This window comes from Nicotiana tomentosiformis, chromosome 12, assembly GCF_000390325.3.
Source record: "Nicotiana tomentosiformis chromosome 12, ASM39032v3, whole genome shotgun sequence".
NCBI lineage: Eukaryota > Viridiplantae > Streptophyta > Magnoliopsida > Solanales > Solanaceae > Nicotiana > Nicotiana tomentosiformis.
The window spans coordinates 53,255,000-53,543,357 of NC_090823.1; the positions used below are offsets into that span (position 1 = coordinate 53,255,000).

At 38.9% G+C, this 288,358-nt stretch overlaps 4 protein-coding genes and 1 long non-coding RNA gene across 6 annotated transcripts; 1 reads left to right on the top strand and 4 right to left on the bottom strand.

Annotated features, from left to right (window-relative positions):
- Positions 1 to 18,119: 18,119 nt before the first annotated feature.
- LOC104089264 (exocyst complex component EXO70C1-like) lies at positions 18,120 to 20,292 on the bottom strand. Its single transcript, XM_009594118.4, has one exon. It carries the CDS (start codon positions 20,081 to 20,083, stop codon positions 18,305 to 18,307), a length of 1,779 nt encoding a protein of 592 aa, XP_009592413.2. The 5' UTR covers positions 20,084 to 20,292; the 3' UTR covers positions 18,120 to 18,304.
- Positions 20,293 to 20,802: 510 nt separating this feature from the next.
- On the bottom strand, positions 20,803 to 21,498 carry LOC138902649 (uncharacterized). The gene is made up of 2 exons (XM_070190534.1): positions 21,191 to 21,498; positions 20,803 to 21,103 (listed from the first exon to the last, which is right to left on the bottom strand). Exons 1-2 carry the CDS (start codon positions 21,496 to 21,498, stop codon positions 20,803 to 20,805), a joined length of 609 nt encoding a protein of 202 aa, XP_070046635.1.
- Positions 21,499 to 62,784: 41,286 nt separating this feature from the next.
- On the bottom strand, positions 62,785 to 229,447 carry LOC138903709 (uncharacterized). The gene is made up of 2 exons (XR_011413065.1): positions 229,275 to 229,447; positions 62,785 to 63,268 (listed from the first exon to the last, which is right to left on the bottom strand). It is a non-coding gene; the product is annotated as an uncharacterized lncRNA (long non-coding RNA).
- LOC104101417 (OVARIAN TUMOR DOMAIN-containing deubiquitinating enzyme 1) lies at positions 170,707 to 176,232 on the bottom strand. 2 transcript variants are annotated; one of them, XM_009608853.4, is made up of 10 exons: positions 176,069 to 176,189; positions 175,683 to 175,763; positions 174,809 to 175,026; positions 173,751 to 173,816; positions 173,596 to 173,679; positions 173,360 to 173,482; positions 171,650 to 171,702; positions 171,483 to 171,532; positions 171,297 to 171,397; positions 170,707 to 171,116 (listed from the first exon to the last, which is right to left on the bottom strand). In XM_009608853.4, exons 3-10 carry the CDS (start codon positions 174,974 to 174,976, stop codon positions 170,871 to 170,873), a joined length of 891 nt encoding a protein of 296 aa, XP_009607148.1. In that variant the 5' UTR covers positions 174,977 to 175,026; positions 175,683 to 175,763; positions 176,069 to 176,189; the 3' UTR covers positions 170,707 to 170,870. The 2 variants fall into 2 exon arrangements, with proteins under 2 accessions (XP_009607148.1, XP_009607147.1); XM_009608852.4 differs by lacking the exon at positions 175,683 to 175,763 and having other exon boundaries at positions 176,069 to 176,232.
- Positions 229,448 to 286,505: 57,058 nt separating the features above from the next.
- LOC138902650 (uncharacterized) lies at positions 286,506 to 287,021 on the top strand. Its single transcript, XM_070190535.1, has one exon. The coding sequence runs from the start codon at positions 286,506 to 286,508 to the stop codon at positions 287,019 to 287,021; it is 516 nt and encodes a 171-aa protein (XP_070046636.1).
- The last annotated feature ends 1,337 nt before the right edge of the window (positions 287,022 to 288,358 follow it).

Consider the following 288,358-nt stretch of genomic DNA (forward strand, 5'->3'; position numbering starts at 1 on the left):
GAATGCTTTCAAATATTATCATGATTGTTAGCATGACTATGAGTAGCGAAATTTCTTTCTAGGATTTTGATGGAACCTTTTGTAAAATGAATTCTTGTTACGTTTTAATTTAATTTAGCATTTGAATTTCTCTGCTTGTTTAACTTCATGCTTATTTTAGTTGATTGAATGACCATCAATTGACTGTGCCTATTTATTATGTATTGCTTGGAAAAAAGTACATATTTAGGTGGTTGTTGAATAACGTCACTCTTAATGTATGTGAGGAATCAATACGGTGAGTTTAAAGGTGGGTATATGAATACCAAAGTCTTGACGTGGCCATAGTGAACGATAAGATAGTGCCAGCTAGCGTATTTCGGGAGTGTCTAGTAAATTATTGTAGTTGCTCGGGAGAGAATTATGACACCTTAAATGCTCACGATCAGTATAGAATACTTAGGTAAAATTATAGGAGACGTAGCGGGAAAAATTCCAAAAATTAGGAAATTATAACTCTAGTCCTCCTTAATCTTTTTTTCCAGCCCTTCGTATCTTAGTTGATAGTTTTACTACATTAATATTTGTTAGTTGATTAGTTAAAATAAAAATCACAATCTTTATAACTAAAAAATTATTTGAACTTGTGTTTCTTAGCGATATTTAACAGTTGTTGTCAAGCCTTAGTTCTACGTGGGATTCGTCTCCGGACTCTAAGACTTGATTATATTTTTGCAGCGATCGCTTAATCTTTTTAGGACTAGAGTTGGGCGCGATCAATTTGGTGGGGTAGGGGTTGGTGGCTGAGGGGTGGGTGGAGGGCAAATGGGGAGGCGATGGTGTCATCATGCACACCCTAACACAAAAAATGAAAGATAGTGTCATCATGCACTTCACCGAATATCTGAACCCCTTCGAGCAAAAAGATTACGTATTTCATTATTTTCAAATAGGGAAGTTCAATATTTGCAAATAATGATTTGATCATGAACTTCATAATTCGAATTCTGGTAATCAGTATTAACGGCTATTGTGTTTGATAAGTATTTTAAGTCTTCAACTTCTTCTTTCTTCAAGTAAATTTGTATACGATCGAAATAGATTTCGGCCTTCGTACGATTGATCGAGGTCGAAACATAATGAATCGAAGAAAGACTTCGTAATATCAAGATGGGTTTCGAAGATGGTATGAACGAGTTTCAGATTTCAGGTATAGGTCAAACACCGAGTTCGAAGTCATTATCGAGCTCAGGTCCGAATCGAACTATGATGAGATGATTTCGCCGTTAAGGGGCAGAGGCCAACCGATACCGAGCTCGAATCATCACCTGATTCCGAGTCCACATCAAGCTCTAGAAGCAATATCGACCAGCACCGAGGCCGATCGAGCTCGAGCTCACAGACAAAAGCCGTTGCAAATACACTAAGGGAGAGAATCTCGGCGGAAATTAGGGAAACACTGATTTATCATGGGTTCTCCACTATGTATTTTTAATTATATCTAAAGTAGGATCCTCCACTATAAAGAGGATGGCTATATTTCTGTAGAGAGTAGTTCTTTGGCTTACATTGTAATTCAAGCACCATATTCTCCTATATTCAAGAGTTACTCTTTTAAGCTTCATAAATTGATTCATCTTGCTTAGTCCTAAAAATCATCTTCTTTACAACCTTGTTTATTTTGCATTCTTTGCAATCCATATTTGATATTTTTATTTATCCTTATGATTTGTATTAAGCTATATCATATATCCTTAGAACTACGTACAAATTCAACTCTATCCGTTTTTCCGGTAAACAGTTTGGCGCCCACCATGGGGCTAAGGATAACAGTGGTTATTTGATACGAATCTGCAAAAACACACCGTTTTGCGCTTGTTTCCGAAAGTATCTTGGATTTCGGATTAGCAGCGACTAACTACCAATCAAATGGCCTTACCTATCGACAATGAAGCTGGTCTTCAAGATGAGAACAACAACTTGACACCCAGTACCGAAAGACCACTTGTCAACGCCGTTAGAGCTCGGATCGGAGTGCCGATAGATATCAATTCGCATGTGGCCATTGAGGCGAACCTACATTCGGAACCTGAAAATAGCATTCATGGTGGCACTCGTTCTGCAGCTCAAGACACCCATAACATTGAGGAAAACAGCGTCAGCTTGCGTATGATTTTTGAAATGTTGCAAGCCCAACAGGTAGCAATAGCTCAGTTGCAGAGCCAAACCCAGCTACCAAACAGGCCGAAGCCCAGTCCACCTCGAGAAATTTCCCACAGAATAGAGCCAGCCATAGTGAGGTCAAATGAGCAAGAATCGGGGACTACTCCCGAAATTGCTAAAATACTTGAGGACCTCACAAAGCGAGTCAAAGCCAACGATAAAAAAGTAGAAACATATAATTCCAGGGTCGATCAGATACCGGGGGCTCCACCAATGATAAAAGGGTTGAATTCCAAAAAATTCATGCAAAAACCTTTTCCCTCGAGCGCAGCCCCAAAACCAATCCCCAAAAAATTCTGTATGCCCGAAATTCCCAAATATAACGGAACGACCGATCCCAACGAACACGTCACCTCTTACACATGTGCCATCAAGGGCAATGATTTGGAGGACGATGAAATCGAATCTGTGTTGTTAAAAAAATTTGGAGAGACCCTCTCGAAGGGAGCAATGATTTGGTATCACAACTTATCACCGAATTCGATCGGCTCATTTTCCATGTTAGCAGATTCTTTTGTAAAGGCACATGCCTGGGCCATAAAGGTTGCAACGAGGAAATTAGACCTTTTCAAGATAAGACAAAAAGATAACGAGATGCTAAGGGAGTTCGTATCTCATTTTCAAATGGAACGAATGGATCTGCCACCAGTCGCAGATGATTGGGCTGTTCAGGCTTTCACTCAAGGTTTGAACGAACGAAGTTTGACGGCATCACGGTGGCTGAAGCACAACCTGATCGAGTACCCAGCTATCACTTAGGCCGACGTGTACAATCGGTACCAAACAAAAATTAGAGTTGAAGATGATCAGTTGGGGGCTGAACCCGCTGCTCGAAGGGATATCAATCGAGAATAAGTTTCGACCAGGGACCGATACCGACCGTATAATGGAAACCATAGAATCAATGAATCGAGACGTAAACCCGGACAAAGCAACAGAAGAAGTGATCGAGGTCAAGGGTCTCGGGGGCTGACGGACAGAAGTGGGTTTGACAGGCCTAGCGAATCTAAGGAAGCACCTCGGCTATCGGAGTATAACTTCAGAATTGATGCATCTACCATCGTGTCAGCTATCGGACACATCAAAGACACTAAATGGCTTCGACCCATGTAGATCGATCCTGCCCAAAGGAATCCCAATCAAATGTGTGAATATCATGGCACCCATGGCCACAGAACGGAAGATTGCAGGCAACTAAGAGAGGAGGTAGCCTAGTTATTCAATAAAGGGCACCTTCGAGAATTTTTAAGCGACAGGGCGAAGAACCATTTCAAAAACAGTGATTTCGGCAAACAAAATAAACAAGAGAAACCACAGCACGTCATCTACATGATCATCGGTGACGTTGATACCCCTCAAGGGCCGGCGCTTAAATGCACTAAGACATCGATTGTGAGGGAAAAGCGATCTCGAACTCAGGATTACGCACTCATAGGAACTTTGTCCTTCAATGATGAAGATGCAGAAGGAGTCATACAACCTCATAACGATGAACTGGTAATATCCGTACTTATGAATAAAATTAAAGTTAAGCGTGTGTTAATTGATCCATGTAGCTCGGCCAACATCATTAGAATGAAGGTTGTAGAACAGCTCGGTCTATAGGACCAGATCGTACCCGCAACCTTAGTTCTAAACGGATTTAACATAGCATGTGAAACCACGAAAGGTGAGATAATTATGCCGATAAATATGGCCGGGACCATCCAGGAAACGAAGTTCCACGTAATTGAAGGAGACATGAGGTACAACGCTCTTTTTGGAAGGCCATGGATCCACAACATGAGAGCTGTACCTTTAGCCCTATACCAGGTTCTTAAATTCCCAACATCGAGGGGAGTCAAAGCAGTGTACGGAGAACAACCAGCCGCAAGAGAAATATTTGCCGTCGAGGAAGCGAATCTAATATCCTCACCATCGCGAAAAAAGGGATCGGACTCAAAAGGGGAACGAGATGCCAAATAGCAATCACAGACATCAGCTTTAACCCAACCAGAAGATCGATGAAGATGATGATCAAAGGATCCCTCGATCCTTTATAGTTCCCGATGATTCCGACGCTACCCAATAAACGATTGAGGAATTGGAGCAAGCCATACTAATCGAGCACTGCCCCGAACGAAAGGTATATCTGGGAATGTGGTTAACCCCCGAACTCAGGAAAAAATTTGTTCAATTTCTTATCGATAATGTAGATTATTTTGCTTGGTCCCATTTAGATATAACAAGGATCCCACCGGATATAACAACGCATCGGCTAAGCTTGGACCCTAGGTTCAGACCGGTGAAGCAAAAGAGAAGACCCCAGTCAGAGGTAAAGCACGCATTCATAAAGGATGAGATAACTAAACTTCTCAAAATAGGGTCCATTTGGGAGGTGAAATATCCTGAATGGTTAGCCAATGTAGTTGTAGTGCCTAAAAAGGGGGAACAAACTTAGAATATGTGTAGATTATAAGGATTTGAACAAAGCATGCCCAAAGATTCCTTTCCGCTGCCCAATATCGATAACATGATCGATGCCACGGCTGGCCATGGGGTCCTTACTTTTCTCGATGCCTATTCCGGGTATAATCAAATCCAAATGAACCCGGAAGACCAGGAAAAGACTTCATTTGTCACCAAGTATGGAACATATTGTTATAATATGATGCCCTTCGGGCTAAAAAATGCAGGAGCTACTTATCAACGCCTAGTAAACAAAATGTTCGAGGAATAAATAGGTAAATCAATGGAAGTTTATATTGATAACATGCTAGTTAAGTCCCTGCGCAGATGACCATTTGACCCATTTACAGGAAACATTCGAGATTTTAAGGAAATACAACATGAAGCTCAACCCCGAGAAATATGCTTTCGGGGTCGGTTCGGGCAAGTTCCTCGGCTTCATGGTGTCAAATCGGGGGATCGAGATTAACCCCGATAAAATCAAGGCCATCGAAGACATCGCCATCGTAGACAGCGTAAAAGCTATGCAGAGGCTAACGGGACAGATTACAGCCTTGGGCCGATTCATTTTAAGGTCGTCAGATTGAAGTCACAAATTTTTCTCTCTACTCAAAAAGAAGAACGATTTCTCTTGGACCCCAGAATGCCAACAGGCATTAGAAGAATTAAAACAATATCTATCGAGCCCACCACTGCTTCATACTTCGAAAACAAACAAAAAACTTTGCTTGTACTTGGCAGTATCGGAAATCACGGTAAGCGGTGTCTTAGTTCGAGAAGAGCAAGGTACGGAATTTCCTGTCTATTATGTAAGTCGAACCTTAGGAGAAGCAGAAACTAGATATCCACACTTAGAAAAATTGGCACTTGCACTGATAAACGCCTTTAGAAAGTTAAGACTGTACTTTCAATATCACCCCATATGCGTATTGACCACTTACCCACTTCGTAATATTTTGCACAAGCCCGAACTATCTGGCCGAGTGGCCAAATGGGCCATTGAACTCAGTGGGTACGATATCGAATATCAACCCCGTACAGCCATCAAGTCTCAAATTTTAGCGGACTTCGTGGACGATTTCATGCCGACCCTCGTACCCTAAGTTAAAAAAGAACTCTTATTAAAATCGGGTACGTTATCAGGGGTATGGACCCTTTTTACGGACGGAGCTTCGAATGTGAAGGGGTCCGGGCTAGGCATCATTTTAAAGCCACCCACGGGTAACACTATTAGGCAATCTATCAAAACTACCAGGTTGACTAACAATGAGGCCGAGTATGAGGCCATGATTGCAAGTCTCGAGATAGCTAAAAGCTTGGGAGCAGAAGTCATTGAAGCCAAGTGTGACTCTTTGCTGGTGGTAAATCAAGTAAACAAAACCTTCGAAGTTCGAGAAGATAGAATACAAAGGTATTTGGACAAACTGCAGGTCACTTTGCACCATTTTAATGAATGGACTTTACAGCATGTTCCACGAGAGCAAACCAGCGAGGCCGATGCACTTGCAAATTTGGGATCATCAGCTCGGGGACTGTCATTCAGCTCTCGAGATCCGTGATCGAAGAAGGTCATGCCGAGATAAATTCTACAAGCTTAACTTGGGATTGGAGGAATAAGTATATTAAATACCTAAAAAATGAAAAGCTCCCATCGGACCCTTAATTCGAGGGTCCCTACGAACCAAAGCCGCTCGATTCACATTAAATGCAGATGGAACGTTATACCGAAGGACATTCGATGGACTATTGGCAGTATGCTTAGGTCCAGGAGACACCGACTACGTCCTACATGAGGTGCACGAGGGCACTTGTGGAAATCACTCCGGTGCCGATTCATTAGTCCGAAAAGTAATCAGGGCAGGTTATTATTGGATCGATATAGACATAGATGCAAAGGAGTTTGTTCGAAAATGTGACAAATGTTAAAGGTTTGCACCAATGATCCATCAGTCCGGACAAAAAACTTCACTCGGTCTTATCCTCATGGCAATTCATGAAATGGAGAATGGATATTGATAACAACACGATAGGGGTCCAAGAATTACTAAAGAAAATCAAGAAACGTGCGGAAGCTAAAAGAAAATAAAGAAACAAAAAAAATAACGAAAAATTAAAGATAGATTGAATTCAAGAAAGAGTTTCTTGAATTCAAGAAGTTTATTCTTGAAGTTGAATCCTAACAACAACAATTAGCTAACAAAGAACTAATCGCCTTTGGTAGAGAATTAAAAACAAGAGATAGATTGTGAAACCCGACCCTTTAGAATAACAAGAACAACAATAAGCCTAAACTTATCACCTTTCTTGAATACCTAGAAGTGATCTAAGATTTCGAAAGAGTTTAATCTTACCACCTTAAGTTGAGTCTTGAAGGTTGAAGAATAAATCCAAGTGTAGCCACACACAAGAGTGCAAGAAAAATCTCACAATTTTTATTAATAATTGTCTATAATAATCTTCTAAAATCTAAAAACAAAGAAGACACCCCTTTATATAGAGAGGGGGTCACGAAATTCCTACCTAAAAACAAGGAAATAAAGTCCTAAACTACTTTGGACAACAAGTCCAAATACCTTAGGAAAAGAAAAAACACTAGGAAACAAAAACCAAGTCAATCTTGGAAAGTAACTCCAACAATCTTAGGAAAAGAAAAACATAACCTTAATTACCTAGGAAAGCAATAAATATAGTACCAAAATATATGAAAATAAGTTAAAACCAATCTTGGATATCTTGAAAGTCCCAAACCAATCATGGATAAGATCTTGGAAATCTTGAAGGCAACTTGCAAACAACTTGGCACCAACTTGTACCCAACTTCTATCACGCCTATTGAACCTTTCTTGGGTAGCAAGTAAGTCCTTTTTATGTTACAAAAACGTGGCTTCATGTAGGACTTATTGGGCTGCAAGTTTGGACATAATTTTAGGTACCAAATAGGTCCAATAGTGGCCTGATTTGGACCTTCTTCAGAGGATGCCTCTTGGGATCTAATCCACCTTTTCTTGGACATGAATTTGGACCATAAAATAATTATAATACCTAGACAACTCATATCCTTTTATCCTTGAGCTCTCCATCCCAATTAATAACTTCTTTATTTGCACTTGAAATCTAATGACCTTGTTTTGCAACTCTTTAGCTTGACATCTTGTTAAAGGCCCTCTTTGAGATTTCAAAGCTTCATTCTTGTCCTTGAATAGATTTGAGCTTCCTAGGATGCTATCATTCCCCTCTTCTTGAAGAAAATATTTCCTCGAATTTTGACCTTGCAAGAAAAAGAATTCACGCACTAGTAAATGGCATCCACTAATCTGAAAAAATGGTAGGAATAAAACAAGATAGTGACCATATGTCCACTTAACCCAATTAAGCCTAATAGGTGTAAATACTCCTTTATAAAGCATATGGACATCATCATCCCAATAAAATTTATGCCTACTTAGAGTTGTCCAATAAAAACCTCTCTTAGATGCACTATGTAATGAAATTTGCAATGCGATCTTGTCAATAAGGTAGTCCAAAGATGTGCATGCCAAAGAAATTACAAAATATTGGTCATGCATCCATTTAACACAAGTATCTCTGCCACATGTATCAAATAAGACACTCTTATGATATAGCCAAGTATCAATTATAAATCCCATGGATTCTTCTACATGTAAGTTATTCAAAGAAGCACATAAATTCTCATAAAGGTTAGAAGAACCCATAAATTCCAAAGTACAAATTTCAATACATTCAAGCTCATGATTATAACTTTCCCCAATAATATTCGCAACATCAATGGATTCTATATAATTGCTCAAACTGTCACAGAAAGAGTCATAGATAGGTTTATGAAAGAGTATTTGATCACTAACGTCACAATAATCATGCATATCCTCTTTAATAGTAGCAAACACTTTTACAGGCTCACAATCAACATGCCTAGAGAAATGACTTCCCATCAAACAATAAAACTCACATTCTAGCAATTTATCACATGAAAACTCATTAGACACTTGAATAAGAGAAGAAAGAACATTTAACTCATTAGCAAGCCTCTTCTCATAAATTTATACCTCTTTCCACCAAGTTGAAATGCATAATCATCTATGTCATACTCAATTTTAAAAGGAAGCAAATTACTCTTGCACTTTAACTTAGATATTACAGTTAATGACTTGATATGCATCAAAATATCATCATCTACAAAAATTATAAAGTCACCAACATAAGAAATAAGAGTATAGTTCATTACCTTCAAAAATACCTCAGGTGTTCTAGGAAGGCCAAGAATGTGAATGAACCAATTATACATATCATACTTGGACTTATTTACTAATGGAACAACATCACCTTGTATTCTTTTATGCAATGATTCCAGCTTAACAATGGCTTTAGGAAACTCCATGTCATAAACCTGTAAATAAGAATTAAAATAGTCAAAAGGTTCAATAACAAAGAATTTAACAAAGCTTTTATCTTCCACCATCCAACAAGAATTAATTTTGCCTAATTCATGTTGGAATCCAATTGGATCCTTTGCCACCATTTCTCGCGCCTCATCCCTCCTTTCAAAAGGTCTTTCAACACGTGGCTGCACAAAATCACAAGAACTAAAACAAGAATGAGTTAATGGTTTAGGAAGTAAAGAAATTTTATTCTTGCTTACACTCTCTTTGGCTTTTATCACAAAACTAACTTTTCCCTCACCCTTAGCCTCTTTTCTCTAACTAAAGTTTTTTTCTTCTTCTTTACTCAAACTCTCTTGTTTTTCTCTCTCTACCTCAAAGACTTTTCTTATCTCATTGCCTTCTCTCTTTTCTTTTCCCTCAAGCTCACTCTTTTTCTCAATTGACATCCCATTCTCTTCACTCAATACAACCTCTCCTTTTTCCTCTCTTGGGATGTCAACATGCCCTCCCTTACTCCTCTCATTCTTTTCTCTCTCATATTTTTCCATATTCTCTTTAACAGTCTTTTCATCTTCATAAATTTGTGAGGGAGTCAAAGGTCCAAGAATAAGTTTCTTCCCGTTAACCTCAAAAGAGTATCTATTTTTTTTCATGTTATATGAAGCTCTTCTATAGGTATACCATGGCTTTCCCAACAAGATATGATAATTATTCATGGGAATCACATCACACCAGATCGCATCCTCATACCTTCCAATAGAGAATAGTAATAACACTCTTTTATCTACCTTTACTCCTATCAACATGTAGGGTTCAATATGCTCAACACAAGGCAAGTTTAATTTTTCAACCATATAAGTGCTAATTGAGTTATAGCCAAACTCTTTGTCAATTCTAAGGGCACAAATCGCAGACATCACTTTAGCTCTTGTTTGAAAAATAATTTTACCATTGTCTTCCTTCCATTCGGTATACTGTAAGTTCGACTTTTCAAGTTGTTGAGTCATAGATCGCCTCCTTTCACTATAACTACCTGTTTGAAACATCTTGAACAAAGATTAAAAGAATTATGTATCTCTCAAACTTTGGCTTTTTCCTCTAATATTCTCGCCTCTCTTACCTTTTTCCACTCAAAGCAACTCTTGGTCATTAAACTTTAGATTTATTAATAAATCTTACTAGTCACAACCCTTAGTGATAAGCATGTGGAGTTAGAAAAAGAATAGAAAAGTGAAGGACCAAACCTTGGAAGAATAGAAATTGGTTATGTAGAAAAAAAAAGGAAAGAATTTAGGAAACCCAAAACCCACAAGAATAAGGAAAGAACTTACTTTAATCTTCAAGAACTAGGATCCCCTCTTCTTGTTTCCTTTTTTGACTTAAAAACCAAATAACACTTGAATTCTACAAATAATAATGAGCCATAATGCTTTTTTTTTGGCTGATTTTTGTTTTTTTTTTGGTTTTTTTTTTTTTTTGCCTAAGAACCTCCCAAGATTTATCAAGATTGAAATCTTGATTAGCCTATGCTTTGATACCACTTGATAACAACACGATAGGGGTCCAAGAATTACTAAAGAAAATTAAGAAACGTGCGGAAGCTAAAAGAAAATAAAGAAACAAAAAAACAACGGAAAATTAAAGATAGATTGAATTCAAGAAAGAGTTTCTTGAATTCAAGAAGTCTATTCTTGAAGTTGAATCCTAATAACAACAATTAGCTAACAAAGAACTAATCGCCTTTGGTAGAGAATTAAAAACAAGAGATAGATTGTGAAACCCGACCCTTTAGAATAACAAGAACAACATTAAGCCTAAACTTATCACCTTTCTTGAATACCTAGAAGTGATCTAAGATTTCGAAAGAGTTTAATCTTACCACCTTACGTTGAGTCTTGAAGGTTGAAGAATAAATTCAATTGTAGCCACACACAAGAGTGCAAGAAAAATCTCACAATTTTTATTGATAATAGTCAATAATAATCTTCTAAAATCTAAAAACAAAGAAGACACCCCTTTATATAGAGAGGGGGTCACGAAATTCCTATCTAAAAACAAGGAAATAAAGTCCTAAACTACTTTGGACAACAAGTCCAAATACCTTAGGAAAAGAAAAAATACTAAGAAACAAAAACCAAGTCAATCTTGGAAAGTAACTCCAACAATCTTAGGAAAAGGAAAACATAACCTTAATTACCTAGGAAAGCAATAAATCTAGTACCAAAATATATGAAAATAAGTTAAAACCAATCTTGGATATCTTAAAAGTCCCAAACCAATCATGGATAAGATCTTGAAAATCTTGAAGGCAACTTGCAAGCAACTTGGCACCAACTTGTACCCAACTTCTATCACGCCTGTTGAACCTTTCTTGGGCAGCAAGTAAGTCCTTTTTATGTTATAAAAATGTGGCTTCATGTAGGACTTATTGGGCTGCAAGTTTGGACATATTTTTAGGTACCAAATAGGTCCAATAGTGGCCTGATTTGGACCTTCTTCAGAGGATGTCTCTTGGGATCTAATTCACATTTTCTTGGACATGAATTTGGACCATAAAATAATTGTAATACCTAGACAACTCATATCCTTTTATCCTTGAGCTCTCCATCCCAATTAACAACTTCTTTATTTGCACTTGAAATCTAATGACCTTGTTTTGTAACTCTTTAGCTTGACATCTTGTTAAAGGCCCTCTTTGCGATTCCAAAGCTTCATTCTTGTCCTTGAATAGATTTGAGCTTCCTAGGATGCTATCAGATATCGTCGGCCCTCTGCCATCGGCCCCAGGTAAAGCTAAGTTCATTTTATTTATGACTGACTATTTCTCTAAATGGGTTGAAGCACAAACATTCGTGAAAGTAAGAGAAAAAGAGGTTATAGACTTTATCTGGGATCATATCATATGTCGAATCGGGATACCCGCTGAAATAGTGTGTGACAATGGAAAATAGTTTGTCAGCAGCAAAGTGACGAAATTCCTCGAAGACCACAAAATAAAAAGGATATTATCAACACCATATCACCCCAGTGGGAACGGACAGGCCGAATCAATGAACAAAACTATCATTCAAAACCTAAAGAAGAGGCTGAACGACGATAAGGGGAAATGGACATAAATCCTGCCCGAAGTTCTTTGGGCATATCGAACAACATCAAAATCTAGTATGGGGGCGACCCCATTCTCCTTAGTATATGGCTCCGAAGCCTTGATTCCAGTCAAAGTCGGGGAACCCAGTGCCAGGTTTCGATATACAACAAAAAGTCAAATAACGAGGCTATGAACACCTCGAATTTTCGGATGAAAAATGAGAAGCTTCTCTCGTCCAATTGGCCGCCCAAAAGCAGCGAATAGAAAGATACTATAATCGAAGAACCAAGCTTTGCCACTTTAAACTTGGGGACTTAGTGCTAAGGAAAGTCACCCTCAGTACCCGAAATCCAAACGAAGGAAAACTAGGATCGAATTGGGAAGGACCATATTAGGTTCTCGAAAACGTCGGAAAAGGATCATACAAGCTCGGCATTATAAACGACAAACAACTGTCAAGCAATTGGAATGTGTCGCACCTAAAACGATACTACTGCTAATGTACGATCCTCCCATGTTCGTTTATATTTCAAAAACTAACCCTTGCAGGAGTTCGATCATGAACAAGAATGGATCATTCAACACAAAGCCCTAGGTCTGAAAGCACGCATTGCACTCCTTTTTCCTTCGACCAGTTTTATCCCAAATGGGTTTTTCGGCAAGTTTTTTAATGAGGCAACCATTGATCGTGCTAACTTAGAAACAAATCGACAGTATCCGAGGCCTCTTTACAATCGACCTCGAATACTGGGGGGGGGGGGCATTAGCCATATATCAAGTTCGATGCAAGAAAATTACTTCATAACAACATGGTTCCGATAGGAAAAATTGTAAGAGCTAAATGGTAAAAACGAACCATGCTCATATAGTTGGCCCGAGCCCTGACACAAAACATGAACACATGTACAATGACTTGCAAAGAAAATTTTCTTCTTTACCGATATCTTATATCCAAGATTTATTACGCAAACAAGCTTAAGGTAAATCAACGAGTTCGAGCAACACTCACTCAACTATCAAGCCTACGGGCTACATTACTTCAAGTTCGAAATCACTCGCTCGACTAATAAGCCCACGAGCTACATTACTTCGAGTTTGAACCATTCATTCAATTACTAAGCCTACGGGCTACTTTTATTTCGAGTTCGAGCAAACACTCACTCGACCATTACGCTTACGGGTTACATTACTTCGAGTTCGAATCATTCACTCGACTACTAAGCCTACGGGCTACTTTTATTTCGAGTTCGAGCAAGCACTCACTCGACTACTACGCTTACGGGCTATATTACTTCGAGTTCGAATCATTCACTCGACTACTAAGCCTACGGGCTACTTTTATTTCGAGTCCGAGCAAGCACTCACTCGATAATTATGCCTACGGGTTATATTACATCAAGTTCGAATCATTCACTCGACTACTAAGACTACGTGCTACTTTTATTTCGAGTCCGAACAAGCACTCACTCGACCACTTTGCCTACGGGCTGCATTACTTCGAGTTCAAATCATTCACTCGACTACTAAGCCTACGGGATACTTTTATTTTGAGTTCAAGCAAGCACTCACTCGACCATTATACCTACGGGCTATATTATATCGAGTTCGAATCACTCACTCAACTAATAAGCCTAAGGGCTACATCACTTCGAGTTCGAATCATTCACTCGACTATTAAGCCTACGGGCTACTTTTATTTCGATACCGAGCAAGCACTCACTCGACCATTACGCCTACGGGCTATATTACATCGAGTTCGAATCATTCACTCGACTACTAAGCCTACGGGCTACTTTTATTTCGAGTACGAGCAAGCACTCACTCGACTACTAGGCCTATGGGTTGCATTACTTCGAGTTCGAATCATCCACTCGACTACTAAGCCTACGGGCTACTTTTATTTCGAGTTCGAGCAAGCACTCACTCGACCATTATGCCTACGGGCTATATTACATCGAGTTCGAATCACTCACTCAACTAATAAGCCTAAGGGTTACATCACTTCAAGTTCAAACAATCAATCAACTCGACTACTAAGTCTATGGGCTACCTTATTTCAAGTTTGAGTAAGCACTCACTCGGTTATAAAGGCTGCGAAGTCCAAATTCGATCAAATTGCCTAAATTCTTATGAAAATATTCATAAGGCATGAATAAAATCTTCACAAGGCAGGAAAAAAAACAGAAGCAAGTCGGTAAAAGAAAAAGATATTTATATATATATATATATATATATACATACAAGGTTAATTACAACATAGAAACTAAGGGCTAAGTTTCTTGGTTATCTCCGTGAGCAGTCTCTTCTCCACCGGGCTCCCCCCCATTCTCGGACCCACTCTTACTCCCATCATCGTCATCATTATCATCATCGTCATCATCGGAAGCCAAGGCTTCAGCATCGGCTTCGAGTTCTTTAGCCCTTATTATCTCTTCATCGAGATCGAAACCTCGAGCATAGATCTCCTCGAGGGTCTCCCTCCGAGATTGGCACATAGCAAGTTCAGCGTCCCAATGTGCTCGAGTATCGGCAGTCTCGGCTGCCTCTCTTGCTTGGACCTGGGCAGCTTCAGCATCAACCCGATAGATGGCCACGAGTGCATCCGCATCGGCCTTTGCCTTTTCGGTGTTAGATTTGACCTTGGCAAGTTTAGAGGCCAACCGAGACTCGAGCTCCTCTATTCTTCTTGCTTGAATTGAGCTTTTCTCCTTCATACTATGAAGTTGGTTTTCGGCCGATGATAATTGGGATCGAGCAGTTTCTTTCTCTACAGCCAAGCGATCCATACCTTCTTTCCACTTCAAAGACTCCGCTTTTATCACATCGACCTCTTCACGGAGTTTCCCAATTATCTCAATTTTCTACTGCAGCTGTGAGGCCAAAAAATTAGCCATCGTTCCGGTATCAAGCCCATAGGCTTTTAAAAGTATCATTACCTGCTCGGACAGATCGGTCTGATCTTGGTAAGCCTTGGCCAACTCAGTTCGGAGGTCTTTTATTTCCTCTCCCCTTTGCCCTAAGAGGAGTTTAAGGGAGTTCCTCTCCTCCGTAACCCATTGAAGGTCGGCCTCATATCGACGCAGCTCGGTTCGGGACCCTGAACATGCTTCTCGATGAACTGCCACGGCCTGCAAAGAAAGAAGAAACAAAGTTAGAAAAGAAAAGCAAACATAAAGGTAATGTCAACAAAATAATTTAAGGCTTACCTGATTCAAAGCTTGCTACACTTCGTGAAAAAGATCCGATGTGTCACTTGTACCGGCAGCGTCCTCGACACCGGTAAACAGGTCACGAAAAGGATCCTCTCAATCATGAGGCCTGTCTAGTTCGAGGGCCCCCAAAGCTTGGGCTTCCCGAATCGCCCCTGCGGAAAAAGCAGGGAAAGTGGGCGAGTCTTCGATTGCCACTGCCCCAAGTGAATCACTTGGAGCATTCTCTTCGGTTCGAAGAGATTCGGGGAGAGCCCCTTCAGACATATCCCCCATCCGTTGGCTTCGATGGGAAGCATCTTCGATCTCCAACAACTCAGGGACTCTGCCTGAATCTTTCTCCGATATATCCTCAGTTCGAGGCGGAGCCTTATGACCACCATCGATCCAACTGCTTGTGGAACGTCAGTGGTCTTCTTCGTTCAGGCTGCCAGCGCGGACCCATCATTTTTTTCTTCTTCTTCGTCTTCATCTCTTAGACGCAGAACTGATTCTACGGTCAAAGGAATGGTATTGTTGTTCGGCTTACAAGCCGTCCTCTTCTTTGGTTTTGGATCTTCGGGAACATAGGCTCTTTTCCTCTTATTATCTTTCACCGGCTTTGGGACAGAGGCCGAAGCCTCTTCCTCGACAGGCGAGGGCCTCAAAACCACATCTTTTGCCCACACCTACATACGGGAAATTTTATTAAAGTGTATGAAAAACATCTTGTTCGAACTACCAAAAAATACGAGAAAGGGGCTTACCATGATTTTTCTTTGACAAGTCACGCCATGAGCGCTCGGCGTATGAGAAGGTCAAAACCAGATTCTATACCCAGTCCTTGAGATCGGGCACTGCACCGGGCATCTAGGGAACCGCTGCATCACAAAAGGGGGATATCGGTGAGAAAAGAAATGAAAGGACAAAATAGTAGGAGATAATAGTAGAATTACACTTACGCTTTATGTTCCACTCCTCGGGAAAAGGCATCTTTTCATTCAGAATCAGGTCCGAAGTCCTTACTCGAATGAACCTGCCCATCCAGCCTCGATCCCTGTCCTCATCTATACTCGAGAATAGAGCCTTGGTAGCTCGACGTTGAAGTTTTATTAACCCTCCTCGAAAAAGGTGAGGACGGTACAATTGGATGAGATGATCGAGGGTGAAAGGCATCCCCTCAATTTTATTCATAAAGTATCAGATCAAAATAACGATCCGCCAAAAAAAAGGATGGATCTGGCCTAGTGTTATTAGATATTTGAGACAAAAATCTATGATAACAGGGTCGAAGGGACCTAACGTGAAAGGGTAAGTGTACACACTTAGAAACCCTCTCACGTGAGTAGTAATATCCTCTTCGGGAGACGGCACTACCACTTCTTTGTTCCCCTAGTTACAATCTTTTTTTATCTGCTCGACATACCCCCCTATTATCGAACAAATATATCTCGATACGGGCTCACATCGGTCAAGAATCGGCGAACCTTTATCGGGTTTGAAATCGAAGGTAAGAACACATGCCGCCGGAACGCACTTCTCAGGCTGTGGATCCACCGGTGTTTTATCGGTGGCAGATTGGGAAGAAGAAGCCTTTTCTTTTAGGGGGACGATTTTTGATGTCTTCACCATTTTTGGATTTAAAGAAGGTGACAAAGATTTGGTGGTTTAGAAGAAGAATTTTGCAGAAAAGAGTCACAGATCAGTGAATGAACTCAGAAAAGACAAAAAAAAAACTTAAATATTTTTTAAAGATTGAAGAAGTAAAAGTGATAAATGGTGGACGGAAGGGCTATTTATAGATTGAAGCAATGACGGTTCAATATCAGCAGTGGCCGACCACCGTCTGACACGCATTAAAGGCCTTGGTAAGCTAAACCGACAGACAGCTATCACGGACGTCATGGTCGGGCTCGATGCAAATGTCAACACTTATCCAATCGAGCCATTGAGAAATCATATCGTTTCTCACCACATCCTTTCCGAGAAACGAGGGGACTATCTGTATACAGTCGAAATAGATTTCGGTCTTCGTACAATTGATCGAGGTCAAAACATAATGGATCGAAGAAAGATTTCGTAATATCGAGATGGGTTCCGAAGATGGTATGAACGAGCTTCAGATTTCAGGTATAGGTCAAACACCGAGTTCGAAGTCATTATCGAGTTCGGGTCCGAATCGAACTATAATGAGATGATTTCGAGCTTAAGGGGCAGAGGCCAACCGATACCGAGCTCGAATTATCACCTGATTCCGAGTCCACATCGAGCTCTAGAAGCAATACCGACCAGCACCGAGGCCGATCGAGCTCGAGCTCACAGACAAGAGTCGTTGCAAACACACTAAGGGAGAGAATCTCGGCACAAATTAGGGAAAAGCTGGTTTATCATGGGTTCTCCACTATGTATTTTTAATAATATCTAAAGTAGGATCCTCCACTATAAAGAGGATGGCTACATTTCTGTAGAGGGCAGTTCTTTGGCTTACATTGTAATTCAAGCACCATATTCTCCTATATTCAAGAGTTACTTTTTAAGCTTCATAAATTGATTCATCTTGCTTAGTCCTAAAAATCATCTTCTTTACAACCTTGTTTATTTTTTATTCTTTGCAATGCATATTTGATATTTCTATTTATTCTTACGATTTGTATTAAGCTATGAACTACGTACAAATTCAACTCTATCCGTTTTTCGGGTAAACAAAATTAAAATTCATTTTCAAGTACTCAATTTTTTTCGTCTTCAGTCGAAACCCCTACAGATTTTAAGACAAGCGCAAGTACTCATAAGTGCAACAAAAATTTCTGCATGATGTTGATTCATTTAAATGTAGCATCGAAAGATTAGAAATAGAAAACTGAAACGAAATTTAAAGAAACTAGTAGTAGTAATAAATAGCATACAAAAATCTGATAAATGAGATTATAATTATTTGAGGAGTGTTTGTGCAGCATGAAGACCACAACTATATGGGCTTACGTCTTTCTCCGTGCCATAGATGTAGGATTGCCGTCAAAAAGGCCCTCAATTAACGTTTCAATGTCTTCAGGCTGGTACTTTATATACTTCTCTGCATGCTTTGTATTGTCTAAATACTGCCTAAATCTCCCAAAGAAGGACCTGTACGCCGGAATCAACACCGCCGATATAGAAACTCTTAGCTCCGACCGAAGCTGCTCGTCGCTCACCACCCAAGTGCTCTGCGTACGATGGATTTCGTCGAGCATTGTGCTGAAATTCTTGAACCTCTCTTTCACTACTGGCTTTGTCACTTTCCCATTCATTTGCATCCCGTCGTGACTTAGTATTTGTAACACTCTTCCCCATGTTTCTCTTTGGTAATTCTTGTGGTATTGCCTCACGGTCGTTGATCTTCTTCGACACCACGTGTCGCCCATCACTTGGCGGACCTCCGTGGATCCTTTGGCTTTTTGTAAGATGTATCTGCCGTTGTTCATTAAGAATATGTCACGCAAAGAAGGGTCTCTATATAAGTTTGACTTAGCTTCTAGATTTGAATCCAACAGTTCCATTATTTTCATGAGCTGTGTTGAAAAGGGCATCGTGGCAGCTACGTCATCGAGTGGGCTTTCGCTCTCAACGTGATCAATATCCAGTGATGATTTCCATTTGGACGGTGACGTGGCGGAGGAATATGCCTCCAACTTTGCGTGTTCTTGGAAAATATGTTCAAGGGCGTCTCTGTATTCACAGGCGTATTTTAGATAGTTCATGACATAACGTGTGAGCGGGTGCACTGCACCACCAGGGACCGGTGTTCTAGCTGCATCGTTCTTGATGGAACTTTCGAGATCACAGAATACGTTGACGGCTGCCTCCCCGAACCTATCTCTCGTGGCTAAGATCTCTGATTTCAGTTCGTGCTCACCATCATTGGAGAAAGATTCACTTATGGCAGAAACTAGATCGCGAATGGCTTCGTATATGTCTAGAAATTTGAAAAGTTTCTCGGCGGAGCGTTTTGTCCTGGAGACCGCCTCAGCGAAGTCAAGAATCTGAATTACAATTGAACGTGCCAGGTTGCTAAATAGGCTTTGAGAGATCATTGGAGAATCGAAGAAAACTGATTCCCCGAGTCTCCTTTCGCCAGGGAACAGAGTGCTTGAGCAGCTCTTCGCAACATTTATCCATTGGGTGATTTCTCCTTCTAGAGAATCCCATGGCATTCTCTGTACATCATCTCCGTTTATCTTCTCGAATTCGAGCATTTTCAGTTGCTCATAGAATGCGTTTCTTCGTGAAATTGAATATACTTGACAACATTCTGTTTCAAACCCGGCTGAGATCATGGCAGTGGCTATTCGATTCATTCTTGTCACGACCTCGGGCGGATACGATGGATAATCCGAATTTTTATCCACTTTTGAATTGGAACAACCTCCGAAATCTTCTAATAAGGTTCGGAATTCTTCTTCCATGAAAGTCATGGCTCGTTGCAAGACCAAATTGGTCCAATTCAACAACGTTGACCCTGACGGAGATGATTTCGCGATGACATTTGTCAATTTGGATAAATGCATCACGGCTTCAAGGAAAAATGACTCTTCCTCTGTCATCTTACCGAATCTGGTCGGTATTTCACCAGAATTATATTTTGCAATCCTGGACTCTATTATTTTGGAGAACGTTTCAATATTTTCAGGGGCTTCCGAGTTTTCATCAGATGTGGAAACACTATTTTTGAATGGATCAATATCTGATGTTGGACAGCCACTGTCATTATTCTTCTCCATTTGCTCTTTCTAAACGGATATGGAGGAGCAAAAGAGAAGGGATCCGAAGAATGTATTCATGCAACTGCGGAAAAATGAATCAAGTAGTAAAATGGGACATTTTCATGGAATTTTGTTAGAGGAAATTTGTTTGAGATTGAAGATTTTTTTTTTTTTTTCCTATTACTACGTGTCTAAGGGAAGGTGGTTTATTTCCGGAAGATGGTCGGTACAAGAAGACTATTGACTCGGTTAATAAAGGTTATTGGTGCTCCCCATGACTTGATTTCGGCATGGCTTCCCACTATTCCCCACTCTCCTGTAATTACAGTTAAGCCCCCATCATAATTTAGTGGCCAAGAGTTTGAATTATCATGCACGAGTTTGACTACCAATGCCTTTGTATCACTATTCTCCAATTGGATTTTCTTTATTACCAAGCAATTACAACAACAACAACAACAACAAACCGACTGTATTCCAATAAATGGGATCTGGGGAGGGTAGTATGTACGCAAACCTTACCACTACCTTATGCAGATAAAGAGGCTGCTTTCGATAGACCCTCGTCTCAAGGAACAGTAGAGATCAAGCAACAAGTAGCAAACAATAGTAACAACAATGTATTATAGTAACTGGCGCGAATGACACATCATGTAATAATAAAGAACCATGAATAAGATAATACAAAAATAGTCCTAGTACTACTAGTAAGCCTAGGAGGAACCCACTACTATCTGTCAATCTACAACCCTAATCCTCGACCTCCACACCTTTCTATCGTGGGTCATATCCTCCGTAAGCTGGAGCAATGACATGTCCTGCCTAACTACCTCTCCCCAATACTTCTTAGGCCTACCTCTTCCCTTCCTCGGACCCTCCATGGACAACCTTTCACACCTTCTGACTGGAGCATCTATGTCTCTCCTCTTCACATGCCCGAACCATCTCAGCCTCGATTCCCGCAATTCGTCCTCCACAGATGCCACTCCTACCTTGTTCCTAACAACTTCACTCCTAATCCTGTTCTTCCTAATATGTCTACACATCCATCTTAACATCCTTATTTCAGGTACTTTCATCTTATGGATATGGAACTTCTTGACGGGCTAGCACACAACCCCATACAACATAGTCGGTCTAACCACTACTCTGTAAAATTTGCCCTTAAGTCCAGGTGGTACATTTTTATCACACAAAATTCCCGAGGCGAGCCTCCATCTCATCCACCCTGCTTCAATACGATGAGTAACATCCTCGCCAATCTCCCCATTGCCTTGAATAATATACCCAAGATACTTGAAACTATCTCTTTTGGGGACGACTTGAGTACCAATCTTCACTTCCACTCCTTCTTCATGCATCCCATCACTGAACTTCCACTCCAAGTACTCAGTTTTTGATCTACTCAACTTGAAACCCTTAGACTCCAGCATCTGTCTCTAAACATCCAACCTAGTATTAACTCTGTCTGGCGTCTCGTCAATCAGGACTATGTCATCAACAAATAGCATACACCATGGCATCTCCCCTTGTACGAGAAACAAAAATTTAAGAAACTATTTTCTTTTGGATTTTCTTGTCCAATTCCCAAGTTCTAGGTCAATTCTTTCACTATTATTATCCGACCAAAAATGTAGACCTTAGATTTGTCGATTGGTTACTTTATTGTCTCTTTGGTGGCACATACTTGTATTGATAAAAGGTGTACACGACATGTGACAACATAGAGTCAACACGTGGCAAGTATTTCTTAGTCAAATTTCCTAGTCAGCACCAAGTCTTTCGGAGTCATATAGCTTGAACACTGAAAACAAGAACCCGGTCATGGGACATCTTGTTTTTTCTAGTCAAAGTCACTATAGAACTAGATGGTCACAGGTGTCCGAATACATACCTTCTCTGAACCAGCAGATCCCGAGATATTCCAGATTTTCCATTAACCCTGCCCAGCAGTTCTTTCAATTGTCTCTAGATCATTTAAGAATGAAGAAAAATTAATTTAATTCGATTGTTTGTGGCTTAATTTTATAAATTTAGTTGGTTAATCTAATTATTAGTGTTTATTTAAATAGTTTGGCGTCCATTGTAGGGACCAAATAATTTTATTATTATTCCAAAATATAATTCTTCATTGAGCTTTGCTTGTCATCAGTAAAGGGATATCATGATAGGAAATCAAATGATAATACTAGTTAGAAACCAAATTGGAGATGCTATTGATGAAAGAACTGGACATCGAAGCAGGCCACAATCATAACAATCAACTCCACGCTAGACTCCAGGGAATTCACAAAACAACTCTAGGGAACCTTCACATTGGCAAACTGCAAATGGAGATGCTGTAAGGGCCAGTCAAATTTGGCTGAATTCATAGCTCAATGTTCTGGAATCGTAGCATATACGTTGGAGCTGAATAAGTGTAATCTCATTCCTTTCTCATTTTTATCGCAATCTTCCTTTACCATTTCATAATTACTAGAACCACTTAATTCTGACTTAATGCCACATTACTCCATATTTTCCCCTTTAGGGGAGTACTAAGAGTTAGAGCTACGACGATCTACCTATAAATATTTTACCTCTTCATCTTTGGCGTCTTTTCACATCATCGATGACCCTTACTCGCCTCGCGATAACCCTTTTGTACCAAGGATAACAAATTTCCTTACTCGCGAGGGTGACACTTAGTATAACTGGCACACATAGTCCCTTAAGCTTAACTTTTCTTTCATTGCTTGCTTTAGGGAAGCGTCTTCCTAAATGACATTTAAGGGTTATTCTTCTGTCGTCCATTCTCTTATCGCCAGGACGCAATCTCTGAAATTCTCATGATGCCGACTATTACTCAGTCCCTAGTTCATGTTTAGTTTATCTTGTTCACCAGTCCATGCTGATTTCTTATTACTATGGGGTCTAACTTTTCCTTTTGGTAGTCGCGTTGGAGTCACAGACTTATTTTTCGAAATGAGGATATGACTTTATGGCCTATACTCTTTTGTTGTCTCAAGGCCTGTCACCTCTCGTCTTTTTCTTCACTTGACTATAGATTCTGTAATACTGTCATCTTTTTGATCTACCGTTATTATCCATGTATCACATCTTACTCATAATGCTTCATTAACTCTCTTCCTATTTCAATTAACATTTATGTCTATTATTTTATTCTAAAAACTCGAACAAGACATTCTTTTGCTTTCTTAGCTCACCTTGCTCCATCTACTGGCTCTTCGGGTTGCCTAACATTCTTTTTCTACTAGGGGCGGGAGTCACACTAAGATAATATTTATCCCTTTCAGGCTTCCAGTGCCTATCTTTGTAGTACTCATATCTAGTGGTACTATTTTAGAGTGTACCATTTGGGTATCTCACAAGGAGATCTATTAACACATTTGTAATATTCTTCGGAAATATCAGCTAACGCTAACAATCCATCTACCATTTTGTGTTACCCTAACTCCAGCTAGATCCTGATATCATGCCTTCTCTTATACTACTCAAAAGGCTTATATTCCTCTGCGATAATCTTCATTAGCTGGGTAGCTCGTACCCTTTTTCATCTTGCTTCTCTTACTTGCTGAAACTTGTATCTACCTTCCGATTCTCTTATTCCTTTTACCGTAAGAGTGGATAGACATTCTTGCCTTAGGGATCCTTATCAAGAAGTTTACACATCTTAGTACACACATGATCTGCTGAACACCTCATATTTATCCATCATAAGCATGATGCAAAAATTACTCTCCTCTGACTCAACTCTTCCATAACCACATTCAATCTCTTACCAACCATCTTTCTAGATGTAGGCATCGTCGTATTCTGAATAAGATAATGTTTAGGAAATTAAGTTCTTACAACTGAGCTCTACCACACGATCTAGAGTGACAGTCCTAAATGCCCTGTAGCCTCATGCTTATAAATGTGGTGCACAACGCACCCATAAACAAGACTCTACTAGACACGGTTTGTAGACTCCCTAGGACAGAACTACTCTTATACCACTTTTTATCACGACCCAAACCGATGGGCCGCGACGGGCACCCGGTACCTTACTCAACCGAGTACCAACGTAACATAGCTTTCTTATTACATCATTATATGCACGTGACATACGAGCCTAATAGGCCAACATGATCATTTATAAACTCAAAACATAGGCCGACAAGGCCGTACAATCTTTTACGTACACGACATATGTCTACAAGCCTCTAAGAGTACATAAATGTCATAAAGGTTGGGACAGGGCCCTGCCATACTAATCAGTACATGTCCTAATCATACTGACCACATAAGCAACTCCGGAGCAAATGGAGCGCCCCAATACCTTCCGCTGAGCTGATAGCCTACTTGGAGGACTCTCAACCTGTCTATCAGGACCTGCAGGCATGAAATGCAGCGTCCCCCGATAAAATGGGCGTCGGTACAAATAATGTACCGAGTATGTAAGGAATAAAAATTAGTAAACAATAGACATGAGAGAAACATGGAGTAAAAGACTCAACATGTATATCTGAATAGCTCTGTGAATCATTTAATATTATAATGTCATGCATATGCATATAACTGTCATACCATGCATAGGTGGTATATGCATTCATAACATCATCAAGCCTCTGAGGGTCCCATCATATCATTTCGGCCATTGTGGGTAAATCATCAATGTATACCAGCTGATAAGGTGGTGGTGCGTATATAATGCCGTAACCTTTTCCCATATCCCATATACATATAATATATGTGTATATAACGTCATCTGGTCATGGATCAATGTACATGTATAAATGCATGAAATACATAAGAAGTACGTTAATAAAATCTCTCGGAACATCATAAGACCATTATACCTTTGATTAATGTCATAAAATAAACTTATCAACTTACGTTTTTTCTAAGACCCATGAACAGATGATAGAATAATATGACACGTGGAGAATCAAGAACATAAGCATCTCTAGTATTTCTATGAATAGAGTCATTTATGGAAATTATGCATTTGCTCGTTTCGTTTGTGTCGTATAGATCATGCCAAAAGAAAGAAGGGATAGCTTTAACATACCTGAAATGATTCTCTTGACAATCCCTTTAACACCGTTGATTTCGACAACGCGTAACGGTGAATCGAAGTAGAAAAAAATCCGTATGATGTTCTTGAGAAAGATTGCACCGTACTCCATTAAAATTGCAAATCTCATTGCTATTACGCAGTATAACTTCGTATGAAACTTTGTTGAAGAAAAATCACATTGTAGATTACCTCACTTTGTAAAGGATTCATGTGAAATCTAGTTTAAGAATTCCATCCGTACTTAGCAAGCCAATCTATATCATCCCACTTTAAATCCACTTTAAATCCACTTTAAATCTTAGCATCCGTTACTACAAGAAAGGAAATAAATAGATGCCATACTATTTTTGCCTTCTTGATATTCTCTAACCAAATGAGATAAAGTTACACATCTCTTTAAATGATGCCACCACCTTCAGGTCATGAAGAGATGGCAATTTGCTGTCAAATTTCCACACTCCCACGTGGATATTTATCCCCTAGTAATTATCCAAAATTCACACTTAATTATTTTATCCATAAATTTCTAATTAATCTCCCACTAAAATTTGTTAATTACCCCATTATCCACATAATTAGGAATTATCTCAAATTACTTAAAATACTACTCACTTTTAACACACTTTGTACACCTTACTATTATGGCCATGTGGTACCTTGTATGGTAATAGTCCATAAATACAGGGTATTTTAGCTCGGGTCGTATTTTATTCCAAAATGTCAAACTTCGACGAAATTCATCTTCTTCGATTTGCTTACCCTCTCACCTTCACGAATTTACTCGTCACTTGTTTGAAATAGCATAATGATTATAATCTCAAAATAATCCCATTCCAGAACTTACGTCGATTAACTTATGACGAAACTTGAACGTACGCAAATGCGGGATGTAATATCTCATTTTCGAGCTTTCATGAATTTACTTATGGCGTACTTTTACGTACAAAAATATGGGGTGTAACAACGTCATCCTTTATCTATCACAATTACACCCTCATTGTACTATTAGAGCAGCATTCCATCTCTTCGAAATACCATTAGTCTTAGACTCGTTTGAGTTCATTCATGCTATACTGAGCTTTGTATAATTTAGAGAAACCATCAGCTCTCTTGTTTTCATGGGCTTAATCCTAAGGACTTTATCCATTCTCATTATCTTCTCACTCGCCCTTTCTTATCCTTACTCCTGTCTTCCTAAAACCTTGTCGCTTTACCATACTTTAGCTTGCGATCTACACATATTCAATTATACTACTCGCACCCTTCCTTCAACTTGCTTGCACCACAGATTTCCTTATGTGATTTTGGAATGTCAAGCGAGACAGCACATCATCTCTAACTCTTCTTTACTCTTTTAACTAGACCTCTCAGTACCTAGAAGCCATAGGCTGGAAGATATTCCACTTACGACGCCAGTATCATTCCTGGATATTGAATCCCCGCACTTCTAGCCTTCTATCCGAAGTAAGGGCTATTCACAACCTTCTGTATTTTAGTATCTCGTACGTTGTCCACCTTTACTTTACTTATCTTAATTTATTGCCTCACATTCTTCTGTCTCTTTCATAACCTTCCTTCCACATAGGTATAATTCACATCCACAATTTGAAGCTCTATTATAATATTTGCAACTCTGGTGTATACACAATCCGGTGGGAGCTTCATACTGACTTCTTCTAACTGGCTTTATCTTAGAGCCATTATAGAATATGGCTACTGTACTATCTCTCTTGTACCTTTGATATCTAAGAGTAATCCTGCAATGTTCTCAATCACGAGGTCTATAATTTTCTAGGTCCAATAATCATATTTCTGATTTACTTCGTTGATGTAACTCTTGAGTTTCCTCCTCCTTCTGATCAGCCTTTATCTACGCTTAAGCCATCTCCTGATCTGCGGCTTAATTCTTTCTTTTCACTTATACCGTAATCTTTTACGGCCGTATAATTGCCAACATATGCTCCATAGATAATACTCCAAAATCTTAAGTGCATTCATAACGTAACTAACTTTGTATCATTAATCGAATAATTCTTTTTCGTCCATTCTCAGCTTTCTTTAAACGTAAGCCATTATTTTTCCTGGTCTTTCTGCCCCCTTGTTGCGTGCATACTTAGCTTATCTTAGTTCCCACGCATGCCGGAGTTTTCGTGCAACTCATATGTTCTCGAATATTACTTTTGATTTTACTTTCTGTTCATTAGCCACGATAGGTGCCACTTCCCTATGAAGTACATACAATGTTATAGTGAGACTATTTTTTTTTACAAGACCATTTCCTCTTTAGGTCACTGTGCTTAGGTTGAAGCCTTCTTCCTTATTCCCTCAGCTAGTCTTTCATTGTAGTACTTAGGGAGGACCTTCTGACTCTTATAAAGCTGCGGGCCTATTACATTGTATACTCGACAAAATTTTTGATGTCCTTTCTCGCCTATAATTATCCGTAGTTACTTACCTCTACGCCCTTGTACTTGTAGGGTTGCTTCTGAGCTGATATTTTGATTGTCTTCCTAGTATAACTATCTCTGTAACACTCATTCGGTACCTTTAACTACCCTAACTCCTATTTGAATATTTCTCAAGTATTACAATGACATTACTGCGAGGCTGAATTCACCATATTGAGTTTTATTATGTTTATCTAACACGATCTGCTGACTTGTCAGTAACCTCCTGTCTAGCCATAACTAGGCTCTTCCTGAATCAATTACCAATTACTCGTTGGCCCATTCTCATATCAATGTTTCGCGTAATCTTTCTTGGGCTATTTCTTTTGTCTTAACTTACGTCTTGCTCTGGCTTCTTATCTATCAATAACATCCTGGGCCAGAACCCTTACTTCCTCTCCTTGACGTCGTGCTTACGTAATGTTCTGGAATCGTAGCATACCTGTAGGCTTTGAATAAGTGCAATCTCATCCTTTTCTCATTCTTATCGCATTCTTTCTTTATCATTCCATAGTTACTAGAACCATTTATTTATGACTTAATGCCACATCACTCCATATTCCCCCTTTAGGGGAGTACTAAGATTTAGTGCTACGATGATCTACGTATAGATGTTTTACTTCTTTATCTTTGGCATCTTTTCACAATATCGATGATCCTTACTCGCCTCGCGGTAATCCTTTTGTACCAAGGATGACAAATTTCCTTACTTGCGAGGGTGACACTTAGTATAACTGGCACATACAGTCCCTTAAGCTTAACTTTGCTCACATTGCTTGCTTTTAGGGAAGCATCTTCCTGAATGACCATTCTCTGAATTTCACATGAATCTCCTTCTATTGTCCATTCTATTATTGCCGGAACAAAATCTGAAATTCTCATGATGTCGACCATTATCAAATCACTCAGTCCCTAATTCATGTTTAGTTAATCTTGTTCACCAGCCCATACTGATTTCCATTACTCTGGGGTTAAACTTTTCCTTCTGGTAGTCGCGTTGGAGTCACAAACTTACTTCTCGAAATGAGAATATGACTTTATGGCCTATACTCCTTTGTTGTCTCAAGGCCTGTGACATCTCGTCTTTTCCTTTACTTGACTATAGACTCTGTAATACTGTTATCTTTTTAATCTACCATTTTCATCCATGTATCATATCTTACTCATAATGCTTCATTAACTCTCTTCTTATTTTCCGCTAACATTTATGTCTATCACTTTATTCTGAAAACTCCAACGAGATATTCTTTTGCTTTTAGCTCCCCTTGCTCCATCCATTTGCTCTTCAGGTTGCTTAACATTCTCGCTCTACTATGGGCGCTAGCCACACTAAGGTAATATTTATCCCTTCCAAGCTTTCAGTGCCTATCTTCTAAATTTTTTTAATCATGCTAGTATTCACATCTAATTGTAATATTCTAGAGCGCACCATCTAGATGCCTCACAAAGAGATATATTAGCACCTTTGTAATATCCTTTGAAAATGTCAACTAACACAAACAATCCATTCACCATTTTATGAATGGTGAGGGTGTTCCCTCACAAATAATCCATTCACCATCATTTGAACAGTTGGCGTTAAGGGTGTTCCTTTTTGGAAATATATTGCTGATGAGGCCACAGTTGGTGTTGTTTTGTATTATGTTATGTCGTTGGAATATGTATATGTTGTTAGGATGTGTTTCTGGGGCTCTCTAACAGGTGGATAGGCCTAATTACAAAGGAAACTCTGGCGAAATTTTTGGAAATTTAGGGAGTTGTCAAATTTGGGGCTGCTGGTGTGTGGTATGAAAAACTGAGTTGCATAAGATGCTAATAACAGATTTTGACCCTCATTCGAGGACGAATGTTCCTAAGTGGGGGATAATGTAAGGCCCCGTAAAATTTTGCAAAAGAAAATAATATTTCGTGGTGCCGAATTGGTTTTACGTGTTGAGTATTATAGGAAAATAAAGGAAAATTTTTAGCGGAAAAGTACATTTATGCGGTCCATTATGCGACCACAGAATCGCTCTACGGACCGCATAATGGCCGCAGAGTGAGGCAGTTAATTGGGTCAGTTGAAAGCAATTATGCGATCGACTATGCGACCGCATAACTGTTATGCGGTGTACTATGCGACCGCAGAACAGTTATGCGGACCGCAGACTCAGGCAGATTTTTGGTCATTTTGGACACCAATTATGCGACCGATATGCGGTCCGCATAACCATTATGCGATCGCATATGTGACCGCAGAAACTGTTCCGGAGCTTTATTTTTGGGTTTTTAAAACCCAACCCTACTTCATTAAATACACATTTTGGGTAATTTTTGAGATATAATCTGACATTTTAGAGTGTGAGAGAGTGCCCTAGAGTGAGAAGGTGGTCTTCAATAATTGTTCTTCAATTCTTGCTCAAGTTTTGGAAGATTAAGAAGGAAAGCTCACTAGGTCGTCATCCTAGAGGTAAGATTCTACACCCTAAACCCTAATTTCGAAATCATCTGAAAATGGGTAATTAGCAAGATAATTTTTGGGCATGAGAGTTGATTATTTTACATGCATGTGATATCAAGGGGTGTAGAAAGATTGTTGAACTAAGCATGGTAAAGATTGGGTTGTGGGATGATGGAATCCTCCATAAAAGGACCTTGAAACCTCGTAAGTGCTTATATTAAAAATAGGCAACTTTGTAACATTCTGCTTCAACAAGAATTCAAGCAAGAATTCAAGAATTCAAGCAAAATTTCCTTAAGCAACTTGGCAACGTAATTCACTTAAACAAAGGTCATGAAAGATTTTGATCAATTTCATTTGAGAAAGATATCATACGGATCTGCTATGGCAAATTGCTTCAACAAAATTCATACGAGACTACGTAATGTAATAGCAATGGGACTTGCAATTCTAAGAGAGTACGATACAATTTTTCTCAAGAACATCATACGAAATTTTTCCCTACTTCGATCCGTCGTTACGTGTTTTCGCAAAAGACATGTGTTAGAGGGATTGTCAAGAAAATCGGCTCAGGTATGTTAAGGCTATACCTTCTTTTCCTTTGGCATGATCTATACGACACAAACGAAACGAGCAAAATACGCAACTTTCATAAATGACTCTATTCATAGAAATACTAGGGGTGTCTATATTCTTGATTCCCCATGTGAATTATTATTATATCTTCTGTTCATTGGTCTCAGAAAAATACGTATTTCATAAAGTTTATGTCATGCCCCAAACTCGGGGAGCGTGACCGGCGCTCAACCGAGAGAACCCGGCCGAGCAAGCCTATTAGATTTCCTTCTACCCAAACTCATCCATGAATAAAGAGGAGATGTACTCCATTAATCATTCAAATTCACTGAATTTTTTTTTTAACAACTTCCTTTTTCATTCTCATTAGCAGCTTCATTCATAATTTCCAAAATATTACGAGTTTATAGAATTAATGAAAAACATGATTTTCAAATACCAACATTTCTAGTTCAATTCTCAACTTTAGCCACAACCCACAACCTATCTACGGAGCCTCTAAATACAATAGAAGAGTAACATGGAAATGCCGGCAATAAGGCCCCGGCTATACCTCAAAACACAGTACATGAGAAACAAAAGATACATGACCTCGAAATGAAGTGGGGCTCACCAAATCAGCTGAAAAGAGTGCACTGCTATCACTGATCAATGCCGCTTGCTGTAGAACCACCTGCATCCACTAAAGATGTAGCACCCCCGGCAAAAGGGACGTTAGTACTGTCGAATAGCACTATGCATAGCTAAAAGTCCTCTTTCAAAATAGAATGCCCATATAAGAAAAGGCAACACATAGAAACAACAAGTCATAATCAACAATATCTAAATGTTCAGTTAAAACATAATAATTTTCAAAATACGAACTTCATATACAATTTTGGTTGGGAGATCATTAGCACCGATATACCACCATCTTTGTTAGCACAGAGTCTGATCACGCCCGATCGGCTAGGCCATCTCCCCACGAACAATGTGGTTTGACATGTGATGCGAAAGAAAGTTGTTACCAAGAGTGGTACCACCATATGCGCAATATGGCGTCTGATCTCCACCCGATCAGCTAGGCCGCCTTCCCACATATGCCGTGCGGGTTGACTTTTCCAATCCACAAAGGTTCCAATTTCATCTCAATTAAGGGGAATAATATCACAAATTCCCAAAGGTTCCAATTTCATCCCAAATAAGGGGAATAATCACAATGCACCCCTACACCGGCACGTATAGTTTCAGGTATGGGTCTTATGACCCACCCTTCCTCGATTTTGCTAATGATGCTCCCAAAAACATTTTTGATTTGATTTGCAAATAGAAATATCATAAATACAATTGTACTCACCTCAACATCTTTCACAATGTATAAATTCTCATTAGTATTCCTAGTCATTTACAACGACAATATTTCCTTGGCTCATTATGGCGTACTTCCATGTACTAAAACATGGGGTGTAACATCATTCCCCCCTTTGGAACATTCGTCCTCGAATGTTGACTGATGCACTTATCATTTTCATGACTTATGTCTTACGAATACTTTAGTACTCTGCTTGCCATCTAGGCATCTGTTATGTGAATAATTCCAAAGGCCAGGGTATTCACCCCTTTAGGCCTCTTTCTCACACCACGACTTATGGTCGGAATCCTTCCAATCTCCTAACTGTTGTTACCTTCTATCATGCAGCCTGTACGACTCTGACTTTGTAAGTGCGCTTATGCGACTCTTCTCTCCTTTTTCCTCCAGCTTTTAGCCAATCCCTAGGCCTCATTTTGTGAACATTTACAGAGCTTGATAAGATGTCCCTCTAGGCATCTATAAGTACATTGAAGTTCTCTGCTCGATACTTTGTTGAACTTATGAATATTGCTATATCTTATTTTATAGACCCGGTTATCCATTAGTATGACTTTACTGCATCTAGGTAGGTCATATTATACCATAACTCTTACTTTGATTTATCATTACTGAGGTCTGCTACCAAATTCCAGGTTACATTCGTTGCTTATCCCATATGTATAAATCTATGTCCTTTAATGCTTCCTCATTACTATTCATCTTAAGAATGACGGCCTAATCTCACCTCATATTTTATGACTTTTGTCCATCCATTATTGATTCACCTTAATGTTGATCTATCGTCTACCACTGATAACTTGATCTCTTATGTAAAACTGCCGCTAGGGCTCACGTCTCATCGGGGACATCTGGAGTAATTAGACTGATCCACCTAGGGCGATACTATACTTCCATAACCGTATTTCATAGCTTCCCAATGTGATTCACTTACGTGGGTATTTTAATCCTGTATAATTCTTGAAATCCCTTTTCAAGTCATTACTCAATCGAAGGCCCAAACGTCATTCTTCATCTAACAGAATTACACCTTCATTCTACTACCAGGCCAGCATTCCATTTCTTCTAAATGCTATTAGTCTTAGACTCCTTTGAGTTCATTCAGGCTATACTAAGCTTTCCATAACTTAGAGAAACTATTAGCTCTCTTGTTTTCATGGGCTTAATCCCGAGGACTTATCCATTCTCGTCACCTTCCCACTTGCCTTTCCTTATCCTTACTCATGTCTTCCTAAAACCTTGTCGTACTCGCAACCTTCCTTCAACTTGCTTGCACCATAGATTTCCTTATGTTATTCTGGATCATCAAGCGAGACATCACATTGTCCCTAACTCTTCTTTACTCTCTTGACTAGATCTCTCGATACTTAGAAACCATAGGTTGGAAGATATGCCACTGACGATGCCGCTATCATTTCTGGATACTGAATCCCAGCGCTTCTAGCCTTTTATCCGAAGTATGGACTATTCACAACCTTTTGCATTTGAGTATCTCATACGTTATTCACCTTTACCTTATTTACCTTAAAATCTTGCATCACATCTTCTATGTCTTTCATGACCTTGCTTTCACACAGGTATAATTTACATCCACAACTTGAAGCTCTATTATACTACTTACACCTCTGGTGCATACACAACCCGGTGGTAGCTCCATATTGACTTCTTATGAGGCTGGTACTCTTCTAACTGACTTTATCATAGAGCCGTTATAGAATATGGCTACTGCACTATCTCTCTTGTACCTCTGATATTTAAGAGTGATCCTGCAATGTTCTCAATCACGAGGTCTATAATTTTCTGGGTCCAATAATCAGACTCCTGATTTACTTGGTTGATGTAACTCTTTAGTTTCCTCCTCCTTCTGATCAGCCTTTATGTAGGCTTAAGCTATCTTCCGATCTGCGGCTCATGGTATTAGTTATTACTTTAGCCTTTCATGGACGCTATGGAATATCCAGGATACAATCTTTTAACAATTCAGTCCCCTGTCTATGATCTGGACTTAGTTCTTTCTTTTAACTTATACTGGAGTCTTCTATGGCTGTATGATTGGCAACATATATGCTGCATGGATAATACTCCAAAATCTTAAGTGCGTTCATAATGTAACTAACTCTGGATTTTTGATCGAATAATTCATTCCGTTCCTTCTCAGCTTTCTTTAAATGTAAGCAATTACTTTTCCTGGTCGTTCTGCCGTTTATTGCATGAATACTTGGCTTATCTTAGTGTCCACACATATTGGAATTCCATACAACCCATATGATCTTGAATATCACCTTTTGATTTTTTTTCTTCTTCCCGTTTATTAGCCACGATAGGTGCCATTTTCTTATGAAGTGCATACAATATTGTTGTGAGACTGTTGTTACAAGATCGTTTCCTCTTTAGGTCACTGTGCGTAGGTTGAAGCCTTCTTCCTTATTTCCTCAGCTGGTCTTTCGCTGTAGTACTTAGGGAAGACCCTCCGACTTTTGTAAAGCTGCGAGCTTATTACGTCGTATACCCGATAGAATTTTTGATGTCCTTCCTCGCCTATAATTATCCATAGTTACTTACTTCCATGCCCTTGTGCTTGTAGGGTTGCTTCTGAGCTGATATTTTGACTGTCTTCCCAGTGGTACTCTCTTTTATTTCCGTAATACTCATACAATACCTTTAACTACCTCAACTCTTATCTGAATATTTCTCAAGGGTCACGATATCATTATCTGCGAGACTGAATTCCCCATGTTGGGGTTCACTATGTTCATCTTGCACAATTTGTTGATTTGTCTGTATCCTCTTGTCTAGCCATAACTAGGCTCTTCCTGAATCAACTACTAACTACTCATTGGTCCATTTTCATACCTGTATTCCACGTAATCCCTCTTGGGTTATTCCCTTTGTCTTAACTTACGTCTCGCACTAGCTCCTTATCTATCAATAAAATTTCGGGCAGGAACCCTTACTTCCTTTCTCATTTTTATTGCATTCTCCCTTTACCATTCCATAGTTACTAAAACTACTTAATTATGACTTAATGCCATATCACTCCATATTCCCCCCTTTAGGGGAGTACTAAGATTTAGTGCTATGATGATCTACGTATAAATATTTTATTTCTTCATCTTTGGCGTCTTTTCATATAATCGATGACCCTTACTCGCCTTGCGGTAATCCTTCTGGACCAAGGACAATAAATTTCCTTACTTGCGAGGGTGTAACTGGCACATATAGTCCCTTAAGCTTAACTTTGCTCAACTTTCTTGCTTTAGAAAAACGTCTTCCTGAATGACCTTTAAAGGTTATTCTTCTGTCATCCATTCTATTATTGCCGGAATGCAATCTTTGAATCTCCCATGATGCTGAGTATTATCAAATCACTCAGTCCCTAATTCATGTTTAGTTTATCTTGTTCACCACTCCATACTGATTTGTATTACTCTGGGGTCCAACTTTTCCTACTGGTAGTCACGTTAGAGTCACGAACTTATTTCTCGAAATGAGGATATGACTTTATGGCCTATACTCTTTTGTTGTCTCAAGGCCTGTCACCTCTCATCTTTTTCTTCCCTTGACTATAGACTCTGTAATACTGTCATTGTTTTTTATTTACCTTTGTCATCCATGTATCACACCTTACTCATAATGATTCATTAACTCTCTTCTTATTTCCCGAGAACATTTATGTCTTTCACTTTTTTTTTCGAAAAATTCGAACAAGACATTCTTTTGCTTCTAGCTCACCTTGCTCTACCTACTAGCTCTTCGAGTTGCCTAACATTCTTTCTTTAATAGGGACGGGAGCCACATTAAGATAATATCTATCCCTTCCAGGCTTCTAGTGCCTATCTTTGTAGTACTCGTATCTAGTTGTACTATTTTAGAGTGCACCATCTGGGCGTCTCACAAGGAGATCTATTAGCATGTTTGCAATATCCTTCGGAAATGTCAGCTAATGCTAACAATCCATCCTCCATTTTGGGTTACCCTAACCCCAGCTAGATCCTGATATCCTGCCTTCTCTTATACTACTTCTGTTAGCCCCCATATGGCATAAATGAGATAGGTGTGGCCAATTATACATACCTCTGTTATTGTTGAAGGTAACTCAAAAGGCTTATATTCCTCTACGAAAATCTTCATTAGCTAGGTAGCTCGTACCCTTTTTCATCTTGCTTCTTTTACTTGCTAAAACTTGTATATATCTTCCGATTCTCTTATTCCTTTTTACCATAAGAGTGGATAGACATTTTTTCCTTAGGGATCCTTATCAAGAAGTTTTACACATCTTAGTACACATATGATTTGCTGAACACCTCATATTTACTCATCATAAGCATCATCAAAAATCGAGTTCCTCTGACTCAACTCTTCCACAACTATATCTCTTACTAACCGTCTTTCTGGATGTAGGCATCGTCTTATTATGAATAAGATAGAGTTTCGGAAATTGGGTTCTTACAACTGAGCTCTACCACACGATCTAGAGTAAGAAGAAAGAGTGACAGTCCTAAATGCCCTGTAGCCTCCTGCTTATAAGTGCGGTGCACAACACACCCATAAACAAGACTCTACTAGACACGGCTTGTAGACTCCCTAGGACAGAACTGCTCTGATACCACTTTTGTCACGACCCAAACTGATAGGCCGCGATGGGCACCCGATACCTTACTCAACCGAGTACCAACATAACGTATCTTTTCGTATCATACTATCATAGATAACTGAGCCGGAGAGGCTGCTGTGAGATAGGTAGAATACAACATGTAATACCAACCTATACATAAAAGATATGGGCCTATAAGACCAAAATAACCACAGGTACACTGAACATAGGCCGACAAGGCCATACAATCTTTTATGTACATGACATCTGTCTACAAGCCTCTAAGAATACATAATTGTCACAAAGGTCGGGACAGAGCCCCGCCATACCAAACAATACACATCTAAATCATACTGACCAAACAAGCAACTCCGGATCAAATGGAGTGCACCAACATATTCCACTAAGCTGATCGCTTACTTGGAGGACTCTCGACCTATCTATCGAGACCTGCGGGCATGAAACGTAGCATCCCCAAGCAAAAGGGACATCAGTACAAATAATGTACCGAGTATGTATGGAATGAAAATCAGTAAATAATAGATATGAGAGAAACATGGAGTAAAAGACTCGACATGTACGTCTGCATAGCTCTGTGAATTATTTCATTTTTTATAATATCATGCATATGTGTATAAATGTAATACCATGCATAGGTATATGCGTTCATAACATCATCAAGCCTCTGAGGGTATCCCATCATATCATTTCGGCCACTGTGGGCAAATCATCAATATATACCAGCTGATCAGGTGGTGGTGCGTATATAACGTCGTAATTTTTTCTCATATCCCATATACATATACATATATATATATATATATATATATATATATATATATATATATATACGCGTATATAACGCCATCTGGTCATGGGTCAATGTACATGTATAAATGCATGAAATGCATAAGAAATACGTTAATAAGATTTCTCGAAATGTCATAAAAATAATATGCCTGTCGGATAAACTTTATCAAATATGTATTTTTCTAAGACTCATGAACAGAAGATATACTAATAATTCACATGGGGCATCAAGAATATAGACACCTCTAATATTTCTATGAATGGAGTCATTTATTGAAGTTGCGTATTTTGCTCGTTTCATTTGTATTATTTGGATCATGCCAAAAAGAGAGAAGGGATAGCCTTAACATACCTGGACCGATTCTCTTGACAATTCCTCTAACACACGTCTTTTGCGACGAAACACATAATGGCGGATCGAGGTAGGGAAAAATACGTATGATATTCTTGAGAAAGATTGCACCGTACTCCCTTAGAATTTGCCAAATCTCACGTTCTTAAGATGCCATGAAATCTGGTTTGAAACTGATATATGTATCTCTCTTAACATGCCAAATCTCTCTTTAAATTGATATATGTTCTTAAGGTGCCAATCTCACGTTTTGAAGGAAATATTGAAGCAACTCACGTTGCTAAGATGATATGAAATTTGGTTGAATCTTTGCTGAACGTTGTCTAACACTTTGCTATAAGACCTCTCTTTGACTTAGAGAGGTTTTATGCCTTAAATGGAGTGGGTCCCACATCCTTATAATCTTACTCAATTGTGCCACCTTTCCATTATAACATAAGAGTCACTAAATAAAAAAGGGGCTGCCACGTGAAAGACCAATTATCCTTATCCCACTAAACTAATTAATTAGTTAATCTTCCATTAAAATCATTAATTATCCAATTATTTACATAATTAAGAATTATCTCAGATTACTTAAAATATTACTTACTTTTAATACACTTTAGACACCTTACTATCATCGCCATGTGGTACCTTGTATGGTCCTAGTCCATAAATACCGGGTATTTTAGCTCGGGCCGTATTTTATCCCAAAATGTCAAACTTCGATGAAATTCATTTTCTTCGATTTGCTTACCCTCTCACCTTCATGAATTTACTCATCACTTGTTTGAAATAGCATAATGCTTATAATCTGAATTTAATCCCATTCTCGAACTTACGTCGATTAATTTACGACGAAACTTTAATGTACGAAAATGCGGAATGTAACATCTCGTTTCCGAGCTTATATCAATTTACTTATGGCGTACTTCCACGTACTAAAACACGGGGTGTAACAAACTTCTTTTCTCTAAAAGTCTAAAGCACTGTCCTCAGGTGCTGCTCATGATCCTCCTGAGTCCGGGAATACACTAGAATGTCATCAATGAATATGATGACGAAACAATCAATATAGGGGCAGAACACACTGTGCATCAAGTGCATAGAGGCTGCTGGGGCATTGGTCAGCCCAAATGACATCACAAGGAACTCATAATGGCCATACCGAGTCCTGAAAGCAGTCTTCGGGATATCTGGCTCCCGAATCTTCAACTGATGATAACCTGAACGCAAGTCAATCTTGGAAAATTCTTTGGCACCCTGTAGCTGATCAAATAGGTCATCAATACGAGGCAAGGGATACCTGTTCTTCACTGTGACTTTGTTCAACTGGCGATAATCAATACACATACGCATAAAACCATCCTTTTTCTTCATAAACAAGACAGGAGCACCCCAAGGTGACACACTGGGCCGAATGAAGCCCTTATCAAGAAACTCTTGCAACTGCTCCTTCAACTCCTTCAACTCAAGAGGAGCCATACGGTATGGAGGAATAGAGATGGGCTGAGTGCCCGGCAACAAATCAATGCCGAAATCAATATCTCTGTCGGGCGGCATTCCCGGAAGATCAGCTGGAAACACATCTGGGAAATTCCTCACTATTGGAACTGACTCAACTGTAGGGGTATCAATACTGACATCTCTCACATAAGCTAAATACGCATCGCACCCCTTCTCAACCATTCATTGAGCCTTAAGAAATGAAATAACTCTGCGGGGATTAAGAGGACACATATGAATATGTAGAGCCTGGGTCAAATAATATCGACACATCTCTATGACAGACTGGAACAATACCTGTAATGACAGAGTCGGAAGCAACTGCCTCTATACGAACCGGAAGAGCATAATACCTGGCCTGGCCCCCCCTCTAGGGAGACCTCGACCTCCCCGACCTCCACCTCGAGCTAGCTGAGCAGGTGGGGCGATAGCTGGTGCTGGAATCATGGCCTGAGGACCCGGTGGAGCACGTGGTGGCTGAGAAGTCTGTGGAGGTGCAACCCTCCTAAGTATGGGGCAATCCCTAACCATATGGCGGGTGTCTCCACACTCAAAGCAACCCTTCGGAGGGCATGGCTGCTGCAACTCACTCCGACCAGGTCTGCTGGACTGGCCGCTAAAATCACCTCGAGCAGGAGGCACACTAGATACTGGCGGTGCATAATAAGGCTCTTGGGGCCTAGAAGGGGCTGGAACACCACTGGTGGCTGGAAAAGCTGAATGAACGGGGTGACTCACATAACCCCTACCATGGCGAGCTGCTGGGGCATGAACTCCAGAATAAGAACCAGTCTCTCGAGACCTCTTGGCCTCTCTCTCCTCTCGATCTCGGACAAGTATGCCCTCCAATCTCCTAGCAATACTCACAACTTGCTGGTAAGGGATATCCATCTACAACTCCCTGACCATACTAATCCTGATACTGGGGTGGAGTCCCTTAATAAATCGTCAAACCCTCTCTCAAACTATGGAAACCAAGGCCGGTGCATGTCGGGCCAAATCACTGAAGCGCACACTCTGACACAGTCATAGCACCCTAGCGCAGCTGCTCAAACTCCACGCGCCATAAGTCCCTGAGGCTCTGAGGGACATACTCTCTCAAAAATATGTCCGAGAACTGAGTCCATGTAAGTGAAGCTGCCTCATCCGGACTACTCAACTCATAAGCACACCACAACTGATAGACTGCTCCTCTAAGCTGGAAAGTGGTAAAAGAACCCTCACTCGTCTCTGCTACGCCCATAGTATGGAGAATACGATGACATTCCTCCAGAAAACCCTGAGCATCATCTGTAGCCAATCCGTTGAAGGTAGGTGGATGGTACTTCTTGTACCTCTCAAGTCTAAGCTGCTCCGCCTCAGAAGCGGCTGTCCTAGTCTCGTGCTGAACCGGAGCTACCGGCGGCATAGGAATGAACTCTGGGGCCTGATAAACCTGGACCCTCTGCTCAGGAGTACGGGTTGTAGGAGTCTGTGCCCCTCCCCCAGCCTGAGATGTGGCGGGAGCTAACAGAATCAATCCAGCCCGAGCTAAGGTGCTGAACATGCTCATGAACTGGGCTAGAGCCTCCTGGAGGGCTGGTGCAGCAATAGGAACCTTCGGTGCCTGCCCTCCAGCTGGAACTGCTGGGGGCTCTTCTATCGCAGCTCGTGCGGTGCTCTGGCTGCACCGCGTGGTCGTACTATACCTCGGACCCGGCCTTTGGCGGCTCTAGCAGGGGGCACAGGTGCCTGGTCATCAGAAAGAATAGAATAGAGAATTTTTAGAATTTGATGTCAATAACTCGCACGACAAGGAATCAAAAGAAGTATGTTTGTTCCAAACAGTTCCATAGCCTCCCAAAGATAAGTACATTATCTCCGTACTGATCCGCGAGACTCTAATAAATCGGCTTGTGACTCATGACTCCTATGAACCTAGAGCTCTGATACCAACTTGTCACAACCCAATTTATCCCTCCGTGAGTTGTCGTGACGGCACCTAGTCTCTACGACTAGGTAAGCCTAACACTTTGCAGAAATAAGATAAAAACATGAACATAAACCACTAACAATAGAAATATCTAATAAGCAACTGAATGCCACTCGGCATATACAATTATCACCTTTCAAATGTACCAAATAATTCCCAAAACCTGGAAACTCGCAAGTCACAAGCTACTAAGAAGTCTTAACTGTTCTATACATCATTTCTACAGAAAGAGGAAAAAATGAACATAGGGGGATAGAGGGGGACTCCGAGGATCTGCGGGCGCGGGCAGATGTACCTTGAAGTCTCCAATAAGAAGCAGCGACTGCAACTAGTGATGAGGCTGGTACGATGAACCTAGATCTGCACAAGAAAACAAATTGTGCAGGAAAGGGCATGAGTACACCACAACGGTACCCAGTAAGTGCCAAGCCTAACCTCGGTCGAGTAGTGAAGAGATCAGGTCAGGGCCCTACTAGTATAGATATAATGAAATAAGGCAGAATGAAGTATCACAGTAAAAGTAAATACGAAAATCTGACAGGAATAGAATCAATGAAAGACAACAACTCAAAACACAGTGATAATAGCAGGGGATCTCCCGAGATACCGTCTCGTAGTCCCAAATGTAAATGTGCAGGGGAGATCTCTCAGAAATACAGTTCCGTAGTCCCAACGTAAATATGCAGTACAGGGGGATCTCCCGGAATACCGTTCCATAGTCCCAAAGTAAATATGCAACTCAACCAGTAGAATTAACAGTTACAACAAGAAACCTACAGTTTAGACTAAGTTCAAGTCAAGGAAAACAGGTAATTTCACTAAACATGTTGCACAGAGTTCAAATAGGCAGTTAAAATACGTAGACATGCTATTCTAACTAAACAGGATAGTTACATATGCTAGTGTAGTTCAAATAAAGGGAAACAGGTTACGACTTAGTAAAAAATGGGGTTTTACAACAAATAGCCCGTGTATGTACTCGTCACCTCACGTACACTGCGCTCACATATCAAACAATACAAAATCCTAAGGGAAGTTCCCTCACGCAAGGTTAGGCAAGCCACTTACCTCGAACCAAGCTCAATTCAATCTGTCACAATGCTCTTTCCACGAACATCTAACTCTGAATGGCCTAAATCTAGCCAAAACCAATTACATAGCATAAATATAACCACAAGAAACTAATCTAGCTATTGAAATCAAAGCTAAGGCAAGAAATTGGAAAAATCGCCCAAAACGCCTCCCCGGGCCCATATCTCGGAATCGGGTAAAAGTCACAAAATACAAACACTCATTCACTCCTGAGTCTAACCATACAAAATTCACTCAAATCCGATACCAAAATCTCGATCAAAACCCCAAAATTTGGTCTAAGAACTCTTCCCAATTTTTCCCAATTTTTCACCCTAAATACGAAATTAAATGATAAAATTAATGATAGATTAGTGGGTTATAACCAAAATCAAGTTAAGAATCATTACCCAATTGATATCTCCGAATATCCCTTAAAATCTCGTCCAAATCCGACCTCCCAAACTCAAGTTTTGATAAAAATGGCTAACCCTCGATTTTGAAATGTTTAAGTACTGCCCAGGTAATCCTTCTTCGCGAACGCGTCCATCTCCTCGCGTTCGCATAGAACAAAAATCCACTGATCGAAATTCCTCTTTCGCGAACGCATAGCTTCACCTGCCAGACCCTTCGCGAACGCATTCTCCTCTACGCTAACGCGTAGAACAAATCCTTGGGGTCCCAACTGTTCCATTTTCCCTCTATGCGAATGCGTTCTACTCCTCGCGTTCACGATGCTTCCACTAGACACACCTTTGCGAACGCGAGCTCTTCTTCGCGAACGCGAAGAACAAACTTCTGCAACAAAAACCAGAAAAATCTGCTATCTTTCCAAAGTTCAAAATGATCCGTTGAGCATCCGAAACACACCCGAGGCCCCCGGTACCTCAAACAAATATACCAACAAGTCCTAACACACCATTCAAATCACATCAAACAATGCTAAAATCACGAATCACCCTCCAATTCAAACTTAAAGAAACTTGAAACTTCCAAATTTGATAACCGATGCCGAAACCAACCAAACCACGTTCGATTGACCTCAAGCTTTGCACACAAGTCATATTCAACACTACGGATCTGCTTCAACTTCCGGAATCGGAATCTGACCCCGATATCAAAAATTCCGCTACCGGCCCAAAACTCCAAAAATTCGACTTTCGCCATTTTAAGCCTAAATGAGCTACAGACCTCCAAAACACAATCCGGACATGCCCCTAAGCCCAAAATCACTCAACAAAGCTAACAGAATCGACGGAATTCTATTCCGGAGTCGTCTTTACATAGTTTTGACCACGATTCCAATCCTAAGGCTTAAACCTCCATTTAGGGACTAAGTGTCCTAAACACTTTCAGAAACCAAAATGAAGCCTCCCGGCAAGTCATAATAGCAGAAAAAGATACGGGAGAAGCAATTAATAGGGGATCGGGGCTCTAACTCTCAAAATGACCGACCGGGTCGTTACATTGATGGTCTAGTGTGTGACTTCCCTTAAATCTTCAAAATTGGACAAGAATTGATGAGCAAAGTTGTTGGAGCTTCTTCCTCTCTCTCTAAGGTACTCTCACCTCTCTAAAACAACATGTTTTTGCCTTCAAAATGAGCCCCAATGGCTTTAATCAAAATGGGGTCGGGTTATATAATTCAAAAAATAGACCCTCCGAATTCAACTCTGCAGTCACATAATGCACCGCAGAATAGGTATGTGGTCCGCATAAGGGACCGCGAAATCATCCTCCAAAACTAGGCTGGTCGGGTTAGGTCTGCGGCAAGTCTACGATCCGCAGACCAGTTATGCGGCAGCCAAATGGACCGCAGAATCACCCTCAAGAATTTCTCATGCTGAATCAACGACAAAAGTGCGGTCCGGATCGCAGAATTGCCTCCTTCTGAGATAATGAATTTAGTTTAGAAATCAAATAAGGTGTCACGCCCCGACCTTGGGGAGCGGGACCAGCTCTCAACCAAGTTACCCCACTCAAGCAAACCTACTTAGTGCCTACCATTCAACCTTGCCTATAAATAACGCACGAATAAATATGAACAGATAGTCAAATCATAGGGTAAAATGTACACTTCCAATTTCACAAACTAGATTCATTTCTAGAAGGCAAAATAATACAAGTTCATAGTTTGTAAGTGAGATCAACTGACAGGAACAATGTTTATAGTTTTCCCCCATTCAAAACACGACCCACAATATGTCTACGGAGCCTCCAAATGACATGAGAATAGTATGGAGATGCCAGTGATAAGGCTCCGGCTATATATCAAAATAATATAAAAGTATCAGTACAAACATACGGCCCCGATATAGAGTAGGGCTCACCGAGTGAGCTGAGAAGAGGGCCACCTATTAAGAACCTGAGATACCTGCTGCGGAGCCACCTGCATCCATTAAAGATACAGCATCTCCGACGAAAGAAATGTTAGTACGTATAGAATAGTACTAGTATGTAATGCCAAATACCCTCTCATGGAATAGAATGCCAGCATAAGAAGGAGAGAATCATGAAAGCGGCAAGGAAAACCAATAATATCTAAATGCCAATTTAAAACATAACCAATTTTCAAATAAGCGTTAACATTTTTGGTTGGGAGATCATTACCCACGGATCGTCACATCATGCACGAGGAATGGAGTCTGATCACTGCTCGACCGGCTAATCCATCTCACCCCAATGTAGGCGGGTGGACATAGATACCCAGTACCACCATGCACATGTAACGGAATCCGATCTCCGCTCGATCGGCTAAGCCGTCTCACCATGAATGAATATGGATCGACATGGTGATATGAATCAAATATAATGATAAGAAGGAGGAACCACCATGTACGCAGTATGGTGTCCGATCAACACCCGATCACCTAAATTGTCTCCCCACAATGTCGTGTGGGTCGACATGGTGATATGAATAGGTGTTAGCAACAAAATCATCTCAATTAAGGGGAATAATCTCATCATAGTACAAGAAAATTTATGTCTCTCAATCGTCTCCTACACCGGCATGTGTAGTTTCGGGTGTGGGCCTTTACAATCCACCCTTCCTCGGTGCGCTAATGATACTCCAAAAAATATTTTGTATATAAAGGAAATAGAAATATAAATGTATTCATCTCATGGCCTTTCATACCATCTATCGCTTCATTAGAACTTTTAACCATTCACAACATCTTCATTTCATTGGCTCTCTTGGCCATACCTAATGTTCCTCATTCATGGCACGATGGCCGCATTTTATATTTCACACTTTCATTTCTTTACTTCCAAGGATCATTATCGTAAACATAAATATATAGAACATTCTAGAAATCATAGCTTTAAGTTCATTAGTAATGAATAGCTTATACACATTGAATTCCTTTCAAAGAGTGGAGCATAATGATTGGCAATCGAAACACAAGTTAAAATCATAAGCGATTAATACACCATTTATTCTTGGAATGCTTTTCCCAAAAGGGTGTATTATAGCTTCAACTCATCAGTGTGTAAGAACTCAAACACATTGGAAATACTTACAAGGGAGAGCATGGTGATTTACAATTGACACATGGATTCAAATCTTATGCATTAGTTATAACAACCATATTTGAACAATTTCCCACGAAGGGGAAGCATTATAAGATAGGGGTAATTCAAATGTGACTTGAGTACATAAGCATTTAGGTAAATCAATCTTCGGAAGCAATTTGAAATAGTTGGGATAGGAGTTTGAACAAACCACATTTAGAACTTACGAGGAACTCATGGATTCCGATTCTAGAAAAGGAGTTTAGCCAACATACCTCAATTTAGCTCTTTAGTGATACTAAAACCTCCCACAACTCTTACAACTTCAATCTACATCAAACAACTCTTAGTAAAATTTTCTAGGTTTTAGGTTATTTTGGCATTTTAGCAAACACCTAGAGTGCATAGCATTCTAGTACCTCTAGTAATGGTGTTTCTTTATCCAACAACCCCTCCTTCTCACAAACAAGTGATACTACAATATCCTTTAACTATTAACTGCCTTCTTTAGAACCATTATAATCATCAATGAACTCACATCTACCAAATTTTACTAATTAACTTATTATAAAATCTCTACAACACCCAATAATCTAGGTTAAGCACTTATTGCTTCCAATCATCATCTCATAAGTGCTAATACTTATTTCTTGCTCAAATATTCACTAACAATCCATGCATGTAGGTTTAAGAGTGAAGAATTACCTCTTGTAGACTAAATTGTGAAAGCCAACTTTTGGGGTGTTTTTGAGATTTTGATGAAGTCCTATGGAATCCAAGACAAAACCCTATTGTAACTAGTGATTAAGAAGTGAAATTATCATAAAAATACACTTAAAGCCTTACCTATGTGTGTACTTGAAGCCTTGGTCGGATGGGTAGTGGAGAGAAAAACCCTAGCCTTAAAATCCCTTTTGTTTTTCTCTCCCCGCTCATGTATTAATATGTCCATGTACAGTATTTTTTCATTGGTGCTATAGCTGTGCTATAGAGCTTTAGCCCATTGGTTTGCTAAAATTCCTGCTTCCCTCCTGTGCTATAACTATGCTATGGGGAGATAGTTCACTGTCTTTTCTTTAGTTTTATGGCTTTGAAATTAACATCCAAGTGTTTCCCATTGATCCAACACTTAAAGATTATAAAGATTAATAAAATAATTATCCCCAAGTATCCAAATGACATTATCCACTCCAGTAAATTCTCATGAAATTTGGGTCTAAATTAAATTATATTCCCGAGCTCAAAATTGCTCGAATTAGCTATAGAAATTCATGGGGCCTTACATAAGGTAAAGTAAAATATTATATTTAATTAAAGTAAAGCATCAAATAAGTTAACGAATTAAATATAAGAATCAGTTAAAGTAATGTGGGATAACAATTTAAGTAAAGTAAAGCATCAAATATGGTAATGAGTTTAATTTGAGAATCAATTAAAATAAAGTATGATAATAGTAAAGCATCGAGTGAGACAACGATAACACCTTAAGAGTTGCATAAAATAAAGCATGTTAACAATGTCTTTATTTAAAACCATTATGTTACCAACAACTCAACAGAATATGAGATAATGACTCTATGCAAGTAAATTCATCTAGACAATCAATTCACCAAGTAACAACGGTGGCATAGATAATCACATTAAAGCAACACAGGAAATCACGTAAAATACATGACTCACACAAGAAGTCACAATCATTCCCACACAAAATAATAACAAGAGTCACCCTGAGGTACCACACCTCATAATCACAATCCACAAGTCACAAATCACAAATCTTCCTTATATCGCCGCGTGAGCCTTGCTTTTATTTTTAAAATATTTTTTCCGAAATAGCTTCATACGCTTTAGCCCTTTTATCTCGCTGCGTGGCTTCGAGTAACTCCCTTACTAGAAACACGCGCATAAATCCCACCTTATCTCACCGTATGTGTATCAATATACCATCCTTATATCGCCACATGCGCATCAATAGCACAACACAACCCTAAACTCGCACCACACGTGCCCATATTCCACAACATTACCAAAATCAATAATACCAATATCACCACAACACATAGCCCATGGCTCAACTACAATGTACACAAGAATCTCAATAGCAACAAATGGAAACGCGAAATAACTCAATAAGAAAAGATATTCCAATAACCAACAACTTCAACCACAAATATGTTAATAGCTCTAAACACTACAACTTCAATTAAATGCATAAGGATAAACTTATCATTGAAAGATATTTCCATGAAATGGCAACTTAAATTCAAATGCATAGCATAAACTCAACAATAAAAGAGATAGCATGTAATATAGCAACTACGACTAAATGCATGAGAACGGCTCAACAATGGAAGAGATATCATGTAATAACAACTACGCCTAAATGCATACAAGAGTGACCTCGACAATGAAATATAGAACATGTATTAAAAACCTCAATTATAACATACAAGACTAAACTTGAGAATGAAAGATAGAGTAAATAATAACAACTTCAGTTAAGTGCTTATAAGTAACCTAAGAGTCTAAACCGGTCAATTTTCACATATAAGCCCTGCACACACTCGTCACCTCATGTACACACCTTCAACATAATTTAAATAGTACAATTAAACCTAATCCTAAGGGTAGCTCCCTCACACAAAGTTAGGCAAGATACTCTCAACAAGGCCAAATCAACACTCAAAACGGCTTTTCCCTTAAAATTCGTCTTTGCACGACTCAAATCTAACCAGAAATGACTTAATATCATCAAACAATACAAGAGAAATCAATTTCGATTAGTAAAGCTAAGATCTTTACACAATTCCCCAAAAGTCAATCCTGGGCCCGCCCGGTCAAAATGTCACGTCCCGATCTCGTGGAGCGCGACCGGTGCTCAAAACAAGGCATTTCTATTTAAGACTTTAAGTACACATGTGAGGAAATCAGAGACTTAGGCACAATGAGATTTCTTACACAATTCGACATAATAACTTTCATTAGAATCACGCCTTGAAGTTATAACATGTTAACACACAACACATACTTAGATCACGTTCCCGAAGGATAACATAATAAGATAAAAAGCATTCGGAAAAGTCACATTTATAATGATCAACCCGGGGCTTACAAGAACAACGTGGGATTCAATTCTAAGAGAGAAATTTAGCCAACATACCTCGCCTTGAGCGTCCTTAAATCACTACAATATTCCAGAAATCTTAGCAACTTCGATCTATTAAGAAATATAACAAAATTTAACATAAATTAGGAAGGAGCTCATGGTTCCAGCTCATTTGTGCATTTTATCAATCACTAGGTGTGCATTAAGGTTTCAAAGTTCTCCTGTGGTGGATTCCTTCATCCCACTACCCAAAGTCTACCCAATTGAGCTCAACAATCTTCCCACAAACCTTGATAGTATATGCATACATAATGAACAACTCCCACACCCAAGAATTGCTTTTTTCATTAGCTATTTTTAGTTAAATCCCGAAATTGAGGGCTAGGGAGTAGAATCTTACCTCTAGGATGAAGACCTAGTGAGTTTTCCTTGTTAATTCTCCAAGCCTTGAGCAAGAATTGATGAACAATAGTTTAGGAACACCCTCTCACTCTAGAGCAATTCGACACTCAAAATATCAGATTTTTACTTAACAAATGGTCCTTAACGTCTATATATCGAAGTAGGGTTGGGTTATAAAAACCAAAAAATGGACCCTCCGAACATAGCTCTGCGGTCGTAGAGTGGACCGCAAAACGGATATGCGGTCCGCAAAATGGGCCGCAGAAGTGATGTCAAGAACTAGGCTATTCGGGTGAGGTTTGCGGCAGGTCTGCGGTCCGTAGTCCAGTTCTACGGTAGCATAATATGCTGCAGAACTCCCCTTTGGAAATCTTCATGCTGGATATGCAATGGATTGTGCGGTCCGTGAAAGCATTATGTGTCACGACCCAAACCGATCGGCCGCGACGGGCACCCGGTACCTTACTCAACTGAGTACCAACATAATGTATCTTTTCGTATCATACCATTATAGATAAATGAGATAGAAAGGTTTCCGTGAGATAATTAGAATAAAACATGAGGGAATACTCAACGTTTGACGACCCAACATGTAATACAAACTTATACATATGACATACGGGCCTATAAGACCAAAATGATCACTCGTATACTGAACATAGGCCGACAAGGTCATACAATCTTTCACGTACATGACATATGTCTACAAGCCTCTAAGAGTAGATAAATTCCATAAAGGTCGGGACAGGGTCCCGCCATACTAATCAATACATGTCCAAATCATACTGACCAAATAAGCAACTCCGAAGCAAATGGAGCACACCAACACCTTCTGTTGAGTTGATAGCCTACTTGGAGGACTCTCAACCTGTCTATCGGGACCTGCGGGCATGAAACACAGCATCCCTAGGAAAATGGGACGTCAGTACAAGTAATGCACCGAGTATGTAAGGAATGAAAAATCAGTAAATAAAAGACATGAGAGAAACATGGAGTAAAAGACTCAACATGTAAGTCTGAATAGCTCTGTGAATCATTTCATATTTATACTGCCATGCATATGTGTATAAATATCATACCATGCATAGGTGTATGCGTACATAATATTATCAAGCCTCTAAGGGCATCCCATCATATCATCTCAGCCACTGTGTGTAAATCATCAATGTATACCAGCTGATCAGGTGGTAGTGCGTATATAACGCCATAATCTTTTCCCATATCCCATATACATATAATATACGCGTATATAACGTCATCTAGTCATGGGTCAATGTACATGTATAAATGCATAAGAAGTGCGTTAATAAGATTTCTCGGAATATTATAAGATCAATATGCCTTTCGGATAAACTTTATCAACTATGTCTTTTTCTAAGACCCATGAACAGAAGATATAATAATAAGACACATGGGGAATCAAGAATATAGACACCCCTAGTACTTCTATGAATAGAGTCATTTATGAAATCTGTGTGTTTGCTCGTTTCATTTCTATCGTATGAATCATGCTAAAAAGAAAGAAGGGATAACTTAACATACCTGAGCTGGTTCTCTTGACAATTCCTCTAACACACGACAATCGCGACAAAACACGTGACAGCAAGATCGAAGTAGGGAAAAATCCGTATGATATTCTTGAGAAAGATTGCACCGTACTTCCTTTGAATCGCAAATCTCACGTTGCTATAGTATTATGCAGTTTCGTATAAACTCTTGTTTGAGATTTCACTCATTGCTTAGCAACATAAGCATCTCACTTAACAATGTAAGGAAAATCTCTTATACTTGTAAGGCCCTGTAAAATTTTGCAAAAGAATATGTTTCGTGGTGCCGAATTGGTTGCGGCTCGGACTTTTTGGGTTGAACAATGCGCTGGAAAGTAAAGGAAATTGGGTCAATTGAAAGCAATTATGCGGTCGACTATGCGACCACATAACTGTTATGTGGTGCACTCTGCGGACTGCATAATGGCCGCAGAGTGAGGCAGATTATTGGGTCAATTGAAAGCAATTATGCGGTCGACTATGCGACCACATAACTGTTATGTGGTGCACTATGCGACCGCAGAACAGTTATGCGGAACGCATAGTGACCGCAGACTCAGATAGATATTTGGTCATTTTGGACACCAATTATGCGACCGATATGCGGTCCGCATAACCATTATGCGGTCGTATATGCGACTGCAGAACCTGTTCCGGAGCTTCATTTTTGGGTTTTTAAACCCGACCCTACTTCGTTAAATACACGTTTTGGGCCATTTTTGAGATATAATCTGAAATTTTAGAGTGCGAGAGAGTGCCCTAGAGTGAAAAGGTGTTCTTCAATAATTATTCTTTAATTCTTGCTCAAGTTTTGGACGATTAAGAAGGCAAGCTCACTAGGTCTTCATCCTAGAGGTAAGATTCTACACCCTAAACCCTAATTTCGAAATCATCAGAATATGGGTAATTAGCAAGATAAGTTTTGGGAATGAGAGTTAATTATTTTACATGCATGTGATATCAAGGGGTGTAAAACGATTGTTGAACTAAGCATGGTAAAGATTGGGTTGTGGGACGATGGAATCCTCCATAAAAGGAACTTGAAACCTTGTGCACACCTAGTGTTTGATAAAATGCTCAAACGAGCTAGAACCATGATCATCTTCCTAATTTTGATTCAATTTGTTATATTTCTAAAATATATTGAAGTTGCTAAGAATTCCGGAATGTTTTAGAGTTTAAGGAAGCTCAATTGAGGTATGTTGGCTAAACTCTTCTTTAAGAATTGGAATTTCCAATATCCTTGTAAGTTCCGAGATGTTGCTAATAAATGGAGTATTCTGATACGTTTTGTGATGAAGATATATGTTCAATTCGTGCTTCAAATGCTCTTATCATATTGCATTATAAATTAAGGATGTGTCCCAAACTATGGATTATGTATCCTCATGTTATAATTTCTAGTCGTGATTTATGTGAAAGTTATTATGCCAAGTTGTGTAGAGATTGTGATTGTTATACACCTCCACCCGTATACATTGGGGTGAGGCGGCATGGCCGCTTTATGTGGGGATTATGGTATAGAGATTGTGATTGTGATACACCTCCACCCACATATATATTGTGGGGTGAGGCGGCATGATTGCTTTATGTAGGGATTATGGTATTGTGGGACTGCACCTTCACCCGCTTACATTGGGGTGAGGCGGTACGACCGCTTTGTGTATAGTTTTGGTATTGTTGTGGCACCACCACCCGCATACATTGGGGTGAGGCGGCATAGCCGCTTTGTGTTGGTATTGGTATCGTTGATGCATTTCCACCCGTATACATTGGGGTGAGGCGGCATAGCCGCTTTGTGTAGGTTCTTGGTACTGTGGTTATACATCCACCCGCATACATTGGGGTGACGCGGTAGGACCGCTTGATTATAGTTGTGGTATTGTACGTACACCTCCACCTACATACATCGGGTGAGGCAACGAGGCCGCTTTGTGTGAAGATGGTTACAGAGGATCTGATCTTAAATCCAATAAATGTTATTGATAGCTCTTAATAAGCTTGCTCTAGTTTAAACGGTTATCTATATTATTCTATTGCTGCACTGGTTCATCATATTCATCTTGTATTTTAGAATTCTTAAATTGGTGTTTAGTTTTCATACTAGTACTATTCGACAGTACTAACGTCCCTTTTGCTAGGGGCGCTGCATCTTTAAATGGATACAGGTGGTTCAACAGTAGGAGATATTGATCAGTGATAGCAGTACACTTCTTCCCAGTTGACTTGGTGAGCCCCACTTCATCCCCGGGTCATGCATCTTTTGTTCTTTGTGTATTCTGTTTGAGGTATAGCCGGGGCCTTGTTACCGGCATTATCATTGTACTCATCTTTATCTATAGAGGCTCCGTAGACATAGTGTGGGTTGTGTATTGGTGCTGGGGAGGTCAAACTCGTGTGTTGGGCTTGAATTACTATTTCCACTTCAGATTATGAAAAATGTGTTTGGAATTGAGACTTTAAAATAAAGTAACTGATGGTAAGAAATTGGTATTGTAACATGATCACTTTATTGGTTGATTAACAAAAACATATATACTCTTTTTATTCATGAATGAGTTTGGGTAGAAGGAAATCTAATAGGCTTGCTCGGTCGGGTTCACTCGGTTGAGCACTGGTCGCGCTCCTCGACTTTGGGGCGTGACAAACTTGGTATCATAGCCTAAGTTTTTAAAGTATCCTAGGATGTCTCGGAGCCGTGTCTAGTAGAGTCCTTATTATCGGTTTGTTGTCGACCATATCTATAATTAGGATGCTACATGGGCATTTAGGAATAATACCCTTCTTTCATGTTCTTTATCGTGCGATAAAGCTGGTTGTAAGATTGTTCCTCTTTTAACTCCGGCGTTGCTCTAATTTTCAGTACATGGCACCTAAGAATAAGGCAAGAACTGGCCAAAGAGCCAATATCACCCTAGGAGTGACAGTTGACCCTATAATTGATGATGCAGGTGAGCACCCGAGGAGTGAGAATATTCCTCCAGTTACTACACTGCCTGACTCTACTACAACTGATCAGACCGCACCTGTCCCTACACCTACAGAAGGTGCAACGGTTCCTCTAACTGATATTTCAGTTCCACCTCCAGCTCCAGCTTCCGATTCTGGTATGTCTGATATTGATATTAGGGGAGCCATACAAATGTTGACACAGATAGTGGCTTCTCAGGGCCAGAGATCGAGTGTTGGGCCTACTTCTTCCAGTCATCCAGGGGAATCTGCTAGTTCCAAGGTGAACAAGTTTCTTCAGTTAGATCCTCCAGTGTTTACGGGTACTGATCCCGAGGAGGACCCCCAGGACTTCATCGATGAGATGCACAAAACTCTCCGGGTTACACATGCTATAGAGATGGAGGGAGTAAAGTTGGCCTCCTACCGCCTGAAAGGGATGGCCTATTCTTGGTTTGAGATGTGGGAGGAATCCCATGAGGAGGGAAGCCCTCCGGCAAGGTGGGGTGAGTTCACAGATGCCTTTATGGATCATTTCTTGCCTACCGAAACTAAGGCAGCTCGTGCCGCTGAGTTTGAAAGCCTGAAGCAGGGTAGTATGAATGTGTGGGAGTACCATATGGAGTTTGCGCGCCTGTCCAAGTATGCTATTCATATGTTGCCCACTATGGAGGCTAGGGTACATCGGTTTGTACAGGGCCTTAGCCCCTTAGTTATCAATGAGGCCTCTAGAGCTACCTTGAATTCCTATATGAACTATGGTAATATGGTGGCATTTTTTCAAGCCACAGAGACCCGCAAATTGAAGAATAGAATGGAGCGTCAGAGTAGCAGCAAGGCTCGGTCCGCGAGCAACTTTGGTAGTTCTTCCGATGGTAGTGGTGGTAGGTCGGCATTCAGGGGAGCGTCATTAGGACCATCCCAATCATTCGCCCAGTCTTCGATGGGTGCACAATCATCTGAACCCAGTCAGGGCAATAGGGGACCCCACTAGCAGGGTTGGCCCGACAAGAGGTTTCAGCAGCGGAGGCTTCCATGCCCTAAGTGTGGGAGGATGCACTTTGGGTCCTATTTCATGGACCTACCAGTATGCTATGGGTGTGGTTTGAGGGGTCACATTCAGAGAGATTACCGCTCGTCCTGCCGAAATATGGGCAGAGGTGCGGTGCAGCCAGCTAATTCTGCAGCTACTACATCCACAGCACCTCCCGCTCAAGGCACCCCAGCAACCGCAGGGCATGGTGCAGCTAGGGGTGGTGCACAGAATTCGGGAGGACCCAGCAGATTTTATGCTATGCGGAGACTTCGGGAATCGGAGGCTTCTCCAGATGTTGTCACAGGTATATTGACTGTCCAATCTCATGATGTATATGCTCTTATTGATCCCGGTTCCACTTTGTCATATGTCACACCTTATGTTGCTATGGAATTTAGGATAGAACCAGAACAGCTTTATGAGCCATTCTCTGTATCTACTCCAGTTGGTGAGTCTATTTTGGCCGCGTGGGTTTATAGGGATTGTGTTGTCAAATTGCATGGTCGAGACACTATGGTCGATCTTATTGAATTGAGAATGGTCGATTTTGATGTGATTATGGGGATGGATTGGCTTTATTCATATTTTTCCAAGCTTGATTGCCGAACCAGAACTGTTAGGTTCGAATTTCCAAATGAGCCAGTTATTGAGTGGAAGGGTGATGATGTGGTGCCAAAGGGTAGGTTTATTTCCTACCTTAAGGCCACAAAGATGATCAACAAGGGATGTATTTACCATTTGGTCCGTGTTACGGACACCGATGCTGAGGCACCTGCACTTGAGTCTGTGCCTGTTGTGAATGAATTTCTGGGAGTATTTCCGGATAAACTCCCTAGGATCGCACCAGACAGGGAGATTGATTTTGGGATTGATGTGGTGCCAGATAAATATCCTATATCTATTCCACCCTACAGAATAGCACCGGCAGAATTGAAGGAGCTAAAGGAACAATTAAGAGATTTGTTAGAAAAGGGTTTCATCCGGCCGAGTGTGTCACCTAGGGGCACACCGGTCCTTTTTCTAAGAAAGAAAGATGGGTCACTAAGAATGTGTATTGACTATCGGCAGCTTAATAAGGTAACAGTCAAAAATACCCCATTGCCAAGGATAGATGACTTGTTTGACCAATTGCAAGGTTCTAGGTACTTCTCCAAAATTGATTTAAGATCCGGGTATCACCAATTGAAGATCAGGGAGCGGGATATTCCGAAAACAGCTTTTAGGACCCGGTATGGGCATTTTTAATTTCTGGTGATGTCTTTTGGGCTAACAAATGCCCCAGCAGCCTTCATGGATCTTATGAATCGCATTTTTAAGCCATTCCTCAACTCCTTTGTGATAGTGTTCATTGACGATATTCTTGTATATTCACGAAGTCAGGAGGACCATGCTGACCATCTCAGGGTAGTTCTGCAAACCCTGCATCAGCACAAATTATATGCAAAGTTTTCACAATGTGAATTTTGGCTCGAGTCGGTCATATTCTTGGGTCATGTTATCTCTAATGAAGGAATTAAAGTTAATCCTCAAAAAATTGCAGCTGTGAAAAATTGGCCGAGGCCTATAACTCCAACAGAGATTCGCAGTTTCTTAGGCTTAGCTTGATATTACAGAAAGTTTGTGGAGAGGTTTTCTACTCTTGCCTCTCCATTGACTAAATTAACGCAGAAGGCAATTAAGTTCCAATGGTCAGATGCTTGTGAAAAGAGTTTCTAGGAATTGAAAGCAAGATTGACTACGGCACCGGTGTTGACTCTACCAGAGGGTATAGATGGATTTGTGGTATATTGTGATGCTTCAAGAATCATGCTTGGGTGTGTATTAATGCTACATGGGAAGGTGATAGCTTATGCTTCTAGGCAACTAAAGAATCATGAGAAGAACTATCCAACACATGATTTAGAACTTGCGGCAATGGTATTTGCATTGAAAATTTGGCGTCATTATTTATATGGGGTCCATGTTGATATATTCACGGACCATAAGAGCCTTCAATATATTTTCAAGCAGAAGGAATTGAATCTGAGGCAGAGGAGATGGCTTGAGTTACTCAAGGACTACGACATTGATATTCTATATCATCCGGGAAAGGCCAATGTTGTGGCTGATGCTCTTAGCCAAAAATCTATGGGTAGTTTGGCTCACTTGGAGGTATATCAAAGGCCATTAGCCAAGGCGGTTCATCGATTGGCTAGTTTGGGAGTTCCTCTTGCGTACTCTAGTGAAGGAGGGGTAGTTGTGCAAAATAGGGTTGAATCATCGCTTGTTGTGAAAGTCAAAGAGAAGCAATACAACGATCCATTGTTGGTGCAATTGAAAGAAGGAATTCATAAACATAAGACCATGGCCTTTTCTCTTGGCATGGATGATAGTACACTGAGATACCAAGGGAGGTGTTCCAAATCTGGATGGTCTCCGAGAAAGAATTTTGACTGAAGCTCACACTTCTAGGTATTCAGTGCACCCAGGTTCTACGAAAATGTATCATTACCTTAAGGAAGTCTATTGGTGGAATGATATGAAGAGGAATGTGGCGGATTTTGTGGCAAGATGTCCAAATTGTTAGCAAGTGAAGGCCAGACACCAAAGGCCCGGTGGGTTGGCACAAAACATAGAAATTCCAATGTGGAAGTGGGAAATGATTAATATGGACGTTGTGGCAGGATTACCGCGCACTCCGCGCAAGTTTGACTCAATTTGGGTGATTGTGGATCGCCTCACGAAATCAGCACACTTTTTGCCGGTTAAGTCTATCGACACAGTGGAGTAGTATGCTCAGTTGTATATCAAAGAAATAGTCAGGTTGCATGGCACCCCAGTTTCCATCATTTCTGATTGGGGGCACAATTCACTGCTAATTTTTGGAAGAAATTTCAGCAAGGTTTGGGTACTCAGGTGAATCTTAGTATAGCCTTTCACCCGCAGACTGACGGGCAGGCAGAGCAGACTATTCAGATATTGAGGATATGTTGCGCGCTTGTGTTATAGACTTCAAAGGTAGTTGGGATGATCGTTTACCACTCATAGAATTCGTGTATAATAATAGCTATCATGCTAGCATTCAAACGGCACCGTTCGAGGCTTTATATGGTAGGAGATGTAGATCTCCCATTGGGTGGTTCGAAATTGGGGAAGCAAATTTGATAGGGCCAGACCTTGTGCATCAGGCTATGGATAATGTTAAAATCATTAAGGAGCGGTTGAAGAGTGCTCAGAGTCATCAGAAATCCTATTCGAATGTTCGTCGTAGAGATTTGGAGTTCCAAGAAGATGATTAGGTATTCTTGAAAGTTTCCCCCCATGAAGGGTGTAATGCGATTTGGTAAGAAAGGGAAATTTAGTCCGAGGTATGTCGGACCATACAAAATCATTCAGAGGATCAGTGAGGTGGCATACAAGCTTGAACTACCACCTGAGATGTCATTAGTACACCCAGTGTTTCATGTGTCTATGTTGAAGAAAGTAGTCGGAGATCCGACACTCATTGTTCCAGTTGAGACTATTGAGGTAAATGAGAAATTGACTTACGAAGAGATTCCGGTTTCTATTATTGATCGGCATGTCCGGAAATTGAGAAATAAAGAAATTGCCTCCGTGAAAGTGTTGTGGCGAAACCAACAGTTTGAAGAGGCTACTTGGGAGGCTGAGGAAGAAATGAAGAAAAAGTTTCCTTATTTGTTTGAATGACCATGTATTTATAAAGTTGTGATCTAGGGAAAAAAATTATTATAAGACTTACTTTTTATGAATTTTGTATCATTTGAACAATTGGCATTAAGGGTGTTCCTTTCTAGAAATATATTGCTGATGAGGCCACAATTAGTGTTGTTTTGTATTGTGTTATATCGTTGGAATATGTATATGTTGTTAGGATGTGTTTCTGAGGCCCTCTGACAGGTAGATAGGCCTAATTACAAAGGAAACTCTGGCGAATTTTTTGAAAATTTAGGGAGTTAGTCAAATTTGGGGCTGTTGGTATGTGGTATGAAAAACTGAGTTGCATAAGATGCTAATAACCGATTTTGACCCTCATTCGAGGACGAATGATCCTAAGTGGGGGACAATATAAGGCCCCATAAAATTTTGTAAAAGAAAATAATGTTTCGTGGTGCCGAATTGGTTTTACATGTTGAATATTGTTCTTCAATTCTTGCTCAAGTTTTGGAAGATTAAGAAGGTAAGCTCACTAGGTCTTCATCCTAGATGTAAGATTCTACACCCTAAACCCTAATTTTAAAATCATCTGAAAATGGGTAATTAGCAAGATAATTTTTGGGCATGAGAGTTGATTATTTTACATGCATGTGATATCAAGGGGTGTAGGAAGATTGTTGAACTAAGCATGATAAAGATTGGGTGGTGGGATGATGGAATCCTCCATAAAAGGACCTTGAAACCTTGTGCACACCTAGTGTTTGATAAAATGCTCAAATGAGCTAGAACCATGATCATCTTCCTAATTTTGATTCAATTTGTTATATTTCTAAAATAGATTGAAGTTGCTAAGAATTCCAGAACGTTTTAGAGTTTAAGGAAGCTCAATTGAGGTATGTTGGCTAAACTCTTCTTTAAGAATTGGAATTCCCAATATCCTTATAAGTTCCGAGATGTTGCTAATAAATGGAGTATTCCGATAAGTTTTGTGATGAAGATATATGTTCAATTCGTGCTTCAAATGCTCTTATCATATTGCATTATAAATTAAGGATGTGTCCCAAACTATGGATTATGTATCCTCATGTTATAATTTATAGTCATGATTTATGTGAAAGTTATTATGCCAAGTTGTGTAGAGATTCTGATTGTTATACACCTCCACCCGCATACATTGGGGTGAGGCGGCATGGCCGCTTTATGTGGGGATTATGGTATAGAGATTGTGATTGTAATACACCTCCACCTGCATATATATTGGAGTGAGGCGGCATGACCGCTTTGTGTAGGGATTATGGTATTGTGGGACTGCACCTCCACCCGCTTACATTGGGGTGAGGCGGTACGACCGCTTTGTGTATAGTTTTGTTATTGTTGTGGCACCACCACCCGCATACATTGGGGTGAGGCGGCATAGCCGCTTTGTGTTGGTATTGGTATCGTTGATGCATTTCCACCCGCATACATTGGGGTGAGGCGGCATAGCCGCTTTGTGTAGGTTCTTGGTACTGTGGTTATACATCCACCCGCATATATTGGGGTGAGGCGGAAGGACCGCTTGATTATAGTTGTGGTATTGTACGTACACCTCCACCTACATACATCGGGTGAGGCGGCGAGGCCGCTTTTTGTGAAGATAGTTACAGAGGATCTCATCTTAAATCCAATAAATGTTATTGATAGCTCTTAATAAGCTTGCTCTGGTTTAAACAGTTATCTATATTATTCTATTGTTGCACTGGTTCATCATATTCATCTTGTATTTCTGAATTTTTAAATTGGTCTTTAGCTTTCATACTAGTACTATTCGACGGTACTAACGTCCCTTTTGTCGGGGGCACTGCATCTTTAAATGGATATAGGTGGTTCAACAGCAGGAGATATTGATCAGTGATAGCAGTACACCTTCTTCCCAACTGACTTAGTGAGCCCCACTTCATCCCGGGGTCATGCATCTTTTGTTCTTTGTGTATTCTATTTGAGGTATAGCCGGGGCCTTGTTGCCGGCATTATTATTGTACTCATCTTTATCTATAGAGGCTCTGTAGACATAGTGTGGGTTGTATAATGGTGCTGGGGAGGTCAAACTCATGTGTTGTGCTTGAATTACTATTTCCACTTCAGATTATGAAAAATGTGTTTGGAATTGAGACTTTAAAATAAAGCAACTGATGGTAAGGAATTGGTATTGCAACATGATCACTTTATTGGTTGATTAACGAAAACATATATATTCTCTTTATTCATGAATGAGTTTGGGTAGAAGAAAATCTAATAGGCTTGCTCGGCCGGGTTCACTCGATTGAGCGTCGGTCACGCTCCTCGGCTTTGGGCCTTGACAATACTTGTGGGTCATAAGAACGTTTGATAAGCTATAAACATTTTCCTACTGATATATGAATATGTAGGTGTCTTTATCATAGGTGTGGGTCCCACTTTATGGATTATTTTTGTCCAAAAATCCCCTAAATAAGCCACCTAATTACCTAAACCAAGAGTCACTATTTTGCTTGATTATGAATGTCACTTGCAGCCACGCTGGGAGCTTTGTCCCCAACTACTAATTATCCACAATTTCCTAATTACATGGTTAATCTCCCATTAAACCAATAGTTAACCAATTACCCACATAATTAAGAATTATCTCAAATTACTTAAAATACTACCCACTTTTAACATACTTTATACACCTTACTATCATGGTCATGTGGTACCTTGTATGGCATTAGTCCATAAATACGGGGTATTATAGCTTGGACCGTATTTTATCTCAAAATGTCAAACTTCGATAAAACTCATTTTCTTCGATTCGTTTACCCTCTCACCTTCACGAATTTACTTATCACTTGCTTGAAATATCATAATACTTATAATCTCAAAATAAGCTCATTCCCGAATTTACGTCGATTAACTTACAACGAAACTTTAACGTACGAAAATACGGGATGTAACATCTCATTTCCGAGCTCTCATCAATTTACTTATGGCGTACTTTCACGTACGAAAACATGGGGTGTAACATCATTCCCTGATAACAACACGATAGGGGTCCAAGAATTACTAAAGAAAATCAAGAAACGTGCGGAAGCTAAAAAAAAATAAAGAAACAAAAGAAACAATGGAAAATTAAAGATAGATTGAATTCAAGAAAGATTTTCTTGAATTCAAGAAGTCTATTCTTGAAGTTGAATCCTAACAACAACAATTAGCTAATAAAGAACTAATCGCCTTTGGTAGAGAATTAAAAACAAGAGATAGATTGTGAAACCCGACCCTTTAGAATAACAAGAACAACAATAAGCCTAAACTTATTACCTTTCTTGAATACCTAGAAGTGATCTAAGATTTCAAAAGAGTTTAATCTTACCACCTTAAGTTGAGTCTTGAAGGTTGAAGAATAAATCCAAGAGTAGCCACACACAAGAGTGCAAGAAAAATCTCACAATTTTTATTGACAATAGTCTAAGTCTAAAAGCAAAGAAGACACCCCTTTATATATGGAGGGGGTCACGAAATTCTACCTAAAAATTAAGGAAATAAAGTCCTAAACTACTTTGGACAACAAGTCCAACTATCATAAGAAAAGGTAAAACTCTAGGAAATAAAAACTAAGACAATCTTGGAAAGTAATTCCAATAATCTTAGGAAAATAAAAACAAAGCCTTAACTACCTAGGAAAGCATCAAATATGTCCCTAACAAACTAGAAAACAAAATAAGGAACTTTGACTCCTTCTCCTATGTCTTGGCCGCCCCTCCTTGAGCTGACTTGGGCGCCAAGTTAGCTCCTTTGTAGGTTGATTTAGGTGCCTAATTTAGACCCTCCTTGGCTGGTGCTTTGATAACGACAAGGTCGGGAATCCAAACTAGAGTAAGAATTTGAAAAGTAAATGCAGAAGCAATAACAATAAAGAATAGAACAACTAGCACTAAAGGGCAGAAAATAAAGGATATGGGAAAATTCAAGGAAAGAATTCCAAGAACGCAAGTTCTATAGCCTTGACAAGATCAAAGCAACAACGTCTTGATTTATTGAAGAAATCAAACGCCTTTACTTAAAAGCAAATCAAAATAATAGATTCCAATCTTGACCGCTTTATGAGTAACTTGAGACAACAATTAATAACTAGTATTAATCACCTTCTAAGAATACCACAAAGGAATCAAAGATATCACAATAGAGAGGTAATCTTACTACCTTGAACTATGAACTAGTAAAGGTTGAAAGATAAATCTCAAAGCACAAGTAACAAATGTTCAAAAGAACTCTCAAAGTATGATATACTTAATCAATAATGAGGTATCTCAATGAATAAGAAGAACTCCTTAGTTATAGTAGTACTAAGGCACAAAAAGTCCTTAAAATTAGGTAGGGTGGTTGCTAAGGCATAAAAAGTCATTACAATTAGGTAGGGTGGTTGCTAAAGAGTAAGAAAAGTCATTACAATTAGGTGGGGGCGGCCAAATCCCTTTGGGGCAGATTTAGACCTTAAAACTACTAGTTTGGGCCATTGATTTGGACTCCAATTGGGCTCCCTTTGAAACACGCCCTTTTGGACCTCTTTTTAAGATCATTTTGAGCCCCTTTGGTGGACTTCAAGGGCTGATTTGGTGGCCCAATCTTCCTCCTCTTGGACTTCAATTTTGATCACCAAATAATTGTAAAACTTGGATAATTCATCTACTTTGGGCTTGAGCTCTTCCTCTACAATTAAAAGCTTTTTTATTTGCCATTGAAGTCCAGCAACCTTAGAGTGCAACTCTTTAGCTTGAGATCTTGTAAATGGCCTTGGAGCTTCCAAAACTCTATCCTTGTCCTTGATGCTATCATTCCCCTCTTCTTGAAAAGAATTCGTCCCCGAATTCGATCCTACATCAAACAAAGACAAATCAGCAACATTAAATGTAGCACTTACTTGGAACTTACCAGGTAGGTCCAGCTTGTAAGCATTGTCTCCAATCCTTTCAAGGACTTGAAATGGGCCATCTCCTCTACGGTGCAACTTTAACTTCCTTTTGGAGGGAAATCTCTCCTTTCTAAAGTGAACCCAAACTAAATCTCCAGGTTTAAAAATAACTTGTTTTCGACCCTTATTCTTTCTCAAGGCAGTTTGCTCATTTTTCTTCTCAATTGCTAGCCTTGTTTATTCATGAATTTTTTCATCATCTCAGCCTTTGTCCTACCATCAAGATTAACAATATCATTAGTAGGTAATGGTAATAAATCAAGGGGAGTGAAGGGATTAAAACCATAAACAACTTCAAAATGAGACATACCTATAGAAGAATGGATTGTTCTATTGTAAGCAAATTCAATCATAGGTAAGTGAGCCTCCCAAGAAGTTAATTTACCTTTCAAAACAGCCCTCAACATGTTTTCTAAGGTTCTATTAACTACTTCAGTTTGTCCATTAGTTTGTGGGTGACAAGAAGTAGAAAACAACAATTTAGTGCCTAACTTACCCCAAAATACACGCCAAAAGTGGCTCAAAAACTTAGCATCCCTCTAATAATAGTTCTAGGTATACCATGCAATTTGACAATTTCTTTTACAAAAAGATCAGCAACATGTGAAGCATCATTAGTCTTTAAACAAGGAATAAAACAAGCCATTTTGGAGAACCTATCTACCACAACATATATACTATCCTTACCATACCTTGTTCTAGGCAAACCTAACACAAAATCCATAGAAATATCAATCCAAGGTGAGGTAGGAATAGGTAATGGCGTGTAAAGACCATGTGGTAACACTTTAGATTTAGCTTGTTTACATTCCAAACACTGTGCACACATTCTTTCAAATCTTTTCTCATTCCAGGCCAAAAGAAATTTTCAGCAAGTATGTCTAGCGTCTTTGGAACTCCAAAGTGACCCATAAGCCCTCCACAATGTGCTTCCCTTACAAATACTTCACGTAAAGAGCAATTAGGGATACACAACTTATTTTTCTTAAAGAGAAACCCATCTTGGAGGTTAAACCTCTCAAAAGGACCCAACTTACAATCTGCAAAAATCTTGCCAAAATCAACATCATTAGCATAAAGTCCCTTGATTTGATCAAAACCCATCAATTTAGAAGTCAGGGTAGAAACTAAGACATACCTTCTTGAAAGTGCATCCGCAACAACATTCTCTTTCCCTTGTTTGTAAGAAATTACATAAGGAAAAGTTTCAATGAATTCAACCCACTTAGCATGCCTTCTACTAAGCTTACCTTGACTCTTCAAGTATTTCAAGGATTCATGGTCAGTTTTAATGACAAACTCTCTTGGCCACAAGTAATGTTGCCATGTGGCTAAAGCCCTTACCAAAGCATATAGCTCTTTGTCATAAGTGGAATAGTTCAATGTGGCTCCACTCAACTTCTCACTAAAGTAGGCAATATGTTTAGAATCTTGCATCAAAACAGCACCTATTCCTTTGCCAGAAGCATCACATTCAATTTCAAAAGATTTAGAAAATTAGGCAATTGTAACAATGGAGCAGAACATAACTTTTCTTTCAACAAGTTAAAAGCATCATCTTGTTCTTTTCCCCATGTAAAAATCTTATCCTTTTTAATAACTTCAGTTAAAGGAGAAGCAATGGTGCTAAAGTCTCTCACAAACCTCCTATAAAAACCAGCAAGTCCATGAAAACTCCTAACTTCAGTTACACTCGTAGGTTTTGGTCATTCTTTTATTGCTTTAATTTTCTCTTCATCTACCTCAACTCATTTAGAACTAACCACAAAACCCAAAAAAATCACACGATCCACACAAAAAGTACACTTTTTAAGATTAGCAAATAAGAGTTGCTTTCTAAGAACTTCAAAAACTTGTTTTAGGTGTTCTACATGCTCTTCTAAAGTGTTAGAAAAGATCAAGATATCATCGAAGTACACCACAACAAATTTTTCATGAAAATCCTTAAAGATATAATTCATTAATCTCATGAAAGTGCTAGGTGCATTAGTCAAGCCAAAAGGCATAACTAACCACTCATAAAGCCCATATTTGTTCTTAAAAGCAGTTTTCCATTCATCTCTAGGATTCATTCGAATCTGATGGTAACCACTTTTTAGATCAATTTTAGAAAAGATTTTGGATCTATGTAATTGATCCAACATGTCATCAAGACGAGGAATAGGATGTCGATACTTTACCGTTATCTTGTTGATTGCTCTACAGTCCACGCACATCCTCCAAGTTTCATCCTTTTGGGGTACCAATAGGACGGGAACAGAGCAAGGGCTCATGCTCTCTCTCACAAAGCCTTTCTCAAGCAGCTCCTCAACTTGCCTTTGAAGCTCTTTTGTCTCTTCTGGATTACTCCGATAAGTAGGCCTATTTGGGATTTGTGATCCAGGCACAAAATCAATTTGATGCTCAATGCCATGTAAAGGTGGCAATCCATTAGGAATATCTTTAGGAAAGACATCTTCAAAATCCTGCAAAAGAGAAGAAATACTACTTGGCAAAGAAGAAGTTAGTAACTCAGAATTAATCAAAGCTTCTTTGTAAGTAAGTAGTATTATGGGCAACCCCTCTTTTCTTGCATTTAAACACTCTTTGGCTTTTATATAAAAACTCTTTTTTTTATTTCCTTAGCCTGCACCAAGACTTTTATTTTTTTCATTCAAGCCCCTTTTTATCTCTTCTCTCATATTGTTGACCTCTCTCTCTTTCTCTCGGCCATCTCTCTTTTTTCTAACTCTTGGCCTTCTTTCTTTTCTTTTTCCACAAGCTCACTTTTTATCCCTCCCCTTGGTTTTTCCATTGTTTCCCTTAATCTCTTTTGATCTTCAAACACTTGAGAAGGAGATAAAGGTGCAAGAGTAAATTTTCTGTCATTTAGCTCAAGAGAATATCTATTCTTCCTTCCATCATAAAAAACATTCCTATCATACTGCCAAGGACGAACCAGTAAGATATGACAAGCTTGCATAGGGACTGTGTCACAAAGAAGATCATCCTCATATCTACCAACATTGAATGAAATCATGCATTGTTTGTTTACCTTTAGTTCACCATTATCATTTAACCATTAAAGTCTATAAGGAGTAGGGTGTTTCATGCATGCAAGTCCCAATTTTTCCACAAAGTATGAACTCACCACATTAGCACAACTACCACTATCAATGATCATAGAACAAGTTTTCCCCTTTATCCCACACCTAGTATGGAATATATTCTCCCTTTGTTCTTTACTATTGCGTCCCAAAATTGATAGTCATAATCCTCCTAACTACCCCAATCATGCCATCATTAGGTAGTTCTATATCATCATCATTACTCACATCTCCCTCTTCTTCTCCCTCACTTTTTTCACTCTCATATCCTCCATCTTCTCTAAGAATGATGTTTCTTCTACTTGGACATTCATGCATCATATGTCCCCTTCCTTTACATTTATAACACTGAATAGAACTAGAAGGTGTAAAAGGTTTAGGGTTAAAGGTTTTACCTCCCTCTTTGTTCTCAAATTTACCTTTATCCTTGTCTTCTTGAGGTCTAGAAGAACTCTTCATCTCTTGATTTGACCATGGCTTCTTGGAGATGGTGTTTGACTGACCTTTCCATGAGCTAGTTTGCTTTCTTTTATTTTGATTTTCTACATTTACAGACAAATCAACTAACTCATCTATTGTTACATATTGTTGTAATTCTACTACATCAGCTATTTCCTTAATTAAACCATTTAAAAACCTAGCCATTGTAGCCTCTTCTTCCTCCATACAATTAGCTTGGATCATATCCATATCCATAGCCTTAAAGTACTCATCCACAGACATGGACCCTTGCTTCAATGTTTGAAGGCGTTGTTGTAGCTCTCTTTGAAAGTGTGATGGTATGAATCTCTTTCTCATCACCCTCTTCATCTCAGCCCAAGTAGCAATTTGTGCTTGTCCTTCTTGTAATCTGTCCCTAGTAAGCTTTTTCCACCAAATAGCAGCATAGTCAGAAAACTCAATAATTGCAAGTTTAACCTTCTTACCCTTAGAGTAGTTGTGACAGTCAAAGATGGCTTCAACTTTTCTCTAGGTCCCTTGTTCCCTTGAAAGATGGCATCTTCATCTTTATACTGCTTATATTATCATCTTCTACTCTACCTCTTTGTCCCCTCATATCTCTTCCCACCCGATCAAAATCAATATCATTAAAATCGTCTATAGGGTTTTCTTGATTTACAATGGGAGCAAAGGGTACATTTCTCCTAGTTTGGGGCCTAACATTATTTTCCCTTCTAAGTTAAGTTATTGTATCATTTTGCTCAGCAATTGTGTCCCTCATCTCTTGGAGTTGCAAATTCCACCTTTCGAATTGTTGATGCATAGCTTGCAAGGTAAAATCATTTCTTGCTTTGATTTCGGCTTCTTAAAGAATCCTTCGTTCATCATCACTACCTGTATGTGAGATCTTAAATAATTAAACTGTATCAGACAAATTGAATTTTTTTCTCAATTGTTCTCACACACACTTTGCCTTTTTTTTCTCTCTCTCGAAATAACCTTTGAACAAAATACTTTGTAGATTTATAATTAAACCCAACTCGTATAAAGTTCTTAGTAGTAAAATATAGATTTTTGGGGAACAAATGAAAAAAGAACCAAATCCTAGAACTATTAGGCTCGGTTGAAACAAGACACGAACAAAAAGGAAATGATTATATATTTAGATTAGAAAGTGTAAGAAAAATTAAATTTTTGTCTTATCTTTGAAATCTCGGATCCCCTCTTCTTGTTTCCTTTGATAGTTTTTGGAAACAAATTAGATACAAAAGAAAGTTCCTGGAGAGCAAGCAATTATTTTTTTTTTAAATTGATTTTCATTTTTTTTGTTTTTTTTTGTTTTTCTTTTTAACTTGTTTTTTTTTTGCTCTTAGTATTCAAGAAATTCCCAGAATTATCAAGAACAAAACCTTGATAGAACCGCTTTGATACCACTTGATAACGACAAGGTCGGGAATCCAAACTAGAGTAAGAATTTGAAAAGTAAATGCGGAAGCAATAACAATAAGGAATTGAACAACTAGCACTAAAGGGTAGAAAATAAAGGATATGGAAAAATTCAAGGAAAGAATTCCAAGAACTTCCAAGAACGCAAGTTCTATAGCCTTGACAAGATCAAAGCAACAACGTCTTGATTTATTGAAGAAATCAAACGCCTTTACTTAAAAGCAAATCAAAATAATAGATTCGGATCTTGACCGCTTTACGAGTAACTTGAGACAATAATTAATAACTAGTATTAATCGCCTTCTAAGAATACCATAAAGGAATCAAAGATATCACAATAGAGAAGTAATCTTACTACCTTGAACTATGAACTAGTAAAGGTTGAAAGGTAAATCTCAAAGCACAAGTAACAAAGGTTCAAAAGAACTCTCAAAGTATGATATACTTAATCAATAATGAAGTGTCTCAATGAATGAGAAGAACTCCTTATTTATAGGAGTACTAAGGCACAAAAAGTCCTTAAAATTATGTAGGGTGGTTGCTAAGGCATAAAAAGTCATTACAATTAGGTAGAGTGGTTGCTAAGGAGTAAGAAAAGTCATTAAAATTAGGTGGGGGGCGGCCAAATCTCTTTAGGGCAGATTTGGACCTTAAAACTACTAGTTTGGGCCATTGATTTGGACTCCAATTGGGCTCCTTTTGAAACACCCCCTTTTGTACCTCTTTTTAAGCTCATTTTGAGCCCCTTTGGTGGACTTCAAGGGCTGATTTGGTGGCCCAATCTTCTTCCTCTTGGACTTCAATTTGGATCACCAAATAATTGTAAAACTTGGATAATTCATCTACTTTGGGCTTGATCTCTTGCTCTACAATTAAAAGCTTCTTTATTTGCCATTGAAGTCCAGCAACCTTAGAGTGAAACTCTTTAGCTTGAGATCTTGTAAATGGCCTTGGAGCTTCCAAAACTCTATCCTTGTGTTTGATGCTATCATGCTTGGACCCCAATCTACCTCCTCTTGGACTTGGACTTGGACCATGAAATGAGTATAGTACTTAGCTAAGTCCTCTCCATAATTCTTGAGCTCTTCTTCCACCATTAGCGCCTTCTTGATCTCCCATTGAAGCCCAATAACCTTGTCTTGCTTCTCCTTAGCTTGAGACCTTGTGAATGGCTTTTTTGGTGCTTCTAAAGCTTTATCCTTGTCCGTGGAGCTATCATTCCCCTCCTCTTGAAAAGAATTCGTTCTTGAATTTGAACCTACATCAAATAAGGATAAGTCAACAACATTGAAAGTAGCACTTACTTGAAACTCACCTGGAAGGTCCAATTTGTAAGCATTATCTCCAATCCTTTCAAGTACTTTAAATGGCCCATCTCCTCTAGGGTGCAATTTTGTCTTCCTTTTTGAAGGAAATCTCTCCTTCCTCATATGAACCCAAACCAAATCACCAGGCTCAAAGATAACTGGTTTTCGACCTTTATTTCATCGTAAAGCTGTTTGCTCATTCTTCCTCTCAATTGCAAGTCTCGTATGCTCATGAATAGTCTTCATCAAATCAGCTTTCTTTTTTCCATCAAGACTAACCATCTTATTAGTAGGCAAAGGCAATAAATCAAGGGGTGTAAGGGGGTTAAAGCCATAAACAACTTCAAAAGGAGAATAACCAGTAGATGAATGAACAGTTCGATTGTAAGCAAATTCTGCCATAGGCAAGTGATCCTCCCAAGAAGATAATTTTCCTTTTAGAACAGCCCTTAACATATTTCCTAAGGTTCTATTTACTACCTCAGTTTGCCCATCAGTTTGTGGATGACAAGAAGTAGAAAACAACAATTTTGTTCCCAATTTTCCCCAAAGCACATGCAATTTAACAACTTCTCTAACAAATAAATCAGCAACATGAGAAGCATCATTAGTCTTTAAACAAGGAATAAAACGAGCCATTTTTGAGAACCTATCTACCACAACAAAGATGCTATCCTTACCATACCTTGTTCTAGGCAATCCTAACACAAAGTCCATAGAAATATCAATCCAAGGTGAAATAGGCACAGGTAAATGGCATGTATAAACCATGTGGCAACACTTTAGATTTAGCTTGTTTGCATTCAAGACATTGAGCACAAAATCTTTCTACATCTTTTCTCATATTAGGCCAAAAGAAATTTTCAGCAAGGATGTCAAGTGTTTTAGGCACACCAAAGTGTCCCATAATCCCCCCACAATGTGCTTCCCTCACAAAAACTTCTCGCAAAGAACAATTAGGGACACAAAACTTATTCTCTTTAAAAAGAAACCCATCTTTCAGATTATACTTCTCAAAAGGCCCATTTAAACATGCCGAAAATGCTACATCAAAATCAAAATCATCAACATATAAATCCTTAATATGATCAAATCCCATCAATTTAGAAATAAGAGTAGAAACAAGAGCGTACCTTCTTGAAAGCGCACCAGCAAGTATATTGTCTTTACCTTGCTTGTAGCTAATCACATAAGGAAATGTATCAATGAATTCAACCCATTTGTCATGTCTTCTACTCAATTTACCTTGGCTTTTCAAGTATCTTAAAGACTCATGGTCAGTTTTTATCACAAACTCCTTTGGCCATAAATAATGCTGCCATGTAGCAAGAGCCCTTACCAAGGCATATAATTCTTTATCATAAGTAGAATAATTCAATACAGCCCCATTCAACTTCTCACTAAAATAAGCGATTGGTTTAGAATCTTGCATTAAAATAGCCCCAATACCTCTCTACCAGATGCATCACATTCAATTTCAAAGGACTTATTAAAATCAGGCAATTGTAACAAAGGAGCAGAACATAATTTATCCTTCAAAATATTAAATGCATGCTCTTGTTCTTTTCCCCAATTAAAGACCTTATCCTTCTTAATGACTTCAGTTAAAGGTGCAACAATTGAACTAAAATCTCTAACAAATCTCCTATAAAAGCTAGCAAGTCCATGAAAACTTCTAACTTCAGTAATGCTCTTAGGTGTAAGCCAATATTTAATCGCCTTGATTTTATCTTTATCTACCTCTACACCTCTAGAACTCACGACAAAACCCAAGAAAACTACGTTATCTACACAAAAAGTGCACTTGGATAAATTTTCATATAATTGTTGCTCCCTAAGCACATTACAAACTTGTTTCAAATGTTCGACATGCTCTTCTAAAGATTTAGAAAAGATCAGAATATCATCAAAATAAACGACTACAAATTTTCCATGAAAATCCTTAAAGATATGGTTCACTAACCTCATGAATGTACTAGGTGCATTAGTTAACCATTCATATAATCCATATTTAGTTTTAAAGGCAGTTTTCCACTCATCTCCAGGATTCATTCTAATTTGGTGATATCCACTCTTCAAATCAATTTTAGAGAATATTTGAGAACCATGCAATTGGTCAAGCATATCATCTAAACGGGGAATAGGATGGCGATACTTTACCGTTATTTTATTAATGGCGCGGCAGTCCACGCACATCCTCCAAGTGCCATCTTTTTTTGGCACCAAAAGCACGGGCACAGAACAAGGACTCATGCTTTCTCTTACAAATCCCTTATCAAGCAGCTCCTCTACTTGTCTTTGCAATTCTTTTGTTTCTTCGGGATTGCTCCTATAAGCAGGCCTATTTGGAATTACTGATCCCGGCATAAAATCAATTTGATGCTCTATTCCTCTAAAAGGTGGTAAACCTTTAGGAAGGTCCTCAGGAAAAATATCTTCAAAATCCTGCAAAAGATTAGAAATAACACTAGGCAAAGAGGATGTTAGTGAACCATTATTAAGAAGAACTTCCTTATAAGCGAGCAAGATAATAGGCAACCCTTCTTGTTTTTTGCAATTAAACACTCTTTCGCTTTTGCAAGGCTCATTTTTTTTTCAATCTTAGCCTCTTTCTTCTCACCAATGCTTTCTTTTTTACACTCTTCCCCACCTTTTCCTTTCTCTCTTTGCTGCCCTCTCTCTCCTCACACCTCACTTCATATTTTCCCTCTTTGTCTTTCCTTTCAGTCTCTCGTTTTGATCCCTCCTCATGTTTCCCCATTGATTCTTTCATCTTTTTTTTTATCTTCGTGCACTTGGGAAGGAGTTAAAGGTGCAAGAATGTACTTCTGGCCATTATGCTCAAGAGAGTATCTATTTTTCATCCCATCGTGAAAAGCACTCATATCATACTGCCACGGGTGCCCCAACAAGATATGACAAGCTTGCATGGGTACTATATCACATAGAACTTCGTCAGCGTACCTTTCAATCTTGAAAGAGACCATGCATTGCTTATTCACCTTGACCTCTCCACTATCATTGAACCATTGTAACCTATAAGGTCTAGGGTGCTTCATCCATTCCAACCCTAACTTTTTCACCAAATATGCACTCACAACATTAGCACAACTCCCATTATCAATTATCATAGAATAAATTTTATCTTTAATCTCACACCGAGTATGGAATATGTTTTTCCTTTGTTCTTCATTAGAGTGACCCAAATTAATGTGCATAAGCCTCCTAACCACAAAATTCACCCCACTATCAATGTACTCCATCTCTTCTCCTTCTTCACTCTCTACAAAGTTTTCTTCTTGTTCTTCACTTGGTTCACCTTTTTCACTCTCATATCCCCCATCCTCTTTGATTAGAATGTTTCTTCTACTTGGGCATTCATAAGCCTTATGCCCTCTCCCTTGGCACTTGAGACATTGAATAGAAGAAATAGGAGTAGAAGTTTTAGGCGTAAAAGGCTTACCCCCATCCTTGGATTCCAATTTGCTCCTGCCCTTGTCTTCATGGAATTTAAGAGTAGGTGTCTCCTCAGATTTCGGCCATTGCTTCTTTGGAATAGTAGTTGGCCGGCTTTTCCATGAGCTAGAATGTTGTCTCCTTTTGTTTTGTCCTTCTACCTTTACAGCTAATTCAACTAACTCATCTAAAGTTACATATTATTGTAATTCAACTACATCAGCTATTTCCCTATTTAAACCATTCAAAAACCTAGCCATTGTAGCCTCCTCTTCCTCTATACAATTAGCTTGGATTATAGCCATATCCATAGCCTTAAAGTACTCATCTACAGACATGGACCCTTGCCTCAAAGTTTTAAGACGTTGTTGTAGATCTCTTTGAAAGTGTAATGGCACAAATCTCTTCCTCGTTACCCTCTTCATCTCAGCCCACGTAGCAACGAGTGCTTGTCCTTCTTGCAATCTGTCCCTAGAAAGCTTTTTCCACCAGATTGTTGCATAGTCAGAAAACTCAACAGCAGCAAGTTTAACTTTCTTACCCTCAGAATAGTTGTGGCAGTCAAAGATGGCTTCAACTTTTCTCTCCCAATCAAGGTACAAGTCCGGATCCCTTGTTCCCTTGAAAGTTGGCATCTTCATCTTTATACTACTTATATTATCATCTTCTAGTCTTCCTCTTTGTCCCCTCCTATATCTTCCTAACCTATCAAAATCAATATCATCATTAATATCATCGATAGGGTTTTCTTGATTTACAATGGGAGTAGGGGGTACATTTCTCCTAGCTTGGGGTTTAGCGTTATTTCCCCTCCTAAGTTCAGCTATTGTAATATTTTGCTCAGCAATGGTGTCCCTCATCTGTTGGAATTGTAAATTCTACCTTTCAAATTGTTGGTGCATAGCTTGCAAGGTGAAATCATTCCTTCCTTTGATTTCGGCTTCTTGAAGAACCCTTTGTACATCACTACCTGTATGAAACATCCTGAACAAAGCAATATATATCTCTCAATTTGGCTTTTTCCCTCTGATGTTCTCACCTCTCTTGCCTTTTTCCACTCAATGCAACTCTTGGTCGTTAATCCTTACTAGTCACAACCCTTAGTGATAAAAATATGGAGTTAGAAAAAGAAAGAAAAGTGAATGACCAAACCTAGGAAGAATAGGAATTGGTTAGTAGAAATGAAAAAGGAAAGAATTTTAGGAAACCCAAAACCCAAGAGAATAAGGGAAAGAGTTTCCTTAATCTTCAAGAACAAGGATCCCCTCTTCTTGTTTCCTTTCTTGACTTGGAAACCAACTAATAATTGAATTCTAAAATAATAATCAGTAATAACACTTTTTTTGGGGCTGATTTTGGTTTTTTTTTTCCTTTTTGTTTTGCTCAAGAACCTCCTAAGATTATCAAGATTGAAATCTTGATTAGACTATGCTCTGATACCACTTGATAACAACACGATAGGGGTCCAAGAATTACTAAAGAAAATCAAGAAACATGCGGAAACTAAAAGAAAATAAAGAAACAAAAAAAATAACGGAAAATTAAAGATAGATTGAATTCAAGAAAGAGTTTCTTGAATTCAAGAAGTCTATTCTTGAAGTTGAATCCTAACAACAATAATTAGCTAACAAAGAACTAATCGCCTTTGATAGAGAATTAAAAACAAGAGATAGATTGTGAAACCCGACCCTTTAGAATAACAAGAACAACAATAAGCCTAAACTTATCACCTTTCTTGAATACCTAGAAGTGATCTAAGATTTCAAAAGAGTTTAATATTGCCACCTTAAGTTGAGTCTTGAAGGTTGAAGAATAAATCCAAGAGTAGCCACATATAAGAGTGCAAGAAAAATCTCACAATTTTTATTGATAATAGTCTAAGTCTAAAAGCAAAGAAGACACCCCTCTTTATATAGGGAGGGGGTCACGAAATTCTACCTAAGAATTAAGGAAATAAAGTCCTAAACTACTTTGGACAACAAGTCCAACTATCATAGGAAAAGGTAACACTCTAGGAAATAAAAACTAAGTCAATCTTGGAAAGTAATTCCAATAATCTTAGGAAAATAAAAACAAAGCCTTAACTACCTAGGAAAGCATCAAATATGTCCTAACAAACTAGAAAACAAAATAAGGAACTTTGACTCCTTCTCCTATGTCTTGGCCGCCCCTCCTTGAGCTGACTTGGGCGCCAAGTTAGCTCCTTTGTAGGTTGATTTAGGTGCCTAATTTAGACCCTCCTTGGCTGGTGCTTGGACCCCAATCTACCTCCTCTTGGACTTGGACTTGGACCATGAAATGAGTGTAGCACTTAGCTAAGTCCTCTCCATAATTCTTGAGCTCTTCTTCCACCATTAGCGCCTTCTTGATCTCCCATTGAAGCCCAACAACCTTTGTCTTGCTTCTCCTTAGCTTGAGACCTTGTGAATGGCTTTTTTGGTGGTTCTAAAGCCTTATCCTTGTCCGTGGAGCTATCATTCCCCCCTTTGGAACATTCTGTAAGGCCCCGTAAAATTTTTCCTAAAAATTGGGTTTTCCGTAATGCCGAAATAGGCGTAGAGGTTAATAGTAGTAGAAACATGCCGTGATGACCAAAATGCCGAAATTGGATTAAATAATGCATTGGGAAGTTGAAGAAAATGTTGGGCAGAAGTAGGCATTTCCGCGGCCTATTCTGCGACCGTAGAACCACTATGTGGACCGCAGAATGGTCGCAGAGTGGGTCAGATTTCTGGGTCATTTTGATTTCAAATTTTGCGGCCATTATGCGACCGCATAACCACTTCGCGGGCCGCACTCTTGTCGCATATCCTGCTTTGCGATTTTTCGGAGGGAGGTTCTGCGATGCACTATGCAATCGCAGAATCGTTCTGCGGTGCATTATGCAACCGCAGAATAGGTTTGCAGGCTGCATAATGACGCAGACCGGGTCAGACATGCCCAGTTTTGGAGGCCAAATTATGCGGCCGATATGCGGACCGCATATCAATTATGCGATCGTAGAACCTGTTTCGGAGCTTCATTTTTGTGGTTTTTAAACCCGATCATATTCCGTTAAAATACCTACCTTAGGTTATTTTGAACCTATTTTCTGGTATTTTTAGAATGAGAGAGAGGGTCCTAGAGGGAGGAAGTGATCTTCATCAAATTGCTCTTCAATTCTCACTTAAAACCTTGAAGATTATCAAGAGAGGCACCTAGGTCTTCTTCCTAAGAGGTAAGATTCTATCACCCAAACTCTTAATTTCAAAATGTAACTAGAATGGGCCATTAGTAAGGAAATTCATGGGATGGGAGTGCTTACCTTGCATGCATGTGTTCCTAAGGTATGTGGGGAGGTTATGAGTTAAAGAGAGAAGAGAATGGGGTGTGGGTTGGTGGAGTCTTTCATAAAAAGGGCATGAAACCTTAATACACACATAGTGCTTGATAGAATGCTCAAGTGAGCTAGTATTATTATCATTTTCCTAATTTTGGGTTCAATTTTGCTATATTGCTAAAATAGATTGAAGTTGCTAATATTCCGGAACATCTTAGAGTTTTAAGAGGCTCAATTGAGGTATGTTGGCTAAACCCCATGTTCTTAGAATTGAATCCCACGGTATTCATGCAATCGACGTATGTCCCAAATTGAACGTCCTAGAAATTGCTATCCCGAATGTGCTTGCTTGGCAAATATATGTGTAAAATGTATTCCCATGCTTTCATCATGTTATCTCGTCATCTGAGGAAATGTTCAAGACTTAGAATATGTGCTAATATGCCTAGACTTCAAGTCAAATTCGATTAAAGACTGTTATGCCAAATTGTGTAAAAAGCCTCTATGTGCCTTGAATTCTAAAATTGCTCACATGTGGAATCAAGAAGTCATGAATGAAAATCGTGTTGTTATTGATGAAGTAATAATGTTGGATTGTGGAAAAGAACTTGAATTATGAAATAAGGCCAAGTGCAAAGAATGACTTTATAATTAAAGCCACTTGTGCCAATGTGCGGAAAAGATGGAAAAGAAACATGAAGTAAGATGATCGATTGAAATGGTTGACGTCTCGAATGAGATGGCTTAGCCGATCAGGCCGAGATCGGACTCCGTGCAATGACACTGTGGTATTTTGAGTGAAATAGTGAATATGGTTGATGTCTCAAATAAGATGGCTTAGCCGATCGGGCCGAGATCGGACTCCGTATAAGAACACTGTGGTATTGTGGATTCTGGTATATTGGCACTAAAAACCATCCAACCTAATAATGCGAGAGTTTAATTGAAAATTTATGTGATCCTTAACTTGATGTTTTAATGTTATTTGAAGCTCGTATTGTATCCTTGACTGTTCCCCTTGTATTATTATTCATTTTATTGAAATGGTGTTTAGTTTTCATACTAGTACTATTCGACAGTACTAATGTCCCTTTTGCTGGGGGTGCTGCATCTTTAAGTGGATACAGGTGGTTCCATAGCAAATAGTGTTGAGCACAGATAGGTGTTGCATCCTCTTCTCAGCGGACTCGGTGAGCCCCATTTCATTCCGGGGTCATGTAATATATCTTTTGCTAATATTGTTGTACTTTTTGAGGTATAGACGGGGCCTTGTTGCCGGCACCTACTTTACACTCTTTTGTATCTTTAGAGGCTCCGTAGACACTATATGGGTTGTATATGGGTGCTAGAAAGGTTAAACAGATTATGTTGTATTTTGGATTTTTGTTCCACTAAATCACAAAATGTATGTATTTTGGAACTTAACAGGGAAGTAGTAAAAAATGAAATGGTTTAGTAATGTCTAGATATATGGTCCTTCTACTATTTAGCTAATAAAAACATGCCTTCTCTTATCATAAGTGAGTTGGGTAGAAAGTATTTAATAGGCTTGCTCGACTGGGTTCCTTCGGTTGAGCGCCAGTCGCGCTCCCCAAGGTTGGGGCATGAAAAACTTGGTATCAGAGCCTAAGGTTTTAAAGTGTCCTAGGATGTCTCATAGCCGTGTCTAGTAGAGTCCTTTTTATCGGTGTGTTGTCGACCACATTTATAAGTTGGAGGCTACTTGGACATTTAGGAATAATACCCATCTTTGATATTCTGGATCGTGTGATGAAACTGATTGTGAAACTGTTCCTCCTCTAACGTGTGCATTCCTTTAACTTTCAGTACATGGCACCTAAAAAGAGAACAAGAACTGGCCAAGGAGCCAATGCCGCCTTAGGAGTGGCAGTTGACCCTTTACTTGGTGAGGCGGGTGAATACCCGAGGGATGAGGATAATCCCCGGACTGCTAGACTACTTGATTCCACTACACCTGTCCAAGCCACACCAGTCCCTACACCTACTGAGGGTGGGACGGTTTCTCCATCTAATATTCCAGTTCCACCTCCAGCCCCAGCTTCTGGTTCTGGTATTTCTGATGGGGATCTTAGGGGAGCTATTCAAATGCTGACTCAGATAGTGGCTTCTCAGGCCCAAAGGTCGAATGTTGCATCCACATCTTCTAGCCAACTAGGGGATTCCACTAGTTCTAGGGTGAGCAGGTTTCTGTAGTTGGATCCTCCGGTGTTCACGGGTGCTAATCCTGAGGAGGACCCACAGGACTTCATTGATGAGATGCATAAGACTCTCCGAGTTATGCGCTCTACTGAGATGGAGGGAGTGGAGTTGGCCGCCTACCGCCTGAAAGGGGTGGCATATTCTTGGTTTGAGCTGTGGGAGGACTATCGGGAGGAGGGGAGCCCTCCAGCGAGGTGGAGTGAGTTTGCTGATGCCTTTATAGACCATTTCTTGCCTACCGAGACTAGGGCAGCCCGTGCTGCGGAGTTTGAGAATCTTAAGCAAAGGAGTAAGAGTGTGTGGGAGTATCAAATGGAGTTCGCGCGCCTGTCGAAATATGTTATTCACATGGTACCCACGATGGAAGCCAGAATGCATCGATTTGTGCAGGGCCTTAACCTTTTGGTTATTAATGAGGCTGCCACAACTGCCTTAAATTCTAATATGAACTATGGTAAGATGGTGGCATTTGCTCAAGCTACAGACGCCCGAAAGTTAAAGAATATGATGGAGCGAGTGCACTGCCAGCGGGGCATAGTCAGTAGCAGGGGAGTCGTTTTATAACACCCCGAAAAGTTTTGAAGTGTTTTAAGACCATTAAGAAGATTGGCGAGTGCTAATTATATTAATTCAAGTATGAACAAGACTAATAATTTGAATGATATCAATTGATCATGATAATATATGTATGTGGTATATTAAGAATGGTTTAGTCAAGTTGAAAATTATATGATGGGATAAAGTTTCAAGTGAGTTCGCACAAGACTTAACTTCAAACGAGCATAACTCTCAACATATGAAGCTTTATATGGTGTATAACCTATCAAATGAAAGCTCTTTGAGTCTAATTTCCAACGCATCAAACCGTTTGTCATTTGGATATGTATACAGAAAGTTATGATAATTTTACTGGACCTGTGTCATATGCGTGCCCGGATGCGCGACCGTGCATATTTGAGAGTTTCTGCCTCAGGTGCACGGTACTTGCCCAGGTGCGCGGCCGCGCACGTAGGAACTTATTAAATAACCCCAAGGCCGGGTAGAGAGAGGGGTTAAGTCATTTTGGCCTAAAATCTGACATTTTAGAGTGAGATAGAGTGCCCTAGAGTGAGAAGGTGTTCTTCAATAATTGTTCTTCAATTCTTGCTCAACTTTTGGAAGATTAAGAAGGGAAACTCACTAGGTTTTCATCCTAGAGGTAAGATTATACACCCTAACCCCTAATTTTGAGATTTTCTGAAAATGGGTAATTAGCAAGATAATATTTGGGCATGAGAGTTGTTTATTTTACATGCATGTGATATAAAGGGGTGTAGGAAGATTGTTGAACTAGGCATGGTAAAGATTGGATTGTGGGATGATGGAATTCTCCATAAAAGGACCTTGAAACCTTATGCACGCCTAGTGTTTGATAAAATGCTCAAATGAGCTAGAACCATGATCATCTTCCTCATTTTGGTTTAACTTGTTATATTTCTAAAATAGATTGAAGTAGCTAAGAATTCCAGAACATTTAGAGTATAAGGAAGCTCAAGTGAGGTATATTGGCTAAACTCTTCTTTAAGAATTGGAATTCCCATTATCCTTGTAAGTTCCAAGATGTTGATTACAAATCGAGTATTCCGATAAGTCTTGTGATAAAGATATATGTTCAATTTGTGTTTCAAATGCTCTTATCATATTGCATTATAAATTGGGGATGTGTTCTAAACTATGGATTGTGTATCCACATGTTATAATTTTAAGTCATGATTTATGCGAAGGTTATTTATGCCAAGATGTGTAGAGATTGTGATTGTGATACACCTCCACCCGCTTACATTGGGGTGAGGTGGTACGACCGCTTTGTGTATAGTATTGGTATTATTGTGGCACCACCACCCACATACATACATTGGGGTGAGCCGGTATGACCGCTTTGTGTAGGGATTATGGTATTGTGGGACTGCACCTCCACCCACTTATATTGGGGTGAAGTGGTACGACCGCTTCGTGTATAGTATTGGTATTGTTGTGACACCACCACCCATATATATATATATATTGGGGTGAGGCGGCATAGCTGCTTTGTGTTGGTATTGGTATCGTTGATGCATTTTCACCCGCATATATTGGGGTGAGGCGGCATAGCCATTTTGTGTTGGTATTGGTATCGTTGATGCATTTCCACCTGTATACATTGTGTGTATATATATATATATATATATATTGGGGTGAGGCGGCATAGCCGCTTTGTGTTGGTATTGGTATCGTTGATGCATTTCCACCCGCATATATTGGGGTGAGGTGGCATAGCCACTTTGTATTGGTATTGGTATCGTTGATGCATTTCCACCCGCATACATTGGGGTGAGGCGGGATAGCCGCTTTGTGTTGGTATTGGTATCGTTGATGTATTTCCACCCGCATACATTGGGGTGAGGCGGCATAGACGCTTTGTGTAGGTTCTTGGTACTGTGGTTATACATCCACCCGCATACATTGGGGTGAGGCAGCATGGCCGATTGAGTAGAGTTGTGGTATTGTACGTACACCTCCACCTGCATACATCGGGTGAGGCAGCAGGGCCGCTTTGTGTGAAGATGGTTACAGAGGATCTCATCTTAAATCCTATAATGTTATTGATAGCTTTTAATAAGCTTTCTCTGGTTTAAACAGTTATCTATATTATTCTATTGCCGCCCTGGTTCATCATATTCATATTGTATTTCTAAATTCTTAAATTGGAGTTTGGTTTTCATACTAGTACTATTCGACGGTACTAACGCCCCTTTTGTTAGGGGTGCTGCATCTTTAAATAGATGTAGGTGGTTCCACAGCAGGAGGTATTAATCAGTGATAGCAGTACACCTTCTTCCCAGCTGACTTGGTGAGCCCCACTTCATCCCGGGGTCATGTACCTTTTGTTCATTGTGTATTTTGTTTGAGATATAGCCGGGGCCTTGTTGCCGGCATTATCATTGTACTCTTCTTTATCTATAGAGGCTCCGTAGACATAGTGTGGGTTGTCTATTGGTGCTGGGAAAGACAAACTATGTCATGTTGTGGTTGTATTACTTGTTCCATTTGAGACTTTAAAAATGATGAAAACTATTGGTAATGAATTGGTATTGTAGACACGATCACGTTTTTGTCTAACTTATGAATATATGTATTATTTTCATTTGTGGATGAGTTTGGATAGAAGGAAATGTAACCAGCTTTCTCGGTCGGGTTCACTCGGTTGAGCGCCGGTCGCGCTCCTCGATTTTGGGACGTGACACGCTTCATGCCCAATCAGGGCAGCAGGGGACCCCACCATCAGGGCCGATCAGGAGGGAGATTCCCATAGCAGCGGAGGCTCCCATGCCCCAGGTGTGGGAAGATGCACTCGGGGATTTGCTACATTGACTTACCTATATGTTACGGGTGTGGATTGAGGGGTCATATTCAAAGGGAGTGTCGTTCATCTCGCCAGGGTGCAGGCAGGGGCACAGCACAGCCATCCAGTTCTGCAGCTGCTACATCTTTCGCACCCCCTCCAGCTTGAGTCCCTCCGGCACCAGCAGGGCGTGGTGCATCTAGGGGTGGTGTACAGAGTTCAGGAGGACCCGGCCATTTCTATGCTATAAGCGGTCGCCAGAATGCAGGGGCTTCTCCAGATGTTGTTACAGGTATATTAACTGTCCAGACTCTTGATGTATATGCTCTTATTGATCTTGGTTCTACCTTATCCTATGTTACCCCTTATGTTGCTATGGAATTTGGGATAGAACCGGAACAACTTCCTGAGCCGTTCTCTGTATCTACTCCGGTTGGCGAGTCTATTGTAGCCGCACGAGTTTATAGGGGTTGTGTTGTCACAGTGCATGGTCGGGACATCATGGCCGATCTCATTGAATTGGGGATGGTTGATTTTGATGTAATTATGGGGATGGATTGGCTTTATTCATGTTTTGCTAAACTCGACTGCCGAACTAGAACTGTGAGGCTTGAATTTCCAAGTGAGCCAGTTGTTGAGTGGAAGGGGGATAATGTGGTGCCAAAGGGTAGGTTTATTTCTTACCTTAAGGCCACGAAGATGATTAACAAAGGATGTATCTATCACTTGGTCTGGGTTACAGACACCGATGCTGAGGCACCTACACTCGAGTCAGTGCCAATTGTGAAAGAATTTTCGGAGGTCTTTCCTGATGAGCTCCCTGGGATTCCGCCAGACATGGAGATTGATTTTGAGATTGATGTGATGCCAGACACGTATCCTATATCTATTCCGCCCTATAGAATGGCACCAGCAGAATTCAAGGAACTAAAGGAACAGTTAAAGGATTTGTTAGAGAAGGTTTTCATCTGACCGGGTGTGTCGACATGGGGCGTACCGGTTCTCTTCGTGAGGAAGAAATATGGATCATTGAGGATGTGCATTGACTGCCGGCAGCTCAACAAAGTCACAATCAAAAACAAATACCCACTACCAAGAAAATATGATTTGTTTGATCAATTACAGGGTACTAAATACTTCTCCAAAATTGATTTACGATCCATGTATCACCAATTGAAGATCAGGGAGCAAGATATTCCGAAAATAGTTTTTAGGACCTGGTATGGGCATTTTGAATTTCTGATGATGTCTTTTGGGCTAACAAATGCCCCAGCGGCTTTCATGGATCTTATGAATTGGGTTTTCAAGCCTTTCCTTGACTCCTTTGTGATAGTGTTCATTGACGACATTCTTGTGTATTCACGAGGTCGGGAGGACCATGTCGATCATCTCAGGGCAGTGTTGCAGACTCTTTATCAGCACTAATTGTATACGAAATTTTTAAAGTGTGAATTTTGGCTCAAATCTGTCACATTCTTGGGTCATGTTGTCTCTAGAGAAGGAATCAAGGTTGATCCTCAAAAGATTTCAGCAGTAAAGAATTGGCCTAGACCTACAACGCCCACCGAGATTCGCAGTTTCTTGGGCTTAGCAGGGTATTACAGGAAGTTTGTGGAGGGGTTCTCTATTCTTGCCTCTCCGTTGACTAAATTGACTCATAAAGCAGTTAAGTTCATGTTACACCCCATATTTTCGTACGTGAAAGTACGCCATAAGTAAATTGATAGAAGCTCGGAAATGAGATGGTACATCCCGCATTTTCATATGTTAAAATTTCGTCATAAGCTAATCGACGTAAGTTCAAGAATGAGATTATTTTGAGATTATAAGCATTATACTATTTCAAACCAGTGATGAGTAAATTCGTTAAGGTGAGAGGGTAAGCAAATCAAAGAAAATAAATTTTCGTCAAAGTTTAACTTGTTGGGATAAAATACGGCCCGAGCTAAAATACCCGGTATTTATGGACTAGTGCCATACAAGGTACCATATGACTATGATAGTGAGGTGTATAAGCTATGTTAAAAGTGAGTAGTATTTTAAGTAATTTGAGATAGTTCTTAATTATGTGGATAATCGGGTAATTATTAATTTTAGTGGGAGATTAACAATAAATTAAAGAATTGGGTAAGATAAGACCCTCCCCCACGTGGCAACAAGCCATCCCAAGGAAGTGTGACTCTTAAGTTATTATGTTATGTGGCAAGATTAGAGAGGTGATATTTGGCAAGTCTTAAGCATATGAGTTACGTATACATCTAATGAAAGAGAGCAATTTTAAGTCATAAGAACGCGAGTTTCTTAAAATGAATTCATTTGTATATTATAAATCAAATGAGTTCTTCATGTGTGCAATTCACGCTTTAGAGAGTGGCTGGCCGTGAGTTCTTCAAAGAGCAAAACAATTCCATACCAAAATTAGATAACGTTGGTTGTTGATTCAGTAAAGCTTGAATTGCAAATTCTAAGAGAATCGGTTCAGGTATGTTAAGGCTATCCCTTCTTTCTTTTGGCATGGTCCAAATGATACAAATGAAATGAGCAAAATACACAACTTTCATAAATGACTCTATTCATAGAAATACTAGGGGTGTCTATATTCTTGATTCCCCATGTGAATTATTATTATATCTTCTGTTCATGGGTCTCAGAAAAATACATATTTGATAAAGTTTATCCGAAAGACATATTGATTTTATGACATTCCGAGAAATCTTATTAACGTATTTCTTATGCATTACATGCATTTATACATGTACATTGACCCATGATCAGATGACGTTATATACGCATATATTATATGTATATGGGATATGGGAAAAGGTTATGGCATTATATATGCACCACCACCTGGTCAGCTGGTATACGTTGATGATTTGCCCACAGTGGCCGAAATGATATGATGGAATGCCCTCAGAGGCTTGATGATGTTATGAACACATATACCTATGTATGGTATGACATTTATATGCATATGCATGACGTTATAAAAATGAAATGATTCACAGAGCTATGCAGACATACATGTCGAGTCTTTTACTCCATGTTTCTCTCATGTCTATTATTTACTAATTTTCATTCCTTACATACTCAGTACATTATTTGTACTGACGTCTCTTTTGTCTGGGGACGTTGTGTTTCATGCCCGCAGGTCTCGATAGGCAGGTCGAGAGTCCTCCCAGTAGGCGATCAGCTCAGCGGAAGATATTGGTGCACTCCATTTGCTCCGGAGTTGCTTGTTTGGTTAGTATGATTTAGATGTGTATTGTTTGGTATGGTGGAGCTCTGTCCCGACCTTTATGACAATTATGTATTCTTAGAGGCTTGTAGACTGATGTCATGAGTACGGGTATTTGTATGGCCTTGTCTGCCTATGTTCTGTGTTTATAAATGATCATGTTGGCCTTATAGGCCCGTATGTCATGTGTATGGATTTTTATATCAGATTGGGTCGTTCTATATCGGGTAATTCCCTCATGTTTACTCTGTTTATCTCATGATGCCCCTTCTGGCCCACTTACCTATGATGATGTAATAAGAAAGATACGTTATGTTGGTACTCGGATGAGTAAGGTACCGGGTGCCCATCGCGGCCCATCGGTTTGGGTCGTGACAGTTCCAATGGTCCGATACTTGTAAAAGAAGCTTCCAGGAGTTGAAATCAAAATTGGCTACAGCGCGGTGTTGATCCTGCCAGAGTGTACAGAAGGGTTTATGGTATATTGCGATGCTTCAAGAATTGGGCTTGGGTGTGTATTAATGCAACACGGCAAAGTTATAGCATATGCTTCAAGGCAACTCAAGAATCATGAAAAGAATTATCCAACACATGACTTAGAACTTGTGGCGGTGGTTTTTGCATTGAAAATTTGGTGTCATTTGTATGGGGTCCATATGGATGTATTCACGGACCACAAGATTCTTCAATATATTTTCAAATAAAAGGAGCTGAATCTGAGGTAGAGAAGATGGCTTGAGTTACTCAAGGATTACGACATCGATATTCTATATCACCCGGGCAAAGCCAATGTTGTGGCTGATGCTCTTAGCCGGGAATCTATGGGTAGTTTAGCACACTTGAAAGTATATCAAAGGCCATTGGCCAAGGAAGTCTATCGATTGGCTAGTTTGGGAGTTCATCTTACGGACTCTAAATGAAGGAGGGGTAATTGTGCAAAATAGGGCCGAATCATCGCTTGTTGTGGAAGTCAAAGAGAAGTAATACAACGATCCATTTTTGGTGCAATTGAAAGAGGGGATTCAAAAACATAAGACTACGGCTTTTGCTCTTAGGATGGATGATGGTACACTAAGGTACCAAGGGCGACTATGTGTTTCGAATGTAGATGGTCTTCGGGAAAGAATCATGACCGAAGCTCACGCTTCTAGGTATTTCGTGCATCCAGGTTCTACGAAGATGTATCACGACCTCAAGGAAGTCTATTGGTGGAATGACATGAAAAGGAATGTGGCGGACTTTGTGGCAAGGTGTCCGAACTGTTAGCAAGTGAAGGCCGAACATCAACGGCCTGGTGGGTTGGCACAGAACATAGAAATTCCAATGTGGAAGTGGGAGATGATTAATATGGATTTTGTGGTAGGATTACCACGCACTCCGTGCAAGTTTGACTCAATTTGGGTGATCGTGGACTGACTCACGAAATCAGCACACTTTTTGCTAGTTAAATCTACCGACACAGCGGAACAATATGCTCAGTTGTATATCAAGGAAATAGTCAGGCTACATGACACTCCAGTTTCTATCATTTTCGATCGACGGGCTCAGTTCACGGCCAATTTTTGGAGGAAATTTCAGCAAGGTTTGGGTACTCAGGTGAATCTTAGTACAACTTTCCATCCACAGACCGACGGGCAAGCAGAGCGGACTATTCAGACACTCGAGGATATGTTGCGTGCTTGTGTTCTTGATTTCAAGGGTAGCTGGGATGATCATTTTCCACTCATAGAGTTTGCTTATAACAACAACTTTCATGCAAGTATCCAGATGGCACCGTTTGAGGCATTATATGGTAGGAGATATAGATCTCCCATTGAGTGGTTTGAGATTAGGAAAGCAGAGTTGATAGGGCCAGACCTTGTACATCAGGCTATGGAAAAAGTTAAAATCATAAAGGAGCAGTTGAAAACTGCTTAGAGTCATCAGAAAACCTATTCAGATGTTCGTCGCAGAGACTTAGAGTTCAAAGAAGATGATTGGGTGTTCTTGAAGGTTTCCCCATGAAGGGTATTATGCGGTTTGGGAAAAAGGGGAAATTGAGTCCGAGTTATGTTGGGCCGTACAAAATCATTTAGAGGATCGGTGAGGAGGCGTACAAGCTTGAGCTACCACCTGAGATGTCATTAGTACACCCGGTATTCCATGTGTCTATGTTGAAGAAGGTAGTTGGAGATCCGTCAGCTATTGTGCCAGTTGAGACCATTGAGGTTAATGAAACATTGTCATATGAAGAGATTCCAGTTGCCATTCTTGGTAGGCAAATCCGAAAGTTGAGGAATAAAGAAATTGCTTCCGTGAAAGTGTTATGGCGAAACCGGCAGTTTGAAGAGGCCACGTGGGAGACCGAGGAAGAGATGAAGAAGAAGTATCCTCACTTGTTTGAATAGTTGTGTAATCCTTTCTTTTATGAACCTGTCGCCTAAGAATTTTGTATCACTTGTTCAGTTAATGTAAAGGTGTTCCTTTTGTTTATATGTTGTTTACATTAGGCCACGGTTGGTGTTGTTATGAGTTATGTTACATCATTGGGTTCTATACATGTTTGTAAGATGTGTTTCTAGGACTCTCTGACAGGTGGATAGGCCTAGTTACAAAACGAAACTCTGGCAATGTTTTTGAGAATTTAGAGAGTTAGTTAAATTTGGGGTTGCTAGTGTAGGATATGTTAACTGAGTTGCACAAGGTGCTAATAATGGACTCTGATCCTCATTCGAGAATGAATGATCTTAAGTGGGGGAGGATATAAGGCCCCATAAAAAAAAATTCCTAAAAAAACCCGGGTTCCATGATGCCAAATAGGCGTAGAGGTTAAAAAACCCTGTGGTATTGTGAGTGAAATAGTGAATATGGTTGATGTCTCAAATGAGATGGCTTAGCCGATTGGGCCGAGATCAGACTCCGTGTAAGAACACTGTGGTATTGTGGACTGTGGTATATTGACACAAAAAACCATCCAACCTAATAATGCGGGAGTTGACTTAAAAATCTATATGATCCTTAACTTGATGTTTTAATGTTATTTGAAGCGCGTATTGTATCCTTGACTATTCCCCTTGTATAATTATTCATTTTATTGAAATGGTGTTTAGTTTTCACACTAGTACTATTCGACAATACTAACGTCCCTTTTGCCGGGGGTGCTGCATCTTTAAATGGATACAAGTGATTCCATAGCAGACAGTGTTGATCACAGATAGGTGCTGCATCCTCTTCTCAGCGGACTCGGTGAGCCCCATTTCATTTCGGGGTCATGTAATATATCTTTTGTTTATATTGTTGTACTTTTTGAGGTATAGTCGGGGCCTTGTTGCCGGCACCTTCTTTACACTCTTTTGTATCTTTAGAGGCTCCGTAGACGCTATGTGGGTTGTATATGGGTGCTAGAAAGGTTAAACAGATTATGTTATATTTTGGATTTTTGTTCCACTAAATCACAAAATGTATGTATTTTGGAACTTCACAGGGAAGTAGCAAAAAAATTAAATGGTTTAGTAATCTCTTATATGGTCCTTCTACTATTTAGCTAATAAAAACATGCCTTCTCTTATCATAAGCGAGTTGGGTAGAAAGTATTTAATAGGCTTGCTCGACCGGGTTCACTCGGTTGAGCGCCGGTCGTGCTCCCCAAGGTTGGGGCATGACAAACTTGGTATCATAGCCTAAGGTTTTAAAGTGTCCTAGGATGTCTTAGAGCCGTGTCTAGTAGAGTCCTTCTTATTGGTGTGTTGTCGACCACATCTATAAGTTCGAGGCTACTTGGACATTTAGGAATAATACCCTTCTTTGATATTCTAGATCGTGCGATGAAACTGATTGTGAAACTGTTCCTCCTCTAACTCGTGCATTCCTTTTACTTTCAGTACATGGCACCTAAAAGAGAGCAAGAACTGGCCAAGGAGCCTATGCTGCCTTAGGAGTGGCAGTTGACCCTTTACTTGGTGAGGCGGGTGAATACCTGAGGGGTGAGGATAATCCTCGGACTACTACACTACCTGATTCCACTGCACCTGTCCAGGCCACACCAGTCCCTACACCTACTGAGGGTGGGACGGTTCCTCCATCTAATATTCGGTTCTACCTCCAACCCCAGCTTCCGGTTCTGGTATTTCTAAAGGGGACCTTAGGGGAGCTATTCAAATGCTGACTCAGATAGTGGATTCTCAGGCCCAAAGATCGAATGTTGCACCCACATCTTCTAGCCAACTAGGGGATTCCATTAGTTCTTGGGTGAGCAGGTTTCTGCAGTTGGATCCTCCGATATTCACGGGTGCTAATTGTCATGCCCCAAAATTGAGGAGCGCGACCGGCGCTCAACCGAGAAAATCCGACCGAGCAAGTCTGTTAGATTCCTTCTACCCAAACTCATTCATGAATAAAGAGAATAAATGTTTTCCTTAATTAAATAATAAAGTGGTCATGTCTGCAATTACTAATTTCTTACTATAAGTTTCACCATTTTTAAAGTCTCAAATGGACAAGTAATACAACCACAACATAGCATAGTTTGTCTTTCCCGGCACCAATACACAACCTACAACAAGAAGAGTACACAATGATAATGCCTCTACGGAGCCTCTATAGATAAAGAAGAGTACAATGATAATGCTGGCAATAAGGCCCCGGCTATACCTCAAACAAAATACACAAAGTACAAAAGATTCATGACCCCGGAATGAAGTCGGGCTCACCAAGTCAGCTGCGAAGAAGGTGCACTGCTATCACTGACCAATATCTCCTGCTGTGGAACCACCTGCATCCATTGAAAGATGCAGCGCCCCCGGCAAAAGGGACGTTAGTACTGTCGAATAGCACTAGTATGTATAACTAAACACCCTCTCAATAGAATGACAAATAATACAAACAAGATTATAATAATATCAATGAAAGCCTTAATTAACATCAAACCTCAATTTAGGATCAAGACAGTGTTTAAATTAATTTTCATATCTCACATTAGGAGATTTTTAGTATCGATATACCATTGTCCACAATACCAGTACCACCATATTCTCAGTACGGAGTCCGATCACGACCCGATCGGCTAGGTTATCTCATTAGAGACATCAACCACAATTACTCTCAATATCAATACCACCGTTTTTAACACGGAGTCCGATTACGACCCGATCGGCTAGGCTATCCATTAGGGACATCGACCACAATCACAATTTCAATTACAATTTCCAGCACAATCACCACCATGTGTACGGCATGGTGTCCGATCACGACCCGATCAGCTAGGTTGTCTTATTTGAGACATCAACCTTTTTATATCAACCATCGCATTTCATAATACTTTCACATCTTTTCATTTCATTGGCACTAGTAGCCATAATTATAAGATCATTCTTGGCACGTTAACCATATTCAGTATTTCATGCTCATCTTATCACTTTCAAATATCATCCTCATCATTAACAACAAACACAATTCAAATCAAAGTGTGTAGTACACATGTGAGCAATTTAGAGTCTAATGCACATAGATATATTTCACAAAATTTGGCATAATAGCCTTCATTTGAACTTGACTTAAAATCGAAATATTATTAATGCACAACCCATATTTTAACACATCCTCAATTGGTAACATAACACGAGTAGAGCATTTGGAATGCTTGTTGAACATATATCTTTCAACCCAATCTTACTCGGAATAGCCAATTTCATAATGAATCACTCGGGACTTACATAATTTACATAATATCATGGGATTCAATTCTAAGAGAAGAGTTTAGCCAACATACCTCAATTGAGCTTCCTTAAACTCTAAAATATTCCGGAATTCTTAGCAACTTCAATCTATTTTAGAAATAAAACAATTGAATCAAAATTAGGAAGATGATCATGGTTCAAGCTCATTTGAGCATTTTATCAAACACTAGGTGTGCACAAGGTTTCTAGGTCCTTTTATGGAGGATTCTATCATCCCACAACCCAATCTTTACCATTCTTAGTTCAACAATCTTCCTACACCCCTTGATATCACATGCATGTAAAATAATCAACTCTCATATCCAAAAATTATCTTGCTAATTACCCATTTTTAGATGATTTCGAAATTAGGGTTTAGGGTGTAGAATCTTACCTCTAGGATGAAAACCTAGTGAGCTTGCCTTCTTAATCTTCCAAAACTTGAGCAAGAATTGAAGAGCAATTATTGAAGAACACCTTCTCACTCTAGGGTACTCTCTCTCACTCAAAAGTGTCAGATTATATCTCAAATATGGCCCAAAACGTGTATTTAATGAAGTAGGGTCGGGTTTTAAAAATCCAAAAATGAAGCTCCGGAACAGGTTCTGCGATCGCATAATGGTTATGCGGACCGCATATCGGTCGCATAATTGGTGTCCAAAATGACCAAAAATCTGCCTGAGTCTGCGGTCCACATAACTATTCTGCGGTCGCATAGTGCACCGCATAACAGTTATGTGGTCGCATAGTCGACCGCATAATTGCTTCCAACTGACCCAATTAACTACCTCACTCTGCGGCCATTATGCGGTTCGCAGAGTGATTCTGCGGTCGCATAATTGGCCGCAGAAATGCACTTTTCCGCCAAAAGTTTTCCTTTATTTTCCTATAATACTCAACACGTAAAACCAATTCGGCACCACGAAACATTATTTTCTTTTGCAAAATTTTACGGGGCCTTACATTATCCCCCACTTAGGATCATTCGTCCTCGATGAGGGTCAAAATCTGTTATTAGCATCTTATGCAACTCAGTTTTTCATACCACACACCAGCAACCCCAAATTTGACTAACTCCCTAAATTTCCAAAACTTTCGCCAGAGTTTCCTTTGTAACTAGGCCTATCTACCTATTAGAGAGCCTCGGAAACACATCCTAACAACATATAGGTAATCTAAAAATGTAACATAATACAAAACAACACCAATTGTGGCCTCACAAGCAATGTATTTCCAGAAAGGAACACTCTTAACGCCAATTGTATAGTTGATACAAAATTCATAGAAAGTAAGTCTTATAATTTTCCTAGATCATAACTTTATAAATACATAGTTATTCAAACAAATAAGGATACTTTTTCTTCATTTCTTTCTCGGCCTCCCAAGTAGCCTCTTCAACCTATTGGTTTCGCCACAACACTTTCATGGTGGCAATTTCTTTATTTCTTAATTTTTGGACTTGCCGATCTATAATAGAAACCGGAATCTCTTCGTAAGTCAATTTTTCATTTACCTCAATAGTCTCAACCGGAACAATGAGTGTTGGATCTCCAACTACTTTCTTCAACATAGACACATGAAACACCGGGCGTACTAATGATATCTCAGGTGGTAGCTCAATCTTGTACGCCACCTCACCGATCCTCTGAATGATTTTGTACGGTCCGACATACCTCAGACTCAATTTCCCTTTCTTACCAAATCGCATTACCCCTTTTATGGGGGAAACTTTCAAGAATACCCAATCATCTTCTTTGAACTCCAAATCCCTACGATGAATATCCGAATAGGATTTCTGACGACTCTGAGCAGTCTTCAACCGCTCCTTAATGATTTTAACTTCTTCTATGGCCTGATGAACGAGGTCTGGCCCTATCAACTCTGCTTCCCCAATTTTAAACCACCCAATGGGAGATCTACATCTTCTACCATATAAAGCCTCGAACGGTGCCATTTGAATGCTAGCGTGATAGCTATTGTTGTACGCAAATTCTATGAGTGGTAAATGATCATCCCAACTACCTTTGAAGTCTAGAACGCAAGCACGCAACATATCCTCAAGCGTCTAAATAGTCTGCTCTGCCTGCCCGTCAGTCTGCGGGTGAAAGGATGTACTAAGATTCACCTGAGTACCCAAACCTTGCTGAAATTTCTTCCAAAAATTAGTAGTGAATTATGCCCCCCGATCAGAAATGATGGAAACTGGGGTGCCATGCAGCCTGTCTATTTCTTTTATATACAACTGAGCATACTGCTCCGCTGTGTCGGTAGACTTAACCGGCAAAAAGTGCGATGACTTCGTGAGTCGATCCACAATCACCCAAATTGAGTCAAACTTGCGCGAAGTGCGCGGTAATCCTACCACAAAGTCCATATTAGTCATTTCCCACTTCCACATTGGAATTTCTATGTTTTGTGCCAACCCACCAAGCCTTTGTGTTCAGCCTTCACTTGCTGACAATTCGGACATCTTGCCACAAAGTCCGCCACATTCCTGTTCATATTATTCCACCAATAGACTTCCTTAAGATCATGATACATTTATGCAGAACCTGGGTGCACGGAATACCTAGAAGTGTGAGCTTCAGTCAAAATTCTTTCACGGAGACCATCCACATTTGGTACACATAGTCGCCCTTGGTACCTTAGTGTACCATCATCCATGCAAAGAGAAAAGTCCATGGTCTTATGTTTATGAATCCCCTCTTTCAGTTTTGCCAACAATGGACTGTTGTATTATTTCTCTTTGACTTCCACAACAAGCGATGATTCAGCCCTATTTTGCAAAATTATCCCTCCTTCACTAGAGTCCGCAAGACGAACTCCCAAACTAGCCAATCAGTGAACTTCTTTGGCCAATGGCTTTTGATATGCCTCCAAGTGTGCTAAGCTACCCATAGAATTTTGGCTAAGAGCATCTGCCACAACATTAGCCTTCCCCGGATGGTATAAAATATCAATGTCATAATCCTTGAGTAATTCAAGCCATCTTCTCTGCCTCAGATTCAATTCCTTTTGTTTGAAAATATATTGAAGGCTCTTATGGTCCGTGAATATCCACATGGACCCCATATAAATAATGACACCAAATTTTCAATTCAAATACCACCGTCGCAAGTTCTAAATCATGTGTTGGATAGTTCTTTTCATGATTCCTTAGTTGCCTAGAAGCATAAGTTGTCACCTTTCCATGTTGCATTAATACACATCCAAGCCCGATTCTTGAAGCATAACAATATACCACAAATCCATCTATATCCTCTAGTAGAGTCAACACTGGTGCCGTAGTAAATCTTGCTTTCAATTCTCGGAAACTCTTTTCACAAACATCTGACCATTGGAACTTAATTGCCTTCTGCGTCTATTTAGTCAATGGAGAGGCAAGAGTAGAAAACCCCTCCACAAACTTCCTGTAATATCTAGCTAGGCCTAAGAAACTGCGAATCTCTGTTGGAGTTGTAGGCCTCGGCCAATTCTTCACAGCTGAAATTTTTTGAGGATCAACCTTAATTCCTTCACTAGAAACTACATGACCCAAGAATATGACTGATTCAAGCCAAAATTCACACTTTGAAAACTTTGCATATAACTGGTGCTGATGTAGGGTTTGCAGAACTACCCTGAGATGATCGACATGGTCTTCTCGACTTCGTGAATATACAAGAATATCGTCAATAAACACTATCACAAAAGAGTCGAGGAATATCTTAAAAACTCGATTCATAAGATCCATGATGGTTGCTGGGGCATGTGTTAGCCCAAAAGACATCACCAAAAATTCAAAGTGCCCATATCGGGTTCTGAAAGTTGTTTTCGGAATATCCCGCTCCATGATCTTCAATTGGTGATACCTGGATTGTAAATCAATTTTGGAGAAGTACCTGGCACCTTGCAATTGATCAAACAAGTCATCTATCCTTGGCAGTGGGTACTTATTCTTGATTGTGACCTTATTAAGCTGCTGATAGTCAATACACATTCTCAGCGACCCATCTTTCTTTCTTACAAAAGGACCGGTGCGCCCCAAGGCGACACACTTGGCCGGATAATACCCTTTTCTAACAAATCTCTCAATTGCTCCTTTAGCTTTTTCAATTCTACCGGTGCCATTCTGTAGGGTGGAATAGATATAGGATGCGTGTCTGGCATTACATCAATACCAAAATCAATCTCCCTATCTGGTGGGATCCCAGGGAGTTCATCTGGAAAGACTCCCGGAAATTCATTCACAACAGGCACATACTCAAGTGTAGGTGCCTCAGCATCGATGTCCGTAACCCTGACCAAATTGTAAATACATCCCTTGTTGATCATTTTCATGGCCTTAAGGTAAGAAATAAACCTACCCTTCAGCACTACATCATTACCCTTCCACTCAATAACTGGCTCATTTGGAAATTCGAACCTAACAGTTCTGGTTCGGCAATCAAGCTTGGCGAAACAAGAATAAAGCCAATCCATCCCCATTATCACATCAAAATCGAACATTCTTAATTCAATAAGATCGGCCACGGTGTCCCGACCACGCAACGTGACAACACAATCCCTATAAACCCGTGTGGCCAAAAAAAACTCACCAACCGGAGTAGATACAGAGAACGGCTCATAAAGCTGTTCTAGTTCTATCCCAAATTCCATAGCAACATAAGGTGTGACATATGACGAAGTGGAACCGGGATCAATAAGAGCATATACATCATGAGATTCGACAGGCAATATACCTGTAACAATATCTGGAGAAGCCTCTGAATTTTGGCGACCCCTCATAGTATAGAAATAGCCGGATCCTCCTGAACTCTATGCTCCACCCCTAGCTGAACCACGTCCTGCGGGTGTTGGAGTGCCTCGAGCTGGAGGAGGTGTTGCGGATGTAGTAGCTGTAGAACATGTTGGCTGTGCCGTGCCCGTGCCCACACCCTGGCGGGACGAACGACAATCCCTCTGAATTTGACCCCTCAATCCGCATCCGTAGCATATGGGTAAGTTCATGTAGCATATTCCTAGGTGCATCTTTCCACACCTAGGGCATGGGGGCCCTCTACTGCTGGAATCTACCACCATGACGACCCTGCTGATGTGAGCCCTTGTTGCCCTGACTGGGCCTGAAACGGCTCCACTACTACTGCTGACTAGGCCCTGATGGTGGTGCACTAGCCGAAGACTGAGCAAAGGACTGTGATGGCTCTGACGACCTTCCTCTGAAGGCTGACCTGCCGCCGCCAGAAGAACCACCAAAGTTACCCGTAGACCGGGCCTTATTACTACCCTCTCGCTCTATTCTGTTCCTTAATTTGTGGGTCTCTGTGGCTTGAGCGAATGCCACCATCTTTCCACAGTTCATATCAGCATTCAAGGCAACTGTAGCAGCCTTATTAATTACCAAGGGACTAAGGACCTGTACAAATCGGCGCACTCTAGCCTCCATAGTGAGCAGCATATAAATAGCATACTTAGACAGGTACGCGAATCTCATATGGTAATCCCACACACTTAGGCTACCTTGCCTCACGTTCTCAAACTCAGCAGCACGGGCTGCCTTAGTCTCTGCAAGCAAGAAATGATCAATGAAGGCATTAGCAAACTCGCCCCATAGTTCAAACCAAGAATATGCCACCTCTTTCAGGCGGAATGAGGCCAATTCCACTGCCTCTGTCTCAGTAGCACGCATAACTCGAAGAGTCTTATGCATCTCATCAATGAAATCCTGGGGATCTTCCTCTGGGTTAGTGATAACAACACGATAGGGGTCTAAGAATTACTAAAGAAAATCAAGAAACATGCGGAAGCTAAAAGAAAATAAAGAAACAAAAAAATGACGGAAAATTAAAGATAGATTGAATTCAAGAAAGAGTTTCTTGAATTCAAGAAGTCTATTCTTCAAGTTGAATCCTAACAACAATAATTAGCTAACAAAGAACTAATCACCTTTGGTAGAGAATTAAAAATAAGAGATAGATTGTGAAACCCGGCCCTTTAGAATAATAAGAACAACAATAAGCCTAAACTTATCACCTTTTTTGAATACCTAGAAGTGATCTAAGATTTCGAAAGAGTTTAATCTTACCACCTTAAGTTGAGTCTTGAAGGTTGAAGAATAAATCCAAGAGTAGCCACACACAAGAGTGCAAGAAAAATCTCACAATTTTTATTGATAATAGTCTATAATCTAAAATCTAAAAACAAAGACGACACCCCTTTATATAGAAAGGGGGGTCACAAAATTCCTACCTAAAAACAAGGAAATAAAGTCCTAAACTACTTTGGACAACAAGTCCAAATACATTAGGAAAAGGAAAAATACTAGGAAACAAAAACCAAGTCAATCTTGGAAAGTAACTCCAACAATCTTAGGAAAAGGAAAACATAACCTTAACTACCTAGGAAAGCAATAAATCTAGTACCAAAATATATGGAAATAAGTTAAAACCAATCTTGGATAGAATCTTGAAAGTCACAAACCAATCATGGATAGGATCTTGGAAATCTTGGAGGCAACTTGCAAGCAACTTGGCACCAACTTGTATCCAACTTCTATCACGCCTATTGAACCTTTCTTGGGCACCAAGTAAGTCCTTTTATGTTATAAAAACTTGGCTTCATGTAGGACTTATTGTCTGCAAGTTTGGACACATTTTTAGGTGCCAAATAGGTCCAATAATGGCCTGATTTGGACCTTCTTCAGAGGATGTCTCTTGGGATCTAATCCACCTTTTATTGGACATGAATTTGGACCATAAAATAATTATAATACCTAGACAACTCATATCCTTTATCCTTGTACTCTCCATCCCAATTAACAACTTCTTTATTTGCACTTGAAGTCTAATGACCTTGTTTTGCAACTCTTTAGATTGACATCTTGTTAAAGGCCCTCTTTGAGATTCCAAAGCTTCATTCTTGTCGTTGAATAGATTTGAGCTTCCTAGGATGCTATCAGACTGGGATGGCTCTGATGACCCTCCCCTAAAGGCTGATCTCCCACAACCAAATGAATCCCCATGTAATAAAATTTGCAATGCGATCTTGTCAATAAGGTAGTCCAAACATGTGCATGCCAAAGAAATTACAAAATATTGGCCATGCATCCATTTAACACAAGTATCTCTGCCACATGTATCAAATAAGACACTCTTATGATATAACCAAGTATCAATTATAAATCCCATGGATTCTTCTACATGTAAGTTATACAAAGAAGCATATAAATTCTCAGAAAGGTCAGAAGAACCCATAAATTCCAAAACACAAATTTCAATACATTCAAGCTCATGATTATAACTTTCCCCAATAATATTCGCAACATCAATGGATTCTACATAATTGCTCAAACTGTCACAGAAAGAGTCATAGATAGGTTCATGAAAGAGTATTTGATCACTAACGTCACAATAATCATGCATATCCTCTTTAATAGTAGAAAACACTTTTACAGGCTCACAATCAACATGCCTAGAGGAATGACTTCCCATCAAACAACAAAACTCACATTCTAGCAATTTATCACATAAAAACTCATTAGACACTTGAATAAGAGAAGAAAGAACATTTAACTCATTAGCAAGCCTCTTCTCATAAATTTCATGCCTCTTTCCACCAAGTTGGAATGCATAATCATCTATGTCATACTCAATTTCAAAAGGAAGCAAATTACTCTTGCACTTTAACTTAGATATTACAGTTAATGACTTGATATGCATCAAAATATCATCATCCACAAAAATTATAAAGTCACCAACATAAGAAATAAGAGTATAGTTCATTACCTCCAAAAATACCTTAGGTGTTCTAGGAATGCCAAGAATGTGAATGAACCAATTATACATATCATACTTGGACTTATTTACTAATGGAACAACATCACCTTGTATTCTTTTGTGCAATGATTCCAGCTTAGCAATGGCTTTAGGAAACTCCATGTCATAAACCTGTAAATAAGAATTAAAATAGTCAAAAGGTTCAATAACAAAGAATTTAACCAAGCAAATCTTCCACCATCCAACAAGAATTAATTTCGCCTAATTCATGTTGGAATCCAATTGGAACCTTTACCACCATTTCTCGGGCCTCACCTCTCCTTTTAAAAGGTCTTTCAACACGTGGTTGCAAAAAATCTCAAGAACTAAAACAAGAATGAGTTAATGGGTTAGGAAGTAAAGAAATTTTATTCTTGGTTACACTCTCTTTGGCTTTTATCACAAAACGAACTTTTCCCTCACCCTTAGCCTCTTTTCTCTCACTAAAGTTTTTTTCTTCTTCTTTACTCAAACCCTCTTGTTTTTCTCTCTCTCTCTCTACCTCAAAGACTTTTCTTATCTCATTACCTTCTCTCTTTTCTTTTCCCTCAAGCTCACTTTTTTTTCTCAATTGACATCCTATTCTCTTCACTCAATACAACCTCTCCTTTTTTCTCTCTTGGGATATCAACATGCACTCCCTTACTCCTCTCATTCTTTTCTCTCTCATATTTTTTCACATTCTCTTTAACAGTCTTTTCATCTTCATAATTTTGTGAGGGAGTCAAAGGTCTAAGAATAAGTTCCTTCCCGTTAACCTCAAAAGAATATCTATTTTTTCCATTTTATATGAATCTCTTCTATAGGTATACCATGGCTTTCCCAACAAGATATGATAATTATTCATGAGAATCACATCACACCAGATCGCATCCTCATACCTTCCAATAGAGAATAGTAATAACACTCTTTTATCTACCTTTACTCCTCTCAACATGTAGGGTTCAATATGCTCAACACAAGGCAAGTTCAATTTTTCAACCATATAAGTGCTAATTGAGTTATAGCCAAACTCTTTGTCAATTCCAAGGGCACAAATCGCAGACATCACTTTGGCTCTTGTTTGAAATATAATTTTACCATTATCTTCCTTCCATTCAGTATACTATAAGTTTGACTTTTCAAGTTGTTGAGTCATAGCTCGCCTCCTTTCACTACAACTACCTGTTTGAAACATCTTGAATAAAGATTAGAAGAATTATGTATCTCTCAAATTTTGGCTTTTTCCTCTAATGTTCTCGCCTCTCTTGCCTTTTTCCACTCAAAGCAACTCTTGGTCGTTAAACTTTAGATTTATTAATAAACCTTACTAGTCACAACCCTTAGTGATAAGAATGTGGAGTTAGAAAAAGAAAAAGAAAGTGAAGGACCAAACCTTGGAAGAATAGGAACTGGTTATGTAGAAAAAATAAGGAAAGAATTTAGGAAACCCAAAACCCACAAGAATAAGGAAAGAAGTTACCTTAATCTTCAAGAACTAGGATCCCCTCTTCTTGTTTCCTTTCTTGACTTGAAAACCAAATAACACTTGAATTTTACAAATAATAATGAGCCATAATGCTTTTCTTTTGGCTGATTTTTGTTTTTTTTGGGCTTTTTTTTCTTTTTTTTTTTTGTTTTTTGCCCAAGAACCTCCCAAGATTTATCAAGATTGAAATCTTGATTAGCCTATACTCTGATACCACTTGATAACAACACGATAGGGGTCCAAGAATTACTAAAGAAAATCAAAAAACGTGCGGAAGCTAAAAGAAAATAAAGAAACAAAAAAATGACGGAAAATTAAAGATAGATTGAATTCAAGAAACTCTTTCTTGAATTCAAGAAGTCTATTCTTGAAGTTGAATCCTAACAACAATAATTAGCTAACAAAGAACTAATCACCTTTGGTAGAGAATTAAAAACAAGAGATAGATTGTGAAACCCGGCCCTTTAGAATAACAAGAACAACAATAAGCCTAAACTTATCACCTTTCTTGAATACCTAGAAGTGATCTAAGATTTCGAAATAGTTTAATCTTACCACCTTAAGTTGAGTCTTGAAGGTTGAAGAATAAATCCAAGTGTAGCCACACACAAGAGCGCAAGAAAAATCTCACAATTTTTATTGATAATAGTCTATAATGTAAAATCTAAAAACAAAGACGACACCCCTTTATTTAGAGAGGGGGTCACAAAATTCCTACCTAAAAACAAGGAAATAAAGTCCTAAACTACTTTGGACAACAAGTCCAAATACATTAGGAAAAGGAAAAACACTAGGAAACAAAAACCAAGTCAATCTTGGAAAGTAATTCCAACAATCTTAGGAAAAGGAAAACATAACCTTAACTACCTAGGAACGCAATAAATCTAGTATCAAAATATATGAAAATAAGTTAAAAACCAATCTTGGATAAAATCTTGAAAGTCGCAAACCAATCATGGATAGGATCTTGGAAATCTTGAAGGCAACTTGCAAGCAACTTGGCACCAACTTGTACCCAACTTCTATCACGCCTATTGAACCTTTCTTGGGCAGCAAGTAAGTCCTTTTTATGTTATAAAAATGTGGCTTCATGTAGAACTTATTGGGCTGCAAGTTTGGACACATTTTTTAGGTACCAAATAGGCCCAATAGTGGACTGATTTGGACCTTCTTTAGAGGATGTCTCTTGGGATCTAATCCACCTTTTCTTGGACATGAATTTGGAACATAAAATAATTATAATACCTAGACAACTCATATCCTTTATCCTTGAGCTCTCCATCCCAGTTAACAACTTTTTTATTTGCACTTGAAGTCTAATGACCTTGTATTGCAACTCTTTAGCGTGACATCTTGTTAAAGGCCCTCTTTGAGATTCCAAAGCTTCATTCTTGTCCTTGAATAGATTTGAGCTTCCTAGGATGCTATCAGTTAGTACCTGTGAACGCCGGAGGATCCAACTGGAGAAACCTGTTCACCCTGGAACTAGTAAAATCCCCTGGCTGACTGGAAGAAGTGGGTGCAACATTTGATCTCTGGGCCTGGGATGCCACTATTTGAGCCAACATCTATATGGCTCCCCTAATATCAACATCAGAAACACCAAAATCAGAAGTTGGAACTGGAGGTGGAACTGGCATATTAGTTAGAGGAACTGTTGCACCTTTAGTAGGTGTAGGGACAGGTGCAGTCTGATCAGCTGTAGTAGAGTCAGGTAGTGTAGTAACTAGGGGAATATCCTCACCCCTCGGGTGCTCAACCGCATCATCAAATATAGGATCAACTGTCACTCCTAGGGTGACATTGTCTCTTTGGCCAGTTCTTGCCTTCTTCTTAGGTGCCATGTACTGAAAATGAGAGCAACTCAGGAGTTAAAGGAGACAATGTTCATGAAAGAAGGGTATTATTCCTAAATGTCCATGTAGCATCCTAATTATAGATGTGGTCGACAACACACCGATAATAAGGACTCTACTAGACACGGCTCCGAGACATCCTAGGACACTTTAAAACCTTAGGCTCTGATACCAAGTTTGTCACGCCCCAAAACCGAGGAGAGCGACCGGCGCTCAACCAAGTGAACCCGACCGAGCAAGCCTGTTAGATTCCTTCTACCCAAACTCATTCATGAATAAAGAGAATATATGTTTTTCTTAATTAAACAATAAAGTGGTCATGTCTGCAATTACCAATTTCTTACCATAAATTTCACCATTTTTAAAGTTTCAAATGGACCAGTAATACAACCACAACATAGCATAATTTGTCTTTTTCAGCACCAATACACAACCCACACTATGTCTACGGAGCCTCTATAGATAAAGAAGAGTACAATGATAATGCCGGCAACAAGGCCCCGGCTATACCTCAAACAGAATACACAAAGTACAAAAGATTCATGACCCCGGAATGAAATGGGGCTCACCAAGTCAGCTGGGAAGAAGGTGCACTGCTATCACTGACCAATATCTCCTGCTGTGGAACCACCTGCATCCATTGAAAGATGCAGCGCCCCCGGCAAAAGGGACGTTAGTACTGTCGAATAGCACTAGTATGTATAACTAAACACCCTCTTAATAGAATGACAAATAATACAAACAAGATTATCATAATATCAATGAAAGCCTTAATTAACATCAAACCTCAATTTAGGATCAAGATAGTGTTCAAATTAATTTCCATATCTCACATTGGGAGATTTTTAGTATCGATATACCATTGTCCACAATACCAGTACCACCATATTCTCAGTACGGAGTCCGATCACGACCCGATCGGCTAGGTTATCTCATTAGAGACATCAACCACAATTAATCTCAATATCAATACCACCGTCTTTAACACGGAGTCCGATTACGACCCGATCGGCTAGGCTATCCATTAGGGACATCGACCACAATCACAATTTCAATTACAATTTCTAGCACAATCACCACCATATGTGCGGCATGGTGTCCGATCACGTCTCGCTCGGCTAGGCTGTCTTATTTGAGACATCAACCTTTTTATATCAATCATCACATTTCATAATACTTTCACATCTTTTCATTTCATTAGCACTAGTGGCCATAATTATAAGATCATTCTTGGCACGTTAACCATATTCAGTATTTCATGCTTATCTTATCAATTTCAAATATCATCCTCATCATCAACAACAAACACAATTCAAATCAAAGTGTGTAGTACACATGTGAGCAATTTAGAGTCTAATGCACATAGATATATTTCACAAAATTTGGCATAATATCCTTCATTTGAACTTGACTTGTTGAACATAACACGAATAGAGCATTTGGGATGCTTGTGGAACATATATCTTTCAAGCCAATCTTACTCGGAATAGCCAATTTCATAATGAATCACTCGGGACTTACATAATTTACATGAATATCGTGGGATTCAATTCTCAGAGAAGAGTTTAGCCAACATACTTCAATTGAGCTTCGTTAAACTCTAAAATATTCCGGAATTCTTAGCAACTTCAATCTATTTTAGAAATATAACAATTGAATCAAAATTAGGATGATGATCATGGTTCTATCTCATTTGAGCATTTTATCAAACACTAGGTGTGCACAATGTTTCAAGGTCCTTTTATGGAGAATTCTATCATCCCACAACCCAATCTTTACCATGCTTAGTTCAACAATCTTCCTACACCCCTTGATATCACATGCATGTAAAATAATCAACTCTCATGCCCAAAAATTATCTTGCTAATTACCCATTTTCAGATGATTTCAAAAATAAGGTTTAGAGTGTAGAATCTTACCTCTAGGATGAAGACCTAGTGAGCTTGCCTTCTTAATCTTCCAAAACTTGAGCAAGAATTGAAGAACAATTATTGAAGAACACCTTCTCACTCTAGGGCACTCTCTCTCACTCTAAAATGTCATATTATATCTCAAAAATGGCCCAAAACGTGTATTTAACGAAGTAGGGTCGGGTTTTAAAAATCCAAAAATGAAACTCTGGAACAGGTTCTGCGGTCGCATATGCGACTGCATAATGGTTATGCATGCCGCATATCGGTCGCATAATTGGTGTCCAAAATGACCAAATATCTGCCTGAGTCTGCGGTCACTATGCGGTCCGCATAACTGTTCTACGGTCGCATATTGCACCGCATAACAGTTATACGGTCGCATAGTCGACCGCATAATTGCTTCCAACTAATCCAATTAACTGCCTCACTCTGCGGCCATTATGCGGTCTGCAGAGTGATTCTGCGGTCGCATAATGGACCGCAGAAATGCATTTTTCCGCCAAACATTTTCCTTTATTTTTCCTGTAATACTCAACACGTAAAACCAATTCGGCACTACGAAATATTATTTTCTTTTGTAAAATTTTCCGGGGCCTTACACTAATCTTGAGGAGGACCCACAGGACTTCATTGATGAGATGCATAAGACTCTCCGGGTTATGCGCTCTACTAAGACAGAGGGAGTGGAGTTGGCCACCTACTGCCTAAAAGGGGTGGCATATTCTTGGTTTGAGCTGTGGGAGGACTATCGGGAGGAGGGGAGCCCTCCAGCGAGGTGCAGTTAGTTTGCTGAAGCCTTTATAGACCATTTCTTGCCTACAGAGACTAGGGCAGCCCGTGCCGCAAAGTTTGAGAATCTTAAGCAAGGGAGTAAGAATGTGTGGGAGTATCACATGGAGTTCGCGCGCCTGCCGAAATATGTTATTCACATGATGCCCACCATGGAGGCCAGAGTGTGTCGATTTGTGCAGGGCCTTAGCCTTTTGATTATTAATGAGGCTGCCACAGCTGCCTTAAATTCTGATATGAACTATGGTAAGATGGTGGCGTTTGCTCAAGCTACAGAGGCCCGGAAGTTAAAGAACAGGATGAAGCGAGAGGGTAGCTGTAGTGTAAGGCCCCGTAAAAATGTTTTCCTAAAAAAACTCGGGTTCCATGATGCCAAAGTAGGCGTAGAAAAATGCATTTCTGCGATCCATTATGCGACCGTAGAATCACTCTGCGGGCTGCATAATGGCAGCAGAAATGAGGCAGGATAGGGCCAGTTTGGATGAAATTTTACTGTCGACTATGCGACCGCATAACTGTTCTACGGTTCATTATGCGACCGCAGAACAGGTCTGCGGGCCGCATAGTGAGCACAGACACGGACAGGTTCTTGGCTATTTTGGTCACCGATTATGCGACCGATATGCGGTCCGCATTTCGATTATGCTATCGCAGACCTTGTTCCGGAGCTTCATTTTTGGGGTTTTTAAACCCGACCCTATTTCGTTAAAACACATCCCATGGACTATTTTGATCATATTTATGATATTTTTAGAGTGAGAGAGAGGGCCCTAAAGGGAGAAGTGATCTTCATCACATTGCTCTTTCATTCTCACTTAAAATCTTGAAGATTATCAAGAGAGGCACCTAGGTCTTCTTCCTAAGAGGTAAGATTCTATCACCCAAACTCTTAATTTCAAAATGTAACTGGAATGGGCCATCAGTAAGGTAATTCATGGGGATGGAAGTACTTACTTTGCATGCATGTGTTCCTAAGGTATATGGGAATATTGTGAGCTAAAAATGATAGAGAATGGGTTGGGGAAAGATGGAATCTTCCACAAAAAGGGGGGCTTAAAACATTGATGCACACATAGTGTTTGTTAATATGCTCAAATGAGCTAAAACCATGTTCATCTTCCTAATCTTGGTCTAACTTGTTATATTTCTAAATTAGATTGAAGTTGCTAAGTATTTCGGATCATTTTAGAGTTTGAGAAGCTCAATTGAGGTATGTTGGCTAAACCCCCTTCTCCTTAGAATCAAACCCCACGGTGTTCATGTAATTGGAGTAAGCTCTTGATCATTATAAAATTGGTGATTTCTAATGTGTTTGTGTTGAAAGATGTAAGTTCAATCCTTATTCTAAATGCTTCATCATGTTATTTTGTTATTTGAGAATGTGTTCAAAATGTGAAATATGCGCTAGCGATGTTAAGACTTCATGTCAAGATCAAAATAAAGGTTGTTATGCCAAAATGTATGAAAAGCCTCTATGTGCCTAAGACTCCCAAATTGTTCATATGTGAATTTAACGTCTTGAATGGGAAGCCTTATTGTTGTTGATACTAATAATGTTGGAATGTGGAAAAAGAACTTGAATTATGAAATACGGCCTAGAGCCAAGAATAACTTTATAATTGGGGCCAGTCGTGCCATTGTGATGACTGATGGAATACGGATGATGTCTCAAATGAGATGGCCTAGTCGATCGGGCCGAGATCGGACTCCGTGTAAGAACACGGTGGTATGGTGGATGAAATTGAGAAAATGGTTGGTGTCTCAAATGAGATGGCCTAGCCGATCGGGCCGTGATCGGATGCCATGCCATACACATGGTGGTAATGTGTTGGAAATTATAATAAAATTGTGGTAATGTCTCAAATGATATGGCCTAGCCGATCAGGCCGAGATCGAACTCTGTGTAAGAATACAGAGGTATTGTGAATTGTGGAATATCGGTACTAAAGGTCACCCAACCTAATAATATGGAAATCGTCTTGAAAACGTATATGATTCTTAACTTGTTGTTTTACTATAATTTGAAGCCCTTATTGAATTCTTGACTTTTCCTCTTGTATTATTATTCATTCTATTGAGTTGGTATTTAGCTTTACATACTAGTGCTATTCGACGGTACTAACGTCTCTTTTGCTGGGGGCGCTGCATTTTTGAATGGATGCATGTGGTTACATAGCAGACAGTGCTGATCATAGATAGTGTCGCATCCTCTTCTCAGCGGACTCGGTGAGCCCCATTTCATTCCAGGGTCATGTATTGTACCTTTTATTTATATTATGGTCACTTTTGAGGTATAGCCGCGGTCTTATTACCGGCACCATCTTTACTCTCTTTTATATCTTTAGAGGCTCCATAGACACTATGTGGGTTGTGTATGGGTGTTGGGAATGTTAAACAAGTATATGTTGTGTTGATCACTTGGTCCTCTCAGACTTTAAGAAATGTGTATTTTGAGACTTAAAGGCGCAATGACTAATGAAACAATTTAGGATTGTATGAATGAGAGCCCTACTGTATAATTAATGAAATCGCATCTTTTCTGGATCATGGGTTAATTGGGTAGAAAGTATCTAACAAGTTTGCTTGGTCGGGTTCACTCGATTGAGCGCCGGTCGTTCTTCCCGAGGTTAGGGCATGACAAGTAGGGCTCGATCCGCGGGCAACCATGGGGATTCATTTGGTTGTGGGAGATCAGCCTTTAGGGGAGGGTCATCAGAGCCATCCCAGTCTGATAGCATCCTAGGAAGCTCAAATCTATTCAACGACAAGAATGAAGCTTTGGAATCTCAAAGAGGGCCTTTAACAAGATGTCAATCTAAAGAGTTGCAAAACAAGGTCATTAGACTTCAAGTGCAAATAAAGAAGTTGTTAATTGGGATGGAGAGCTAAAGGATAAGGGACATGAGTTGTCTAGGTATTATAATTATTTTATGGTCCAAATTCATGTCCAAGAAAAGGTGGATTAGATCCCAAGAGACATCCTCGGAAGAAGGTCCAAATCAGGCCACTATTGGACCTATTTGGCACCTAAAAATATGTCCAAACTTGCAGCCCAATAAGTCCTACATGAAGCCACGTTTTTATAACATAAAAAGGACTTACTTGCTGCCCAAGAAAGGTTCAATAGGCGTGATAGAAGTTGGGCACAAGTTGGTGCCAAGTTGCTTGCAAGTTGCCTTCAAGATTTCCAAGAGCCTATCCATGATTGGTTTGCGACTTTCAAGATTCTATCCAAGATTGGTTTTAACTTATTTCCATATATTTTGGTACTAGATTTATTGCTTTCCTAGGTAGTTAAGGTTATGTTTTCCTTTTTCTATGATTGTTGGAGTTACTTTCCAAGATTGACTTGGTTTTTGTTTCCTAGTGTTTTTCCTTTTTCTAATGTATTTGGACTTGTTGTCCAAAGTAGTTTAGGACTTTATTTCCTTGTTTTTAGGTAGAAATTTCGTGGCCCACTCTCTATATAAAGGGGTGTCCTCTTTGTTTTTACATTTTAGATTATTATAGACTATTTATCAATAAAAATTGTGAGATTTTTCTTGCACTCTTGTGTGTGGCTGCTCTTGGATTTATTCTTCAACCTTCAAGACTCAACTTAAGGTGGTAAGATTAAACTCTTTCAAAATCTTAGATCGCTTCTAGGTATTCAAGAAAGGTGATAAGTTTAGGCTTATTGTTGTTCTTGTTATTCTAAAGGGTCGGGTTTCACAATCTATCTCTTATTTTTAATTCTCTACCAAAGGCGATTAGTTCTTTGTTAGCTAATTGTTGTTGTTAGGATTTAACTTCAAGAATAGACTTCTTGAATTCAAGAAACTCATTCTTGAATTTAATCTATCTTTAATTTTTCGTTGTTTTTTTGTTTCTTTATTTTCTTTTAGCTTTCGCATGTTTCTTGATTTTCTTTAGTAATTCTTGGACCCCTATCGTGTTGTTATCAAGTGGTATCAAAGTATAGGCTAATCAAGATTTCAATCTTGATAATCTTGGGAGGTTCTTGAGCAAAACAAAACCAAAAAAAAAGTCACCAAAAAAAAATGAAAATCAGCCAAAAGTAAAGCATTATGGCTCATTATTATTTGTAGAATTCCAGTGTTATTTGGTTTCCAAGTCAAGAAAGGAAACAAGAAGAGGGGATCCTAGTTCTTGAAGATTAAGGTAACTTATTTCCTTATTTTTTCTACATAACCAGTTCCTATTCTTCCAAGGTTTGGTCCTTCACTTTCCTTTTCTTTTTCTAACTCCACATTCTTATCACTAAGAGTTGTGACTAGTAAGGTTTATTAATAAATCTAAAGCTTAACGAGCAAGAGTTGCTTTGAGTGGAAAAAGGCAAGAGAGGCGAGAACATTAGAGGAAAAAGCCAAAATTTAAGAGATACATAATTCTTCTAATATTTGTTCAAGATGTTTCAAACAGGTAGTTATAGTGAAAGGAGGCGAGCTATGACTCAACAACTTGAAAAGTCGAACTTAAAGTATACTGAATGGAAGGAAGACAATGGTAAAATTATTTTTCAAACAAGAGCTAAAGTGATGTCTGCGATTTGTGCCCTTAGAATTGACAAAGAGTTTGGCTACAACTCAATTAGCACTTATATGGTTGAAAAATTAAACTTGCCTTGTGTTGAGCATATTGAACCCTACATGTTGAGAGGAGTAAAGGTAGATAAAAGAGTATTATTACTATTCTCTATTGGAAGGTATGAGGATGCGATCTGGTGTGATGTGATTCCCATGAATAATTATCATATCTTGTTGGGAAAGCCATGGTATACCTATAGAAGAGCTTCTTATAACGTGGAAAAGAATAGATACTCTTTTGAGGTTAACGGGAAGAAACTTATTCTTGGACCTTTAACTCCCTCACAAATTTATGAAGATGAAAAGACTGTTAAAGAGAATATGGAAAAATATGAGAGAGAAAAGAATGAGAGGAGTAAGGGAATGCATGTTGACATCCCAAAAGAGGAAAAATGAGAGGTTGTATTGAGTGAAGAGAATGGGATGTCAATTGATAAAAAGAGTGAGCTTGAGGGAAAAGAAAAGAGAGAAGGCAATGAGATAAGAAAAGTCTTTGAGGTAGAGAGAGAAAAATAAGAGGGTTTGAGTAAAGAAGAAGAAAAAAACTTTAGTGAGAGAAAAGAGGCTAAGGGTGAGGGAAAAGTTAGTTTTGTGATAAAAGCCAAAGAGAGTGTAAGCAAGAATAAAATTTCTTTACTTCCTAACCCATTAACTCATTCTTGTTTTATTTCTTGTGATTTTGTACAGCCACGTGTTGAAAGACCTTTTGAAAGAAGAGGTGAGGCGCGAAAAATGGTGGTAAAGGATCCAATTGGATTGTGAGCTTTGTTGTTTGATGAGAAGTCATTCCTAGGCATGTTGATTGTGAGCCTGTAAAAGTGTTTGCTACTATTAAAGAGGATATGCATGATTATTGTGACGTTAGTGATCAAATACTCTTTCATGAACCTATCTATGACTCTTTCTGTGACAGTTTGAGCAATTATGTAGAACCCATTGATGTTGCGAATATTATTGGGGAAAGTTAACGCCATCTGATCATGGGTCAATGTGCATGTATAAATGCATGAAATGCATATGAAACACGTTAATAAGATTTCTTGAATTGTCATAAAATCAATGTGCCTTTCGGATAAATTTTATCAAATATATATTTTTCTAAGACCCATGAACAAGAGATATAATAATAATTCACATGGGGAATCAATAACATAGACACCCCTAATACTTTTATGAATAGAGTCATTTCTGAAAATTGCATATTTTGCTCGTTTCGTTTGTATCATTTGGATCATGCCAAAAATAAAGAAGGGATAGCCTTAACATACCTGAACCGATTCTCTTGACGCCCTTTAACACTGTTGATTGCGACGACGCGTAACGGCTGATCGAAGTAGGGAAATATCCGTATGATATTCTTGAGAAAGATTGCACCGTACTCCCTTAGAATTGCAAAATCCTGTTGATGTGATGCTAAGAAGTCTCACATGAACTGAAGTAACTTACGTTATTATCATGTATGATCTTGGATGAAACTTTGTTGCTGAAGCTTTTCATTCCTTTGTAGAGACACAAAATGAATTAGAAATGTCTCTTTTAATATTTGAGTGTGGGCCCCACTTAGTAAGACTTGGCCACCAATTCATCTAACTTTGCCACCTTGCTTTGTGAATAAAGAGTCATTTGATTGACTATATCTTGCTGCCACGTAGGGTTTCAAGGCTAATCCAAAAGATTTTAATTAATCCTCCATCAACTTTTAATTAACTTGGTAATCCTCCACTAGTCCAATAATTAACCAATTACCCACATAATTAAGAATTATCTCAAATGACTTAAAATACTACTTACTTTTAACACACCTTATACACCTTACTATCATGGTCATGTGGTACCTTGTATGGCACTAGTCCATAAATACCGGATATTATAGCTTGGACCGTATTTTATCCCAAATTGTCAAATTTCGACGAAACTTATTTTCTTTAATTCGCTTACCCTCTCGCCTTCATGAATTTACTCGTCACTTGTTTGAAATAGCAAAATGCTTATAATCTCAAAATAATCCCATTCCCGAACTTAAATCGATTAACTTATGACGAAACTTTAACGTACAAAAATGCAGTATGTAACATCTCATTTCCGAGCTTTCATCAATTTACTTATGGCGTACTTTTACGTACGAATATATGGGGTGTAACATCATTCCCCTCTTTGGAACATTCATCCTCGAATGTTGACTGGTGCACTTATCATTCTCATAACCCATAGCTCTTGCGAATATTTTAATACTCTTCTTGCCATTTAGGCAACTGTTCTGTGAATAAATCCAAAGGCCAGGGCATTCCCCCCTTTAGGCCTCTTTCTCACACCATGACTTGTGGTTGGAATCCTTTCAATCTTGTAATTGATGCTACCTTTTATCATGCAGCCTGTACGACTCTAACCTTGTAAGTGCGCCTATGCGATTCTTCTCTCTTTTTTCCTCCAGTTTTTAGCCAATCTCTAGGCCTTACTTTGTAAGCATATACAGAGCTTGATAAGATATCCCTCTGGGTATCTATAAGTACACTGAAGTTCTCTGCTCGGTACTTTGTTGAACTTACGAATATTGCTATATCTTATTTCATAGACCTGGTTATCCATTCGTATAACTTTACTGCATCTAGGTAGGTCATACTATACCATTATTCTTACTTTGATTTATCGTTACTGAGGTCTGCTACCGAACTCCTGGTTACTTTTGTTGCTTATGCCATATGTATAAATCTAAGTCCTTTAATGCTTCCTCATTACTGTTCATCTTAAGAATGACGGCCTAATCTCATCTCATACTTTGTGACTTTTGTCCATCCATTGTTGATTCACCTCAATATTGATCTACAATATACCACCGATAACTTGAAACTTCTTATGTAATACCTTGCCACTAGGGCTAGCGTTGTATCGAGGAATATTTGAAGTGATTTTCCTGATCCACTTAGCGGTGATATTGTACTTCAATAACTATATTTAATAGCATCCCAATGTGATTCACTTACGTGGGTATTTTAATCCTGTAGAATTCATCAAATCATTACTCAATCGAAGGACCAAATGTCATCCTTTACTTATCGCAATGACACCCTCATTCTACTACCAAAGCAGTATTCCATCTCTCCTAAATGCTATTAGTCTTAGACTCCTTTGAGTTCGTTCAGGCTATGCTGAGTTTTCTTTGACTTAGAGAAACCATTAGCTCTCTTGTTCTTATGGGCTGAATCCCGAGGACTTATCCATTTCTCGTCACCTTCTCACTCGCCCTTTCTTGTCCTTACTCATGTCTTATTAAAACCTTGTCTCTTTACCATACTTTAGCTTGCGACCTATACATGTCTATTTATACTACTCGCAAACTTTCTTCAGCTTTCTTGCATCATAGATTTCCTTATGTCATCCTAGAACATCAAGCGAGACATCACATCGTCTCTAACTCTTCTTTACTCTCTTGACTAGATCTTTTGATACCTAGAAACCATAGGTTGGAAGATATGCCACTGACGATGCCGCTACCATTCCTGGATACTGAATCCCAGTGCTTCTAACCTTCTATCTGTAGTATGGATTATTCACAACATTCTGCATTTGAGTATCTCGTACGTCGTTCACCTTTACCTTATTTATCTTAAAAGCTCGCATCACATCTTCTATCTCTTTCATGACCTCGCTTTAACATAGGTATAATTCACATTCACAACTTGAAGCTCTATTATAAAACTTGCACCTCTGGTGCATACATAATCCGGTGGGAGCTTCATACTGACTTCTTATAAGGCTAGGACTCTTCTGACTGGCTTTATCATAGAGCCGTTATAGAATATGGCTATTGTACTATCTCTCGTGTACCTCTAATATTTAAGAGTGATCCTGCAATGTTCTCAATCGCGAGGTCTATTATTTTCTGGGTCCAATAATCAGACTCCTGATTTACTTAGTTGGTGTAACTCTTTAGTTTCCTCTTCCCTCTGATCAACCTTTATGTAGGCTTAAGCTATCTTCCGATCTGCGGCTCATAGTGTTAGTTATTACTTTAGGCCTTCAAGTATGCTATGGAATAACCATGATTCAATCTTCTAACAATTCAATCATTTGTCTATGACCTGGGCTCAATTCTTTCTTTTAACTTATACCGAAATCTTCTATGGATGTATGATTATCAACATATATGCTGCATGGATAATACTCTAAAATCTTAAGTACGTTCATAACTTAACCAACTCTGGATCATTGATCAAATAATTTCTTTCGTTCCTTCTCAGCTTTCTCTAAATGTAAGAAATTGCTTTTCCTGGTCGTTCTGCCACTTGTTGCATAAATACTTGGCTTACCTAAGTGCCCACACACATTGGAATTCCATACAACCCATATGATCTTGAATATCACCTTTTGATTGATTTGATTTTTCTTCTTCTTCACATTCATTACCTACGATAGTTGCCACTTTCTTATGGAGTGCATACGATGTTGTTGTGAGACTGTTGTTATAAGATCACTTCCTCTTTAGGTCACAGAGCTTAGGTCGAAGCCTTCTTCCTTACTTCCTCAGATAGTCTTTCATTGTAGTAGTTAGGGAGGACCCTCTTATTCTTGCAAAGCTGCGAGCTTATTACATCATTTACCCGGAGGAATTTTTAATGTTCTTTCTTACTTGTAATTATCCTTACTTACTTACTTTCAGGCCCTTGTGCTCTTACGGTTACTCCTAAAGTGTAGTTTTGACTGTCTTCCCAGTGAGACTCTCTTTTATTTACCTTTAAATACCCCAACTCCTATCTGAACTTATCTCAAGGATCACGATGTCATATCTGCGAGATTGAATTCCTATGTCGGGGTTCACTATGTTTATCTTGCACGATCTGTTGATTTGTCTGTAACCTCTTATCTAGCCATAACTAGACTCTTCCCGAATCAACTACTAACTGCTTGTTGGTCCATTTTCATATCTGTATTCCGCGTAATCCCTCTTGGGTTATTCCCTTTGTCTTAACTTATGACTTGCACCGGCTCCTTATTTATCAGTAATATCTCGGGTAGGAACGCTTACTTACTTTCCTTGACATCGCGTTTGCATAATGTTCTGGAATCGTAGCATATTTGTAGGATTTGAATCAGTGCAATCTCGTTCCTTTTCTCATTTTTATCGCATTCTTCCTTTACCATTCCATAGTCACAGTGGCCGAGATGATATGATGGGATGCCCTCAGAGGCTTGATGATGTTATGAACGCATATACCCATGCATGGTATGACATTTATATGCATATGCATGACATTATAATATTAAATGATTCACAGAGCTATTCAGACTTACATGTCGAGTCTATGGAATGATTTGATTAAGTGGTTCTAGTAACTATGGAATGGTAAAGGAAGAATGCGATAAAAATGAGAAAGGGATGAGATTGCACTTATTCAAATCCTACAGATATGCTACGATTCCAGAACATTATGCAAACACGACATCAAGAAGATGAAGTAAGGGTTCCTGCCCGAGATATTATTGATAGATAAGGAACTAGTGCGAGACGTAAGTTAAGACAAAGGAAATAACCCAAGAAAGATTACATAGAATAATGAATCCAGTCTTGCCTAGTTATGGCTAGCCAAGAGGATACAGACAATCAACAGATCGTGCAAGATAAACATAGTGAATCCAGTCTCGTAGATAATGATATCGTGATCCTTGAGAAATATTCAGATAAGAGTTGGGGTAGTAGAATGAGGGTGTAATTATGATACATAAAGGATGACGTTTGGGCCATCGATTGAGTAATGATTTGCTTTCATGAATTGTACAGGATTAAAATACCAACATAAGGTGAATCACATTGGGATGCCATAAAATACGGTTATTGAAGTACAGTATCACCCCTAAGTGGATCAGGAAAATCACTTCAAACATTCCTCGATGCAACGTAAGCCCTAGTAGCAAAGTATTACATAAGAAGTTTCAAGTTATCAGTGGTAAATTATAGATCAACATTGAGGTGAATCAACAATGGATGGATAAAAGTTACAACAGTATGAGATGAGATCAGGCTGCCATTCTTATGATGAACAGTAATGAAGAAGCATTAAAGGACTTAGATTTATGCATATAGGATAAGCAACGAGAGTAACCTGAAGTTTAGTAGCAGACCTCAGTAACAATAAATCAAAGTAAGAGTTATGGCAGTAAAGTCATATGGATGGATAAACGGATCTATGAAATAAGATATAACAATATTCGTAAGTTCGACAAAGTACCGAGCGAAGAACTTCAGTGTACTTACAGATGCCCAGAGGGACATCTTATCAAGCTCTGTATATGTTTATAAAGTGAGGCCTAGAGATTGGCCAAAAGCTAGAGGAAAAAGGAGAGAAAAGTCGCATAGGCATATTTACAAGGTCAAAATCGTACAGGCTGCATGATAAAAGGTAACAACAGTTACGAGATTGAAAGGATTCCGACTACAAGTCGTGGTGTGAGAAAAAGGCCTAAAGGGGGGAATGCCCTGGCCCTTGGATTTATTCACAGAACAGTTGCCTAGATGGCAAGAAGAGTACTAAAGCATTCGCAAGAAATATTGGTTATGATAATGATAAGTGCAACAATCAACATTCGAGGATGAATGTTCCAAAGGGGGGAATGATGTTACATCCCGTATTTTCGTATGTTAAAGTTTCGTCTTAAGTTAATCAACGTAAGTTCGGGAATAAAATTATTTTGAGATTTATAAGCATTATTCTATTTCAAACAAGTGATGAGTAAATTCGTGAAGGTGAGAGGGTAAGCAAATCGAAGAAAATAAATTTTGTCGAAGTTTGACATTTTAAGATAAAATACGGTCCGAGCTATAATACCCGATATTTATGGACTAGTGCTATACAATGTACTACATGACCATGATAGTAAGGTATATAAGGTATGTTAAAAGTGAGTAGTATTTTAAGTTGAGCTAATTCTTAATTATGTGGATAATTGGGTAATTAATGATTTTTAGTAGGAGATTAATTAAAATCTTTGGATAAATTAAAGAATCCCATGTGGCAGCAAGCCACCCCAAGCTTTATGACTCTTAAGTCATTATGAATTATGTTGCAAGATTGAGGATTTAAGGATTTTGTGGTTAAGCCATCACATAAAGTGGGGCCCACATCCATATATAAGACATCTCAAACTTAAGAGTCATGAATAAGCAAACGTGTGCCATTCTAATATGCATCTGCATATAGCACATAAGCAACGTAAGATCTTCAACAATTCAGAGCAACGTAAGATCTTCAACAATTCCAAGCGACGTGAGATTTTGCAACTATAAGGGAGTACAGTGCAATCTTTCTCAACAATATCATACGAATTTTTCCCTACTTCGATCTTGCCGTCACGTGTTTTGTAGAAATGAACGTGTGTTAGAGGGATTGTCAAGAGAATCGACTCAGGTATGTTAAGGCTATCCCTTCTTTCTTTTTGGCATGATCCATACGATACAAACGAAACGAGTAAACACACAATTTTCATAAATGACTCTATTCATAGAAGTATTAGGGGTGTCTATATTATTGATCCCACATGTGAATTATTATTATTATTTCTTCTGTTCATGGGTCTCAGAAAAATACGTATTTGATAATGTTTATCCAAAAGGCATATTGATTTTATGACAATCCAAGAAATCTTATTAACGTATTTCTTATGCATTTCATGCATTTATATATGTACATTGACCTATGACCAGATGGCGTTATATACGCGTATATTACATCTATATGGGATATGGAAAAAGGTTACGGCGTTATATACGCACCACCACCACGCGTATATCAGGTGGTATACGTTGATGATTTGCCCATAGTGGCCGAGATGATATGATGGGATGCCTTCAGAGGCTTGATGATGTTATGAACGCATATACCTAAGCATGGTATGACATTATATGCATATGCATGGCATTGTAAATATTAATGATTTACAGATTTGTTCAGGCTTACATGTTGAGTCTTTTACTCCATATTTCTCTCATATCTATTATTTACTGATTTTCATTCCTTACATACTCGGTACATTATTTGTATTGACATCCCTTTTGCCTGGGGACGCTGCTTTTCATGCCCGCAGGTCCCGATAGACAGGTCGAGAGTCCTCCAAGTAGGCTATCAACTCAGTGGAAGATGTTGGTGTGCTCCATTTGCTCCGGAGTTGCTTGTTTGGTCAGTATAATTTAGACGTGTATTGTTTGGTATAACGGGCCCTGTCCCGACCTTTATGATAAGTATGTACTCTTAGAGGCATGTAGACAGATGTCATGTATACATATACTTGTATGGCCTTGTCGGCCTATATTTTAAGTATATAATGGATCACATTGGCCTTATAGGTCTGTATGTCACAGGTATGAGTTTCTATATCAGGTTGGGTCGTTCTATGTCAGATATTCCCTCATGTTTACTCTGGTTATCTCATGACGCCCCTTCTAGCCCACTTACCTATGATGATGTAATAAGAAAGATACGTTACGTTGGTACTCGGTTGAGTAAGGTACCGGGTGCCCGTCGCGGCTTATCGATTTGGGTCGTGACAAAAGTGGTATCAGAGCAGTTCTGTCCTAGGGAATCTACAAGCTGTGTCTAGTAGAGTATTGTTTATGGGTTTGTTGTACACCACACTTATAAGCAGGAGGCTACAAGGCATTTAGGACTGTCACTCTTTCTTCCTACTCTAGATCGTGTGGTAGAGCTCACTTGTAAGAATTCAGATTCCTAAATTCTATTTTATTTGTAATAAGATGATACCTACATCCAGAAAGACGATTGGTAAGAGATATAGCTGTGGAAGAGTTGAGTCAGAAGAACTCGATTTTGCATCATGCTTATGATGGATAAATATGAGTTATTCAGTAGATCATATGTATATTAAGATGTATAAGCTTCTTGATAAGGATCCCTAAGGCAAGAATATCTATCCACTCTTACGGTAAAAAGGAATAAGAGAATTGGAAGGTAGACACAAGTTCCAGCAAGTAAAAGAAGCAAGGTGAAGAAGGGTACGAGGTACCCAGTTAATGAAGGTTAACAGTATTTACAATTCAAGCAGGGAAATATAAGCATTATGAGTTACTTTCAACAGTAACGGAGGTATATACAATTGATCATACCCATTTTAGTTATGCCCTATGGGGGCTGACAAGTGTAGTTTAAGAGAAGGACGGGATATCAGAATCCGGCTGGGGTTAGAGTAACCCAAAATAGTGAATGGATTGTTTGTGTTAGTTGATATTTCCGAAGGATATTGCAAATGTGGTAATAAATCTCCTTGTGAAACACCCAGATGGTGCACTCTAGAATAGTACAGCTAGATATGAATATTAGAATGTTCAAAAAAATTGAGAAAATAAGCAACGGGAATACTAGAATGATAAATATTACCTTTAGTGTGGCTCCCGTCCCTAGTAGAGATAGAGAGAGAATGTTAGGCAACCCGAAGAGCCGATGGATGGAGCAAGGGGAGCTAAAAGCAAAAGGATGTCTTGTGAAATTTTTTAAAATAAAGTGATAGACAGAAATATTAGCAGGGAAATAAGAAGAGAGATAATGAAGCATTATGAGTAAGAGGTGATACATGGATGACAATGGTAGAAAAAAAAATGAATGACAATATTACAGAGTCTATAGTCAAGGGAAGGAAAAGTTGAGAGGTGACAGGCCTTGAGACAACAAAAGAATATAGGCCATAAAGTCATATCCTCATTTCAAGAATTAAGTTCGTGACTCTAACATGATTATCAGAAGGAAAAGTTAGACCCCAGAGTAATAGAAATCGGTATGGGCTGGTGAACAAGATAAACTAAACATAAATTAGGGACTGAGTGATTTGATAATGGTCGATGTCATGAAAATTTCAGATTTCGTTCTGGCAATAATAGAATGGACAACAGAAGAAGATTCATGAGAAATTCAGAGAATGGTCATTCAGGAAGACGCTTCCCTAAAGCAAGCAATGTGAGCAAAGTTAAGCTTAAGGGGATGTATGTGCCAGTTACACTAGGTGTCTCCCTCGTGAGTAAGGAATTTTGTTATCCTTGGTACAAAAGGATTACCGCGAGGCGAGTAAGGGTCATCGATGATGTGAAAAGACACCAAAGATGAAAAGGTAAAACATCTATACGTAGATCATCGTAGCACTAAATCTTAGTGCTCTCCTAAAGGGGGGAATATGGTGTGATGTGGCATTAAGTCAGAATTAAGTGGTTCTAGTAACTATGGAATGGTAAAGGAAGAATGCGATAAAAATGAGAAAGGGATGAGATTGCACTTATTCAAATCCTACAGATATGCTACGATTCCAGAACATTATGCAAACACGACGTCAAGAAGAGGAAGTAAGGGTTCCTGCCCGAGATGTTATTGATAGATAAGGAACTAGTGCGAGACGTAAGTTAAGACAAAGGAAATAACCCAAGAAAGATTATGCAGAATAATGATATGAGAATGGGCCAACGAGTAGTTAGTAGTTGATTCAGAAAGAGCCTAGTTATGGCTAGATAAGATGATACAGACAATCAACAGATCATGCAAAATAAACATAGTGAATCCAGTCTCGCAGATAATGATATCGTGATCCTTGAGAAATATTCAGATAGGAGTTGGGGTAGTAGAATGAGGGTGTTATAATGATAGATAAAGGATGACGTTTGGTCCATCGATTGAGTAATGATTTGATTTCATGAATTGTACAGGATTAAAATACCCACGTAAGGTGAATCACGTTGGGATGCCACAAAATACGGTTATTGAAGTATAGTATCGCCCCTAAGTGGATCAGGAAAATCACTTCAAACATTCCTCGATGCAACATAAGCCCTAGTGGCAAAGTATTACGTAAGAAGTTTCAAGTTATCAGTGGTAGATTATAGATCAACATTGAGGTGAATCAACAATGGATGGATAAAAGTGACAACAGTATGAGATGAGATCAGGCTGCCATTCTTAAGATGAACAGTAACGAAGAAGCATTAAAGGACTTAGATTTATGCATATATGATAAGTAACGAGAGTAACCTGAAGTTTGGTAGCAGACCTCAGTAACGATAAATCAAAGTAAGAGTTATGGCAGTAAAGTCATATGGATGGATAAACGGATCTATGAAATAAGGAATAACAATATTCGTAAGTTCGACAAAGTACCGAGAGAAGAACTTCAGTGTACTTATAGATGCCCAGAGGGACATCTTATCAAGCTCTATATATGTTTACAAAGTGAGGCCTAGAGATTGGCCAAAAGCTGGAGGAAAAAGGAGAGAAAAGTCGCATAGGCATATTTACAAGGTCAGAATCATACAGGCTGCATGATAAAAGGTAACAACAGTTACGTGATTGAAAGGATTCCGACCACAAGTCGTGGTGTGAGAAAGAAGCTTAAGGGGGGAATGCCCTGGCCCTTGGATTTATTCACAGAACAGTTGCCTAGATGGCAAAAAGAGTACTAAAGCATTCGCAAGAAATATTGGTTATGATAATGATAAGTGCAACAGTCAACATTCGAGGACGAATGTTCCAAAGGGGGGAATGATGTTACATCCCGTATTTTCGTATGTTAAAGTTTCGTCATAAGTTAATCGACGTAAGTTCGGGAATGAAATTATTTTGAGATTTATAAGCATTATTCTATTTCAAACAAGTGATGAGTAAATTCGTGAAGGTGAGAGGGTAAGCAAATCGAAGAAAATAAATTTTGTCGAAGTTTGACATTTTAAGATAAAATACGGTCCGAGCTATAATACCCGATATTTATGGACTAGTACCATACAAGGTACTACATGACCATGATAGTAAGGTATATAAGATATGTTAAAAGTGAGTAGTATTTTAAGTAAGTTGAGCTAATTCTTAATTATGTGGATAATTGGGTAATTAATGATTTTTAGTGGGAGATTAATTAAAATCTTTGCATAAATTAAAGAATCCCACGTGGCAGCAAGCCACCCCAAGCTTTATAACTCTTAAGTCATTATGAATTATGTGGCAAGATTGAGGATTTAAGGATTTTGTGGTTAAGCCATCACATAAAGTGGGGCCCACATCCATATATAAGACATCTCAAACTTAAGAGTCATGAATAAGCAAACGTGAGCCATTCTAATATGTATCTGCATATAGCACATAAGCAACGTAAGATCTTCAACAATTCAGAGCAACGTAAGATCTTCAACAATTCCAAGCGACGTGAGATTTTGCAATTATAAGGGAGTACGGTGCAATCTTTCTCAAGAATATCATACGGATTTTTTCCTACTTTGATCTTGCCGTCACGTGTTTTGTCGAAATTAACGTGTGTTAGAGGGATTGTCAAGAGAATCGACTCAGGTATGTTAAGGCTATCTCTTCTTTCTTTTTGGCATGATCCATACGATACAAACGAAACGAGTAAACGCACAATTTTCATAAATGACTCTATTCATAGAAGTATTAGCGGTGTCTATACTATTGATTCCCCATGTGAATTATTATTATTTCTTCTGTTCATGGGTCTCAGAAAAATACGTATTTGATAAAGTTTATCCGAAAGGAATATTGATTTTTTGACAATCCAAGAAATCTTATTAACGTATTTCTTATACATTTCATGCATTTATACATGTACATTGACCTATGACCAGATGGCGTTATATACGCGTATATTACATGTATATGGGATATGAAAAAAAGTTACGGCGTTATATACGCACCACCACCACGCGTATATCAGCCAGTATACGTTGATGATTTGCCCATAGTGGCCGAGATGATATGATGGGATGCCTTCAGAGGCTTGATGATGTTATGAACGCATATACCTAAGCATGGTATGACATTATACGTATATGCATGGCATTGTAAATATTAATGATTTACAGATTTGTTCAGGCTTACATGTTGAGTCTTTTACTCCATATTTCTCTCATATCTATTATTTACTGATTTTCATTCTTTACATACTCGGTACATTATTTGTACTGACGTCCCTTTTGCCTGGGGACGCTGCGTTTCATGCCCGCAGGTCCCGATAGACAGGTCGAGAGTCCTCCAAGTAGGCTATCAACTCAGTGGAAGATGTTGGTGTGCTCCATTTGCTCCGGAGTTGCTTGTTTAGTCAGTATAATTTAGACATGTATTGTTTGGTATAACGGGCCCTGTCCCGACCTTTATGATAAGTATGTACTCTTAGATACTTGTAGACAGATGTCATGTATACATATACTTGTATGGCCTTGTCGGCCTATATTTTAAGTATATAATGGATCACATTGGCCTTATAGGCCTGTATGTCACAGGTATGAGTTTCTATATCAGGTTGGGTCGTTCTATGTCGGATATTCCCTCATGTTTACTCTGGTTATCTCATGACGCCCCTTCTAGCCCACTTACCTATGATGATGTAATAAGAAAGATACGTTACGTTGGTACTCGGTTGAGTAAGGTACCGGGTGCCCGTCTCGGCTTATCGGTTTGGGTCGTGACAAAAGTGGTATCAGAGCAGTTCTGTCCTAGGGAATCTACAAGCTGTGTCTAGTAGAGTATTGTTTATGGGTTTGTTGTACACCACACTTATAAGCAGGAGGCTACAAGGCATTTAGGACTGTCACTCTTTCTTCCTACTCTAGATCGTGTGGTAGAGCTCACTTGTAAGAATTCAGATTCCTAAATTCTATTTTATTTGTAATAAGATGATACCTACATCCAGAAAGACGATTGGTAAGAGATATAGCTGTGGAAGAGTTGAGTCAGAAGAACTCGATTTTGCATCATGCTTATGATGGATAAATATGAGTTATTCAGTAGATCATATGTATACTAAGATGTATAAGCTTCTTGATAAGGATCCCTAAGGCAAGAATATCTATCCACTCTTACGGTAAAAAGGAATAAGAGAATTGGAAGGTAGACACAAGTTCCAGCAAGTAAAAGAAGCAAGGTGAAGAAGGGTACGAGGTACCCAGTTAATGAAGGTTAACAGTTTTTACAATTCAAGCAGGGAAATATAAGCATTCTGAGTTACTTTCAAAAGTAACGGAGGTATATACAATTGGTCACACCCATTTCAGTTATGCCCTATGGGGGCTGACAAGTGTAGTTTAAGAGAAGGATGGGATATCAGAATTCGGCTGGGGATAGAGTAACCCAAAATAGTGAATGGATTGTTTTTTTTAGTTGACATTTCCGAAGGATATTGCAAATGTGGTAATAAATCTCCTTGTGAGACACCCAGATGGTGCACTCTAGAATAGTACAGCTAGATATGAATATTAGAATGTTCAAAAAAATACAGAAAATAGGCAGCGGGAATCCTAGAATGATAAATATTACCTTAGTGTGGCTCTCGTCCCTAGTAGAGATAGAGAGAGAATGTTAGGCAACCCGAAGAGCCGGTGGATGGAGCAAGGGGAGCTAAAATCAAAAGGATGTCTTGTGAAATTTTTTAAAATAAAGTGATAGACAGAAATATTAGCAGGGAAATAAGAAGAGAGATAATGAAGCATTATTAAGAGGTGATACATGGATGACAATGGTAGAAAAAAAATGAATGACAATATTACAGAGTCTATAGTCAAGGGAAGGAAAAGTTGAGAGGTGACAGGCCTTGAGACAACAAAAGAATATAGGCCATAAAGTCATATCCTCATTTCAAGAAGTAAGTTCGTGACTCTAACATGATTATCAGAAGGAAAAGTTAGACCTCAGAGTAATAGAAATCGGTATGGGCTGGTGAACAAGATAAACTAAACATGAATTAGGGACTGAGTGATTTGATAATGGTCGATGTCATGAAAATTTCAGATTTTGTTCCGGCGATAATAGAATGGACAACAGAAGAAGATTCATGAGAAATTCAGAGAATGGTCATTCAGGAAGACGCTTCCCTAAAGCAAGCAATGTGAGCAAAGTTAAGCTTAAGGGGATGTATGTGCCAGTTACACTAGGTGTCTCCCTCGTGAGTAAGGAATTTTGTTATCTTTGGTACAAAAGGATTACCGCGAGGCGAGTAAGGATCATCGATGATGTGAAAAGACATCAAAGATGAAAAGGTAAAACATCTATACGTAGATCATCGTAGCACTAAATCTTAGTGCTCCCCTAAAGGGGGAATATGGTGTGATGTGGCATTAAGTCAGAATTAAGTGGTTCTAGTAACTATGGAATGGTAAAGGAAGAATGCGATAAAAATGAGAAAGGGATGAGATTGCACTTATTCAAATCCTACAGATATGCTACGATTCCAGAACATTATGCAAACACGGCGTCAAGAAGAGGAAGTAAGGGTTCCTGCCCGAGATGTTATTGATAGATAAGGAACTAGTGCGAGACGTAAGTTAAGACAAAGGAAATAATCCAAGAAAGATTACGCAGAATAATGATATGAGAATGGGCCAACGAGTAGTTAGTAGTTGATTCAGAAAGAGCCTAGTTATGGCTAGATAAGAGGATACAGACAATCAACAGATCGTGCAAGATAAACATAGTGAATCCAGTCTCGCAGATAATGATTTCGTGATCCTTGAGAAATATTCAAATAAGAGTTGGGGTAGTAGAATGAGGGTGTAATTATGATAGATAAAGGATGACATTTGGGCCATCGATTGAGTAATGATTTGATTTCATGAATTGTACAGGATTAAAATACCCACGTAAGGTGAATCACATTGGGATGCCATAAAATACGGTTATTGAAGTACAGTATCGCCCCTAAGTGGATCAGGAAAATCACTTCAAACATTCCTCGATGCAACGTAAGCCCTAGTGGCAAAGTATTACGTAAGAAGTTTTAAGTTATCAGTGGTAGATTATAGATCAACATTGAGGTGAATCAACAATGGATGGATAAAAGTTACAACAGTATGAGATGAGATCAGGTTGCCATTCGTAAGATGAACAGTAACGAAAAAGCATTAAAGGACTTAGATTTATGCATATAGGATAAGCAACAAGAGTAACCTGAAGTTTGGTAGCAGACCTCAGTAACGATAAATCAAAGTAAGAGTTATGGCAGTAAAGTCATATGGATGGATAAACGGATCTATGAAATAAGGTATAACAATATTCGTAAGGTCGACAAAGTACCGAGCGAAGAACTTCAGTGTACTTATAGATGCCCAGAGGGACATCTTATCAAGCTCTGTATATGTTTACAAAGTTAGGCCTAGAGATTGGCCAAAAGCTGGAGGAAAAAGGAGAGAAAATTTGCATAGGCATATTTACAAGGTCAGAATCGTACAGGCTGTATGATAAAAGGTAACAACAGTTACGAGATTGAAAGGATTCCGACCACAAGTCGTGGTGTGAGAAAGAGGCCTAAAGGGGGGAATGCCCTGGCCCTTGGATTTATTCACAGAACAGTTGCCTAGATGGCAAGAAGAGTACTAACGCATTCGCAACAAATATTGGTTATGATAATGATAAGTGCAACAGTCAACATTCGAGGACGAATGTTCCAAAGGGGGGAATGATGTTACATCCCATATTTTCGTATGTTATAGTTTCGTCGTAAGTTAATCGACGTAAGTTCGGGAATAAAATTATTTTGAGATTTATATGCATTATTCTATTTCAAACAAGTGATGAGTAATTTCGTGAAGGTGAAAGGGTAAGCAAATCGAAGAAAATAAATTTTGTCGAAGTTTGACATTTTAAGATAAAATACGGTCCGAGCTATAATACCCGATATTTATGGACTAGTACCATACAAGGTACTACATGACCATGATAGTAAGGTATATAAGGTATGTTAAAAGTGAGTAGTATTTTAAGTAAGTTGAGCTAATTCTTAATTATGTGAATAATTGGATAATTAATAATTTTTAGTGGGAGATTAATTAAAATCTTTGGATAAATTAAAGAATCCCACGTGGCAGCAAGCCACCCTAATCTTTATGACTCTTAAGTCTTTATGAATTATGTGGCAAGATTGAGGATTTAAGGATTTTGTGGTTAAGCCATCACATAAAGTGGGGCCCACATCCATATATAAGACATCTCAAACTTAAGAGTCATGAATAAGCAAATGTGAGCCATTCTAATATGCATCTGCATATAGCACATAAGCAACGTAAGATCTTCAACAATTCAGAGCAACATAAGATCTTCAACAATTCCAAGCAACGTGAGATTTTGCAATTATAAGGGAGTACGGTGCAATCTTTCTCAAGAATATCATACGAATTTTTTCCTACTTCAATCTTGCCGTCACGTGTTTTATTGAAATTAACGTGTGTTAGAGGGATTGTCAAGAGAATCGACTCAGGTATGTTAAGGCTATCCCTTCTTTCTTTTTGGCATGATCCATACGATACAAACAAAACGAGTAAACGCACAATTTTCATAAATGACTCTATTCATAGAAGTATTAGGGGTGTCTATATTATTGATTCCCCGTGTGAATTATTATTATTTCTTCTGTTCATGGGTCTCAGAAAAATACGTATTTGATAAAGTTTATCCGCAAGGCATATTGATTTTATGACAATCCAAGAAATCTTATTAACGTATTTCTTATGCATTTCATGCATTTATACATGTACATTGACCTATGACTAGATGGCATTATATACGCATATATTATATGTATATGGGATATGGGAAAAGGTTACGGCGTTATATATGCACCACCACCACGCGTATATCAGCTGGTATATATTGATGATTTGCCCATAGTGGCCGAGATGATATGAATGAATGCCTTCAGAGGCTTGATGATGTTATGAACGCATATACCTAAGCATGGTATGACATTATACGCATATGCATGACATAGTAAATATTAATGATTTATAGATTTGTTCAGGCTTACATGTTGAGTCTTTTACTCCATATTTTTCTCATGTCTATTATTTAGTGATTTTCATTCCTTACATACTAGGTACATTATTTGTACTGACATTGTCCCGATAGACAGGTCGAGAGTCCTCCAAGTAGGCTATCATCTCAGCGGAAGATGTTGGTGCGCTCCATTTGCTCCGAAGTTGCTTGTTTGGTTAGTATAATTTAGACATGTATTGTTTGGTATGGCGGGGCTCTGTCCCGACCTTTATGATAAGTATGTACTCTTAGAGGCTTGTAGAGCTTTATTGTTGTTGATAACGATTATGATAATGATATTTGAATATGAAAAAGGGGACTGAAATTATGAAATACGGCCAAGTGCCAAGAATAATTTTGTAATCGTGATTACTAGTGCCAATGAATCAAAAGAATATGAAAGAACTATGATGTAAGATAATTAAAATTGTGGTTATAGTTGATGTCTCAAGTAAGATGGCCTAGCCGATCGGGCCGTGATCGGACGCCATGTCGTACACATGGTGGTAACTGTACTGGAAATGATAATTGAAATTGTGGATATGGGTGATATCTCAAATGAGATGACCTAGCCGATCGGGTCGAGATCGGACTTCGTATAAGAACACTGTGGTATTATGGATTGTGGCATATGATACTAAAGATTACCCAACCTAATAAAATTAACTTGAGAACTTATGTGATCCTTACTTGATGTTTTAGTATTGTTTTGAAGCTCTTATTGAACTCATGACTGTTTTTTCCTTGTATTATTGGCCATTCTATTGAGATGGTATTTTAGCTTTACATACTAGTACTATTCGACGGTACTAACGTCCCTTTTGTCGGGGGCGCTGCATCTTTAAATGGATGTAGGTGGTTACATAGCAGACAGTGTTGATCACAGTTAGTGGTACATCATCATCTTCTCAGCAGACTCGGTGAGCCCCATTTTATTCCGGGGTCATGTATTGTACCTTTTATTTATATTGTGGTCACTTTTTAGGTATAGCCGGGGCCTTGTTGTCGGCACCATCCTTACTCTCTTTTGTATCTTTAGAGGCTCCGTAGACACTATGTGGGTTGTATATGGGAGTTGAAAATGTTAAACCAGTTATGTTGTGTTTGATCACTTGTTCCATTCGAACTATAAGAAATTGTATTTTGAGACTTAAAGGCGGAATGGCTAATTAAATGATTTAGCATCGTATGTATGAACTTCTTGTTGTATAATTTATAAAATCATATTTTTTCTTGATTATGGGTGAATTGGGTAGAAAGAATCTAACAGGCTTACTGGGCCGGATTTACTCGGCTAAGCGCCGGTCGCGCTCCTCGGTTTTGGGGCGTGACAACTTCAACCTACATTAAGACATAAAAACTAAGGTTAAGCTACGGAACAACTTAAAACGTATTTCTAATCTAGTAGCTCATTTCTAGAAAATTAGGGAACACCTCCCCTATAACTTTCACTTCCTCCCAATTCGAAATGCCATCAATAACAGCCAGAACAACAAAAACAACAACAACAATAACAACAACAATAATAAAATATATACACTATACCATCAAAAACCAACAACTCAAGCAATAGTACAATGAGCGACAAGCTCGGTTTACGATTAAACAAACTATAGCTTTAAATCCCTTTTCCTTCCAGAATTTGTTAACAATATTAACCACAATGTATTCATTTATTTATACTGATTTTCAGCCATAACACAACCTTAAAAAGATCCCATAATAGTCCAATAATACAATATAACAACACCGTAACAGAAACTCGTACATAACTTGCCGAGCGGCAAGCTCGGCTTATAACAAATAACACAACTCTTCCCTACACTCTTCCTTTCTTCAAACTTCATATCAGCAATATCAACATATCATATATAAGATATTCTCATATCTCCAGCAATATTAACATCTCAAGAACACCTTAAAACACTCCAACATCACATAACACCTCAATAGATGATTCCCGGTCGTCGATTCACATGTTCTAGCTTTAATAACTTAGCCAAGCCATAGATACACTCAACACAAGATGAAAAGGGAGATTCTTACCTCAAAATAGCAGGGACAACCTGAATCCAAGCTTACTTCACCTTGAAGAATCCTCCAAATCACAAGCAAAGAGGAGGAAAGGAGTAACACAATCTACGAACTTTTCGGGGGTGAAATCATGTCATAAACTCGTAGATCTTGGTTGGGGTGGTAGGGGAACCTTTAGAGAGTGTTTAGGAGTATTTTGGGTTTGATTTGGGAAATAAATATAAGTTAAAACAAAGTGTAATCGCTCTCTATACGACCAGAAGGTTTCCACCGCCTCAAGTGGGTCCCAAAGGGGCTGCCTGCGCGGTCTCGCGAAAACACGAATATCTCTCTACTAGGACGTTGTACTGACGAATGGTTTAATGCGTTGGAAACTATACTCGTAGTTATTTAATTTGGTGGGTAGATCACCCCGTAACTCCAAGTATATCGAGAGAAATGCTCAGTGATATTAGGCCCAAATTTCAGTAAAATAATGAATGTAATTTACGATAACTTTTGCCGACTTTTTATTTTACAACTTGTTTGACTTCAAAACTTAACATACGAATATTATATGGTTCAATTACCCAACATGACTTCCTTAGAATAATAAACACTCCTAGTTTACCCTAAATGTATGGGTTATAACATCTTTGATTCGTTTAACCTCCAACCATCACGATACTTCCTTAACACTTGTTTTAACCCATTATTATCTTTGTAAAGGTCCTTAATCTCTCCGGCTTATATTAATTCACTTAAGACACATTTTATTATGAAAGTATGGGGTGTAACAATTTTATTTATACATTTTCAGTATCATACGCGATAATAAAGGCATAAAATTAGTGTAGGATATACAACTTGGAATTGGCAGAAATTCTTATTCTATTGTCTTGCCAGGGCCGGCTTGAGCCTAAGGCCACCTTAGGCCCTCAAAATACTTAGGGGCCTAAAATCTATAAATAATATAGTATACAATATTTAATACACTATTGATAGAATTTTTAAATCATTTAGTTAAAATAGTTATAGGTAAAAGTTTTACACATCTTAAATTATACTCTTACTAGTTATTTTCTGACTTTAATTCATCCAAACTTAAATCGATTTTCTTACAATGTTAGTTTAGAATAATTTTTCTTAATTCTTTGAGTGGATTTGTAGATATTTTTCAAGCTACTTTGATAAGTATTTATTAAAATTCATCCTTAGCATTGAATGACTCTTGAAACATACTAGTAGTTACTACAATGTTATTTGTTTCAACTTATATTTAGAATTAAAAGTGCTAAGAAAAACTATATAAGTAGAAGAATACTCTAATTGGCAAACTAAATCAGGTAAAAAGTGTTAATTCAATTACCGTTAACAATTTCTATATCAGTTGCCTCGGTTGAAAAAGTTTTTCAAAACTAAATCATTAAAGTTCAACATGATAACACAAGAGAGATTAAACAAATTGGTTAGACATTGGCAATAATTAAAACTGATTATAACTTCTTTAGATTTTGATAAACTATAAAAGTAAAAAAAAAAAAAAAAAATTAACACCTCACTTTTTATTTTCGCCTTAGACCCCATATTATGTCGAGCCGCCCCTGTGTCTTGCATTGAAAAAATGAACCTAAAAGTCTATATTTGAAAATAGGCTTCCCATTTTCATTTAATATTCCTTCGACTTAGACTATGTAACTATTCTTTAGTGATTATAGGAGTGGAGTCGTAAATATCGAATATAGTAGTTTCATACGAACGTACAATTTTATCTAAGTTAATTGTTATTAGGGATTGTTTTCTTCCTATATAATATTTGAAACTTATTTACTAAAATTATCCAAGTTTTGTATATTACCCGCTCTAAATAAGTTTTTCTTATAATTTATATACAATCCATTATTAGTGCCTTAAATTAGGGGATTCTTTGCTTGAAAAATGGCGTAACTGAAGGGAACGAAGTTCAAATTGTCCTTCCATCTAAATAAGACTCCTTCCAATTGTGTATTACCTATTTTAAGCCAATAATTAGCACAACTCTTCTCTCTCTTTGCCATAATTGCCTATTTTAAGAAAAAAATAATGTATGGTACAACAACATACAAAATAAAAATAAATTTTATACAAATTTAATATAAAATTTGATATATCTACAACTACATACATACTAAAAATAAATTTCAAACAACTAATTATACAGTATACAACTTATTTATAACTTATCTATAACTTTCATACATCATTCTTACCCAGTTAAATACAACTACAATATCATACAACTTAAATATAATTTTTATACAATATGTCTTTTGTATGTATTTTGTATATATTTTGTATGTGGTGTGTTCTTCTGCTTCTTCTTCGCATTTCAATATGAAAATTCAGCCAAATCAAATCTAATCTTTACCAAATACCCTCAAAATCGAGATATAAACTCCATAGAATATTCTCACTCGTTTGCAATAACACCTAATCCAAACAAAAAATATTTTTTTAAAATCCGAATTCAAATTCAAAGTTTCGAAACTTTTTAATGGTTGTCAATGGTGGAGAGTCAGACACCTTTAAAATTTATTGATTGATAATTTTAATTTGAACAATACAACCTAATTAATACATCTACTGCTAGCCCACCATCGGAACACCAACAAGAAAATGGGAAGCCCGGAAAAGCTCCAAACTCCAGCCATGGCGAAATTCAAATCGATAAAAAATTAATCCCTTTCTTCACCATTGTTAGAGAAAATTATGAGCTTTAGAAGAAAAACCTTATAGAACTCGGTGTAGAAAGATAGTTGATTTCAAAGAGAGAAAGAAGAAAATCTTTTAGAAAGATTGGGGTTTGTCTGAGTAATTAAGGAATTGTGATGATATTTAGGGATTTACTAAATTAAAAGGATATAATTAAGGGATACTCATTTAAAATTAATTTATATATAATTGATAAATTATATATGACCATGTAATTAAGTTAAAACTTGATTAAAGAGGGTAATTAAGTTTCATATGTAGTATAGGTAGATAAAAATCTCTTGTAATTTGTCACGCCCCGAACCTGGACCTGGACGTAACACGACACCCGGTGCCTGACTACATGTGATCGAGCGAACCAACTGGCTGGCTGAATCAACATGTGATATCATAACATATGGAATGCAGAAGATAAACTACCACATGCTGATATACTAAAAGTCTGAATGATATAAATCAAAAGGCGGAAATACTAATATAATTCTAGAACATATATGGAGCATACATTGCTTAACATGAAAAGCTCGCGACTCTGTCTAACTGTTACTCTAGTCTATGAAGCCTCTAATGAAGTACTGAAAATACTGACTATCTATAAATACTGAAAGACTGCAAAGTAATGATAATGCCCCGAAAGAACTGGGGCTCACCAAATAGCTGGTACGAGAATCCTAGCGCTATGAATCGTCAACCTGTTAATCATTACCTGCATCGTGAGATGCAGGCCCCGGGAAAAAGGGACGTCAGTACATTTGAATTGCACTGGTATGTAAAGCAACTGAAAGGAAGAACTGTAAATGCTGAAACTAAAACTAAGCTGATAACTGAGAATTGATAACTGATTACTGAAATGATAACTAATAACTGAACTGAACAAAGGAAGTAAGGATATGAATACTCCCTCTTCTGAATGATGAACAAACCTGCTTATCTGTATATTAAACTGCGGTCTCAAGCCCAATATATTTTTGCACAAACTGCAGCCTCGGGCCCAAGTATACGTATACATAACTGCGGCCCCAAGCCCAAATATGCATAAAGCATTAACTGCGGCCTCAGGCCCAAACATGCATAAAGCATGAAATGCGGCCTCGGGCCCAAATACAGGTGTTCAACATTCAGGGATTAAAAATCAGGAACTGAGAATCATACTGAAATACATGATACTAAAATACTGAACCATACTGAGTTACATGATACTTGAAGGCTGAATAGAACTAGACTGAGACATGTATTCATGAACTGATTATGAAAACTGAAACTTCAACTGTTTATGACATGCTGAGTAATCTAGACTGAGACTCATGGACATCAAATCCAAGTCTATATTGATTACGCACTAATTTCACAACATTCAGAATGAAAGTCATGAACGAGTTACGAAGCTAGAGAATAGAAGTTCTACAACTATTCAAGAAACTAGGCTTAACTGTATTTCTAAGGCAATTAGTAACGTCGTAAAAGAAACGTAATGTAGGGAGAATTATTAACATTCCCAAACACAGAGAGTTAGCCTTACATACCTTAACTTCCTGCTCTCGAGCATAATACAACATTTGCCAACCCTTTCAACTTTAATCTATATCAATACAAGTCAAAGGGATTCCATATTAGCAATAATACTCATGTTTTGGTCACTTAGGCATTTTATCAAATACTTGGTGGATATAAAGCTTCATAGCCCTCATTAATGGTGTTTCTACGCCCAATAACCCATTCTATTTCTCCTAGATAAATTCTAAAACCTCAAATTATTATAATCAATATCATTGTTCATCACCCATAAGATAAACAACACCCTTAATCAATAATCAACAACCAACAACCCAAATCCATAACCGTTCATGCTTTTCTATCAAACTCATCAACTCATATCTCATGAACTAGAGTCTATAGTCATTAATCCAATACTATAATCAAGTAGAGGGTGAAGATATTACCTTTTTGACGTTCAAATCCTCTTGAATTCGAGTTCTAGAGTTTCTTTTCTCAACCATGATGTTCCAATCGAATATCTAATGATTTGAAGGGTTTACCTGTTAATAAGGTATTGGAGAATCAAAATCAACTTAGAATCATCATTAGAACTTACCATGGATGGTGGAGGGACCTTGGGGGAGGGTAGGTCCTTGAGAGCTTCCCTTTCTAGAGCAAGTTTTTGTATTTTGGGGTGTGGGGGACGAAGTAGGGCTTTAAAAATGACCCCCCGGGTGCGCTCCCACGCACCTAACACGCAGAAAGGCAGTAACACTGCCACAAGTGCGCGGCCACACACGGGGCCATCCGGGCGCGCACCCGGCGTGCATATTGTGCATTGCTCTATAAAATGTACATAACATTTTGCACAGATATCCATTAGGGCTCCATAATATATCATTGGAAATCTATTTCAAAGGGCTACAACTTTCATGTTTTGAGGTTTCCCAAACTCCTTACATAATTTTACTACATCCTACTACAAAACAGACCTTTTGTAAACTTAGTCGATTTTATTGAATCTTATACACCTCACTCTCTGTCTTGATTCTAAAATAACTATTTCCACCCATACTCATACCGATAGAACTTCACATGTTCAAAATATAATATTACTACTCATTTAACACATTCATACCTAAGCTGAATTTATGAGGTATTACATTATCTACCCCTTGTGATCATTCGTCCTCGAATGATTATCATGGCTGTAACTATGACTAGCTCTGGACTTTAAACAGGTCTGATTGAGACATTTGCATACTAAACTGAACGAATACATGATTACTGAACTGTTGAGATACTGAACTGAATGACTACTGCATTAACTGAATACTGGTCTGCCATGGATACGTGAATACTGAACTAACATGGATATATGTGTAACACCCAGGAAAAATTTTGAAGTACTTAAGTGTAAAGCCCGGTAAATTTTGCAAAGAAAATAATGTTTCATGGTGCCGGACTAGGCTTACGTGTTTGAGGTAAATTTTGGGTTGAATAATGCACCGGAAAGGAAAGGAAAATTTTTGGCGGAAAAGCGTGTTTATGCTTATGCGACCGCATAATCACTCCGCAGGCTGCATAATGGCCACATAAGTGAGGAGGAAAGGGCCATTCTGGAAGCAGCTATGCGGTCGACTATGCGACAGCATAACAGTTATGCAGACCGCATAGTGACCGTATACACAGATAGATTTTTCATCGTTTTTGTCAGTAATTATGCGACCGATATGAGGTCCGCATATCCATTATGCGGTCGTATATGCGACCGCAGAACCATTCCGGAGCTCCATTTTTGGGTTTTTAAAACCCGGCCCTATTTCGTTAAATACACTCTTTGGGCCATTTTTGAACTATAATCTGATATTTTAGAGTGAGAGAGAGTGTCCTAGAGTGAGAAGGTGTTCTTCAATAATTGTTCTTCAATTCTTGCCCAAGTTTTGGAAGATTAAGAAGGGAAACTCACTAGGTCTTCATCCTAGAGATTGAAGTTGCTAAGAATTCCAGAACATTTAGAGTGTAAGGAAGCTCAAGTGAGGTATGTTGGCTAAACTCTTCTTTAAGAATTGGAATTCCCAATATCCTTGTAAGTTCCGAGATGTTGATTATAAATGGAGTATTCCGATAAGTTTTGTGATGAAGATATATGTTCAACTCGTGTTTTAAATGCTCTTATCATATTGCATTATAAATTGAGGATGTGTCCCAAACTATGGATTATGTATCCACATGTTATAATTTCTAGTCGTGATTTATGTGAAAGTTATTATGCCCAGTTGTGTAGAGATTGTGATTGTGATACACCTCCACCTGCATACATTGGGGTGAGGCGGCATGACCGCTTTGTGTGGGGATTATGGTATAGAGATTATGATTGTGATACACCTCCACCCACATATATATTGGGGTAAGGTGGCATGAGCGCTTTGTGTAGGGATTATGGTATTGTGGGACTGCACCTCCACCCGCTTACATTAGGGTGAGGCGGCATGACCGCTTTGTGTAGGGATTATGGTATTGTGGGACTGCACCTCCACCCGCTTACATTGGGGTGAGGCGGAATGACCACTTTGTGTATAGTTTTGGTATTGTTGTGGCACCACCACACGCATACATTGGGGTGAGGCGGCATAGCCGCTTTGTTTTTGGTATTGGTATCATTGATGCATTTCCACCCGCATACATTAGGGTGAGACGGCATAGCCGCTTTGTGTAGGTTCTTGGTACTGTGGTTATACATCCACCCGCATACATTGGGGTGAGGCAGCAGGGCCGCTTGATTAGAGTTATGGTATTGTACGTACACTTCCACCTGCATACATCGGGTGAGGCGGCGAGGCCGCTTTGTGTGAAGATGGTTACAGAGGATCTCATCTTAAATCCTATAAAGGTTATTGATAGCTTTTAATAAGCTTGCTATGGTTTAAACGGTTATCTATATTATTCTATTGTTGCACTAGTTCATCATATTCATCTTGTATTTCTGAATTCTTAAATTAGTGTTTAGTTTTCATACTAGTACTATTCGACGGTACTAACGTCCCTTTTGCCGGGGGCGCTACATCTTTTAAATGGATGCAGGTGGTTCCACAGCAGGAGATATTGATCAGTGATAGTAGCACACCTTCTTCCCAGCTGACTTGGTGAGCCCCGCTTCATCCCGGGGTCATGTATCTTTTGTTCTTTGTGTATTCTGTTTGAGGTATAGCCGGGGCCTTGTTACCGGCATTATCATTGTACTCATCTTTATCTATAGAGGCTCCGTAGTGGGTTGTATAATGGTGCTGGGGAAGTCAAACTCGTGTGTTGTGCTTGAATTACTATTTCCACTTCAGATTATGAATAATGTGTTTGGAATTGAGACTTTAAAATAAAGTAACTGGTGGTAACAAATTGGTATTGCAGACATGATCACTTTATTTGTTGATTAACGAAAACATATATATTCTCTCTATTCATGAATGAGTTTGGGTAGAAGGAAATCTAATAGGCTTGCTCGGCCGGGTTCACACGGTTGAGCGTCGGTCGCGCTCCTCGATTTTGGGGCATGACAATATGAATATTGAACTGGCACGAATATTTGAGTATTGAACTGACATCAATATTTGAGTTCTAAGCTAGCATGAATATCTGAGTACTGGACTGACATGAGTATCTAAGTATTGAACTAACATGAGTATGTGAGTACTGAATTGACATGAGTATCTGAGTACTGAAAACTTGAATGTCATAACATGACACGTGAAGTACTGGGTGTACAATTGCTAATTCTGGTGGCAACTCCAACTCATAAGCTATTTGTCCGATCTTTTCACAGGATTCTATATGGCCCGATATAGCAGGGACTAAGCTTCCCTTCTTCCTAAATCTCATAACGCATTTCATAAGCGAAACTTTCAGAAACACCCAATCATCAACTTGGAACTCTAAGTCTTTATGCCGCATGTCCGAATAGGACTTTTGGCGACTCTGAGCCGTCTTCAAACGCTCTTGAATCAACTTGACTTTCTCAAAATGAGTGAGCTAATCCTGTTATAAATTCCATATTTACCATCTCCACTCAAGAATATGTGCATTCTATGGTAAAATACTAGGCTTCCTACTGCTCGACTTTCACTTGCTGATAATTCGGACACTTGTCCACAAAGTCTGTGACATTCTTTTTCATGCCGTTCCACTAATAAATCTCCTTAAGACCATGATACATCTTTGTGGAACCTGAGTAAATAGAATATCTAAAATTCTGGGCTTCAGACATAATCCGCTCTCTGAGCCTATCTATGTCTGGAATTACACAGTCCATCTTGGTACCTCAAAGTACCATCGCCCCCTTGTACAAAAGCCATTATCTTATGCTTGTGAATCATATCTTTCACCTGCAATAAGTAGGGATCATCAAATTGTTTCTCCTTCACTTCGGCTACTAAGGAGGAACAAGTCTTGTTCTAGACAACAACTCCACCATCTTCGGAGTCCGAAAGTTGAACTCCTAGCTTGGTTAATTGGTGAACTTCTCTCACTATAATTCTCTTGACTGCCTCAATCATGAGCTACTTCCCATAATTGATTTTTAAGGTACTTCCTGAAAACATCTACAGCATTACTGTGACCTAAGTCTTTGACGAATACTCCAAAGATTAGAGTCTCGAGCAATGGCACTACCCTCATGATACCTAACTGGCATGATTTCATAATTTTCATATCTCATGCTAACTATGCGTGTTTCAAATCTTTAACCAGACTTACTGACGATTTTCACATCTCTCCCTTAAAACAAAGGTTAAGGTCTTGTACTTGCGGATCCTTCTCTTTTGTTAGGATCCGAATAACTTTTCTTATCTTCTGCAATTCTTTGCACTATGTCAATAAAGACTCATCTTCTGACTTACTTATGAGCAAGCTTCCTTACTAGGAAAAACAAGATTACTTACATAAATATAAAGTTAATGTATTCACAACTATCATATACAATTTTAATGATTTAACTTTGCTCACTCTGACAATCTTGGGGAAACCTCCTTTCGATAACTCTTAAAGGGTATTCTTCTGTAGCTTGCTCTCTTACTGCTGAGCTGATTTTTTTTTGTCTTCCATTGTCACTGAACTTCGGGTGTAACTTAAACTCTTTGGGTTCTAACATGCGTTCAGTATTTCAAATTGTCATCCACTCACTAGAGTTAACCTAGCTAAGTGAATCAAATCTTACCTCTACTAGCTCTGCTGAAATTGCTAATTCACTGTATCTACTCAAAACTTACTTACTATTCTTTTACTAACCACCTGCTAGCATCATATTTTCTTGTTCTGCTTTGAATAACTAAAGTTAAGCATAAGGTTATTCCTAACCTCCCTCACCATCTGACTCTATTCTACAGTCGCATACTATCTTCTTCTTTTTAACTATGTACATGGATCACACTTAGGGAAAGTTCATCTGTCTTAAACAAAATTGGAATATCTAACCCGAAACTTTCTATACACTTCAAAATCATATCAGACTACAAACTTCTAGGGTAAACACTTAGTCACATAACCTAAGGGGGAATTGTCATATCTTTTATCTCACAATAATAGTTGCTTCTAATAGTAACTTACTAATATGGTACTTTCTAGTTCTAATATGAATAAATCTGAACAACTTAAAATCATTCCCTAAAATTCAATATCAGCTGCTCTTGGTTCTCATTTCGTACATCATGTCTTCTTAGTCATATACATGAGTCGTACGAAAATTACATCTCTGATAAATCACTTCTTGCACCATCCAGCGAGTCTTGAGTCTTAATCCGGACCTAAAACATGCAAAACTTTTGTTATAACCACTGTTACTTACATTCTCTTTTAGCACCCATATATTGATCTGTATACTTACAAGTCACCAGAAATTGGATACACTAAAAATTGGAGATCTCGCAACTAAGTAACTGAATACTGGCATACTGAATTACCATAAACCTGCTAACTGAAAGACTGTATAACTAGTAACTGAGGTAAACAGATAACCATAAAATATGATAACTGCTTTTGTACTTTCTAATAAGGTTATGCTCCAATATGTACTATTATCCATTGTATCCCACTTTCAACATCCTCTCAAGTCTCATTTGTTACCAACATGTACTCCATAATTATACCCCAATAGGAGATCATATCCTCTAGGACCTTGGACTTTTCTTGCCCGTCGCTTGGGCATTTGATACATTCGAAATTCGATAGGAAGAGAAGGTTACCTATTGCTCTAAGCTTCATGGCACGATCTAGAGTATAAAGAAATGAGACAATCCTGGATGTCTTGGTAGTTAACCGTGTATATGAGTGGCTGGCACACACATATAAAGGAAACTCCACTGGACACGGATTCATAGACTCCCTAGGACTCTGGAACTTAGTGCTTTGATACCAAGCTTTGTCACGCCCCGAACCTGGGCCTGGACGTAACACGGCACCCGATGCCTGACTACATGTGACCGAGCGAACCAACTGGTTGGCTGAATCAACATGTGATACATAACATACTGAATGCAGAAGATAAACTAGCACATGTTGATATACTGAAAGTCTGAATGATATAAATCAAAAGGCGGAAACACTAATATAATTCTGGAACATATATGGAGCAAACATTGCTTAACATAAAAGGCTGTGACTCTATCTAACTTTTACTCTAGTCTATGAAGCCTTTAATGAAGTACTGAAAATACTGACTATCTATAAATACTGAAAGACTGCAAAGTAATGATAATGCCCCGAAAGAACTGGGGCTCACCAAATAGCTGGTACGAGAATCCTAGCGCTCTGAATCGTCAACCTGTAAATCATTACATGCATCGTGAGATGCAGGGCCCGGGAAAAAGGGACGTCAGTACATTTGAATTGCACTGGTATGTAAAGCAACTGAAAGGAAAAACTGTAAATGCTGAAACTAAAACTGAGCTGATAAATGAGAACTGAGAATTGATAACTGATAACTGAAATGATAACTGCTGAAACTGAAACTGAAATGATAACTGATAACTGATAACTTAAATGATAACTGATTACGAAAATGATAACTAATAACTAAACTGAACAAAGGAAGTAAGGATATGAATACTCCCTCTTCTGAATGATGAACAACTTGTTTATCTGTATATTAAACTATGGCCTCATGCCCAATATATCTGTGCACAAACTGCAGCCTCGGGCCCAAGTATACGTATACATAACTACGGCCTCAGGCCCAAAGATGCATAAAGCATTAACTGCGGCCTCAGGCCCAAACATGCATAAAGCATAAACTGCGGCCTCAGGCCCAAACATGCATAAAGCATAAATTGCAGCCTCGGGCCCAAATACAGGTGTCCAACATTCAGGAATTAAAAATTAGGAACTGATAATCATACTGAAATACATGATACTGAAATACTGAACCATACTGAGTTACATGATACTTGAAGGCTGAATATAACTAGATTGAGACATGTATTCATGAACTAATTATGAAAACTGTGATGACCCAAAATGTCATCTTTAAATTTAATAAGTAATTTTGTGTTCTAGGACCTCGAAAAGCACTATTTATCACTCCTCGACTTGCGTGCATAGTCTGTACAATTTTTCGGAAAAGCTTTTATGTGAAAAATAGATTAAAATGTGAAATAGAGCTTTAAAACTCAACTGAGTTGACTTTGGTCAATATTTTGAGCAAACGGACTCGGATCAGTATTTTGACAATTCCGGTAGGTCCGTATCGTGATTTGGGACTTGGGTGTATGCCCGGAATCAAATTCTGAGGTCTCTAGCCCGAGATATGGAATTTTGATGAAAAATTATAAGTTTGAAAGCTTAATGATTTTTAAGAAGTTACTGATGTTGGATTTATTGACGCCGGGTCTGTATTTTGATTTTGGAGCCCGGTATAGGTCCACTATAATATTTATGACTTGTTTGCCGAATTTGGTGAGAATCGGAGTTGATTTGACATGATTTGGACGTCCAGTCGTGAAAAATATAAGTTTTAAAGTTTTATTGAAAATTTCATTCGATTTGGGGTTCAATTCGTAGTTCTAGGTATTATTTTGGTGATTTGATCGCGCGAGCAAGTTCGTATGATATTTTAGGTTTTATGTGCATGTTTGGTTTGGAGCCCCGAGGGCTCGGGTGAGTTTCGGATAAGCTACGAGATGATTTTGAACTTAGAAAAAAATCTGGTTTTTAGCTTCTGCTGTCATCTGGTGAATTGTGCTTCGCGATCGCGAAGCCATTCGTGCGATCGCGGAAGGTAAACTCCAGTACACTGCGAACGCGAGGGATAAGTTGCGATTGCGTAGAAGGAAGGAAGGCAGAAGCTAGGCACGTCAATTGTGCTACGCGATCGCACAAGTAAGTACGTGATCGCGTAAGGCTGAGAAAAGGTACTCCGCGATCACATGACCATTTACGCGATCACGTAGAGTTAAAAATCTGGGCAGCCAAAATGTGCTTCGCGATCGCGAAGCCATTCCCGTGATTGCGAAGAGTAAAATGAATCTGGGCAAAGTTGTTCTACGCGATCGCGAACGAATTTCTGTGATCGCGATGAATAAAAATCTGAAAAACAGAACTTAAGTTCTGGAAATGGGGTTTCGACCCATTTTCAACCATTTCTAATTTTTGAGCTCGGGTAAGGCGATTCTTGGGCAATTTTTACGGTAAAACATTGGGGTAAGTGTTCATTATCCTATATTGTTTATATTTCATGATTCCATACTCATTTATATCATGAATCCTTAAAAATTTGGAAGAAAAATCAAATTTTATAAAATCTTCCAAAAACGAAAATTTAAGATTTGAAGGTCCATATGACATCGGAATTTGATAAATTTTGTATGGTTGAACTCGTATCGGAACGGGTGTTCAGATTTCGTAAGTTTTTCTGAGATTTGAGATGTGGGTCCCACTGTCGAATATTTAAATGAATTTTGGATTTTTATCTGGAAAATTAATAAATTCATATGGAACTAATTCCTATGATTCGTATTGAGTATGTTGAATTGTTTGTGAATAGATTTGATGCTTTTGGAGACAAATTCAAAAGGAAAGGCTGTGGTCGAATAAATTATTGGAATTTGCAAAGCGAGGTAAGTGTCGTGATTAACCTTGACTTGAGGGAATAGAACCCTTAAATTATTTGTTATGTGAAATGCATGTGAACGACGTATAGGCGAGGGACGAGTGTCTATACGTCGTCAAATTAATTGTTTGCATAATTATTTGAAAATCATAAATTGTTTAAAATCATGAATGAATTATTATATTAATTGTTTCACTCATATTCCTTGTCAAATATTGTTTCTTGAATTCCTGTAATAATTGTACATGCTTATTTGACTTATGTGTCTCAATTGATATTTGACATTTAGCATATTAAATATTAAATTACCGATTTTCTCCATGATTTTCATAAGTAATTGCTAATTGCCATTGTTTGTTCATAAATAAATTATAATTATTGTGTGTCTTGATGCTTAATAGTTTCTCATTGAACATGGTATTTATTGGAGTAATTTTTATTATAATTATGAGTTGTTTAAAATTATATTGGTGGAACGGGTTGTACGCCACAACGGAAATGAAAGCAAATATATATATATATTGGGGGATCGGATTGCACGTCGTAATAGATTTATTTAAAAGTCAATATTTGGGGATCGGATCGCACGCCGCAATAGACTTATTTAAAAGTCAATATTGGGGGATCGGATTGCACGTCGCAATAGACTTATTTAAAAATTAATATTGGGGGATCGGATTGCACGCCGCAATAGACTTATTTAAAAGTCAATATTGGGGGATCGGATTGCACGCCGCAACAGACTTGCTTAAAAGTCGATATATATATTGGGGGATCGGGTTGCACGCCGCAATAGAATTGAATATGAATATAACGTGAGAGAGGGTTGTACGCTGCAACGGAAATCGGTTGAAATAATAATGGGTTATGACTGCTGAGTTGGCTTCAATTATTATAAATGACTTACCTAATTTATTTCTATTGTTTTGTTGTTGTTACTAATATTGCGTACAGGTTAATGTAAGTGACCCGCCTTAGCCTCGTTACTATTTCGTCGAGGTTAGGCTTAACACTTACCAGTACATGGGTTGGTTGTATTGATACTATACTCTGCACTTCTTGTGCAGATTTCGGAGTTGGTCCCGGCGGCGTACCATAGACTTGCTCGGATTTCAGCTACTCAGAGGAGACTTGAGATATAGCTACACGGCGTCAGCAGTTCTGAAGTCCCTGTCTACTTTAATTTAGCTGTGTGCTTATTTTCAGACAACTTTATTTTATTCAGACCCTTATTTGTATTATTCTAGAAGCTCGTGTACTGGTGACACCAATTATGGGATGGTATTTAGACACCGCTATTTTTATGGATTATTCACTACATTTCAGACTTTACTTCCGCATTTATTCTTTGTTATTAATAAATTTAAAAATTATTTTAAAAATAGATAATATTATTTTAATGTTGGCTTGCCTAGCAAGTGAAATTTTAGGCGCCATCACGGTCCGAAGGTGGGAATTTCGGGTCGTGATAATTGGTATCAGAGCACTAGGTTACAAAGGTCTCACGAGTCACGAGCAAGCTGAGTAGAGTTTGAAGGATCGGTACGGAGACGTCTGTACTTATCTCTCAGAGGCTATGAAGTTTAGGAACAATATCACTACTTTCTTATTCTGTCGTGAGGTTTTATTCTATCAACGATAATTGAACCATTCTACTTTTATTCTCTCGCAGATGGTGAGAACACGCAATACCTCTACCGATGGACAGGGACCATAGCCCCCGGTGGCAACTATGGCCAGGGGTAGAGGTCGAGGCCGAGGTCGTGCTAGAGGCAGAGGCAGAGGCCGAGGTAGAGCTCAGTCCAGAGCTCGAGCAGCTGCACCTGTTGTAGAACCTCAGGTGGACCTTCAGGAAGAGGTTCCAGTTCAGAATGTACCAGTTGGACCAGTTCAGGTCCCAGAAGGATTCATAGCTACTCCAGTGCTACAAGACGCTCTAGTCCGTTTGGTAAGTCTTATGGAGGGCGTGGCCTAGAATGGTACATTTCCAATAGAACCAGCCATTTCACAGGCTGGGGGAGGAGCACAAACTCCCACTACTCCCGCTCCGGAGCAGATGGCTCCCCAGAATCAGGCTCCAGCAGCACCGCCAGTTGGGATAGTTTATCCAGTTGTTGCGGCACAGACCGGTGATAGGCCCGCCATGTCTTTTAAGGCCTTATTAAGACCGGATAAGCTTACCAAGCTCTTCCCAGTTCACTTCAGTGGTACACCTTCTGAGGACACACATGATTATCTTGAACGGTGCCATGAGGTGCTGCAGAACATGGGTATAGTTGAGACCAATAGGGTTGACTTTGCTGTGTTTCTGATGACGGGTTCCGCCAGGAGGTGGTGGAGGGATTATACATTGACTAGACCAGTTGGATCGCCTGCACTTACCTGGGAGAAGTTCTCTCAGCTATTCCTGGAGAAGTTCCTTCCTATCACACTGAGATAGGAATTCCACAAGCAATTTGAGCGTCTACAGCAGGGTAGTATGACTGTTACTCAGTATGAGTCCCGTTTTGTAGATTTGGCCCGTCATGCTCTCCTTTTACTACCTACTGAGGGAGAGAGAGTGAGGAGGTTTATTGAGGGACTCACTCACCCTATCAGGCTTCAGATGGCCAAGGAGACTAGAAGTGAGATTTCTTTTCAGGCGGCTGCTAATGTCGCGAGGAGGATCAAGATGGTTCTTGCACAGGAGAGGGGGCAGAGGTATGATAAGAGGCCTCATCATTTCGGTGGTTTCAGTGATGCCTCGTCTAGAGGCAGGGGTAATTTTGGTAGGGGTCATCGTCCCAGACCGTTTCATTCAGCACTTCATGCATCTCACAAAGCTTCAGGGAGTCACGGTCCTATTATGCCTTACTATGGGCAGCCAGCATTTAGTGCACATTCAGCTCCTATCAGTGCACCACCACTCCAGAGTTACTACAGCGGTTATCCGGCCCATTTGGGTCAGCTTCATCTTCAGCAGCCACGGCATCAAGATGGGTGTTATGAGTGTGGGAACATTTGTCACATCACGAGGTATTGCCCTAGGTTGGCAAGTAACAGATCTCGGCAGGATTCTCGTGCCATCATACTGGCACCGGTTGCTTCATTGCCTGCTCAGCCAGCTAGAGGTAGAGGTCAGGCCATTAGAGGTGGAGGTCAGACCGTTAGAGGTAGAGGCCAGCCAGTTAAAGGCCATCCTAGAGACACAGTTTAGAGTGGTGGGGCCCAGCCCCGATTTTATGCTTTTCCAGCTAGGCCTGACTCCGAGTCATCTGATGTTATGATCAGAGGTATTATTCCAGTTTGCCATAGAGATGCTTCAGTTCTATTTGATCCTATTTGTGCTCCTATTTTGCTTCATATTTGGTTGTGCCTTGTGATTCTCTGAGTGCTTCTGTGTGTGTATCTACACCGGTGGGAGACTCTGTTGTAGTAGATCATGTCTATCATTCGTGTGTGATTACTATTGGTAATTTTGAGACTAGTGTGTATCTTCTACTTCTTGATATGGTAGATTTTGATGTCATCTTGGGTATGGATTGGCTGTCCCCTTATCATGCTATATTGGATTGTCATGCCAAGACAGTGAGCCTAGCCATGCCGGGATTACCTCGGTTAGAGTGGAAAGGAACTCCTGGTCATTCTTCCAGCAGGGATATTTCTTATATGAAAGCTCAATGTATGGTAGAGAAAGGGTGTCTAGCCTATTTGGCTTATATTCGTGATCCTAGTACGGATGTTCTTTCTATGGACTCAGTACTAGTTGTTCGTGAATTTCCAGAAGTATTTCCTGCAGATTTGCCGGGGATGCCACCCGATAGGGATATTAACTTCTGTATTGATTTGGCTCCGGGCACTAGTCCCATTTCTATTCCACCATACCGTATGGTCCCACCGGAGTTGAAAGAATTGAAGGAGTAGTTACAAGACTTGATTGATCAGGGATTCATTAGACCCGGTGTCTCGCCCTGGGGTGCATCAGTATTATTTGTAAAGAAGAAAGATGGCTCTATGCGGATGTGTATAGATTATCGGCAGTTGAACAAGGCCACTATCAAAAACAAATATACATTATCAAGAATTGATGACTTATTTGATCAGCTTTAGGGTGCCAAGGTATTTTCGAAGATTGATTTGAGGTCTGGTTACCATCAGTTGAAGATCAAGGCATCTGATGTCCCTAAAACAGCTTTTCGGACTCAGTATAGGCATTACGAATTCCTAGTGATGTCATTTGGGTTGACAAATGCCCCAGCAGCATTTATGGATTTGATGAATCGGGTGTTCAAGCCCTATTTGGATTCTTTTGTGGTTGTATTCATTGATGATATCTTGATTTACTCCAGCAGTTGAGAGGAACATGAGCAGCATCTTCGGAGTGTGCTTTATACTTTAAAGAATAATCAATTATATGCCAAATTTTCAAAATGTGAGTTTTGGTTAGACTCAGTTGCCTTTTTGGGGCATGTGGTATCGGCAGAAGGCATAAAGGTGGATCCTAAGAAGATTGAGGTTTTTCAGAATTGGCCTAGACCTACTTCAGTTACAAAGATCCGTAGTTTTCTGGGTTTGGCAGGTTATTATCGTCAGTTCGTGGAAGGGTTTTCATCTATAGCAAACCCATTGACCAGACTAACCCAGAAGGGTGTCCCATTCATATGGTCAGATGAGTGTGAGTTGAGCTTTCAGAGGCTCAAGGCTGCTTTGACTGCGATGCCAGTGTTGGTATTACCCACAGGTTCAGAATCGTATACGGTATATTGTGACACATCTCACATTGGGCTTGGTGCAGTATTAATGCAAGATGGCAAGGTGATATCATATGTGCCGCGGCAGTTGAAAGTTCACGAGAAGAATTATCATGTTCATGACTTAGAACTGGCAGCCATTGTTCATGTGCTGAAGATTTGGAGGCATTACCTCTACGGTGTCTCATGTGAGGTATTTACTGATCATCGTAGCCTTCAGTATTTGTTCAAACAAAAAGATCTTAATTTGAGGCAGAGAAGATGGTTGGAGTTGTTGAAAGACTATGATATCATCATTTTGTATCACCCCGGAAAGGCCAATGTGGTGGCGGATGCTTTGAGTAGAAAGGCTGTGAGTATGGGTAGTCTTGCGTATATTCCAGTTGGTGAGAGGCCATTAGCTGCAGATGTTCATACTTTGGCTAATCAGTTCGTGAGGTTAGATGTTTCAGAACCCAGTCGGGTTCTAGCTTGCACAGTCGCTCGGTCTTCTTTATATGAGCGCATCAGAGAGAGGCAGTATGATGATCCTCATTTACTTGTCCTTAAGGACACGGTGCGGCACGGTGATGCCAAACAGGTTGCTGTGGGGGAAGATGGAGTTCTGCGAATGCAGGGTCATTTTTGTGTGCCTAATGTTGACGGCTTCGTGAATTAATCCTTGAAGAGGCACACAGTTCCAGATATTCAATTCATTTAGGTACCGCCAAAATGTATCAAGATTTGCGGCAACATTATTGGTGGAGGAGAATGAAAAAAGGATATAGTTGCATATGTAGCTTGGTGTCTGAATTGTCAGCAAGTTAAGTACGAGCATCAGAGACATGGCGGTTTACTTCAGAAGTTAGAAATTCCTGAGTGGAAGTGGGAGCGTATCACTATGGATTTTGTTGTTGGGCTCCCGCGGACTCAGAGAAAATTTGACGCAGTTTGGGTCATTGTGGACATGTTGACCAAGTCAGCACATTTCATTCCAATGGCAGTTACCTATTCTTCAGAGCGGTTAGCTGAAATTTACATTCGTGAGATTGTCCGCCTTCACGGTGTGCCCGTGTCTATTATTTCAGATCAAGGTACGCAGTTTACTTCACACATCTGGAGGGCTGTACAGCGTGAGTTAGGCACGCGGGTTGAGTTGAGTACAGCATTTCATCCACAGACAGATGGACAGTCAGAGCGCACCATTCAGATATTGGAAGATATGCTTCGCACTTGTGTTATAGACTTTGGAGGTTCTTGGGATCATTTGCCACTTGCGGAGTTTGCTTATAATAATAGCTACCAGTCAAGCATTCAGATGGCTCCATATGAGGCATTATACGGAAGGCGATGCGATTCGCGTTGGCTGGTTTGAACCGGGAGAGGCTCGGTTATTGGGTACCGATTTGGTACAGGATGCCTTGGATAAGGTCAAGGTTATTCAGGATCGACTTCGCACAGCTCAATCTAGGCAAAAGAGTTATGCCGATCGTAAAGTTTGTGATATTGCATTCATGGTTAGAGAAAGAATATTGCTCTAGGTTTCACCTATGAAAGGTGTAATCAGGTTCGGAAAAAAGGGCAAGTTGAGCCCTAGGTATATCGGACTTGCATTACCACCTAGTTTATCAGCGGTTCATCTGGTGTTCCATGTGTCTATGCTCCGGAAATATCATGGTGATCCGTCCTGTGTGTTAGATTTCAGCTCAGTCCAATTGGACAAAAATTTGACTTACGAGGAGGAGCAGGTGGCTATTCTAGCCCGGCAGGTCCGACAGTTGAGGTCTAAGAGTTACCCTTCAGTTTGAGTGCAATGGAGAGGTCTGATGGTAGAGGCATCTACCTGGGAGTCCGAGTCGGACATGCGGAGTAAATATCCACACTTATTCATCAGCTCGGGTAACTTTTTCTAACTCCGTTCGAGGACGAATGTTTGTTTGAGAGGTGGAGAATGTGATGACCCAAAATGTCATCGTTAAATTTAATAAGTAATTTTGTGTTCTAAGACCTCGAAAAGCACTATTTATCACTCCTCGACTTGCGCCGTAGTCCGTACAATTTTCCAAAAAAAATTTATGTGAAAAATGGATTAAAATGTGAAATGGAGCTTTAAAACTCAACTGAGTTGACTTTGGTCAACATTGTGAGTAAACGGACTCGGATCAGTATTTTGACAATTCTGGTAGGTCCATATCGTGATTTGGAACTTAGGCGTATGCCCGGAATCGAATTCCAGGGTCCCTAGCCCGAGATATGGAATTTTGATGAAAAATTAAAAGTTTGAAAGCTTAATGATTTTTAAGAAGTTACTGATATTGGATTTATTAACACCGGGTCCTTATTTTGGTTCCGGGACCCGGCATAGGTCCACTATAATATTTATGACTTGTCTGCCGAATTTGGTGAGAATCGGAGTTGATTTGACGTGATTCGGACGTCCGGTTGTTAATTCCCGCGATCGCGAAGAGTAAAATGAATCTGGGCAAAGTTGTCCTACGTGATGGCGAATGAATTTCCACGATCGCGATGAATAAAAATCTGAAAAACAGAACTTAAGTTTTGGAAATAGGGTTTCGATCCATTTTCAACCATTTCCAATATTTAAGCTCGGGTAAGGCGATAATTGGGCGATTTTTACGGAAAAACATTGGGGTAAGTGTTCCTTATCCTCTATTGATTATGTTTCATGATTCCTGTCACGACCCGAACTTTTCCACCGACGGGACCGTGATGGCGCCTAACATTTCACTTGCTAGGCAAGCCAACGTTAGAGAATCATTAAACCAATTCCTTATTCCCATTTAGTAATTAACAATAATTAACTAAGATAAAATATAATAAGTGCGGAATATCATAAAACTGTATTAATTACTACCACCCGGATCTAGAGTTACAATTCACGAGCATTCTAGAATTTACTACAAGTAATAGTCTGAAAAAAATACAACTGTCTGAATGAAAGAAACAGTAGAACAAAAAAGATAGACGGGGACTTCAAGGTCTGTGAACGCCGACAAATCTACCTTGAGTCTCCGGACAGCGGACCAATAGCAAAATCTCGATCAACCCAAGCCGGTATCAAAATCTGCACAGAAATTGCAGAGTGCAGTATCAGTACAACCGACCCCATGTACTGGTAAGTGTCGAGCCTAACCTCGATGAAGTAGTGACGAGGCTAAGGCAAGGCACCTACAAATCAACCTGTACAATTTAGCAATGTATATACAAATAACAGAAATGAAGAACTAAACAGAAAATGTCGGGAGGGGAACATACTGAGGGGAATACAAGATAAAGAACTACAACAGAATGATCATCGGAGCAGTCAATATACCATGAATCAACAGAAATAGGGAATACAGTAAGGAAAAATGCACGGCATCACCCTTCGTGCTTTTACTCTCAATCTCACCATAAAATTAATAGAAACAGCACGATATCACCCTTCGTGCATTAACTCTCATATCATGGCACGGCATCAGCCTTTGTGTTTTTACACTCACAATATGGCACGACATCACCCTTCGTGCATTAACACTCACAAAATGGCATGGCATCACCCTTCGTGCATTAACACTCACAAAATGGCACTGCATCATCCTTCGTGCATTAACACTCACAATATGGCACGGCATCACCCTTCGTGCATTAACACTCTCCCTTGCCATAATGCAATGCATAAATAACAATAGGGAGATAGAATAACAAGTACAAACCTTACTTTAACATTCGGTTCCACAATATAAATCTCAACTTTTAAATGAATACTCGATTACCAACAGAAAATCCGTAACCATGATAATGACGATCAATTTAACAACACTAGTATAAACATGTAGCAATTAGGCATAGGAAAGAGACAATATAAGAAAAATAGAGAAACATGGAAAAATAGGTAAATTGGCAGCGCATAAGTACTCGTCACCTCCCATATACGCCGCTCACATGAATTTCACTTAGCAAGTAATCTAAGGTTCCTAATTCCCTCGAGTCAGGGTTAGACACAACACTTACCTCGCTCCGAAGGCTACTTAATTCTCAATCACAGCTTTTCCTTTGGAATTCACCTCCAAACCAATCGTATCTATTCAAAAATGACTCAATAATATCAAATATTGCTAAAGAAATCAATTATATTGCATAAATTAAATTTCCCAAATTTTCCTCCAAAAAGTCAAAAAACGACCCCGGGCCCGCTTGGTCAAAACCCAAGGTTCGTACCAAAATCCATTTACCCATTCACCCCCGAGCCCGAATTTGTAATTAGTTTTGGAATCCGACCTTAAATTGAGGTCTAAATTCCCAAATTTCCGAAATCCCTAGCTTTCTACCCTAACCCCTAATTCTACCATGAAAACTCTAGATTTTAGGTTGATAATTCAAGAAATGTAATGGGTAATTGAAAGGAAATAGTTTAGAATCATTTACCAACACTTTGGGGAAGAAAATGACTCTTGAAAATCGCCTCTACCCGTTTGGTTCTTGGAAAATGTTAAAGAAATGGCTTAAACCCGTGTATGATTCTGTTTTATGTACTGTGCGACAGTGTGCATCGCGTTCGCGAGGCCACTGTCGCATTCGCGAAGGGTACTGGCTGCCAAGCCTTCACGTTCGCGAGACCCTGCTCGTGTTCGTGATGGTTACCCCCCTGGCCTTCGCGTTCGCGATGAAGGAACGACCAGCCCTCTCCCGGATCCCCAAGTGCTTCGCGTTCGCGATGAGCCGGTCGCGTTCGCGAAGGGTAAATCCCCTATCACTTCGCGTTCGTGACCAGGCCTTCACGTTCGCAAAGAAGAAGTCTCAGCCTCACCAGTTTACTCTTCGCGTTCGCGAGAGGACCTTCGCGAACGCGAAGAAGGGTATGCCAGACACCAGAATCTGCAAAAACCCAGATGTTTCCCAAGTCCAAAAACATCTTGTGGCCTATCCGAAACTCACCCGAACCCTCAGGGCTCCAAACCAAACATGCACACAAGTCTAAAAACATCATATGGACCTACTCGCGCGATCAAATTGCCAAAATAAAACCTAAAACTCCGAATTTAGCACCAAATCAAATGAAATTCTCAAGAACACTTTAAAATTCCTATCTTCTCAACTGGACGTCCGAATCACGTCATATCAACTCTGTTGCTCACCAAGTTTCACAGACAAGTCTTAAATATCATAATGAACCTGTACCGGGCTCCAGAACCAAAATACGAACCCGGTACTAACAATGTCAAACATCAATCAATTCTTAAAAATAAATAATTTTTAGACTTTTAATTTTCATCAAAAATTCATAACTCAAGCTAGGGACCTCCGAATTCAATTCCGGGCATACGCCCAAGTCCCATAATTCAATACGGACCCACCGGGACCGCCAAAACATGGATTCGGGTCTGTTTACCAAAAATATTGACCGAAGTCAAATAAAATCAACTTTTTAAGGCATAAATTCTTATTTTCATCAATTTTCAACATAAAAGCTTTCCGAAAAACTGCCCGAACTGCGCACACAAATCAAGGAGGGTAAAAATGAGATTTTTAATGCTTAAGAGCGCAAATTCGAGTTCTAAAACATAAGATAACCTTTTGGGTCACCACATTCTCCACCTCTAAAACAACCGTCCGTCCTCGAACGGACATAGAAAAGTACCTGGGCTGGTGAAAAGGTGGGGATATCTACTCCGCATATCGGACTCGGACTCCCAAGTAGCTGCCTCAATAGGCTGACCTCTCCACTGCACTCAAACTGAAGGGTAACTCTTTGATCTCAACTGACGAACATGCCGGGCTAGAATTGCCACCGGCTCCTCCTCGTAAGTCAAATCCTAGTCCAACTGGACAGAGCTGAAATCTAACACATGGAACGGATTGCCGTGATACTTTTGAAGCATGGACACATGGAATACCGAATGAACAGCTATTAAACTAGGTGGCAACGCAAGCCTGTAAGCCACCTCTCCCACTCTCTCCAGAATCTCAAAAGGTCCGATATACCTAGGGCTCAACTTGCCCTTCTTTCCGAACCTCATTACACCCTTCATGGGTGATACCCGAAGTAACACTCTCTCTCCGACCATGAATGCAACATCACGAACTCTACGGTCGGCATAACTCTTCTACCTGGACTGAGCTGTGCGAAGTCGATCCTGAATAATCTTGACCTTGTCCAAGGCATCCTGTACTAAGTCTGTGCCCAACAACCGAGCCTCTCCCGGCTCGAACCACCCAACTGGCGACCAACACCGCCTACCATATAATGCCTCATAGGGAGTCATCTGAATGCTCGACTGGTAGCTATTGGTTTAGGCGAACTCTGCAAGGGGCAAGAACTGATCTCACGATCCTTCAAAGTCTATAACACATGCGCAGAGCATATCCTCCAAGATCTGAATAGTGCGCTCGGACTGCCCGTCCGTCTGAGGATGGAATGTTGTGCTCAACTCAACCCGCATACCCAACTCACGCTATACTTCCCTCCAAAAGTGCGAGGTGAACTGTGTACCTCAATCAGAAATGATAGACACGGGCACCCCGTAAAGACGGACGATCTCACGAATGTAAATCTCTGCCAACCGCTCCGAGGAATAGGTAATTGCCACAGGAATAAAATGCGCTGACTTAGTCAGCCTGTCCACAATGACCCAAACTGCATTGAACTTTCTCTAGGTCCGTGGGAGTCCAACAACAAAATCCATAGTGATACGCTCCCACTTCCACTCAGGAATATCTAACCTCTGAAGTAAACCACCAGGTCTCTGATGCTCACACTTTACTTTCTAGCAATTTAGGCACCGAGCTACATATGCAACTATGTCTTTCTTCATCCTCCTCCACCAATAATGCTGCCGCAAGTCCTGATACATCATGGCGGCTCCCGGATAAATAGAATACCGGGAACTGTGGGCCTCCTCAAGAATCAACTCACGAAATCCATCCATATTAGGCACACAAATACGACCTTGCATCCTCAAAACTCCGTCATCTCCAACAGTAACCTGCTTGGCACCACCGTGCCGCACTGTGTCTCTAAGGACAAGTAAATGAGGATCGTCATCCTGCCGATCTCTGATACGCTCAAACAAAGAAGACCGAGCAACTGTACAAGCTAGAACTCGGCTGGGCTCCGAAACATCTAACCTCACGAACTGGTTGGCCAAGGCCTGAACATCCAAGGCAAGCAGTCTCTTACTAACTAGAATATATGCAAGGCTACCCATACTGACTGACTTTCTACTCAAAGCATCGGCCACCACATTGGCCTTCCCGGGATGATACAATATGGTGATATCATAGCCTTTCAATAGCTCCAACCACCTTTTTCTGCCTCAAATTGAGTTCCTTCTACTTGAACAAATACTGCAAGCTCCGATGATCGGTGAATACCTCACATGGAACGTCGAAAAGATAGTGCCTCTAAATCTTCAGCGCGTGAACAATGGCTGCCAGCTCTAGATCATGAACAGGGTAATTCTTCTCGTGAACATTCAGCTGCCGTGAAGCATATACAATAACCTTGCCACCCTGCATCAATATCGCACCCAGACCAATACGAGATGCGTCACAATATACTGTATAAGATCCTGAACCTGTGAGTAACACCAATACCGGTGCCATAGTCAAAGCTGTCTTGAGCTTCTGAAAGCTCGCTTCACACTCGTCTGACCACCTGAACGGGGCACCCTTCTCGGTCAATCTAGTCAACGGGGCTTCTATGGATGAAAACCCCTCCACAAATCGACGGTAACAGCCCACCAAACCCAGGAAACTACGGATCTCTACAGCTGATGTGAGTCTAGGCCAGTTTCGAACTGCCTCAATCTTCTTAGGATCCACTTGAATACCCTCTGCTGATACAATGTGACCCAAGAAAGCAACTGAACTCAACCAAAACTCGTATTTTGAGAACTTAGCATATAACTGGTTGTCTTTCTGAGTCTGAAGAACGATCCGAAGGTGCTGCTCATGCTCCTCTCGACTGTGGGAGTAGATCAAGATATCATCAATAAACACAACTACAAAGGAATCCAAGTAGGGTTTGAACACCCGGTTCATCAAATCCATGAATGTTGCTGGGGAATTTGTCAGCCCAAATGACATCACTAGAAACTCATAATGCCCATACCGAGTTCGAAAAGCTGTCTTAGGAACATCGGATGCCCTAATCCTCAACTGATGGTAGCCAGATCTCAAATCAATCTTTGAAAACACCTTGGCACCCTGAAGCTGATAAAATAAATCATCAATCCTCGGTAATGGATACTTGTTCTTGATGGTGACTTTGTTCAACAGCCGATAATCTATACACATCCTCATCGATCCATCTTTCTTCTTCACAAATAACACGGGTGCACCCCAGGGCGAGACACTAGGTCTAATGAAGCCCTTATCAAGAAAATCTTGCAACTGGTCCTTCAATTCTTTCAACTCTGACGGGGCCATGCGATATGGCAGAATGGAAATAGGCTGAATGCCCAGAGCCAAATCAATGCAGAAATCAATATTCCTGTTGGGTGGCATCCCTAGCAGGTCTACAGGAAACACCTCTGGAAACTCACGAACAACCGGTACCGAATCCATGGAAAGAACCTCCGCACTAGAATCGCGGACATAAGACAAATAAGCTAGACACCCCTTCTCGACCATATGCCGAGCCTTCACATAAGAGATAACCCCTGCTGGCAGAATGGCCAAGATTCCCTTTCCACTCTAATCGAGGCAACCCCTGCAAGGCTAAGGTCACCGTCTTGGCTTGACAATCTAATATAGCATGATAAGGTGACAGCCAATCCATATCTAGTATGACATCAAAATCAACCATGTCGAGAAGTAGAAGATCTACACGAGTCTCAAGACTCCCAATGGTGACCACACATGAACGATAAACACGATCTACAACAATAGCATCTCCCACTGGTGTAGACACATACACAGGAGCACTCAAAGAATCACGGGACATAACCAAATAGGAAGCAAAATAGGATGACACATAGGAGTAAGTAGATCCCGGATCAAATAGAACTGAAGCATCTCTACTGCAAATTGAAACAGTACCTGTGATAACAGCGTCAGATGACTCAGCCTCAGGCCTGTCTAGGAAAGCATAACACCGGGGCTGGGCCCTACCACCCTGAACTACGTCCCTGGGACAGCCTCTAACTGGCTGATCTCCACCTCTAATGGCCTGACCTCTACCTCTAACAGTCTGGCCTCTACCTCTGGCTGCCTGACCCCTGCCTCTGGCTGGCTGAGCAGGTGGTGCAGCAACTGGTGCCGGAACCATGGCACGAGAACTATGATGCTGTGAGCTGCCCGTTGCCCGAGGGAAAAATCTAGCAATGTGCCTTAGATCACCACAAGTATAACATAACCTCGGCTGTTGTGACTGTTGATCCTGAAACTAACCCTGTCGACCTGAATAACCACCCTGATAACTCTGGAGTAGAGGTGCACTAATAGGAGCTGGTGGTGCACTATAGGCAAGCTAGTCGGAATAATGCATCTGAGGGCCACGACCACCTGAGGCACCGTGGGATGCCTGGAGCGCTGAATGAAATGGCCTGGGAGGATGGCCTCTACCAAAAGTACTCCTGCCTCTAGATGAGGCACCGCTGAACTCACCGGAATGACGAGGTCTCTTGTCAGACCCCTGACCTCCCTGAGTAAGAACCATTTCGACTCATCTGGCGACATTAGCAGCCGCCTGAAAAGAAATCTCACTCCCAATCTTCTTAGCCATATGCAATCTGATAGGCTGATCAAGTCCATCAATAAACCTCCTCACCCTCTCTCTCGGTGTGAAGCAGAAGAATAGCATGACGGGCCAAATCCACAAAATGCGTCTCATACTGAGTAATAGTCATACTGCCCTACTGGAGACACTCAAACTGACGGCGACGCTCCTCTCTCAATGTGATAGGTAGAAACTTCTCTATGAAGAGCTGAGAGAACTGGTCCCAAGTAAGAGCATGCGACCCAGCTGGTCTGGTCAACAAGTAATCTCTCCACCACTTCTTGGCGGAACCAGTCATCTGAAATATAGCAAAATCGACCCCATTGGTCTCCACTATACCCATGTTTCGTAAAACCTCGTGACAGCTGTCAAGATACTCCTGGGGGTCCTCTGAAGGAGCACCACTGAAGTGAACGGGAAAGAGCTTGGTAAACCTATCCAATCTCCATAAAGCCTCAGAAGACATAGCTGGCCCATCTCCGACCTGTGCCGTAATAACCGGCTGAACTAATTCGACTTGCTGAGCTACTGGAGCCTGATACTGGGGAGCTATTTGCTCCGGAGCGGGAGTGGTGGGATTCTGGGCTCCTCCTCCAGCCTGAGAGAGTGTTGGTGCCATGGGAAATGTGCCAGTCTGGGCCACACTCTCTATAAGGCCCACCAAACGGACCAAAGCGTCCTGAAGTACTGGGATAGCAATGAACCCCTCCGGAACCTGAGCTGATCCGGCAGGAACAGTCTGGGCTGGAACCTCGTCGTCAAGCTCTATCTGAGGCTCCACTGCTGGGGCTCTAGGCTGAGCCCTGCCCATGCCTCAGCCTCTGGCACGGCCTCAGCCTCGACCTCTGCCCCGCGTATAAGCTTCCACTGGAGGCTCTGGCTGCTGCTCAGTTGAGGAAGCAGTACGTGTTCTCGCCATCTGCTAGAGAATAAGAGTAGAAGAGTTCAATCAGTATTGTGAAAGCAAAATCGCACGACAGAGTAGAATAGAAGTGAAACTTGTTCCTAAACTTCATAGCCTTTGGAAGATAAGCACAGACGTCTCCGTACCGATCCTCCAGACTCTACTAAGCTTGCTCGTGAATCGGGAGACCTAGGCAACCTAGTGCTCTGATACCAACTTGTCACGACCCGAAATTTCCCACCGACGGGATCGTGATGGCCACTAATATTTCACTTGCTAGGCAAGCCAACGTTAGAGAATCATTAAGCCAATTCCTTATTCCCATTTAGTAATTAACAATAATTAACTAGGATGAAATATAATAAGTGCGGAATATCATAAAACTGTATTAATTACTACCACCCGGATCTGGAGTCATAATTCAGGAGCATTCTAGAATTTACTACAACTAATAGTCTGAAAGAAATACAACTGTCTGAATGAAAGAAACAGTAGAACAGAAAAGATAGACGGGGACTTCAAGGTCTGTGAATGCTGACAGATCTACCTTGAGTCTCCGGACAACGGACCAATAGAAAAATCTCGATCAACCCGAGCTAGTATCAAAATCTGCACAGAAAGTGCAGAGTGCAGTATCAGTACAACCGACCCCATATACTGGTAAGTGTCGAGCCTGACCTCGACAAAGTAGTGATGAGACTAAGGCAAGGCACCTACAAATCAACCTGTACAATTTAACAGTGTATATATAAATAACAGAAATGAAGAACTAAAAAGGAAATGTCGGGAGGGGAACATACTGAGGGGAATACAAGATAAAGAACTACAACAGAATGATCACCAGAGCAGTCAATATACCATGAATCAACAGGAATCGTGAATACAGTAAGGAAAAATGCACGGCATCACCCTCCGTGCATTAACACTCACAATATGGTACGACATCACCCTTCGTGCACTAACACTCACAATATGGCACGGCATCACCCTTCATGCATTAACTTCACAATATGCCACGGCATCACCCTTCGTACATTAACACTCTCCCTTACCATAATGCAATGCATAAATAACAATAGGGAGATAGAATAACAAGTACAAACCTTACTTCAACATTCGGTTCCACAATATAAGGCTCAACTTTAAAATGAATACTCGATTACCAACAGAAAAGCCGTAACCATGATAATGACGATCAATTTAACAACACTAGTATAAACATGTAGCAATTAGGCATAGGAAAGAGACAATATAAGAAAAACAGAGAAACATGAAAAAACAGGTAAATTGGCAGCGCATAAGTACTCGTCACCTCACATATACGCTGCTCACATGAATTTCACTTAGCAAGTAATCTAAGGTTCCTAATTCCCTCAAGTCAGGGTTAGACACAACACTTACCTCGCTCCGAAGGCCACTTAATTCTCAATCGCAGCTTTTTCTTTGGAATTCACCTCTAAATCACTCGTATCTATTCAAAAATGACTCAATAATATTAAATATTGCTAAAGAAATCAATTATATTGCATAAATTAAATTTCCCAAATTTTCCTCCAAAAAGTCAAAAAATTGACCCCGGGCCCGCTTGGTCAAAACTCGAGGTTCGGACCAAAATCTATTTACCCATTCACCCCCGAGCCCGAATATGTAATTAGTTTTGGAATCCGACCTCAAATTGAGGTCTAAATTCCCAAATTTATGAAATCCCTAGCTTTCTACCCTAACCCCTAATTCTACCATGAAAACTCTAGATTTTAAGTTGATAATTCAAGAAATGTAATGGGTAATTGAAAGAAAATGATTTAGAATCACTTACCAACACTTTGGTGAAGTAAATGACTCTTGAAAATCGCCTCTACCCATTTGGTTCATGAAATATGTTGAAGAAATGGCTTAAACCCGTGTTTGATTCTGTTTTATGCAGTGGGCGACAGTGTGCATCGCGTTCGCAAGGCCACTGTCGCGTTCGCGAAGGGTACTGGCTGCCAAGCCTTTGTGTTCGCGAGACCCTGCTCACGTTTAGGATGGTTACCCCCCCCCCCCCCCGGCCTTCGCGTTCGCGATGAAGGAACGACCAACCCTCCCCAGGTCCCCAAGTGCTTCGCGTTCGCGATGAGCCGGTCGCGTTCACGAAGGGTAAATCCCCCATCACTTCGCGTTCGCGAAGAAGAAGTCTTAGCCTCACCAGTTTACTCTTCGCGTTCGCGAGAGGACCTTTGCGAATGCGAAGAAGGATATGCCACACACCAGAATCAGCAGAAAACCAGATTTTTCCCAAATCCAAAACATCCTGCAGCCTATCCGAAACTTACCCAAGCCCTCGGGGCTCCAAACCAAACATGCACACAAGTCTAAAAGCATCATAATGATTTGCTCGCGCGATCAAATCGCCAAAATAACACCTAAAACTTCGAATTTAGCACCAAATCAAATGAAATTCTCAAGAACACTTTAAAATTCCTATCTTCTCAACTGGACGTCCGAATCACGTCAAATCAATTCCATTTCTCACCAAATTTCACAGACAAGTCTTAAATATCATAATGAACCTGTACCGAGCTCCGGAACTAAAATACGGACCCGGTACTAACAATGCCAAACATCAATCAATTCTTAAAAATAAATAATTTTCAGACTTTTAATTTTCATCAAAAATTCATAACTCAAGCTAGGGACCTCCGAATTCGATTACGGGCATACGCCCAGGTCCCATAATTCGATACGGACCCACCGGGACCGTCAAAATACAGATCCGGGCCCGTTTACCAAATATATTGACCGAAATTAAATAAAATCAACTTTGTAAGGCATAAATTCTTATTTTCATCAATTTTCAACATAAAAGCTTTCTGAAAACTTGCTCGAACTGGGCACGCAAATCGAGGGGATTTTTAAGGCTTAAGAGCACAGATTTGAGTTCTAAAACATAAGATGACCTTTTGGGTCATCACAATTCCATACTCATTTATATCATGAATCCGTGAAATTTGGGAGAAAATAAGATTTTTATAAATTCTTCCAAAAATAAAAATTTAAGATTTGAAGGTCCATTTGACATCGGAATTTGATAAATTTTGTATGGTTGAACTCATATCGGAACGGGTATTCGGATTTCGTAAGTTTTTCCGAGATTTGAGATGTGGGTCCCACTGTCGACTATTTAAATAAATTTTTAATTTTTATCCGGAAAATTAGTAAATTCATATGGAATTAATTCCTATGATTCGTATTGAGTATATCGATTTTTTTGTGAATAGATTTGACGCTTTTGGAGACAAATTCAAAAGGAAAGGCTGTGGTCCAATAAATTATTAGAATTTGCAAAGCGAGGTAAGTGTCGTGGTTAACCTTGACTTGAGAGAATAGAACCCTTAAATTATTTATTATGTGAAATGCATGTGAACGACGTATAGGCGAGGTGAAGAGTGTCTATACGTCATCAAATTAGTTGTTTGCATAATTATTTGAAAATCATAAATCGTTTTAAATCATGAATGAATTATTATATTAATTGTTTCACTCATATTCCTTGTCAAATATTATTTTATGAATTCCTGTAATAATTATATATGCTTATTTGACTTATGTGTCTTAATTGCTATTTGACATTTAGCATATTAAGTATTAAACTACCTATTTTCTCCATGATTTTCACAAGTAATTGCTAATTGCCATTGTTTGTTCATAAATAAATTATAATTATTGTGTGTCTTGATACTTAATAGTTTCTTATTGAACGTGGTATTTATTGGAGTAATTTTTATTACAATTATAAGTTGTTTAAAATTATATTGGTGGAACGGGTTGTACGGCGCAACGGAAGTGAAAGCAAATATATACATTGGGGGATCGGATTGCACGCCGCAATAGACTTATTTAAAAGTCAATATTGGGGCAATAGACTTATTTAAAAGTCAATATTGGGGAATCGGATTGCACGCCGCAATAGACTTATTTAAAAATCAATATTGGGGGATCGGATTACAAACCGCAATAGACTTATTTAAAAGTCAATATTGGGGGATCGGATTGCACGCCGCAACAGACTTGCTTAAAAGTCGATATATATATATTGGGGGATCGGGTTGCACGCCGCAATAGAATTGAATATGAATATAATGTGAGAGCGGGTTGTACGTTGTAACGGAAATTGGTTGAAATAATAATGAGTTATGACTGCTGAATTGGCTTCAATTATTATAAATGACTTACCTGATTTATTTATGTTATTTTGTTGTTATTACTAATATTGCGTACAGGTTAATGTAAGTGACCCGCCTTAGCCTCGTCACTACTTCGTCGAGGTTAGGCTCAGCACTTACCAGTACATGGGGTCGATTGTACTGATACTACACTCTGCACTTCTTGTGCAGATTTCGGAGTTGGTCCCAGCGGTGTACCATAGACTTGCTCGGATTTCAGCTACTTAGAGGAGACTTGAGGTATAACTGCACGGCATCCGCAGTTCTGAAATTTCCGTCTACTTTACTTTAGCTATTTATTTATTTTCAGATAACTTTATTTTATTCAGACCTTTATTTGTATTATTCTAGAAGCTCGTGCACTATTGACACCAATTCTGGGATGGTATTTAGACACCGCTGTTTTTATGGATTATTCACTACATTTCAGACTTTACTTCCGTATTTTTTTTTTGTTATTAATAAATTTAAAAATTATTTTAAAAATAGATAATATTATTCTAACGTTGGCTTGCCTAGAAAGTGAAATGTTAGGCGTCATCACGGTCCGAAGGTGGAAATTTCGGGTCATTACAAAAACTAAAACTTCAACTGTTTATGGCATGCTGAGTAATTTAGGCTGAGACTCATGGGCATCAAATCCAAGTCTATATTGATTACGCACTGATTTCACAACATTCAGAATGAAAGTCATGAACGAGTTACAAAGCTAGAGAATAGAAGTTCTGCAACTATTCAAGGAACTAGGCTTAACTATATTTCTGAGGCAATTAGTAACGTCATAAAAGAAACGTAGTGTAGGGAGAATTATTAACATTTCCAAACATAGAGAGTTAGACTCACATACCTTAACTTCCTGCTCTTGAGCATAATACAACATTCGCCAACCCTTTCAACTTTAATCTATATCAATACAAGTTAAAGGAATTCCATATTAGCATTAATACTCATGTATTGGTCACTTAGGCATTTTATCAAATACTTGGTGGGTATAAAGCTTCATAGCCCTCATTAATAGTATTTCTATACCCAACAACCCATTCTCTTGCTCCTAGATAAATTCTAAAACCTCAAATTGTTATAATCCCTATCATTGTTCTTCACCCATAAGATAAACAACACCCTTAATCAATAATCAACAATCAACAACCCAAATTCATAACCGTTCATGCTTTTTTATCAAACCCATCAACTCATATCTCATGAGCTAGAGTCTATAGTCATTAATCCAATACTATAATCAAGTAGAGGGTGAAGATATTACCTTTTTGACATTCAAATCCTCTTGAATTCTAGTTCTAGGATTTCTTTTCTCAATCATGATGCTCCAATTGAATATCTAATGATTTGAAGGGTTTACCCATATTAATAAGGTATTGGAGAATTGAAATCAACTTAGAATCACCATTAGAACTTACCTTGGATGGTGGAGGGACCTTGGGGGAGGGGGGTAGGTTCTTGAGAGCTTCCCTTTCTAGAGTAAGTTTTTGTATTTTGGGGTGTGGGGACGAAGTAGGGCTTTAAAAATGACCCTCTAGGTGCGCTCCCATGCACCTAACGCACAAAAAGGCAGTAACATTGCCACAAGTGCACAGCCGCGCACGGGACCATCTGGACGTGCACCTGGCGCGCATATTGCGCATTGTTGTGTAAAATGTACATGACTTTTTGCATAGAGATCCGTTAGGGATCCACAATATATCGTTGGAAAGTTATTTCAAAGGGCTACAACTTTCGTGTTTTGAGTTTTTCCAAACTCCTTACACATTTTCACTACATCCTGCTGCAATACAGGCATTTTGTAAACTTAGTTGATTTTATCGAATCTTATACACCTCACTCTCCGTCTTGATTCTAAAATAACTATTTCCACCCATACTCATACTGACAAAACTTCACATGTCCAAAATATAATATTACTACTCATTTAACACATTCATTCCTAAGCCAAATTTATGGGGTGTTACATTATTAAAGGCGAAAAGAAAAGAAGGTATGTAATTTCTTTTTACTTTAAATAGATTGTGTATTTTACAAAGATTGTATTCATAATAGTGCTATCTCTTTTTCTTCAATTGGTTGAGTACGAGGAGTTTCATTTTTAATATTGATTTCAAGTTGTGATCATTATAAGATGAACTAATTTATTCATTGCAATGCATTTATTTATTCTTTTTTTTTATATATTTTTGTGTATATAACGATCTTTAGTTTTGTTCATTTTTTGATTAGTTAATTATAGTTATTTGCTAGGTGCCTTGATAGTATTAAATTTGTTTTGATTGTGGATGTATAAAAGTTAAATTCCTTTATTTTTATTCCTTTTCCGGCTCTAAGGTATACACTAATACATACTTATATATTATTCTACTTTATTTGCAGTATTCATGAATACATGTTTTTACGAATATCCAAAACTTGCCACAGAGATTATTATCTTATTTGATGATTTCTTATTTGCAAAAGTTCTTTACCAGGAATGGGGTCAGTTGTAAATTAATAAATGTAAATAGACTTTAATACTTTTGGCATTTATATTGTTCGTATAGATTTTTCACCATTTGGCCTTATACCAACACACTTACTCAAATTAATTCTTTTTGTTGCTAGATGATGACTCCAAATCATAATTAGGTAGTGACTTCAAATCAATCTCTTTGTTCTTTTCTATTCCCAACTCAAGCAGTCAACAGCCAATTTGGTTCATTTAATAGATCTTGACTTGTAAATATAAAACAAAGAGACTGAAATAATTTTAATAACACTATATAAGAAAGGCACGTTAAAATCAAGTATTAAATGAAGTAAATGAAAATAGTTGAACTATAAAAGCTGTCAATATGTGGCGTTAAAACTCCCATGTTGTTATAAGAAAAATCAAATTATGGTGGATGTCTATTCTTTCTCTATGATCTTCTCAAATGCTTAATGACATATTCAATGACATATTTCTATGCTTAATGACATATTCAATGATATATTTCTATGCTTAATGACATATTCAATGACATATTTTTCTTCACTTTTCATGCCTATATAAAGGCCTTGTAATAGATAGAAAAATACACACAATTGAAGAAGAAAATCTCTTCTTTCTCTCTATCTCCATTTCTTGTTCATGTTTTACTAAATTGCTTTTATTTTATAACATGTTTTATTCATGTTTTGCTAAATTGCTTTTATTTTATAACACGTTATCAGCACGAATTACTCATTTCATGATCTTCTACGTCAAGACTATGTAATTTATAAGCAGACAATGAGATAAGTACAATAAAAAATATCTTGGATGATAATACAAAGATAAGTTTTACATCCATCTAAACACATTCATACTTTCATATCTTTGCATTAACTTTATGTGCAGTGTTTAGTTAAAATATTTTTTTCAATTGTATCCAATGAAATAAAGAACTGGAAAGGTATGTCTTTATTTGCTACATCTCTTATAGGACAAAGATAATATCCCAACGTATATATATATGTTCTGACCTTTTACATACTATGATAGATAATTATTAAGGTAATTTAGTAATAATATTTTTACCATCACATGATATATTTCATTGAAAGCAAAATTATCAAATTTGTAGGTGATTTTACAGTACTTTGCAAATTTGGCATTCGAATATACAATCAATATAAATTCATTATAGTTATAATTTATAATAGTCACGGTTATGCATTAATCCTTAAATATTTTTGCTGGAAATATAAGGCTCATTCCTCCGTATTGAATTTTTTTATGAAGTTCTTATAGTCTTTAAAATATAAGTGGTTATAGGTTATCTGCACCTTTTCCCTTATTAATTTATTAAAATGTAAAAGTGATTGTATCATTTTTATAAAAAAAAAAAAATTGGCATATATCCTAACTAGCATTTTTGTTGCAGAGGAACTGTTTCAAGATTGAAATAGTTATATATGTCTTCTTGAAAGTTAATTTACTTATGCCTATAATTATGAAGTAATAATATTTTAAAGGCTCGAGTGCGAGTCCTAGTGAATTTTGGCCTATTATGCCAAAGATTGAGGGTAAGACGATGGGTTCAAGTCCCAACGCACTATGTTGATGAAAAGACGTTGGATTCAAGTTCCAACGCATTATGGCCTGGCATACCTTTATATGGGTAAGGCGTTGGGTTTGAGTCCTAATGCACCATAATGATAATAATAATAATAATAACTAAAGAAAAAATAATATATTTTTCATGAAAAAGCAGGAAGCTTGTCCCACTTGATTTTCTCCATTCTTGAAGTGAATGTGATAGCAGTGCATGATAAGTCTAAATAAAGACAAATGGTTGACCAATGAATGTGGTCGTGCGAAAGGCCAAAATAATAATAGTTATCACTATGGCAATTATAAAAGGGAAAAATTCTTTGAAGAGAATGTGACTTGTGATAAACATTAATATTGCATACTCATTCCTGAAAGTGAATGTGACTATATATATGTGATAAAGATTATGCATAATAATGTACTTGTGCATGGTTGGATAAATGCTACAACTCACTTCTAAGGGAGGTTTGAGACAAAGAAAGATAATAAATATTACTGTGTAGTTACATGAATATATCACTGGTCGCATACATGTGATACGCCAAAAATATTTTGTCATGCCTTATGAAAGTTATTAAAAATAAAATTAAAGCAAGAAATTATTTTGCTTATGATGATTTTGAACATGACAATTATTATGATATGATGCTCTTTGTGAAGGAGACATTCATTATATGGATGGTGTGACAAAAGATCTTGTAGTACAAAAGCAGTTAAGAGCGCTAAAAGAACTAATTTGTTACTACCTGGATGAATGAAATTGTTCGTGACATTAATATTGTAGTAAGTCTCAAAAGAAATATTTTGATTTACAAATATATTAGGCAAAGTGGTTGGCATATTGAGACTATAAATGAAAAGAAGGTTGAATATTTTTATATTACTATAATCATACCGGGTAAATATGAAAGGTTACCTAACTTTTCTTCTATTTGTACTACACAAGTATAAGCATGATGATGCAATCACAAGCCACAAGTAAACTAGAGGTTTACTGAAATAAATATTAGTTGGCATGACCGGTTGACCATCTCGGTTCAATTATGATGCGAAAAAATTAATTGAGAATTACATTGGCATATATTGAAGAAATATAACATTCTTCAAGAATTCTCTTGTGCTGCTTATTCTTATGATATACCAGTTAAGGTTAGGATTGAATCCCTTGATTTCTGGAATGAATAAAAGATGATAAATATATGGGCTCAGTCACCTTCCATGTGGACCGTTTACTATTATATGATTTTAATAGATGCATCTATTCTATGGTCACATGTGCATTTGTTATCAACTTGCAGTTTAGCTTTTGCAAGATTAATTGCTCAAATTATTAGAGCACAATTCCAGAATATAAATTATGATGATTTATATTGATAATACTGGTTTAAATCCAAATTGGTTTAGCAGAAATTGTATGCCTCCAATTATATCTAAACCATTGGTTTTGAGAACAAAACTGACAAAACAAAATTTGGTATGGGATGTATTATTTAATATGCACTTGTATGCATCTAGCCAAGTTATGATAAGTTCTCCCTATCACAATTGGTTCAGGGTCAGGAACCAAAAAATTTTCATCTAGAAATATGAATGTGCTATATGATTTAATTATTCCACCACAATGCACAAAGATGGATCCCCAAATAAGGCTAAGGATATGTGTTGGTGATCCCAACAATAGGGGGAGAAAATGGGCAGTTGAAAAAGTAATGCATGTAATGAATTATTATAAGTACATCGAGATCCTCGCACGAGAAAATGTGAATTTGAAGTTCAATTGATAATTCATTTGCAAAATATTGCTAGGCATATTTGCTGATCCAAAGCTAAATGTCATATTCAGCTGCTAATACTCCAAATAAAATAAAGTTCATAATGAATAGAGTCTATGGCATGCATGAAGCATAATAGACTAATCGGTTCCAAAGATAAAATTTCTTGAAGAAAGAGAGGAGCAGATGGTCATAATAAGGAGGCAAGTACTCTAGAAGAGCACCACGACATAACACTTCATAAGACCTCATGGGAGAGGCTCGAGTACCTGAAAATAATAAGATAAAGAGATCTCAATAAGTTATGTCTTTATTGGGTAATAGTAGAACCGATATAAAATGATCGTCGACGATATTGTTAATATAATGTAGCGCTCAATATTATTAATATTGACGAGGATCTTGAGCTCAAATCTGTCATGAAATTTGGACAGATAAATAATTGGCCAAATAAAAAATACGCAATAAAAATTGATTTCACCTGAAAAATATGAAATTGGATGGATAGTCCCAACACCTGAAAGTATAAAGCCAGTGGAGGTATAAATGTGTTCTTGTACGGAAAAAAAAGGTCAAGTCGATAGATATAAAGACGACCTGTATCACAAGAAGATTTGTAAATATCCTGGCATTGATTATATAGATACATGTTCTCATGTGGTGGATGTTGGCATTTCAGGTTTTAATCTGTCAATACAAGAAAAACGTGATATGTGTATAATAGAAATCATTAAAGGATTTAAATTGTTCTGAAGCATATTAAGGTTTTCAAAAAATTTATTAAATAAAGCTTCAAAAACCCTTATACGGATTGAAACAATCAGGGCGCATGTGGTATAATCACCTGAGTGAGTACCTGTTGAAAGAATGGTACAAGAATGATTCAATTTGTCCTTGTGTCTTTATAAAAAGATCTAGATCTAAATTTGTTATAATCACCGTGTCTGTTGATGATTTAAATATCATTGGAACTCCTAGGGAGCTTTCTAAAGCAATAGAGCTTCCTAAAACAGTAAACTATTTAAAGAAAGAATTTGAAATGAAAGATCTTGGAAAGATAAAATTTTATCTTGGTCTATAAATTGAGTATATGAAAGATGGATTTTTTGTCCATCAATCGGCATACACTAAAATGATAAGCGATTTTATATGGATAAAGCACATCCATTCCGACCTCATGAAAATAATGAAGAGCTTCTTGGTCCCGAAGTACCATATCTTAGTGCAATTGGTGCACTAATGTATCTTTCTAACATTACAAGGACTGACATAACTTTTTCAGTTAATGTCTTAACAAGATATAGCTCTGCTCCTACAAGAAGACATTGGAATGGAATCAAATACATATTGCGGTATCTAAAAGGGACTACCGATATGGGATTATTTTATGGCAATGATTGCAGTCCCGATCTTATTGGTTATGCCGATGCTGGGTATTTATATGACCCACACAAGGTTCGATCTCAAACAGGCTATGCGTTGACATATGGAGGCACTACCATATCTTGGCGATCGACTAAGCAATCAATTGTGGCTACTTTATCTAATCATGCTGAGATAATTGCTATTCATGAAGCAAGTCGAGAATGTGTATGGTTGAGATCTATAATACACCTTATTCGAGACAAATGTGATTTGAAGTATAACAAACTACCCACAATTTTGTATGAAGACAATGCAGCATGCATAGCCCAATTGAAGGGAGGATTCGTAAAAGGGGAAGCACATTTCACCATAGTTATTTTTCACATATGATCTTCAAAAGAATGGTGATATCAATATGCAACAGATCCGTTCAAGTGATAATATGGTTGATTTGTTCACCAAATCTCTACCGACGTTAACCTTCAAGAAACTAGTGTACAAGATTGGGATGCGAAGGCTCAAGGATATGAATTGATGCTCTCATCAGGGGGAGTTAATGCGCGTTGTACTCTTTTTCCTTTACAAGGTTTTGTTCCACTGGGTTTTCCTTGCAAGGTTTTTAACGAGGCAACCAAAAGGCGTATTTCTAAACATGTGTACTTTTTTTCCTTCACAAAGATTTTTTTTCTCATAGGGTTTTTTTCCTAATAAGGTTTTAACAAGGCACATTATCTATGGACATCCAAGGAGGGGTGTTATAAGAAAAATCAAATTATGGTGGATATATACCCTTCCTCCATGATCTTTTCAAATGGTTAATGACATATTCAATGACATATTTCTATGCTTAATGACATATTCAATGACATATTTTTCTTCACTTTTCATGCCTATATAAAGGACTTGTAATAGATAGGAAAATACACACAATTGAAGAAGAAAATCTCTTCCTTCTCTCTATCTCAATTTCTTGTTCATGTTTTACTAAATTACTTTTATTTCATAACATGTCTTGTTCATGTTTTACTAAATTACTTTTATTTTATAACACTTATATATTTATTTGAAAGCCAAAAGGCAATATTTTGCAGGGTGCAACACATGAGAAAGTTATAGTACAAAAACACCACTTTTTAAGAAATGAAATAAAAATATACACACTTATATCAAGTAATATTATGTATTTCAATATATACACAATTACACTTATACAAGGATAAAAAAACAAAAAATTAATTGTTTGAGAGATTAAAATGTATTCAAATATTTATAAAAGATAAAGACTTACTACAAACATTATGTAAAAATATAGAAATTAAAGATAAAAATACTATTGCAATTGAAAACTAAGGGCGTCAACTAGATCTTTTGAAAAATATTTGAATACACTAATAGTATACAGTTTGTTTTGGTTGTCTTTAATAATCAAGATACTAGAGAAAGATTATTTCATAAATCTAAAGAAATTTGCACAGACAAATTAATGGATAAAGAAAGCTCCGCTTATCTACAATTCTGCACTGATCAACGAACACAGATTGTTGATAAGTTAGCACAAGTTTGTATTCTCATTGATCATACATGCCAAAGTGTATGAGCCAAGTTTTCATTGTCAGATTGTTTTCACAAACTAAATGAAGAACATCAGTTGGGGTACAGAATGTCGTAATGTCCTGGGCGATACAGCAAGGTAATAGATGGATCACCACTATTCCCCATGTCATCGCTAGTAGGAACAAAGTCGTGGTGATTTACATTGATGCTGTTGTTCTCACAAGAGCTTCTATCAAGATATACGACACGGATTGGTACACCCAACGCATCTGATAGGGCTATTATCTGCACATGATCACTCTCTTCGCCCATGGGTTCCACTGATGACTTGCAAAACTGTGTGTTAATTTTCAAATAAAAAGAAAGCGAGTTAACACCAAAGAGCCAACAATTTAAATTACAGGTTGTAAGGAAGAGGTGCTCGTAAAAGTCAGTGTATTTAGTGGACGATATTGTTAAAGTTAGGCAGTTATAAACGTACGTTCATTGGTACAAGAATAAGTTTGAAAATCGAACCTGCTCCACTGAGGCATTTGTTAGTCCTAGTATAAATGGTTCGAAAAACTCGGAGCGCTTCCTTATTTCACCAGATGTTACAAATCTGAAGAACATCACAACTAAACAGCACATATCATCAGGTCACAGAGAAGAATACAACACTTCGTTATCTCACATTCACAAAAGGTTGCCAATGGCCCTCACCATAGTCAGAAATGGACGGATCACGACTTCTGCGTAGGAGTTCGTCATGACTGCAATGAATAACCAATTTTGCTCCTTGAGTACCGATTCCAGTTGACCAGTGGAAGCATTAAGATAGTGCACAGCTAAATGGAAACTCTAAGTCAAGAGAATTTTAGAACTCAAACCTTATGGAATCTTCGCTACCTTGAAGAACACTATCGAGTTGCTCGAGGAATAACTATGATAGTCCAAAAAGACGACAGAGCCTCAGGGCGACGAATTTCATAATCAAACGAAAGAAAATGAACAAATGCAAGATCCCAATGTGGTAGGTGATGCAAGAATGAAGGTGACGACCAAAGACTACTCAAGCTATATGGAATACAACATATATGAGTAATGATAAGGTTAATAGTTGGCAAAAGCATGGCACAATATAAGCTCTAACAACACGAAAACATTCATCCGACATACCATCAATATCAGATCTTCCCCTCTCAATTCACTTACCCCCAAACAAACACGTAATCTAGTCAAGAGAGCGTGTAACTCCTGGACATGCAGTTTCCCTGGTTTTTATTTTAAGATTAGATACTGACCACTGGATAGGAATACAATCGTCCCATCTATGATCATAATCAGTATTATCAAAGGCGAAAAGCGCAAAAAGCTCTAAGGTCCATTGGGGCTTTAAGCGCAAAGCACAAATAAAGTGTGGGCTTCAATGAAGAAAGGCGCAGATGAAGAAAAAGTATGTATGTGTAATCCAAGACTAATAATTATAAGCATGAATAACAAATATATGAAAAAAGAAATTGAAAAAAAACTAAAATAAAGTGAATATCATTGCGCCTCTTCAAGATTACGCCCATTGGCAAGAAAAGGTATGCCTTAGAGCCTTGATGACAAGGCGAAGCACTCAACATGTATTGCGCCTCGCTTAAGCGCGCCTCTGACAACACTGATCATAATAACCAAGAGCCCTTACTGTATTGTATATATCTTTATGGAAAATACAGGCTAGTCACTAGTGATTGTTGGTCAAATCACTGGCACTGCCACAAATTTTGAAGCAAAAAGATTTAGACATGTGAAAAGATAAATTAAAGGCGTGAAAGGTCAGGATAGGAATGTGTTTGAAGATCAACTAAAAGCCCTTGCCCAAATTATGACGCGAAGAACTGCAACAAGCAAGGGTTTCCTGGCATATGTATCTGCGGGATGGACTGATCAAGGTTCAGGGTCTTAAAATAAAAAGATGTAGGAACACATTTCAAGAAAGATGAAGCTAGGAAAACTAAGGAAGAAGAGTTATTGGCACTGTAATAACATGATATGAACCAAAAGAAAGAGAAATAGTGTTCAAATTCACGAATGCAAGAGAATCAAATCTCACTCTTCATGAAATGGAGTGAAACTGGGAGTTCAACCTAATCTACCCAAATGCGAACTAATACTGGTTAATGCCAACAAATCTCACACTTGTCAAAGAAAATTTTAGCACACTGTTGAAAATGCAGTTGGGAGCAAAAACACAATCAGGAGGAGCTTGTGCTTTTGTAACATTTTCTGGTAATTAACGATGATAAGATCATATACTTTAATAGTTTCTCTTGAAAATTCATTGATTAGAGAATAGAGAGCAGCTTTTATATTACACTATATGTCAAGTTTGGAACTGTGAACTATTCTTTTGACCAACAAGTTTCCATGTCGTGTTCAATCGATCGTACATCATTTAAAAACTAGACAGATTAAATATATCCGGATACACTACAAAAGTAGATTGAAAAAATCTTATATTTAAAGCATCAAGACATGATAGTTTTACGCAAAATGCACCTAACATGCCAAAACAAATACTTAAACATATCAAGGTAGAAAGACAAGAATACCGCAAAAAAGTCTTCAAATGTGAATTCTGCATAACCCAAACTTTGAAGTGTCTTTTTGCATTCCTCAATGCTAGCTTTAATGCGATGAACTTCACTTTGATCTTGTGATTCCAGAATGAGCTCCTTTAGTTGAAATACATGATCATTTAGTAACTAAAGATGCCAAAACTCAAAGTCCACGCAGAAGACCACATATGTTCTACAAAATATAATGCAGTATAAGAATTTAAGCATACAAGATAACCAAACATGAAACTGCGGAAAAAGCAATTCCCGTCTCCACGTGTTCTTCTAAGGGCAGCATATTGTTCACTCAGCACCTGCAGAAGTGACATCAACTACTGAGCAACACAGAACAATCACCCCAAAGACAAAGATATAATGTTCAAACCTTTATTTTCTTCAGCAAAATTGAATTTCCCAGATGGTATTCAGCTTCTAATGAAGACAAAGGTTCCTGCAGTTATCACCCCCGCAAAATACTCAAGTTAATCAATGTATTCAAGTAATTAGAGACACATATCAACAATTTGCATATTTTTAATTCTTTACAACATTTTCTTTATGGATCTTAAACAATCCCAAGCGTTCTAGAAAGCACAAGTTTTAAAAGATATACACGCAAGTTACTTCTTTTAAAAGAGAAGAAATGGTAAACAAAGGAAGGAGAAATTGCAGAATGATACATCAGCAAGATTTAAAGATGAAAAAGGTCCTGAAATTAGCTTAAAGGGTTTACATTGCATGAAGACACTTGCTGGCAGCACTGTGCTCCCGACTATTTTATCTGGTATTCAGTTCAATCCTAGTGAGAAAACATTTTATTATTGTTCAAACTATCCATAAGTTGCTCATTTGCAATACCGAGGTGAATTTTCAGAAAATCAAGCAGAATGTATCCGTTCAGGAATATGTCGTACCCATCTTGATAAGCCATGACTTATTTTGTTTCCAGAAAGAATCAAGAAAAACAATATTCCACTTGAAAGAAACAAGTAGAGCAGAATCAGCTCAATATTATGTCAAAAACATATTTTCATTGATAAAGAATTTTCCTCAGAGACATTGAAAGAAACAAGTAGGGTAGAACCAGCTCAAAAATATGTCAAAAGCATATTTTCGTTGATAAAGAATTTTCCTCAGACACATAATTAACTCACCTTCAGAAGAAGAAGAAATTCCTTCTAGCTTGTTAACAGAATACCTAGCATCCAGTCAAAAAAATACTAACTCGTTCCTACTGTCCTATGCATGAAAGTTCTATCCATATACAACACATAAAAAATGCAGGAATCAAGCAAACTTGATTATAGAACACTAATATGTTAAGCCGGGGAACTGAGATGCCGAGAGCTAGATGGTTTCGAATCCAATTAGTACCTTGACTATAAACAACGTAAACAATAAGAAAGAAATAAGTTAATGCTTCGAAAACAGGATAGCACTTGCCTTATCACCAACAAATTGAGTTTTTACAGCTTGTTCAGCCTGGATGGAAGATTGCTGTTGCATAATATCATCATCCTTGTATTTCGTCCAATCTTCAATTTCAGATGTTTGAACAGATGTCAATGTTTCTTTTCCTGCATCAGCCACATGCCCTTCCTGATCCTGCATCTTTTACTTAGTTTGACGGTCAGATCCGATATCTTTCCTGCTCAAGGACACTGACGACATAGTTGAATTGCACAATAACATCAGACTCCTTTTGCATTTACAATACGTAGCACACAATTGAAAAGGACATGTCAATGATGGTATGAACGCATATAAAGGCATTTGACAATTAAAGTATCTCACTGCAGACCCCCAATCTTGATAATAGCGGGGGAAAAATAAATATTACCAAAACTTGGAAGCAAAGAATCTATATGCTAAAGGTATTAACAAAAGCTCAAATTCCTAGAGTAATTCAGGGAAGTCAGAACTGGAAATAATTGGAGATAACAGAAACAAGAAATAGAGGAATGCCTTAAATTTCATAATTATCTTGAAGAGACTAAATATGTGGCAAAATATTGTGAAGAGCTTCTAATGTATTAACTCCACAATTGAAAGAACCTGTCCAGGCAGATAAGAATCTCATTTGAATCTCCAACCTTCGTCTCGGTAAGGAATTGGGAAGAACATTTTGCAGCAAAGCATATCACAGAACTAGTACAATTCAAAGAGTGCAGAACAAGGCATTTAGATGTGTCATAATAGCTGTAGTCATGTGGTTTAAGTGTAGATTGAAATTCTGTAAAGAGATCGACACATATTCAAGAAGAATCACTGCCTCACCCATAACCTCTATAATAACATTATTCTGGTTGAAATGTACCTGAATGATGCCATTTTAGAAAACAACTCAGTACTTATTAAGCTTGTCCTCCTTTTTTCTCGCACAAAAGGTTTTTCTTCCCTGTATCAAATTAACTTTCCCTAAATATAACTAACCGGATACATGATTGAGAAACTGCATTAGTTTATTGGACAGTCATTCAGATCTGAATATTCTATACTCACTACTATGTGCAAGTACACAATTATAACTGTTAATGTGTTTTTAACGACTTGCATCACAAAGATAATTCGTAGTTAGTCAATCTTATTCCGCATCGGAAATTCGTAAAATATTAAGCAAGTAAGGTATAAGCAATTTCTTTATCTGGACATGACATCAATAAAGGGAAATCCAAATTCATGGATTAAAAGCAAATTGAGTACCTAAAAGCAAGTAAAGTAATCAGATCTCCCGGCAGCGAATAAGATCGATCTCTCACTTCTGAAGAGTATTCAGAGGACACGGCAGAAGGCAAGTAAACTTACCCTGGTTAGCATTGTATACTAGTATAGTGAGGAATCTAAAGGCTAAATAAAAGATTGCACATATGTAGCCATACTTTTAAGTTTAATTTAGCATAACACATTATTTTTCTACAAAAATATTTATACACCAAGTATACAGTATTAAATAATATAAGTATTATTAAATTATATGATTGAGTTATAAAATAAAATTTTAAAAGGTTAAATACATATGTAGCCATTTAAACTTGTCCATTTTTTTCATTTAGACACATAAACTAAGAGTTGTTCCTATTGAACACCTGAACTAATTTTTTTTTTTTTTGTTTGTTTATTGAAAAGCTGCTCTAGTAGAAGCCCTTATGTTTTCAAAATTGTTGGTATTATTCCTTTCGAACCCGGTTGTATATGATTGCCCTGTTGTTTTGAAACGGTTCATGTGTTCTACGTGATCCGTTTGAAGATTTTCAAAAGAGAATTTGTTTTCATTTTTAATTTTCGAATCTGCCAAAGTCTAAAATCAACGAAAACTCATTAGGGAAAAACATAAGTAGGAAAGTTGTTTGCTTATTAAATAATTAGTCTCAAAATATTAAGATTCAAAATATTGAAATAGAGAAGCAGGTAAACCTTATGATCAAAGTTACATTTACCTATAAGTCTTGGTTTGCCTGGTATTCCTAAAATAATCAAGATGACTGTAACGATCCGGCCGGTCGTTTTGAGAGTTTTAGCCCCGAACCCCTAATTATTGCTCCCTCTATTTTATTCTGTGGTTACGTGACTTGTCGGGAGGTTTGATTTTTGGTTTCGGAGTGAAATGGGACACATAGTCCATAAATTGAATGTTTAAGTACTAGAAATTGACCATAGTTTGAATTTTGTGAAGACGACTATGGAATGGAGTTTTGATGATTTCAATAGCTCCGTATAGTGATTTGGGTCCTAGGAGCATGTCCGTATGTTGATTTGGAGGTCCGTAGGTCATTTCGGCGTTAATTGGCGAAAGTTGAAAAAGTTGGATGATTTTTGGGAAGTTTGACCGGGAGTGAACTTTTTGATATCGGGGTCGGATCCCTATTCCGGAAGTTGAAGGAGATCCGTAATGTCAATTATGACTTGTGTGCAAAATTTGAGGTCAATCGGACGTGATTTGATAGGTTTCGGCATCGAATGTAGAAGTTAGAAGTTCCAAAGTTCTTTAGGCTTGAATCGATAGTGTTGTTTGATGTGATTTGAAGGCTCAACTAAGTTCGTATGATGTTTTAGGACTTGTTGATATATTCGGACGGGGTCCCGAGAGGCCCGGGTGTGATTCGGATTAAAACCGGAACAATTTGAGACTCGTGAAATCTACTGAATGCTGGGTTGTTCTGGTATTTTTGCGCCTGTGGAGGATTTGACCGTAGGTGCGGGCTCGCAAAAGCGAGCTCTTGGGCGCTGCGTTTGGTCATGCCTGGCACTGGTCGCAGAAGCGGGCAACGTTCCTCAAAAGCACCTTCGCTTTTGCGATGGCAGGTTCGCAGAAGCGCCAGTGGTCGCAGGTGCGACCCCATTCCCGTAGAAGCGGTTTTGCAGATACGGGCCCTTATCCGCAAAAGCAGAAGACCTGGACTTGAGTGTTTTTGTTACAACCCAAATTCGCATACCATAGATCACGTCGTAAGTAGTCGATGTAAATCCAAGAAGATATTATCTTTGAGATGATAAGAAGTTAATCCTATTGGTCTTAAACGATACAAGGGTGTATAAGAGTGGTTAACAAATATTAGAAGTTAAACGAATCAAGGATGTTGTAATCCGTATTTTCGGGTAACACTAGAGGTGATTAACTGTCCCAAGAGGTCTTGTTTTAATGTATTTGAATCATATAATATCCGCATCATAAGTCTTGAAGTCAAGCGAGTTATGAAACAAAAGTCGATAAGGTTGTCGCAACTTAGGTTTATAATTTTACTTAAACTTTAGGTCAAATGTTACTGCATTTTTCTCCCAATGTGCTTGGAATTATGGGGTGATCTACCTATCAAATTGAAGATGTATGAGTCTAGTTTCCAACGCATTAAACTGTTTGTCGATACGATCTCGGAATAGAGAGATATTTACGTTTTCGCGAGAGTGCGCCAAGCTGCTCTCTATGGGGCCCACAAAGGCGGTTTAAGACATATGGACATATATAAGATACCTCAACCCCGTTTTAAGTCATTATTTTTCAGTATATTCAGACCTTATAACCCAAAAAACAGTCTCTCAAGGTTCTCTCATGATCCAAGACCCAAACAAAGGGCAAACAACACAAATCAAATATCGGGAATCCCGCGGCGCTAGTAAGTTTCTTGTTCTTCTTGTTGTTGCTGATTTTTGTGTTGTTCCAGCTCGTGTGGGAGGTTGTTTTAAGTGTTTTATGTCCTGTAAATATACCTTCAAGTTTTTAATATCAACCCTAGGTGATTTCAAGTCTTCTAAAGTAATTCTTGTGCCGAAAAACCCGAATTAATTACTAGTTTCGCTTCCTTGTTCTTGTGGCAGAATTGAAGGGATATTTCGTAGAAAATTAAGGTCAAATTGGAGTTGTTCTTTCTGATTAAAGGTAAGGAACCTCTTACTCTATATATATTTAAGATTATCCAAGTTGCAGCTAAGTCGTTGAAGCTAGAACTTGTGAAATATATATCGAAAAGCTTGGTAGTAATGTTGTTGGTTGGTAGACTGTTTTGGAGGCTCAATATGATTATTAATGATGTTGTTTGGTCTGTTTGGTGATTGTATTGACTTGTGGGAAGTCATATAAATAGGGGAGGTGCTGTCCGTTTCATCGTAAAATAGGTTGTGGTCGATACATAATAGTTACGACGCTTAAACGATAATGATAGTGTCATTTGTCTTATTGTAGACTAAGGAGTCGTGACATTTGCATAGCTTGAGGTTGGGCAGTATATACAAGGTATGTGAGGCTATCCCCTTCATTCTTTTGCACGACTCCGATTGTACATAATGTAATGAACGAGCTCCCAAAGATACTCTACTCTTAGAAGCTAGCAGTACTTACATTGCTGCCCTTCTTATGAAACGATTGGTATTGATGTTACTTCTCTTATTCTTATATTATCAATGTTGTTGGTAGTTCCTGATTCTTATAAGTTTCTTGATGAAGAGTTAATCCTAATAACGTGTACGAAGGATACCGACCTTACGTCACTCCGAAAGGTTCAAAATATGATTCCAATGAGTCCAGCATGCATCATATATATGTATCTATTTTACTCTACCGAGCCGCGCTATAGTTGGCCGGGTATGGCACCTATTGTGCAACCACTGATCAGTTGGGTTTTACCGAGCTCCACGTGGCCGGGTACGATTCTACCGAGCCCTATGATGGCCGGGTACGTTTTACCGAGCCTATTATGGCCGGGTACGATATGATGATGGTGATGCCCACAAAGGCGTATGTTTTAAAAGTTTATGTATATATATATGTATGTATCATGTATTTCATGTCAGTAGCCCTCAGAGGTACCCAGATGTCACAGGTTGTATATTCTCTATCCCTGTTTACATTACTGTTCTTACTTATGCTTTCTTGTCTCACATACTCAGTACTTTATTCGTACTGACGTCCTTTTTATTTGTGGACGCTGCATGTCGTGCTGCAGGTCCTGATAGACAGGTAGACGTAGCTCCCCCACCACAGTAGGCTGTCCAGTTCAGCGGTTATTGGCGAGATCCCTTCTCCGGACTTGCCGTGGTCTTGGTATGCATTTTTGTTATAGACATTATGGGTATGTCGGGGCCCTGTTCCGGCAATGTTGTAGCACTTATGTTCTTTTAGAGGCTCATAGACAGGTGTCGACTCATGGTAGCTCGTACCTTATATATAGTTTCTTGACAGTCTTGTCGTCCCATGTTATGTATGTTCATGACATTATCTTTCATTGTTGGATGTTCATGATCCATGTCTACCATTTATATTGATCTTGTCGGCCCTTAAAGATAATAAGGAAGGTTAGATAAAATGTACGTTGGTGCTCGGCAAGTATGGCCCGGGTGCTAGTCATGACCCTCCAGTTGGGTCGTGACAAACTTGGTATCAGAGCAAGTCTGTCCTAGGGGTTGTCTATGAGCCGTGTCTAGTAGAGTTTTGATTATGGATGTGTAGCACGCCACATTTATAATCAGGAGGCTACGTGACATCTAGGGTTGTTACCTTCTTCCTGAATCTAGATCATGCGTAGAGTTGAGTCGTAAGTGTTCATATCTAATATTCACCTTGTTTTCTTTCAGCGATGCCTTCGACTAGGAAGCAAGTGATTAGTAAACGGCTTGATACAGCTGTGGGAGAGGGTAACATTCAGGTGCCTCCAGCCAGAGCAGGCCAAAGTGAGGCTCAGAGTGAGATGCCGTCTCATACCTCTCTGTCTCCTCCCGAGGATATTAGGAGGCACCCAGTACATCCAGTTCCTCCGTCTGGCACTACAGACCATGATATGCGCAGTGCGGTGCAATTGTTGACTAGCTTGGTAGCTGCTCAGGCTCAGAGGAAAAATACCGGTGCTGTTGATAAACCGATTAGTGCGAGAGTTCGTTATTTTATTAATCTAGACCCTCCAGTGTTTACCGGATCAGACCCCAAGGAGGATCCACAAACATTTATTAATCAGATTCATCGTACATTGCGTGTTATGCATGCTAGTGATACAGAGGCAGTAGAGTTGGCTTCTTATCGGTTATGGGATTTAGCGATTTTATGGTATGATAGTTGGGAGAGATCTAGGGGTCCGAACGCTCCTCCAGCCGTGTGGAAGGAATTTTCTGAGGCCTTTCTTCATCACTACTTACCAGCTGAGATACGATGAGCTAGAGCTGATAAGTTCTTGAACCTTCGACAGGGTAATATGAGTGCATGAGAGTATAGTATATAGTTTGATTCTTTATCAAGGTATACTCCCCATATGGTGGCCGAGATGAGTGATAGGGTGACCACATCTGATAAATGAGTGCACAACAGCCTCCTTGGTAGAGGGCATGGATATTTCCCGTATTCAGGCTTATGCCCAGACCCTTCAGGATCATAAGTTATATGCTAAGCTCTCTAAATGTGAATTCTTGCTGAACTCAGTAGCATTCCTTGGCCATGTGATATCTGATGAGGGTATTAAGGTCGACACTCAGAAGATCGATGCAGTGAAGAATTGGCCGAGACCTACAACACCGTCAGAAGTCCGCAGCTTCCTGGGGCTAGCAAGATATTATAGGCGGTTTGTAGAAGGGTTTTCCTCTATATCAGCACCATTGACTAAGTTAACACAGAAAACTAAGTTCCAGTGGTCTGATGCTTGTGAACATAGTTTTCAGGAGCTAAAGAATCGATTGACATCCGCGCCAGTGCTCACTCTCCCAGAAGGAACAGAAGGTTATGTGGTATATTGTGATGCCTCAGGTATAGGTTTGGGGTGCGTATTGATGCAACGTGGGAAGGTGATTGCTCATGCATCAAGACAATTGAAGAAGCATGAAAAGAATTACCCGACTCATGATTTGGAATTGGCTGCAGTAATATATGCTTTGAAGATATGGCGGCACTACTTATACGGCGTCCATGTTGACATCTACACAGATCACAAGAGTTTACAATACATCTTCAAGCAGAAGGAGTTGAATTTGAGGCAGCGTAGGTGTCTTGAATTACTGAAAGACTACGATGTCGAGATATTGTACCATCCCGGTAAAGCTAATGTTGTGGCAGACGCTCTCAGCCGTAAGTCAATGGGAAGCTTAATACATATTGAGGCAGGTAGACAAGGGTTGACCAAAGAGCTTCACCAGCTGGCCAATATGAGAATCAGATTGTTGGACTCTGATGACGGAGGTGTTACTGTACAGAATACAGCAGAATCATCTTTGGTAGCCGAGGTAAAAGCACGGCAATATGAAGATCCTACCTTAGTAAGATTGAGAGAGGGAATTCAGCAGTGTAAGATTACAGCTTTCAAGATCGGAGGAGATGGGACACTGAGATACCAGGGCCGATTATGTGTACCTAGTGTGGCAGGGTTGCGAGAGAAGATTATGATTGAGATTCACCAGTCCCGATATTCTATCCATCCTGGCTCGACAAAGATGTATCATGACGTTAAGGAGCAGTATTGGTGGGATAACATGAAGAAGTCTATCGCAGAATTTGTAGCCCAGTGTCCTAATTATCAACAAGTAAAGATCGAGCATCAGAACCCAGTGGATTGATTCAGAATATAGAGATTCTGACCTACAAATGGGAGGTGATTAATATGGACTTCATTATTGGATTACCTCGCTCTTATCATAAGTTTGACTCCATCTGGGTGATAGTTGATCGACTTACAAAATCTGCCCATTTTCTACCAGTTAAGACAACTTACACGGCTGAAGATTATGCGAAGTTGTATATCAAGGAGATTGTTAGGCTTCATGGTGTGCCGGTATCTATTATATCAGACCGAGGAGCTCAATTTACGGCTAACTTTTGGAGGTCTTTTCAGAAGGGTTTAGGCACACAAGTAAATCTTAGCACTGCATTCCATCTGCAGACTGACGGACAGGCTGAATGTACCATCCAGATGCTTGAAGATATGCTACGAGCATGTGTTCTAGATTTCAAGGGAATTGGGATGACCATCTGGCACTTATAGAATTTGCCTACAATAATAGCTACCATTCCAGTATTAAAATGGCCCCGTATGAGGCACTGTACGGGAGGAGATGTAGATCACTAATTGGATGGTTGGAAGTCGGTGAGACAGAATTATATGGGCCAGATTTGATTCACCAAGCCATTGAGAAGGTGAAAGTGATACAAGAGCGACTGAGGACGGCACAAAGCAGGCAAAAGTCTTATTCCGACGTCCGACGTCGTGATCTGGAATTTAAGGTTGGTGATTGGGTTTTCCTGAAGATCTCGCCGATGAAGGGTGTTATGCGTTTTGGGAAGAAGGGTAAGTTGAGTCCGCGGTATATTGGGCCGTACAAAATTCTTCGACGAATTGGACAGGTTGCTTACGAGTTAGAATTGCCATCTGAATTGGAATTTGTCCACCCGGTATTCCATGTATCTATGTTGAGGAAATGTATTGGAGACCCTTCTCGGGTCGTCCCTATCAAAGATGTACAAGTTACAAAGGATCTATCATATGATGAAGTGCCAGTGGCTATATTAGATCGACAAGTCCGCAAGCTGAGAACAAAGGATATAGCTTCCGTGAAAGTATTATGGAGGAACAAGAATATAGAAGAAATGACATGGGAAGCAGGAGAGGAGATGTAGTCTAAATACCCTTACCTATTCCAGAGTGAAGATAACGAGGATGCCGGGGGAAAGAAGGACGCATTATAAGGTGAAACGGCTCTATGAGGTAAGCAATAGCTTGTGAATACTCTTTTTTTAATACAAAATGGTGATATGCAGATAATGTACATATCCATAATGCTTTGTATAGTCTTGTAAGGCCATAGGTTGGGTTTAACTGCTTGCAAGTTTGACTAGTGTCCATTTTATGGGGGAAACTCAGCCGAAAATCTCCGTCGGAATCCACGATGAGTTAGACACCCCATAAACCCTTACATTCGAGGACGAATGTTCCTAAGGGGGAGAGGGTGTTACAACCCAAATTCGCATACCATAGATCACGTCGTAAGTAGTCGATGTAAATCCAAGAAGATATTATCTTTGAGATGATAAGAAGTTAATCCTATTGGTCTTAAACGATACAAGGGTGTATAAGAGTGGTTAACAAATATTAGAAGTTAAACGAATCAAGGATGTTGTAATCCGTATTTTCGGGTAACACTAGAGGTGATTAACTGTCCCAAGAGGTCTTGTTTTAATGTATTTGAATCATATAATATCCACATCATAAGTCTTGAAGTCAAGCGAGTTATGAAACAAAAGTCGATAAGGTTGTCGCAACTTAGGTTTATAATTTTACTTAAACTTTAGGTCAAATGTTACTGCATTTTTCTCCCAATGTGCTTGGAATTATGGGGTGATCTACCTATCAAATTGAAGATGTATGAGTCTAGTTTCCAACGCATTAAACTGTTTGTCAATACGATCTCGGAATAGAGAGATATTTACGTTTTCGCAAGAGTGTGCCAAGCTGCTCTCTATGGGGTCCACAAAGGCGGTTTAAGACATATGGACATATATAAGATACCTCAACCCCGTTTTAAGTCATTATTTTTCAGTATATTCAGACCTTATAACCCTAAAAACAGTCTCTCAAGGTTCTCTCATGATCCAAGACCCAAACAAAGGGCAAACAACACAAATCAAATATCGGGAATCCCGTGGCGCTAGTAAGTTTCTTGTTCTTCTTGTTGTTGCTGATTTTTGTGTTGTTCCAGCTCGTGTGGGAGGTTGTTTTAAGTGTTTTATGTCCTGTAAATACACCTTCAAGTTTTTAATATCAACCCTAGGTGATTTCAAGTCTTCTAAAGTAATTCTTGTGCCGAAAAACCCGAATTAATTGCTAGTTTCGCTTCCTTGTTCTTGTGGCAGAATTGAAGGGATATTTCGTGGAAAATTAAGGTCAAATTGGAGTTGTTCTTTCTGTTTAAAGGTAAGGAACCTCTTACTCTATATATATTTAAGATTATCCAAGTTGCAGCTAAGTCGTTGAAGCTAGAACTTGTGAAATATATATCGAAAAGCTTGGTAGTAATGTTGTTGGTTGGTGGACTGTTTTGGAGGCTCAATATGATTATTAATGATGTTGTTTGGGCTGTTTGGTGATTGTATTGACTTGTGGGAAGTCATATAAATAGGGGAGGTGCTGTCCGTTTCATCGTAAAATAGGTTGTGGTCGATACATAATAGTTACGACGCTTAAACGATAATGATAGTGTCATTTGTCTTATTGTAGACTAAGGAGTCGTGACATTTGCATAGCTTGAGGTTGGGCAGTATATACAAGGTATGTGAGGCTATCCCCTTCATTCTTTTGCACGACTCCGATTGTACATAATGTAATGAACGAGCTCCCAAAGATACTCTACTCTTAGAAGCTAGCAGTACTTACATTGCTGCCCTTCTTATGAAACGATTGGTATTGATGTTACTTCTCTTATTCTTATATTATCAATGTTGTTGGTAGTTCCTGATTCTTATAAGTTTCTTGATGAAGAGTTAATCCTAATAACGTGTACGAAGGATACCGACCTTACGTCACTCCGAAAGGTTCAAAATGTGATTCCAATGAGTCCAGCATGCATCATATATATGTATCTATTTTACTCTACCGAGCCGCGCTATAGTTGGCCGGGTATGGCACCTATTGTGCAACCACTGATCAGTTGGGTTTTACCGAGCTCCACGTGGCTGGGTACGATTCTACCGAGCCCTATGATGGCCGGGTACGTTTTACCGAGCCTATTATGGCCGGGTACGATATGATGATGGTGATGCCCACAAAGGCGTATGTTTTAAAAGTTTATGTATATATATGTATGTATTATGTATTTCATGTCAGTAGCCCTCAGAGGTACCCAGATGTCACAGGTTGTATATTCTCTATCCCTGTTTACATTACTGTTCTTACTTATGCTTTCTTGTCTCACATACTCAGTACTTTATTCGTACTGACGTCCTTTTTATTTGTGGACGCTGCATGTCATGCTGCAGGTCCTGATAGACAGGTAGACGTAGCTCCCCCACCACAGTAGGCTGTCCAGTTCAGCGGTTATTGGCGAGATCCCTTCTCCGGACTTGCCGTGGTCTTGGTATGCATTTTTGTTATAGACATTATGGGTATGTCGGGGCCCTGTTCCGGCAATGTTGTAGCACTTATGTTCTTTTAGAGGCTCATAGACAGGTGTCGACTCATGGTAGCTCGTACCTTATATATAGTTTCTTGACAGTCTTGTCGTCCCATGTTATGTATGTTCATGACATTATCTTTCATTGTTGGATGTTCATGATCCATGTCTACCATTTATATTGATCTTGTCGGCCCTTAAAGATAATAAGGAAGGTTAGATAAAATGTACGTTGGTGCTCGGCAAGTATGGCCCGGGTGCTAGTCATGACCCTCCAGTTGGGTCGTGACAGTTTTCAATACCTGCGATGGTTTTTGCTGTAGGTGCAGTGTCACAGAAGCGATTCTTGGTCCGTAGATGCAGTTTCGCTGGGCAGAAAAGGGCTAAGTTCGAGGGTTAGATTTCATTATCCATTTTTGGACCTAGAGAGCTTGGTATGTGGCGATTTTTCGAGAGTTTTGCAAGAAAATTATCACGACCCAAACCGATAGGCCGCGACGGGAACCCGGTGCCTTACCTAACCGAGCACCAACGTAACGTATCTTTCTTATTGTCATGACCCAAACCGATGGGCCGCGACGGGCACCCGGTACCTTACTCAATCGAGTACCAACATAACGTATCTTTTCGTATTATACTATCATAGGTAAATGAGATGGAAAGGTTGCCATAGGATAACTAGAATAAAACACATAATACCAACTTATACATAAGACATACGGGCCTATAAGACCAAAATAACCACTCGTACACTGAACATAGGCCGACAAGGCCATACAATCTTTTACGTACATGACATCTATCTACAAGTCTCTAAGAACACATAATTGTCATAAAGGTCGGGACAGAGCCCCGCCATACCAAACAATACACATCTAAATCATACTGACCAAACAAGTAACTCCGGAGAAAATAGAGCGCACCAACACCTTCCGCTAAGCTGATAGCCTACTTGGAGGATTCTCGACCTATCTATCGGGACCTGCGGGCATGAAACGCAGCATCCCCAGGCAAAAGGGACGTCAGTACAAATAATGTACCGAGTATGTAAGGAATGAAAATCAGTAAACAATATACATGAGAAAAATATGGAGTAAAAGACTCGACATGTATGTCTGAATAACTCTGTGAATCATTGATATTTACAATGTCATGCATATGCGTAGAAAAATCATACCATGCTTAGGTATATGCTTTCATAATATCATCAAGCCTATGAGGGCATCCTATCATATCATCTCGGCCACTGTGGGCAAATCGCCAACGTATACCAGCTGATCAGGTGGTGGTGCGTATATAACGCCATAACCTTTTCCCATATCCCATATACATATAATATACGCGTATATAACGCCATCTGGTCATGGATCAATGTACATGTATAAATGCATGAAATGCATAAGAATTACGTTAATAAGATTTCTCGGAATATCATAAAATCAATATGCCTTTCGGATAAACTTTATCAAATATGTATTTTTCTGAGACCCATGAACAGAAGATATAATAATAATTCACATGGAGAATCAAGAATATAGACACCCCTAGTACTTCTATGAATAGAGTCATTTATGAAAATTTTGCGTTTACTCGTTTGTATCGTATGGACATACCAAAAGAAAGAAGGGATAGCCTTAACATACCTGAGCCGATTCTCTTGACAATCCCTCTAACACACGTCAATTGCGACAACATGTAACGGCAAGATCGGGGTAGGAAAAAATCCGTATGATATTCTTGAGAAAGATTGCACTGTACTCCCTTATAATTGCAAAATCTCACGTTGTTTTGAATTGTTGAAGATCTTGTCTTGCTTATGTGACTTACGTTTGTAACACACAATCATTCACGTTTGAATTCTTATCAGATGCATATGAGAATGAGTTTGTGATTCACGTTGCAGTAGCATTGTAAAGGGTCACATGAATTCTTTTTGGAGAATTCCATCTGTAACCTCTAGCAAGCATTCCCTTCCTTTAATGATGTAGGGATGTTGTTTGCTTAATTTAGGAAAGTCTTATACCTTACTAATAAAGAGACCAAGAAAAGGTAATTCATCAAGGCATCATATCTTCATGCCATATCCAAGAATTCTTATGTGTAAACAAGGTATCATATGTCTTATGACTCATTTTGCATATTTTGCCACTTTGTCTTAGCTTATGCCATGTGTCAGCCCCCAAAAGACCCTTATCCACTTAATACCATAATTATCTCTACAATTAAGCAATTACCTCAAATTACTTAAAATACTACTCACTTTTAACATATTTTATACATCTTGCTATCATGTTCATGTGGTACTTTGTATATGGCACTAGTCCATAAATACGGGGTATTTTAGCTCGGGCCGTATTTTATCCCAAAATACCAAACTTCGACGGAAATTCATTTTCTTCGATTTGCCTACCCTCTCACCTTCACGAATTTACTTATCACTTGTTTGAAATAGTATAATGCTTACAATCTCAAAATAATCTTATTCCCGAACTTACGTCAATTAACTTACGACGAAACTTTAATGTACGAAAATGCGGGATGTAACATCATTCCCCCCTTTGGAATATTCGTCCTCGAATGTTGATTGATGCACTTATCATTATCATAACCTATGTCTTCCGAATACTTTAGCACTCCTCTTTCCATCTAAGCAACTGTTCTGTGAATGAATCCCAAAGGCCAAGGCATTCTCCCCTTTAGGCCTCTTTCTCACACCACGACTTGTGGTCAGAATCCTTCCAATCTCGTAACTGTTGCTACCTTCTGTCATGCATCCTGTAGGACTTTTTCCTTGTATGTGCTCCTATGCGACTCTTCCCTTCAGCTTTTAGCCAATCTTTAGGCCTCACTTTGGGAACATATACAGAACTTGACAAGATGTCCCTCTGGGCATCTATAGGTGTATTGAAGTTCTTCGGTCGGTACTTTATCGAACTTACGAATATTGCCATATCTAAGATGAGGTTTTTTTTCTCATCTATTTTCCATACCACAGCTCTAGACTTGTGCCCCTATTCAAACTATGTTTCAATCATACCACCCTTGTGGGTTGTTCGCAATTCACATTAAAGACCCTTTCCAAAGGTTGAGTACCTTGGCTCGGGTAGGTGGTGATGGGTTTCGTGTCCTTGGCAGGCTCGACCATCGGAGATCCGTTCATTACAAATGTTGTTTCTCGATGTGGACCAAGCTCCGACTTCCTTTTTAGCTTTGGCTCGGAAGAGGTCGGCCTTTGAGCCCGTATTGGAAGGGGATCTTGGTTTTTTTTTATTATAAAAGAAACCCCAGGAGTTACGTCTTATTCCCGAGGAGATGTTTGATCTCCCTAGTCTAGGGACTTCTTGTAAGGGCCCCTTATTTATGGAATGGGTAATGTGTTAAAGGATAGCTTAGGTACTGCAGTTGGTTTGGAATTAGACTACCTTAATATTAGACATCAAAGACAACACAGAATCCAAGTCCAAGACGAGAGTGATAATGCTAGAGAACGTATCCTTCTTGGCAAGGCAAACAACCTTTGCCAAGGTTCCGAAGGAAAGATAGATCTGAACTAACACAATCACTATAATCATCCCTCTTGTATGTATATAAGTTTTTCGATGAAAAGAGGGGATTATGATACCCTAGGAGCGTGTCAGAAAGATGGGTACACGAAGTGAGTAATGGTTAAATTCTCCGCCACAAGCCCTCTGAAGCGAGGATGCACACTGCTTTAAATAGAAAGCGCAATGTAACATCCCCGAACATCGGGCCGTCCTGTGGTCCTGAACAAAGGTTCCATCCTGAAAATAAAAGAGAGCCTTCACAGAAAAACTGTTGGAACGAGATCTCTCATACAAAAAGACCTGAACTAACTACTCGCTCAATGCACATTGAAATTCTAATGAATGCCCTTATTTAGCATCTTTGAGTTGAGCTTAGCCCTCTTCCTATCCTAAACCCCTAGAATCATAAGGAACGATTGATGGTTGATCTGGCAATTCTGTTTAGTAATTAGTTAGTCTATCAAGCAGAAAACTATGACTGAGGAAGTCTCAGGGAGGGCACCCCCTTTTAAGGTAATTATATGCCGTGGAAGCGACCGATCAAGAAATGCAAAGAGAAGGGGAATGGTTAGTGATGACGGCATAGGACACAGAAAGTTCCTTCTCTCTCTTTTGAATCCCAGGGATTGCCTCAGGGAAGAGGCCAGTCCCTGAAAAAGCCATCTCGATTGGTATCATTCAAATGCGAATATAGGCCTGATTGAAGCATAAAAGTGAAATAATAATAATGAGAGGCTTTTGTCCGTTGACGGTCATCTTACCTGTCTCCTACGCTACGCTCTCAACTGGATCAATCGCTTTGTCCTGATTTATTGAACAGGTGCCCTGTGGAACATGTTTTATGGAATTTCACTCTTTATGTAATATTTCTTTTCTTACTGATTGAATTCAGGTAGAAAGAGGAATATTTGATCAAAACCCTTAGTCCGATAGGGGGATAGTATACATTCAATCCGGATAAGACACTGAGATGAAAGACGAATCAAGCAAGAAAGGCAGAAAGGGGGCCGCTTTCTCGAGTGATAGTTCTTTTTTGGGGTTAGTTTGACTGTCCTCATTCTAGTTGGTAGGCGTGCGAGTAAGAGAGTAGTCGGCGAAATTATATGAATTGAATGGGACTTCAGCTTCGACAATCGTATCCTCCCTCCACCAAATAAGGTGGAGTGGGCAAGGCAGAGAAGACAGGAAAACACAAGCTCAAACTTCAGCATTTCCATTACCTGCGGAAGTAAAGGAAGCATTTCCAGTGAATAAGAACTAGAATTTCCATTGGGTCGGGAGCTAAGAGAGATTGGAAAGGTTTAAATAAGAGTGTGCCTAGCGTCTTTTGCTCTCTCTTATTAGAAGAAGGAAGGGGCGCGACCCCACTCAGCTCGAAGAAGTAGCTCTTTCAACTAATCCATACTTTTCCTTTCCTTCTCCTCGCTACTGTAAAACTTTTGAATTTCTTTTTTTATACTGGCGCAGATGATTTCCCCTAAGGTACCGATGGACCATAGGGTTTTCTTGCTCGCCCGTAACTCCTCTGTTGGCATTGGTTCATTTTCGGTATGGCTACTGAGGATTTGATTCAATACATCGGATGAGGAAAATCCAGCAGCTTAGACAAGATAGAAAGTAAGGAAGACAGAAGGTGGGTAGCGAGGAAGAAATCCAATAGCCTGCTCACGATTCAACTTCCTATTCAAGTGAATCCGCCTGGAGCGAGCCAGGTCTGGGATCTTTCCCCATAGCTTTCTTTATTTATTCTTTATCGCCTGATCTTTCTTTTCATTGTTGAATCTCTCTTTGATTAATCAATGTTTGATATTCCGAATCCTCATTACTAATGGAATCCAAATGATCTCTGGATTGATCAGAAGATCCTTTCAGTTGGCTAGAATCCGTTACTTGAACGAAACTTGATCTTGTGAATCATATTGAATATTTGACGATATATTGCTAAAAAAACCGATCCTTGTTTACCAACCATACATTGTCTAACCAAATCCAATTCTCTCTCGATACGTTCCTCAAAAAATCCGAATCGGGCAGATTCTTCCCCCAACTAATGAAGAGATCTTGGCAGAATTGCCACATATGAGATTGAGCACAGTTTTGCAAAGAAATAGCCCACTTCTTTCTCGAGAAGAGATGGGAAAGATGCTCAATATCATTTGATTGAATAGTTGACCCAGCCCCTTGTTGTTTGAAGAAACCCTCCACTTCAATTGGTATTTTTTTCACGAAAAGCAGACATGAGATAAGAAATCCAGTCTTTCACTAAGATTTCGAATAGCAGTCCCGAATTCAAGTTGATTCTATTTTGACTCTTCCTCAGAGAAAGACGATCAAACAATTCCCAATCATGGTCCTTGCGGATCGGATCATCCATATAATATACAAAAAGAAACTCCAGATATTTGAGATCTTTCTCTTTGAATCATTCCGAAGTAGAAGGGGGGTAAGATCCTTGCCGAATCGAAGTTATTCATTCCATTCGCTATTGGAGCCCCTACTATTACTATTCAAGACGAAAAGAGGATTGAATCGAATAAGGAAAGGTCATGGGGCTAGAACCCATAGGCACCGGACTGAGGTATAAAATGAAGGACGAGTTTCACTCGCTTCGGGCTCAAGCTTAGATAGAAGAGTCCAATGAGTCCGCTAGTCCATCAATGGAAATTCGATAGAAAGCTCAAGTGAGAAAGTCAAAATCCATTGAATAAGATCGGCTCAAGGTGAGAGCTCAAAAAAGAAAGAAAAGTAGGCGCTTTTAAGGCCAGTGTGGAGTAACTAGAACGGATGGGAGGTAATTCGTCCTACATTGGGTGGCTTGCTAAAGCCTTGTGTTCGTTTCAGTGACCTGGAGTCTTTGTTTGGGAAGTCTCCCTCTATGAACGTGAACTACGGAGGAGGATGGATTTGATGTAGGAGCAGAGTGGAATCTGGAGCAGGGTATCAGGTTCAGACGACCTCAAACTGGATAGAGCAGGATTGGTGGAACCTGTGGTCATCTCAAAATAGAAAGAGGTGCAGACGTCCCAACATGAGGTGTTCCAAAAGGAACTTAAGAGAAAAGAATAGGACTGGAAAAAAGGTCCGCTCTTATAGAAGAGCTACAGAGGCGGATGCGGATTCAGTCCGAGCTAAGTTCATAGGTATTGCCTAAAAATATTAATTTTTTAGAAAAATAGAGCACTGACCTAAACTAGACCTCTTCTAAGGCAGAAAGAAGGTCAACCTCACCTCAGGTAATCACACCTTTCTTTCTCGACGATCAAAGAGTAAAAACTAGCTTTCGAGCTAACCAACCATGGAGCTACCAGCCAACAAGCAAAACGAGTTCTCATTCACGGGTAGCTAAGCTCTGACAAGGGAGAGGGGGACCCTTCTCATACCCGCCCTTACAGGAGCCTAACGGAGAAAAGGGTATGCCCAATAGGGGAAGACTGCGGTAAAAGGATGTCCGTCTGTTGATGACTAGCTCGTACACGCAAATATTGGACCTAGGTTTGTTGATGGATATGGTCTTGTCGAACAGGTCCGGATTCGAGGTTCGAACACAAAAGCCCACTAGCCGAGCTGAACTGGTTAGTGATGGAAGCAATTCCCACGAACTGAGAACAAAATGATATACTTGCCCCCTTCCCCAGCCATTACCGCTCATCCACCACTTTTTATGTTGAAATCCTGTCTTTGTCTTTCCAGGCTGTCTTTTGCATGCTATTCCTTATGCCCTGAGAAAGAACCTCCACTTGGATTCATTTCAAGTCTCGAGTTCTTGTTTAGAATTCTCGTATATGAAGTTCGAACGAGAGCTTTGATGCAATTCAAATTGACAAGCAGTAGTGACAACATAATAAATGTCCGGAGGACAGAACAAAATCTTGAATTCCCAGGTTTCCTTTGCCAATAGACCAATCAATGGTGCTCTATCGGAAACAAGATTCAGTCGCTACAAGCCAAGACCACGACGGAGCACTCCTAAGGCTTGGTGAGCTAGGTTTAGTGACTGGGGCGGACTTCTATTCTATACCTGTCTCCTTCTATTACTATTATATAACCTCCTCGAAGCAAGGAAGGGAAGGAGGAGGAGAAGCACATATAATTAGGGAAGTGGAGTAATTGTGAAGACTAGCGTAGAAGTTACTAACTTTTTTTTATGGAAGCCGAGACCCCTCCGTGACATGGTCTTAGACTGGTTAATCACGATGGACTAGTATTTCGAACTAAAAGAGATTTCGGACCCGGAGCGGGTACGTTTCATTACCACGAAGTTGAAGAAAACAAAAAGGCAGGTTTATGGTGAGCACATGTACGACAGAAGAGGGAGCTGGAGGAGAAGCGCTACGAAGAACAAGAAGTTCTGAAGTTTAAGGATTAATTTCTACCAGGTGATGTCGAAGCGGAATTCATAAATAAGTTTAAGAATCTGAAACAAGGTTTTTAAAAAATTTCTATGAGAAAGTACATGAAGGAGTTTAACCTATTGTCTCTACGATGTAGAGTGAAGGAGGAAGACAAAAGGCAATATTCGAGCTGACTTTTTGAATTGCATTTGTCTTTTCTGGACAGCATAGAAGGAGCATACCGTATTGCTTTGAGGGTCGAAGGACCTACTGCTTGAGCCAAAAACAAGAAAGCGAATGAAAGAAGCGAAGGTAAGAGTCAAAATACGCCGTGGAGAAGAGCTTACTTATGAGCAAAAGGGGAGGACGAAGTCGCAGGAGATTCGGTAGAGGAGATAGAGCTGGTAAAGATGACCAGCAGAAGCCTCAACAGAGGAAGAATTCCGCACGAGATAACAAGGGACGTTAAGGAGGACGTGGTAGAGGTGATAACCGTCACGTGTGCCAAGGAGATGGCGATTGACATTGAATTCCCTCTTCTGGTTTTAATATGAATTGACTCCGCTTTGGTCACTAGCTCCGTAGGTCCCTAAGCAACTTCTCTCGTCACTAGTCACTATGGCTGAAAGTTAGCAAGCCTGCTCCCAGGTCAGCAGTGAGGTCAGCTCCATCTCCTCTTTCCTTTGTCTTTGTCTACTGTTCATCCTTGACCTTCTTTCCGAACTCGTTAACACCGGAACACCCGCCATTCAGGTCACTCAAAGTAACCTACTCGAGCTTCGCCCTTTGTATTGTACCGCCTGGAAAGAGGTTCGCTAGCCTTTTTCTTTCCTTGCACCTAAAAGTTGCCTTAGTTCCCTTTTTTTTTTTTAAAAAAAGACCTAAGCTTGAAGTCAAGGCTTCTATGCTACTCGATCTTTCTTGACGAAGAGAATGGCATACTTAGGTCTCAGGATGAGATTCTGAAAGAGTAACCGCAATATCAGAAGAAATTCTTCCTTGATTCCTTTGACCTGAGACTTCGTACTTTGTAACTTTATCCATCCATTGTTAATTTAACTCAATGTTGATCTACAATCTACCACTGATATCTTGAAACTTCTTACATAAAACATTGCCACTAGGGCTTACGTTGCATCGAGGAATATTCGAAGTGATTTTCCTGATCCACTTAGCGGCGATACTGTACTTCAATAACCATACTTTATAGCATCACAATGTGAATCACTTATGTGGGTATTTTAATCCTGTACAGTACATGAAATCCTTCAAATCATCACTCAATCGAAGGCCCAAATGTCATCCTTCATTTATCACAAGTATACCCTCATTTTACTACCAGGGCAGCATTCCATCTCTTTTAAATTCTATTAGTCTTAGACTCCTTTGAGTTCATTCAGGCTATACTAAGCTTTCTATAACTTAGAGAAACCATCAGCTCTCTTGTTTTCATGGGCTTAATCCTAAGGACTTATCCATTCTCATTACCTTCTCATTCGCCCTTTCTTATCCTTACTCCTATCTTCCTAAAACCTTGTCGCTTTACCATACTTTAGCTTGTGACCTACACATATCTAGTTATACTACTAGCAACCTTCTTTCAACTTGCTTGCACCATAGATTTTTTTGTGTTATTTCAGAATATCAAGAGAGATATCACATCGTCTCAAACTCTTCTTTACTCTCTTAACTAAGCCTCTCGGTACCTAGAAACCATAGGCTGGAAGATATGCCACTGACGACGCCACTATCATTCCTGGATACTGAATCCCAACGCTTCTAGCCCTTCATCTTGAAGTTATAGATTATTCACAATCTTCTGCACCTGAGTATCTCGTACGTTGTTCACCTTTACCTTACTTGCCTTAAAATCTCGCATCACATCTTCTATTTCCTTCATGACCTCTCTTCCATATATATATATATAGGTATGATTCACATCCACAACTTGAAGCTCTATTATAATACTTGCACCTCTGGCACATACACAATCCGGTGGGAGCTTCATACTGACTTCTTATGAGGCTGGTACTCTTCTAACTGGCTTTCTCGTAGAGCCGTTATGGAATACGGTTGTTGTACTATCTCTCTTGTACCTCTGATATTAAGGGTGATTCTGCAATGTTTTCAATCACGATTTCTATAATTTTCTGGGTCCAATAATCAGACTCCTGATTTACTTGGCTGATGTAACTCTTTAGTTTCCTTTTCCTTCTGATCAGCCTTTATGTAGGCTTAAGCTATATTCTGATTTATGGCTCCTGGTATTAGTTATTACTTTAGCCTTTCATGGGCGCTATGGAACATCCATGATACAATCTTCTGACAATTCAATCCTTTGTTTCTTTCTTTTAACTTATACCTGAGTCTTCTACGGCTGTATGAATGTCAACATATATGCTGTATGGATATCACTCAGAAGTCTAAGTGCATAATCCCTTTTGTTCCTTCTGAGCTTCCTTTAAACGTAAGCTATTACTTTTCTTGGTCTTTCTGCCCCCCTGTTGCGTGTATACTTAGCTTATCTTAGTTCCCACGCATGCTGAAATTTTTGTGCAACTCACATGGTCTCAAATATTACTTTTGGTTTCATTTCCCGCTCATTAGCTCCGATAGGTGCCACTTTCTTATGGAGTGCATACAATGTTGTAGTAAGACTGCTATTAAAAAACCATTTCTTCTTCAAGTTACTATGCTTAGGTTGAAGCCTTCTTCCTTATTTCCTCAGCTAGTCTTTCGTTGTCGTACGTAGGGAGGACCCTCTGACTCTTGTAAAGTTGCGAGCTTAGTATATCTTATACTCAGCGAAATGTTTGATGTCCTTCCTCACCTATAATTATCCGTGGTTACTTACCTCCATGCCCTTGTGCTTGTAGGGTTGCTTCTGAATTTGATATTTTTTTACTATCTTCCCAGTGGCACTCTCTTTTATTTTCGTAACACTCATGTGGTACCGTTAACTACCCCGACTCCTATCTGAATATTTCTCAAGTATTACAATGTCATAACTGCGGGGCTGAATCCACTATATTGGGTTTTACTATTTTTATCTTGCACGACCTGCTGATTTGTCTATATCCTCTTGTCTAGCCATAACTAAGCTCTTCTTGAATCAACTACTAACTACTCGTTGGCCCATTCTCATATCAATATTCCGCATAATCTTTCTTGGGTTATTTCCTTTGTCTTAACTTACCTCTTACACTGGCTCCTTATTTATCAATAACATCTCAGGTAGGAATCCTTACTTCCTTTCCTTGACGTCGTGTTTGCATAGTGTTCTGGATTCGTAGCATATCTGTAGGAGTTGAATAAGTGTAATCTTATCCCTTTCTCATTCTTATCGCATTCTTCCTTTATTATTCCATAGTTACTAGAATCACTTAATTCTGACTTAATGCCACATCACTCCATATTCCCCCCTTTAGGGGAGTACTAAGAGTTGGAGCCACCTATAGATGTTTTACCTCTTCATCTTTGGCATCTTTTCACATCATCGATGACCCTTACTCGTCTTTCAGCAATCCTTCTGGACCAAGGATAACAAAATTCCTTATTCGCGAGGGTGACACTTAGTATAACTGGCACATACATTCTCTTAAGCTTAACTTTGCTCACATTGCTTGCTTTAGGGAAGCGTCTTCCTGAATGACCATTCTCTGAATTTCTCATGAATCTTCTTCTGTTGTCCACTCTATTATCGTCGAAACGAAATCTAAAATTCTCATGATGCCGACTATTATCCAATCACTCAATCCCTAATTCATGTTTAGTTTATCTTATTCACCAGCCCATACTAATTTCTATTGTTCTAGGGTCTAACTTTTCCTTCCGGTAGTCGCGTTGGAGTCACGAACTTATTTCTTAAAATGAGGATATGACTTTATGGCCTATACTCTTTTGTTGTCTCAAGGCCTATCACCTCTCATCTTTTTCTTCAATTGACTATAGACCAACCGTTGTCATCCATGTATTACATCTTACTCATAATGCTTCATTAACTTTCTTCTTATTTTCCGCTAACATTTATGTCTATCACTTTATTCTGAAAACTCGAACAAGACATTCTTTTGCTTTTAGCTCCCCTTTGCTCCATCCAGTGGCTCTTCGGCTTGCTTAATGTTCTCACTCTACTAGGGACACGAGTCAAACTAAGGTAATATTTATCCCATCCAGGATTTCAGTGTGTAAGGCCCCGTTATAATTTCCTAATGATTTAAGATTTTAAAGTGCGACAACGGTATTCGGGAATAACGTAGTCGAGTATCAAAGGAGACCTATGGGGTGGAACCACATTATTTTTACATCAAAAGTGTTTCAACGATGCCGTTTCTTCGAGTATAAGTGGTATCATATTAAGCAAATGATCTCCAATTCAGTTTTAATTGAAGCATTAGATCCGTATTGAAATTACGGAGCCATAGTAAAAAGAATCGTCGAATTCGGACATCGTATGAGAGAGTTATGCCCATTCCCATGTCATAAAAAAATCATTTCCGTCGCCAGCACCCAGGGTAGCGTGGGGCGCTGTCCCTGGCACTGGGGTTTCTTTCAGCTACTGGAACCAGCACCACAGGCAGCCCCCGGCGCCATCTGTGGCGCTCGAAACACTATATACTCATTTCGGGGTTCATTTTACCATCTTCAAGGTGAGTAATCCCTACTAATTTTATATTTCATTCCATCAATTCCACCCTAAAACCAACTCAATCCTCCATAAAATACATAAATCTTCAAGAAAGTTCTTCAAGAACTTAAAGGAGGGTTTTGCAAGATTTGTTCCAAAAGGTAATCCTACACCCTTAGACTTACATGTATGGATATATAATGAGAATATGAGTATGAATTAAGTATTGAAACTTATGGTATGGTGATTGGAAGCCATAAGTTCCTAATTTAAATACATATCCATTGTAGAGATTGAAAGGTGATTATTTGATGGAATTTTGTTGGTTGGGTGTGGATGGATGGTCATGTATGTGATGTTGGAAGTTATGAATTATTTAAGAATGATGGTGGGATAAATTGTTGGTAAATGGAAGTAGTTGGATGAACTAGTTCTATGAGTAAGAGATGTAAAGATCCATGCCTACTTGGTGTTTAATAAAATGCCTAAATGGCCTAAATTATGGAATTTGTTACTAATATTGGTCCAATTGAATTATGTTGATGTAGATTGAAGTTGTAAGAGTAGTAGGTGATTTTAGTAGCACTAAAGAGCTCCATCAAGGTATATTGGCTAAACTTCTTTCATAGAATTGAATTCCATGATGCTCTTGTAAGTCCCGAGTAATTCTTTATAAATCAATTATTCCGAATAAGCTTTGTGTTGAAAGGTATATATATATATATATATTCAAAATGTATTTTAGATGCTCTTATCATATGACGTTATCCTTCGGGAATGTGTTCAAAGCATGAGTTGGGTATAAAAATGTTATGACTCCAAGTAGTGTTTCAAGTGAAGGCTATTATGCCAAATTGTGTAAGAAGTCTCAATGTACATAAGACTCTTATTTGCTCATAGGTGTACTAAAAGTCGTGATTAGAGATTCTTTGTTGTCGATAATCTATAAAGATGCTTGAACATGAAAGTAGTGAGTTGGGAATATAAAGTGGAGACACCGTGCCAATAATGAAGGCTATGATTGTGGCCAATAGAGGCAATGAAATGAAATGATGTGTGAACTATGATGATGAGTCTTGAAAGTAATGAAATGAAAGTATGGAATATAAGATACGGCCACCGTGCCATGAATGAAGAAGAATATGTAAGGCAAAAAGGGAGCCAAAGAAATAATGATGTTGTAAGTAATTGAAAGTACTAATGAAGTGATAGTATGAACATGAAATGTGGTTATTTGCCTAAATGAGAATTATGAGGTGTTGTATGTCCCAATGGTTTCAACTATAGTTGTATGCTTCTGAAATAATATATGTAAATGACTTTGATTGTTAAGTCCCCAAGAGTCATGAACCTAGATAATGACCTCAAGAGGTCAATGGAGTAAATAATGAGATGGAAGGGAGATGCCCTTTATTAAATGACGATGAACCTTAAGAAAAGGAATTGGGCCCATGTGACATTGAAATCGACTTATTGATTTACCATGCATGCGCTAATGTAATGAGTTGTATTTCTCCATGATAAGCATGGACATGAAGTATTCCAATGATGTGAGCAATTACGACGTTAAATGTTATGAAATCCTGTAGACGGTCTATGAAACGCATAGGTATATTATGTTATGAAATCCTATGGACGGTCTATAAAACGCATAGGTATATTGTGTTATGAAATCCTATGGACGATCTATGAAACGCATAGGTATATTGTGTTATGAAATCCTGTGGACGGTCTATGAAAACCGTAGGTATATTATGTTATGAAATACAGTGAACGGTCTATGAAACGCACAGGTGTATTGTGTAAGTAAACATTGTGAACGGTCTATGAAACGCACAGGTGTATTGTGTAAGTAAACACTGTGAACGGTCTATGAAACGCACAGGTATATTGTGTATGTAAACAATGTGAACGGCCTATGAAACGCACAGGTGTATTGTATGGTATATGTAAATCCTATGAACGGTCTATGAAACGTACAAGTGTATTATGTATGTAAACACTGTGAACGATCTATGAAATGCACATGTGTATTGTATGGTATATATGAATCCTATGAACGGTCTATGAATCGTACATGTGTATTGTGTATGTAAATACTGTGAACGGTCTATGAAATGCACATGTGTATTGTATGGTATATGTGAATCCTATGAACAGTCTATGAAACGTACAGGTGTATTGTGTATGTAAATACTGTGAACGGTCTATGAAATGCACATGTGTATTGTATGGTATATGTGAATCCTATGAACGATCCATGAGACGCATAGATGTATTGTCTATGGAATCCTATGAACGGTCTATGAAAGGCATAAATGTTTAATATGACATGTGAACATTAAGGACGGTCTATGAAATGTATAGGTGTAAGATAAGAGAGGGATATGGACGGTCTAATAAGACACATTATTATTGCAGACAATAGGTGTCACTTTCGTTGTCCTTGTTTTTACAGGTTATTTCAATTACATTATATTATGTGTTCCACGTATAAATCATATGGGCATTCTATTTTGAAAGAGGATTTCTAGGTATACATACTAGTGCTATTCGACAGTACTAACGTCCCTTTTGTCAGGGGCGCTGCATCTTTAATGGATGCAGGTGGTTCTACAGCAGGTGGCATTGATCAGTGATAACAGTACACTCTTTTTCGCTGATTTGGTGAGCCCGCTATAATTCCAATGGGCATTCGAGTCTAGTTGTTTTTATGTACTTAGGTATCTATTGTCATAGAAGCTCCATGTACACTATGGGTCATGTACTTAAGTTTTTGAGTTTCGTCATGTATTTATGTTCACAGATATTTATGAAGCTATGTACCCATCACGAGAGAGAAAAAAAAAAGAAAAAAAATATTTACGGGCCATTGAGCCAAATGTATTCAAATATGAAAGTCATGATTTAATTATGTTTTGATAAATCATGCATGAGTTATGATGAGAGGTTGATGTAACGTAGACTTGCTTGACTTGGTTCACTCGGTTGAGCGCCGGTCGCGCTCCTCGAGTTCGAGGCATGACACAGTGCCTATCTTCTGAATTTTTTTTGATAATGCTAGTATTCACATCTAATTGTAATATTCTAGAGTGCACCATTTGGGTGTCTCACAAGGAGATCTATTAGCACCTTTGTAATATCCTTCGAAAATGTCAACTAACACAAATAATCCATTTACCATTTTAGGTTACTCTAACCCCAGCCGGATCCTAATATCCCGTCCTTTTCTTAAACTACACATGTTAGCCCCCAATAGGGCATAACCGAGATAGGTGTGGCCGATTGTACATACCTCTGTTACTGTTAAAGGTAACTCAGAATGCTTATATTTCTCGACCTGAATTGTAAATACTGTTAATCTTCATTAACTGGGTACCTCGTACCCTTCTTTACCTTGCTTCTTTTACTTGCTGAAACTTGTGTCTACCTTCCGATTCTCTTATTCCTTTTTACCGTAAGAGTGGATAAATATTCTTGCCTTAAAGCTCCTTATCAAGAACCTTACACATTTTAGTACACGCATGATCTGCTGAAGACCTCACATTTACTCATCATAAGAATCATGCAAAATCGAGTTCCTCTGACTCAACTATTCCACAGCTATATTTCTTATCAACCGTCTTTCTGGATGTAGGCATCGTCGTATTATGAATAAGATAGAGTTTAGGAAATTGAGTTCTTACAACTAAGCACTACCACACGATCTAGAGTAAGAAGAAAGAATGACAGTCCTAAATACCCTGTAGCCTCCTGCTTATAAGTGTAGTGCACAACACACCCATAAACAAGACTCTACTAGACACGGCTTGTAGACTCCCTAGGACAGAACTGCTCTGATACCACTTTTGTCACGACCCAAACCAATGGGCCGCGACGGGCACCCGGTACCTTACTCAACCGAGTACCAATATAACGTATCTTTTCGTATCACATTATAATAGGTAAATGAGACGTAAAGGCTGCCGTAGGATAACTAGAATAAAATACATAATACCAACTTATACATAAGAAATACGGGCATATAAGACAAAAATAACCACTCGTACACTGAACATAGGCCGACAAGGCCATACAATCTTTTGCATACATGACATCTGTCTACAAGCCTCTAAGGTTACATAATTGTCATAAAAGTCGGGACAGAGCCCCGCCATACCAAACAATACACATCTAAATCATACTGACCAAACAAGCAACTCCGGAGTAAATGGAGCACACCAACACCTTCCGCTGAGCTGATAACCTACTTGGAGGATTCTCGACCTATCTATCGGTACCTGCGGGCATGAAACGCAGCGTCCCCAGGCAAAAGGGACGTCGGTACAAATAATGTGCCGAGTATGTAAGGAATGAAAATTAGTAAACAATAGACATGAGAAAAATATGGAGTAAAAGACTCGACATGTATGTCTGAATAACTCTGTGAATCATTAATATTTACAATGTCATTCATATGCGTAGAAATATCATACCATGCTTGGGTATATACATTCATAACATCATCAAGCCTATGAAGGTATCCCATCATATCATCTCGGCCACTGTGGGCAAATCGTCAACGTATACCAGCTGATCAGGTGGTGGTGCGTATATAACGCCATAACCTTTTCCCATATCCCATATACATATAATATATGCATATATAACGACATCTGGTCATGGGTCAATGTACATGTATAAATGCATGAAATGCATAAGAATTGTGTTAATAAGATTTCTCGGAATATCATAAAATCAATATGCCTTTCGGATAAACTTTATCAAATACATATTTTTCTGAGACCCATGAACAGAAGATATAATAATAATTCACATGGAGAATCAAGAATATAGACACCCCTAGTACTTCTATGAATAGAGTCATTTATGAAAATTGTGCGTTTACTCGTTTCGTTTGTATCGTATGGATCATGCCAAAAGAAAGAAGGGATAGCCTTAACATACCTGAGCCGATTCTCTTGACAATCCCTCTAACACACGTCAATTACGACAACACTTAACGGCAAGATCGGAGTAGAAAAAATCCGTATGATATTTTTGAGAAAGATTGCACCGTACTCCCTTATAATTGCAAAATCTTACGTTGTTTTGAATTGTTGAAGATCTTGTCTTGCTTATGTGACTTACGTTTGTGACATACGTTTGTAACACACAAACATTCACGTTTGAATTTTTATCAGATGCATATGAGAATGAGTTTGTGATTCACGTTGCAATAGCATTGTAAAGGGTCGCATGAATTCTTTTTGGAGAATTCCATCCTTAAGCTCTAGCAAGCATTCCCATTCCTTTAATGATGTAGGGATGCTATTTACTTAATTTAGAAAAGTCTTATACCTTACCAATAAAGAGACCAAGAAAAGGTAATTCATCAACGCATCATATCTTCATGCCATATCTAAGAATTCTTACGTGTAAACAAGGTATCATATGTCTTATGACTCATTTTGCATATTTTGCCACTTTGGCTTAGCTTATGCCATGTCGCATCCCCAAAAAGACCCTTAACCACTTAATACCATAATTATCTCCACAATTAATCAATTATCTCAAATTACTTAAAATACTACTCACTTTTAACACACTTTATACATCTTGATATCATGGTCATGTGGTACCTTGTATGGCACTAGTCCATAAATACGGGGTATTTTAGCTCGGGCCGTATTTTACCCCAAAAATGTCAAACTTCGACAAAAATTCATTTTTTTCGATTTGCTTACCCTTTCACCTTCACGAATTTACTTATCACTTGTTTGAAATAGCATAACGCTTATAATCTCAAAATAATCTTATTCCCGAACTTACGTCGATTAACTTACGTCGAAACTTTAACGTACGAAAATGCGGGATGTAACACTTATCATACCATCGTGGGTAAATGGGCCAGAAGGGCCGTCATGATATAACCAGAATAAAATATAAGGGAATACTTGTAAGGCCCCGTTAAAAATTTTCTAATGATTTAATATTTTAAAGTGCGATAACGGTATTCGGGAATAACATATTTGAGTATCAAAGGAAACCTATAGGGTGGACCCGCATTATTTTGACATCAATAGTGTTTCAATGACGCTGTTGCTTCGTGTATATGTGGTATCACATTTAGCAAACGAGCTTCAAATTCAGTTTTTATTGAATCATTAGATCCGTATTGAAATTACGGAGCCGTAGCAAAAAGAATCATCGAATTCGGATATCGTATGAGAGAGTTATGCCCATTTTCGGGCGAAATAGAAACGATTTCCCATCGCCAGCGCCCAGGGTAGCGTGGGGCGCTAGCCCTGGTGCTGGGATTTTTGAGGTTCTGGAAATTGGGCCACAGGTAGCGCCCCACGCTGCCTGTGACGCCGGAAATGCTATATACTCATTCGGGGGTCATTTTACCCCATTTTTCTTGGCCGAATTTTGGGTTTTTCCTCCATTCTCTCAAGACCTCCAATTCCTCCCATCTTCAAGGTGAGTAATCCCTACTAATTTTATGTTTCATTCCATCAATTCCACCCTAAAACTAACTCAATCCTCCATAAAATACATAGATCTTCAAGAAAGTTCTTCAAGAACTCAAAGGAGGGTTTTGCAAGATTTCTTCCAAAAGGTAATCCTACACCCTTAGACTTACATGTATGGATATATAATGAGAATATGAGTATGAATTAAGTATTGAAACTTATGGTATGGTGATTGGAAGCCATAAGTTCCTAATTTAAATACATATCCATTGTAGAGATTGAAAGGTGATTATTTGATGGAATTTTGTTGGTTGGGTGTGGATGGATGGTCATGTATGTGATGTTGGAAGTTATGAATTATTTAAGAATGATGATGGGATAAATTGTTGGTAAATGGAAGTAGTTGGATGAACTAGTTCTATGAGTAAGAGATGTAAAGATCCATGCCTACTTGGTGTTTAATAAAATGCCTAAATGGCCTAAATTATGGAATTTGTTACTAATATTGGTCCAATTGAATTATGTTGATGTAGATTGAAGTTGTAAGAGTAGTTGGTGGTTTTAATATCACTAAAGAGCTCCATCAAGGTATGTTGGCTAAACTCTTCTCTTAGAATTGAATCCCACGATATTCATGTAAATTATGTAAGTCCAGAGTGATTCATCCCAAATGCTTTATACATGTTATGTTACCAATTGAGGATATGTTAAAATATGGGTTTTGCATTAATAATGTTTCGACTTTAAGTAAAGTTCAAATGAAGGCTAATATGCCAAATTTTGTGAAATATCTCTATGTGCCTTAGACTCTAAATTGCTCACATGTGTACTACACACCATGATTTGAATTGTATTTGTTGTTGATGATGATAATGATATTTGAAATTGATAAGGTGAGCATAAAACACTGAATATGGTCAACGTGCCAAGAATGATCTTATAATTATGGCCATTAGTGCCAATGAAATGAAATGATGTGAGAAAGGTTATGTAATGAGTCTCGACTCAAATGTTTTAAAATGACTTTGAAAATAGAATTGCCTAAAAGCTTTCGTACTCAAGTCATGCCATAAGTGGCTGTTTTAACAAATACTATGCTTTGTGAGTATTTCCAATGTGTTTTGCATTCTTACATATTCGTGAGTGGAAATTATGTATTGCCCCTTGTGGGGGAAAATGTGTCAAGAATAAATGGTGTGTTATTTGCTGATGATTTAAACTTGCACATCAATTGCCAATCGTTTTACTCCACTTCTCGGAAAGAAATCTATAGTGCTTAAATTGGTCATTTCAAATGACCTTAAAGTTGTGATTTCCGGAATATTATATGTATGTTGATATTTATGATGATGATACATGAAAGAGAAGAAAGAAAAGTGTGGAATAACAAATATGGCCACCGTGCCTTGAATAAAGAATCTTGTAAATGGCCAAAAGAGCCAAGGAAATATTGTTGTTATTATTGGTTGAAAATACTAGTGGAGATTTATATAATATGGAAGATGATGAAGTAAATACATTTGTACCTGTGTTATTTTTGTAAATTATTCCTCTTAATTGGGATAAGATTGATTGATATAAAAGGGTTGATGTCTCTAATGAGATGGCTTAGCCGATCGGGTCGTGATCGGACTCCGTGCTAAAGACGGTGGTATTTATATTGAGAGAAATTGTGGTTGATGTCTCTAATGAGATGGCCTAGCCGATCGGGTCGTGATCAGACTCCGTACAAATTTACGATGGTATTAGTATTGATGGTAATTGTGGTTGATGTCCCTAATGGATAGCCTAGCCGATCGGGTCGTGATCGGACTCCGTGCTAAAGACGGTGGTATTGATATTGAGAGAAATTATGGTTGATGTCTCTAATGAGATGGCCTAGCCGATCGGGTCATGATCGGACCTGTGCTGAGAGTACGGTGGTACTGGTTTTGTGAATAATGGTATTGTGAATAATACTATTGTGAATAATGGTATTGTGGACAATGGTATATCGATACTAAAAATCTCCCAATGTGAGATATGGAAATCTATTTGAACAGTGTCTTGATCATAAATTAAGGTTTGATGTTGATTAAAACATCCTTTGATATCATGATAATCTTGTTGTATTATTTGTCATTCTATTGAGAGGGTGTTTAGTTATACATACTAGTGCTACTCGACAGTACTAACGTCCCTTTTGCCGGGGCGCTTCATCTTTCAATAGATGCAGGTGGTTCCACAGTAGGAGACATTGATCAGTAATAGCAGTGCACCTTCTTCCCAGCTGACTTGGTGAGCCCCACTTTATTCCGGGGTCATGTATCTTTTGTACCTTGTGTATTCCGTTTGAGGTATAGCCGTGGCCTTGTTGCCGGCATTATCATTGTACTCTTCTTTATCCATAGAGGCTCCGTAGACATAGTGTGGGTTGTGTATTGGTGCTGGGAAAGACAAAATATGTTATGTTGTAGTTGTATTAATTGTCCATTCGAGACATTAAAAATTATGAAGCTATTGGAAATGAATTGGTATTGTAGACGTGAACACCATTTTGTCTAATTAATAAAAATATGTATTATCTCCATTCGTGGATGTGTTTGGGTAGAATGAAAGCTAACAGGCTTGCTCGGTCGGGTTCACTCGGTTGAGCGCCGGTCGCGCTCCTCGGTTTTGGGGCGTGACAATACTCGACATAGGATGACCCAACATGGAATACAAACTTATACATGTGACATACGGACCTATAAGGCCGACATGATCATTTGTACACTCAAAACATAGGTCGAAAAGGCCATACAAGTATCCATATACATGAGATATGTCTACAAGCCTCTAGGAGTGCATAAACATCATAAAGGCAGGGACAGGGCCCCGCCATACCAATCAATACATGTCCAAATCATACTAACCAAATAGATAACTCCGGAGCAAGTGGAGTGCACCAACACCTTCCGCTGAGCTGATTGCCTACTAGGAGGACTCTCAATCTGTCTATCGGGACCTGCGGGCATAAAATACAACGTCCCTAGGCAAAAGGGACGTCAGTACAAATAAAGTACCGAGTATGTAAGGTATGAAAGCTGATAACAATACAATAGGGTCCAAGAATTACTAAAAAAAAAATCAAGAAACGTGCGGAAGGTAAAAGAAAATAAAGAAACAAAAAAAGACGGAAAATTAAAGATAGATTGAATTCAAGAAAGAGTTTCTTGAATTCAAGAAGTCTATTCTTGAAGTTGAATCCTAACAACAACAATTAGCTAACAAAGTACTAATCGCCTTTGGTAGAGAATTAAAAACAGGAGATAGATTGTGAAACCCGACCCTTGAGAATAACAAGAACAACAATAAGCCTAAGCATATCACCTTTCTTGAATACCTAGAAGTGATCTAAGATTTCGAAAGAGTTTAATCTTACCACCTTAAGTTGAGTCTTGAAGGTTGAAGAATAAATCCAAGAGTAGCCACACACAAGAGTGCAAGAAAAATCTCATAATTCTTATTGATAATAGTCTATCATAATCTAAAATCTAAAAACAAAGAAGATACCCCTTTATATAGAGAGGGGGTCACGAAATTCCTATCTAAAAACAAGGAAATAAAGTGCTAAACTACTTTGGACAACACGTCCAAATACCTTAGGAAAAGGAAAAACACTAGGAAATAAAAACCAAGTCAATCTTGGAAAGTAACTCCAACAATCTTAGGAAAAGGAAAATATAACCTTAACTACCTAGGAAAGCAATAAATCTAGTACTAAAATATATGGAAATAAGTTAAAACCAATCTTGGATAGAATCTTGAAAGTCCCAAACCAATCATGAATAGGATCTTGAAAATCATGAAGGCAACTTACAAGCAACTTGCAAGCAACTTGGCACCAACTTGTACCCAACTTCTATCACTCCTATTGAGCCTTTCTTGGGAAGCAAGTAAGTCCTTTTTATCTTATAAAAATGTGGCTTCATGTAGGACTTATTGGGCTGCAAGTTTGGACACATTTTTAGGTTCCAAATAGGTCCAATAGTGGCCTGATTTGGACCTTCTTCAGAGGATGTCTTTTGGGATCTAATCCACCTTTTCTTGGACATGAATTTGGACCATAAAATAATTATAACACCTAGACAACTCATATCCTTTATCCTTGAGCTCTCCATCCCAATTAACAACTTCTTTATTTGCACTTGAAGTCTAATGACCTTGTTTTGCAACTCTTTAGCTTGACATCTTGTTAAAGGCCCTCTTTGAGATTCCAAGGATTCATTCTTGTCCTTGAATAGATTTGAGCTTCCTAGGATGCTATCATTCCCCTCTTCTTGAAGAAAATTCATCCTCGAATTTCGATCTTGCAAGAAAAAAAAGTCACGCACTAGTAAATGGCATCCACTAATCTGAAAAAATGGTAGGAATAAAACAAGATAGTAACCATGTGTCCACTTAACCCAATTAAGCCTAATAGGTGTAAATACTCCTTTATAAAGCATATGGACATCATCATCCCAAAAATATTTATGCCTACTTAGAGTTGTCCAATAAAAACCTCTCTTAGATGCACTATGTAATGAAATTTGTAATGCGATCTTGTTAATAAGGTAGTCCAAAGATGTGCATGCCAAAGAAATTACAAAATATTGGTCATGTATCCATTTAACACAAGTATCTCTGCCACATGTATCAAATAAGACACTCTTATGATATAGCCAAGTATCAATTATAAATCCCATGGATTCTTCTACATGTAAGTTATTCAAAGAAGCACATAAATTCTCAGAAAGGTCAGAAGAACCCATAAATTCCAAAATATAAATTTCAATACATTCAAGCTCATGATTATAACTTTCTCCAATAATATTCGCAACATCAATGGATTCTATATGATTGCTCAAGCTGTCACAGAAAGAGTCATAGATAGGTTCATGAAAGAATATTTGATCAATAACGTCACAATAATCATGCATATCCTCTTTACTAGTAGCAAATACTTTTATAGGCTCACAATCAACATGACTAGAGGAGTGACTTCTCATCAAACAACAAAACTCACATTCTAGCAATTTACATGAAAACTCATTAGACACTTGAATAAGAGAAGAAAGAACATTTAACTCATTAGCAAGCCTCTTCTCATAAATTTCATGCCTCTTTCCACCAAGTTGGAATGCATAATCATCTATGTCATACTCAATTTCAAAAGGAAGCAAATTACTCTTGCACTTTAACTTAGATATTACAGTTAATGACTTGATATGCATCAAAATATCATCATCCACAAAAATTATAAAATCACCAACATAAGAAATAAGAGTATAGTTCATTACCTCCAAACATACCTTAGGTGTTCTAGAAAGGCTAAGAATGTGAATGAACCAATTATACATATCATACTTGGACTTATTTACTAATGGAACAACATCACCTTGTATTCTTTTATGCAATGATTCCAGCTTAGCAATGGCTTTAGGAAACTCCACGTCATAAACCTGTAAATAAGAATTAAAATAGTTAAAAGGTTCAATAACAAAGAATTTAACCAAGTTTTTATCTTCTACCATCTAACAAGAATTAATTTCGCCTAATTCATGTTGGAATCCAATTGGATCCTTTACCACCATTTCTCTCGCCTCACCTCTCCTTTCAAAAGGTCTTTCAACACGTGGCTGCACAAAATCACAAGAACTAAAACAAGAATGAGTTAATGGGTTAGGAATTAAAGAAATTTTATTCTTGCTTACACTCTCTTTGGCTTTTATCACAAAACTAACTTTTTCCTCACCCTTAGCCTCTTTTCTCTCACTAAAGTTTTTTTCTTCTTCTTTACTCAAACCCTCTTGTTTTTCTCTCTCTACCTCAAAGATTTTTCTTATCTCATTGCCTTCTCTCTTTTCTTTTCCCTCAAGCTCACTCTTTTTCTCAATTGACATCCCATTCTCTTCACTCAATACAACCTCTCCTTTTTTCTCTCTTGGGATGTCAACATGCACTCCCTTACTCCTCTCATTCTTTTCTCTCTCATATTTTTCTATATTCTCTTTAACAGTTTTTTCATCTTCATAAATTTGTGAGGGAGTCAAAGGTCCAAGAATAAGTTTCTTCCCATTAACCTCAAAATAGTATCTATTTTTTTCCATGTTATATGAATCTCTCTATAGGTATACCATGGCTTTCCCAATAAGATATGATAATTATTCATGGAAATCACATCACACCAGATCGCATCCTCATACCTTCCAATAGAGAATAGTAATAACACTCTTTTATCTACCTTTACTCCTCTCAACATGTAGGGTTCAATATGCTCAACACAAGGCAAGTTCAATTTTTCAACCATATAAGTGCTAATTGAGTTATAGCCAAACTCTTTGTCAATTCTAAGGGCACAAATCGCAGACATCACTTTAGCTCTTGTTTGAAAAATAATTTTACCATTGTCTTCCTTCCATTTGGTATACTGTAAGTTCGACTTTTCAAGTTGTTGAGTCATAGCTCGCCTTCTTTCACTATAACTACCTGTTTGAAACATCTTGAACAAGGATTAGAAGAATTATGTATCTCTCAAATTTTAGCTTTTTCCTCTAATGTTCTCGCCTCTCTTGCCTTTTTTCCACTCAAAGCAACTCTTGGTTGTTAAACTTTAGATTTATTAATAAACCTTACTAGTCACAACCCTTAGTGATAAGAATGTGGAGTTAGAAAAAGAAAAAGAAAGTGAAGGACCAAACCTTGGAAGAATAGGAATGGGTTATGTAGAAAAAATAAGGAAAGAATTTAGGAAACCCAAAACCCACAAGAATAAGGAAAGAAGTTACCTTAATCTTCAAGAACTAGGATCCCCTCTTCTTGTTTCCTTTCTTGACTTGGAAACCAAATAACACTTGAATTCTACAAATAATAATGAGCTATAATGCTTTTTGTTTTGGTTGATTTTCGTTTTTTTTGGTGGTTTTTTTTTTGTTTTGTTTTGCTCAAGAACCTCCCAAGATGATCAAGATTGAAATCTTGATTAACCTGGCTCTGATACCACTTGATAACTATACGATAGGGTCCAAGAATTACTAAAGAAAAAAATCAAGAAACGTGCAGAAGCTAAAAGAAAATAAAGAAACAAAACAAATAACGGAAAATTAAAGAAAGATTGAATTCAAGAAACTCATTCAAGAAGTCTATTCTTGAAGTTGAATCCTAACATCTAGCTAACAAAGAACTAATCGCCTTTGGTAGAGAATTAAAAATAAGAGATAGATTGTGAAACCCGACCCTTGAGAATAACAAGAACAACAATAAGCCTAAACTTATCACCTTTCTTGAATACCTAGAAGTGATCTAAGATTTCGAAAGAGTTTAATCTTACCACCTTAAGTTGAGTCTTAAAGGTTGAGGAATAAATCCAAGAGTAGCCACACACAAGATTGCAAGAAAAATCTCACAATTTTTATTGATAATAGTCTATCATAATCTAAAATCTAAAAACAAAGAAGATACCCCTTTATATAGAGGGGGGTCACGAAATTTCTATCTAAAAACAAGGAAATAAAGTCCTAAACTACTTTGGACAACAAGTCCAAATACCTTAGGAAAAGGAAAAACACTAGGAAACAAAAACCAAGTCAATCTTGGAAAGTAACTCCAACAATCTTAGGAAAAGGAAAACATAACCTTAACTACCTAGGAAAGCAATAAATCTAGTACCAAAATATATGGAAATAAGTTAAAACTAACCTTGGATAGAATCTTGAAAGTCCCAAACCAATTATGTATAGGATCTTGGAAATCTTGAAGGCAACTTGCAAGCAACTTGGCACCAACTTGTACCCAACTTCTATCACGCCTATTGAGCCTTTCTTGGGCATCAAGTAAGTCCTTTTTATGTTATAAAAATATGACTTCATGTAGGACTTATTGGGCTGCAAGTTTGGACACATTTTTAGGTTCTAAATAGGTCCAATAGTGGCCTAATTTGGACCTTCTTTAGAGGATGTCTTTTGGGATCTAATCCACCTTTTCTTGGACATGAATTTGGACCATAAAATAATTATAACACCTAGACAACTCATATCCTTTATCCTTGAGCTCTCCATCCCAATTAACAACTTCTTTATTTTCACTTGAAGTCTAATGACCTTGTTTTACAACTCTTTAGCTTGACATCTTGTTAAAGGCCCTCTTTGAGATTTCAAAGCTTCATTCTTGTCCTTGAATAGATTTGAGCTTCCTAGGATGCTATCAAAAGCAGTATATAAAAGACATGAAAGAAACATGGAGTAAATAACTCAACTTGTAAGTCTGAATAGCTTTGTGAATCATGAAATATTTATAATATCATACATATGCATATAAATGTCACATCATGCATAGGTATATGCGTACATAACATCATCAAGTCTATGAGGGCATCCCGTCATATCATCTCGGCCTCTATGGGCGAAATCATCAACGTAGACCAGCTGATCAAGTTGTGGTGCATATATAACGCCATAACCTTTCCCCATACCCCATATATATATACTATACGCGTATATAACGTCATCTGGTCATGGGTCAATATACATGTATAAATGAATGCAATGCATAATGAAGTAAGTCAATAAGATCTCTCGGAATGTCATGAGATCAATATGCCTTAGGTTAATATCATGAAATAAACTTTATTAACTTACATATTTTCTGAGACCCGTGAAAAGATGATAAAATAATAGGAAACATGGGGAATCACGAACATAGGCACCCATAGTACTTCTAAGAATAGAATTATTTGTGAAAGTTGTGTGCTTGCTCGTTTCGTTGCATCATATGGATCATGCCAAAAGGAAAGAAGGGATAGCCTTAACATACTTTAATTTGTCATACGAGCTCGTAGAAGGTCGTAGATGAAGAATCAAACTTAGATAAAGAATTATCCTCAAAGTGAGAACGTTGCTACCAACACTTCCTTATACCAAAGTAACTTATTCTCAAGATCAAAGTATGAATTTTCCCAGATAAAAGAATGAACTCCTAGCTAAAAGTGATGCTATATTTCTTTGGTACAAAGAAAAGATCGAGAAAGACATAAAGTTGCTTAGCATATATATACAAACATGAAGCTATCTTTATCATGAAGTAACTTCATCCAAAAAGATATAATAGATGTAAAAACTCTTTTGTGGCCACTCCCCCTTTAAGTATATAATACATATACAAAGATAGCACATTGAAATAGGCGGTGTGTGATTAAATAAAGAAAAAAACTTAATCTTCTCTATCTAATAATTTAATAATATACTATGTCATATATATCTATTATGGGAGCAAGTCCACATGAACCCACCTGGAAAGGTTAAAGAATGTACTAATCATTTCGTCTACATCCTAACATAGAACTTTGGAAATATTCAATTACTAATAAATCATGACATTTTATAAAGTTACAATATACACTAATATTTCATAGAGACGTGAAGATTATGCCATAAAGTATTGAGATACTATTCGTGATGACAGAGCTAGTAGCTGACGAGTTCGTATGAATATTCGAGGTTAGATGTTTATCAAAAGGATTTACTAGTCATAGTCATCAAAAGATGGAATTGATGTAGGTTAAGGCTATCCTGTTATATCCCGCATTTCGTACGTAAACTTTTCGTCGTAAGTTAATCGACGTAGACTCGAGGATGAGATTATCTTGAGGTTATAAGCATTTATGCTATTTATAACAAGCGATAAGTAAGTTCCGTGAAGGTTAAAGGGGAAACGAATCAAAGAAAATGAGTTTCGTTGAAGGTTGTCGATTTGGGATAAAATACGATCCGAGCTATAATACTCGGTATTTATGGACTAGTGCCATACAAGGTACCCCATGACCACGATAATAGAGTACATAAAGTGTGTTTAAAGTGAGTAGTATTTTAAGTAATTCGAGATAATTCTTAATTATATGGGTAATTGATTGATTATTGGTTAATGGGAGATTAATTAGTTAAATAAGGAATTAGTGGATAATTAAGATTTTGGGATAAGGCCTAAAATGCCCAAAGTGGCAGCCCACCATTTTCAAATTAGTGACTCTTAAGCCACACTTCAAGGTGGCAAAAATTGGGGGGTATGGGGGTATGTGGCACCAAGCCTCGGAAGGTGGGACCCACACCACCAAGACCTAAAATCCCATCTTTACTCACAAATGAAGATGTACGTTACGTCTAAATTATGGAAAGGCTTCCGCGAAAGTTGAGAATTTCATTAACAACGCTACTTCAACCTTTTATTCAAACAAAATTTCTTAATATTATAGCAGCGTGAGATTTGGGATTCTAAGGGAGTACGGTGCAATATTTCTCAAGAATATCATACGAATTGTTTCCTATTTAGATCCCGCTATCACGAGCTTTGTCGCAATTGTCGTGTGTTAGAAGGATTGTCTAGAGAACCGGCTCAAGTATGTTAAGGCTATCCCTTCTTTCTTTTTGGCATGAACCAAATGATACAAACGAAACGAGCAAACACACAACTTTCATAAATGACTCTATTCATAGAAGTACTAGGGGTATCTATGTTCTTGATTCCCCACGTGACATATTATTATATCTTCTATTAATGGGTCTCAGAAAAATACGTAGTTGATAAAGTTTATCCAAAAGGTATATTGATCTTATTAACATATTTTTTATGCATTTCATCCATTTATACATGCACATTGACCCATGACCAGATGGCGTTATATACGCGTATATTATATGTATATGGGAGATGAAAAAAGGTTACGACGTTATATACGCACCACCACCTGATCAGCTGGTACATGTTGATGATTTTGCCCACAATGGACGAGATGATATGATGGGATGCCCTCGGAGGCTTGATGATGTTACGTACATCTATACCTATGCATGACACGACATTTATACATACGTGCATAACATTATAAATGTTTCAGGATTTACAAAGTGATTAGACTTACAGGCGGAATTCTTTATTCCATGTTTCATATATGTCTATTATGTACGGAGTTTTATGCCTTACATACTCAGTACATTATTCGTACTGACGCCCTATTTTCCAGGGCCTGCGTTTCATGCTCGCAGGTGCAGGTAGACGAGCTGACGACCCCCTTTCTTAGGATCCTTGATCAGCAAGAGTTGGCGTGCTCCACTTGATCCGGAGTTGCTTTTGATTTTGGTACGATATGCTTGTATACATATATGGGTATGATGGGGCTCAGTCCCGTCCTTGTACAGTTGTATATTCTATTAGAGGTCTGTAGACAATATGTATAGTTGGATAGTATGTGGCCTTGCCGGCTTCCATTTTTGGATATGTAGTTATCTATAGCAGCCTTGTCGGCTCGCTCTATGTATTCGCATGTATATGTACATATGTCTTTTGGACAGGTTTTCCTCACACATGTTATTCTCGTAATTCAGCGGATGTTATTCATGTTTATATCTTAGTCGCATGCTTAAGGGTGTTCGATAGGTAGGACTCGGGCACCCGTCGCGGCCCATCGGTTTGGGTCGTGATATATCCCTACTTTCTTTTTGGCATGATCCAAATGATACAAACGAAACGAGCAAAACACGCAACTTCCATATATGACTCTATTCATAGAAATGCTAGAGATGCTTATGTTCATGATTTCCATGTGTCCTATTATTCTATCATCTGTTCATGGGTCTCAAAAAATACGTAAGTTGATAAAGTTTATTTCATGATATTAATCAGAGGCATAATGGTCTTATGATGTACCGAGAGATTTTATTAACGTATTTCATATGCATATCATACATTTATACATGCACATTGACCCATGACCAGATGGTGTTATATACGCATATATATATATATATATATATATATATATACATATATGTATATATATATATATATGTATATGGGATATGGGAAAGGTTACGACGTTATATACGCACCACCACCTGATCAGCTGGTATACGTTGATGATTTGCCCACAGTGGCCGAGATGATATGATGGGATGCCCTCAAAGGCTTGATGATGTTATGAACGCATATACCTAAGTATGGTATGACATTTATATGCATATGCATGACGTTGTAAATATTTATGATTCATAGAGTTATTCGGACTTACATGTCGAGTCTTTTACTCTATGTTTCTCTCATGTCTATTATTTACTTATTTTTATTCTTTACATACTCGGTACATTATTTGTACTGACGTCCCTTTTGCCCGGGGACGCTGCGTTTCATGCCCGCAGGTCCTGATAGACAGGTCGTGAGTCCTCCAAGTAGGCTATCAGCTCAGCGGAAGGTGTTGGTGCACTCCAATTACTCCGGAGTTGATATTTGGTCAGTATGATTAAGATATGTATTGATTGGTGTGGCGGGGCTTTATCCTGACCTTTATGACAATTATGTATTCTTAGAGGCTTGTAGATAGATGTCATGTATATGAAAGATTGTATGGCCTTATCGGCCTATGTTCAGTGTACGAGTGATCACTTTGGTCTTATAGGCAGTATGTCTTATGTATAAGTTGGTATTATATATTTTATTCTAGTTATCTAACAGCAACCTTTCCGTCTCATTTTTGTATGATAGTATGATACTGTTACATCTCGCGATTTGGTACGTTAAAGTTTCGTCTTCAGTTAATCGACGTAGACTCGGGGATGAAATTATTTTGAGGTTATTTATGCTATTCCTAACAAGCGATAAGTAAGTGCCATGAAGTTTAAAGGGTAAACGAATCAAAGAAAGTGAGTTTCGTTGAAGGTGGTCGATTTGAGATAAAATACGATCCGAGCTACAATACCCGGCATTTATGGACTAATACCATACAAGGTACCCCATGATCACGATAGTAGGGTACGTAAAGTGTATTAAAAGTGAGTAATATTTTAAGTAATTTGAGATAATTTTTAATTATGTGGATTATTGGTTAATAGGGGAATTATCAAGTTAATAAGTCATTAGTGGGTAATTAAGAATTTGAGATAAAGCCTAAGAGGCCAAAAACGTAGCAGCACCCCATCACATTTAAAATGACTCTTAAGTCTTGCATAAATGTCACACTTTGGAGGATCTAAAGTGGCTTAGTCATCCACTAAGTGGGCCACACCCACTAAAGGTTTCCTACAACTAGTGAGGTGCTCATTCCTTAGTAACAAAAGATTATAAGATCAAGAATCCAACTGAATCTCTTATAGAGAGTGGCTGATCGTGAGTTCTTTGAAGAGCAAAATAAATCCGTACCAAAAATTGATAACGTTGTTTGATTGATTTTGTAAAGCATGAATTGCAAATTCTAAGAGAATCGGTTCAGGTATGTTAAAGCTATCCCTTCTTTCTTTTTGGCATGATCTATACGACACGAATGAAACGAGCAAATGCACAACTTCCATAAATGACCCTATTCATAGAAATACTAGGGGTGTCTAATTCTTGATTCCCCATGTGAATTATTATTATATCTTCTATTCATGGGTCTCAGAAAAATACGTATTTGATAAAGTTTATCCGACAGGCATATTATTTTTATGACATTCCGAGAAATCTTATTAACGTATTTCTTATGCATTTCATACATTTATACATGTACATTGACCCATGACCAGATGGCGTTATATACGCGTATATATATGTATATGGGATATGAAAAAAGGTTACGATGTTATATACGCACCACCACCTGATCAGCTGGTATATGTTGATGATCTCGGCCACAGTGGCCGAGATGATATGATGGGATGCCCTCAGAGGCTTGATGATGTTATGTACACCTATACCCATGCATGACACAACATTTATACATACATGCATGACATTGTAAATGTTTCAGGATTTACCAAGTGATTTAGACTTACAGGCGGAATTCCTTATTCCATGTTTCATCTATGTCTATTATGTACTGATTTTTATGCCTTACATACTCAGTACATTATTCGTACTGATGCCCTATTTCCTGGGGCTTGCGTTTCATGCCCGCAGGTGCAGGTAGACTAGCTGACGGTCCCCCTTCTTAGGATCCTTGATCAGCAAGAGTTGGCGTGCTCCACTTGATCCGGAGCTGCTTTTGATTTTGGTACGATATGCTTGTATACATATATGGGTATGACGGGGCCCAGTCCCGTCCTTGTATAGTTGTATACTATTAAAGGTCTGTAGACAGTCATGTATAGTTGGGTAGTATGTGGCCTTGTCGGCTTCCAGTTTCGGATATGTAGTTGTCGAAAGTGGCCTTGTCGGCTCGCCCTATGTATTTGACACGTGTGTGTGTGTGTGTGTGTATATATATATATATATGTATTTTGAATAGGTTTCCTCACGTATGCTATTCTCGTAGTTCAGCAGATGGTATTCATGTTTATATTTTAGACGCATGCTTAAGGGTGTTCGATAGGTAGGACTCGGGCATCCGTCGCGGCCCATCGGTTTGGGTCGTGACAAAAGTGGTATCAGAGCAGTTCTGTCCTAGGGTTGTCTACAGACCGTGTCTAGTAGAGTCTTGTTTATGGGTGTGTTGTGCACCACATTTATAGACAGGAGGCTACAGGACATATAGGATGTTATCCTCCCTTCTTATGTTAGATCGTGTGATATAAGAATTCATGTTCCTAACTATATATTACGTTTTCAGCAATGCCTCCGAAGACTACAGCCGCCCACAAGGGCAAATCCGTAACGGGTGAGATTACTAGTCGAGCGCCACGAGTTACCAGGGCTTGGGGAGAGTCTCATAGTGAAATTCCATCTCAGACTTCACATACCTCGCCCTCTCCAAAAGAGCTCCGAGGGGCACCAGCTCCAGCGCCCGCCCCTGTACGTCCATGTAAGGCCCCGTAAAATTTTGCAAAAGAAAATAATGTTTTGTGGTGCCGAATTGGTTTTACGTGTTGAGTATTATAGAAAAATAAAGGAAAATTTTTGGAGAAAAAGTGCATTTCTGCGGTCCATTATGCGACCGCAGAATCACTCTACGGACCGCATAATGGCCGCAGAGTGAGGCAGTTAATTGGGTCAGTTGGAAGTAATTATGCGGTCGACTATGCGACCGCATAACTATTATGCGGTGTACTATGCGACCGCAAAACAGTTATGTCGACCGCATATTGACCGCAGACTCAGGCAGATTTTTGGTCATTTTGGAAACCAATTATGCGACCGATATGCAGTCCGCATAACCATTATGCGGTCGCATATGCGACCGCAAAACCTGTTTTGGAGCTTCATTTTTGGATTTTTAAAACTCGACCCTACTTCGTTAAATACATATTTTGGGCCATTTTTGAGATATAATCTGACATTTTAGAGTGAGAGAGAGTGCCCTAGAGTGAGAAGGTATTCTTCAATGATTATTCTTCAATTCTTGCTTAAGTTTCGGAAGATTAAGAAGGCAAGCTCACTAGGTCTTTATCCTAGAGGTAAGATTCTACACCCTAAACCCTAATTTCGAAATCATCTGAAAAAATAGGTAATTAGAAAGATAAGTTTTGGGCATGAGAGTTGATTATTTTACATGCATGTGATATCAAGGGGTGTAGGAAGATTGTTGAACTAAGCATGGTAAATATTGGGTTGTGGGATGACGGAATCCTCCATAAAAGGACCTTGAAACCTTGTGCACACCTAGTATTTGATAAAATGCTCAAATGAGCTAGAATTATGATCATCTTCCTAATTTTGATTCAATTGTTATATTTCTAAAATAGATTGAATTTGCTAAGAATTCCGGAACGTTTTAGAGTTTAAGGAAGCTCAATTGAGGTATGTGTGCTAAACTCTTCTCTTAGAATTGAATCCCACAATATTCATGTAAATTATGTAAGTCCCGAATGATTCATTATGAAATTGGCTATTTCGAGTAAGATTGGGTTGAAAGATATATGTTCAACAAGCATCACAAATGCTCTATTCGTGTTATGTTACCAATTGAGGATGTGTTAAAATATGGGCTGTGCATTAATAATATTTTGACTTTAAGTCAAGTTCAAATGAAGGCTATTATGCCAAATTTTGTGAAATATATCTATATGCATTAGACTCTAAATTGCTCACATGTGTACTACACACTTTGATTTGAATTGTGTTTGTTGTTGATGATGAGGATGATATTTGAAATTGATAAGATGGGCATGAAATATTGAATATGGCCAACATGCCAAGAATGATCTTTTAATTATGGCCACTAGTGCCAATGAAATGAAAAGATGTGAAAGTATTATGAAATGCGATGATTGATATAACAAGGTTGATGTCTCAAATAAGTCAGCCTAGCCGATTGGGTCGTGATCGGACACCATGCCGCACACATGGTGGTGATTGTGCTGGAAATTGTAATTGAAATTGTGATTGTGGTCGATGTCCCTAATGGATAGCCTAGCCGATCGGGTCGTGATCAGACTCCGTGTTAAAGACGGTGGTATTGATATTGAGAGTAATTGTGGTTGATATCTCTAATGAGATAACCTAGCCGATCGGGTCGTGATCGGACCCCGTACTGAGAATACGGTGGTACTTGTATTGTGGACAATGGTATATCGATACTAAAAATCTCCCAACATGAGATATGGAAATTAATTTGAACACTGTCTTGATACTAAATTGAGGTTTGATGTTAATTAAGGCTTTCATTGATATTATGATAATCTTCTTTGTATTATTTGTCATTCTATTGAGAGGGTGTTTAGTTATACATACTAGTGTTGTTCGACAGTACTAACATCCCTTTTGCTGGGGGTGCTGCATCTTTCAATGGATACAAGTGGTTCCACAGTAGGAGATATTGGTCAGTGATAGCAGTGCACCTTCTTCTCAGCTGACTTGGTGAGCCTCACTTCATTCCGGGGTCATGAATCTTTTGTACTTTGTGTATTCTATTTGAGGTATAGCCGGGGCCTTGTTATCGACATTATAATTGTACTCTTCTTTATCTATAGTGGCTCCGTAGACATAGTGTGGGTTGTATATTGGTGCTGGAAAAGATAAACTATGCTATATTGTGGTTGTATTACTTGTCCATTTGAGACTTTAAAAATGGTGAAACTTATGGTAAGAAATTGGTAATTGCAGACATGACCACTTTATTGTTTAATTAAGGAAAACATATATTCTCTTTATTCATGAATGAGTTTGGGTAGAAGGAATCTAACATGATTGCTCGGCCAGGTTCACTCAGTTGAGCGCCGGTCCCGCTCCTCGATTTTGAGGCGTGACAGTCCAGATCTTCAGCCAGATACGCTGGGTCAGGAGATGAGTGATGCTATTCAGCTATTAACTCGATTAGTAGCCGCACAAGATCGTTTTCAGGATGTAGGTATTGGTCATGCAGATAGGTCCGTCAGTGCCAGGGTTCGTGATTTCATTAATTTGGACCCTCCAGTATTCACCGGAGCAGATCCGAACGAAGACTCTCAGGTATTTATCGATAGAATGTAGAGGACTTTGAGGGTAATGAAGGCCACTGTGACTGATTCAGTCGAGCTAGCTTCCTATAGACTTCAGGATGCTGCAGTTAATTGGTACGAGTCTTGGGAGTTGTCCATAGGTGAGGATGCCCCTCCAGCAGTATGGCAGGAGTTTACAAAGTCTTTTCTTCATCATTATCTGCCACCAGAGTTCAAACGGGCCAGAGTTGAGAAGTTCTTGACCCTTCGACAGGGTAACATGAGTGTTCGGGAGTACAGTCTTCAGTTTGAATCGTTGGCTAGGTATGCTCCCACTATTGTATATAAAATGGAGGATCGGGTTTTCCGATTCGTGATGGGGTTAGAGCCGCACTTGCTTAACGATTGTATGTCAGTCTCACTTCAGGCAGACATGGATATTTCTCGTATTCAGGTATACGCTCAGGGTGTAGAGGAGCGTAAGCAGAAGCAGAGGGCCGACCGTGAGCATGATAGGGCCCAGAATAAGAGAGCGAGGTCTTCGGGTTCTTCTGGTGAGTTTCCAGGTGGTCAGAGACCACAATACCCGAGGTATTCAGCCCAGCCATCGGCTAGCGCCCCCCTTAGTTAGGAGGTAAGAGATTTGATCGTTCCACATATTCAGGGCCTGGTCAGAATTCTAGGGCCTCAAGTTCTCAGTATAGGGGTGAGTCAAGTCAAATAAGGCCACCCTTGCCGCGATGTGCTCAATGTGGTAAGTAGCATGCCGGGCAATGCCGTATGGGGCAGGGTGTTTGTTATTGTTACAACCCATATATTCGTACATGAAAGTACGCCATAAGTAAATTGATGGAAGATCGGAAATAAGAGGTTACATCCCGCATTTTCGTATGTTAAAGTTTCGTCGTAAGTTAATCGACGTAAGTTTGGGAATAAGATTATTTTGAGATTATAAGCATTATGCTATTTCAAATAAGTGATGAGTAAATTCATGAAGGTGAGAGGGTAAGCAAATCGGAGAAAATAAATTTCGTCGAAATTTGACATTTTGGGATAAAAATACGGCCCGAGCTAAAATGCCCGGTATTTATGGACTAGTACCATACAAGGTACCTCATGGCCATGATAGTAAGGTGTATAAGGTGTGTTTAAAGTGAGTAGTATTATAAGTAATTTGAGATAATTCTTAATTATGTGAATAATTGGATAATTATTAATTTTAGTGGGAGATTAATAATTAATTAAGATGATTGGTGTTTAATTATTGGATAAGGATATCATCCTTAACGTGGCAGCAAGTCACCCAAATATATATATGACTCTTAAGTCATTATTGAGTAGGTGGCAAGACTAAAGGTAAAGGAATGTGGTTAAGCCACCATTCCATATTTAAAACATCTCCAACTTAAGAATCTGAAAGCAACATAAGTCATTAACTTAGGAATCATGAAAGCAATGTAAGTCATTATCTTGAGAATCATGAAAGCAACATATTAGTCATTATCTTAAGAATCATGAAAGCAACGTATTAGTTTTAATCTCCATGGACCAGCAACATTGGATGCTAAGCTTGCTAATAAAATTTTTCCTACTTCGATCCGCCGCTACGTGTTTTCGCAAAAGACGTATGTTAGAGGAAATGTCAAGAGAATCGGTTCAGGTATGTTAAGGCTATCCCTTCTTTTCTTTTGGCATGGTCCAAATGATACAAATAAAATGAGCAAATTACGTAACTTTCATAAATTACTCTATTCATAAAAATATTAGGGGTGTCTATTTTCTTAATTCCCTATGTGTCTTATTATTCTATCATCTGTTCACGGGTCTCAGAAAAATACGTATTTGATAAAGTTTATCCGAAAGACATGTTGATTTTATGATATTCCGAGAAATCTTATTTATGTAATTCTTATGCATTTCATGCATTTATACATGCACATTGACCCATGATCAGATGGTGTTATATACGCGTATATATGTATATTATATGTATAGGGGATATGGGATAAGGTTATGGCGTTATATACGCACCACCACCTGATCAGCTGGTATACGTTGATGATTTGCCCACAGTAGCCGAAATGATATGATGGGATGCCCTCAGAGTCTTGATGATGTTATGAACGCATATATCTATGCATGATATGACATTTACACGCATATGCATGATATTATAAAAATAAAATGATTCACAAAGTTATGCAGACGTAGATGTCGAGTCTTTTCTCCATGTTTCTCTCATGTCTATGTATTGATTTTCATTCCTTACATACTCGGTACATTATTTGTGCTGACGTTTCTTTTGCCTGGGGACGCTGCGTTTCATGCCCGCAGGTCTCGATAGACAGGTCGATAGTCCTCAAAGTAGGCGATCAGCCTAGCGGATGATGTTGGTACACTCCATTTGCTCCGGAGTTGCTTGTTTGGTCAGTATGATTTAGATGTGTATTGTTTGGTATGGCGGGGCTCTGTCCTGACCTTTATGACAATTATGTATTCTTAGAGGCTTGTAGACAGACGTCATGTACGTAAAAAGATTGTATGGCCTTGTCGGCCTATGTTTAGTGTACGAGTGGTTATTTTGGTCTTATAGGTCTTATGTCTTATGTATAAGTTGGTATTTCATGTTATATTCTACTTATCTCACGTTTGCCTCTCCGGCTCAGTTATCTATGATAGTATGATAAAAAAAAATACATTATGTTGGTACTCGGTTGAGTAAGGTACCGGGTGCCCGTCGCGGCCCATCGGTTTGGGTCGTGACAAAAGTGGTATCAGAGCGGTTCTATCCTAGGGAGTCTACAAGCCGTGTCTAGTAGAGTCTTGTTTATGGGTGTGTTATGCACCACACTTATAAGCAGGAGGCTACATGGCATTTTGGACTGTCACTCGTTCTTCTTACTCTAGATCGTGTGGTAGAGCTCAGTTGTAAGAATTCAATTTCCTAAACTCTATCTTATTCATAATACGATGATGCCTACATCTAGAAAGAGGGTTGGTAAGAGATATAGCTGTGGAAGAGTTGAGTCAGAGGAACTCAATTTTTTACATCATGCTTATGATGGATAAATATAATGTATTCAGCAGATCATGTGTGTACTAAGATGTGTAAACTTCTTGATAAGGATCCCTAAGGCAAGAATGTCTATCCACTCTTACGGTAAAAAGGAATAAGAGAATCGGAAGGTAGACACAAGTTTCAGCAAGTAAAAGAAGCAAGACGAAAAAGGGTATGAGCTACCCAGCTAATGAAGATTATCATAGAGGAATATAAGCCTTTTGAGTTACCTTCAACAATAATAGAGGTATGTACAGTTGGCCACACCCATCTCATTTATGCCCTATGGGGGCTAATAGAAGTAGTATAAGAGAAGGCAGGATATCAGGATCTAGCTGGGGTTAGGTTAACCCAAAATGGTGGATGGATTGTTAGCGCTAGTTGACATTTTCGAAGGATGTCAAAGAAAGGAGGTAAGGGTTCCTGCCCGAGATGTTTTTGATAAATAAGGAGCCAGTGCGAGAGGTAAGTTAAGACAAAAGGAATAACCCAAGAAAGATTACGTGGAATATTGATATGAGAATGGGCCAAAGAGTAGTTAGCAGTTGACTCAGGAAGAGCCTAGTTATGGCTAGACAGGTGGTTACAAATGAATCAGCAGATTGTGCAAGATAAACAGAGTAAAACCCAATATAGTGAATTCTGTCTTGCAGATATGACATCGTAACCTTGAGAAATAATAAGATAGGAGTTGGAGTAGTTAAAGGTACCGTATGAGTGTTATGGAGGAAAAAGAGAGTGCCACTGGGAAGACAATCAAAATATCAGCTCAGAAGCAACCCTACGAGCACAAGGGCATGAAGGTAAGTAAGTAAGGATAATTACAAGTAAGAAAGAGCATCAAAACTTCCGCCGGGTAAACGATGTAATAAGCTCGCAGCCTTGCAAGAATCAGAGGGTTCTCCCTATGTACTACAATGAAAGACTAGCTGGGGAAGTAAGGAAGATGGCTTCTACCTAAGCTCAGTGACCTAAAGAGGAAGTGATCTTATAACAACAGTATCACAACAACGTTGTATGCACTCATAAGAAAGTGGCACCTACCATGGCTAACTGACAGGAAGTAAAAAATCAAAAGTGATATTCAAGATCATATGAGTGGTATGTAATTCCAATATGTATGGGCACTAAGATAAGTTAAGTGTGCACGCAACAAGGGGGCAGAAAGACCAGGAAAAGTAATTGCCTACGTTTAAAGAAAGATGAGAAGGAACGAAAGGAATTATTCGATCAGTGATCCAGAGTTAGTTACGTCATGAACACACTTATGATTTCAGAATATTACCCATGCAGCATAAACACTGACACTCATACAGCCCTAGAAGACTCCGGTATAAGTTAAAAGAAAGAATTGAGCCCAGGGTATAAACAACAGATTGAATTGTTAGAAGATTGTATCATGGATATTCTATAGCACCCATGGAAAGCTAAAATAATAACTAATACCATGAGCTGCAGATCGGGAGATAGCTTAAGCCTACATAAAGGTTGATCTGAGGAAAGAGGAAACTAAAGAGTTACACCAACCAATTAAATCAGGAGTTGGATTATTAAACCCAGAAAATTATGGACATAATGATTGAGAATATTGCATGACCACTCTTAATATCAGAGGTACAAGAGAGGCAATACAGTAGCCATATTCTATAAATACCCTACGAAAAAGCCAGTTAGAAGAAGTACCAACCTCATAAGAAGTCAGTATGGAGCTCCCACCGGATTGTGTACGCACCAAAGGTGCAAGTATTATAATAGAGCTTCAAGTTCTGGATGTGAATCATACCTATATGGAAGGGAGGTCATGAAAGAAATAGAAGATGTGATGCGAGATTTTAAGGCAAGTAAGGTAAAGGTGAACAACATACGAGATAATCAGGTGCAGAAGATTGTGAATACTCCATACTTCAGATAGAGGGCTAGAAGCGTTGGGATTCAGTATCCAGGGTGGATAGCGGTGTCATTAGTGGCATATCTTCTAGCCTATGGTTTCTAGGTACCGAGAGATCTAGCAAAGAGAGTAAAGACGAGTTAGAGACGATGTGATGTCTCTCTTGATGTTCCAAAATAACATAAAGGAATAGATGGTGCAAGCAAGCTGAAGGAAGGTTGTGAATAGTATAAATAGATACGTATAGGTCGCAAGTTAAAGTATAGTAAAACGACGAGGTTTTATGACAGGAGTAAGGATGAGAAAGGGCTAGTGAGAAGGTGACGAGAATGGATAAGTCCTTGAGATTAAGCTCATTAAAACAAGAGAGATAATGGTTTCTCTAAATTCTAGAAAGCTCAGTATAGCCGAATGAACTCAAAGGAGTCTAAGACTAGTAGCATTTAGAAGAGAGGGAATGCTGCCCTGGTAATAGAATGAGGGTGTAATTGTGACAAATAAAGGATGACATTTGGGCCTTCGATTGAGTAAGGATGTGAAGAAAAAAATAATAATAATAAAGGGATTTCAAGAATTGTACAGGATTAAAATACCCACATAAGTGAATCACATTGGGATGCTATGAAATACAGTTATGGAAGTATAGTATCGTCCCTAGGTGGATCAGTCTAATTACTCCAGACGACCCCGATAAGACGTGGGCCCTAGCAGCAGTGTTACATTAGAGGTCAAGTTATCAGTGGTAGATTATGGATCAACGTTAAGGTGAATCGAAAATAGATGGATAAAGCTCCAACGTATGAGAGGAGATAAGGATTCCATCCTTTAGATGAACTATTAAGGAAGCATTGAAGGACTTGGATTTATACATCTATGATAAGAAGCGAGAGAGTAACCTGGAATTGGGTAGTAGACCTCGATAATAATAAAACTATGGTAAGTGTTATGGTATATTATGACCTACTTAGATGCAGTAAAGTCATGCGGATAGATAACCAAGCCTATGAAATAAGATATAACAATATTCGTAAGTTCAAAAAAAGTACCGAGCAAAGAACTTCAAGTATACCTATAGATGCCCAGAGTGATAACAACACGATATGGGTCCAAGAATTACTAAAGAAAATCAAGAAACGTGCGGAAGCTAAAAGAAAATAAAGAAACAAAAAAAAACAATGGAAAATTAAAGATAGATTGAATTCAAGAAAGAGTTTCTTGAATTCAAGAAGTCTATTCTTGAAGTTGAATCCTAACAACAACAATTAGCTAACAAAGAACTAATCGCCTTTGGTAGAGAATTAAAAACAAGTGATAGATTGTGAAACCCGACCCTTTAGAATAACAAGAACAACAATAAGCCTAAACTTATCACCTTTCTTGAATACCTAGAAGTGATCTAAGATTTCAAAAGAGTTTAATCTTACCACCTTAAGTTGAGTCTTGAAGGTTGAAGAATAAATCCAAGAGTAGCCACACACAAGAGTGCAAGAAAAATCTCACAATTTTTATTGATATTGTCTATAATAATCTAAAATCTAAAAACAAAGATGACACCCCTTTATATAGAGAGAGGGTCACGAAATTTCTACCTAAATATAAGGAAATAAAGTCCTAAACTACTTTGGACAATAAGTCCAAATACCTTAGGAAAAGGAAAAACACTAGGAAACAAAAACCAAGTCAATCTTGGAAAGTAACTCCAACAATCTTAGGAAAAGGAAAACATAACCTTAACTACCTAGGAAAGCAATAAATTTAGTACTAAAATATATGGAAATAAGTTAAAACCAATCTTGGATAGAATCTTGAAAGTCCCAAACCAATCATAGATAGGATCTTGGAAATCTTGAAGGCAACTTGCAAGCAACTTGGCACCAACTTGTACCCAACTTCTATCACGCCTATTGAATCTTTCTTGGTCAGCAAGTAAGTCCTTTTTATGTTATAAAAACGTGGCTTCATGTAGGACTTATTGGGCTTTAAGTTTGGACACATTTTTAGGTGCCAAATAGGTCCAATAGTGGCCTGATTTGGACCTTCTTCAGAGGATGTCTCTTGGGATCTAATCCACCTTTTCTTGGACATGAATTTGGACCATAAAATAATTATAATACCTAGACAACTCATATCATTTATCCTTGAGCTCTCCATCCCAATTAATAACTTCTTTATTTGCACTTGAAGTCTAATGACCTTGTTTTGTAACTCTTTAGCTTGAGATCTTATTAAAGGCCCTCTTTGAGATTCCAAAGCTTCATTCTTGTCCTTGAATAGATTTGAGCTCCCTAGGATGCTATCACAGAGGGACATCTTGTCAAGCTCTGTATATGTTTACAAAGTGAAGCCTAGAGATTGGCTAAAAGCTGGAGGAAAAAGGAGAGAAGAGTCGCATAGGCGCACTCACAAGGTCAGAGTCGTACATGCTGCATGATAAAAGGTAGCAACAGTTATGAGATTGGAAGGATTCTGACTACAAGTCGTGGTATGAGAAGGATGCCTAAGGGGAGAATGCCTTGGACTTTGGATTCATTCATAGAACAGTTGTCTAGATGGCAAGAGGAGTACTAAAGTATTCGCAAGAGCTATGGGTTATGAGAATGATAAGTGCATCAGTCAACATTCGAGGTCAAATGTTCCAAAGGGGGGAATGATATTACACCCCATATTTTCGTACGTGAAAGTACGCCATAATTAAATTGATGGAAGATCGGAAATGAGAGGTTACATGACGCATTTTCGTATGTTAAAGTATCGTCGTAAGTTAATCGACGTAAGTTCGGGAATAAGATTATTTTGAGATTATAAGCATTATGCTATTTCAAACAAGTGATAAGTAAATTCGTGAAGGTGAGAGGATAAGCAAATTGAAGAAAATAAATTTCATCGAAGTTTGATATTTTGGGATAAAAATACGGCCCGAGCAAAAATGCTCGGTATTTATGGACTAGTACCATACAAGGTACCACATGGCCATGATAGTAATGTGTATAAGGTGTTTTTAAATTGAGTAGTATTATATGTAATTTGAGATAATTCTTAATTATGTGGATAATCAGGTAATTATTGATTTTAGTGGGAGATTAACAATTAATTAAGATGATTGGTGTTTAATTATTGGATAAGGATATCATCCTTAATGTGGCAGCAAGCCACCCAAATTTATATATATATGACTCTTAAGTCATTATTGAGTAGGTGGCAAGACTAAAGGTAAAGGAATGTGGTTAAGCCACCATTCCATATTTAAAACATCTCCAACTTAAGAATCTGAAAGCAACATAAGTCATTAACTTAGGAATCATGAAAGCAATGTAAGTCATTATCTTGAGAATCATGAAAGCAACGTATTAGTCATTATCTTAAGAATCATGAAAGCAACGTATTAGTTTTAATCTCCATGGACCAGGAACGTTGGATGCTAAGCTTGCTAATCTTAAGAATCATGAAAGTTACGTGTTTTTGCAAAGACGTATGTTAGAAAAAATGTCAAGAGAATCGGTTCAGGTATGTTAAGGCTATTCCTTCTTTCCTTTTGGCGTGGTCCAAATGATACAAATGAAATGAGAAAATTACACAACTTTCATAAATGACTCTATTCATAGAAATATTAGGGGTGCCTATATTCTTGATTCCCCATGTATCTTATTATTCTATCATTTGTTCATGGGTCTCAGATAAATACGTATTTGATAAAGTTTATCCGAAAGACATGTTGATTTTATGATACCGAGAAATCTTATTAACGTAATTCTTATGCATTTCATGCATTTATACATGCACATTGACCCATAACCAGATGGCGTTATATATGCGTATATATGTATATTATATGTATAGGGGATATGGGATAAGGTTATAGAATTATATATACACCACCACCTGATCAGCTGGTATACGTTGATGATTTGCCCACAGTGGCCGAAATGATATGATGGTGTAACAACCCAGAAAATTTCGAAGTACTTAAGTGCTATTAAGAAAGTCGATGTGTGCTACTTATATTATTTTGTGTGTAGACAAGGATTATTATATGAATGATATAAATTGATCATGATAATATATGTATGAGGTGAATTAAGAATGGTTTATGGTCTAAGAAGAGCCCTATGGCTAAGTCAAGTTGAAATATTTATGATGGAATAAAGTTTCAAGTGAGTTCGCACAAGACCTAATTTCAAATGATCATACCTATCTTGATAGGAAGAGTTATATGGTGTATTACCTATCAAATTAAATCCTTTAAGTCTAGTTTCTAACGCTTCAAACCGTTTGTCATTTGGACATTTCTACAAGAAGTTATGACCAAATTACCAAAGGCTGCCGGAATGCAATTGTGCGACCATTATGCGATCGCAAAATGGTTATACGACCGCAAATTGGTCACAGAATGGACTAGAACAGCCCAGTTCTGGGCACCGAATTGTGCGACCATTGTGCGACTCGCACACAAATTGTGCGGTCCATTGTGCGACCGCATAGTTGAATTCGGAGGGTTAATTTTCCTCTTTTCGTAACCCGACCCTATTTTGATAAATAGGCTTTGGGGTTTATTTTGGGGTATTTTTCTGAGGGTTTTAGAGAGAGGTAAGAGCATTTTAGAGAGAGAAGGAGGGAACCAAATATTATAATCATCCAATCTTGCACCAATCTTTAAAAATCAAGGAAGCTAATCACATGATCTTCATCTAAGAGGTAAGGTTCCAGACCCTAGTTTTCAATTTTGAATTTGGGTAAAAGTTGGTTGATTTGGAGTATGATTCTTGTGTATAAGAGCATTATTTATACATGCTTGTACTAATAAGGTTTGTGGGAAGATTGTTGACTTCAAATAAGTAAAGATTGGGTTGTGGAGTAAAGAAAATCTTGTAAAAGAACCGTGTAGTTAGATTTGCACACCTAGTGTTTGATAAAATACTCAAATGAGCTGAGATCATGAATATCTTCCTAATAATGGTTCAATTTTTATTATGTCTCAAAATAGATTGGGATTGCTAGAATTTTCGGAACATTGTAGTAATTTAAGGAAAGCTCAAAGCAAGGTATGTTGGCTAAACTTTCTCTCTTGGAATTGAATTCCATAATGTTTCCATAAGTTTTAAAGTATGGGTTGCGTATTAAAAGGTTATGGCTTTGTGTCGTGTTTCAATGAAAGATAGTATGCCAAATTGTGTGAGAAAATCTCAATATTCTTAAGACTCTTAATTGCTCATACGTGTACCTAAAGTCTTGATTTGGAAATGTCTTATTGTTGATAATCTATAAAGATGGTTGGAAGTGAAATATGTTAATTGGGGATATAGAGTGTGGCCAACTTGAAAAGAATTTAAGTTATGATTGTGGCTAGTAGTGCAAATGATTTGAGAAGATGCGATAATGAATATGAAATGAGCCTCGACTCAATTCTTTAAACAAATGACTTCAAAGATAGAATTGCCTAAAAGCTTTTGTACTCAATTCATGCCCATTAATGGTTGCTTTAACTAATGCTTTGCTTTATAAATATATCTAGTGTGATTCGAGTTCTATATACTCATGTGTTGAAATTGTACATTGTCATTTCTGGGGAAGAGTGTTGCAAGAGTAAATGGTGTATTGACTGTTTATGATTTTTCATATGTGTTTCTATTGTTGGTTGGTATGCCTCATTCTTTGGGAAGAAACCATTTGTGTTTAAAGTTCCCATTTCAAATGGATTGCAAGTATATGATTTCTGAAATTTTCTATATGTTGATATTTTATGGTGATCTTTGAAATTGAAAGAGGTGAAAGTGTGGAATATGAAATACGGCCATCGTGCTAGGAATAAAGAATCTTGTGAATGGCCTAATGAGCCAAGGAAATATCGTCGTTGTGAATGACTGGAAATACTAATGAGAATTTATACAATGTGAAAGATGTTGAGGTGAGTACAATTGTATTTATGATATTTCTGTTTGCAAAGCAAATCAAAAAATATATTTTTGGGAGCATCATTAGCAAAACCGAGGAAGGGTGGGTCATAAGGCCCACACCTGAAACTACACGTGCCGGTGTAGGGGTGGATTGTGATATTATTCCCCTTAATTGCTGATAACGACAAGGTCGGAAATCCAAACTAGAGTAAGAATTTGAAAAGTAAATGCGGAAGCAATAACAATAAGGAATTGAGCAACTAGAACTAAAGGGCAGAAAATAAAGGATATAGGAAAATTCAAGGAAAGAATTCCAAGAACTTCCAAGAACGCAAGTTCTATAGCCTTGACAAGATCAAAGCAACAACGTCTTGATTTATTGAAGAAATCAAACGCCTTTACTTAACAGCAAATCAAAACAATAGATTCGGATCTTGACCACTTTACGAGTAACTTGAGACAACAATTAATAACTAGTATTAATCGCTTTTTAAGAATACCACAAAGGAATCAAAGATATCACAATAGAAAAGTAATCTTACTACCTTGAACTATGAACTAGTAAAGGCTGAAAGATAAATCTCAAAGCACAAGTAACAAAGGTTCAAAAGAACTCTCAAAGTATGATATACTTAATCAATAATGAAGTGTCTCAATGAATGAGAAGAACTCCTTATTTATAGGAGTACTAAGGCACAAAAAGTCCTTAAAATTAGGTAAGGTGGTTGCTAAGGCATAAAAACTCATTACAACTAGGTAGGGTGATTGCTAAGGAGTAAGAAAAGTCATTACAATTAGGTGAGGGCGGCCAAATCCCTTTGGGGCAGATTTGGACCTTAAAACTACTAGTTTGGGCCATTGATTTGGACTCCAATTGGGCTTCCTTTGAAACACCCCATTTTGGACCTCTTTTAAGCTCATTTTGAGCCCCTTTGGTGGACTTCAAGGGCTGATTTGGTGGCCCAATCTTCCTCCTCTTGGACTTCAATTTGGATCATCAAATAATTGTAAAACATGGATAATTCATCTACTTTGGGCTTGAGCTCTTCCTCTACAATTAAAAGCTTCTTTATTTTCCATTGAAGTCCAGCAACCTTAGAGTGCAACTCTTTAGCTTGAGATCTTGTAAATGGCCTTAGAGCTTCCAAAACTCTATCCTTGTCCTTGATGCTATCAATTGGGATAACACTGGAACCTTTGTGGATTGGATAAGTCAACCCACATGACATATGTGGGAAGGCGGCCTAGCTGATCGGGTGGAGATCAGACGCCATGTTACGCACATGGTGGTACTACTCTTGGTAACAACTTTCTTTCGCATCACCTGTCAAACCACATTGTCCGTGGGGAGATGGCCTAGCCGATCGGGGCGTGATCGGACTCCGTGCTAACAAAGACGGTGGTATATGTGCTAATGATATCCCAACCAAAATTATATATGAAGTTCATATTTTGAAAATTATTATGTTTTAACAGGACGTTTGGATATTGTTGATTGTGACTTGCTGTTTCTATGTGTTGCCTTTTCTTATATGGGCATTTTATTTTGAAAGAGGACTTTTAGCTATGCATACTAGTGCTATTCGACAGTACTAACGTCCCTTTTGCCGGGGGCGCTGCATCTTTAATGGATGCAGGTGGTTCTACAGCAGGAGGCATTGATCAGTGATAGCAGTACACTCTTTTCAGTTGATTTGGTGAGCCCCACTTCATTTCGGGGTCATATATCTTTTGTTTCTCATGTACTGTATTTTGAGGTATAGCCGGAGCCTTGTTGCCGGCATTTCCATATTACTCTTCTATTGTATTAGAGGCTCCGTAGACAGGTTGTGAGTTGTGGTTGATGTTGGGGAATTGAACTAGAAATGTTGTTATTTGGAAATCATGTTTTTCATTAATTCTATAAACTCGTAATATTTTGGAAATTATAAATGAAGTTGCTAATGGGAATAAAAAGAAAGTTGTTAATAAAATCTTTTCAGTGTTTTATTAATGGAGTACATCTCCTCTTTATTCATGGATGAGTTTGGGTAGAATAAAATCTAGCAGGCTTGCTCGGCCGGGCTCTCTCGGTTGAGCGCCGGTCGCGCTCCCCGAGTTTGGGGCATGACAGATGGGATGCCCTCAGAGGCTTGATAATATTATGAACGCATATATCTATGCATGATATGACATTTATACGCATATGTATGACATTATAAAAATGAAATGATTCACAGAGTTATGCAGACGTACTCGGTACATTATTTGTACTGACGTCCCTTTTGCCTGGGGACGCTGCGTTTCATGCCCGCAGGTCTCGATAGACAGGTCGAGAGTCCTCCAAGTAGGTGATCAGCCCAGCGGAAGATGTTGGTGCACTCCATTTGCTCTGGAGTTGCTTGTTTGGTCAGTATGATTTAGATGTGTATTGTTTGGTATGGCGGGGTGTCCTGACCTTTATGATAATTATGTATTCTTAGAGGCTTGTAGACAGACGTCATGTACGTAAAAGATTGTATAGCCTTGTCGGCCTATGTTCAGTGTATGAGCGGTTATTTTGGTCTTATAGGCCGTATGTCTTATGTATAAGTTGGTATTTCATGTTGTATTCTACTTATCTCACGTCTGCCTCTCCAGCTCAATTATCTATGATAGTATGATAACGAAAAGATACATTATCTCGGTTGAGTAAGGTACCGGGTGCCTGTCGCGGCCCATCAGTTTGGGTCATGACAGTTATACTTGTGGTTATCCAGGCCACGCTATGGGGGATTGTTCGACGAGAGGTGATGCAAGCATAGCTCAGCCAGCGGGATCTGTAGCTGGTTCGTCATCATTAGTATGTCCCCCTAGGCAAGGTTCACAGGCACCAATGGGTCGTGGTAGAGGCAGAGGCATAACATCTAGCTCGAGGTCCTCAGAACCACATTTACGCGTTAGCAGGATGACAGGATCAAGAAACATCACCCGATGTTGTTACTATATTATCAGTCTCCTCATATGATGTATATGCACTGATTGACCCAGGTTTCACCTTATCATATGTTAATCCGTTGGTTGCTAGTAAGTTTGGAATAAAACTCGAATTGGTTAAAGGTATCTACACCTGTTGGGGGCTCAGTGATAGCTAAGCGAGTATATAGAGGTTGTATAATAGTAGTTCATAGTCGATCTACCGTAGCGGACCTAATCGAGTTAGATATGGTAGAATTTGATGTTATAATGGGTATGGATTGGTTGGCTTCTTGTCATGCCAACGTTGATTGTAGATCAAAGATGGTCCGATTTCAATTTCCAGGAAAACCTGTTTTGGAGTGGAAAGGTAATACGGCGTCGCCAAGAGGTAGATTTATTTCCTATCTCAAGGAAAGGAAGATGATCAGAAAGGGCTATATTTATCACTTAGTTCGGGTTCAGGATGTGAAAGTAGAGTCACCAACCATTCAACTATCCCTGTGGTTAATGAGTTTCCCGATGTTTTTCGGGTCTTCCGCCAGAACAAGAAATTGAGTTTGCTATTGACCTACTACCAGATACTCAACCAATATCTATTCCTCCATATAGAATGGCCCCCTCAGAGCTAAAAGAGTTGAAGGAACAACTAAAGTACTTGCTTGAAAAAGGCTTTATCAGACCTAGTACATCACCGTGGGAAGCACCTATGTTATTTGTGAGGAAGAAAGATGGTTCCTTACGGATGTGCATTGATTATAGACAGTTGAATAAGGTGACGATCAAGAATAAGTACCCGCTCCTGGGGATTGATGATTTATTTGATCAGTTGCAAGGTGCCAAGTGTTTCTCAAAAATAGACTTGAGGTCCGGGTAGTAAGGGTTAAAGAGAAGGATATTCCGAAAACAGCATTCAGGACCAGATACGGGCACTTTGAGTTTCGTGTCATGTCATTCGGTTTGACTAATGCCCCAGCAGTATTCATGGATTTGATGAACCGTATCTTCAGACCCTTTCTAGATATGTTCGTAATCGTATTTATTGATGATATATTGGTGTATTATCGTTCAGAGACTGAGCATGCAGATCATTTGCGTACTGTGCTCAGAGTTCTAAAAAAAGGGAAGTTGTATGCAAAATTCTCTAAATGTGAATTCTGCTTGAACTCTGTAGCTTTCCTTGGGCATATCATTTCGGGTGAAGGTATTCGGGTTGATACACAAAAGATTGAGGCAGTAAAGACTTGGCCTAGACCCACGACACCGAGGGAGGTTCGTAGCTTTCTCGGTTTGGCAGGTTATTACAGGAGATTTGTAGAGGGATTTTCTTCCCTTTCAGCACCTTTGACAAAGTTGACTCAGAAGGGAGCAAAGTTTCAATGGACTAATGCTTGAGAATGGAGTTTTCAGGCATTAAAGGACAGATTAACTTCAGCATCGATTCTAACGCTCTCAAAAGGGACCGATGGTTATGTTATCTATTGTGACACTTCGGGCATTGGATTGGGTTGTGTACTGATGCAGCATGGTAAGGTTATATCTTATGCTTCTAGACAGCATAGTTACTGAGCTGAAAATCTACTAAACTGACTTAATACTCAGCTTACTGAATATTGAAAGACATGGAGGTTATAATCTAAGGTCTAAATGAAATGGTTAGTTACCTCTAACGTTTCTCCAAAACATCTTCCAGCTAACAAAGAATAACACAAGACTCACAAGGCATCATAATACTCACAACATGAAACATATACATGAATACTAGTTTGGCACGAATATTTGAGTACTGAACTGACATCAATATCTGAGTACTAAGGTGTCATGAATATCTGAATATTGGAATGACATGAGTGTTTGATACTGAACTGACATGAGTATCTAGGTACAAAACTGGCATAAGTATCTGAGTACTGAACTGACATAAGTATCTCAGTACTAAACTGACATGAACATCTGAATACTGGAAACATGAATGTTATAACATGACACGTGACATACTAGGTGTACAGCTGTCAATTCTGGTGGCAACTTTACCTCATAGTCTATTTCCCGATCCTTTGTAGGATCCTATACGTCCCGTTGTATCTAGGACCGAGTTATCCTTTCTTCCGAAATCTTATAACACCTTTTATAGGTGAAACTTTTAGAAACACCCAATCAACAACTTGAAACTCTAGATCTCTATGCCGCACGTCCGAATAGAACTTTTGGCGACTATGAGCTATTTTCAAAATCTCTTGAATCAACTTGAATTTCTCCACAACTTGATAGACCAAATTTTGTACCAAAACTCTGCTTCACCAACTTCAAACCAACCAATTGGTGATCTACACCTTCACCCATACAAATCATGCTTTCAAAATGAGCGATATAATCCTATTATAAGGTCCATATTTACCATCTCCACTAAATTATATGTGTATTCTGTGGTAAAACAGTAGGCTTTTTGCTGCTCGACTTTCACTTATTGACAGTTAGGACACTTGGCCACAGAGTCTACGATGTTTATTTTCGTGTCGTTCCACCAATAAATCTCCATAAGATCATGATACATCTTTGGGGAACCTAGGTGGATAGAAGACCTGGAATTATGGACTTCTAACATCTTCCTCCCTCGATAAGTCCATCTATGGTTGGAACACACAATCTATCTTGGTACCTCAAAGTACCATCATATCCCCCTTGTTCAAAAGCCATCGTCTTATGCATGTGAATCCCCTCTTTCAGCTACAATAAGTAGGGATCATCTAATTGTTTCTCCTTCACTTCGGCTACTAAGGAGGAACTGTAAGGAACCGAAAAAATTTTGCTAAGTAATTTAAGGTTTAGTGGTGCCAAGGTACGCTAATGTATTATATTTTCGGAGTTTTTGGGTTGAACAGTGTGTTGGGGAGTTGAAAATTTTCATTCTCGCGTCGCCCAGCTTGTAGCGCGCTAGACCGTGCTATTTCCCTCACGTAGCCAGGTCTGTAGCACGCTGGACCATGCTATATCCCTCGCCTAGCCAGGTCTGTAGCGCGCTAGATTATGTTATATCCCTTGCCTAGCCCGGTCTATAGCTTGCTACAGAGCGTGCCTTGCCTGGTCTATAGCTCGCTATAGAGTGTGCCTAGCTTGGTCTGTAGACCGATCCAAAATTTTGGAGTATCCATTCTCCTATTTTTTAAACCCGACCCTATTCCATTAAAACACCTACTTGGACCATTTTGAACATATTTTCTGATATTTTTAGAGTGAGAGAGAGGGTCCTAGAGGGAGAAGTGATCTTCATCAAAATTGCTCTTCAATTCTCACTTAAAACCTTGAAGATTATCAAGAGAGGCACCTAGGTCTTCTTTATAAGAGGTAAGAATCTATATCCTAGCTCTCGATTTCAAAAATTTACAAAAATGGTTTAATTAGAGAGACAGTTATTGGGTGCGAGGGTTATTGTCTTGCATGCATGTATCCTTGAAGTATGTGGGAAGGTTGTGAGCTAAAAATGGTAGAGAATGGGTTGGGGAAAGATGTAATCCATCAAAAAGGGGGCTTAAAACATTGATGCATACCTAGTGTTTGATAATATGCTCAAATGAGCTAAAACCATGTTCATCTTCCTAATCTTGGTCCAACTTGTTATATTTCTAAATTAGATCGAAGTTGCTAAGAATTCCGGAATATTTTAGAGATTAAGGAAGCTCAATTAAGGTATGTATGGCTAAATCCTCTTCTTCTTAGAATCAAATCCCACGGTGTTCATTTAATTGAAGTAAGACCTTGATCATTATTGAATTGGCTATTCCTAATGTGGTTGTGTCGAAGGATATATATTCAATATTTATTCTAAATGCTTCATCATGTCTTCTTGCCATTTGAGGATATGCTCAAAATGTGGAATATGTGTTAGAAATGTTAAGACTTCATGTCAAGATCGAAGTAAAGGTTGTTATGCCAAATAGTATGAAAAGCCCCTATGTGCCTAAGATTCCCAAATTGCTGGGTTATGTGAAATTAATGTCTTGAACGGAAAGCCTTATTGTTGTTGATAATTATTATGATAATGATATTGGAATGTGGAAAAGGGGACTGGAATTATGAAATATGGCCAAGTGCCAAGAATGATTTTGTAATCGTGATCACTAGTGCCAATGAGTGGAAAGAATATGAAAGAATTATGATGTGAGATAATTAAAATTGTGGTTATGGTTGGTGTCTCAAGTGAGATGGCCTAGCTGATTGGGCCGTGATTGGACACCATGTCGCACACATGGTGGTAACTGTGTTGGAAATAATAATTGAATTTATGGATATGGTTGATGTCTCTAATGAGATGACCTAGCTGATCGAGTCGAGATCGGACTCTGGTGTATGGCACTAAAGATTACCCAACCTAATAAGATTGAAATTGACTTGAGAACTTATGTGATCCTTACTTGATGTTTTAGTATTATTTTGAAGCTCTTATTGAACTCATGACTGTTTTTCCCCTTGTATTATTGTCCATTCTATTGAGATGGTGTTTTCTCTTTACATACTAGTACTATTCGACGGTAATAATATCCCTTTTGCCGGGGGTACTGCATCTTTAAATGGATGCAGGTGGTTACATAGCAGACAATGTTGATCGCAGTTAGTGGTTCATCATCATCTTCCCAGCAGATTCGGTGAGCCCCATTTCATTATGGGGTCATGTATTGTATCTTTTGTTTATATTGTGGTCATTTTTTGAGGTATAGCCGGGGCCTTGTTGCCGGCACCATCTTTACTCTTTTTTGTACCTTTAGACGCTCCGTAGGCACTATGTGGGTTGTATATGGGTGTTGGGAATGTTAAACCAGTTATGTTGTGTTTGATCACTTGTTCCATTAGAACTATATGAAATATTTATTTTGAGACTTAAAGGCGTAATGGCTAATTAAATGATTTAGCATCGTATGTATGACCTTCCTGCTGTATAATTTATGAAATCATGTCTTTTCTTGATCATGGGTGAATTGGGTAGAAAGAATCTAACAGGCTTGCTCGACCGGGTTTACTCAGCTGAGCGCCGGTCTCAAACCTCGGTTTTGGGGCGTGACAAACTTGGTATCAGAGCCAAAGATTTTAAAGTGTCCTAGGATGTCTTGGAGCCATGTCTAGTAGAGTCCTTATTATCGGTGTGTTGTCGACCACATCTATAATTAGGATGCTACATGGGCATTTAGGAACAATACCCTTCTTTCATGTTCTCGATCATGCGATCAAGCTAATTGTAAGATATTTCCTCCTTTAACTCGTGCTTTACTTTAGCTTTCAGTATATGGAACCTAAGAAGAAGACAAGAACTGGCCAAAGAGCCAATGTCACCCCAGGAGTGACAGTTGACCTTATAATTGATGATGCGGGTGAGAACCTGAGGAGTGAGAACATTCCTCCAGTTACTCCACTGCCTGACTCTACTACAACTGATCAGACCGCACCTGTCCCTATGCCTACTGAGGGTACAATGGTCTTCCAACTGATATACCATTTCCACCTCCAGTCCCAGCTTCCGATTCTGGTGTTTCTAATGTTGATCTTAGGGGAGCTATCCAGATGCTGACATAGATAGTGGCTTCTCAAGCCCAGAGATCAAATGTTGCACCAACTTCTTCTAACCAACAAGGGGATTCTAGTTGTTCTAGGGTGAACAGGTTTCTTCAGTTGGATCCTCTGGTGTTCACAGGTGCTAATCCCGAGGAGGACCCACAAGTCTTCATTGATGAGATTCATAAGACTCTTCGGGTTATGCGCACTACTGAGATGGAGGGAGTGGAGTTGGCCGCCTACCGCCTGAAAGGGATGGCCTATTCTTGGTTTGAGTTGTGGGAGGACTCTCGGGAGGAGGGGAGCCCTCCAGCAAGGTGGAGCGAGTTTGTTGACGCCTTCATGGACCATTTCTTGCCGGCCGAGACTAGGGCAGCTCGTGCCACAGAGTTTGAGAATCTTAAGCAAGGGAGTAGGAGTGTGTGGGAGTATCATATGGAGTTCGCGCGACTGTCAAAATATGCCATTCTAATATTTCCTACTATGGAGGCTAGAGTGCGCCGGTTTGTGCAGGGCCTTAGCCCCTTGGTTATCATTGAGGCCGCTACAGCTGCCTTGAATTCGGATATGAACTATGGGAAAATGGTAGCATTTGCTCAAGCTATAGAGGACCGTAAGTTGAAGAACATAAGGGAGTGAGAGTGTACCAGCAAGGCCTGGTCCGCGGGCAACTTTGGGGAGTCATTTGGTGGGCGGAGATCAGCTTTCAGGGGAGGGTCATCAGGGCCATCCTAGTCTTTTGCTTAGTGTTCAGCCAGTGTAATGCCAGCAGGGGCTAGTCAGCAGCAAACGAGTCGTTTCAGGACCAATCAGGGCAGTAGGGGACCCCACCAGCAGGGCCGATCAGGACCGAGATTCCAGCAGCAGCGGAGGCCCCCATGCCCCAAGTATGGGATGATGCATTTGTGAATCTGCTACATGGACCTGCCAGTATGTTACGGGTCCGGATTGAGGGGTTATATTCAGAGGGAGTGTTGTGCATCCTGCCAGGGTGCGGGCAGGGGCACAACACAACCATCCAGTTCTGTAGCTGCTACATCTTCAGTACCCCCTCCAGCTCGAGGTACTCCAGCACCAGAAGGGCGTGGTGCAGCTAGGGGTGGTGCGCAGGGTTTAGGAGGACCCAACCATTTCTATGCTATGAATGGTCACCAGAGTGTAGAGGCTTCTCTAGATATTGTCACAGGTATATTTACTGTCCAGTCTCGTGATGTATATGCTCTTATTGATCCCGGTTCCACTTTGTCATATGTCACTTCTTATGTTGCTATGGAATTTGGGATAGAACCGGAACAGCTTCATGAGCCGTTCTCTGTATCTACTCTAGTTGGTGAGTCTATTTTGGCCGCGTGGGTTTATAGGGATTGTGTTGTCACATTGCGTGGTCAGGACACCATGACTGATCTTATTGAATTAAGAATGGTCAGTTTTGATGTGATAATGGGGATGGATTGGCTTTATTATTGTTTTGCCAAGCTTGATTGCCGAACTAAGACTGTTAGGTTCGAATTTCCAAATGAGCCAGTTATTGAGTGGAAGGGTGATGATGTGGTACGGAAAGGAAGGTATATTTCTTAACTTAAGGCTACGAAGATGATCAACAAGGGGTGTATTTACCATTTGGTCCGGGTTACGGACACCGATGATGAGACACATACACTTGAGTCTATGCAAGTGATGAATGAATTTCCGGAGGTCTTTCCTGATGAGCTCCCTGGGATACCTCCAGACATGGAGATTGATTTTGGGATTGAGAGATTTGTTAGAAAAGGGTTTCATCCGACCAAGTGTGTCGCCTTGGGGCACACTTGTTCTCTTTGTAAGAAAGAAAGATGGGTCACTGAGAATGTGTATTGATTATCGGCAGCTCAACAAGGTCACAATCAAAAATAAATACCCCCTACAAAGGATAGATAACTTGTTTGATCAATTGTAAGGTGCCAGGTACTTCTCTAAAATTAATTTAAGATCCGGGTATCACCAAATGAAGATCAAGGTGCAGGATATTTCGAAAACAGCTTTTAGGACCTGGTATGGGCATTTTGAATTTCTGGTGATGTCTTTTGGGCTAACAAATGCCCCAGCAGCCTTCATGGATCTTAAGAATCGAGTTTTCAAGCCATTCCTAGACTCTTTTGTGATAGTGTTTATTGACGATATCCTTGTGTATTCACGCAATCGAGAAGATCATGCCATCATTTTATGGTAGTTCTGCAAACCCTATATCAGCACAAGTTTTATGCAAAGTTTTTGAAGTGTGAATTTTGGCTTAAATTTGTCACATTCTTGGGTCATGTAGTCTCTAATGAGGGAATTAAGGTTGATCCTCAGAAAATTGCAGCTATGAATAATTGGCCAAGGCCTACAACTCCAATAGAGATTCACAGTTTCTTAGGCTTAGGTAGATATTACAGAAAGTTTATGTAGGGGTTTTCTACTCTTGCCTCTCCATTGACTAATTGACGCAGAAGGCAATTAAGTTCCAATAGTCAGATGCTTGTGAAAGGAGTTTCCAGGAATTGAAAGCAAGATTGAATACGGCACCAGTGTTGACCCTACCAGAGGGTATAGATGGATTTGTGATATATTGTGATGCTTTAAGGATCGGGCTTGGGTGTGTATTAATACAACACGGTAAGGTGATAGCTTATGCTTCTAGGCAACTCAAAAATCATGAAAAGAACTATCCTGCACACGATTTAGAACTTGCGGCGGTGGTATTTGCATTGAAAATTTGGCGTCATTACTTATATGGGATCTATGTAGATATATTCATGGACCATAAGAGCATTCAATATATTTTCAAACAAAAGGAATTGAATCTGAGGCAGAGAAGATGGCTTGAGTTACTCAAGGACTACGACATTGATATTCTATATCATCCGGGAAAGGCTAATATTGTGGCAGATGCCCTTAGCAGGAAATCCATGGGTAGTTTAGCATACTTGAAGGCATATCAAACACCATTGGCCAAAGAAGTTCATCTATTGTCTAGTTTGGGAGTTCATATTCCGGACTCTCGTGAAGGAGGGGTGATTGTACAAAATAGGGATGAATCATCACTTTTTATGGAAGTTAAGGAGAAACAGTACAATGATCCATTGTTGGCACAACTAAAAGAGGGGATCCATAAACATGATATCATGTCCTTTTCTCTTGGCATGGATTATGGTACGCTAAGGTACCAAGGGTGTCTATGTGTTCCAAATGTTGATGGTCTCTGGGAAAGAATTATGACTGAAGCTCACACTTCTAGGTATTCTGTGCACCCGAGTTCTACGAAAATGTATCATGATCTTAAGGAAGTCTACTGGTGGAATGATATGAAGAGGAATGTAGCGGGCTTTATGGTGAGATGTCCAAATTTTTCAGCAAGTGAAGGTCGAACACCAAAGGCCCGGTGGGTTGGCACAGAACATATAAATTCATATGTCGAAGTTGGAAATGATTAATATAGACTTTGTGGTAGGATTACCTCGTATTCCTCGTAAGTTTGACTCATTTTGGGTGATTGTGGATCGACTCACGAAATCAACACACTTCTTGCCGGTTAAGTCTACCGATTCAGTGGAATAATATACTCGGATCGGGGAGAACAATTCACTGCTAATTTTTGGAAGAAATTTCAGCAAGGTTTTGGTACTCAGGTGAATCTTAGTACAACCTTTCACCCGCAAACATACGGGCAGGCAGAGCGGACTATTCAGATGCTTGAGGATATGTTTTGCGCTTGTGTTCTAGACTTCAAAGGCAGTTGTGATGATCATTTGCCACTCATAGAATTTTCCTATAACAATAGCTATCACGCTAGCATTCAGATGGCACCGTTCGAGGCTTTATATGGTAGGAGGTGTAGATCTCCCATTGGGTGGTTTGAAATTGGGGAAGCAGAGTTGATAGGGCCAGACCTCGTGCATCAGGCTTTGAAAAAAGTTAAAATCATTAAGGAGCTGTTGAAGACTACTCAGAGTCATCAGAAGTCCAATTCGGATGTTCGTCATAGGAATTTGGAGTTCAAAGAAGATGATTGGGTATTTTTGAAGGTTTCCCCCATGAAGGGTGTAATGCGATTTGGTAAAAAGGGGAAATTGAGTCCGAGGTATGTCGAACCGTAGAGAATCATTCAGAGGATTGGTCAGGTGGCGTACAAACTTGAGCTACTACCTGAGATGTCATTAGTGCACCCAATATTTCATGTGTCTATGTTGAAGAAAGTTGTTGGAGACCCGACACTCATTGTTCCGGTTGAAACTATTGAGATTAATGAGGAATTGACTTATGAAGAAATTCCAGTTTCTATTCTTGATAGGCAAGTCTGAAAACTAAGAAATAAAGATATTGCCTCTGTGAAAGTGTTATGGCAAAACCGGCAGGTTGAATAGGCCACCTGGGAGGACGAAGAAGAAATTAAGAAGAAGAACCCTCATTTGTTTGAATAGCTATGTAATCGTTTCTCTGAAATTGTTCCTGATGAATTATGTGTCACTTGTACAATTTATGCTAAGGGTGTTCCTTTCCGATAATGTATTGCTTATAAGGCCATGGTTGGTGTTGTTTCATATTATGTTGCTTCATTGGATTATTTATATGTTGTTAGGATTGGTTTCTGAGGTTCTCTGATAGGTGGATAGGCCCAATTAAAGAGGAGACCCTGCCGAAATTTCTGAATATTTTTGGAGTTAGTAAAATTTGGGAGATTTAGGTGTGTGAGAAAAGAGATAAATTACGATAAGCTTTTGGGGACGGACTCTACCCCTCATTCGAGGACGATTGATCCTACGCGGGGGAGAATGTAAGGAACGAGAAAATTTTCGCTAAGTAATTTAAGGTTTCGCGGTGCCAAGGTAGGCTAATTTATTGTATTTTCGGAGTTTTTGGGTTGAACAGTGTGTTGGGGAGTTGAAATTTTTCACTCTCATATCGCCGAGCTTGTAGTGCGCTAGACCGTGCTATATCCCTCGCATAGCCGGGTATGTAGTGTGCTGGAATGTGCTATATTCCTCGCCTAGCCAGGTTTGTAGCACACTAGAACGTGCTATATCCCTTGCCTAGCCTGGTCTATAGCTCGCTACAGAGCGTGCCTCGCCTGGTCTATAGCTCGCTACAGAGCGTGCCTAGCCTGGTCTATAGCTCGCTACAGAGCATTCCTAGCCTGGTCTGTAGACCGATCCAGAATTTCAGAGTATCCATTCTCCTATTTTTTAAATCGGACCCTATTCCATCAAAACACCTACTTGGACCATTTTGAACATATTTTCTGATATTTTTAGAGTGAGAGCGAGGGTCCTAGAGGGAGAAGTGATTTTCATCAAAATTGCTCTTCAATTCTCACTTAAGACCTTGAAGATTATCAAGAGGGGCACCTGGTCTTCTTCCTAAGAGGTAAGAATCTATATCCTAGCTCTCGATTTCAGAAATTTACAAAAATGGGTTAATTAGAGAGACAATTATTGGGTGCGAGGGTTGTTGTCTTGCATGCATGTATCCTTGAAGTATGTGAGGAGGTTGTGAGCTAAAAATGGTAGAGAATGGGTTGGGGAAAGATGTAATCCTTCAAAAAGGGGGCTTAAAACATTGATGCACACCTAGTGTTTGATAATATGCTCAAATGAGCTAAAACCATCTTCATCTTCCTAATCTTGGTCCAACTCGTTATATTTCTAAATTAGATCGAAGTTGCTAAGAATCCCAGAACATTTTAGAGATTAAGGAAGCTGAATTCAGGTATGTATGGCTAAACCCTCTTCTTCTTAGAATTGAATCCCACAGTGTTCATATAATTGAAGTAAAACCTTGATCATTATTGAATTGGCTATTCCTAATGTAGTTGTGTCGAAGGATATATGTTCAATATTTATTCTAAATGCTACATCATGTCATCTTGCCATTTGAGTATATGTTCAAAATGTGGAATATGTGTTAGAAATGTTAAGACTTCATATCAAGATCGAAATAAAGGTTGTTATGCCAAATTGTATGAAAAGCCACTATGTGCCTAAGATTCCCAAATTGCTGGGTTATGTGAATTTAATATCTTGAACGGGACGCCTTATTGTTGTTGATAATGATTATGATAATGATATTGGAATGTAGAAAAGGGGACTGGAATTATGAAATATGGCCAAGTGCCAAGAATGATTTTGTAATCATGATCACTAGTGCTAATGAGTCGAAAGAATATAAAAGAATTATGATGTGAGACAATTGAAATTGTGGTTATGGTTAATGTATCAAGTGAGATAACCTATCCGATCAGGCCGTGATCGGACGCCATGTCGCACACATAGTGGTAACTGTGCTGGAAATGATAATTGAAATTGTGGATATGGTTGATGTCTCAAATGAGATGACATAGCCGATCAGGTCGAGATCGGACTCCGTGTAAGAACACGGTGGTATTGTGAATTGTGGCATATGGCACTAAAGATTACCCAACCTAATAAGATGGAATTTAACTTGAGAACTTATGTGATCCTTACTTGATGTTTTAGTATTGTTTTGAAGCTCTTATTGAACTCATGACTATTTTCCCCCTTGTATTATTGTCCATTCTATTGAGATGGTGTTTTCGCTTTACATACTAGTACTATTCGACGGTACTGACGTCCCTTTTACCGGGGGCACTGCATCTTTAAATGGATGTAGGTGGTTACATAGTAGACAATGTTGATCACAGTTTGGTACATCATCATCTTCCCAGCAGATTCGGTGAGCCCCATTTTATTCCGGGGTCATGTATTGTATCTTTTGTTTATATTTTGGTCACTTTTTAAGGTATAGCCGAGACCTTGTTAACGGCACCATCTTTACTCTCTTTTGTATCTTTAGAGGCTCCGTAGACACTATGTGGGTTGTATATGGGTGTTGGGAATGTTAAACCAGTTATGTTGTGCTTGATTACTTGTTCCATTCGAACTATAAGAAATATGTATTTTGAGACTTAAAGGCGCAATGGCTAATCAAATAATTTAGCCTCGTATGTATGACCTTCATGCTGTATAATTTATGAAATCATGTCTTTTCTTGATCATGGGTGAATTGGGTAGAAAGTATCTAATAGGTTGCTCGACCGGGTTTACTCGGCTGAGCGTCGGTCGCGCACCTCAGTTTTGGGGCGTGACAGGAACAAGTCCTGTTCTGGACAACAACTCCACCACTTTCGGAGTCCAAAAGTCGAACTCCTAGCTAGACTAAGCGACAAACTTCTTTCTCTAGAGATCTCTTGTCTGCCTCAATCTTGAGCTATACTTCCCATACTTTATTATCTTTTAAGGTACTTCCTGAAAACAATAATAGTATTGTTTTGAGCTAAGTCTTTGACTAGTACTCTGAATATTAGAGTCTCGTGCAATGGCACTACCCTCGTAATATATAACTGGGCATGATTTTATAGATTTTCTGTGATCACTTTATCATCAATAACCAAGCTCGGTGATCATTATACTCACTTTGTGTTTCTTACACACGCTAGGCACATTCCTTGTGGTAATTATATCATTTTCCCATCATTACCGAACTGATATCTTTATTCATATCCCTTGCTAACTGTTTGAGTTTCAAATCTCCAACTGAACTTACTGACAATTTTCACATCTTTACCTTATACCAAAGCTTAATGTATTGTACTTGCAGATCCTTCTCTTTTGTTAGCATCCGAACAACTTTCCTTATCTTCTGCAATTCTTCGCACTTTACGCTAATGACGACTCATCGTCCGAATTACTTCTGAGAAATCTTTATTACTAGGAAAAACTAAATTACTTACATAAACGGAAAGCTAATATATTCACAACTATCATACACAATCTTAAATGATTTAACTCTGCTCACACTGTCAATCTTGGGGAAACCCCTTTTCGATAACTCTTAAAGACTATTCTTCGGTAGTTTGCTCTCTTACTGCCTAGCTGATTTCTTTTCCTTCCACTGTCACTATACTTCGTATTTAACTTAAACTCTTTGGGTTCTAACACGCGTTCGGTGTTAAAACCTGTTACCCACTCACTAGTATTAACCTAGATAAGTAAATCAAATCATACCTCTATTAGATCTGCTGAAATTGCTAATTCACTGAAACTACTCAAAACTTACTTACTATTATTTTACTAACCACCTACTTGCATCATGTTTTCTTGTTGTGCTTTGAATAACTAGTGTGAAACATAAGGTTATGCGTAACTTCCCTCACCATCCGACCCTATTTTGCGGTCGCATGCTATCTTTTGTTTTTTGAACTATGTACATGGATCACACTTAGGGAAATTTCATTTGTCTTAAACAAAATTGGAATATCTAACCCCAGACTTTCTATACACTTCAAAATCATATCATATCGGATTATAAGCATTCGGGGTAAACACTTAGTCATATAACCTAAGGGGGGTTGTCATATCCTTTGTCTTACAATAATAGATGCTTCTTATAGTAGCTTACTAATGCGGTACTTTCTAATTCTGATTTAAATAAATCTGAACAACTTAAAATCATTCCATGAAATTCAATATTGCTACTCTTGTTTTTCATTTCATAATTCATATCTTCTTAGTCATATGCATGAGTCGTACAAAAAAACATCTTTGGTAATACAAACAATTCTGACTCCTAGGTATTTTTCCCTTAGGCTCTTTTTTGTCCAAAACTATAGCGATCAATTCTATGCCCGCTGCAGTTAAATTCTTAACCTGTTACACCATGGGGTCTGACATCTGAACTATCATCATCCAACTTGTGGATCCATTTCTAAGAAATAAAATTAAATTGTTTTATGAGGTAAAACACAAACGGATACACTACCATGCACAACCAAGTCCTTTAGAGTATATCATTATCTGATAGATCACTTTCTGCACCACCCGGCGAGTCTTGAGTCTTAATCTAGACCTAAAACATGCGAAGATTTTTCTATATATGTTACTTACCTTATCTTTTAGCACCCATTGGCATCACTGTATACTCACAAGTCACCAGAATTGGATACTATGAAAATTGGAGACCTGGTAACTGAATACTGGCATACTAAATAACCATAAACCTGCTAACTGAAAGACTGTATAACAGGTAACAAAGGTAAACTAATAACCATAAAACATGATAACTGCTTTTGTACTTTCTAATAAGGTTATGCTCTAATATGTACTATTATTGAATGTATCCCACATTCAACATGCTCTCAAGTCTCTTTTGTTACCAACTTGTACTCTATAATTTTACCCCAAGAGGCGATCATCCTCTCTAGGACCTTGGTTTTATTTTTCCTACCCGTCTCTTGGGCATTCGATATGTCTGGAATTCCATAGGAAGAGAAGGTTACCTATTGCTCTAAGCTTCATGGCACGATTTAGAGTAGAAATAAACGAGACAATCCTTAATGTCTTGGTAGTTAACTATTTAAATTATTGCTCTAAGCTTCATGGCACGATTTAGAGTAGAAATAAACGAGACAATCCTTAATGTCTTGGTAGTTAACTATTTATATGCATGGCCGGCACATACATATAAAGGAAACTCCACTTGAATTGGCTTCATAGACTCCCTAGGACACTTGAATCTAATGCTCTGATACCAAGCTTTGTCACGCCCCGAACCTGGGCCCGGACATAACACAGCACCTGGTGCCTGGCTACATGTGACCGAGCGAACCAACTGGCTGGCTGAAATGTGACATCATAACATACTTATTGGGGAAGATAAACTAGCACATGTTGATATACTGAAAGTCTGAATAATATTAATCAAAGTGCGAAATCACTAATATGAGTGTGAAACATATCTGTAGCCACCATTACTTAACATGAAAAGCATGCGACTCTGTCTAACTGATACTCTAGACTATGAAGCCTTCAATGAAATACTAAGAACACTAATTGTTTGTAAATACTAAAAGATTGTAAGATAATGATAATCCCCCAAAAGAACTGGGACTCACCAAATAACTGGTACAAGAATCCTAGTGCTCTCAATCGTCAACATGTAAACCATTACCTGCATCGTGAGATGCAGGACCTGGGCAAAAAGGACGTCAGTACATTTGAATTGCACTGGTATGTGAAACAACTGAAAGAAAGAACTATAAATGATGAAACTAAAACTGAGAATTGATAATTGAAATGATAACTGTTGAAACTGAAACTGAATTTATAATTGATAACTAATAAATGATAACAGATAACTGAGAACTGATAACTGAAATGATAACTGATAACTGATAACTAAAATGATAATTGATAACTGATAACTAAAATGATAATTGATAACTGATAACTGAACTGAACAAAGGAAGTAAGGATATGAATACTCCCTCTTCTAAATGATGAACCACTTATTTATCTGAATATTAAACTGCTGCCTCAGGCCCAATATATATGTGCACGAGATGCGGCCTCAGGCCCAAGTATACGTATACATAACTGCCGCCTCAGGCCCAAGAACTCATAAAGCATAAAATGCTAGCTCAGGCCCAAAAATGCATAAAACATAAATCGAGGGCTCAGGCCCAAAGATGCATAAAGCATAAACTGCGGCCTCTGGTCCAAATATAGGTGTTCAACATTCAAGGATTTAAAATCAGGAACTGAGAATCATACTGCAATATGTAATACTGAAATACTGAATCATACTGAGTTACATGATGTTGGAATACTGAATACGACTAGACTGAGACATTTATTCATGAACTATTTATGAAAACTGAAACTTTAATTATTTATGACATACTGAGTAATCTAGACAGAGACTCTTGGGCATCAAACCTAAGTCTATATTGATTACACACTGATCTCACAACATTCATAATGAAAGTCATGAACGAGTTATGAAGCTAGTGAATAGAAGTTCTGCAACTATTCAAGGAACTAGGCTTAACTATATTTCGGAGGCATTTAGTAGAGTCATAAAAGAAACGTAGTATACAGAGAATCATTAACATTACCAAACATAGAGAGTTAGCCTCACATACCTTGACTCTGGCCTTTTTAAGCGTATCACATTGTTCTTCTCCTATTTCAATGATAATCTATGTCAATATATATCAAGAGGAACAAATATTCGCACTAAGGCTCGTGTTTTGGTAACTTAGGATATTCATCAAACTTCTTATGGGCGTAAAGACTCGTAGCGCTTATTAATGGTGTTTTCTTCAACCAATTCTCATTCTACTACTTCTAGGTGATTCCACAATCCCAAATAGATGTAACTAACACAATTTCTCATCACCCAAATGTTTACTATAATCTTAAGCCAACAACCAGATCCCTAGCATAGTTCATATGATTCTCTTTATACAACTCGTATATGATTCTCCCAAAAACTCATCAATTCACAGCTATAAATGATAAGGGAGTAGAAGCAACACCTTTTTGCAGTTCAATCCTCTTGAATTCAAGTTCTAGGGTAACGTTTCTCAACCATGGTGTCTCGATCGAATATCTAATGATTTGAAGGGTTTACACATGTTACTAAGGTGTTAAGGAATTGAAATTGACTTAGAATCATCATTCAAACTTACCTTGGATGATGGAGGGACCTTGGAGAAGTTGGGTTTTTGAGAGCTTCCCTTTCTTGAGCAAAACTACGTGCTTGAGGTGTGGGGGACGAGGTAGGATATAAATAAGTGTACACATCCCAAAAATTGAAGAGGAAATAAAAGTAGCTCGGATAAACATCGTCGGCGCGGCACTGTCAAAGGCGCAAAAATAATAGTGTAAGGCGCCATCAGAGGCGCCAAAACAACAGTGCCTTGCACTGTCAGGGGCGCTGAGGTTAATGCCCTGGACAGTGCCTTGCACTGTCTATGGCTGTGAGTTTTCATGGCATTACACAATCTAAGGCTTCAATTTTTCATGGCCTTGCACCGTCTTAGGCTGTAAGACGGACCTCCTATAAATTTAGTCGATTCTATCAAATTTTATGCACCTTACTCTGGGTTATGATTCCAAAACAACTGTTTCCATCGATACTCATCCCGATAGGACTGAACATGTTAAAAGGTGACATTAATACTCATTTAATTCATCCAAAACTGATATAGATTTGCGGAGTGTTACAGATATGATCCGTTGTGTTAGATTCATGTGTCTTGGTTCTACTATGTATGATGGGTTCATAGCTTTGCGGTTGTGGTGGTACTTGTTAAGCTTGCGGGACAATTCTCTCATTTGAGTCATTTTCCATGTTTGAATACATTTGAATTGTTGCTTATTGGTGCACGAATTGCACGATTGTTTTGGGTTGTGTTGGTGTGGCATATCAATAGAATGGTTGTGTTTGACGAGATGAGTTCATTGGACCTCGAATGGGAACTATCGGATTTGATTACGGTATGTTTGGAAGAATAATATCAGAAGTCGGCTTAGAATTTGAGCTATGGTTCTTGTTGGGGCGAGAGAGCTCCATGACTTGCTAATCGGATGGGTGGTTATGAGTTTCTGTGCACAAATGTTTTTGTCACGACCCAAAACCTAACCCGTCATGATGGCGCCTATCGTGATACTAGGCAAGCTGACATTTCCAAAACACTTTCATTAATTAATAAAAATTAATTAAGACATTCAAAGTGATCAGAGTTTTTCACAAAAATGGGGTAAAACCCAATAGCATAAGTGCGGAAAAATAGCCCGACATCGGGGTGTCATTGAGTACATAAGCATCTATACCAGGAGCAGTCTAATACAACATCCAATGAGTAAGAACTGAAATGCGAATAAGATAATGAAGAAGAGACAAGGCATGCGAACGCCATGCAGCTACCTTGAGAGTCTCCGGAATCAGCTACTCAAATATCAACACCCGCTATGACCCGGATCACTTGGATATGCACACAAAGTGCATGGTATAGTGTGAGTACAACCAACTCAGTAAGTAACAAAAATAAATAAGGAACTAAGAAGTTCAGTATCTCAGAACTGTCGCGACCCAAACCTTAGGACCACGACGGGCACCCGGTGCCTACCTCAATCGGGTACTAACGTAATGTATTCTTGTTATCATACTATCATGGGTAAATGAACCGGAAAGGCTGTCATGAGATAACTAGAATTAAACATAAGAGAATACTCGACATGGGATGATCCAACATGATATAGAAGCTTATGTATGCGACATACGGGCCTATAAGGCCGACATGATCATTTGTATACTCAAATCATAGGCTGACAAGGCCATACAAGTATCCATATATATGACATCTCTTTACAAGCCTCTACGAGTACATAAATGTCAAAAAGTTTTAGATATGGCCCCGCCATACCCATCAATATATGTCCAAATCATACTGACCAGATAGGCAACTCCGAAGCAAGTGGAGTGCACCAACACCTTCTGCTGAGCTGATAGCCTACTAGGAGGACTCTCAACCTGCTTATCGGGACCTGCGGGCATGAAACACAGTGTCCCCAAGCAAAAGGGATGTCAGTACAAATAAAGTACCGAGTATGTAAGGCATGACAGTAGTATATAAAAGACATGAAAGAAACATGGAGTAAAGAACTCAACCTGTAATTCTGAATAGCTCTGCGAATCATGAAAAATTTATAATGCCATGCATGTGCGTATAAATGCCATACCATGCATAGGTATATGAGTACATAACATCATCAAGCCTCTGAGGGTATCCCATCATATCATCTCAGCCACTATGGGTGAAATCATCAACGTATACTAGCTTATCAGGTCGTGGTGCATATATAACGCCATAACCTTTCCCATATCCCATATACATATAATATACGTGTATATAACACCATCTGGTCATGGGTCAATGTACATGTATAAATGAATGCAATGCATAATGAAGTAAGTTAGTAAGACTTTTCGGAATGTCATAAGATCTATATGCCTTCGGATAAACTTTAGCAACTTCCGTATTTTTCTGATACCCATGAACAGAAGATGTAATAATAGGACACATGGGGAATCAAGAACATAGGCACCCCTAGTACTTCTATGAATAGAGTCATTTATGAAAGTTCCACGTTTGCACGTTTTGTTTGTATCATATGGATCTTGCCAAAAGGAAAGAATGGATAGCCTTAACATACCTTAACTCCATTTAGTCCTTAATACCTTCCAAGAAATTCTTCAAACAACTCAATCCAATATACCATAGCATAAGGAAATTCAAATTCAGTGTTGAGTAAAGGCTAAGTCCGCAACTTAAACTAGTAGCTCGTTTATGTAAATTTGGGCAGCATCTCCCCTATAACAAGAGCCTCCTCCAATACCATATACTAATAACAATGACCAGAGAAATCCAGCAATACATAATTATCAATAACAAGACACCATATAACAACAACAAGTCACAACTACTTCACGACGAGCTACAAGCCCAATTGGAATCCGTATACCCCATATCACCCCTTATAGATTTATTACTTTAACTTACTAGTATCATTAACATGATAATGAAGTCATTCATCAATGATTCCATCCTTATACCATATATTTATAACAAATAAAATAATCCACAACTCCAACTATCCTCAATTAGCAACTTTATACACTAGTTCATGTCTAGTCAATCCGTTTAACTTAATCAACATCACGATAACCTTAAGCACATGAAAGAACACAATATAATTACCTCCAGTGGATTCAAGTCGAGATCCATGTTATATATAGCTTACAACATCCCAACACACCCCAATCACTTCATACCCAAAACGACAACTATAGTAGTGTCAAACACCCCGAACATGTTATAAAGAACGACTAATCCACCATTTCGCCATTATGTGGTGTTCCTCCACACCATTTCTCCTCCAAACCTCCATTAAATATTATCAAAATAGACAGCCCAAAAGAACACGAAACAACCCACAAATTAGTCCCTTACAAGTCAAATAACTCAAACTCACTGCTTCCAATTACCGTCCTGTGAGTTCTAACTATTAGGAAACGAATTTATCAACCTTTCATCATATTTAAAAGTGTAAATAGAGAAAGTTGGCATTTTATTAACTATTACATACATTCCAAAACTCAAACTACAAAGAAAAAGAGAGGCGATATAGCGATACTTACATCGTAGGGATCGTTTTAATGTTATCGCATCTTAATTTTATGATCAGGATGATAATCTTGTTTAACGCCCTTATGGAGAGCTTAAGGGGGAGGTTAGGGGTGTTATTTGGTCGTTCTCGCTGTAAAAATGGAGAAAGAGACGAGATAAGGGATGTAAATATCCCGTTCTTTATCCGAACATCGTATGAATGAACGGTAAAGAGAATTGAAAACTACATTCCAAGACCTTCAATTTGGTATATAATATGTCCCAAAAGACCCCATATAGCATACAAAATTTATTGCTCAAAAAGCTCTGTTACAAGGCAAATCCTTAGTCAGTTTTCCGCAACTTTAATCCGATTTTTTCCAAACTTTATATTTCATATCTAAACATCATATATAGTCATATCATGAATTTAAACTCATTTAAATCATGATTAAAAAGTCTCATATTTATCTTAACTTAAGACTTCGGTAAACCTTTCTTATCCCTATAGAAGGATTTTGTCCTTTTTGAGCTTACATTAGATAATCCTATAATGACAGTGAATTCTGAAGTATGGGGTGTAACAACATGTCCCCTTAGAAACATTTGTCCCTGAATGATAACTCTTAAAGACTTGCAAAAATGGGACGTAACATCATTAAATCACTTTATATACCTTCAAAGAGGATCTCATTTTCAAGCTTACATCAATTGACTTACGACGTACTTTCACGTACAAAAATATGGGGTATAACAAGAACATCAGTAATCATGTATTCATTCAGTTTAGTGTGCATGTGTTCATGACGGTTCAACTTTCACATGTATCCATCCATCCCATTAAGGTCCAGAGTTAGTTGTAGTTACAATCAGGACAACCATTTGAGGACGAATGATCCCAAGGGGGAGATAATGTAACACTCCGTAAATCTGAAATAGTTGTGGATGCATTAAATGAGTATTAATGTGACCTTTTAACATGTGAAGTCTTATCGGGATTGCGGGAGTAGATCAAGATATCATCAATAAACACGATCACAAAGGAGTCCAAATAAGTCTTGAACACTCGGTTCATCAAATCCATGAATGCTGTTGGGGCATTTTGTCAACCCAAAGACATCACTAGAAACTCATAATGCCTGTAACGAGTCCGAAAAGCTGTCTTAGGGACATCGGATGCCCTAATCCTCAACTGATTGTAGCCAGATCTCAAATCAATCTTCGAAAACACCCTCACACTCTGAATCTAATCAAATAAATCGTCAATCCTTGGCAATGGATACTTGTTCTTGATGGTGACTTCAACTGCCGATAATCTATGAACATCCTCATCGATCCATCCTTCTTCTTCACAAATAACACAGGTGCACCCCAGGGCGAGACAGTAGGTCTAATGAAGCCCTTATCAAGCAAAACTTGTAATTGTTTCTTTAATTCTTTCAACTAAGGCGGGGCCATGCGGTATGGCGGAATAGAGATGGGCTGAGTGCCCGGAGCCAAATCAATACAGTAATCAATATCCCAGTCGGGTAGCATCCCAGGAAGGTCTGCAAGAAACACCTCTGGAAACTCACGAACAACGGGTACTAAATCCATGGAAGGAACCTCCGTACTAGAATCGCGAACATAAGCCAAATAAGCTAGACACCCCTTCTCGACCATATGTCGAGCCTTCATATAAGAGATAACCCTGCTGGTAGAATGGCCAGGAGTCCCTTTCCACTCTAATCGAGGCAACCCCGATAAGGCTAAGGTCACCGTCTTGGCATGACAATCCAATATAGCGTGATAAGGTGACAGCCAATCCATACCCAAGATAACATCAAAATCAACCATATTGAGAAGTAGAAGATCTACACTAGTCTCAAGACTCCCAATGGTGACTACACACAAATGATAAACACGATCTACAATAATAGCATCTCTCACATATGTGGACACATACACAGGAGCACTCAAAGAATCACGAGGCATAAACAAATATGAAGCAAAATAGGATGACACGTAGGAATAAGTAGAACCCGGATCAAATAGAACTAAAGCATCTCTACTGCAAACTGAAACAGTACATGTGATAATAGCGTCAGACGACTCAGCCTCAGGCCTAGCTGGAAAAGCATAACATTGGGACTGGGCCCCACCACTCTAAACTACATCTCTATAACGGGTCCTAGCTGACTGGCCTCCACCTCTAACAGTCTGGCCTCTAACTCTGGCTGCCTAACCCCTGCCTCTGGCTGGCTGAGCAGGCGGTGCAGAAACTGGTGCCGAAACCATGGCACGAGAACCCTGATGCTGTGAGCTGCCCGATGCCCGAGGGCAAAATCTAGCAATGTGCCTCGAATCACCACAAGTATAACAGGACCTCGGCTGCTATGACTGCTGACCCTAAAACTAACTCTGTCGACTTGAGTAACCACCCTGAAAACTCTAGAGCGGAGGTGCACTAATAGGAGCTGGTGGTGCACTTTAGGCTAGCTGGTTGGAATAAGGCATATGAGGGCCACGACCACCCGAGGCACCGTGGGATGCCTGAAGTACTGAATGAAATGGCCTGGGAGGATGGCCTCTACCTAAAGTACCCCTGCCTTCAGATGAGGCACCGCTGAACCCCCCGGAATATTGTGGTCTCTTGTCAGACCCCTGACCTCCTAGAGCAAGAACCATCTCGACTCGCCTGGCGACATTGGCAGTCGCCTGAAAAGAAATCTCACTCCCAGTCTCCTTAGCCATCTGCAATATGATAGGCTGAGCAAGTCCGTCAATAAACCTCCTCACCCTCTCTCTCTCGGTAGGAAGCAAAAGAAGAGCATGATGGGCCTAATCCACAAAACGGGTCTCATATTTAGTAACAGTCATATTGCCCTGTTGGAGACGCTCGAACTGACGAAGGTGCTCCTCTCCCAGTGTGTTAGGGAGAAACATCTCTAGAAAGAGCTGAGAGAACTGGTCCAAAGTAAGAGCAGGCGACCCCGCTGGTCTGGTCAACAAATAATCTCTCCACCATTTCTTGGCGGAACCAGTCATCTAAAATGTAGCAAAATCGACCATATTGCTCTCCACTATACCCATGTTCCATAGCACCCCATGACAGCTGTCAAGATACTCCTAGGGATCCTCTGAAGGAGCACCACTGAAGTAAACTGGAAAGAGTTTGGTAAACCTGTCCAATCTCCATAAAGCCTCAAAATACATAACTGACCCATCACCGGTCTGTGCCGCTATAACCGGCTGAACTACTCTGACTTCATGAGCAGCTGGAGTCTGATACTAGGGAGCCATCTGCTCCGGTGTGTGAGTAGCAGGAGTCTGGGCTTCTCCTCCAGTCTGAGAGAAGGCTGGTGCCATGAGAAATATGCCAGTCTGGGCCACACTCTTCATAAGGCCCACCAAATAGAGCAAAGCGTCCTGAAGCACTGGGGTGGCAATGAACCCCTCCGGGACCTGAGCTGGTCCGACAAGCACAACATGGACTGGAACCTCCTCATCAAACTCTACCTGAGGCTCCACCGCTGGTGCCACTGCTCGGCCTCTAGGCTGAGCCCTGCCCCTGCCTCGGCCTCTGGCACGGCCTCGGACTTAACCTCTGCCCCTCGTAGGAGATGCCACTAGAGGCTCTGGTTGCTGCTCGGCTGAAGATGCGGTACGTGTTCTCGCCATCTGTGAGAGAATAAGAGTAGAAGAGTTCAACTAGCATTGTGAGAACAAAATCGCATGACAGAAAAGAATAGAAGTGAAATTTATTCCTAAACTTCATAGCCGCTGGGAGATAAGAACAAACGTCTCCGTACCGATCCCCCAGACTCTACTAAGCTCGCTTGCGAATTGTGAGACATAGGAAACCTAGTGCTCTGATACCAACATGTCACGACCCCGAGTCCAACCACCGTCGGGACCGTGATGGCGCCTAACATTCCACTTGCTAGGCAAGCCGACGTTAGAGAGTTATTAAGCCAATTCTTATTTAATCCAGTAAATAACAACAAATAAGCTAAAATGAAATACAGCGAGTGCGGAATATTATAAAGAATCTAGCCACAAGCAGTACGATATAATTAATATAGGCCTAAAGAATCAATTCCATAAGAAAAACACAAAATTATAAGCCAAAATCCGAAATATGCTCAAATCGGACCCCGGGCCCACGTCTCGAAATCCGACAAAAGTCATAAAATGTGAACACCCATCCACTCACGAGTCTAACCACCGTCGAGACCGTGATGGCGCCTAATATTCCACTTGTTAGGCAAGCCGACGTTAGAGAGTTATTAAGCCAATTCTTATTCAATCCAGTAAATAACAACAAATAAGCTAAAATGAAATACAGCGAGTGTGGCATAATATAAAATTTTCATTAATTACTACCACCTAGAGCTGGAGTCACAACTCACGAGCTACTATGATTTAGTACAAACAGAGTCTGAAAAGGGAAAAAATACATTGTTCTGGAGTATCAGTAAATGATACTCCAGGAAGAGATAAAGCTAGGAAGAGACTCTCGGGTCTACAGACCCCAATAGATCTACCTTGGGTCTCCTGACAGCAAATCCAAGCTGCTAAGCCTCAGGATCAGCTAGGACCTGTACCAAAATCTGCACAAGAAGTGCGGAGTGCAGTATCAGTACAACCGAACCCATGTACTGGTAAGTTTCAAGTCTAACCTCGACGAAGTAGTAATGAGGCTATGACAAGACACCCACATAAATAAACCTGTGCAGATAACAGCGTATGTACAAGAAAACAACAGTAATAGCTAAACATGTACTATTGGGGGGGGAACATGCTAAAGGGGAACAGGGTATAGGAGATACAACGAAATTGATGACCAGAACAGTCAACATGCTTTTAACCAGAGAAAAACAACTAAACACAATGAAGGAAATTGCACGGCATCACCCTTCGTGCTTTTACTCTCAGCCTCACAATACAAATCAATAGATACGGCATGGAATCACCCTTCATGTATTAACTCTTATAACGTGGCACGGCATCACCCTTCGTGTATTAACACTCATAATATGGCACGGCATCATGATGACATCCAAATTCACTACCAAAAAGTAAATGGACATGGTCGCATGCAATATAATTTACCCAACTATGAGTAGAGGTCGAATCCCACAGAGAACAATATGTAGGCGATTGGGCGTGTAAGAGAATTATCACTTATTATGCAATGCCAAACACTTAGAATGTGATTGTAAAAATATTTATCACTAAATGCAAAAATGTAAACTAACCTAGAAAGCAAGTAAAATGATCAATGGCTACAAGAATAGATGCATCGGGAATTACACTCAAGTCATGATCCAATGTATTTCATGATTTTACAAATATGAGTGAGTTTATGTTAATTAGCCTCGGGTAATAATTCTATATTAGCTTCTTTCGAGGACTAACAAGACTTCCTAATTGAATTATCCCTAAAAAAAATTAAGAGATTAAGAACACCCGAATATGGCTACAAGTAGTTCAATCCTATCCCTAGGTAGAATCTATAAAGTGTGGGTTAAAGCCTCAAGTTCTTGTTAATTAATCTTTCCCAACCCCAAATTATCTTTCCCAAAATTAATTCAAAGTTAATGGGTGAGTCCTAGGTTTAGCTAATACCTTTGGAAACATTAAATAACAAGAATAATTAAAGAAACAATAACTCACTTCATAATAAATAAAAATTGTTCAATACATAAGCACAACAAGATATTTAATCCACACTTTAAATATGAATATTTCCATAAACAAGATTCAAGTGTTGGAATAAATACTACACACTTAGACATACAATACAAAGCAAGGAAATGGAGAAATGAGCATAAATGAGTAAGAAATTTTCAACCAAAAGCTTCAAATCTTCAAGACCCAAGTGTGTGTGAAAAACCCTAGCTTCCAAACTTGTTCTCTCTAGTCTAGGAATAGAAAACTAAGCGAAAGATCATTTTCCAATAAGCTAGGTCATGTATTTATGGGTTTGGAGTTGAGAAAATGTGAATTGTCATTCCTGTCCAGGTTTGAGCCCGTTAACCGCACCGGCGGAAGGATCCTCGCAGGTGCGGCTCCGCAAAAGTAGACCTTCAATCGTAGATGTGTAAACTTAGGAGATTGCCTACTCCGCATATGCGGACATGTTGGCGCAAATGCGTCTCCGCAGATGCGGATAATTCATCGCAGATGCGAGCCTGTGTGGAATTCCCTTCTTCGCAGATGAGGACCAAATAGTCGCACCAGCTACTCCGCAGGCACAGATTCTTGCCGCAGATGCAGTCCTAGTGAATGAAGCTTAACTCCTCAGATGCGGCCTTCCACCTCGTAGATGCAAGGTCGCATATTCGGACAGTGTTCCACAGATGCGGAATCACTGAAGGATTTTGCACTTTTGTACTCTTTTTTTGCTCAATTCCACTTCAATCAAATTCAACTCTCTCCATGGCTTCATTTACCTAAAAATATAGCAATACGCACCATAAACAACCTCATATTATAATTAAAGGACGCAGAATCTAAAAAAAAGAGACTAAAATAAGTGGTAAAATTACCACTCATCACATCACCCTTCTTGCATTATCACTCATAATATGGCACGGCATCACGCTTCGTGCATTAACACTCTCCCTTACCATAATGCAATGAACAATTAACAACAGGGAGATAGAATAACTAGTGCAGTCCTTACTTCAATATTTGGTTCCCAATATCAACCTCAACTTCAAAATCAATACCCAATTATCACCAGAAGATCCGTAAACATGATAAGAAAGATCAATTTAACAATACTAGTATAAGCATGGTTCGCGTAGCGTAACCTCAATTTCCCTTCCCAGCCTGCCTATTGCTACGCGTTCGCGTGACATTCACATTCGCGGAGAGCAATCCCTCTAATGCTTCGCGTTCGCGACAGTAGTCTCGCGTTCGCATAGGAGAAAAACCCACCCAGCCCAGGTTCACACATCGCGTTCCCGAGAGTGTCTTCGCGAACGCGAAGAAGGAAACCATCAGGCACCTGAAACTATAGAAAAACCAAAATTTCTAAGTTCAAATCACCCCGTAGCTCATCTGAAACTCACCCGAGCCCTCGGGGCTCCAAACCAAACATGCACACAAGTCCTAGAACATGATACAAACTCGCTCGCACGAACAAAATACCAAAATATAGACCAGAACTATGAATCGGATACCAAATCGAATGAAATTTTCAAGAAAACTTTAAAACTTCTATTTTCACAACCGAACGTCCGAATCACGTCAAATCAACCTACGTTTCTCACCAAATTTGATAGATAAGTCATAAATATTATAGTGGACCTGTACCGGGCTCCGTAAACAAAATACGGACCCAGTATCAACAAAATCAAATATCAGTCAGTTCTTAAAATCATTAAACTTTCAAACTTTTAATTTGTCATCAAAATTCCATAACTCGAGCTAGGGACCTCAGAATTCGATTCCGGGCATACGCCTAGGTCCCAAATTACGATACAGACCTACCGAGATCGTCAAAACACATTTTTCACGATTTTTAACATAAAAACTTTTCAGAAACACGCTCGGACTGCACACGCAACTCAAGGAGGGTAAAAATGAGATTTTTAGGGCTTCAGATCACAGAATTAGGTTTTAAAACATATGATGACCTATCGGATCATCACAAATGGCACAATTATTGACACAGACAAATGAAAAACAACTTACTGTCACTTGGAACATGTCTTAAAGGAAACTTATCAAGAAAACAAGTCCGATTTTATAAAACTTTCTTAATAGTATCATGAAGATTCACAAACAAGCCAGTTGATAGATTTCATCAAAGAGCTCATAAATAATAATATCAAAGCTTTTCGTAGATAATAAGTTTAGAACAAACTAATAAAATTGAAATGGACAAAGTAATAAGACCATGTTTACCCTAAAAAATGGATAACAATTAAATTTATATGCGGTTTTAAGGATATGTGGATTAATTCAATAAAAGTGATTAATGATGTTAGATTAAGCAAATAAAAGACGTGATAAATAGCCAAACCAATGATGAAAGTGATCACAGGCTCGATTAATGGCTCAATGAGGAACCTTCCTTCGATTCCGAGCTTGCACTTATAAAGAACTTATGAACAGAAATAAGAACTTTGAATAGCAAAGAGAATAGAAATAAATTGCCTTGGCTTGCATGTTACAATGTGTCTGATAAATAATAAGCCCCCCTTTATATGGTAGGGGAGTTTAACCCTAATTACAATCCTAAGAAAGGTAAAAATCCTTCATTTTGCTTATCACTGATTTTCTATCAACACGGGCCGAGATTCACGTCGTGATATCGGGTTGGGCACGGACATCACGACCCTTTATTAGGCATATGCAGTTGTCTGGTAATGCTCTCCAAAGTCTTGAGGATTGAACTGGTCTCGTGGAACGTGGTCCCGATGCCCCCGAGTTTGCTCGAGCCCCGATATGAGAGGCTCCTCCCTCTGACTTCGATTCCTTACAGTCACGTCCCTACTCCGTTTGCCTCACCGGGAACCCTGGATGCTCAGTGGGTTTGATTTTACCCGTATACAGATAGTCCCCTAGTTTCTCAGAGAGTAGGCTTGCCGAAACGATGAGAAATGACAGATGACTCTGGTTCCTTCCTTCGTACATTACTACAAGGGAGCCAAAACATCCCGCCAGTCACATCTTTCAGACATCGAACACGTGTCGCTCATCGGCAGGTTGCTCCCGAATGTGAAACGACGGCTATTTCTCTATAAATGCCTTCTCCTTTTGTTCTTTTTCTACTTTTTGACTAAATTACTACCTTTGAGCTTTCCAGCCATCATCAAACCATCTTCAAACCTTCATATCTTCATCCTTGTTCTTCAATCTCCATAGTGATCTCCAGATTGTTTCCCAGATTTTCTTCAAATCTTCGTACTCTGTTCTTCATCTTCAAAACCTGTTTTCCAAAACATTGCTTTATTTCCTCAAAGTGTCAAACACTCCCCCAGATGACAATGACCAAAACATCAAAAATCGTTCCATAACAAGTTGCCTCTCCATCATCTCAACCGGCCGCTGGTACTAATGCGGTTGCCCCTAAAGTGGTCGCCTTCGAAACTGCTTCCCACATTTTGGTTACTATCGAACCGATTGTCGAGCCTCCCTTGATAGCGTTCATTCCCGGGGGCTGCTCAATTGCAGATGACTTTAAAGTCGAGAAGCCTTCACGCAAACAAGACCGGGGTAAAGGAGTCTCGAGATACATATGTTCTGTGACTGAAGATGTTCTTCCCATAGTGCGTAAGGACTGCAATTGGGAAGGCAAGAATGTAGTAGTCCCCGGGCCCGAGGATGCCATTACTACCCATGTGGAGGGGTACATAAGTGTTTACACTTATCCCTTCATACTTGCCCGATGGACCCAATCATTATAGACTTTTGCAAGAGGTACGATGTGTGCCTCGGGCAAATCCATCCATCATTGTGGAGAATCGTGACCTCCTACCCCACTTTGTGAATAAGACCGAGTCTCATCGGTTCATGATCGACCACCTGCTCTGATTATACACTCCCCGAATGTTCTAAGATGGACTGATCAAGCTTACTTGTCGGGCTAGCAAGGCCCCCTTTTCAAGTATCGACGAAGATCGAGACCGGGGCTGGCAGGGATGCTTTGTCCGAGTGAAAACCGAGGGTCTGATCCCCCCTGAATACATGCCATTCCTTGAGAAATGGAATTCGTCTAGTAAGTGCAGTCTTTCTCTATACATCAAAATTATTTTTCTACCTTTTATTATACTAACTCCTCTTCCCCTTCTGTTATTGCAAGTTTGAGTAAGACCACTTAACTTAGGCCTTCAGAAGGGGATGAGGATGTGCCCCCGTCTGTTGAACCATCTGTGGCTTCCACTGAGGGAAAAAAGAAGAGGAAGAGAAACCCTCGGGCTCCCCGGGCTCCGAGGTGAAGAAATCAAAGAAACGAGTGCTCCACAAACCCAGGAGGGGCTCCAGTACCCGAGTGCCGGACTCCGATTCCCTCCTCCGGCTTAGGGATGAGCCGGAGGATCAATATATTTTAGTTACCCATGGGACGACCTATCCCGGGGACACGGATGCATCCGAGGGGGAGACTCGTGAGATCGACCCCCCTCAAACTCAAAAGACCGATATGGATGCCAGGGGTGAAACTTCCGAGAATGCTGGTTCCGCTCCAAAGGAAGTGCCGGTGTAATTGAGAGGAGGCCCAAGCAAGAAAGGAGAAGTCTAACAAGGGGGATATGGTGCGGAAGATCCCATTCACTCCTTTTTCGACGTCATAGACTCATCTATTTGGGAAGACTTTTTCGGGATGTGTGACCTGGAAGTTCCGAAGAAAGACACTTCCTCTAAAATTGGCGGGCCGATCTCGAGCCCGAAACTGATCAATTCGTTCCCTACTCCGAGTGCAGACCCCGGTCGCAAGAGATCATTTATACTGACCGTCCCAGAGGATGCCCGTGTTTTGTCCGCTCCTGTGGGGGTAGCTAGCTACCTTCGATGCCTGGTGACCGTTGACGTCCAGGAAAAATACATGTGATGAGCGTGCCATGCCTTTTCAATGAGGCGCAGTAGGCGCTAAACCGTGTAAGGTATCGTTTCCTTCCATCTATCTATTATTATCTGTGTTTGATGTTTCTTACATTTTCATCATTTTGCATGCCTCGGTACTTCACCACGAGAGTTTTCTTCGGTACCGGGTTGAGGTCATTGAACTCGAGCTCGAGATCAAGGAGCATGACCAAAAAAGGAACATGTACAAGAGGGGGTCACCAAGAACCTCCAGGCCGATCTAGATGCAACTCAGAAAGAAGCATCAGCCTTAAGGCAGGAGCATGCTGACTTGGTAGAAAAGGTAAAGGTTTTTGAAGTTAGAAACAAAGGTCCAGTCGCCGAGGGTAACAACAATACTTCGCAGGTCCAGCTGAAGATCGACCAAATCGACCAACTCTGCAAGGAGATGGACGAGATCCAAGTAATGGCCGATGGGTGGAAAAATAAGATGGACCTGCTGGCATTGGGGAAGGAGACCGCCTAGGCTAAGCTGTCTTCAGTAGAAGTTCAGCTTCGGGTGGCGAAGGAGAAGGCCGGTGCACAGGCTCAACAAAATGAGGACCTCCAAGCACAACTGGGCTCGGCTATCGCTGAATGGAATTCCCTTGGCAAGGAGCTCGAAATAACGAGGTTGAGGTTGGAAGTAACTTTAGCTGATGCTGACGAGATGGTGGCCCAATACAAGGCCGATCTTGAAGTAGCTGAGGCCCGCCTGAATACTACTGCTGAGTACATGAGGCGGCTATCCTGAAGGGAGAACCTCGAAGAGATCCATGCCCGAGGCTTCGACCTATCTGCCGAGATCGAGGAAGCAATAAAACTTGAGGTCGAGGCCAGGAAGCTAGCTGAACCTCGAGGTGAAGAGAGTTCCGAGAGCTCTGAAGAATTCAAAGGCCCAGACGGTTCTGGTGACGAGTTAGGTTCCAGTGAACATCAGGCATAAATGCCTTGGATTATTTTATTTGTTTTTGTATCCCGTACATATATTTTGTCGAGGCCATTTTTGTTGGGCCTTTTTGTAGATATTCCAGAATTTTTAAAAAATTTCCCTTTTGGTAATTTTCAAGTCTATTATCTTAAAATCTTTTTATAATTGAAAATATTTCTAATGCTTTAGCACAGAATCAAACATAGTAATAAGTCATTTCTCGGAGGTCCGAACAAAGCATGTCCTCGATGCAATTTTTTCTCGAAACTTGTGAAAACTCGAAGTGACCAGAAATTTCTCCAAGATGCTTGCTTAAATGTTTTTAGACAATGCCTTTGTAGAGGGTAACCCTTGAACATGTTTAGAATGTTGTTGAAGGCCTTATGTTTTGATAACGGGCTACAGACGTCTCTGAACCATTTTTAGGGTGGCCGTTGGCTTTTAGGTTTAGGCACTGCCTAATAGGTTTTGTGCCTCCGGGTTTCGATAACCCGAGCCGCCCAAACTTGTCTCGGAGGACAGCCCCTGAGTGGGTGTAGCCCTTTGGGCTCGGATAATGGTGGCCCTTGGGCTCGATAGTCCCCGGGAGATAAAGGTGGCCCTTGGGCTCGATAGTCCCCGGGTAGGAATAGCCCTTAGGCTCGATACTTTTAAGAAGCAAAAGTGCGTATTAGCAAGGCAAAAACTTTCTTTTATTTCTATGTTTAACGTACAAGATTGTAAGCATGTAAAAGCTCGCATTATGGATAAGGTGGCCTACGCGGGCACGGTTCTCTTGACCGTTTGAACTTTACTGTGACACCCCAAAATAGAGGAGCGCGACCGGCGCTCAACCGAGTGAACCCGGCCGAGAAAGCCTATTAGATTTCCTTCTACCCAAACTCATTCATGAATAAAGAGAATATATATATCTTCGTTAATCAAACAATAAAGTCATCATGTTTGCAATACTAATTTCTTACAGTTACTTCATTTAAAGTCTCAATTTCACACAAAAATTCCATAATCTTAAGTGGAAATAGTAATTCAAACACAACACAATGCATTTGACTTCCCCAGTGCCACTACACAACCTGCACTATGTCTACGGAGCCTTTATAGATAAAGAAGAGTACAACGATAATGCCGTCAACAAGGTCCCAGCTATACCTCAAACAGAATACACAAAGTACAAACAATTCATGACCCCGGGATGAAATGGAGCTCACCAAGTTAGCTGGGAAGAAGGTGTACTACTATCAGTGATCAATATCTCCTGCTGTGGAACCACCTGCATCCATTAAAAGATGTAGCGCCCCCGGTAAAAGGGACGTTTGTACTGTAGAATAGAACTAGTATGTATAACTAAACACCCTCTCAATAGAATGACAAATAATACAAACAAGATTATCATAATATCAATGGTAGCCTTAATCAACATCAAACCTCAATTTAGAATCAAGATAGTGTTCAAATTAATTTCCATATCTCACATTTGGAAATTTTTAGTATCGATATACCAAGTGTTCACAATACCATTATTCACAATACCAATACCACCGCACTCTCAGCACGGAGTACGATCATGACCCGATCGGCTAGGATATCTCATTAGAGACATCAACTACAATTAATCTCAATGTCAATACCACCGTCTTTAACACGGAGTCCGTTCACGGCCTGATCGGCTAGGCTATACATTAGGGACATCGACCACAATTACCATTTTCAATTATAATTTCCAGCACAATCACCACCATGTGTGCATCATGGTATCTGATCACGACCCGGTCGGCTAGGCTGTCTTATATCAATCATCGCATTTCATACTTTTTCACATCTTTACATTTCATTGGCATTAATGGCCATAATTATATAATCATTCTTGGCATGTTGGCCGTATTTAGTATCTAATGCTTACCTTTTAACTTGCTAACATCATCATCATCAACAACAACAATAAAATTTCAAATCAAGGCATGTAGTACATATGTTAGCAATTAAGGATCTATGGCACCTAGAGATTTTTCATAAAATTTGGCATAATAGCCTTCGTTTGAACTTGACTTAAAGTCGAAACATTATTAATGCACAAACCATATTTTAACATATGCTCAATTGATAACATAACATAAATAAAGCATTTGGGATACTTGTTGAGCATATATCTTTCAACTCAATCTTACTTTGAATAGCCAATTTTATAATGAACCACTCGGGACTTACATAATTTACATGAATATCGTGGGATTCAATTCTAAGAGGAGAGTTTAGCCAACATACCTCAATGGAGCTTCCTTAAACTCTAAAATATTTTAGAATTCTTAGCAACTTTAATCTATTGTAGAAATATAACAAATTGAACCAAAATTAGGAAGATGCTCATGGTTCTAGCTCATTTGAGCATTTTATCAAATACTAGGTGTGCAATAAGGCTTCAAGGTCCTTTTATGGAGGATTCCATCATCCCACAACCCAATCTTTACCATTTTTAGCTCAACAATCTTCCTACACCATTTGATAACACATGCATGGAACATAGACAACTCTCATGCCCAGAAGTTTCTTGCTAATTACCCATTTCTAGACAAAATTCGGAATTGAAGGTTAGGGTGTAGAATCTTACCTCTAGGATGAAGACCTAGTGAGTTTCCCTTCTTAATCTTCCAAAATTTGAGCAAGAATTGAAGAACAATTATTGAGGAACACCTTCTCACTCTAGGTCACACTCTCTCACTCCAAAATGTCATGTTTTAACTCAAAAATGACCCAAAGTATGTATTTAACGAAATAGGGTCGGGTTTTAAAAACTCAAAATTGGAGCTCCGGAACAAGGTCTGCGATCGCATAATTGATATGCGGACCGCATACCAGCCGAATAATTTGGCATCCAAAACTGGGTGTGACTGACCTGGTCTGCGATCATTATGCGGCCCCCAGGCCTGTTCTGCAGTCGCATAATGCACCGCATAATTGGTCTGCGTTCGCACAATGCGCTGCAAACCTGGTCTCCAAACTTCCCATTTCCTGTCTCACTCTGCGACCATTATGCGGTCCGCAGAGTGATTCTGTGACCGCATAGTGGGCCGCAGAAATGCCTTCTTTTACCAAAAATTTTCCTTTACTCTCCGGTGCATTGTTCAAACACGTAAGCCTAGTCCGGCACCATGAAACATTATTTTTCATTTGCAAAAGTTTATGGGGCCTTACATTCTCCCCTACCTATTATCATTCGTCCTCGAATGAGAGTCAAAATCTATTATTAGCATCTTATGCAACTCATTTTTCATATCACACACCAACAGCCCCAAATTTGACTAACTCCCTAAATTTTCAAAAATTTCGCCAGAGTTTCCCTTGTAACTAGGCTTATCCACCTGTCAGAGAGCCCCAGAAATACATCCTAACAACATATACATAATCCAATAACGTAACATAACACAATAGAACAGCAACTGTGGCCTCACAAGAATCCATAGGCGACAGTTTTATAAAAAGTTCATATAGTTTATACAAACAAGTAAGGATACTTCTTTTTCATTTCTTCCTCGGCCTCCCAAGTAGCCTCTTCAACTTGCTGGTTTCACCATAACACCTTCACAAAGGCAATTTCTTTATTCCTCAACTTTCAGACTTGCCTATCAAGAATGGCAACTGGAATTTCTTCATATGACAGTTACCTCAATGGTCTCAACCGGTACAATAGCTGACGGATCTTCGACTACCTTCTTCAACATAGACACATGGAATACTGGGTGCACTAATGACATCTCAGGTGGTAGCTCAAGCTTGTACGCCACCTTACTGATCCTCTAAATGATTATGTACGGTTCGACATACCTCAGACTCAATTTCCCTTTCTTACTAAATCGTATTATACATTTGATGGGGGAACATTCAAGAATACCCAATCACCTTCTTTAAACTCTAGATCCCTATGACGAACATCCGAATAGGACTTCTGATGACTCTAAGCAGTTTTTAACCGCTCCTTAATGATTTTAACTTTTTCCATGGCCCGATGCACGAGGTATGACCCTATCAACAATGTTTCACTAATTTCGAACCACCCAATGGGTGATCTACATCTCCTACCATATAAAGCCTCGAACGGTGCCATTTGAATGCTAGCGTGATAGTTGTTGTTGTAGGAAAATTCTATGAGTGGTAAATGATCATTCGAATTACCTTTGAAGTCTAGAATGCAAGCACGCAACATATCCTCAAGCGTCTGAATAGTCAGCTCTGCCTGCCCATCAGTCTGCGGGTGAAAGGCTGTACTAAGATTCACCTGAGTACCCAAACCTTGCTGAAATGTCTTCCAAAAATTAGCAGTGAATTGTGCCCCCCGATCAGAAATGATAGAAACTGGAGTGCCATGCAGCCTGACTATTTCTTTGATATACAATTGAGCATATTGTTCCCCTATATCAGTAGCCTTAACTGGCAAAAAAGTGTGCTGATTTCGTGAGTCGATCCACAATCACCCAAATCGAGTCAAACTTACGTGGAGTGCATGGTAATCCTACCACAAAATCAATATTAATTATTTCCCACTTCCATATTGGAATTTCTATGTTCTGTGCCAACCCACCGGGCCTTTGGTGTTTGGCCTTTACCTGCTGACAACTTGGACATCTTGCCACAAAGTCCGCCACATTCCTCTTCATATCATTCCACCAATAGACTTCCTTAAGATCATGATACATTTTTGTAGAACCTGGGTGCACGGAATACCTAGAAGTGTGAGCTTCAGTCATAATTCTTTCACAGAGACCATCCACATTTGGAACACATAGTCGCCCTTGATACCTTAGTGTACCATCATCCATGCCAAGAGAAAAGGCCATGGTCCTATGTTTTTGAATCCCCACTTTTAGTTGTGACAACAATGGATCATTGTACTGTTTCTCCTTGACTTTCATAACAAGTGATGATTCAGCCCTATTTTGTACAATCACCCCTTCCTCACTAGAGTCCACAAGACCAACTCCCAAACTAGCTAATCGGTGAACTTCCTTGGCTAATGGTCTTTTGATATGCCTCCAAGTGAGCCAAACTACCCATGGATTTATGGCTAAGATCATCTGCCACAACATTGGCCTTTCCCGGATGATATAGAATATCAATATCGTAGTCCTTGAGTAACTCAAGCCATCTTCTCTGCCTCAGATTCAATTCCTTCTGCGTTAATTAGCCTCGGGTAATAATTCTATATTAGCTTCTTCCGAAGACTAACAAGACTTCCTAATTGGATTATCCCTAAAATAATTAAGAGATTAAGCACACCCGAATATGGCTACAAGTAGTTCAATCCTATCCCTAGGTAGAATCTATAAAGTAAGGGTTAAAGCCTCAAGTTCTTGATTCGAAGTTAATGGGCGAGTCCTAGGGTTAGCTAATCCCTTTGGAAACATTAAAGAACGAAAATATTTAACGTAACAATAACTCACTTCAATATAACTAAAAATCGTTCAATACATAAGCACAACAAGATATTTAATCCACACTTTAAACATGAATATTTCCATAAACAAGGTTCAAGTGTTGGAAAAAATACTACACACTTAGATATTCAATACAAAATAAGGAAATGAAGAATTGAGCATAAATGAGTAAGAAATTCTCAACAAAAAACTTCAAATCTTCAAGACCCAAGTGTGTGTGCAAGAACCGTAACATCAAAACATGTCTTCTCTAGTCTAAGAGCTGAAATATAAGCCAAAGATATGCCAAAGATCTTCTAGGTCATGTATTTGTGGGTTTGGAGTTGAGAAAATGTGAAATGTCATTCCTGCCCAGGTCTGAAGCCCGTTGACCGCACCTGCGGAAACATCCTCGCAGGTATGGCCTCGCAGATGAGGATAGCCTATCGCTGATGCGTGAACTCAAGAGATTCCTTATTCCGCATATGCGTACATCATCACGCAAATGCGTTTCCGCAGATGCAGATAATTCATCGCAGATGCGAGCCTGTGTGGGATTCCCTTCTCCGCAGATGCGGACCAATTAATCGCACCAGTGATTCCGCAGGTGCGGATTCTTACTGCAGATGCGGTCCTAGTGCATAGCAGCTCAATTACACAGATGCTGTCTTCCACCTCGTAGATTTGAGGTCGCAAAAGCGACCTGTGTTCCGCAGATGCGGAATCACTGAAGAGATTTGCATTTTTTCCACTTTTTGTTTTGCTCAATTCCGCTTCAATTGAATTCAAATCACTTCATGGCATCATTTACCTGAAAATCTAATAATACACACCATAAACGACCTCATATTATAATTAAAGGACACAAAATCTAAAGAAAAGAGACTAGAATGAGTGGTAAAATCACCACTCATCATCCTACACCTGCTATTCTTGATACCGATAATAGTTTATTACAATTTAGTGACACTGAATTTTTCCATAATATTACACCTGGTGAATTTTTAAATCATGAATTAATGAATGCTCTCTATTCTTATAATTATAATATTATTGATGAAAATGATGATGAGGAAATTGATCTTGATGAAACTTAACCGGACGATGATCCACCCACTGGTCCTGCTCCTGATGTTGACCCAACTAGTGATAACGCTGCTAATCCAAATGATGACCCATATGATACTCCCGTTACTGTCCTTACTTTTTCTAGAGAACCTACCAAACGGCAGGAAACGTCTCCTGTTTGGCCAATTTTTACTCAACTAGTTTCAAAAAAATAAGGCTAAGTGTAAATCTTATGGTCTAGAGTTAGCTTTTAAATATGTAGGAACGCGGTCTGGGAAGAGATCTTTGGGTAGACACATAAAGAAAATACCCTAATGATAACGTCAACTATCAACATCTGAAAGCTCTGGCCGAGGGGAAAAGTGCACCTAGTCCTAATCAGACTTACCCTAGTACCGGTTCAAATCATTTTCAATCGGGAATTAATACTGTTACCGGTGGTATTTTATATTATGATCCAAGAAAAGATCGAGAAGAATTGGCAAAATTGGTAACTGTTACGTGCTTACCCTATAGTTTTCCTTCTGACCCTGCGTTTGTGCATTACATTAGAAAAATTTATAATCCTACTTATAAAGGTTTTTCTCGCACAACCGTAAAGAGCGATATATAAAAATATAAGCATGAAATGAACAATATTTGCACTATTTATTTACTCATATAAATTGTCGTGTTGCTATTACAACTGATATTGGTAGAAGTAACAACGACTGTGATTACCTTACTATTACATATCATTAGATTGATGAGGATTGGATAATGCAAAAGTGCATAATTTCTTATAGAATAATTGCTTCACGACACACGGGGCAGTTTATTGCTAGCACAGTTACATATATTTGCAGATATTTTTTGCATTAGTGATTACATAATGTCGGTTTTAATGGATAATGATACTAATAACACAAATGCTATAGACTTGCTTACTACTACGCTAAATCCTGCATTTAGTAACATTATTCATGTTAGATGTATTCGTCATATTTACCATTTAATTATGGGTGATGGTATAAGAATTTTAAATATTCAAATTGAAAAGGTTAAAATGGCTCTTAACTAACTATTTCATTCAAACCGTAGAAGTAGACTTAGAGAATATTTTAAAAGATGCGATGATTGTAGCCTAAGAGAAAGAAAGGTTCCTAAACCTTGTCCAACTAGATAGAATTACATGTATGAAAGTTTGGTTGTTGCATATGAATATAGAAGCCCCATAAACGCAATGTTTAATGCACATGTAAGTGTTGATAACGATTACCTTACGAATGGGGATTTGACTAATGTTAAAATGCATGTTGATTTTTTAGAAATATTTCATAGTCTGCTAAAGAATTTTCGGGGAATTATTATCCTACTATTTCTAACTGTTTAGTTTATATTGCAGAATTTGCAAATTTGTTTGCTCGTTTATCACAGGGTGGAGAAATTTATCAACTTGCTATTGATTCTATGAGAACAAAGTTTTAAAAATATTTTTTTCCTATTCCCCCTATTTATGGTGTTGCTACTTTTTAAAATACTTGTACGAAATTAGGAGGTCCTCAATTTTGGTATAAAACTGTATATACTGGTTTAGCACTTGAAAATGATGAGTTGCCTAAACTTCCGAAAGCAATAGCCTCAATTAGAACAAATGCTGAAACTATTTATAATATTTATCAAGTTGCATTAAATCATTCTAGACCAAATGTTCAAACTCCTTCTTTTTCTGATTCTCATTCTTCCAAAGAACTGCGGGAGTAAGAAGACTTAGTGTTTGGGTGGGGTATAGGGGTTTTTGTACTTCTAGTAGTAATGATTTTTCACAACTAAATGAGCTTGAAGTTTATTTGTCTTATCAACTTGAGGAAGTGAATCCCGATGACAACTTTGATATTTTGCAATGGTGGAAGGACAAAGAAAAAATACTTTCCGGTTCTTTCAAGGATGGCCCGAGATATTTTAACTATTCAAGCTTCAACAGTGGCATCGAAGAGCGCTTTCTGTCAATCAAGACTTCAAATCGGTGATCATAGACAATCTATGAGGGATAGCTTGGAAAAATCAGTACTTTTCAGAGATTGGATCCGTTCAGAAAGAAGAAATTTTGGACTTGCTCAATCACAATTAGAGGTAGATGAAGCTTACGAAGAAATGCTAGCTGAACTTGCTGTGAACGCTGCTTCGTCCGACAATGGAAGCGGCGATAAACAAGCTACTTTTCCGCTACCACCAACAGAACTTCCTCCGAACCTTGAATGATTTATGAAGTTTGTAAGAGATAGCATGTAACTTGTATGATCAAAAATTAGTATGTAACTTGTATTTTGGCACTTTTTGATTAATTCGTTTTTCTTCTCAATGGTGGTATTAGCACCTTGTTGTGCTCATTTCATAGGAGGGGAAGAATAATAAAGATATTGCCATATTTTTTATTACTATAATAAAATTTTAAGGCATTGCTTTGAATATTATTTTACAATATTTTTGTCTTTAAATTTGAATTAAAAAATTGGTCACAATTCTATAAAAAAATTACAAGGCAATGCCTTAGATGTTTTTTTAACATCTTTTTGTCTCAAAGTTCTATTTAATTAAAAACAAATTACTGCTAAGCCGTTGGACCCATTTAGCCCGTTTGGCGACCCGTTTAGCCCGGTATCATGAGTTAGTAGGCCCGGTCCCAGGTCGGTTCCTACAAAAAGTACATTTAGCCGGGGATTATTTAGCCCATTTATTTATGGACCGGGACCGCGGTCCGCGAGACAGGCCTATTTAGCCTATTTGGGGCCCGACCCGGCCCACTTGCCACCCTTAAAACAACTCAAAGGGTAGTAACTAAGTAGAAAAATGACAATAAATTCTAAATGCTCAAGAGTGAACGTCAATCAAGCATACAAACTTGCAAATAAAGTGCATGACTTCGCTTGGAGATATATCGGTAAACCCTTATACGATGATATACTTGGAAAACCCCAATTATTCTTTTCACCCACACAGTTAGGGTATAAAATTAGGTAAAATTGCAGGGGAAAAGAATCAAAACAATATTGATAACTTACCCAAGCACAAAGAACTTTGTGGTCTCACATCAACTGGTAAGAATACAGAGTAGCCAAATGCCAAATTTTGCCGTTGCCGTTAAATTACTTACCCTAGGCTATGCGTGAGCTAGATGATGTGTACTGGAGAAGCAATTCGGTAGCCTTTGTTGTAGCCTTGACGGATGGCCTTGTGAATCGCCGAAGGGGTTATGGTACGAAGGGTCGAGGATAAGAGAAGGGAATGGAAATGTTCTAAGTTTAAGAGATGATTTAGAGAAATAAGGTAAAAAGGCCAGGCATGGGGAAAAAGAAGGTAAAATCGAGTTTAATAAAATAAAAAGAGGGAAAATATTTAGTGAAACCGTTGCAATAGCCTAATATTCCAAATAACTGTTGCCACGGATGAATCTATTAGAATGGTTACTGTATCGTTGCCGTAGATTCATTTATTGCAACGATTATTGTACTATTGTAATGGTTTATTTTTGGAAATGTCTCAATAGGGTGGAAAGGCTTATGCAATGGTTGTAACCGTTGCAATAGACTATCTATTTTAACGGTTACACAGCCGTTGCTATTGAATCCATTACAATAGGCCTATTTTCTTGTAGTGGGGTGAGTGGAAGGAATTCAAAAAGATACGCTTCAAGCTGAATAAATGTAACACGATAAGAAAAAAAGGATGGGGAGTATATCCTAAATGCCATGTAACCTCTCGAAGATAGGTATGGACGTCATCATACTGATCCGCAAGATTCTACTAGACATTTGCTTAAGACTCGTAGAACCTATGAACATAGAGCTCTGATACCAACTTGTCACAACCCAAAATCCAACTAGTCGTGATGGCACTTAGCCCCAGCCCGCTAGGTAAGTCAATTTAACAGTAATCCAATTTCAAATGAGATTTACTGAGAAAATAAATAATGATAATATATCTGAACTTTCATACAAAGAATCCCCAATGACTGGTAGTACAAATCATCAGCTTCTAAGATTTAGAGTTTACAAAGCTAGTATGAAATAAATACATGATCTGTTCGAAATGTACATAAATAGATTTTTTTTTTATAAATCTAAAGCTACCATGAAAAAGAGACAGTTGTAACCAGAATGCAGATTCATTTTCAATGCTAGCTCCTACCATACATAGCAACATCAACATCCAAAATATGCACGCAAGGTGCAGAAGTGTAGTATGAGTACAATTGACCCCATGTACTCAATAAGTAACAAACCTAACCTTAGGTTGAAAGCAGTGACGAGCTTGGACAATGGTCGGAGTCTGACACCAACATCCAAGAACAACTCGTAACAGTATAACAAAAACAGTTCAAGTAATACTCAAAGATATGATACTCAGCTCATTCATAATTACGGAAAATAGGCATGTTTTTCAGGTGTGACGGTAAAACCCAAATATTTCACCGAAAACACCAAAATGTGAGTATATTAGAAAAACTGAGATTTTTTCCAAAACATTCAACAACAGATAAGATGTTTCAATATCAGATTGTATGAGGAATGTACATATCAATATGCCTACATGTCAATGTATATGTGAATTCATGAATGTGACATTACCGTACAGCATGAGGAAATACATCTTTATGCCTACATGATATGTATGCATGTCAAGTGTAATATACCACAGTGATAAACTCATGTGCTCATGCTCTCAGAGCAGTCAACCTCATTTAGCACGATCAATCAATAAGTCCTCCCAGTCATTCAGTCTTGCCAATCACTCAGTCCTCTGAGTCACTCAGACCTCCCAGTCACTTAGTCCTCCCAATCACTCGGCACTCGCAATCAGCACTCGCACTTAGTAGGTACATGCGCTCACTGTTGTATGTTAGACTCCGGAGGAGCGGATCCTGCCCAAGCGCTAATATGAGCCAATTATGTCATGAATCAATAAAGCCTGCTGCGGTATACAGCTCGATCCCATAAATATCACTCGTAATTAGGCCATCGGCCTCACTCAGTCATCATCCTCTCTAGTCTCTTAGCCACATAAATCTCATACCAATCAGCCCAACAATGATAATAGGATGTGACAACGAATGATAATGGAGACTGAGATATGATGTGCAAATGAATGAATATGACTGAGTATGGAATTACAATTTAAGCAAATAACTCAATAACATAAATGACCTAAGTGAGTCCCATTGGGATAAGCATATAGCCTAACATGGTTTCTAGCATGGCTTACATCTTAATTACTCTAGCACGTAGAAATTTAATGGATAGAAACAAGATTAGGTTACTACATAGTACCACAGAATCAACCGAGTCATAATTCACGTGGTGCATGCCCATACGCTCGTCACCTAGCATGTGCATCACCTTAACACCAAACACATAACACGTATATTCAGGGGTTCATACCCTCACTACCATGTTTAAAAGTGTTACTTACCTTGAACAAGCCAAATAGAATACCGAGCAAGCCAAACAATACTCTATAAATGCCATCCCGTGCGTACCGACCTACGAACAACTCAAAACTAGCCAAAAGCACAAGAACATCAAATAATGCCAAAGGAAACAAACTCAATCGATAAAGGTGGAATCCTTAATAAAAAGACCAAAGTCAATGAAAAAGTCAAATCGGGGCCCGTACCTTGGAACCCAACAAAAATCAAAAAATCTGACAACCCATTCAATTACGAGTCCAACCATACTAGTTTCACTCAAATCCGACTCTAAATCGATGTTCAAAACGCAAAAATTCGCTTTATAAAATTTTAGACAAAACCCCCCACAATATCTCTTTAAAATTCATAATCCAAATGCCAAAATCAAAGGTAGATTTATGAAATATAATCAAAATCAATTGAAAAACACTTACCCCGATCAATATGGTGAAAATCGCCTCTAATATAGCCTCAATCCGAGCTCCATAGCTCAAAATATGCTAAAATGTGTGAAACCTTTGAAATAGAGTACTTTATACACTGTTCCAGGGGTACACTATCGCGATCCCAAAATGTCGTTTCTTCTTGAAGGCTGACTAACAACTTGCCCCTGTAACAAAATGGGTTGACTTATATCGAATCTCTGAATTTGAAAAGTGAGAGTGAACATCACGACTCCATAGCCAGATGTTTGACGAAAGGACTTGCATCCCATATTGTGGGATTTAAGTCAAGTGAGGGTCAGAGTAAAGTTGGCATGGTACTTTGATATTTGGATTTTTGGTGAAACTTGGTTGACGCTCTCGGAGATTTCTTGGTTGAGAGCATCGTTTCATTGTTCCAAAAGAATTGCCTCAGTTTCCAGTATTGAGAAAAAATATTTTGAAACAATGGGGGGACCGAACCCTTATGTAGGGTTGCCTACATATCTTGCCAAGGCAAGAATCAGGTCAAAACATAGTTCAGGCCAACTACTAGAATTACCATATCTGTATAGTTATCATGAATGAGCGATTGCTCCTTGAGAAGAAGTGGTTTAGAATGAGAATTCTTGGGTGGGTGGGTGGAGACTAATAACTCTCGAATAAGGGATAGATTTTAGCATAGCACATGGATCTGTCTCAAATGACGGAAGTCAGTGAAAGTGTGAGGTATGATTGAGAAGAACGCGTCAAATTAGTGAAAGATGTACCAAGCTAGATTGACGTATATTTGAAAGAGATGGTAGAGTCCAGATGATGGTATGGTTATGAGGATGGTCATAAAGACCGAGATGGTTATGTGTAGTTCAAAGGTCAAGGTTCAACATAAGTCAACCAAAATAGTTAGACAGAAAACCAAATACAATGTACGTGTAACAGATAAAGAATATATAACAATGGAAGGCAAAGAATATATAACAAATATTCAAAGAATATGTAGCAAGTAAAGGATATACAGGGATTAATTCAGCTAAAGCAAGCTGCAAGATCGTGTGTATAGGACAACTACAAGATGGTACGTAGTTAACCTCGTGTGCCAATCTCTGAAACTAAGGATTTTTGAAAGAAGGTTTGGAGGGGTGAAAAGACAACCCTCGCGTGACTGGTGTGTGATTGTGTACGACCAATTGTTGATAGAAAAGTGATGACAACTCAATAAGGCAGCACCAAAGCATATGACAAAGCATATACAACATAGGCCTCTGTGAAAGCATATGCGGCATAGCATATGTTAAAGCATATATAACATGACCATGACAAAGAATATACAGCTTGAAGCGTGTGGCTTAGAATATACAACATGCAACACATGACAAAGAATATACAACATAAAGCACATGACAAAGAATACACGACGTAAAGTATATGACAAAAAATATGCCGCTTAAAGAAAGGAATACACCACTTAAAGAATAGAATATGCAACTTCAAGCAAAGAGTATACAACTTGAAACAGAGAATATACAACATGAAGTAGAGAATATACGACTTGACACATCTGAATGAAAGAATAGAAGTTGGAGTATTAGAGAGCCTATAATCTTTCAAGTAATTGATCAAATCCGTTATGGTTATAACCTAAAGTATTCCCAGCAGAGTCGCCATGTTGTTGCACCCTATTTTTGTAATGACCCGGCCGGTCGTTTTGAGTGTTATAGGCTTGTTCCCCCATTTACTGCTTATTCATTGCTCAATTGATATTATGTGACTTGTCGGGGTAGTTGATTTGGTTCTGGGGATGTTTCGGAATGAGTTGGTACACTTAGTCCCAAGGTTGGAAGCCTAAGTCGAAAGAGTTGACCGGATGTTGACGTATGTGTTAACGGCTACTGAATAGAGTTTTGATGGTTCCGATAGCTAAGTATGGTGATTTTGGACCTAGGAGTGTATCAAAAGAGTTGGTTGTACTCACGCTACACCCCGCACTTCGTGTGTAGATCCAGGTATTTTGGGGCACGGTGGTTGTTGATCTTGGAGTTTTTACTCGTTCGGAGATCATCGAGGTAGCTGCTTTGGCGTCCGCAGACCTTGACTCTCCTCCTCTATCTATTAGTTTACCTATACTGTTCTACCTTTTCAGATGGTGTTTCAGACTATGTTATTCTATATATTCTCATGTATTTAGTGATATCCGGTTTTTGGGAAGATTGTATTCGAGTCGAAGTTATTTATATCGGCTATTTATGAGAGCTATTAATGTTAATAATGATTCATCTAATTTTTAATAAAAAATGCCTAGTTTTCTTGTGAATGTCGGCTTAACTAGTTCTGTGATAGGCTCCATCACGACATGTTGAGTTTTGAGTCGTGACAATTTTGCATAAGACAAAACAAACTACAACTTATAGTACTCTATAGGGTTAATTAAAGTTTAGAGTCGCCACCTAGTATTTAAGGTATACTAGGAAACCTATACTATACTATATAATATACACTTTTACTATGGTCTACGATACCGTTGTGATTCTAAGTAAGGGTTCAAGTTATCTCGAGGGGGAGGTGTTAGGCATCCCTCAAGATTCACAAAATATAGTTCCTGTAAACCCGATCAAATAAGTGAGGGAAGGTTCAAAAGAATGATTAATTTAATATTTACAAAGAATTAAGAAAATGATTTGGAATGAAGAATGATTGAATGTGAATGTCACATGGTAAAACTAGGGATATTTATGTGTAATAGAATATGTGCAAGGATGTGGATAAAGAAAGTATGTGAAAGAGTTAAATTTTAATGACTAAGTGAAGTATATCATCAAGTAAAGTATTTACAAATTAACCAAATAATTTTGAGTTGAAAGGAATAATCTCGAAAGAATTTAGTTGTAAACAAGATTAACTATTGTAAGAAAATGTGTCTAGAAAATGATTGATCAAGAGTGAAAAAATGAATTACCTTTTAATAGTTTTTTTTAATGTAATAAATAGGTTAAGAAGAGAGTTGATTAATATTTGCAAGAAAATTATGAAAATAAATTAACTAAAGGACAATTAATTATGGCAAATGAATAATGAATACGTTTATATTTATGTGCATGTGTAGTAAAAATATAAATAACAAAATGTATGAAATGACTTTCATTTTTTAAAAAAATTGGTGAACAATATGTGAAGAATGCAATTTGATATTTTTAAAAGAATGGATTAGGTAAGAAGGGAACAATATATGATTTGACTAAAGTAAAATTTTTAATGAAGGATAGGACACAATGCAAGAAACGGTTAAATGATGTACAGACACTATATCTTACACTTTTAATCTAGTAAATAAAGTGTGAAAGAATTTATTTTAAAATGGATGAACATATACAAGAAGTTGCTAAAGAAATGAAGATATAAGAGAATATATAAAGGATAAGTGGAATATTCCTATATTGACTAAATGAATATTAATTAAAGATATACTTTGGAAAAATATGTGTTATGCATAAAGATTAACTATTTAAGTTAAAAGCTAAAATATAAAAATAGAAATTTACTCTAAATTATTAGTAAAAGAACAAAATTTGAGCAATCTTAGTATATATAATGGATAAACTAAAAATAATTGATTTGATGAATAATGAATGAATATGGTATAGAAAAGATGTATCAGAATACTTATGACATAAACAATTATTGTATAATACAAGAAAAATATTTGTGCTAACAATGAATTATGATTCAATGAGTAACTAAAGATCACTTTTAGAGTCATGGTCTCGGAATAAAATTATATGAGCCAAACCCGAATGACTACATGGCCTAAGTTTCTCAAAGAACGGTATGATAGTCCAACTACAATTCCCTACTTATGATGTATCAATTAAAGAATAATTTACATATACATGATTCAAAAAGGTGCTCATACAATTGTAATTGTAAGACAAAAACAAAATTATCTATTTTATTTTTTGAAAGATGACACATTATTGTTGATGTATGTCTAATTTAACTAGTTGAATGTATATAAATCACATTATGAATGTATTCAACAACCTAGCATACATGCGCAATTTTATAAACTCGCGTAACATACAGTATTACGGAATATCGATTATTAACTAGATGCAATTTCCTAAATGATTAGCAAATAGATAATATTAAAACAAGCAAGCAAACACATCTATCTACTACTTTACTATACTTTACGTTTTGGGTACATCCAAGAACGGGAAGTACAGAGCGGAGATTGATGAGGTATTTGTCTTCGATCTTTCTCCAAATGTTATTTTCTGAAAGCGACTTCGTATAATAGTACCTTGCAAGACAAGTGAAGTGAAAACGTTAGCGAAATAATATAACGTAAAAAATACGCTAGTAAAGTGACATGTTTTTGAAATTATTTTTGTTTTAAAAATGTTTTTTGGAAAATTACTCTATTGAATGATTTGAAAGAATATTTTTGTTTTTGAAAGATTGTTTGAAAAAGTATTTCTGGGAAATTATTTTTGGAAAATTATTTTAAAAATAATATAGGAGGCTCAAATATGTATTTTTTGATATCCGTTTAGATATGAGAATAGGAACCGCCTAGGTACGACTTCGACGGCCAACAGTGTCGCCTTCCATAGGTTGTTGATTCGCGTTCTCGTCTTTTCCCTTTTCTGATATTTATCATCATTGCCTCGTAATTTAGGGCCCAGTCCAATGGTCGTTCGGGGCGTCGTGGTCTCAAACAATTATGGAATTGTTACATAAATAGCCGGCCAAATTAAATATTTACTTTTTTTAACTAGTATACATAGATTATATATTGATTATATACAGTTATACATATATAATACATGTTGGGCTTTTAAGCTTGGTTTAGTTTAATTTTAAGCTTGGTGTAGCTTAAAGAGGGTGAATGGGAAATAGAGGAAAAATAAAATATTTGAGTTTCCCTCCTTGGCAAAGGGACATTGTCCTATATTGGAGGAAGAAAAGGCTTTTGATGGGTATATATATAATTGCCTTTCTTCTAGCTCTTAAAGAGTTAAGAAGAAGGCAAGCCTCATGCCGTCGTCGTCGCTCGCTCGCTCGGCTCGGCTTCGGCTTTGGCTTCGGATTTGATTAATCTTTATGGACAAAATTCCTTTCAATTATTTAATTAATTAATATATTAATTAACGAAAATTCAATCTGGAATAACCCATGACCCGCGACCCGGTCCGATCCGGGCCGTTTTGTTTCCCGGATTATTTTAAATCCATTTTTCTGTTTTTACCGCAATATTTCAACAGAAATATTCCCACATGTTCCAACAGCTATGGCTTTTTTTGAGTAGTTGCAAACCTTTTCAGAAACAATGCCAAATGGTCTATAAATATGCCTTGAATCCCAGGATCTTTACTTACTAAATTTTCTGATTAACTTCTTCTTCTTCCGCACAATATTTCTAGTGTGTTTTGCGACCATTGAGAGGTTCGAAGTTTACCGACATTTTTGGTACTAATACGCTGGTGAGTTAAATCATTCTATCCTTGGAGGATAATATTCCAACACCTCGGGTACTTGAGGGGAATAATTTCCTCAAGGATATACTGTGCATTCAGTGGGCTCGATTTATTCCAATATTATTTTTTCAGGAATTATTTCGTGCAACTGGTTCTACTAACTTTCTGTTTCTATTTCTATTTCAGAAAGTTTAATGATTTTTATTGTTTATTACAGTAATACAGAGTGAATAAAAATCTTAAGGAAATTATTTTATTGTATTCTGTATTCTGTTTGTGGAGATTAAAACCTATGTGGTTTTCTACTCCTTCTGAATTTTCCTATTCTGACTTGAAGATATAGAAACTTTATTAGAGTGTTGAAATTCAGAAATGATTTGAAGAACATAAAAATTTCATCATTTTCTGTGAAATAAATATAAAAACTGTAGTTTTTTATTTATTAAACGTACTGGTTATTATTAATTACAGTATTGTTTGCCATTTTATTTTCTTCCATTAATTGAACTCTTCTATTATTGACAGTGAGAATTGGCAATTGATAACGGAAATCTTTCTGCTTCTGTTGCGGCAACGACGATAGCCTCGTCAAACCGAACTGTTGTTCCACCGGCCGAGAAACCGGGGAAATTTTCTAGAGCCAACTTCAAAGGATGGCAGCAAAGGGTGTTCTTTTGGCTTACCACACTTGGTATGCAGAAATTCACTAGTGAAGAACCTTCAGTGCCTACTGCCGATATGCCGGACAATGAGATATTCATGATTGTTGAGGCGCAGAAACAGGCAGATTTTCTTTGTAAAGGCTATATCATAAGCGCTTTAGAGGATGACTTGTACAATGTGTATAGTGCGATGAATACTTCGAAAGAATTATGGGACGGACTTGAGAAGAAGTACAAGACTGAAGATGCATACTTGAAGAAGTTCGTGGTTGCCAAGTTTCTACACTATAAAATGATAGTCAGCAAAACTATTGGAACCCAAGTTCAGAAGCTTCAACTTATTTGTCACGACCTTATTGCTGAAGGTATAGTCGTGAATGAAGCATTTCAAGTGGTTGCAATGATTGAAAAATTACCTCCTTCGTGGAGAGATTTCAAGAAATATCTTAAGCACAAGCGCAAAGAAATAAAGTTGGAAGATCTTGTGATTTGTGTCAAGATTGATGAAGACAACAAAACAACCGAGAAGAAGTCTCGTGAAAATTAAACGATCATGGTAGCTAATATCGTTGAGGAGAATGCTCCAAAAAGTAAGAAGAGAAAGAGGTCTTCTGGACAGACTAAAGAGCAGAACAAAAAGAAATTCAAGGGCAGCTGCTATAATTATGGAAAAACTAGTCACAAAGCCCCTGATTGTTGTCTCCTAAAAAAGGATAAGAAGAAGGGACAGGCCAACACAGTGGAGAAGAATGATGACATTGATGATCTGTGTGCAATGCTTTCGGAATGCAACCAAGTTGGAAATCCGAAGAAGTGGTGGATTGACTCTGGAGCCACTCGACATGTTTGTGCTGTCAAAGAAGCATTTGCAACTTACTCTACTACTGATCTCGAAGAAGAGATTTCCATGAAAAATACTGCAACAGCCAAGATTCAAGGTTATGGGAAGATATTCCTGAAGATGACTTCCGGCAAGGTGTTAACGCTCAACAACGTTTTTCATGTTCCTACTATTAGTAAGAATTTAGTTTCTACTTCTTTACTTGTTAAGAATGGATTCAAATGTGTATTTGTTTATGATAAAGTTGTTGTAAGCAAGAATGATATGTATGTTGGAAAGGGCTACCTCACAGAGGGCCATTTCAAACTAAATGTAATGGTTGTTGACAGTATGAATAAAATTTCAGCTTCTTCTTATTTATTAGAGTCAAATGATTTATGGCATATTCGTTTAGGACATGTCAATTACAAAACCTTGTGAAAGTTAATTAATTTTGAAGTATTACCTAAATTCGAGTGTAATAAATCAAAATATAAAATATGTGTTGAATTTAAGTTTGTAAAACGTCCTTATAAGTCTATTGAAAGGAATTCAAATCCTTTAGACTTAATTCATACTGACATTTGTGATATGAAGTCGACACCATCTCGAGGTGGAAAAAAGTATATTATTACTTTTATTGACGATTGCACTCGATATTGTTATATTTCTTTGCTTAATAGTAAGGATGAAGCAATTGAAGCATTTAAGCAATACAAGAATGAAGTGGAGAATCAATTGAATAAAAAGATCAAAATGATTAGAAGTGATAGGGGTGGAGAATATGAATCTCCGTTTGCAGAAATATGTTCGCAATATGAAATTATCCCTCAAACTACTGCACCTTACACACCTCAATCCAATGGAATTTTGGAAAGAAAAAATCAGACATTAAAAAAAATGATGAATTATTTATTAATAAGTTTCGGATTAGTGAAGAGTTTGTAGGGGGGAGCTATCCTTAGAGCTAACCGAATACTCAACAGAGTACCCCACAGCAAAACGCAATCTATTCCATATGAAAAATGGAAAGGAAGAAAACCCAACTTGAAATATTTCAAAGT

Bases quoted from the DNA above. Each gene is read 5' to 3' on its own strand.
- LOC104089264 (XM_009594118.4), bottom strand. From the start codon at position 20,083: ATGGAGAAGAATAATGACAGTGGCTGTCCAACATCAGATATTGATCCA.
- LOC138902649 (XM_070190534.1), bottom strand. From the start codon at position 21,498: ATGCTGGAGTCTAAGGGTTTCAAGTTGAGTAGATCAAAAACTGAGTAC. The intron at 21,104-21,190 runs GTATGGGGTTGT...ATGGATGTGTAG, and splicing joins GTGGTTAGACCGACTATGTT to ACATATTAGGAAGAACAGGA.
- LOC104101417 (XM_009608852.4), bottom strand. From the start codon at position 174,976: ATGCAGGATCAGGAAGGGCATGTGGCTGATGCAGGAAAAGAAACATTG. The intron at 173,483-173,595 runs GTATGCTTAAAT...TTTCAACTAAAG, and splicing joins GTTTCATGTTTGGTTATCTT to GAGCTCATTCTGGAATCACA. The intron at 171,398-171,482 runs GTGAGGGCCATT...TGTGCTGTTTAG, and splicing joins TCCGTCCATTTCTGACTATG to TTGTGATGTTCTTCAGATTT.
- LOC138902650 (XM_070190535.1), top strand. From the start codon at position 286,506: ATGCAGAAATTCACTAGTGAAGAACCTTCAGTGCCTACTGCCGATATG.